At 45.7% G+C, this 288,358-nt stretch overlaps 1 protein-coding gene across 2 annotated transcripts; it reads right to left on the minus strand.

Annotated features, from left to right (window-relative positions):
• Positions 1 to 4,261: 4,261 nt before the first annotated feature.
• On the minus strand, positions 4,262 to 168,481 carry SIGLEC1 (sialic acid binding Ig like lectin 1). Of its 2 annotated transcripts, none has more exons than XM_077280359.1 (24): positions 168,352 to 168,462; positions 162,764 to 162,823; positions 101,604 to 101,746; positions 97,526 to 97,587; positions 96,674 to 97,030; positions 93,044 to 93,340; positions 87,907 to 88,170; positions 66,517 to 66,771; positions 66,101 to 66,400; positions 65,380 to 65,637; positions 62,598 to 62,894; positions 60,951 to 61,208; positions 59,131 to 59,430; positions 57,584 to 57,838; positions 57,108 to 57,407; positions 54,830 to 55,084; positions 41,441 to 41,740; positions 40,439 to 40,693; positions 27,718 to 28,014; positions 21,322 to 21,570; positions 20,725 to 21,027; positions 16,214 to 16,310; positions 14,576 to 14,645; positions 4,262 to 5,895 (listed from the first exon to the last, which is right to left on the minus strand). In XM_077280359.1, the coding sequence occupies exons 4-24, from the start codon at positions 97,569 to 97,571 to the stop codon at positions 5,887 to 5,889; spliced, it is 5,022 nt and encodes a 1,673-aa protein (XP_077136474.1). In that variant the 5' UTR covers positions 97,572 to 97,587; positions 101,604 to 101,746; positions 162,764 to 162,823; positions 168,352 to 168,462; the 3' UTR covers positions 4,262 to 5,886. The 2 variants fall into 2 exon arrangements, with proteins under 2 accessions (XP_077136474.1, XP_077136475.1); XM_077280360.1 differs by lacking the exon at positions 4,262 to 5,895 and adding an exon at positions 8,615 to 9,208 and having other exon boundaries at positions 162,798 to 162,823; positions 168,352 to 168,481.
• Between the last annotated feature and the right edge of the window lie 119,877 nt (positions 168,482 to 288,358).

Genomic DNA, 288,358 nt, shown 5'->3' on the forward strand with positions numbered 1-288,358 from the left:
TTCTGGGAGTACTCCTTAGTTTCCGCAAAGACGCAGTAGCATTTATGGCCGACATACAACAGATGTTTCACTGCTTCCTTGTTAAAGAAGAACACAGAAACTACTTGAGGTTCTTTTGGTACCGCAATAATGACCCCTACAAGGACATCGTGGAATATCGTATGAAGGTTCACATCTTCGGGAACAGCCCTTCCCCTGCTGTCGCTATCTATGGCCTTAGACATTCAGCCAGAGAAGGTGAAGCGAAGTATGGATCGGATGTAAGATCTTTTGTGGAAAAGGATTTCTACGTAGATGACTGCCTGAAATCCACACCCACAGAGGAGTCGGCAGTCAGTCTCCTGAAAAGGGCACAAGAAATGCTCGCTACATCCAATTTGAGGTTGCACAAAATTGCTTCCAACAGCCAGAAACTAATGGCAGCCTTTCCCTCTCAAGATTACTCAACCGATTTAAAAGACTTGGATTTAAGCACGGACTCCCTTCCCATGCAACGGAGCCTGGGTCTACTCTGGGATTTGAAAAAGGATACATTCACCTTCCAGATCAGCGAAGAAGAGAAACCCTTCACGCGTAGAGGCGTCCTGTCCGTTGTGAACAGCTTGTACGATCCTCTGGGATTTGTAACCCCTGTAACTATCCAAGGTAAAATGATGTTGAGAGACTTCACCCAAGAGACATCCGATTGGGATGATCCGCTTCCCAGCGATAAAAGAGAATTGTGGGAAAGATGGAAAAATTCTTTAGAAGCCCTGTCGAGTCTCTACGTGGCACGACCATATGCTTCTGTGCCTTCATCAGAAATCAAGGTGCAAAGGCTTTGTATCTTCTGCGATGCTTCAACCAAGGCAATTGCAGCAGTGGCGTATATGAAAACAACTGACATCAATGAACAATGCCACGTAAGGCTTGTTATGAGCCGGACAAAATTGGCCCCACTCCGTGAACACACAGTACCCAGACTGGAACTCTGTGCAGCTGTACTGGCAGTAGAGTTAGCTGAGCTTATCTCGACAGAAATGGACCTGGAAATCAAAGAAGTCGAGTTCTACACTGACAGCAAGGTAGTGCTGGGGTACATTTGCAATGAAACTCGTCGCTTCTATGTCTATGTCAGCAATCGGGTGCTAAGGATCAGGAGATCCACCGAACCTAAACAGTGGCACTATGTGTCCACGCACCACAATCCGGCGGACCACGCAACCAGATCCGTTGAAGCTAGACATCTTAAGGACACAACCTGGTTCACCGGCCCTACATTCTTATACCGTTCGACGCCATATGTGGACGAGTCAAACATCTTTGAATTGGTGGATCCAGAGGCAGATGAGGAAATCCGTCCTCAGGTATCCGTTCTACGTATGGTGACTAAAGACAATCACCTCAAATCCCACCGCTTCAACAGGTTCTCAACTTGGGACTCACTTGTTCGTGCCCTCGTTTGTTTAATTCATGTGGTTCGATCCTACAAGTCAACGTCACCCGCAATCCAGAAACCTTGCAAAGGTTGGCACCACTGCAAGCTTGCCTTTACCGTTCCAAGCATGGAAAATGCCAAGAACGTCATAATTCGTACCATACAACGTGAATGTTACGCCAAAGAAATAGATAACCTCAATAAAAGCCAACCCGTTTCCAGAGATAGTGTCTTGAAGAAGCTTGATCCAATCATTGACCAGGATGGGCTGTTAACAATTGGAGGTCGTCTTCAAGAAGCTGAAGTGGAATTTGGGGAGAAGCACCCTATAATAATTCCTGGACATCATCATGTCACGACCCTGCTTGTGCAACACCACCACGTCTTGGTGAAACATCAGGGACGACTGTTTACTGAAGGAAATCTACGAACTGCTGGACTATGGATAGTCGGAGCAAAGCGATGCGTGAGTAAACTCATTTACAATTGCGTGATTTGTTGCAAACTCCGTGGCGGGACTCAAAAGCCGAAGATGGCCAATCTCCCACCAGACAGACTTAGTACAGAACCTCCCTTTACCAACGTCGGACTGGACGTATTCGGGCCATGGTCTGTGGTTGCACGGAACACTAGAAGAGTCCAGGCCAATGCCAAACGCTGGGCTGTTATGTTCACCTGTATGTCCATTAGAGCAAACCACATTGAAGTAATTGAGTCCATGGACACTTCAGGGTTTATAAATGCACTCCGACGTTTCATCGCCATCAGAGGTCCCGTGAAGCACATACGCTCCGATAGAGGTACCAACTTTGTAGGAGCAGTGAAAGAACTTCAAATTCCTTCCAACCTAGACACCACCGGTGTGGAAAGATACCTGAGTGAGCAGGGATGTACCTGGACTTTCAATCTACCACACTCTTCTCACATGGGAGGCGCTTGGGAGAGGATGATAGGAAAAGCACGCAGAATCCTTGACTCCATTTTCTTGCAAGCAGGTAGTGCAAGACTCACACATGAAAGTTTGACCACATTCCTAGCAGAAGTTTCGGCCATCATTAATGCCAGACCATTGACTTCACTTTCTAGTGACTCTGAGGATCCGACCATTCTCACTCCTGCCATGTTACTTACTCAGAAAGCCAGCGTTCTCAACGCTCCACCTGGAGAATTTAGCAACAAGGACCTCTACAGACGACAGTGGAGACAAGTCCAAAGTCTCTCCAATACCTTCTGGGACAGATGGAGGAAGCAGTACCTCTCCACCTTACAACCAAGGAAGAAGTGGCAGACCGACAAACCAAACATCAAAACCGGTGATGTCGTTCTCATGAAAGACAGCCAGTCACACCGTAACGAGTGGCCACTAGGCCTCATCACTAAAGTATTCCCAAGCAAAGATGGGAAGATCCGTAAGGTTGAGGTCAAAGTAGGCAAGTCCAGGGAAAGCAAACTATTCCTCAGACCAGTGGCAGAACTTGTCTTACTGTTTTCGCCAAAATAACCTGTAGGTGGCATCGGTTGATGCCAAGCGGGGAGTGTTCTGTCCTTCTAACAGGACAGGGGTTCGTTCAATGCATTAAAGGTTAATTACTATTAGTGTTTGATTTTTGCTGTGTTATAGCACCACCCAGTGGTGGATAAATTTATAACCTGTGTTTTCCATGTAATAATAGAGTGTTGCATTATGGGATTGCACCAAAGCATCATGGGACAGGGAAATCCCCCATTTTCTCTCTGTGCATCTCCCTGGACACACGTGTTATCTGCTGTTGGAACTACCTCACTTCTCATCCTTGTTAAGTTTATCCGGTAAGATCATTATCCCTGTTCCTACAATGTAGTGTTGTACAGAGTGTGATTAACTGTATAGCAGCCAGTACACAGGAAATGTGGTTACCAGGAACCTGCTGTATGTAGTTATGTAGAAGTTGCACCATACTGTATGTTTCCCTGTTAGTTGCAGTTGTGTTATTGTTTAGCCCAATACTTATACATATCATTTGTATTCTTCTAGTTTTACCGCGCTCATGTTTACCAATAAACAAGTTAGACTACAGAGAACAGTCTGCTTATTTGGGAGACAGAAGTGGTTTATGCCGTATGTCGGATCACACACCGTATCAACGTGTATGAAGACAGAACACCGTCCCTGTATGCATGCCTCCCCATTCCATACCTGTATGCATGCCTCCCTGTTCCCTCCCTGTATGCATGCCTCCCCGTTCCATCCCTGTATGCATGCCTCCCCCTTCCCTGTCCTGGTATGAATGCCTCCCCCGTTTTGTCCCTGTATGCATGCCTCTCCGTCCCGTCCCTGTATGCATGCCTCACTGTTCTGTCCCTGTATGAATGCCTCCCTGTTCCGTACCTGTATGCATGCCTCCCTGTTCTGTCCCTGTATGCATGCCTCCCCCTTCCCTGTCCTGGTAAGAATGCCGTTCCCGTTTCGTCCCTTTATGCATGCCTCTCCGTCCCGTCCCTGTATGCATGCCTCCTTATCCCCTATCCCTGTGTGCATGTTTCCTATTGAAGAAAAACAAAAACATCCTACTCACCTACCTGCATGCCCTCGGTGCTGGCACTGCATCTCGTTCCGGCGCCTGCCTGCAGCTCTTCCTGCCGAGTGATCACGTGGTACCGCTCATTAAGGTAATGAATATGTGCTCCACCCCTATGGTAGTGGAGACGCGTCCATATTCATCACCTTAATGAGCGGTACCACGTGATTGCTCGGAAGTTTAGAGCAAGTGCTGCAGGCAGGCACCGGTGGCTGGATCAAGATGCAGTGCCAGCAACGAGGGCACGCAGGTAGGTGAGTATGATGTGTGCTGTAAGCCGCCAGCCCCTGTCACCTGCTGCTCCGCCATCCCCCTCCCCAGCCGGCTCTCTGGACCGTGACTTGTGTATAAGCCGAGGGGGGCATTTTCAGCATAAAAAAATGTGCTGAAAAACTCGGCTTATACACGAGTATATATGGTATATTCTGCTATTCAGCATTGTATCCAGGAGTTGGATCCTTTCGAAGAATCTCATATGTAGTAATGTCACACAAGATATCATAACATATATTCAAATATTTCTCCTTATCCATGACAACTACATCCCCTCCTTATCTGATGGTGTAATAACAATAGACTGGTTCTTATTAATATCCTCAAGTGCTCTCTTTTCCATATAGGACAAATTTTGTTTAGTAGATACAGGTTTAGGGTTAATCGCTTACATTTTTTCTGTAACTTTTTTTTTTTAATAAATATCAATACTATCCATATCACTTGGAGGGGGAACTCTTGTACTTTTTGATTTTAAATCAGAGAAAGGTCACACCTCATGTTCCCTCTCTCATTTCCCAGATAGTTCGGTCAAAAGCATGACATCGGGAAGATCATCGAGTGATGTGCCTAGGTGCCGGCATTTGGCCTTGTTGGTATTAGCAATAAATTTCCTCCACTTGAGTTTACTCAAGAAGAGGTTAATATCTGTAACTCATGTGAAAGGATCAAACCTCATCGCAGTAACAAAGGATAGACCAGCACCCAACAGTGACAGCTCCATCTCCGATCACGTTTGATAAGATAATAACTTGATTCTCATCATGTGCTATCCTACCCAAGGCATTCACCACGATTACCTGGGTAGATTGCTGCTTAGTCATGTGTAGTCCTGAAGTTGATAATGTATTGAATCGAGGAGGGAGATGCTTGAGTATTTTGGTGGTATCTTTGTCCTGATCGGTCCACACTCTCCTGCCATCTTCTCCATCCTTCAATCTTGCCCCTAGATTTAAAGTTGTCCCTAGATTGTGTGTTCTCAGATTTGAACTCGTTATTATAGGACTCAAGTTCAGATGGTGACATGTCTGTTGTTGGGACTTAAGTTTTGAGTAGAGATGGAAACGCTCATCCCTCCTAGAAGTCGGCCAGATCATTGACAAAGCTTTTATGCATTCCTATACTTCAGGTTCAACAGCAGCTTTTAAGATAGATTCCCTAATATCAAAATCAGGGTGTGCTTTGAATTTCTGTGCACCCTCTTTTGAGTTCATGGAGCCTTTTCAAAGTCTTTTCTAAGGTGAATTTTTCTTTAACAAAATTAGCATCAATCGGGTAGAGGATACAATTGATTCCTTCTCCCATGTGGACTAAACAGATGAAGACCTCCATCTAGGGGCAGGAATAATGGAAATTATTAGTCCCTTAGGGGCTATACTTTGCCTAATGTAATTATCCAATGATTGCACCTCCCGCCACGATTTGATGTTGTCCTTATATTCCTCTATAGATTTAAGTGTAGGTTTATTAGGGAGAGCAGTTCCTGATTTTGCCTTATAGAAGAATTCTCTTGCGTTATCAAGCCACTTACTGGGGTTTACTGGTCCTGATAGAAAACCAGTGATAACAAAGAGACAATGACCGAATATGTAAATAAGCAGCTGTAACCTGTACTATGGTCCAGGATGGGTGATGAGGTTAGGAGGCCTGCGGAAGGTAAGAACAGGCTCATAAGTGGAGAAAGAAGCAGATTTCTGATGAAATTTATTACAAAGCTTCTTATATTTCCTCAAATTATAGATTTATGCAAAGTTTATTAAAAATAGTAATTATGATGGGCGTGACATATGGAGAGGATTTATTTCAACATGTAATATAATAAAAGTTGTAGAATAATGAGAGAGTCCAAGGCGTTGTCATGTGCGGTAAATGTACAGCAAAGCTTTGCAAGATATCCGGACAAATACATTTTCCTCCTTGGTTTGCACATGATGGAACCTATGTCATTAGGGAGAAAATTGTGAAATGTTTCCCCTAATGGGCTGAGTTTGGCACAACTGCAATATACAGATGAATACCACCGGGTGTAGGGCATAGAGCGTGGCATACAGGTGAAAAACCATCGGGTGTAGGGCGTAGAGCGTGGTATATAAACAGGTGAAAACCACCGGGTGTAGGGCGCAGAGCGGGGTATATATACAGATGAAAACCACCGGGTGTAGGGCGTAGAGCGTGGCATACAGGTGAAAAACCACCGGGTGTAGGGCGTAGAGCGTGGTATATAAACAGGTGAAAACCACCGGGTGTAGGGCGCAGAGCGGGGTATATATACAGATGAAAACCACCGGGTGTAGGGCGTAGAGCATGGCATACAGGTGAAAAACCACCGGGTGTAGGGCGTAGAGCGTGGTATATAAACAGGTGAAAACCACCGGGTGTAGGGCGCAGAGCGGGGTATATATACAGATGAAAACCACCGGGTGTAGGGCGTAGAGCGTGGCATACAGGTGAAAAACCACCGGGTGTAGGGCGTAGAGCGTGGCATACAGGTGAAAAACCACCGGGTGTAGGGCGTAGAGCGTGGTATATAAACAGGTGAAAACCACCGGGTGTAGGGCATAGAGCGGGGTATATATACAGATGAAAACCACCGGGTGTAGGGCGTAGAGCGTGGCATACAGGTGAAAAACCACCGGGTGTAGGGCGTAGAGCGTGGCATACAGGTGAAAAACCACCGGGTGTAGGGCGTAGAGCGTGGCATATATACAGGTGAAAACCACCGGGTGTAGGGCGTAGAGCATGGCATACAGGTGAAAAACCACCGGGTGTAGGACACAGAGCGTGGTTTATATACAGGTGAAAACCACCGGGTGTAGGGCGTAGAGCATGGCATACAGGTGAAAAACCACCGGGTGTAGGGCGTAGAGCGTGGCATACAGGTGAAAAACCACCGGGTGTAGGGTGTAGAGCGTGGTATATATAGGTGAAAACCACCGGGTGTAGGGCGTAGAGCGTGGCATACAGGTGAAAAACCACCGGGTGTAGGGCGTAGAGCGTGGCATACAGGTGAAAAACCACCGGGTGTAGGGCGTAGAGCGTGGCATACAGGTGAAAAACCACCGGGTGTAGGGTGTAGAGCGTGGTATATATAGGTGAAAACCACCGGGTGTAGGGCGTAGAGCGTGGCATACAGGTGAAAAACCACCGGGTGTAGGGCGTAGAGCGTGGCATACAGGTGAAAAACCACCGGGTGTAGGGTGTAGAGCGTGGTATATATAGGTGAAAACCACCGGGTGTAGGGCGTAGAGGGTGGCATATATACAGGTGAAAACCACCGGGTGTAGGGCGTAGAGCGTGGTATATATACAGGTGAAAACCACCGGGTGTAGGGCATAGAGCATGGCATACAGGTGAAAAACCACTGGGTGTAGGGCGCAGAGCGTGGTATATATAGGTGAAAAACACTGGGTGTAGGGCGTAGAGCATGGCATACAGGTGAAAAACCACCGGGTGTAGGGCGTAGAGCGTGGTATATATACAGGTGAAAACCACCGGGTGTAGGGCATAGAGCATGGCATACAGGTGAAAAACCACCGGGTGTAGGGCGCAGAGCGTGGTATATATACAGGTGAAAACCACCGGGTGTAGGGCATAGAGCATGGCATACAGGTGAAAAACCACCGGGTGTAGGGCGCAGAGCGTGGTATATATAGGTGAAAACCACTGGGTGTAGGGCATAGAGCATGGCATACAGGTGAAAAACCACCGGGTGTAGGGCATAGAGCATGGCATACAGGTGAAAAACCACCGGGTGTAGGGCGCAGAGCGTGGTATATATAGGTGAAAACCACTGGGTGTAGGGAGTAGAGCATGGCATACAGGTGTAAAACCACCGGGTGTAGGGCGTAGAGCGTGGCATACAGGTGAAAAACCACCGGGTGTAGGGTGTAGAGCGTGGTATATATACAGGTGTAAAACCACCGGGTGTAGGGCGCAGAGCATGGTATATATACAGGTGTAAAACCACCGGGTGTAGGGCGTAGAGCGTGGTATATATACAGGTGAAAAACCACCGGGTGTAGGGCCCAGAGCGTGGTATATATACAGGTGTAAAACCACCGGGTGTAGGGCGCAGAGCGTGGTGTATATACAGGTGAAAAACCACCGGGTGTAGGGCGCAGAGCGTGGTATATATAGGTGAAAACCACTGGGTGTAGGGCGTAGAGCGTGGTATATATACAAGTGTAAAACCACCGGGTGTAGGGCGTAGAGCGTGGTATATATACAGGTGTAAAACCACCGGGTGTAGGGCGCAGAGCATGGTATATATACAGGTGTAAAACCACCGGGTGTAGGGCGTAGAGCGTGGTATATATACAGGTGAAAAACCACCGGGTGTAGGGCCCAGAGCGTGGTATATATACAGGTGTAAAACCACCGGGTGTAGGGCGTAGAGCGTGGTATATATACAGGTGTAAAACCACCGGGTGTAGGGCGCAGAGCATGGTATATATACAGGTGAAAACCACTGGGTGTAGGGCGCAGAGCGTGGTGTATATACAGGTGAAAAACCACCGGGTGTAGGGCGCAGAGCGTGGTATATATAGGTGAAAACCACTGGGTGTAGGGCGTAGAGCGTGGTATATATACAAGTGTAAAACCACCGGGTGTAGGGCGTAGAGCGTGGTATATATACAGGTGTAAAACCACCGGGTGTAGGGCGTAGAGCATGGTATATATACAGGTGAAAACCACCGGGTGTAGGGCGTAGAGCGTGGTATACCGGGCAGCAGCACACCGAAATGGTGAATGTTTGTATGGTACCAAACATTGGTGTCAGATGAGACCTAATCCCCTGAAATAAAATCTGTCTGGTGGTATATAATCAGCAGCAGAATATGGCGGGTCTAATATGGAGTCAGGGCTGAAGCTTCCAGACCTTCTTATCAATTAATTGGTGGATCATGCTCACCACATCTCGAGTCAGCACCGAGGACACAGAGGAGTCAATGTATTAACTCTAGAAATAGAAAAATAATCAAATTATATGAAATTAGAGGCGACTCGAGAGAAATGAATCACACACAGACTAACAGAACTTTTTGGACTTCCTGCAACTGCCACTAGAGGGACCTGAAGAGGTCATTGCAGACTATGTAGACTCAATAATAACTCATGCTGTTCTCTCCTGGCTCCCTCTAGTGGTGACTCTGGGAAGGCAGAATTTTATAAGGAGACATGCACAAGGTTTATGCTCAAAATTTGGGGCTTTGGAAAAAAAATAATAATTTCAGGACTTAAAGGGCCACTGTCACCCCCTCCAACCGTTATAAACTAAAAGAGCCACCTTGTGCAGCAGTAATGCTGCATTCTAACAAGGTGACTCTTTTAGTTTTTGTTGCTGATATTCCCGCAATAAAGGTATTTATAATTTTGCTCAAATACCTGTCTTTGTACCTGGAGGCGGGTCTGAAGCCTCCTCTTTGAAGCGCCCAACTGCCGTCAGTCATCTCTTGTGTTGATTTTTGCCGCCCTCTCAGCGCTGTTTTCGTCCGAAATCCGGCGCCTGCGCTCTGCTCTTCTGCCTGGAGCAGGCGCATAGAGCATTGGCCGTCCTAGCTCTGATGTCGGGTTCCGTTCTGCACCTGTGCGGGCAGTGCGGCCACCCTGTTACTGAATCCCCGCCCCGCACTGTGTTATGCATTATGCACAGTGCGGGGCTGGGATTCCTGGGCATGCGCACTGCGCTTGTCAGACGCTCCCCCGGTCCCCCGCCTTCCAGCGTTGTTCTGTGCAGCTGTTCCAAACGCCGGCAAGGATACCTGTATATTCCAGCAATGCTGAAAGGCGGGGGACCTGGGGAGCGTCTGACAAGTGCAGTGCGCATGCCCAGGAATCCCAGCCCCGCACTGTGCATAATGCATAACACAGTGCGGGGCGGGGATTCAGTAACAGGGTGGCCGCACTGCCCGCACAGGCGCAGAACGGAACCCGGCATCAGAGCTAGGACGGCCAATGCTCTATGCGCCTGCTCCAGGCAGAAGAGCAGAGCGCAGGCGCCGGATTTCGGACGAACACAGCGCTGAGGGGGCGGCGACAATCGCCCCAGAAGAGATGACTGACGGCAGTTGGGCGCTTCAAAGAGGAGGCTTCAGACCTGCCTCCAGGTACAAAGATAGGTATTTTGGGAAAATTATAAATACCTTTATTGCGGGAATATCAGCAACAAAAACTAAAAGAGTCACCTTGTTAGAATGCAGCATTACTGCTGCACAAGGTGGCTCTTTTAGTTTATAACGGTTGGAGGGGGTGACAGTGGCCCTTTAAGAATGATAAGGAGTAGACTTGGGCCTAAACGACAATCTGCGCTCTTACTGTGCAGGCGTAATATGGGATATTAGTGTGGGACTCTTATCTTGGCTTGTAGTGGCTGGTGGGCTCATGATGTTATGCATCATAACTGAATATCCAGAACTTTCTAGCCAGATGCTATAGGTGCCATTATAACAGCAGAAGTGATAGAGTCATATTTATGGAGGCACTGACACTTTTATGAAGGCGGCACAGTTGTCATTAATTATGAAGAAACAGGAAGTGTCTCTAATTGGAAGGCACTGTTACTGCAACTGTTTGATGAGTGCACTGTCACTAACACAACAGGGCATTAATACACGAGGACACTGCTGTAGGTACAAAGTTGTAACTGGTATTAGGATTATGTTATGGGCAGAGTGACTGACACTGTTATGTGGGCGCAGTCATAGGGGCGGTGTAGGTGTATCTGTTATGGGGGCACGGTGACTGACACTGTTATGTAGGTGCAGTCATAGGGGCGGTGTAGGTGTATCTGTTATGGGGGCACGGTGACTGACACTGTTATGTAGGTGCAGTCATAGGGGCGGTGTAGGTGTATCTGTTATGGGGACACGGTGACTGATACTGTTATGAGGGCACAGTCATAGGGGTGGTGTAGGTGTATCTGTTATGGGGGCACGGTGACTGACACTGTTATGTGGGCACAGTCATAGGGGTGGTGTAGGTGTATCTGTTATGGGGGCACGGTGACTGACACTGTTATGTGGGCGCAGTCATAGGGGTGGTGTAGGTGTATCTGTTATGGGGGCACGGTGACTGACACTGTTATGTAGGCGCAGTCATAGGGGCGGTGTAGGTGTATCTGTTATGGGGGCATGGTGACTGACACTGTTATGTGGGCACAGTCATAGGGGCGGTGTAGGTGTATCTGTTATGGGGGCATGGTGACTGACACTGTTATGTGGGCACAGTCATAGGGGCGGTGTAGGTGTATCTGTTATGGGGGCACGGTGACTGACACTGTTATGTGGGCACAGTCATAGGGGCGGTGTAGGTGTATCTGTTATGGGGGCACGGTGACTGACACTGTTATGTAGGCGCAGTCATAGGGGCGGTGTAGGTGTATCTGTTATGGGGGCATGGTGACTGACACTGTTATGTGGGCACAGTCATAGGGGCGGTGTACGTGTATCTATTATGGGGGCACGGTGACTGATACTGTTATGAGGGCACAGTCATAGGGGCGGTGTACGTGTATCTATTATGGGGAAACGGTGACTGATACTGTTATGAGGGCACAGTCATAGGGGCGGTGTACGTGTATCTATTATGGGGGCACGGTGACTGATACTGTTATGAGGGCACAGTCATAGGGGCGGTGTAGGTGTATCTGTTATGGGGGCACGGTGACTGATACTGTTATGAGGGCACAGTCATAGGGGCGGTGTAGGTGTATCTGTTATGGGGGCACGGTGACTGATACTGTTATGTAGGCGCAGTCATAGGGGCAGTGTACGTGTATCTGTTATGGGGGCACGGTGACTGACACTGTTATGTAGGCGCAGTCATAGGGGCGGTGTAGGTGTATCTGTTATGGGGGCACGGTGACTGACACTGTTATGTAGGCGCAGTCATAGGGGCGGTGTAGGTGTATCTGTTATGGGGGCATGGTGACTGACACTGTTATGTGGGCACAGTCATAGGGGCGGTGTACGTGTATCTATTATGGGGGCACGGTGACTGATACTGTTATGAGGGCACAGTCATAGGGGCGGTGTACGTGTATCTATTATGGGGGCACGGTGACTGATACTGTTATGAGGGCACAGTCATAGGGGCGGTGTACGTGTATCTATTATGGGGGCACGGTGACTGATACTGTTATGAGGGCACAGTCATAGGGGCGGTGTACGTGTATCTATTATGGGGGCACGGTGACTGACACTGTTATGTAGGCGCAGTCATAGGGGCGGTGTACGTGTATCTATTATGGGGGCACGGTGACTGATACTGTTATGAGGGCACAGTCATAGGGGCGGTGTACGTGTATCTATTATGGGGGCACGGTGACTGATACTGTTATGAGGGCACAGTCATAGGGGCGGTGTAGGTGTATCTGTTATGGGGGCACGGTGACTGATACTGTTATGAGGGCACAGTCATAGGGGCGGTGTAGGTGTATCTGTTATGGGGGCACGGTGACTGATACTGTTATGTGGGCGCAGTCATAGGGGCGGTGTACGTGTATCTATTATGGGGGCACGGTGACTGACACTGTTATGTAGGCGCAGTCATAGGGGCGGTGTAGGTGTATCTGTTATGGGGGCATGGTGACTGACACTGTTATGTAGGCACAGTCATAGGGGCGGTGTAGGTGTATCTGTTATGGGGGCACGGTGACTGACACTGTTATGTGGGCACAGTCATAGGGGCGGTGTAGGTGTATCTGTTATGGGGGCACGGTGACTGACACTGTTATGTGGGCGCAGTCATAGGGGCGGTGTACATGTATCTGTTATGGGGGCACGGTGACTGACACTGTTATGAGGGCACAGTCATAGGGGCAGTGTACGTGTATCTATTATGGGGGCACGGTGACTGATACTGTTATGAGGGCACAGTCATAGGGGCGGTGTAGGTGTATCTGTTATGGGGGCACGGTGACTGACACTGTTATGTGGGCACAGTCATAGGGGCGGTGTAGGTGTATCTGTTATGGGGGCACGGTGACTGACACTGTTATGTGGGCACAGTCATAGGGGCAGTGTAGGTGTATCTGTTATGGGGGCACGGTGACTGACACTGTTATGTGGGCACAGTCATAGGGGCAGTGTACGTGTATCTGTTATGGGGGCACGGTGACTGATACTGTTATGAGGGCACAGTCATAGGGGCGGTGTAGGTGTATCTGTTATGGGGGCACGGTGACTGACACTGTTATGTGGGCACAGTCATAGGGGCGGTGTAGGTGTATCTGTTATGGGGGCACGGTGACTGACACTGTTATGTGGGCACAGTCATAGGGGCGGTGTAGGTGTATCTGTTATGGGGGCATGGTGACTGACACTGTTATGTGGGCACAGTCATAGGGGCGGTGTACGTGTATCTGTTATGGGGACACAGTGACTGACACTGTTATGTGGGCACAGTCATAGGGGTGGTGTAGGTGTATCTGTTATGGGGGCACGGTGACTGACACTGTTATGTGGGCACAGTCATAGGGGTGGTGTAGGTGTATCTGTTATGGGGACACAGTGACTGACACTGTTATGTGGGCACAGTCATAGGGGTGGTGTAGGTGTATCTGTTATGGGGACACAGTGACTGACACTGTTATGTGGGCACAGTCATAGGGGTGGTGTAGGTGTATCTGTTATGGGGACACAGTGACTGACACTGTTATGTGGGCACAGTCATAGGGGCGGTGTAGGTGTATCTGTTATGGGGGCACGGTGACTGACACTGTTATGTGGGCACAGTCATAGGGGCGGTGTAGGTGTATCTGTTATGGGGGCACGGTGACTGACACTGTTATGTGGATACTGTTAGAAGTGTAATATGATATGATATGGGGGCACTGTGACTGATGCTGTTATATAGACACTGTTATAGGGACAGTGTAGATACCACTTTTATAGGGACCGTGCTATGGGGGCAAGGTTACTGACACTATTATAGGGGCAGCCTAAATGTGGCAGTTATGGTGACCATGTTATGGTGTGACTGATGCTGTTATGAGGGCATTATTGTAAGTGCAGTGTATTTGTCACTATTATGGGGAGCATGTTATGGGGCAGAGTGACTGACACTGTTATGGGGGCACTGCTATAGGGGCAGTGTAGATGTTCCTGTTATTGGGACCATGTTATGGTGTTACTGGCGCTGCTATGAGCACATTGTGATGGGGACAGTGTAGTTGTCAGCATGATAAGGGACCTGTGGATGCTCTTGTCATGGGGGCGCTGTGGTTATGTCTGCTGTAGGCAGTTTTTGGCTCCAGTTCTTATGTATAAGCCGCCTCCATGTTGAGCATAGTGCTCACCTCCTCATACAGTGTGAGACGTCTCCTGACCTGTGTCGGGTCCTTCTTTTCCATCTCTATCGGCTCTTGGTCGGGAGTCCGCATACACTTCTCTTTAATCCTGCAGAATATAAAGCCCAGAATATAAAAACTTCTGAAGTCAGACATCAGGCGGACTAACTGAGGAGATGAAGGACATGTCAGGCACAGTAATGTGACAGCGAGTGATGAGTTATCCAACATCCGTGTATCCGACATATCTGCTCTAGTCCTTAGTATCTTCCCAACGTTTGGGCACTGCAGCATTGTCTCTGTGGCATCGATATTAGGTCATGCGGAGTCTTTTTTTTTGCCATTTTGTAGTTATCTTGGTCACCTACACACACATGACAGAAGCTCAGTGACAACCTCTAATGGCCGCTAGAGATGAACGAGAGTTTGACAATCGTGAATCAGACATTTCTGTTGGATGGGCGAGCAGAGCAATCGAGTACTAAGAACAGGAGGAGATCTGAGTCCAGGACCATCACAGCCCTGAGTTTCCGCAATGGCCACTTGAGCTGGGGAACATGAGAAACGCATTGCCCTCCAAACTTTCCTAGGTCTGATTTTCACCCCTGTCAGTGCCACTAGTCTGGTCACTGCTTCCATTCAGTTGTTGGCTTCTCTGGTGAACACATCTGGAGGTTTCTGAGACTATCGGCAAGTTGCTGCTGCTCACTCGACCAAACGTGACAGTTTGCAGAACATAACAATTTGTGCTTGTTCTCTACAGTCCCATCGTTTCTGTCTCCCTTAATGTGCACCAACATGGATACCTTACACAAAACAATGGACAGGTCTCATAGGCCGAATAGTCGGCTGGGTAAAGGTAAAAGATGAGGGCACCTCAAGGTCAGAGCTTAGGAAACTCCAGTGCAGTAGTGGGGGGAAAGGCAGATGCTGTCTCATCACTCCAGATGGTTCTGTGCCAGTAACATGAGGGGGAACCGCACTGTAATCTATTCAATCTTCTTCATGATTTAATTTTTCCTTTAACTTCAACACAAGTGTCTCCTTGTTCGAGCGAAATTGCGGTTTGACATCTCTTTCTGGGTGACCAGTCCTTCTCACAGGTTTTTCAATTGTCATTTTGCTAAACTCTACAAGCTCAATATGGATAAAAAAATAAAAAAATAAAAATAAAGACAACAAATTTGCTACAAACACACAACACAAAGACAAACATTCTTCCGTCACGTCTAACACATGACCTAAGGGCGTCTTGCTTTCTTTTCCTACTAATATAATCTATAACCTTGGATAGAATGCAATATGGAGTTGATATGGGGGGTGGGAGGTGTTTGGATCTCTAACTCATGACCTAAGTGTAGTGTGGTTGCTAGAAGCGTGTCCTTTCCAGAGGACCTGTCCAGTCCTGCATCACACAAGCAACACATCGATTTAGATTTCCCCTGTGTAATACTTAATTTTCCCTGCGGGAGTGCTGTAGGGAAACAGCATTTCCTGCTATATTTACACAAAGGACATGTAAGAGCTTTTGAAGAGACACTTTGTGACCTGCCTGAAGTCAAGTGATCCTTCTAAAAAGTGTCAATTTCATAAAGATTCCCTTTAAAGAGCTTTCATAATGCAACGTTCCGATAAAGTGACAAATGTAAACTTAACAAATGATATATGGTCACCTACCTCTTCCTAAAGTGAAGAGCGATCATACCGAAGACCAGGAAGAGAATACAGAGGAAAGCCAGCCAGAAAACGACCTTATAGGTAGGAGACTCTCTGTCTGCGGGAAGAGAAGTGGAGCGCAGCATTAGCGTGAGGCTGTGATAGCTGGGAGGTCTGTGAAGGAGGAGGGCTAAAGCTGTGTGTACCACCAGCCGATAACGAACAAGATTCTGGCAGTCACGACCCACCGCTCACGATAGTTGTGTAATTAGAGTGGGTTGAGCGACTGAAAGATGGGTCCGAAATCTCTTGTTCATCGCACATTTAATCCTTTAGGAGAGTGAAAAAATGTTTGCTCAAAATTTGAAAATTGTGTAACCGGAAAGGAGATTGTTCATTTGTTCAACAATTAGACCAGCAAAAAGGAGGAGGAGAAATTCAAGTCCTAAATAGGGTGGATCGTGTTCTAAGGCAATCAGTAAATCAGCATTGGAGTGAGTATAGAGTCGTTATTGTTGAGAAAATATTTTGATTCGCTACTTCAACTTTCTTTGTACCGAATCAACAATATTGTTTGTACACCACTTTACAAATTCATGTATTCAAATCAATTAGTATCACTCATGGGATTTGAACATCAAAGTTATCTACACTTCAGACTGTCTGTGTGAACACGGTGCTCGATGCTCCACCGTACGATGTAATTATCGCTATCCAACAGTTTCATTCACACTTCTCGTCCTGTGTAAATTATTACCTGCTTGTGTAAACTAACTTCTAAGCTTACATGAAATAAAACAGACACCCCATGTCATTTTTTTAATCTCTTAACCTACTGGAAAATGTTAATATTTGATTTTCAAGCAAACTGTTTATAAAGATAAAACGTTATGGACCCGAACAATAAAGTGAACAAAAAAAAAAAATCTCTGGTGCCAGGGGCAAGTCCAGTATTCCATAACCACTGGATTAGAGGATTACACACCGCCTCCTACCTGCACCCATGGCTGCTTTTTTAATCAGCCAGCCTGATACAATGTCATTGTGATGTGTCGCACTCACAACGTTACTTATGTCACTGTCCTTCAGAGTCTCCAGGACTAGGGCTGTGTAGTGGGACCCAAAAGTGGCTGTAGGCGCAGATCCCTGGGCACTGTGCTTAAGGCGTTACCTCCCTCCTTTCTAAAAGGACCGCTTGTGCCATCTTAATGGGTCCCTAGCTAATGGCAGGGAGACACTTATTATTTAAGGCACCTCCAACTGAATGGAGGTGCCAAAGCAACATGGCTAGTTAGTTCCCATCACGCTTTCTAGTTTTCAGGTCCTCAGTTTACTAGTACCTGTCAGTACCCGCTAGTTCCACTAGTGTTTGCTCAAATCTGCCCGTACCTGCTTGCTCTTGCCTCTATCCAATTTTCCTATGCTTATTCCTTCCAGCGTACCTGCCAGTTCCTATCTGAATACCAGCCATACCAGCCTGCAACTGCTAGTGTCTATCTGTATACCAGCCTTCACCTGCCAGTGCCTAACTGTATACTAGCCAGCACCTGCCAGTGTCTATCTGTATACCAGCCTGCACCTACCGGTACCTATCTGTATACCAGCCATACCAGCCTTCACCTGCCGGTGCCTAGCTGTAAACCAGCTGTACCTGCCAGCATCTGTGGTTCCTGTGTTCCTGTTGTACCAGCTATATTCTCCTACCGGGCCATTCCAGTTATATGTCTCTTGGGGTCAGCCGCCATGCATCTGAGGTGATGTAGAAATACTTGGCACTCATTTACAGTGCAGACCAAAAGTTTGGACACACCGTCTCATTTAAAGATTTTTCTGTATTTTCATGACTATGAAAATTGTAAATTCACACCGAAGGCATCATAATTCCACAATTTAGACATGTGGAATTATATACTTAACAAAAAAGTGTGAAACAGCTGAAATTATGTCTTATATTCTAAGTTCTTCAAAGTAGCCACCTTTTGCTTTGATGACTACTTTGCACACTCTTGGCATTCTCTTGATGAGCTTCAAGAGGTTGTCACCGGGAATGGTCTTCCAACAATCTTGAAGCAGTTCCCAGAGATGCTTATCACTTGTTGGCCCTTTTGCCTTCACTCTGCGGTCCAGCTCACCCCAAACCATCTCGATTCAGGTCTGGTGACTGTGGAGGCCAGGTCATCTGGCGTAGCACCCCATCACTCTCCTCCTTGGTGAAATAGCCCTTACACAGCCTGGAGGTGTGTTTGGGGTCATTGTCCTGTTGAAAAATAAATGATGGTCTAACTAAACGCAAACCGGATGGAATAGCATGCCGCTGCAAGATGCTGTGGAAGCCATGCTGGTTCAGGATGTCTTCAATTTTGAATAAATCCCCAACAGTGTCACCAGCAAAGCACCCCCACACCATCACTTCCTCCTCCATGCTTCACGGTGGGAACCAGGCATGTAGAGTCCATCCGTTCATCTTTTCTGCGTCGCACAAAGACACGGTGTTTGGAACCAAAGATCTCAAATTTGGACTCATCAGACCAAAGCACAGATTTCCACTAGTCTATTGTCCATTCCTTGTGTTATTTAGCCCAAACAAGTCTCTTCTGCTTGTTGCCTGTCCTTAGCACTGGTTTCCTAGCAGCTGTTTTACCATGAAGGCCTGCTGCACAAAGTCTCCTCTTAACAGTTGTTGTAGAGATGTGTCTGCTGCTAGAACTCTGTTTGGCATTGACCTGGTCTCTAATCTGAGCTGCTGTTAACCTGCGATTTCTGAGTCTGGTGACTCAGATAAGCTTATCCTCAGAAGCAGAGGTGACTCTTGGTCTTCCTTTCCTGGGGCGGTCCTCATGTGAGCCAGTTTCTTTGTACCGCTTGATGGTTTTTGCCACTGCACTTGGGGACACTTTCAAGGTTTGCCCAATTCTTCGGGCTGACTGACCTTAATCTCTTAAAGCAATGATGGCCACTCGTTTTTCTTTACTTAGCTGATTTTTCTTGCCATAATACAAATTCTAACAGTCTATTCAGAAGGATTATCTGCTGTGTATCCCCCAGACTTCTGCACAACACAACTGATGGTCCCAACCACATTTATAAGGCAAGAAATCCCACTTATTAAACCTGACATGGCACAGCTGTGAAGTGAAAACCATTCCCGGTGACTATCTCTTGAAGCTCATCAAGAGAATGCCAAGAGTGTGCAAAGCAGTCATCAAAGCAAAAGGTGGCTACTTTGAAGAACCTAGAATATAAGACAGAATTTCAGTTGTTTCACACGTTTTTGTTAAGTATATAATTCCACATGTGTTAATTCATAGTTTTGATGCCTTCAGTGTGAATGTTCAATTTTCATAGTCATGAAAATACAGAAAAATCTTTAAATGAGAAGGTGTGTCCAAACTTTTGGTCTTGAGTATTCAAGAACTCACTGTGTGAGGGTCTGCAGTGTCCACTGTTAAGTCAGGGAGCGCTTACTGTCTTAGCAGTGAACACTGCAGACCCTCTCACAGCGTGTTTCCACATAGATCTCCTCTATCCAGATGACTGATGAAGGTCAGGTATTGACCGAAACGTTGAATTTTTTCTGGAATTTCTTCACTCAATATATAAGTTCTTGAATACACCAATATGGGTGGCAAGTATTTCTACATCGCAGCTGACGGATTTGGTTGTGTTACTTGTGCACCACCAGAATTCCAGAAGTGCCGTGTTTTCCTAATTATTGCTATGCGTCTGAGGTCTGTCCTAGTGTATCACCTGGTGTTCATCGGGAGCCAAGCCTAATCCCACCACTAGGGCCTCCAGTGAAGAGTCAGGTGCTCACCTAGTCACGCCCCTCCGGGCTCTCCTCGGACCATGGCACAGTGGTTCCACCACTCACATTACAGAGTAGAAGTGGAAAATATGCAATTACTGGTCACAAGAATAGAAGACAAGTTTGCCGAAAATTAAAAAATCAGCAACCTGATACCAATTCTAAACTGTGGAAGTGGAAAATTCCTGGTCTGCAGCAACTTTTCATGTTCATGGTGGGTAGTATCTTCTGGAGGCCTTTTTTGAAAAAGGGCAATATCACTAAAGGCAAGATATGGCTTATGTAAGATTTTTATTTTTTAAGATTTAGACCCCAAGTAATCTGATGACCTATCTTAAAAAACAAATGGAGGGGTCATTCTCAAAATTATAAATTACAAAATATCCAGAGGGTGGGCAATTTCTTCATGATAAGTCATGGTCTGACTGCTGGGATCCTAAGAACGGGTCTTTGAAATGCGATGCTAGAATGGCGTGGTGGATGGATGGACAAGTACTGAGCGTGACTTTTTCCAGCAGTCACATTGACAGTGGAGCGTTTCAATGTCCCATTCTCAGAATCGGTGAGGGTCACATTTCTCAGACCTCCATCAAACACAAAGTAATTAACTTTCCTGTGTATAGGTGATGACTTTTAATGTTGGGTATAACCCTTTAAAAGAAAAATCCTGGAAATATTTTTAGAAAAAAGTTAACATGATCTAAAAAACTAAAGTAAAACAACCGACCTGTATTATCGATGTCTATGGATGAACTTGTTGTTCCCAATATATTGTTGGCTGTGCAGATATAAGTCCCGTAATCCTCTGCTGTAACGTCTCGTATCTCCAGCCGCAGATAATTATACAATGTAGAAGTCCAGTACTTCTGGCCTCGGTCAGCCTGTTTTAATGCAGAACTTCCCAGGAGTAGATGGTTCTTGTACACCTCAATGGTGGACGGCGGGTGGCTGTCGACACGGCACAATATGATCATTCGACTTCTTTCATGTATTTCTAAGAAGGACGAGGTCACGAGATTCTTGGGGCCATCTGAAAGTAATAAAATATGTAACATGTGTCTAGTAGAAATTGCCAAACCCGGAATGATGCAATACCGAAAATAGAAGTTGAGATAATTGACTGGTGAAATCTACACCACAACCTCAATGACTAGACAATGCTGGTTGGTCAATTTTGGAATTTGACTCTTTCCTTGGACAATTCTTTGATTCTTTTTTGACTCTTATGAAATTTAGTAGGGAATCTAATTGAATTCTGGGCTGTTGGCTACCCATGGTGTCTACGGTACGTTCTGATATGAAAAAATAAATAGTTAAGTCTTACATAGTACACTTATCCCAACAAATGGAGAGACCCTGTTTCCCATCCAGTGATTCGCTAGGCAATGGTAGGAACCTGTTTCTGAGCTGGACACATTGACCAGTATATAAGTCTTGTCTGGACCTTCATGAAACCACTTATTGTTCTTGTACCAGGTAAAGGTTATGTTCTTCATCCAGGGAACCTCACATGTAAGAGTCACAGAGTGGCCTTCATATATCTCCTCAGATGGCACCACCAGCAGACGCGCACCTATACAGACAGAAATAATCCATACAGCATAAAACCAGAAAACCTATAAGCAAGTCACAGAAATTAACAAAGGTAAAACATAAATTCCTTACTAATTCCATTTAGAAATACAAATGTTCTTGTCCGTAGCATGAAGTACACAAGATGCAGTATTATAATAGTTATATTATTCTACATAGGGGCAGTATTATAGTAGATATATTATTGTACATAGGAGCAATATTATAGTAATTATATTCTTGTACATAGGAGCAGTATTATAGTAGTTATATTCGTGTACATAGGGGCAGTATTATAGTAGTTATATTCATGTACATGGGGGCAGTATTATAGTAGTTATATTCTTGTACATAGGAGCAGTATTATAGTAGTTATATTCTTGTACATAGGAGCAGTATTATAGTAGTTATATTCTTGTACATAGGGGCAGTATTATAGTAGTTATATTCTTGTACATAGAGGGCAGTATTATAGTAGTTATATTCTTGTACATAGGGGGCAGTATTATAGTAGTTATATTATTTTACATAGGGGCAGTATTATAGTAGTTATATTCTTGTACATAGGAGCAGTATTATAGTAGTTATAGTCTTGTACATAGGAGCAGTATTATAGTAGTTATAGTCTTGTACATAGGAGCAGTATTATAGTAGTTATATTCTTGTACATAGGGGCAGTATTATAGTAGTTATATTCTTGTACATAGGGGCAGTATTATAGTAGTTATATTATTTTACATAGGGGCAGTATTATAGTAGTTATATTATTGTACATAGAGGCAGCATTATAGTAGTTATATTCATGTACATGGGGGCAGTATTATAGTAGGTATATTCTTGTACATAGAGGCAGCATTATAGTAGTTATATTCATGTACATGGGGGCAGTATTATAGTAGGTATATTCTTGTACATAGGGGCAGTATTATAGTAGTTATATTATTGTACATAGAGGCAGCATTATAGTAGTTATGTTCATGTACATAGGAGCAGTATTATAGTAGTTATATTCTTGTACATAGGGGCAGTATTATAGTAGTTATATTCTTGTACATGGGGGCAGTATTATAGTAGTTATATTCTTGTACATAGGGGCAGTATTATAGTAGTTATATTCTTGTACATACGAGCAGTATTATAGTAGTTATATTCCTGTACATAGGAGCAGTATTATAGTAGTTATATTCTTGTACATAGGGGCAGTATCATAGTAGTTATATTCTTGTACATAGGGGCAGTATTATAGTAGTTATATTCTTGTACATAGGGGCAGTATTATAGTAGTTATATTCTTGTACATAGGGTCAGTATTATAGTAGTTATATTCTTGTACATAGGGGCAGTATTTTTGTAGTTATATTCTTGTACATAGGAAGCAGTATTACAGTAGTTATATTCTTGCACATAGAGGCAATATTATAGTAGTTATATTCTTGTACATAGGAGCAGTATTATAGTAGTTATATTCTTGTACATAGGGGCAGTATTATAGAAGTTCTATTCTTGTACATAGGAGCATTATTATATTAGTTATATTCTTGTACATAGGAGCAGTGTTATCGTAGTAATATTCTTGTACATAGGGGCAGTATTATAGTAGTTATATTCTTGTACATAGGGGCAGTATTATAGTAGTTATATCTTTGTACATAGTGTGATGCAGTGGTAGCACCGTACGCAGTGAAACGGCAGTGACTGAAGCAAGCTCAAACAAAACGTTCCTTTAATATGTTTCTTCACACATTCCATTAGAAATACACAATACACGGCTTTAGTTTGCAGTCCCTAAACAGGCCAGACTTCCCTTTGTCCAGTTTCCCTGGGCGACCGCACACCGGTACCTAGTCTCTTTACTTCTGCCGTGCACCGCACACTATCCACCGGATTGCAGCCTGGTAAACATAAGACAGCCGAGACGCAGGGTATTAGTCTCTTTGGTTTCTCTTGCCCCTGTGTTGCTTCACACAGGAAGTGCTCTGCAGACAACTGCTCTGTCTGCTTCCAAGAACAACACTGACACACCTCCCCCTCCACTACAGGGCTTTTAATCAGTCACTGCTTCACCATTCTAATTACAGCTACACCTGTGTCTGCAGTACGCCCTCATGGCCTCACTACACCTCAGTGCACATTCTGGAGAGCACAAACAGCGCCCCCTAGCTGTAATAGGGGTCACTGCCTCACATATCATCCCCCCTGTTCATACCTGTGGGGTTGAATATTTGTTACCCCTTATGTGTGCGAGACAGGGCATTGGTATGCCCCTGTGACATCCCCGCTCAACACTACATTAAGAAACCAAAGTAGAGACCGGAACCATCGATCGGCGCATGCATCCCTCCCCTTTGCGTTTCTCCTCCATATTTCATTACGGGACCACCCACCCCATTCTCCATTTCAGAAGCAAAGCCCCCTTTTCTGATTAACTGTAGATTTGGGCTAGTTTTGGGTGGTCTCGACCTTGTTTATTTTGGGTTCACCAACCCCGCGGGTCATCCTGTCACCCAAGTATCTGCTTTTGGGCCCCTGGTATAGTTTCCTCTGTACCCGTACCCGTGCCTCAGTGACTATATCACACTGAAACGCCATGGACCACGCCGGCAACTCTGAGCATATGTCTGTATTACGTCGCACCCGAACCTAAGCCTCCTGACACTGCTGTCTAGCGAGTGCTCTATCTAATTTACCCTGACACCCGGCCCCATCCTTGATCGGTGCCAGAGGGTTCCTCGTGCGCATGTCCCCAGCCGCCTCCACGACCATACACTCCCGGCTCTTCTTATACCTGCGTTTTTTATACCTGCGTCTACGTGTGGGACCGTGGATCTGAGCTGTCCCGACCTTAGCAGGGAACACCTCCAGCTCAGAGTTCAATGGAGTCCCCACGACCTCTACTGCCACAACCTCAAGAGGAAGCCTATCGGGGTTACACTCTAACCCTAAATTGGCGACCCCTGTGGCAGACCTCTTAGGATCTAAGGGTTCTACGCCCGAAACAACATCTTCAATTTCTCCTGCCATTACCTCTAGTGGGAGCCTATCGGGATTACACTCTGTCCCTAGGTTGGCAACCCCTATGGCAGGTATCTCAATATCTTTGGGTTCTGCACCCAATACAACATTTTCCGTGAGAGGGTTGACCCTGGTCTCCCACAGGGACCAAAACAGGGGCAAATCTCTCCCCAACACAGCCCCATATGGAAGGGTCTTTGCCACTCCCACCTCATGCTTAATGTCCCCACATAGTGTAGAAAAAGTAACCTCCGCGGTCGGGTACTCCCGGATTTCCCTGTGGATACCAATCACCACCACTTTTGGTCCTTTGGGGGTTGTCCCCGGCAACAAGGGACAGATGGACCAGAGTCAATTTACTACCCGTGTCCAGGAGGGCCTCTGTTCGGCACCCATTCACAAGTACCTGGAACAATTCTGGCTCGCTACCGGCTGTGCCCATAGTGGTGATACAGACTGGCTGGGCACACATAGACTCCTGACCAGTGTTCCTGCAGTCCATGGGCTTAGATGTCACCGAACAGTTACTAGTCCCATACCCAGGCTCTGGTGCAACATCCTTAGTGGGTTTATACTGCTCAATCAATTCTATCAGCAGTTCCAGGGTGCCTAGGTCTCTCAGCCTGACCCAACGCTGTATGGCGGCCGGCAGAGCTCTCACCGTCCGGTCAGCCACAGTTCTCTCCATCATCTCATAAGGGGAACAGAACTCAGGCTGGAGCCACTCCTCCACCAATTGCAATAAGTCATTTGCTTGAGACCTGGCAGGCCGAGTCTCTACTTAGGACTACTGGTACACCCAATGATCGCCCCTTACCTTTGGGGTCTCTTCAGGACTCTGCTGTTCGCCCCTCACTTTACGGGTATCCTTTTTTAAATGCTGAAGGTACTGCTAGCTGCCACTGTAGTGCCTTTTGCTGCTGCTGCCACTGCAGCTCCTGCTGCTGCAGAACCTCTTGCTGCAACTGCTGAAACTGCAGTGTCTCTTGCTGAAGCCTTTGCTAGTTGAGCAGAACCTGCTTCAAAAGCTCCTCCATTTCTCCAGCAGACTTGCACACGATCTGCAGCACTCTCTGGGGCATGCCTTAGTTCACATGCCCGCATTCTCCACCATATGTGATGGAGCGGTAGCATCGTATGCAGTGAAACGGCAGTGCCCAAAGCAAGTATAAACAAAATGTTCCTTTAATGTGTTACTTCACACAGTTCATTAGAAATTCACAATACACAGCTTCTTCACCCAGACCATTGTAAATACACAGTACACGGCTTCTTCACACAGTCCATTAGAAATACACAATACACGGCTTTAGTTTGCAGTCCCTAAACAGGCCAGACTTCCCTTTGTCCAGTTTTCCTTGGCGACCACATACAGGTGCCTAGTCTCTTTACTCATGCCGTGCACCGCACGCTATCGTCCGGATTGCAGCCTGGTAAACATAAGACAGCCTGAGATGCAGGGTGTCAGTCTCTTTGGTTCCTCTTGCCCCTGTGTTGCTTCACACAGTGAGTGCTCTGCAGACAAATGCTCTGTCTGCTTCCAAGAACAACTCTGACACCCCCTCCCCCTCTCCTACAGGGCTTTTAATCAGTCACTGCTTCACCATTCTAATTACAGCTACACCTGTGTCTGCAGTACGCCCTCATGGCCTCACTACGCCTCTGTGCGCATTCTGGAGAGCACAAACAGTGGTCCCTAGCTGTAACAGGGGTCACTGCCTCACAATAAGAGCAGTATTATAGTAGTTATATTCTTGCACATAGGGGCAGTATTATAGTAGTTATATTTTTGTACATAGGAGCTTTATTATAGTAGTTATATTCCTGTAGATAGGGCCCAGTATTATATTAGTTATATTCTTGCACATAGGAGCAGTATTATAGTAGTTATATTGTTGTACGTAAGGGCAGTATTATAGTAGATATATTCTTGTACATAGGAGCAGTATTATAGTAGTTATATTCTTGTACATAGGAGAAGTATTATAGTAGTTATATTGTTGTACGTAAGGGCAGTATTATAGTAGTTATATTCTTGTACATAGGGGGCAGTATTATAGTAGTTATATTCTTGTACATAGGAGCAGTATTATAGTAGTTATATTCTTGTACATAGGAGCAGTATTATAGTAGTTATATTCTTGTGCATAGGAGCAGTATTATAGTAGTTATATTCTTGTACATATGGACAGTATTATAGTAGTTATATTCTTGTACATAGGGACAGTACTATAGTAGTTATATTCTTGTACATAGGGAGCAGTATTATAGTAGTTATATTCTTGTACATAGGGGCAGTATTATAGTAGTTATATTCTTGTACATAGGAGCAGTATTATAGTAGTTATATTCTTGTACATAGGAGCAGTATTATAGTAGTTATATTCTTGTACATAGGGGCAGTATTATAGTAGTTATATTCTTCTACATAGGGGCAGTATTATAGTAGTTATATTCTTGTACGTAGGGAGCAGTATTATAGTAGTTATATTCTTGTACATAGGAGCAGTATTATAGTAGTTATATTCTTGTATATAGGAGGCAGTATTATAGTAGTTATATTCTTGTACATAGGGACAGTATTATAGTAGTTATATTCTTGTACATAGGAGCAGTATTATAGTAGTTATCTTCTTGTACATAGTGGCAGTATTATAGTAGTTATATTCTTGTACATAGGGGCAGTATTATAGTAGTTATATTCTTGTACATAGGGGCAGTATTATAGTAGTTATATTCTTGTACATAGGGGCAGTATTATAGTAGTTATATTCTTGTACATAGGAGCAGTATTATAGTAGTTATACTCTTGAACATAGGGGTCTGTATTACAGTACTTACATTTCTTACATAGAGGGCACTATATTTGTTTTGCTGTTTTATATCAGGAATAGTATGATGATAATTACAATATATTCTCGATCAGCGAGGGCAGTTAATATTATTATCATTATACATATGTGGCTGTGTAATAAACTGTATATTCTTGTACACATAGTGCTGCACTATATTAGTTATTTTGCTCTCCACAAATGAGAACAAAATTATAGAAATGTATTGAAGGATGCACAGAAAAGTTTTTATGTAATGCCCATTTCATTAATAGAGATAGAGAACATTATCGATCTTTACTCACTTTCTGCTGTGAATTGAATAGTTTTTTCCAAATTTCCTAAATAATTTTGAGCTTGACACGTGTATTGTCCTTGGTCTTCAGCTGTGATGTCCTCTATTTCTAGCCTCAATGTGTTATGAGTTGAGGACAGTTTCATGCGTCGGTTAATGTCCTGTAGACTGGAGGAGTTCAATGGTTTCATTCCTTTGAGCAGATGCATTTGTGATGAAGGGTTGCTGTCCACAGTGCACAGAATTACTCCTTGTTGTCTGCCCTGAAGTTCCAAATATGAAGTCAGGGATAAGTTCCTTGGGGGATCTATTGAAAGAAAGAAAATTGAAAGAAAATTTTTAAACAGACTATTTCGATGTGATAGACATCTCTGGGCAGAAGGATCTACAATAGTTTGTGACTTCTGGTCCTGGTATTGTTGCTCCTCTATTGACTTTTTGGAAAGTAAGGCTAAACGTACACTTTCAGTTTGACCAAGCTCATTATTTTTTTATGTTTTCCATGTTAGAGTGGTAAGAAAAATGTCACAAAGTTGTTGCAATTTGGTGCCAATGTGGAGAAACTCCCAATCATTGAAGTCTTTGAATACACACGTGGTCAAAATTGTTGGTCCCCCTCGTTTAATGACAGAAAAACCCACAATGGTCACAGAAATAACTGGAATCTGACAAAAGTAATAATAAATCAAAGTTCTATGAAAATGAACAAATTAAATTCAGACATTGCTTTTCAACCATGCTTCCACAGAATTTTATAAGAAATAAAACTCATGAAATCGGCCTGGACAGAAATGATGGTTCCTTAACTTAATATTTTGTTGCACAACCTTTTGAGGCAATCACTGCAATCAAACGATTCCTCTAACTGTCAATGAGACTTCTGCTCCTCTCCACAGGTATTTTGGCCGCTCCTCAAGAGCAAACTGCTCCAGTTGTCTCGTGTGTGAAGGTTGCCTCTTCCAGACGACATGTTTCAGCTCTTTCCAAAGATGCTCAATAGGATTTAGGTCAGGGCTCATAGAAGGCCACTTCACAATAGTCCAATGTTTTCTTTTTACCATTTTTGGGTGCTTTTAGCTGTGTGTTTTGGGTCATTATCCTGTTGCAAGACCCATGACCTGTGACTGAGACCAAGCTTTCTGACACTGGGCAGCACATTTCTCTCTAATATCCCATGATAGTCTTGAGATTTCATTGCACCCTGCACAGATTCTAGCAAAGCTGCCCCAGAACATAAAGCCTCCTCCATGTTTCACAGTAGGGACAGTGTTGTTTTCTTGATATGTTTCATTTTTCTGTCTGTGAAAATAGAGCTGATGTGCCTTGCCAAAAAGTTCCATTTTTGTCTCATCTGTCCATAGGACATTCTCCCAGAAGCTTTGTGGTTTGTCAACATGTAGTTTGGCACATTCCAGTCTTGCTTTTTTTACAATTTTTTCATAAATGTTGTCATCCTTGGTCGTCTCCCATGAAGTCCACTTTGGCTCATACAACGACAGATGGTGCAATCTGATACTGATGTTCCTGGAGCTTGAAGTTCACCTTTCATCTGTTTAGAAGTTTTTCTGGTCTCTTTTGTTACCATTCGTATTATCCGTCTCTTTGATTTGTCACCAATGTTCCTCCTGCGGCCACGTCCAGGGAGGTCGGCTTCAGTCCATGGATCTTACATCTCTGAATAATATGTGCAAGTGTAGTCACAGGAACATCAAGCTGCTTGGAGATGGACTTATAACCTTTACCTGTAACATGCTTGTCTATAATTTTCTTTCTAATCTCCTGAGACAACTCTTTCCTTCGCTTCCTCTGGTCCATGCTGAGTGTGATACCCACCATGTAACCACACAGCACAGTGATATCTGTAGCCCTATATACCGGCCACTCACTGACTCCAGGACTGTAGACACCTGTGATGCTCGTTAGTGGACACACCGTGATTTAACAGGTCCCTTTTGTCACATTATTTTCAGGGGTCCCATCATGTCTGTCCAGGCCGATTTCATGAGTTTTATTTATTTTTTTTTTAATTCTGTGGAAGCATGGTGGAAAAGCAATGTCCGACTTTCATTTGTTCATTTTCATAGATCTTTTATTTATTACTAGCTGTACTACCCGGCTTCGCCCGGGTTAATGACTGCTGTTAGCAAAATAGAATGTGTTAACAAAAATTTATTCTGCACACAAAAACCACAAAACAAATAGATAGAAATGTAATTATTAAAAGGCAAAAACTAAGCAAATAGAAGCATTTCACAACATATATTAGCTTTGTTATACTGAGAATGTCTTTGTTGCCTATATTAACCAATCAGAGCTCAGGTTAATTAACTGTAGCAAAATAGAAGCTGAGCTGTGATTGGTTGCTATTGGCAGCCTGATAAATCCCCAGCCAACAGGAAGCCCTCCCCCCTGGCAGTATATATTAGCTCACACATACACATAATAGACAGGTCATGTGACTGACAGCTGCCGTATTTCCTATATGGTACATTTGTTGCTCTTGTAGTTTGCTTATTAATCAGATTTTTATTTTTGAAGGACAATACCAGACTTGTGTGTGTTTTAGGGCGAGTTTTATGTGTCAAGTTGTGTGTGTTGAGTTGCGTGTGGCGACATGCATGTAGCGACTTTTGTGAGATGAGTTTTGTGTGGCGACATGCGTGTAGCAACATTTTGTGTGTTGAGTTGCATGTGACAGGTTAGTGTAGCAAGTTGTGTGCAGCAAGATTTGTGCATGGCGAGTTTTGCGCGTGGCGAGTTTTATGTGTGGTGCATTTTGAGTATGTGCAAGTTTTGTGTGAGGCAACTTTTGCATGTGGTGCAACTTTTGTACATGTGGCAATTTTTCTGTGTGTGCAAGTTTTGCATGAGGTGAGTTTTCCATGAGGTGAGTTTTGCACGTGTGGCGAGTTTTGCGTGAGCCTAGTTTTGCATATGGCGAGTTTTGCATGTAGCGAGTTTTGAGTGGTGACTTTTGTGTTTCGACTTTTATGTGGCGAGGTTGGTGTGTGTGTGTGGTGAAATGTGTGCTGAGGGTGGTATATGTGTTCAAGCACGTGGTAGTGTGTGGCGCATTTTGTGTTTGTGTTCATATCCCCGTGTGTGGTGAGTATCCCATGTCGGGGCCCCACCTTAGCAACTGTACGGTATATACTCTTTGTCGCCATCGCTCTCATTCTTTAAGTCCTCATTGTTCACATCTGGCAGCTGTCAATTTTCCTCCAACACTTTTCCCTTCACTTTTTCCCCATTATGTAGATAGGAGCAAAATTGTTTGGTGAATTGGAACACGCGGGGTTAAAATTTCACCTCACAACATAGCCTATGACGCTCTCGGGGTCCAGACGTGTGACTGTGCAAAATTTTGTGGCTGTAGCTGCGACGGTACAGATGCCAATCCCGGACATACACACATACATACATACACACATTCAGCTTTATATATTAGATATACCTGTATGTAATCTCCTGTATATAGTATATACCTGTGTGTCATCTCACCTATATATAGTATATATCTGTGTGTCATCTCCTGTATATAGTATATACCTGTATGTCATCTCCTCCTATACATAGCATATACCTGTGTCATCTCCTCCTGTATATACTATATACCTGTAGGTAATCTGCTCCTGTATATAGTATATACCTGTGTGTCATCTCCTCCTGTATATAGTATATACCTGTATGTCATCTCCTCCTGTATGTAGTATGTACCTGTATGTCATCTCCTCCTCTATATAGTATATACCTGTGTGTCATCTCTCCTGTATATAGTATATATCTGTGTGTCATCTCCTCCTGTATATAGTATATACCTGTGTGTCATCTCCCCTGTAAATAGTATATACCTGTGTGTCATCTCCTGTATATAGTATATAGCTGTATGCCATCTCCTCCTGTATTAGCCCTCGTTCACACGTTATTTGGTCAGTATTTTTACCTCAGTATTTGTAAGCTAAAATGGCAGCCTGATAAATCCCCAGCCAACAGTAAGCCCACCCCCTGGCAGTATATATTAGCTCACACATACACATAATAGACTGGTCATGTGACTGACAGCTGCCGGATTCCTATATGGTACATTTGTTGCTCTTGTAGTTTGTCTGCTTATTAATCAGATTTTTATTTTTGAAGGATACCAGACTTGTGTGTGTTTTAGGGCGAGTTTCGTGTGTCAAGTTGTGTGTGTTGAGTTGCGTGTGGCGACATGCATGTAGGGACTTTTGTGAGATGAGTTTTGTGTGGCGACATGCGTGTAGCAACTTTTTGTGTGTCGAGTTGCATGTGACAGGTTAGTGTAGCAAGTTGTGTGCAGCAAGTTTTGCGCATGGCGAGTTTTGCGCGTGGCGAGTTTTATGTGTGGTGCCTTTTGAGTATGTGCAAGTTTTGTGTGAGGCAACTTTTGCATGTGTTGCAACTTTTGTGCATGTGGCAATTTTTCTGCGTGTGGCAATTTTTCTGCGTGTGCAAGTTTTGCGTGTGGCGAGTTTTGCACGTGTGGCGAGTTTTGCATGTGGAGAGTTTTGCGCGTGGCGAGTTTTGAGCGGCGACTTTTGTGTTTCTACTTTTATGTGGCGAGGTTGGTGTATGTGTGGTGAAATGTGCACTGAGGGTGGTATATGTGTTCGAGCACGTGGTAGTGTGTGGCGCATTTTGTGTGTGTGTTCATATCCCCGTGGTGGTGTGATTATCCCATGTTGGGGCCCCACCTTAGCAACTGTACAGTATATACTCTTTGGTGCCATCGCTGTCATTCTTTAAGTCCCCCTTGTTCACATCTGGCAGCTGTTAATTTGCCTCCAACACTTTTCCTTTCATTTTTTCCCCATTATGTAGATAGGGGCAAAATTGTTTGGTGACTTGGAAAGCGCGGGGTTAAAATTTCACCTCACAATATAGCTTTGACGCTCTCAGGGTCCAGACGTGTGACTGTGCAAAATTTTGTGCCTGTAGCTGCGACGCCTCCAACACTTTTCCTTTCACTTTTTCCCCATTATGTAGATAGGGGCAAAATTGTTTGGTGAATTGGAAAGCGCGGGGTTAAAATTTCACCTCACAACATAGCCTATGACGCTCTCGGGGTCCAGACGTGTGACTGTGCAAAATTTTGTGGCTGTAGCTGCTACAGTTCAGATGCCAATCCCGGACATACATACATACATACATACATACACACACACACACATTCAGCTTTATATATTAGATTACTTTTGTCAGATTCAAGTTATTTCTGTGACCATTGTGGGTTTTTCTGTCATTAAATGAGGGAGACCAACAATTTTGACCACGTGTGTATATGTCTCCTATGTGCTGTTTTGGAGAGAACTGTGTGGATGGACGCCCATCTCTATGATTTGTGGTGGCAATGGGTGGTATATGTGATCCAAATCATTTTTTTTTGTATTTGTGGTCTGGTATATTAAGTGGAACCATCTGTTATTTTTTTGCTATTTATTTAGTTATATGGATCACCATTTTTATGTTACTATGTTCTATACTTTAGACTATGGCAGCGCTTTGATTTTTGCCTATGACCAGAATTGTCATAATACTTCAGTGTTTTTTTTATGGAGGGAAAATTCTTGGATGCCTGACTGTTGTGAATTTGCTTTTTGCTCCCTCTAGTGGTTACTAGTTTTTTGACTCTGGTTTTTCTGTCATTCCTTTTATCCGCACCTGGGTCGTTAGTTAGGGGTGTTGCTATATAAGCTCCCTGGACCTTCAGTTCTATGCCTGGCAACGTAGTTATCAGAGCTAGTCTGCTGTGCTCTTGTCTACTGATCCTGGTTCCAGTTATATCAGCTAAGTCTGCCTTTTGCTTTTTGCTATTTGTTTTGGTTTTGTATTTTTGTCCAGCTTGTTCCAAATCTTATCCTGACCTTTGCTGGAAGCTCTAGGGGGCTGGTGTTCTCCCCCCGGACCGTTAGACGGTTCGGGGGTTCTTGAATTTCCAGTGTGGATTTTGATAGGGTTTTTGTTGACCATATAAGTTACCTTTCTTAATTCTGCTATCAGTAAGCGGGCCTCTCTGTGCTAAACCTGATTCATTTCTGTGTTTGTCATTTCCTCTTACCTCACCGTCATTATTTGTGGGGGGCTTCTATCCTGCTTTGGGGTCCCCTTCTCTGGAGGCAAGAAAGGTCTTTGTTTTCCTCTACTAGGGGTAGCTAGATTCTCCGGCTGGCGCGTGTCATCTAGAATCAACGTAGGAATGATCCCCGGCTACTTCTAGTGTTGGCGTTAGGAGTAGATATACGGTCAACCCAGTTACCACTGCCCTATGAGCTGGATTTTTGTATTCTGCAGACTTCCACGTTCCTCTGAGACCCTCGCCATTGGGGTCATAACAGTTTGCCAGGCCAGTATTAAATGTTTAATGCATTGCAGAAGAGGGATTATAAGAAAGAAGATTCTGAGTTTTTTTTTTTTTCTTCTTCCCCTTTACCTCAGAGTGGCTATGCTTGCTGCAGACATGAATGTCCAGACCTTGATTACAAGTGTGGACCAGCTGGCTACTCGTGTGCAGGGCATACAAGACTATGTTATCAGAAATCCTAAGTCAGAACCTAAAATACCGATTCCTGAACTGTTTTCCGGAGACAGGTTTAAGTTTAGGAATTTCGTGAATAATTGTAAATTGTTTTTGTCCCTGAGACCCTGTTCATCTGGAGATTCTGCTCAGCAAGTAAAAATTGTTATTTCGTTCTTACGGGGCGACCCTCAGGATTGGGCTTTTTCGCTGGCGCCAGGAGATCCGGCATTGGCTGATCTTGATGCGTTTTTTCTGGCGCTCGGTTTACTTTATGAGGAACCCAATCTTGAGATTCAGGCAGAAAAGGCCTTGCTGGCTATGTCTCAGGGGCAGGACGAGGCTGAAGTGTATTGCCAAAAATTTCGGAAATGGTCCGTGCTGACACATTGGAACGAGTGTGCACTGGCCGCTAATTTTAGAAATGGCCTTTCTGAAGCCATTAAGAATGTTATGGTGGGTTTTCCCATTCCCACAGGTCTGAATGATACTATGGCACTGGCTATTCAAATTGACCGGCGGTTGCGGGAGCGCAAAACCGCAAATTCCCTCATGGTGTTGTCTGAACAGACACCTGATTTAATGCAATGTGATAGAATCCTGACTAGAAATGAGCGGAAAATTCATAGACGCCGGAATGGCTTGTGCTACTACTGTGGTGATTCTACACATGTTATCTCAGCATGCTCTAAACGTATAGCTAAGGTTGTTAGTCCTGTCACCGTTGGTAATTTGCAACCTAAATTTATTCTGTCTGTAACTTTGATTTGCTCACTGTCATCTTATCCTGTCATGGCGTTTGTAGATTCAGGTGCTGCCCTGAGTCTCATGGATCTGTCATTTGCTAAGCACTGTGGTTTTACTCTTGAACCATTAGAAAATCCTATTCCTCTTAGGGGTATTGATGCTACACCATTGGCAGCAAATAAACCGCAGTATTGGACACAGGTTACCATGTGCATGACTCCTGAACACCGCGAGGTGATACGTTTCCTGGTTTTACATAAGATGCATGATTTGGTTGTTTTAGGGCTGCCATGGTTACAGACCCATAATCCAGTCCTGGACTGGAAGGCTATGTCAGTCTCAAGTTGGGGCTGTCGTGGTATTCATGAGGATTCCCTGCCTGTGTCTATTGCTTCTTCTACGCCTTCGGAAGTTCCGGAGTATTTGTCTGATTATCAGGATGTCTTCAGTGAGTCTGAGTCCAGTGCACTGCCTCCTCATAGGGAATGTGACTGTGCAATAGATTTGATTCCAGGCAGTAAATTTCCTAAGGGAAGACTGTTTAATCTGTCGGTACCTGAACATACCGCTATGCGTTCATATATCAAGGAGTCTCTGGAGAAAGGACATATTCGTCCGTCTTCTTCCCCTCTTGGTGCGGGATTCTTTTTTGTGGCAAAAAAGGACGGATCTTTGAGACCTTGTATTGATTATCGGCTTTTAAATAAGATCACTGTCAAATTTCAGTATCCTTTACCGCTGTTGTCTGACTTGTTTGCCCGGATTAAGGGTGCCAAGTGGTTCACCAAGATAGACCTTCGTGGTGCGTACAACCTTGTGCGCATTAAGCAAGGTGATGAATGGAAAACCGCATTCAATACGCCCGAAGGTCATTTTGAGTACTTGGTGATGCCTTTTGGGCTCTCCAATGCGCCTTCAGTTTTTCAGTCCTTTATGCATGACATTTTCCGGAAGTATCTGGATAAATTTTTGATTGTTTATCTGGATGATATTTTGGTTTTTTCTGATAATTGGGATTCGCATGTGGAGCAGGTCAGGTTGGTCTTTAAAATTTTGCGTGAAAATTCTTTGTTTGTCAAGGGCTCAAAGTGTCTCTTTGGTGTACAGAAGGTTCCCTTTTTGGGGTTCATTTTTTCCCCTTCTGCTGTGGAGATGGACCCAGTCAAGGTCCGAGCTATTCTTGATTGGACTCAGCCCTCGTCAGTTAAGAGTCTTCAGAAGTTCTTGGGCTTCGCTAACTTCTACCGTCGTTTTATTGCTAATTTTTCTAGCATTGTGAAACCTTTGACGGATATGACCAAGAAGGGCTCCGATGTAGCTAACTGGGCTCCTGCTGCCGTGGAGGCTTTCCAGGAGTTGAAACGCCGGTTTACTTCGGCGCCTGTTTTGTGCCAGCCTGACGTCTCACTTCCCTTTCAGGTTGAGGTGGATGCTTCGGAGATTGGGGCAGGGGCCGTTTTGTCGCAGAGAGGCCCTGGTTGCTATGCTATGAAACCTTGTGCCTTTTTCTCTAGGAAGTTTTCGCCTGCCGAGCGAAATTATGATGTGGGCAATCGGGAGTTGTTGGCCATGAAATGGGCATTTGAGGAGTGGCGTCATTGGCTCGAGGGTGCTAAGCATCGTGTGGTGGTCTTGACTGATCACAAAAATCTGATGTATCTCGAGTCTGCTAAACGCCTTAATCCGAGACAGGCCCGCTGGTCATTGTTTTTCTCCCGCTTTGATTTTGTTGTCTCGTATTTACCAGGTTCAAAGAATGTGAAGGCCGATGCTCTTTCTAGGAGCTTTGTGCCTGATGCTCCTGGAGTCGCTGATCCTGTTGGTATTCTTAAAGATGGAGTTATCTTGTCAGCTATTTCTCCGGATCTGCGACGTGTGTTGCAGAGATTTCAGGCTGATAGGCCTGAGTCTTGTCCACCTGACAGACTGTTTGTCCCGGATAAGTGGACCAGCAGAGTCATTTCCGAGGTTCATTCCTCGGTGTTGGCAGGTCACCCGGGAATTTTTGGCACCAGAGATCTGGTGGCCAGGTCCTTTTGGTGGCCTTCCTTGTCAAGGGATGTGCGGTCATTTGTGCAGTCCTGTGGGACTTGTGCTCGAGCTAAGCCTTGCTGTTCTCGTGCCAGCGGTTTGCTCTTGCCCTTGCCTGTCCCGAAGAGACCTTGGACACATATCTCCATGGATTTCATTTCTGATCTTCCGCTATCTCAGGGCATGTCCGTTATCTGGGTGATATGTGATCGCTTCTCCAAGATGGTCCATTTGGTTCCTTTGCCTAAGCTGCCTTCCTCTTCCGATCTGGTTCCTGTGTTTTTCCAGAACGTGGTTCGTTTGCACGGCATCCCTGAGAATATTGTGTCAGACAGAGGATCCCAGTTCGTTTCCAGGTTCTGGCGATCCTTTTGTAGTAGGATGGGCATTGATTTGTTGTTTTCGTCTGCTTTCCATCCTCAGACCAATGGACAGACGGAGCGAACCAATCAGACTTTGGAGGCTTATTTGAGGTGTTTTGTCTCTGCTGATCAGGACGATTGGGTGACATTCTTGCCGTTGGCTGAGTTTGCCCTTAATAATCGGGCTAGTTCCGCCACCTTGGTTTCGCCTTTTTTCTGCAACTCTGGTTTCCATCCTCGCTTTTCTTCGGGTCATGTGGAGCCTTCTGACTGTCCTGGGGTGGATTCTGTGGTGGATAGGTTGCAGCAGATCTGGAATCATGTGGTGGACAACTTGAAGTTGTCACAGGAGAAGGCTCAGCGCTTTGCCAACCGCCGCCGCGGTGTGGGTCCCCGACTACGCGTTGGGGATTTGGTATGGCTTTCTTCCCGCTTTGTTCCTATGAAGGTCTCCTCTCCCAAATTTAAACCTCGTTTTATTGGGCCTTACAAGATATTGGAAATCCTTAATCCTGTATCTTTTCGTCTGGATCTTCCTGTGTCGTTTGCTATTCACAATGTATTTCATAGGTCCTTGTTGCGGCGGTACATTGTGCCTGTAGTTCCTTCTGCTGAGCCTCCTGCTCCGGTGTTGGTTGAGGGCGAGTTGGAGTACGTGGTGGAGAAGATCTTGGATTCTCGCCTCTCCAGGCGGAGGCTTCAGTACCTGGTCAAGTGGAAGGGCTATGGTCAGGAGGATAATTCCTGGGTGGTCGCCTCTGATGTTCATGCGGCCGATTTAGTTCGTGCCTTTCATGCCGCTCATCCTGATCGCCCTGGTGGTCGTGGTGAGGGTTCGGTGACCCCTCACTAAGGGGGGGGTACTGTTGTGAATTTGCTTTTTGCTCCCTCTAGTGGTTACTAGTTTTTTGACTCTGGTTTTTCTGTCATTCCTTTTATCCGCACCTGGGTCGTTAGTTAGGGGTGTTGCTATATAAGCTCCCTGGACCTTCAGTTCTATGCCTGGCAACGTAGTTATCAGAGCTAGTCTGCTGTGCTCTTGTCTACTGATCCTGGTTCCAGTTATATCAGCTAAGTCTGCCTTTTGCTTTTTGCTATTTGTTTTGGTTTTGTATTTTTGTCCAGCTTGTTCCAAATCTTATCCTGACCTTTGCTGGAAGCTCTAGGGGGCTGGTGTTCTCCCCCCGGACCGTTAGACGGTTCAGGGGTTCTTGAATTTCCAGTGTGGATTTTGATAGGGTTTTTGTTGACCATATAAGTTACCTTTCTTAATTCTGCTATCAGTAAGCGGGCCTCTCTGTGCTAAACCTGATTCATTTCTGTGTTTGTCATTTCCTCTTACCTCACCGTCATTATTTGTGGGGGGCTTCTATCCAGCTTTGGGGTCCCCTTCTCTGGAGGCAAGAAAGGTCTTTGTTTTCCTCTACTAGGGGTAGCTAGATTCTCCGGCTGGCGCGTGTCATCTAGAATCAACGTAGGAATGATCCCCGGCTACTTCTAGTGTTGGCGTTAGGAGTAGATATATGGTCAACCCAGTTACCACTGCCCTATGAGCTGGATTTTTGTATTCTGCAGACTTCCACGTTCCTCTGAGACCCTCGCCATTGGGGTCATAACACCTGACGATACAAAAATCCATGCAGTTTCTTACCCTGTAGGGAAAAGTTGAGATGTTGCCATGTTGTCCAGAATTAAAAAGAACAAAGAGTTCTCAGTGGTTGGTAGCTTTTAAAGGGCAACTGAGAAGATGATAACACATAGCAGCATTCCAGACCCCTCCAGTCTGTTCATCAGGCAAAGTATAACACAAAATCTGAAGAGTCCCATATTTATACACAACGGGACATAGAAAAGTGCAGTAATGAGACAAGCTATATGAATCAGAAAGACCAATATGAGAAGGGGAAAACCAGCTGTGACAGTATATCTTGGAGCATTTCATCTATAAAGAGTGTGGAAATGTTATTGTCCCCTGATCGAGGTCTAGTCCAGGGTTGTAATACGCACATGAAAGGGCTGGCTGACAAACGTTAACCTGCAGGGCAATCACAAAGCACTGGCCCACACGATTCTGCTTCATATCTTTACCATGTTTATGTCTGACCTCTTCATTAAAGCAGCAGAGGTAACAAGCTGTAAAATTAATGCTGGCTGGTGCATAAACAAAGGAACAGAGCAGAGATTAGTACATAGATATGGGAAGAGAACTGAGTTTGTTACATAGATTCAGGAACAGAAACAAGCTTAGTACAGAAATATTGGAACAGAACCGAGTTCCTACATAATATGCGGACAGCAATAAGCCTACTACATAGATACAGGAACAGAGCAGAGCTTAGTACATAGATATGGGAAGAGAACTGAGTTTGCTACATAGATCCAGGAACAGAAACAAGCTTAGTACATAAATACTGGAACAGAACCGAGTTACTACATAATATGGGACAGCAAGAAGCCTACTACATAGATACAGGAACAGAGCAGAGCTTAGTACATAGATATGGGAAGAGAACTGAGTTTGCTACATAGATCCAGGAACAGAAACAAGCTTAGTACATAAATACTGGAACAGAACCGAGTTACTACATAATATGGGACAGCAAGAAGCCTACTACATAGATACAGAAACAGAACTGGAGGACTGGATGGAGGGATGCAGTGGAAGCAAGGATTACTAAGAGAGCAATCACTGGAGAATGACATTATGGTCGAAAGACCCAATGTCTGGATACTATAAAGATAACTGCGGGGAAGACCATGGTGGACTTCTTTAGGCATGTACAAGATCGATCTTCCTAGATAGCATTCATCCATCAAGTTGCCATGGTTTGAGATTGAGCCAAAGGCCGTTAATAAAAATATACTTCCCACTTCTTATCTATGAACTGCAACAATTATTGTGAAAAACGAAAACAAAATGAAGCTTATTCCGCCTACTATATCGTCCCATCTTTACAATTGTCCATTAAAATTAATCAACCACCGAGAACTCTCAGTTTTGACTATTTGACAATAAACGGAAATTTCAAAAAACATAGAGTAAAATCACAGCTACTCACATAGGACGGATAAGGAGACTGGCGGAGAGGTCTTGGAGCCTTTTGATGTCTGGGCTGCACAAGAGTAGGATCCAGCATCATAACTACTCACTTTTCCAAGCCCAAATGAACTGACTCTGACATCTTGAAGCCACTTACTGTTTTTGTACCAGATGTAACTGATTATTTCTTGAGACTCATCTAGAACTTCGCAAGTTAATGTGGCTATGTGCCCTTCTCTCAGTTCTCTGGATGGACTGACAAGAACATGTACATCTGCCAAAAAGTGCAAAAGTATATCATTCATGGACAAAATACCATATGATTAAAAAGCTAGAAGAACTAGAGTTGAGCATTAAAATTTGTAGGACACATCGGTAGTCCTTGGCTGCCGGACCAGAGTCAAGAGAACCTCCTGGTAATGGCGCCTCTTCTGATTAGTAGGCTGAATGCATGATGTTAGGCCAGGTCTACTAATCAGAAGAGGTGCTGGAGATACCAGTGGGTAGCAGGAGGTTCCTTGGATCTGGTCCAGCACCATGGTCTACTTGCATGGCCATTGAACCAAGGTCCTGAAAATCGTTTTCTTCTAATAAGAAGCATTAACAATCTGATGTAATAGCTTAGTAACCTGGAAGGCAATGTTAGGATAATATGGATATCATTAAAGAGGCTATCCCATCACAGTGTAAGTGATAATTTGCTGTTTGCTGGGATCACCACCAATGAGACCCCCACCAATCCTGAGCCAGGGTGCCTTGTTTGAATAGATCAATGGCCTCTGCTCCGTCGCTCTACGATACTTTCTCCAGGGAGGTAGAAAGAAGGAGCTGCCTATTTCATTGCCCGACACAGCAATGTTCACAAAGTTTCTGAAAACAGCTCTAAAACAAGAACCCATGGGATTTTGGAGCCAAATGCAACTACCAGTCAAAATATATTGTGTATATGGGTATTACAGGGAGAGGAAACATTTTTGTGCTTGCTTCCCCTCCAATTATTTTCACCTTGGTTGCAGCTTACCTTCCACATTAAAGCTAACGTTGGCTTGGCTCCTTCCCAGGAGGTTTTTAGCAACCAGAACATAGTTCCCCTGATCAGAGGCCTGAATGTTTGTGATTTCCAGTCTCAACCTGTCTGGTGAAAAGTAAGCCTGCGTCCTCTCGTTGGACCTTTCACTGTCACCAGAAGAAGCGATCAGTTGTCCATCTTTATATAAAAACAGATCTGATGGTGGGTTACTGTCGACGATGCCCAAAATTATGGCCGCTCTGCTGTGCTTTGTATCCAAAAATGATTTAATGTGCACATTTTTTGGAGGATCTGTACAGAAAAAGTAAAAAACCATCATGGGACAATATATGAGCTTTGATTTCATACTGTTCTTATACCTTATACATGGAACCTTAATGATAGGAAAGAGGGAAGCAGTTTCTTAAAAAATAATTAAAATGGTGTCCAAGATTTAAGAGAACAAGAAACAAAGGTCATTGAGCATGGAATGTGGATAAAGACAAAATAAGGTTCCCAACTGGTAAGTCCCCTTCTACTTCCACGCCACCACTGCGGTGGTCCATCCTATCTGTTGTTCGTCCTGTGGAGATGAGGTGCCAATTGGGCAGCGGCCAATCATCAGCCTTAGTGGTGATGGGCGAACAGCCGGCATCACAGTGGCGACATTTTGGTTTCTGATCGTCCCTTTTTGCCAACTTTATAAAGAATTCCTAAACTCCGATGATGACTTTGGTGACTTTGTAGCTTTGATAAACTTCACGTTATTTCACATTGGAACATTGTGCCGTCTATTTGTTTCTTCTTCTTCAAAATCGATTGTTACGTTGACCTGCAACTATGGGAACGACAAGGATCAGCACTCGCCTACCTCCTACTCTCGAGCAGTCAGTGCGCTGTTCTCTTGAATAGAAACATAGAAAAAAGAAATATGTAACGGAACGGGATATCCAGTGAAAAACATATATAAATCCCCTTAAAAATTTAATTTTATTAATTAGATATTTTAAAAATACCACTACCTAGTGAAAACAGACAAAATATATAAATATATATAGGAAATTGCAATATAGGTGCACCTGCCTAGATGGATAGCCCTACAATGACCTACTGCCCCTGCCTGACAGTGGAGGTTGGCACCCTGATAGTAATTTTGGCGCCCCCACTCCGCGACGGCTATCCCCTGCTGGCCCTAATAATGCCCTGCCAACTCAAAGGGGAGAAAACAATGAGCAATAAAAAGAAATGAAAGAAGGACAAGTAGGCAGGCACTCAGGTGCACACTATATAACGTTAACCAACTCCCTATTTCATAGTCCCAATGGGGACAATGTACCAAAAAGGAAAGTTACAGAGTAACTCATAGATTTCTTCAGTATAATTGTCCTAATGCATCCTTACAGCATAGATTCTATTATAAATCAATAATGGGACCTCAATAGGGAGGTAGAAAAAGATATAAATGACCTAATTCAGTCCGGATATAAAACTTAACATATCAACACTGTCTGGCAAGAAAATATTATAATTGACCACCACTATATATAGAATAGACTAAAGTGCATATGGTGGACAAATGGTATGCAGTTGATGTTTTTAGAGGCTAACAGTGTAATGACACCTCCATATATAAAAACACATGCAGGTGCTAATCATAGTCAGTAGTCAATAGTCAGTGTTGGTACAAATGCATCGTGTGCTAGACCAAAGAAAAATCATTAAAGTACTAGCACAGACAGCCAGTGAAGACAATATTCTCCACAAGGGAGACACTTAGCTGTCAGTATAACGCCCCGACGCGTTTCCCCGTCATACGGTTCCTCAGGGAGCAGAAAAAGATGTGCTGGACCGATAGTCAATGATGCAGGTGCCCTAATAGCGGAGCAGACCTGTTTAGAACCCCGGAGGGCGAGCTTATATGGTGAGGTGCAAATCCTGTTGACTAATCAGCAGGGCACCCAAGGCCCCTCCTCTCCACAGATTTCCGAAATAACTGGGTCTGGTACCACCCACAAAAACAAAGCAGGAATGGACAATCTCGATGTCTATACCAGCCAAGGGCTCCCACCCCTTAGCATAAATAGACAGATAATATAACTAAAAATAAGTTGACATACCACACCAGATACTAAGGCACCAGGAGATGTAGGCCACATGGTACAGCGTGGGCGCCGCCATGATAGATACACAGCCGCCGAACAGGGCCGCCCATAGTGCCAGTAACTAAGGGGCGGCATCAGAGCACTCCATAGCTATGGAGCTATACACAAGAGGACAACTCACGCTCGGTGGCCGCCATCTTTGGTGTGTTAGGCTGGACCACGCATGTGTCTGGTCTAAGCTAGATGGTCAGAGCGGCAGCGGCGTAATGGATACATGTAGCGCTATAAAATCGGCGTAAGCGCAGCATTCGCAGCTGGAAGGAGTAACCTACACTGCTGAGATGAAAAAAAGGGGGGACCCCACCAAACCCCTAATGCTACGTATGTGGCTAAAGTCGGTGACCTTCATATCTGGGCAATATAGACGATAAGGAGAAAATAAATAGACACAAATGTCGGTCACAGTCGACCACTACATACAATCTGTAGAAACATGGTATGGTAGTTAAAGAAATCAGGTACCCAACTGTTCAATGTAAAGTGCAAAAGAGGCAATGTGGATATTTAAATAAATCATAGATAATTAAATGTGTTATTACAGAAAACACGTATAGTTAAGGGATTCATTCAACCCTCCCGGTGCCATGGATTGCATACGGAAAATCCACTCTGTCTCTCGTTTGAGGAGGGCTTGATCAAAATCCCCTCCTCGTGTCTTAGGTCTCAACAGGTCAATCATACAGAAAGTGATCCCCTCCAAGGCACCCCCATGTACCCTATTCATATGTCGGGCAAGTGGGGTATCCCTCTTATGCCGGATATCTCCGAGATGCTCCCCAAATCTCGTTCTTAACTCCCTTTTGGTCTTGCCAATGTAATCAAGAGGGCAGGGGCAAGTGATCTTATATATTACCCCTGTAGATTTACAATTACCAAAATCTCTAATATCAAAACATCTACCATTGGCCGCACTCGTAAATTGTTTGGTCTGTCTAACATACTGGCATTTAGAACAACTCCCGCATCTGAAAAAGCCCAATGGTTTCCTCTCAAGCCACGTGCCTGCTACCTGTGGTTTTTGATACAAACTGTGTACCAGGCGGTCCCCAATTGTTCTCCCCCTTCTATATGTTATATTCGGCATCGAAGAGATAAATTCCTTGAGGTTCGGATCAGCTTGGAGCACAACCCAATGTCTCCTAATGATTTGGTATATTTTATCAGACTGATTGTCATAAGTCCCTATCAATCTGACCAGATCAGGAGTATCTCTCGGTCTCTCCCGAGTTCGTAGTAAAAGTGACCTATCGCTCTCCAAGGCTTCCCTGTATGATTTAGTGAGTACTTCCGAGGGATACCCTCTCTCTCTAAATCTTCGATGTAACTCCACAGCTTGATGTTTAAACGTGTCTACCTCAGAGCAGTTCCTACGGATACGCAGAAACTGCCCCTTCGGTATGCCGCGCTTAAGGGGGGTGGGGTGGTGGCTGTGCCATTGCAACAGACTATTAGTAGCAGTCGGTTTACGATAGGTGTTGGTACTTAAACCCCCATCACTATTCTTTGAGATCGTGAGGTCCAGGAAGGCGATAGTATGCTCATGGGATTCAGACGTGAACCTCATTCCGATCTTGTTAACATTGATCTCTCTCACAAACCTCTCAAAGTCAGCCCCTGGGCCAGACCACAGCACGAAAATATCGTCGATGTATCTGGCCCAGAGGCTGATGTGGGGCTGCCACCACCTATCCTCCTCCGGAAAGATAATGGTTTCCTCCCACCAGCCCAGGAACAGGTTAGCGTATGTGGGGGCACAAGGGCTCCCCATCGCTGTGCCCCTGAGCTGGTGGAAGTACTTACCGTTAAATAAAAAGAAATTCCGGGTAAGAGTGAAGAAGAGCAGTTGTTTGACAAAGTTATTGTGTTCAGCGCATTCAATGGCTCGCGTTCTCAAAAAGTGGTCAACTGCCCTCATATAAGTATCGTGGGGGATGCTACTGTACAATGCCTCCACATCAATGGAGGCTAGTATCGTGTACGGTTCCACAACAACATCCTCCAACATACCCAAGAGGTGCAACGTATCCCTCACATAAGAGGGAAGTGATAGTACAAAGGGCCTCAGGATCTGGTCTATATAGATGCCTATATTCTGAGATATTGAGTCGATCCCTGCCACAATTGGGCGACCTTTCAGTGGGTCAAGGCCCTTATGCACCTTCGGGAGGGCATAGAAAGTTGGTACAGTTGGCGAAGTGGGAGCAAGAAAGGAAAATTCATTTTTGGATATCAGCCTATTATCCAAGGCCTTGTCTAATAAAGCCATCAATTCCTTAGAATAGTCTTTTGTGGGATCCCCTAATAGAGTTTCGTAGGTATGATGGTCATTGAGGAACAAGCCACACATCTGGAGGTATTTTGGATGGTCAAGAATAACAAGATTCCCACCTTTATCTGATGATTTGAAAATCAGATTAGTATTCTTTTCAAGCCTCTGTAGAGCTGTAGACTCATTTATTGACAGGTTGTGGTTCCCATATAGATGACTATTAGAGATCCTACACAGATCTGCCTCAACCAGTTTGACAAAAATGTCAACACTGGTGACATCATTGATGGGTGGCAGTTTCTTGCTCCTCCTCCTTAGGGAGGTAAAAGGTCCTTCACCTCTCCCTCTTTCATTCTCATGTAGGAGACCCACCAAGGCATTATAGCCTTCAAGATCCTCCTCGCTGAGACCCAATTCTCTGCATTTTTCCCAATCGTTTTTCTTAAAGAACAGTTTCCACTTGAGATTTCGGCCAAAGAGATTAATATCCTTAACCCAATTAAAGCAATTGTACATATTCGTTGGGACAAAATTCAAACCCCTCTGGAGGACCGCATATTCCTCCTTGGAGAAAACAAACGAGGATAAGTTAATGATCTGGCCCTGTGTTATTGGGGCCGCCTCCTCAGATCGTATTTTACTGACTGTCGGTTGTCTAAAAAAGACGATGTTCCATAGGATGAGGAGGAGGATGCCTGGGATACAGGGCCCAAGCCACCTACAGGTCCCCTTGTGCCCCTTCCTCCTCTCCCCCTTCCTCTCTGTCTGTATTGGTTCCTGGTCGGGCGCCATTGCTGAAATGAAGCCGCCCCCTTCTCTGACCGCTCTGTGTCTGATGTATCTATATCAGAGGAGGAAATATCCCCCGTACTCTGGGGCTGATAATCGTAGGCCTTGTTGTCCCTGAATTCATTCAGGTCCCTAGTGAACTGTGAGTGTTTTCTATCTTTTAGCCTATTTTGAAATTTCTCTATCGACGTCTGTAAAAAATTCTCCCTCCTTGTATACTCAGGGTCAGTTTTTTGTTTTTGAGCCTGTTCAATCAGTAAATTCAGTTTAGTGGTTGATTCTTCAAGCAGTCTCTTTTCCTCTACAAGCAATATTTGCATGAAACGGATAGAAGAGTCGATCGACTCTTTTAGCCAGGCTGCCAATACAGTAGGATTTGCGGTCCGAGGGGAGGGTCTAATCGGGATACGCAGTCCCTTGGGCACGATCTTATTTTTGATATAATTTTCTAGGCCCTTAATTTCCCACCACGATTTAATATTGTCCTTGTAGCACAAGTAAATGTCTTTAAATAGATTTTGAAGGGAAGGATTATCTGTATTCTGAGGGGGAGTATCACTGATGGAAAAAACTATATTTGCATCCTGTGCCCATACATTAGTATCAATGGGACCTGAAAGAAAGCTCGCCATACCATCAAAAATTAGGTAGAAACATAGAAAAAAGAAATATGTAACGAAACGGGATATCCAGTGAAAAACATATATAAATCCCCTTAAAAATTTAATTTTATTAATTAGATATTTTAAAAATACCACTACCCAGTGAAAAGAGACAAAATATATAAATATATATAGGAAATTGCAATATAGGTGCACCTGCCTAGATGGATAGCCCTACAATGACCTACTGCCCCTGCCTGACAGTGGAGGTTGGCACCCTGATAGTAATTTTGGCGCCCCCACTCCGCGACGGCTATCCCCTGCTGGCCCTAATAATGCCCTGCCAACTCAAAGGGGAGAAAACAATGAGCAATAAAAAGAAATGAAAGAAGGACAAGTAGGCAGGCACTCAGGTGCACACTATATAACGTTAACCAACTCCCTATTTCATAGTCCCAATGGGGACAATGTACCAAAAAGGAAAGTTACAGAGTAACTCATAGATTTCTTCAGTATAATTGTCCTAATGCATCCTTACAGCATAGATTCTATTATAAATCAATAATGGGACCTCAATAGGGAGGTAGAAAAAGATATAAATGACCTAATTCAGTCCGGATATAAAACTTAACATATCAACACTGTCTGGCAAGAAAATATTATAATTGACCACCACTATATATAGAATAGACTAAAGTGCATATGGTGGACAAATGGTATGCAGTTGATGTTTTTAGAGGCTAACAGTGTAATGACACCTCCATATATAAAAACACATGCAGGTGCTAATCATAGTCAGTAGTCAATAGTCAGTGTTGGTACAAATGCATCGTGTGCTAGACCAAAGAAAAATCATTAAAGTACTAGCACAGACAGCCAGTGAAGACAATATTCTCCACAAGGGAGACACTTAGCTGTCAGTATAACGCCCCGACGCGTTTCCCCGTCATACGGTTCCTCAGGGAGCAGAAAAAGATGTGCTGGACCGATAGTCAATGATGCAGGTGCCCTAATAGCGGAGCAGACCTGTTTAGAACCCCGGAGGGCGAGCTTATATGGTGAGGTGCAAATCCTGTTGACTAATCAGCAGGGCACCCAAGGCCCCTCCTCTCCACAGATTTCCGAAATAACTGGGTCTGGTACCACCCACAAAAACAAAGCAGGAATGGACAATCTCGATGTCTATACCAGCCAAGGGCTCCCACCCCTTAGCATAAATAGACAGATAATATAACTAAAAATAAGTTGACATACCACACCAGATACTAAGGCACCAGGAGATGTAGGCCACATGGTACAGCGTGGGCGCCGCCATGATAGATACACAGCCGCCGAACAGGGCCGCCCATAGTGCCAGTAACTAAGGGGCGGCATCAGAGCACTCCATAGCTATGGAGCTATACACAAGAGGACAACTCACGCTCGGTGGCCGCCATCTTTGGTGTGTTAGGCTGGACCACGCATGTGTCTGGTCTAAGCTAGATGGTCAGAGCGGCAGCGGCGTAATGGATACATGTAGCGCTATAAAATCGACGTAAGCGCGGCATTCGCAGCTGGAAGGAGTAACCTACACTGCTGAGATGAAAAAAGGGGGGACCCCACCAAACCCCTAATGCTACGTATGTGGCTAAAGCCGGTGACCTTCATATCTGGGCAATATAGACGATAAGGAGAAAATAAATAGACACAAATGTCGGTCACAGTCGACCACTACATACAATCTGTAGAAACATGGTATGGTAGTTAAAGAAATCAGGTACCCAACTGTTCAATGTAAAGTGCAAAAGAGGCAATGTGGATATTTAAATAAATCATAGATAATTAAATGTGTTATTACAGAAAACACGTATAGTTAAGGGATTCATTCAACCCTCCCGGTGCCATGGATTGCATACGGAAAATCCACTCTGTCTCTCGTTTGAGGAGGGCTTGATCAAAATCCCCTCCTCGTGTCTTAGGTCTCAACAGGTCAATCATACAGAAAGTGATCCCCTCCAAGGCACCCCCATGTACCCTATTCATATGTCGGGCAAGTGGGGTATCCCTCTTATGCCGGATATCTCCGAGATGCTCCCCAAATCTCGTTCTTAACTCCCTTTTGGTCTTGCCAATGTAATCAAGAGGGCAGGGGCAAGTGATCTTATATATTACCCCTGTAGATTTACAATTACCAAAATCTCTAATATCAAAACATCTACCATTGGCCGCACTCGTAAATTGTTTGGTCTGTCTAACATACTGGCATTTAGAACAACTCCCGCATCTGAAAAAGCCCAATGGTTTCCTCTCAAGCCACGTGCCTGCTACCTGTGGTTTTTGATACAAACTGTGTACCAGGCGGTCCCCAATTGTTCTCCCCCTTCTATATGTTATATTCGGCATCGAAGAGATAAATTCCTTGAGGTTCGGATCAGCTTGGAGCACAACCCAATGTCTCCTAATGATTTGGTATATTTTATCAGACTGATTGTCATAAGTCCCTATCAATCTGACCAGATCAGGAGTATCTCTCGGTCTCTCCCGAGTTCGTAGTAAAAGTGACCTATCGCTCTCCAAGGCTTCCCTGTATGATTTAGTGAGTACTTCCGAGGGATACCCTCTCTCTCTAAATCTTCGATGTAACTCCACAGCTTGATGTTTAAACGTGTCTACCTCAGAGCAGTTCCTACGGATACGCAGAAACTGCCCCTTCGGTATGCCGCGCTTAAGGGGGGTGGGGTGGTGGCTGTGCCATTGCAACAGACTATTAGTAGCAGTCGGTTTACGATAGGTGTTGGTACTTAAACCCCCATCACTATTCTTTGAGATCGTGAGGTCCAGGAAGGCGATAGTATGCTCATGGGATTCAGACGTGAACCTCATTCCGATCTTGTTAACATTGATCTCTCTCACAAACCTCTCAAAGTCAGCCCCTGGGCCAGACCACAGCACGAAAATATCGTCGATGTATCTGGCCCAGAGGCTGATGTGGGGCTGCCACCACCTATCCTCCTCCGGAAAGATAATGGTTTCCTCCCACCAGCCCAGGAACAGGTTAGCGTATGTGGGGGCACAAGGGCTCCCCATCGCTGTGCCCTGAGCTGGTGGAAGTACTTACCGTTAAATAAAAAGAAATTCCGGGTAAGAGTGAAGAAGAGCAGTTGTTTGACAAAGTTATTGTGTTCAGCGCATTCAATGGCTCGCGTTCTCAAAAAGTGGTCAACTGCCCTCATATAAGTATCGTGGGGGATGCTACTGTACAATGCCTCCACATCAATGGAGGCTAGTATCGTGTACGGTTCCACAACAACATCCTCCAACATACCCAAGAGGTGCAACGTATCCCTCACATAAGAGGGAAGTGATAGTACAAAGGGCCTCAGGATCTGGTCTATATAGATGCCTATATTCTGAGATATTGAGTCGATCCCTGCCACAATTGGGCGACCTTTCAGTGGGTCAAGGCCCTTATGCACCTTCGGGAGGGCATAGAAAGTTGGTACAGTTGGCGAAGTGGGAGCAAGAAAGGAAAATTCATTTTTGGATATCAGCCTATTATCCAAGGCCTTGTCTAATAAAGCCATCAATTCCTTAGAATAGTCTTTTGTGGGATCCCCTAATAGAGTTTCGTAGGTATGATGGTCATTGAGGAGCAGGCCACACATCTGGAGGTATTTTGGATGGTCAAGAATAACAAGATTCCCACCTTTATCTGATGATTTGAAAATCAGATTAGTATTCTTTTCAAGCCTCTGTAGAGCTGTAGACTCATTTATTGACAGGTTGTGGTTCCCATATAGATGACTATTAGAGATCCTACACAGATCTGCCTCAACCAGTTTGACAAAAATGTCAACACTGGTGACATCATTGATGGGTGGCAGTTTCTTGCTCCTCCTCCTTAGGGAGGTAAAAGGTCCTTCACCTCTCCCTCTTTCATTCTCATGTAGGAGACCCACCAAGGCATTATAGCCTTCAAGATCCTCCTCGCTGAGACCCAATTCTCTGCATTTTTCCCAATCGTTTTTCTTAAAGAACAGTTTCCACTTGAGATTTCGGCCAAAGAGATTAATATCCTTAACCCAATTAAAGCAATTGTACATATTCGTTGGGACAAAATTCAAACCCCTCTGGAGGACCGCATATTCCTCCTTGGAGAAAACAAACGAGGATAAGTTAATGATCTGGCCCTGTGTTATTGGGGCCGCCTCCTCAGATGGTATTTTACTGACTGTCGGTTGTCTAAAAAAGACGATGTTCCATAGGATGAGGAGGAGGATGCCTGGGATACAGGGCCCAAGCCACCTACAGGTCCCCTTGTGCCCCTTCCTCCTCTCCCCCTTCCTCTCTGTCTGTATTGGTTCCTGGTCGGGCGCCATTGCTGAAATGAAGCCGCCCCCTTCTCTGACCGCTCTGTGTCTGATGTATCTATATCAGAGGAGGAAATATCCCCCGTACTCTGGGGCTGATAATCGTAGGCCTTGTTGTCCCTGAATTCATTCAGGTCCCTAGTGAACTGTGAGTGTTTTCTATCTTTTAGCCTATTTTGAAATTTCTCTATCGACGTCTGTAAAAAATTCTCCCTCCTTGTATACTCAGGGTCAGTTTTTTGTTTTTGAGCCTGTTCAATCAGTAAATTCAGTTTAGTGGTTGATTCTTCAAGCAGTCTCTTTTCCTCTACAAGCAATATTTGCATGAAACGGATAGAAGAGTCGATCGACTCTTTTAGCCAGGCTGCCAATACAGTAGGATTTGCGGTCCGAGGGGAGGGTCTAATCGGGATACGCAGTCCCTTGGGCACGATCTTATTTTTGATATAATTTTCTAGGCCCTTAATTTCCCACCACGATTTAATATTGTCCTTGTAGCACAAGTAAATGTCTTTAAATAGATTTTGAAGGGAAGGATTATCTGTATTCTGAGGGGGAGTATCACTGATGGAAAAAACTATATTTGCATCCTGTGCCCATACATTAGTATCAATGGGACCTGAAAGAAAGCTCGCCATACCATCAAAAATTAGGTAGAAACATAGAAAAAAGAAATATGTAACGAAACGGGATATCCAGTGAAAAACATATATAAATCCCTTTAAAAATTTAATTTTATTAATTAGATATTTTAAAAATACCACTACCCAGTGAAAAGAGACAAAATATATAAATATATATAGGAAATTGCAATATAGGTGCACCTGCCTAGATGGATAGCCCTACAATGACCTACTGCCCCTGCCTGACAGTGGAGGTTGGCACCCTGATAGTAATTTTGGCGCCCCCACTCCGCGACGGCTATCCCCTGCTGGCCCTAATAATGCCCTGCCAACTCAAAGGGGAGAAAACAATGAGCAATAAAAAGAAATGAAAGAAGGACAAGTAGGCAGGCACTCAGGTGCACACTATATAACGTTAACCAACTCCCTATTTCATAGTCCCAATGGGGACAATGTACCAAAAAGGAAAGTTACAGAGTAACTCATAGATTTCTTCAGTATAATTGTCCTAATGCATCCTTACAGCATAGATTCTATTATAAATCAATAATGGGACCTCAATAGGGAGGTAGAAAAAGATATAAATGACCTAATTCAGTCCGGATATAAAACTTAACATATCAACACTGTCTGGCAAGAAAATATTATAATTGACCACCACTATATATAGAATAGACTAAAGTGCATATGGTGGACAAATGGTATGCAGTTGATGTTTTTAGAGGCTAACAGTGTAATGACACCTCCATATATAAAAACACATGCAGGTGCTAATCATAGTCAGTAGTCAATAGTCAGTGTTGGTACAAATGCATCGTGTGCTAGACCAAAGAAAAATCATTAAAGTACTAGCACAGACAGCCAGTGAAGACAATATTCTCCACAAGGGAGACACTTAGCTGTCAGTATAACGCCCCGACGCGTTTCCCCGTCATACGGTTCCTCAGGAACTAAGTGTCTCCCTTGTGGAGAATATTGTCTTCACTGGCTGTCTGTGCTAGTACTTTAATGATTTTTCTTTGGTCTAGCACACGATGCATTTGTACCAACACTGACTAATGACTACTGACTATGATTAGCACCTGCATGTGTTTTTATATATGGAGGTGTCATTACACTGTTAGCCTCTAAAAACATCAACTGCATACCATTTGTCCACCATATGCACTTTAGTCTATTCTATATATAGTGGTGGTCAATTATAATATTTTCTTGCCAGACAGTGTTGATATGTTAAGTTTTATATCCGGACTGAATTAGGTCATTTATATCTTTTTCTACCTCCCTATTGAGGTCCCATTATTGATTTATAATAGAATCTATGCTGTAAGGATGCATTAGGACAATTATACTGAAGAAATCTATGAGTTACTCTGTAACTTTCCTTTTTGGTACATTGTCCCCATTGGGACTATGAAATAGGGAGTTGGTTAACGTTATATAGTGTGCACCTGAGTGCCTGCCTACTTGTCCTTCTTTCATTTCTTTTTATTGCTCATTGTTTTCTCCCCTTTGAGTTGGCAGGGCATTATTAGGGCCAGCAGGGGATAGCCGTCGCGGAGTGGGGGCGCCAAAATTACTATCAGGGTGCCAACCTCCACTGTCAGGCAGGGGCAGTAGGTCATTGTAGGGCTATCCATCTAGGCAGGTGCACCTATATTGCAATTTCCTATATATATTTATATATTTTGTCTCTTTTCACTGGGTAGTGGTATTTTTAAAATATCTAATTAATAAAATTAAATTTTTAAGGCGCTGTTCTCTTGAACCCTGGTCAGCACTTGATCACTGAGGCTGGTGAAGGAAGGCTAGATGTGCAGCATCACTGTAGGACACCTAGGGCACACCTAGGATTTTGGTAGAACAGCGCTGCATGAAGTGCTATTGTTTCCATGATGTAAAGACAGAGTTCCTGATTCCAACAATGTGTCACTTACTGGGCTGCTTGCTGTCATTCTGATAAAATCCCTGCTTTCTCTTGCTCAGCTCTACCAATTCTCTGATTTCTGGGCTCTGTATAACCCCGCCCACAGCACTGATTGGCAGCTTTGTGTATCCACAGTGCATAGGCAGAAAACTGCCAATCAGTGGTGGGGGCGGAGTTACACAGAGCAGGAGGACCATATGGCACGAGACAATTCGTCCTCTAGTGATAACCTACTGTTGATAAAACACTGATTTTTTTAAGCAGCCCAGTAACTAACACATCGCTGGAATCAGGCTCTCAACCCCAACATCATGCTGCTGACAGATTAAATAAGAAAACCCGGTAACTGATTCCCTTTAAGTCGACATATGCGGAATGTGGACTGTTCATTTGGTGGCACACGTCTGTATGCCGTAGGCTAACCAAGGAGAACACGTTGCCAAGTGAGTCAACGCATGTTTCCTTCATCTTTGCCTTTTGGTGGTATGAATCTGTGTTATATTTCTAATTTCCAGAAGAAATTATGTTAGAAAACAAAGTGGATGACAAATTGACTCAAAGTTCACGGAAAGGGTGTAGACGGAAAAGCAAGTAGCAGATCCTTCTGTCCTCGGCACCATTACTGGGGGCATTATTGATGTTTGTACATCGCTCCTGATGTTTTCCATTGTAATACTTACACATGACGTTCAGGATAACCGCCTGGGAAATCTTGGTTCCATGTTGGCTCTGAACGCAGCAGTGAAATGCTCCACCTTCTCCACCGGCCACATTAGCAAACCTCAGTGTGTTTCTGGAACTCTCCGAATACTTGACTCCATTTTTATACCAAGTGTACGTTGCGTCACTTTCAACATCAGTGGCGACTACACAGGTGACGTTCACAGCTCGTCCTTCTTCTACCACCGATGATGGACTGATCACAACTCTGGTGGCTGTAAGACAACAGGACAAGCTGAATAGGTAAGAAATGTCGACTTTGCCTATGAAGTTGCATCATTTCAGCTACAGACTGTGCGTTAGTCACATACCTGATGACACTTTGTACCAATAATAAAGAGTAGAAGACCCCTGTGGTGAGAACATAAGGAAACGGAATATTTATCCTTGTTTGGTGCTAGAATATTCTTCACAGTCAATTGTTGGATGTTCTTTGGGCAGGTGGTGGGTCTGATGGGCCGTTGGCCTGAGAAATGCTCAGCGGAGTGACGACAGGGAATAACGTCTAACGCAACAATCACTGCCATTGTGGGAGGTAATCCAGGTCATGGGTGTCACCTTGAGATGATGTTCGGGAACAAGGATGTTGCACTGTGCCATTCTTTGAGTATGAAAATTAGGACCCAAATATGGGGTGATTGTATTATCCCCTTTGAAGTGGTCAGATCCTCTGCTGTGACACAATAGATATAATATTGAAAAAAAAGCCAAAGACTAATGATCGGGAGGAGACATGTCTAGATATGGTCCTCTAAGACTGGACAGAGACCAGGGAAATTAAGAGGGCAGTGTTAATCCATTTACGAAGAATTGAGCCCAACATTATGTGCGACATTGAAATGCTTTCACCTTGAAAGCCTCACCAACTAGAAGTAGACGATCCCCGCCCGTGTGTCCGTAGGTTAGAGGGATAGGCATTACTGACTTCGCAAGCCAATTACCAGGGTGTGTGGTACCAGTTCCCCAACTAAAGACTGGGACCTTACTTTTTTAAAAACATCACAGAAAAAGACACAACATCTTGCCAACATCAGGTCAGATTACCAATGCACTAGTAGGATGCAGTAGGCCCCCATGATAAATGCGGGGGCAGCACAGGTGCAAAATACTAATGGGGCAACCACTCGCAAACCTACGAATTCATGGATGAGGCGGCTGCCTAATACTAAAAATGCACACAGATGAGGCTTGTATAGGACGCCAGTCACACAGGGACGTGTGATACACAGTGTGTGGCTTACAGTCTACTGATGATGCCCACTGTATTAGATCAGGTGGGCTGACCAGAACTATATTAGTGCAACCCACAAGGGCAAACAACCCAATTCACCCATCCTCGTAAGGCTGTTCTTTTTTTTTTTGCTGTTTTTTGAGTTTCTTTCCTACTGTTGTTGCCAGAATCGACTAACGAACCATGTTATATTACCTGGTGTAGTCAAATTTCAGACATTAAAAGTACGTGGAACTGGACAGCGAAATCTTTCTCTTGAGTTTGACTCCCTGCACACAACATTGGATGTTTGATGAGAAGTGTGAATGAGGGTGAAACCACCAAGATGTGACAAAATAAACTATTGGTACAACTCTGTCTCTGCTCCATCACAACCCAATATTGTAAGAGCTCATTGGCATGGCTTACATAGGTATTCCCATCTCGCAGATTTATGGCATATCCACAAATGTATAGCGGATGCAAATCCCACCAGTGAGACCTGTGAATGGCCCGGGAATGGCGCATCTGTCAGTGGAGAAGTGGTCAATGTCCCCATTTATTTGTGCAGGAATTCTGACCCCTTCTCTGCCGAAAGCTGCACATAATGTGGCATCTTTCCTGAGTTACATTCACCTCCCATTGGTGGGACCCTGATATATCACCCCGTGCATACAACATAAATGTTCTCAATGGGAATGCCCCTTTAATAACACCAATTTCTTACTGCAGATGTGGATCACATAGTTCCTACATTTCTATACTATGGAGTCGTTGACCGTTTTGCCTCCTTGCTCTGCTCTCTTCAGTCAGAAGCATACACAGGCACGTTATGGGCTCTTATAGCAATGGGAGGCTTCACCTGAATTTCGCCATTGTTCCTGAGACCTTCTGTAAGGTGGTGTCTCCATTGGTGAAATTTTTGTAATGGCACGTTTCCGAAATTATTGCATTGTAAGACACCTTCAAGGGGTTCTACATTAGAAGCAAAAGCAGAAAGAAATAGAAAACTTGGTGGATTGTCATACTTTGTGCTGTGAAGTTGATCGTTGCTCTCGACTCTCCGATAGAATTGTTTGCTGCACAAAGATACATTCCTTCATCTTCCAGCAGTACGTCACTGATCTCCATCTTTATCATGTTCGGTGATGAGGATACTCTTATCCTGCCACTCAGGAATTCCTTGGAGTCAGAGGACCATAACATCAGGTCTCTAAAGTACAAAGCCAAGATGGAAGGTGGGTCACTGTCTACGGAGCACTGAATTATGCCAATCTGCCCGCTCTGTGCTTCCCAAAAAGATGACATTACTGGTACTCGGGGGGCATCTGAAAAACAATGGAGGAGTGATTTTCTTGAGAGCTAGAACCCAGGTACATAAATAAGACACTCATTAATTATTTTATGAATTTCTTCCATTTTAGTCTATGAGATATCGGATTTGATTATGTCAAACATTTGGATCACAAAAAATGTAAGCGGTTTAAGCACAACCCTTACTTACAAGACACGTGGAGGAAGACTGATGGAGAAACTCTGCTGTCCTCGGCTCCCTGTATTACACAGTGATAATATCCAGCGTCTTTGTCCTTTACATTGTCAAACACCAGGGAGTTGTCTGTGGTCTTTGTAAGCCATCTGCTGTTCTTGTACCAGATGTTTTCTGTCTCTCCCAACTGGGACTTCATGAAGTCACATGTCATGGTCACCTGGGAACCTTCCAGAACATCTGGAGATGGAGACACCAGGACTCTGGCAACTAAAACAGAAATAATAAGTGGGTCTTAAAATATTAATTTAAGGTCTACTACTTTTCTTGTAATATTCTATTCAACTATTCTAACTTATCTTCATCTTTTACAGACCCATAATAACATATAATAGTCAATGTTGGGTTACAATTTCAGGCTATAAATTGACTTAAAAGATGACCGTCAGCACAAAATAACTGTTCATGCGCAACGTCTTGTAAGGGACATAGTCCTGGTAAAAATCGGACCTGTAGTGTTCAAATCTATTGCTAAGTTTTCAAGAAATCCTTCTATAATATATGTTATGTAGGTGTTCAGTGGCCGAGCAGCTCAATGCACCTTCATACCTTCTTGTTATCCATCTATCTCTGTCCTTGCCCAAATAGTCAGAGCTGTCAATCAAGCTCTGTCAATCAAGGGAGAGTATGGGGCGAAATGGGTAGATCTTGGAGAAAATGTTGTGAAAAACAACAAAAGTCACAACAATTTTCTTTTCAAATTTTTCCTTTCAAAGCTATTTACTGCAGAATTATCTCGAAATTGCTTTGATGATTCGGGGCCTAGGGTACAATTTTAATAGCTATATTCCCTACTAGGCGCTCTGTTTGAACAGTCATATTCATCTGATAGACTGCCATTGTACCATAAAACTCTAATGACTAGTGGCCAAATGCTCACTGAGCCGAGAGCATTGCCCCGGGCTCCCCGATACACATGCATTATTTTATCAGCCAAGGTTAAAAGTGTTCTGAATTGGTGCCACTAGACATCTCTGGTGGTGGCTGATCTCCTGTGAGAATAAAGGATCGGATATGGTGAAATTCAACATTACTGATCGGTCTTTACTCTGACATCTGCCATTGAGTGAGAGCACATAAAGATGTTTGGACGATGACTTGTTTGGATGACCTTACTATCATGTGCACAATATGGACACCTTTATTGCCGAAATGGCTGCAGAATTGTTCATAGACAACAAGGTTTCAGTAATTTTTTTCAAAATGGACCCCTGCTAACGTTGGGTCACACTACTCTATCTTGTTATTCTGGGACACTAATGGGTTACCCACCTTCCTCCACACTCCTTCTAGAAAAAAACTAGTTTCCCTTCTATCTTTTCTAACTTTTCAATGAAGACTAGGAGCCATGAGAGATGTGGACGGCGCCAACGTGAACCCTCCGAGTTGGTGCTATCTAGTCTGGAAGGAAGCATTTTACTGAATGAATGACAATTATATGAAATGTGCATCGTTGTACTTATTAGAGGATGAGGAACTTTACTACAGAGTGAAGAACTTACTCTGCACATGGAAATACATTGATTGAGTGGTGGATCCGATGCTGTTTCTGGCCATACAGTTGTACTTTCCTTCATCTTCCAGCTTTAGATTCTTAATATTCACCGTCAACTCATTATGTGACAATGTAACCCGGTATCGTGAATTCATGGAGACTGTGGATTTGCTGGAAGCCACCACTTGGTCTCCTCTATAAAGAGACATCTCAGCTGATGGGAAACTGTCTACGGCACAGCGAATGAAGGCGGATTTACCTTCTGCTGTGTCCTGGAAGGACAACACCTGGAGATGCCTTGGTGCATCTGTGCAATGTGAGAGAAGATGCAAGACAACTTCATGTTATTTCGTAATATTCAATAATTATTTCTTGCATTGTCATTACTACTGAACTACATGATTAATAATAAAGATTCGTTCTCCAAGGTGCCAAGATGGAAAGACATAACTATAGGATTTGTCTGGTGTATTCGGTTTAGGCAACAAGGCTACTTGGCTGTGACCCACCTGGCATGGCAGAAGAGTGCTATGTCCTACTGCTACATCACAGTAGGTGAATGGGGCTGCATTATGACCCACAAAGGGCACACAAGTCACAAAAAGTCAGAACCAGTTGAATTTATTGTTACTTGTTCACCTTGGTTACAATACCTTGGCAATGCGATGCCATTCACACGCATTATACAGCCATCCTTGGCCATGCAATCTGTGCTCAGGTTAAAGGTACCTTCACACTAAGCGACTTTGCAGCGAGAATGACGACGATCCGTGACGTTGCAGCGTCCTGGATAGCGATCTCGTTGTGTTTGACACGCAGCAGCGATCTGGATCCCGCTGTGATATCGCTGGTCGGAGCTAGAAGTCCAGAACTTTATTTCGTCGCTTGATCACCCGCTGTCATCGCTGTATCGGTGTGTGTGACGCCGATCCAGCGATGTGTTCACTTGTAACCAGGGAAAACATCGAGTTACTAAGTGCAGGGCCGCGCTTAGTAACCCGATATTTACCCTGGTTACCATTGTAAAAGTAAAAAAACAAACAAACAGTACATACTCACCTTCTGATGTCTGTCATGTCCCCTGGCGTCCAGAGGGTTACGCGCTGCAGCCGAGAACTTCCTGCACTGAATGTGTCAGCGCCGGCAGTAAAGCAGAGCACAGCGGTGACGTCACCACTGTGCTCTGCTTTACTGCCGGCGCTGACACATTCAGTGCAGGAAGCTCTGAGCAGCAGTGGGTAACCCTGTGGACGCCGGCGGGGGACGTGACAGACATCAGAAGGTGAGTATGTACTGTTTTTTTTTTTACTTTTACAATGGTAACCACGGTAAATATCGGGTTACTAAGCGCGGCCCTGCGCTTAGTAACCCGATGTTTACCCTGGTTACCCGGGTGCTGCAGGGGGACTTCGGCATCGTTGAAGACAGTTTCAACGATGCCGAAGTCATTCCCCTGATCGTTGGTCGCTGGAGAGAGCTGTCTGTGTGACCGCTCCCCAGCGACCTAAACAGCGACGCTGCAGCGATCGGCTCATTGTCTATATCGCTGCAGCGTCGCTGAGTGTGACAGTACCTTAAAGTCACCATGTTGCCTCAGTCAAGAACAGCATTGGTTTTGGTTGTGTAACACATGCAGTAAATCCTTCTCAATGTATTTGTTATCTTGGGTGGTGGTTTCCATTGGCGCAATGCAAACTCCACCATGTTTTGCACTAGTTGATGTTTGCACTGTATTTTGATTTCCACCATCTGATCTGATACATGGAAATTCCAGGACTGACATTGCTAGACAGGATCACACAAATCAAAGAGCTACCTAGTACTCACACGCCACGTTCAGGCTGACCACCGCTGAGCTCTTGCTGTTCTCGTTGTTCCAAGCTTTGCAATAATAAAACCCAGAATCTAAACTGTAGACTTGTGGAAATTCCAAGTATCTGCTCGATTCTTCCATGAGCGGGACATTGTTCTTATACCAGCTGTAGGAGTAGTTTCCGGTCTCCATCGTAGTCTTGAGAACACAGGTTAGATTCACTCCGTTTCCTTCTTGGATGTCACCAGATGGAGACACAATTAGTTTTGCCGCTATATTTTGAAAAATAATTTTGCGGGAAAAAAAAGGAGACGAGTATTTTGTTACTGTACGACCAAACCATATAAAATTAAATGGAAGATCACAACCAGGAGGACATAACTACTAATGATGTTAGGTCAGGGCTGTGAAGTACTACAACCCTAATCAGGCAAATGGGCTGCTAAAAAAGTCTAATATCTCTAGGAGACTTTTTTTTCTAATCTCATAAAATGCCTTGAAATGGAATCGGCCAGGAATTTCATGAAATATAGGAAGTCTAAAATCCGGATGTATTTTAGAGACAAAAATTGAGCCGAGCCCACTAAGAAGAGTCCAGGAATGGGGAGAAGAGTCTGATGGGTGGCCCTTTTGGTTTGTCCCCACCTATCTCAACACATTGGACAAAACTTTCTCTATTTTGCAAATGGAGAGAGATCTGTTAAAGGAGCAGAGTCCAGTGGGGAGAAGCCATCCTGAAGACTTTTCTCTTTCAGAGTTTTAGAATAAAACATGGCTGTTTGTCACAAAGGAGCTTGTCTGCATATTACCGTATGTGGTTTAGACAGCATGAATCTTTTGACAGGTCCCCTTCTATGATGTCTTATCCCGATAACCACTTTATGATGGAGGGATGATTGTTGCAGGTGTGGCTTTTAAGGCTCACATCGTGTTTTACCCTCACATCAGTGTCTCCATCAAGGCTTATGTCTGAAGCCCTGGAAAACAGGATTTGGATGCAGGCGTTGAATGTAACGATATAAACTGAGCCACAGTGTGCTCTATCGGACATTATTTTCATCTGTATCTATTTGAGATGGACACCAAAACGACTTCTTGGAGTTCACCACAACAGAGCTACAGTATATGGCCAAAAATGATGCCCGATAGAGCACATTGTGAATCCGTCTACATTATTACAGTCAATGGCCTCGTCAGTGCATTTGTCCAAATTCTGTTTTCCAGGGCTTCAGATGTAAACTCTGATGGATCCAATGACGACAGGGTAAGATGTGAGCCCGGCCTTAGAAGCCAGACTTGTGACTACTGACCATGGGCTAAAATGCAATGTGAACTTAGTCTTAGACTTTCTCCAAACAGCTGATTTAGCCATGAAAACGTCAGCTATATAACTTCCCTGCTTAGACTCTCACGTACAAGCACGGGTCTATTCTGTGATCTCCTGCCCAACCAGTGGCTTGGAATAGCTATGGAGGAGAAACAACACTAATTACCACACCCAAAGTAGAGCGAGCTTTTAAACTGTCCAGCATACACGACAATTTGTAGGTTCATATTTCTCCTGAGCTGTAATTGCTAAGTAGATTACTCATATCTACGACCAAATACGCGACTTGTCCAAATGAACAAAGAAAACAGTGAAGTGCCGCATCCATACTCACTCTCAGCAGTAAATTCTAGTGCACCCGTCATCTGTCCAAATGAGGTGTTCGCTACACAGACATATTCCCCTTCATCCTCTAACACAACATTCTGGATTTCTAGCTGTAAAGAATTTGTTGAAAGAGAAACTTCATATCTCTTGTTGGAAAGAATTTTTGTGCTTGAAGCCACCAAGGTCTCTACGTGATAGAGGAACATCTGTGATGGAGGATCGCTATCCACGGTGCACTGGATGATCGCTTGTAAAATACCCTGACCTGATATGAGTGAATTCATTGAGAGGTCCCTGGGTGGAACTGAAACAAAATATTAGATTCAAGTACTGTTCATTATAAGTACAAGTTATGTTACATCGACGACATTCACAATGTCTTCTGTCTTCGATTATAAGACCGCTTTTGTTCACTTTTTTTTTTAACAATCTCACGTTGCATAAAGCTTCAATTCAAGATTAAGGATTTTTATTCAGTTACTGCCTAATGTTTTTTGCCCCGTGGAAGATCGTAATTTGTTAGAAAAGTTCTGTGATGAAACCGTGAACTCCAATCCTGCATCCACAGTCAGACTTTCACTGGCCACTCTGTTCAGCAGAGGCTACAAGTTACTCTGATGAACAGGAAGTATCGGCACATCCTATGTCTGGTGCTGGTGTAAGGATCGGCCCCTGAAACTGAGTCTAGTACAAATATGGCAGATGGATCGGCCCCAGGAGCTGAGTCTACTACACATACAGCAGATGGATCAGCCCCTGAAGCTGAGTCTACTACAGATACGGCAGATGGATTGGCCCCAGGAGCTGAGTCTACTACACCTAAAGGAGATGGATTGGCCCCAGGAGCTGAGTCTACCACACACACGGCAGATGGATCGGCCCCAGGAGCTGAGTCTACTACACATATGGCAGATGGATTGGCCCCAGGAGCTGAGTCTACTACACATATGGCAGATGGATTGGCCCCAGGAGCTGAGTCTACTACACCTAAAGGAGATGGATCGGCCCCAGGAGCTGAGTCTACTACACATACGGCAGATGGATCGGCCCCAGGAGCTGAGTCTACCACACATACGGCAGATGGATCGGCCCCAGGAGCTGAGTCTACTACACATACGGCAGATGGATTGGCCCCAGGAGCTGAGTCTACCACACACACGGCAGATGGATCGGCCCCAGGAGCTGAGTCTACTACACCTAAAGGAGATGGATTGGCCCCAGGAGCTGAGTCTACTACACATATGGCAGATGGATTGGCCCCAGGAGCTTAGTCTACTACACCTAAAGGAGATGGATTGGCTCCAGGAGCTGAGTCTACTACACCTAAAGGAGATGGATTGACTCCAGGTGCTGAGTCTACTACACATATGACAGATGGATTGGCTCCAGGAGCTGAGTCTACCACACACACGGCAGATGGATCGGCCCCAGGAGCTGAGTCTACTACACCTAAAGAGATGGATTGGCCCCAGGAGCTGAGTCTACTACACATACGGCAGATGGATTGGCCCCAGGAGCTGAGTCTACCACACACACGGCAGATGGATCGGCCCCAGGAGCTGAGTCTACTACACCTAAAGAGATGGATTGGCCCCAGGAGCTGAGTCTACTACACATATGACAGATGGATCGGCCCCAGGAGCTGAGCCTACCACACATACGGCAGATGGATCGGCCCCAGGAGCTGAGTCTACTACACCTAAAGGAGATGGATTGGCCCCAGGAGCTGAGTCTACTACATATATGACAGATGGATCGGCCCCAGGAGCTGAGTCTACTACACATACGGCAGATGGATTGGCCCCAGGAGCTGAGTCTACCACACACACGGCAGATGGATCGGCCCCAGGAGCTGAGTCTACTACACCTAAAGGAGATGGATTGGCCCCAGGAGCTGAGTCTACTACACATACGGCAGATGGATGAGCCCCAGAAGCCGTCAGGGTTCTCTCATATCAGCAGTTTGCATACACGCGGTCACATGCTGACTAGACATGCGTGGCCTCACTCAATGAAAATGAATTGAGTGAGGCCAGACAAGTCTAGTCAGAATGTGTCCAGAAGTATACAAATCATATACTTGTGCAAAGGAGATTCCTAAAAGTGAGCAGTGCATGCACTGTGAGAATTCAGAAGCTGCAGCCACCTATAGTTTGTGTGTAATATCCTCACTGTCAGGATTCGGGTATGCAACTTCCAGCAGTCATCACATGGCCGTTTCACTCATATGCGATTTTCATACTCACGGTCACGTGACAACGAGCTTCTCCTCCTCCTTCTCTCAATTTTTCACTGATCATTAAGATTGAGAGAATTAGGGAGAGCAGCTCATCGGCATGTGACTGTGTAAATCACATATGTGCTTGGGGGGGGGGGGCAATTGAAGTCTTGCCTCAGGTGCCAGAAAACCTATATACACCTCTGCCCTTTACGATGAGCGGATCTGAAAACATCCCCCCAATGGACCCCAGAAATCAGTTGTTATCCATGGGTAAACCTGACCTTAAGTGTTCAGTTTCCCAGCAGCGCCTCCACAGGGGAAGTGAGGTATTGCACAGTGTCCATTCTGATCAGTGGATTTATGTGTCATGTAGGACAGGATGGGACAACAGAACACAATTCACCATTTCTAACCATTCTCTCGTCCGGTCAAGAAAAGAGGATCCAAACAGAACAACCCCACCCCCTTAATAACTTCCTAATAAAATATTACAGGGGATTTCTATACTCAGGATGTTAATAATGTGAATTCTCCAGTTCTGTCTCCGTGTAAGAGAAATGAAACTTACAGAGAACGCGCAGAGTCACCGGGGGGGAGGTGCTGCTTCCTTGGCTGTTTTGAGCTTTGCAGAAATAGGAACCTGAGTCGGTTTTGGACAATCTGTAGAAGACAAGTTCTTTCTCTCTCATGTCTTCTTTTAGCCTTTTGCCGTCCTTATACCAGGAATATGTGGTTCCTTTCTCCGAGCCCCGGGTTGCTTTACATGCCATGGTGACCTCTTTGCCTTCTTCTGTCTCAGGTGATGGTGTGATCACCACCCTAGCAGCTGTAAAAAAGAAATGAAATCTGTAAATCTGTGCTGTCAGTCAATGGGAATTCAACCTTTATGAGAAATAACATTCCAAAGATTGAAAAAGGCAACGCTAGAATTAAGTTAGGGGATCGAACCCAATGTTCTCATGTTCTTTCTAAGTTTCTACATCTGTTTCCTCCCAGATTCCAAAAAAAACGTTTTATTGGTCAGTTGGCCAAAATATGTTGAGATCTGGACCATCAGTCAGTGAGATGGTAATGGATGTGTAAGAATATTCACATTTACGAAATACCATGGCCAAATTACCACATGTTGGGAAAGACTGAACAAACCACTTTCCCCAATACAACTGATGGGATTCCCGAATGTAACCCAATAGGACCCTAGATCACATGCACTGAGAACTCTTGACAGTAGCCCCCGATGCCCGGTTTGGAGCCCATCTGAGCATATTTTTACAATTTTATCTACTAACTTTCCACAGAGAACTGAAGGCTTGTCGATGAGTTTCCTAACGGATTCTTGGCGATACAGCTGTACAAGCCTTCATCGGCTAACGTCACGTCCTGGATCTTCAGGCTTAGAGAATTCACAGTTGGTACCACCTGCACTCTCTCGCTGGGAGCACCGTGAGAACTGGTGTTTCCTATTAGATTCCCATCCTTGTAGATCGCTAGCTCAGAGGATGGATTGCTGTCCACGGTGCAGTGAATTATCGCCAAGGTGCCATGTTGAGTCTCTAGGAATGAGGAGAGTGATGGGATTCTTGGAGGATCTGCGGTAACAATAAAGGCTTGCATTACGTATAACTAGTCATCACTTGTCATTTCCTTTTCTTATTGTGCTTTTCGATTACATTTTGCTATTTTTTATAAGATAGGAGTAACTCACACTTGACATTTATTATGACAGTCGGGGAGGAATCGCTCCCTTTCTCGTTTTCCACCTTGCAGTAGTAATAACCGGCAACATTGGTGGATACCGCTGGGAAGTTGAGAGATTTCACAGAACTGTCTTTGATCAGGATATTATTCTTAAACCAGCTGTAGTGAACGTCTTCAGGTCTGGCTCCAGGAACCTCACATGTCAGGGTCACAGCCTCTCCTTCCTTGATGTCTTGAGAAGGAGATACAATGATCCTAGCAGCTGTGAACATGAAACAACAGGAATTAACTAATTAGATTATTGGGGTACAGTAGTATGCTACAGTAAAACATCGTTCATCATCCTTATCCAAGATGGCGTGTGATCACTGCCTCCATGTAAGTCAAGTTATGGGAGGCCATAGATTGTAGCTCACAAGTCATCCACTATCCATAGGATAGGAGTTAACGTACTGATCTCTGGGTGTCCAACCGCTGCATTCCAGGACACCCCAAGACTGTAGCTCAGGAACACAGAGAACGAAGCTCTTCTGAGCCCCAAGTGGAAGTGGACTTGCCTGAGAAAACCAGGTGCAACGCTTGCCTATTTCCTGCCCTCCCAATTAACAATGACGGGAACAAAGACTGAAAATGTTCACCTCCACTCCCAGGGTTCCAGAACCCCATACTTTGTAATAAGCAGGTCTTCTCATATTCAAATACCAAGTGATCAGTTAGTCATTGCAAAAATTAGCAATTTTGGGAAAAACCCCTTTAATACATAACGATTAAGTACATGGCCATACCAAATATACTAGAGGTCTTCCAAGTCTATACATGGTCATCACGGTCATCAGAGATCACGGAAGAAGCAGAAAAGATTGATATACGTTGTAGAGTTGCAGGAAAAGTTTCATTTGAGTTCAATGGGTCATTTTCGTAGTGGTCTGTCAATCAATGAATAAGACGGCACACTGGACTCCTAAGTATAGAAATGGCAAGGCTCTCAGTGCATGATGCACTAATAATACAGCCGCTACGAGGGTGGAGGTCCTCTCAGCTCCCTCTCCATTATGTGGCCCTGGTTGGCCCCTCGTTCCTCTATCAGCTACTTTCAGTTACAGAATTTTTATTATCTCGTGATACTTTTGTGAGACAAATATTGTCAAGTTTACTTGAAGTTGGATTTTTTTTAAATTTGGATTTATAACTTCTGCAAATAGAATAAATGCATAAAGTCAGCACATACAGAACTTTAAAAATATGGGTTTCATTTCTCAAAATTTGCCTATCATTAGTATATGTTTTCTTCTTGCTGTTTAATATTTTGACCCTGGAGTTATGTCTTATATTCCACAAAAATGAAACTTTCACTTGTTGTGCAAGATGCGATGTGTAATCAGTCACTGGGCGCTACATGAAGGCACTCGGAGAAAAGAAGATTCGCAACAGGAAGGGAAAACCTGAAAATTATTTTACTAATGAATTCTGTGTAATGAGTTTAATTACATTTTTTTTTTGTTTATTAGCTTCCAAAATGCAAAGTTCAGAAACTTTATAATTACCCCAGCTCAGTTCTGACTTCCCTAGTCTCCCACCAGGGCTGGGAACCATCAAGAGATTCCTGGACAGTCTGGAAGATTGGAAACTCGTACCCTCCCCCCAATTGTCCAAAAAGAAAGTGATGTGTCAGTGAGTTTTTTGAACCTGGAAAAGAAGGGCTGGATTTTGTACACACATCTGCACAATGTGGAAAGGGGGCAAAGTATATACAGTCTTAGGACGGGTAGATGCAACAGACTGTAGGTAAGGAGGAAAGCACATAAACAGGACATAAGAGCAGTAGTGTCACGCTGTGTCTAAAGTAAGGGAGAGGGGCCTCAAACTGTCCCTGGAAATGTAAGGTCAAACCAAACAAAGACAAAACAGGGATAACCTCTATTATGCAAAAGCACTAGCCAACATTAGGAAGGAGGATAGGGACAGGGAGGAATAAACTAAATGGGAACAGGGACCAGGATATAAACACACACATACTACAGCAAATCACAGAACACTACAACTACTCAGCTTAGTACTTAGCACAGGAAGAAGAATTTTTCACCAGCAAAGAAAGAAATGCTCAGAGCTAGTACATGTAGGGAGTAGAGGTGATTAGCAGCAGTAACACCTGTGTGCACAAAAGCTGAATGATCCCAGCCAACATGGAAAGAGTCCTTAACCCCTTCAGCACTGAAGGAAAGGAACTCTATTTAAAAAAGGGCACAAATCACGCCGTCTCTAAAGAGGACCTGCGATTCATTACCTGTTGTGACCTTCTAACTTCAGGTCTTCCAGGGGGACGTGACACCCTTGTGACAAGTAGAGAGGCTGTGATGGTATGTAAGTTAATAATAAATAATAATAATTTTATTTATATAGTGCCAACATATTCCACAGCACTTTTTATTTAAGAGGAGACATATATAAAATAAATTCAATACAAGGAAGGACAATTTAAACAGTTACATTAGCAGTGAGGGCCCGGCTGCTCACAAGCTTGTTTAAGTGGATTTATCAGGTTCAGTTATCATGTGCATGGAGGGTGTGGAGACAGATGCATAGGAGGGAGCAGATTATGAATAATGCTTAGAAGGAGGGAAGAGGGAAGAGTTCATTAGTGAGTTAAGGTGATAGGTTTGTTTAAAGAGCTGTGTTTTTGAAGCACACTTAAAAAGATGGGGTCTAGGCATCAGTCAAATTGTCTGGGGTAGTGCATTCCAGAGAACTGGCACAGCATGAGAGAAGTCTTGGAGATGGAGGTGAGAGGATGTTAGTCTTAGGTCAGTTTCAGAACGGAGGGCATGTGTGGGGTGATAGAGATAAGGGAGAAGATATAGGGTGGTGCAGAATTGTGGAGGGCTTTGCGGGTGAGAGAGATGAGTTTATATTGTATTCTGTAGCAAATGGGTAACCAGGGGTGAAGCAGCTGGACAGAAATACAACCCTGGCTGCCGCATTCGGGAAGGTTTGAAGAGGAGAAAGTTTGGTAAGAGGGAGACCAATGAGAAGAGAGTTGCAGTAGTCCATACGAGAGTGAATAAGAGCGACAGCAAGAGATTTAGCAGTTCCAAAGGTGAAAAAATGTCAGATTCTGGAGATGTTTTTAAGATGCAGGTGACATGAGCGAGTGATCGGATACAGGGAATAAAGGTAAGAGGAGTGTCAAATATAACCCCAAGGCAGCGGGCATGCTGCTGGGGAGTTATGGTTGAACCCTCCAAGGTAATTTCAATGTTAAGAAAAGTTCGGTTAGTAGAGAGAGGAAACACAAGAAGTTCAGTTTTGCAGATTCAATTTCAGAGATGACATGATGTTAGAGACAGAGGACAGACAACCCCTGGTACTTTGTATTAGGGTAGGGGTGATGTCAGGGGAAGAGGTGTATAATTGGTGTCATCGGCATAGAGATGATACTGGAACCCAAATCTACTGATTGTTTGACCAATAGGGGCCGTGTATAGAGAGAAGTGGAGGGGGCCTATGACTGAGCCCTGATGAATCCCGATAGTAAAGGGACGAGGAGAAGAAGAGGGATCTGGCAAAAGATACAGTGAAGAAGAGGTCAGAGAGGTAGGAGGAGAATATAGGCCGATGGAGCGGAGCATAGTGAGGAGGAGCTGGTGATCCACAGTGTTGAATGCTGCAGACAGATCCAGGAGATCAGCATGGAGTAGTGACCATTAGATTTAGCTGTTAGAAGAGCATTAGAGACTTTAGTGAGGGCAGTTTCAGTAGAGTGTAAAGAGCATAAACCGGATTGAAGAGGGTCGAGAAGAGAGTTATCTGAGAGATAGCGGGTAAGACGGGAGTGGACCAGGCGTTCCAGGAGTTTAGAGATGAAGGGAAGATAAGGCTACGTTCACATTAGCGTTAAGCTAATGTGCGTCGGGTTTGCGTCGGCGACGCAGCGGCGACGCATGCGTCATGCGCCCCTATACTTAACATGGGGGACGCATGCGTTTTTTTTGTTGCGTTGTGCGACACATGCGTCTTTTTTGCCGCAAGCGTCGGACCAAGAAAACGCAACAAGTTGCATTTTTCTTGCGTCCGATTTTCGGCAAAAACCGACGCATGCGTCGCAAAACGCAGCGTTTTTGCGTGCGTTTTGACGCGTTTTTGCATGCGTTGTGCGTTGCGTCGCCGACGCAACGGCGCACAACGCTAGTGTGAACGTAGCCTAAGAGACAGGTCTATAGTGTCGCGACTCCCGGGAATTACTGCTGCGGGGAGAGTTGCACACAGAAGCAAGGGAGCTGAGCAAAGTGCCTGGTTACTAACCAGGTAACAAACAGGATCTGAACCATGTGACAGAGTGGGAGGTGGTCGAGGGTGGAGTCAGATGCCGGGGTGCAGAGGAGACGATACACACAGTAGAGTAGTCAAACAAGCTAAGATCAGAACCAGGGGATCAGGAGGTACCAAAGGGGAGAGACGGGATAAAAGAAGCCAGAGGTCAGAAATCCAAAAGAACAAATGAGCAGAGTAAAGCATGAACAGCAAGGAACACAATTGCAAACTGAGCACATACTCCAAAGTTCAGGCCAGGGCCAGACTGGCCATCGGGCAGTTCTGGCAAATGCCAGAAGGGCCGGTGCCAGTAGTGGACCGCTGTGTGCCGGCCCCCCAGCACTGTCACTGCTGCATTCAACTATAGACGCCGGTACAGTTGAATGCAATGATGGAGGAGAGAGCGTCACCTGACGCTCCCTCTCCCATAATTTCCTGCTCTGCCTCTGACACTGCGGGTGCACGCACACTCATTGTGCCCCAGGCAGAGCAGCGGCAGCCGCCGAGACAGGAGCAAGGAGCACCGCAGGCACGACTGTTATGATCCTTAGTGGCTGAGGATCACCAATAGACCAGCAAGTGAATAAACTTAGGACAAGCTCTAGGGAGATGGTAACTGGACTGATCGCAAATCTGAACCTATCCAACACAACTAGAGGTAGCCTGTGAACGTGCCTAAAAAATTCCTAGACGTCTCGAGCCAGCCTGAGGAACTAGCTACCCCTAAAGAGAAAGAAAGACCTCGCTTGCCTCCAGAGAAATAATCCCCAAAGATATAGAAGCCCCCAACAAATATTAACGGTGAAGTAAGAAGAAGGCACATACATAGGGATGAAATCAGATTCAGCAAAAGAGGCCCACTAGTACTAGAAAGCAGAAAATAGAGCAGGGGTCTATGCGATCAATAAAAAACCCTTACAAAATATCCATCCTGAGATTTCAAGAACCCACGCACCAACTAACGGTGTGTGGGGAGAAACTCAGTCCACTAGAGCAACCAGCAAGCGAGGGAATCACATTTTAGCAAGCTGGACAAGAAAACATGATAAACACTGCTGATCAAAAAATGAGCAAACAAAACTTAGCTTGTCCTGGATGGACTGGGAGCAAGGTAGTCAGAAGGAATCTGAGTAGCTCTGATTACATCGACAGCCGGCAATAAGTGAAAGAGAAACAGAGCTATATAGGAACCTCCCAAAGGATAACAAACCAGCTGATAGCCAGAGACCAGCAGGATAACAAACAAAGCCACCAGGGGGAGCCCAAAGCAAAAGTCACACCATACCACCAGTGACCACAAGAGGGAGCCTGAAAACAGAGTTCACAACACACGACATACTACTATGTGGGCTATGCTATATACTACTATGTGGGCTGTGCTGTATACTACTATGTGGGCTGTGCTGTATACTACTATGTGGGCTGTGCTGTATACTACTATGTGGGCTGTGCTGTATACTACTATGTGGGCTGTGCTATACGCTACTATGTGGGCTCTGCTGTATACTACTATGTGGGCTCTGCTGTATACTACTATGTGGGCTGTGCTATACACTACTATGTGGGCTCTGCTGTATAATACTGTGTGGGCTGTGCTATACATTACTATGTGGGCTCTGCTGTATACTACTATGTTGGTTGTGCTATACGCTACTATGTGGGCTCTGCTGTATACTACTATGTGGGTTGTGTTATACACTAAAATGTGGGCTGTGCTGTATACTACTGTGTGGGCTCTGCTATATACTACTATGCGGGCTCTGCTGTATACTACTATGTGGGCTGTGCTATACATTACTATGTGGGCTCTTCTGTATACTACTATGTGGGCTGTGCTGTATACTACTATGTGGGCTGTGCTATACACTACTATTTGGGCTGTGCTATACACTACTATGTGGGCTCTGCTGTATACTACTATGTGGGAAGTGCTGTATACTACTATGTGGGCTGTGCTGTATACCACTATGTCATCAGTGCTGTATACTACTATGTTGGCTGTGCTGTATACTATGTGGGCTCTGCTATATACTACTGTGTGGACAGTGCTGTATACTACTATGTGGGCTCTGCTGTATACTACTATGTGGGCTGTGCTGTATACTACTATGTGGGCTCTGCTGTATACTACTATGTGGGCTGTGCTGTATACTGCTATGTGGGCTCTGCTGTATACTGCTATGTGGGCAGTGCTGCATACTACTATGTGGGCTGTGCTGTATACTGCTACATGGGCTGTGCTGCATACTGCTATGTGGGCTGTGTTATCTGCTATGCGGGTTGTGCTATATACTATGGGTGGTATATTATATTCTATGGGGGAGGTCTGTTATGATCCGGTGACCTTGGAGCCGCATGAAACTTTCTCTGGAGTCGGTGGAACCTATACTGACCGCAAATCCTGAACTAACACCGCAACTAGAAGTAGCCGTGGGGTGTGCCTAACAAGCCCTAGACACCTCAGACCCTCAAAGGATAGGCAGCCCCCCACGAATAATGACTGTGAGAAGGAGAACATTAGACACACGCAGGTAGAAAACAGGATTTAGCAAAAGAGGCCACTCTAGCTAAATAGGAAAGGATAGGACAGATTACTAGGTGGTCAGTATTAAAACCCTTCCAAAAATATCCACAGCAGATAATACAAAAAGTTCCACAATCTAACTAAAGACACGGAATGTATATCTGCCACTCCAGAGAATCCAGCAAGACTGCGAAAATACTGACACAATCTAAGCTGGACAAGAAAACACAAGGAATAGCACTGAATTGTGAAACACACAGCATGTGTGTCACAGGGAAAAAAAACAGACACTTATCTTTGCTGATTTGGCAGAAAGGCAGGAGGAACCAGGCAGAGATCAAACACCTCCCAACAACAATTGAAAACTGGCAAGGACTAATGAATTCTACACACCTAAATACCCCAGTCAGAACTGCAATCAGCAGATACACCTGACCAGGACTGCAACTCAGGAGCAACTGCATTACCACCTACAACCACCGGAGGGAGCCCAAAAGCAGAATTCACAACAGTACCCCCCCATTGAGGAGGGGTCACCGAACCCTCACCAGCGCCCCCAGGCAGATCAGGACGAGCCAGATGAAAGGCATGGACCAAATCAGCAGCATGGACATCAGAAGCAAAAACCCAAGAATTATCCTCCTGGCCATAACCCTTCCATTTGACAAGGTACTGAAGCCTCCGCCTCGAAAAACGAGAATCCAAAATCTTCTCAACCACATACTCCAAATCCCCATCAACCAAAACAGGGGCCGGAGGATCAACAGAGGGAACAATGGGCACCACATATTTCCGCAATAAAGATCTATGGAAGACATTATGGATAGAAAAAGAGCCCGGAAGCGCCAATCAAAAAGACACCGGATTAATAATCTCAGAAATCCTATAAGGACCAATAAACCGAGGCTTAAACTTAGGGGAAGAGACCTTCATAGGAACATGACGGGAAGACAACCAAACCAAATCCCCAACCTGAAGCCGGGAACCAACACACCGACGACGGTTAGCAAAACGTTGAGCTTCCTCCTGAGACAACACCAAATTGTCCACCACATGAGCCCAAATCTGCTGCAACCTGTCAACCACAGAATCCACACCAGGACAGTCAGAAGGCTCAACCTGCCCAGAAGAAAAACGAGGATGAAAACCAAAATTGCAAAAAAAAGGCGAAACCAAAGTAGCCGAACTAGCCCGATTATTAAAGGGCCACTGTCACCCCCCTCCAGCCGTTATAAACTAAAAGAGCCACCTTGTGCAGCAGTAATGCTGCATTCTAACAAGGTGGCTCTTTTAGTTTTAGGTTCAAGTATACCCCCAAAAAAGCGATTTGATACTTAGCCATAATTGGTGTCTCTAGCCACGTAGGCTGGTCCTCCCTCCCCAGCTCGAAACGCTCCTCTGCCGTCACTCACATCTTCTTGGTCTTTCTGCGCCGCCCCCTCAGCGCTGTTTACGTTTTCAAACCGGCGCCTGCGCTGTGTAGTACTGTTCTGTGCAGGCGCAGTAAGCTCTGGCCGTCTGCCGTCCAAGCCAGGCTTTCACACTGCGCCTGGGTGGGCAGTGCGGCCCCCACCTTTGGAATCCCAGCCCCGCACTGTGTTATGCATTATGCACAGTGCGGGGCTGGGACGGCAGACGGCCAGAGCTTACTGCGCCTGCGCAGAACAGTACTACACAGCGCAGGCGCCGGTTTGAAAGCGTAAACAGCGCTGAGGGGGCGGCGCAGAAAGACCAAGAAGATGTGAGTGACGGCAGAGGATCTGGCCAAGCTGGGGAGGGAGGACCAGCCTACGTGGCTAGAGACACCAATTATGGCTAAGAATCAAATCGCGGTTTTTTTGGGTATACTTGAACCTAAAACTAAAAGAGCCACCTTGTTAGAATGCAGCATTACTGCTGCACAAGGTGGCTCTTTTAGTTTATAACGGCTGGAGGGGGGTGACAGTGGCCCTTTAAGGGCAAACTCGGCCAATGGCAAAAAGGCCACCCAATCATCCTGATCGGCAGACACAAAGCATCTCAAATAAGTCTCCAAAGTCTGATTAGTTCACTCGGTCTGGCCATTTGTCTGAGGATGAAATGCAGAAGAAAAAGACAAATCAATGCTCAGCCTAGCACAAAAGGCCCGCCAAAACCTAGAAACAAACTGGGAACCTCTGTCGGACACAATATTCTCCGGAATACCATGCAAACGAACCACATGCTGAAAAAACAACGGAACCAACTCTGAAGAGGAAGGCAATTTAGGCAAAGGCACCAAATGAACCATCTTAGAAAACCGGTCACGAAGAACCCAGATAAACGACATCCTCTGGGAAACCGGAAGATCAGAAATAAAATCCATAGAAATATGCGTCCAGGGCCTCTCAGGGACCGGCAATGGCAAAAGTAACCCACTAGCACGGGAACAACAAGGCTTGGCCCGCGCACAAGTCCCACAGGACTGCACAAAAGAACGCACATCACGTGACAACGAAGGCCACCAAAAGGACCTACCAACCAAATCTCTGGTACCAAAAATACCAGGATGACCAGCCAACACAGAACAGTGAACCTCAGAAATCACTCTACTAGTCCATCTGTCAGGAACAAACAATTTCCCCACAGGACAGTGGTCAGGTCTATCAGCCTGAAATTCCTGAAGAACCCGCCGTAAATCAGGGGAAATGGCAGAAAGGACCACCCCTTCTTTCAGAATGCCGACCGGTTCAAGGACCTCAAGAGAATCAGGCAAAAAACCCGGAAGATATGAAACCACAAAATCAAAACGGGAAAAAAACAAGGACCATCGAGCCTGTCTAGGACTCAGCCGTTTGGCAGACTCGAGGTAAATCAAATTCTTATGATCGGTCAGGACCCCAATACGATGCTTAGCTCCCTCAAGCCAATGTCGCCACTCCTCAAATGCCCACTTCATAGCCAACAACTCACGATTGCCGACATCATAATTGCGTTCAGCAGGCGAAAACTTGCGGGAGAAGAAGGCACACGGTTTCATCAAAGAACCAACAGAATCCCTCTGAGACAAAACGGCCCCTGCCCCAAACTCAGAAGCATCAACCTCAACCTGAAACGGAAGAGAAACATCTGGTTGGCGCAACACCGGGGCAGAAGTAAATCGGCGTTTAAGCTCCTGAAAGGCAGAGACAGCTGCAGAGGACCAATTCGCCACGTCAGCGCCTTTTTTCGTCAAATCAGTCAAGGGTTTAACCACGCTGGAGAAGTTAGCAATGAAACGGCAATAAAAATTTGCAAAACCCAAAAATTTCTGAAGGCTCTTCACGGATGTAGGTTGAATCCAATCATAAATGGCCTGAACCTTAACCGGATCCATCTTCATAGATGAGAGAGAAAAAATAAAGCCAAAAAAGAAACCTTCTGCACCCCAAAGAGACACTTAGACCCCTTCACAAACAAAGCATTGTCACGAAGGATCTGAAATACCATACTGAACTGTTCCACATGAGACTCCCAATCATCGGAAAAAATCAAAATATCGTCCAAATATACAATCAAGAATTTATCAATATAAGTCCGGAAGATATCATGCATGAAGGATTGAAAAACAGATGGAGCGTTAGTGAGCCCGAATGGCATCACAAGGTATTCAAAATGGCCTTCGGGCGTATTAAATGCAGTTTTCCATTCATCACCCTGCTTAATACAAACAAGATTATATGCCCCCCGAAGGTCAATCTTCGTAAACCAACTAGCCCCCTTAATCCTAGCAAACAAATCAGAAAGCAAAGGTAAAGGGTATTGAAACTTGACCGTGATCTTATTCAAGAGGCGATAATCAATACAAGGTCTCAAGGAACCATCCTTCTTAGCAACAAAAAAAAACCTGCTCCCAACGGTGAAGAAGATGGCCGAATATGCCCTTTCTCCAAAGACTCCTTAACATAACTCCGCATGGCGGTATGTTCAGGCACAGACAGGTTGAAAAGTCGGCCCTTAGGAAACTTACTGCCTGGAATCAAGTCAATCGCACAATCACAGTCCCTGTGCGGTGGAAGGGAACTGGACTTGGGCTCATCGAATACATCCTGAAAATCAGACAAAAACTCTGGAATTTCAGAAGAAGAAGAGGAGATTGACATCAAAGGAACATCATTATTAACCCCCTGACAACCCCAACTAGTCACAGACATAGATTTCCAATCCAACACAGGATTATGTACCTGCAACCACGGGAAACCCAGCACGATAACATCTGACCTCTGAATCCTTGTCGTTCCATTCTAGACAAAATCCTATCACACTGCATTGGCTCAGGACTTTGCTCTAAGGACAACGCCACAGCGCGCACAGTTTGACGCTCCCGCAAGCGCCGATCAATCTGAATGGCCAGAGACATAGAATCACTCAGACCGGAAGGCGTGGGAAACCCCACCATAACATCTTTAACGGATTCAGAAAGACCCTTTCTGAAAATTGCCGCCAAAGCATCATCATTCCATTTAGTCAACACAGACCATTTTCTAAATTTCTGACAATACAATTCTGCCGCCTCTTGACCCTGAGACAGGGCCAACAAGGTTTTCTCCCCTTGATCCACAGAATTCGGTTCATCATATAATAATCCTAAAGCCTGAAAAAAGGAATCTACATTAAGCAAGGCCGGATTCCCAGATTCCAGGGAAAATGCCCAATCCTGAGGATCGCCACGCAGCAGGGAGATGACAATTTTAACCTGCTGAATGGAATCACCGGAGGATCGCGGTCTCAGAGCAAAAAACAGTTTACAATTGTTTTTAAAACCCCCAAATTTGGACCTGTCACCAAAAAACAAATCAGGAGTAGGAATCTTCGGCTCTAAAGCAGGAGTCTGAACAATATAATCAGAAATACCCTGTACCCTAGCAGCAAGCTGGTCTACACGAGAAGCTAATTCCTGAACATCCATGCTGGCACAAGACTCCTCAGCCACCCATAGATAAAGAGGGAAGAAAAGACAAAACAGGCTGCAGAAAAAAAAATGGCTCAACACCTTTCTTTCCTTCTTCTGAGATGCATTTAACTCATTATTGGCCAGTTGTACTGTTATGATCCGGTGACCTTGGAGCCCCATGAAACTTTCTCTGGAGTCGGTGGAACCTATACTGACTGCAAATCCTGAACTAACACCGCAACTAGAAGTAGCCGTGGGGTGTGCCTAACAAGCCCTAGACACCTCGACACAGCCGGAGGACTAAATACCCCTATAGAAGGAAGTAGGAATGCTATCTTGCCTCAGAGCAGACCCTCAAAGGATAGGCAGCCCCCCACGAATAATGACTGTGAGAAGGAGAACATTAGACACACGCAGGTAGAACACAGGATTTAGCAAAAGAGGCCACTCTAGCTAAATAGGAAAGGATAGGACAGATTACTAGGTGGTCAGTATTAAAACCCTTCCAAAAATATCCACAGCAGATAATACAAAAAGTTCCACAATCTAACTAAAGACACGGAATGTATATCTGCAACTCCAGAGAATCCAGCAAGACTGAGAAAATACTGACACAATCTAAGCTGGACAAGAAAACACAAGGAATAGCACTGAATTGTGAAACACACAGCATGTGTGTCACAGGAAAAAAAACCCAGACACTTATCTTTGCTGATTTGGCAGAAAGGCAGGAGGAACCAGGCAGAGATCAAACAACTCCCAACAACAATTGAAAACTGGCAAGGACTAATGAATTCTGCACACCTACATACCCCAGTCAGAACTGCAATCAGCAGATACACCTGACCAGGAATGCAACTCAGGAGCAACTGCATTACCACCTACAACCACCGGAGGGAGCCCAAAAGCAGAATTCACAACAGAGGTCATGTTATATACTATGTGGCTCTTATATACTATTGTGGGGGTATGTTATATGCTATGGGGGAGGCTGTGTTATACTATGGGGGGCTGTATAATATTCTATGGGGGCTACATTATATATTATGGGGTGGCTGCATTATACTCTGGGGTGGCTGCATTATACTCTGGGGTGGCGGCTGCATTTTACTATATGTTGGCTGCATTATACTGTATCGAGGATTATGGGGAATATGTTATGCTATATGAAGAACTATGGGGTGCATTATACTATGGGAAGTGAATTGTACTACATGGATGACTATGGCAGTGCATTATACTATATGGAGCATTATGAATAGTGTATTATGCTATATGGAGGACTATGAGGAGTGTATTATGCTATATGGAGGACTGAGCGGTGTATTTTAATATATGGAGAACTATAGGGAGTGTATTATACTATATGGAGGACTGAGGAGTGTATTATACTATATGGAGGACTGTGGAGCACATTATAATATATGGAGGACTATGGGGTGTATTTTACTAAACAAGTAAAATGCTGCATATTCAGATTGTTTTTGCCGGAACAAAAATCATTGTTCTCAGCAGCACATCGCCGGTGTAAACTGTAGATGTGCTGCTGATAACATGATACTGTATGGTGATCTGTTAGTGATCTATTAGTGAAAGTTCTGTCCCATGATTATTCCTCAGCTTGTGGAAAGAGGCCGGGAAACAAGCGTTGAACAACTTCAGTATCAGTATTGTTGATCAAACTCATTTAGCGGCCTGAACTCAGCGCTTGTAAATACAACCAAAATGTTTTTGTGTGATATGCAATATATCAGCATTTGGGGCCCCATTTTAAACTTTGCCTAGGCGTAGGGCCCCACTTTGCCTAAAACCGTCCCTGCCTACAAGTGTACAAAGATATTATACAGTCACCATGTGACAGTGGGCCTGTGTAACGTCAAATGCCAGGGCTGAATTTTAGTCCCAGTCTGGCCCTGGTTCAGGCACACAGACTAGACGAAAGTATAGCTGACAGGGAATCCTAGTCAGGAGTGAGTATAAATACCCCTCCCAGAACGAAAAGGGGGCCAGCAAAATTAACCCTGAGAGAACAGGACGTTAACCATGTCCTAACCATGCCATATAAGACAGTTCTGGTCAAGGGATTTTTTTAAGTAATGGGGTTATGATGGCATGCTTAAATGAGGAGAGAAATATACCAGAAGAGAGAGAAAGGTTAAATATTTTATTTTAGTTAAGCGAGTGGTGACAACCGGTAAGAGAGACTGCAGGAGATGTGAGGGAATAGGGTCACTGTTGCTGGGTGAAAAGAAACGAGGAACCAGGTAACTTCTTCTTCTGTAACAGGCTCAAAGATGCAAATGAGGGTGACGTGAGGCAGGGTAGAGGCAGGGTAGAGAAGCCAGGCTCTGAGTACATTGTTCAGAAATGTCCTGATGGATGTGGTTGATTTTTTCTAGGAGATGAGTGGCCAGATCCTCACCACTGAGGTTGGTGGTGGGGTCCTGTGCTTTAGGGCTCAGGAGGTAATGTAAGGTTTCAAAAAGTCATTTTAGATTGTTATCTAGGGAAAAGATGATGGTGGTGAAGTAGGATTTAAAGAGGATCTTTCTCTAAATTTTACATGTTGAACCGCACACATTATGTAATAGCGGCTGTAAAGCAGAATTACCGTAATTTTTTTTCTTTATTTTGCCTCTCCATTGTGGAAATATTAGTAATAAAAGTATTTGTCACATAATGCGATGTGAATACTTTTCTGCCCAATGATGACAAAAGTATTCTGGGAGTGATACCTTTATTGGCTAACCAGAAAATAATATGTTTGCAGCTTTCAGAGCACAGTGGCTCCTTCTTCAGGCAGGATTGCAAGATTACAAATGAACAAGGAGCCACTGTGCTCTGAAAGCTGCAAACATATTATTTTCTGGTTAGCCAATAACGGTATCACTCCCAGAATACTTTTGTCATCATTGGGCAGAAAAGTATTCACATCGATTTTTCTGGCTAACACGGTACCACAATACTATTTGTTATTGTACATCACTTAATGCATTAACTTTAGCTACCTCTAAGGCTGCCATCTCACTATCAGTATTTGGTCAGTATTTTACATCAGTATTTGTAAGCCAAAACCAGGAGTGGAACAATTAGAGGAAAAGTATAATAGAAACATCTGCACCACTTCTGTATTTATCACCCACTCCTGGTTTTGGCTTACAAATACTGATGTAAAATACTGACCAAATACTGCTAGTGTGACGGCAGCCTAAGTGTACTTTCACACTGGCGTTTTTTGTCCTCCGTCGGTTTTGGTCAAAAAACGCATCCTGCAAAAGTGCTTGCAGGATGCGTTTTTTTCTCCATAGACTAACATTAGCGACGCATTGCGACGCATTGACACACGTCGCAACCGTCGTGTCGTGTTGTGGCGGACCGTCGGCAGCAAAAAACGTTGCTTGCAACGTTTTTTGCTACGTCGAGAACGTCTTTTCCGACCGCGCATGCGCGGCCGGAACTCCGCCCCCCTCCTCCCCGCACCTCACAATCGGGCAGCGGATGCGTGGAAAAACAGCATCCGCTGCACCCGTTGTGCGGCGCAAACAACGCTAGCATCGGTACGTCGGCCCGGACGCTAGTGTGAATGTAGCCTAAGTGGGTGCTTTCACTGGGGTGTGGATAACAAAGGTTAATTAAGTAGGTGCCAAATACTTTGATTGCTAATATAAAGGCATATATAGAGGCAAAATAAAAAAGGAAAACATTTGATTCCACTGTTTAGTCACTATTACATTCTGTGTCCCGCTCAGCATAAAAAATTTGGTGAAAGGTCCACTTTAATAAAGACAGCAGCATCTTGAATATAAAAAGAGCTCAGAAGCACCTTGTGTAACTGGAAGAGACACACAGAGCTCACATCCAGCCTATATTACTGGAAAGGACACCCGGACCTCACATCCAGCCTATATTACTATGAGAGACACCCAGACCTCACATCCAGCCTATATTACTGGAAAGGACACCCGGACCTCACATCCAGCCTATATCACTATGAGAGACACCCAGACCTCACATCCAGCCTATATTATTGGGAGAGACACAGACCTCACATCCAGCCTACATTACTGGAAAGGACACCCAGACCTCACATCCAGCCTATATTACTGGGAGAGACACACAGACCTCACATCCAGCCTATATTACTATGAGAGACACCCAGACCTCACATCCAGCCTATATTACTATGAGAGACACCCAGACCTCACATCCAGCCTATATTACTGGGAGAGACACCCAGACCTCACATCCAGCCTATATTATTGGGAGAGACACAGACCTCACATCCAGCCTACATTACTGGAAAGGACACCCAGACCTCACATCCAGCCTATATTACTATGAGAGACACCCAGACCTCACATCCAGCCTATATTACTGGGAGAGACACCCAGACCTCACATCCAGCCTATATTATTGGGAGAGACACAGACCTCACATCCAGCCTACATTACTGGAAAGGACACCCAGACCTCACATCCAGCCTATATTACTATGAGAGACACCCAGACCTCACATCCAGCCTATATTACTGGGAGAGACACCCAGACCTCACATCCAGCCTATATTATTGGGAGAGACACAGACCTCACATCCAGCCTACATTACTGGAAAGGACACCCAGACCTCACATCCAGCCTATATTACTATGAGAGACACCCAGACCTCACATCCAGCCTATATTACTGGGAGAGACACCCAGACCTCACATCCAGCCTATATTATTGGGAAAGACACAGACCTCACATCCAGCCTACATTACTGGAAAGGACACCCAGACCTCACATCCAGCCTATATTACTATGAGAGACACCCAGACCTCACATCCAGCCTATATTACTGGGAGAGACACCCAGACCTCACATCCAGCCTATATTATTGGGAGAGACACAGACCTCACATCCAGCCTACATTACTGGAAAGGACACCCAGACCTCACATCCAGCCTATATTACTATGAGAGACACCCAGACCTCACATCCAGCCTATATTACTGGGAGAGACACCCAGACCTCACATCCAGCCTATATTACTGGGAGAGACACCCAGACCTCACATCCAGCCTATATTACTGGGAGAGACACACATACCTCACATCCATCCTATATTACTGGGAGAGACACCCAGACCTCACATCCAGCCTATATTACTGGAAAGGACACACATACCTCACATCCAGCCTATATTACTGGGAGAGACACCCAGACCTCACATCCAGACTATATTACTGGGAGAGACACACAGACCTCACATCCAGCCTATATTACTGGGAGAGACACCCAGACCTCACATCCAGCCTATATTACTGGGAGAGACACACAGACCTCACATCCAGCCTATATTACTGGGAGAGACACACAGACCTCACAACCAGCCTACATTACTGGAAAGGACACCCAGACCTCACATCCAGCCTGTATTACTGGAAAGGACACCCAGACCTCACATCCAGCCTATATTACAGAGAGAGACACCCAGACCTCACATCCAGCCTACATTACTGGAAAAGACACCCAGACCTCACATCCAGCCTATATTACTGGGAGAGATAGAGACCTCACATCCAGCCTATATTACTGAGAGAGACACACAGACCTCACATCCAGCCTATATTACTGAGAGACACTCAGACCTCACATCCAGCCTATATTACTGGGGGAGAAACACAGAGCTCACAGCCATCCCATATTACTGGGAGAAACACACAGACCTCACATCCAGCCTATATTACTGAGAGAGATACAAGTAGCTCACATCCAGCCTATATTACTGGGAGAAACACACATACCTCACATCCAGCCTATATTACTGGGAGAGACACACAGATCTCACATCCTGCTTATATTACTGGGATAGACACACAGACCTCACATCCAGCCTATATTACTGGGAGAGACACACAGACCTCACATCCAGCCTATATTACTGGGAGACACACAGACCTCACTTCCAGCCTATAATACTGGTGGAATGACACATACCTCACATCCAGCCTATATTACTGGGGGAGAAACACAGACCTCACATCCAGCCTATATTACTGGGAGAGACACACAGACCTCACATCCAGCCTATATTACTGGGAGAGACACCCAGACCTCACATCCAGCCTATATTACTGGGAGAGACACACAGACCTCACAACCAGCCTACATTACTGGAAAGGACACCCAGACCTCACATCCAGCCTGTATTACTGGAAAGGACACCCAGACCTCACATCCAGCCTATATTACTGAGAGAGACACCCAGACCTCACATCCAGCCTACATTACTGGAAAAGACACCCAGACCTCACATCCAGCCTATATTACTGGGAGAGATACAGAGACCTCATATCAAGCCTATATTACTGAGAGAGACACACAGCTCACATCCAGCCTACATTACTGGAAAAGATACCCAGACCTCACATCCAGCCTATATTACTGGGACAGACACACAGACCTCACATCCAACCTACATTACTGGAAAAGACACCCAGACCTCACATCCAGCCTATATTACTGGGAGAGATACAGAGACCTCATATCAAGCCTATATTACTGAGAGAGACACACAGCTCACATCCAGCCTACATTACTGGAAAAGACACCCAGACCTCACATCCAGCCTATATTACTGGGAGAGACACCCAGACCTCACATCCAGCCTACATTACTGGAAAAGACACCCAGACCTCACATCCAGCCTATATTACTGGGAGAGATACAGAGACCTCATATCAAGCCTATATTACTGAGAGAGACACACAGCTCACATCCAGCCTACATTACTGGAAAAGATACCCAGACCTCACATCCAGCCTATATTACTGGGACAGACACACAGACCTCACATCCAACCTACATTACTGGAAAAGACACCCAGACCTCACATCCAGCCTATATTACTGGGAGAGATACAGAGACCTCATATCAAGCCTATATTACTGAGAGAGACACACAGCTCACATCCAGCCTACATTACTGGAAAAGACACCCAGACCTCACATCCAGCCTATATTACTGGGAGAGACACCCAGACCTCACATCCAGCCTACATTACTGGAAAAGACACCCAGACCTCACATCCAGCCTATATTACTGGGAGAGATACAGAGACCTCATATCAAGCCTATATTACTGAGAGAGACACACAGCTCACATCCAGCCTACATTACTGGAAAAGATACCCAGACCTCACATCCAGCCTATATTACTGGGACAGACACACAGACCTCACATCCAACCTACATTACTGGAAAAGACACCCAGACCTCACATCCAGCCTATATTACTGGGAGAGATACAGAGACCTCATATCAAGCCTATATTACTGACAGAGACACACAGCTCACATCCAGCCTACATTACTGGAAAAGACACCCAGACCTCACATCCAGCCTATATTACTGGGAGAGACACCCAGACCTCACATCCAGCCTATATTACTGAGAGACACACAGACCTCACATCCAGCCTATATTACTGGGGGAGAAACACAGAGCTCAGATCCATCGTATATTACTGGGAGAAACACACAGACCTCACATCCAGCCTATATTACTGGGAGACACACAGACCTCACATCCAGCCTATATTACTGGGGGAGAAACACAGAGCTCACAGCCATCCTATATTACTGGGAGAAACACACAGACCTCACATCCAGCCTATATTACTAGGAGAGACACGCAGACCTCACATCCAGCCTATATTACTGGGAGAGACACACATACCTCACATCCAGCCTATATTACTGGGAGAGACACACAGATCTCACATCCTGCTTATATTACTGGGATAGACACACAGACCTCACATCCAGCCTATATTACTGGGAGAGACACACAGACCTCACATCCAGCCTATATTACTGGGAGACACACAGACCTCACTTCCAGCCTATATTACTGGTAGAACGACACAGACCTCACATCCAGCCTATATTACTGGGGGAGATACACAGACCTCACATCCAGCCTATATTACTGGGGGAGACACACAGAGCTCACATCCAGTTGGCATTAGTGGAGTACTGCACAGACATAACATCCAGTTCATATACCCTGAAAGACACATAAAATTCACATCCAACCTATGTATCTGGAAAAGACACACAAAGACACAGTTATCAGATCCAGCCTATGTTCCTGTAAGAGACACTGAGCTCATCCAACCCATATTTCTGGGGATCTTAAATTCAGCCTATATTACTGAGAGAACAACACAGAACTTATAGCCAAACAATATTACTTAGAAGGGCAATGCAAGCTCACATCCAGCCTGTATTACTGGAATTGACACTCATATGGAAAACCACATCTGAACCTTTGATCTGACTACAACTTGAACTTCAGGGGTAAATAAATGAACTAATGAAGATTGTGGACTGAGACAGTGCATTTTTATAACCTAAACGAATCCTAATGTTTATTATGTAAAAAGGTATCCACAAATATATGCAAAAAAATGATTACTTTCTTGTTAAAGCTTCCCTTCTCTTAATTTTTCCTCTTTAGTAGTGCAGATCATAGATTGTTACGAATCCTTTTATTCAACCTACATCATACTCAGAGGTTTTCCCATCTCACAAAATGGTGTGGTACCTCTAGTGTATGGTGACAGATTATGCTGGGTTGGACTCTGACCTCAGGCATACCCGCAGATCCAAAAAATGGAGATGTTGCATTGCTTTTTAACTTTTCCCTGTGCAGCGGCGGCACTCCTGAGCACCCGGCTGTGCGTGGAATAGCAGCTGCTCTGATACACCAGCACTGAATCACCTTCATTTTCAAGATCTGAGGATCCTAGCAAAACTCCGTCACTTACTAATATGCTAAATCCCCTAAAATAGCTCTGTTGATTGTGTGATATCGGATGAAGACCCCGTGACACAAGTGAATAGAAGAAACTTTGCAATATATCTTATCAGAGAAATCTTCTTTCCTTCACATTTATGAGCCACTTCCCCCTGACCTGGTCTCCTGAATATATCCTGCACTCTGAAAAAACAGCTCAGCTCTGTCCTGCTCAACACAAGATGGCAAAATGGTGTGTCAGGGATGGGAGGAGTGAGGAGCAGAGTGAGAAAACAGGCAGAGGGAGACACAGGAAGAAGATGCTGAGCTTTTTACTAAGTCTTTACCAAACCCAGGAGCTGTATTCACATCTACACCGCTCAGTACAGCTGTGTAATTTCCTCCAACCTCTGCTTGTTGTGTGACAAAAAAGGCATTATAAGCAGGAATCCATTCTTGAGTGTTGTGCTGTGCATGGGAGACATCATAGCAGCCAGTCTCTTCTCATTAGCTCAGAGACAATTGCGAATTATGAGGCTGCACAGGAGAAAACTTCTCAAAATTCAGGATGCAATCACCATTGGTTCGGCTTATAATAATCCCACCAACCCAGAGAATAAAAGGGTGAATGCAACCTGTGTGAAAAGAGCAGTTGCCGCAATGAAAACTTAATCTCCGAACACTAACAAATACTCGGAGGTCACCCGAGCAACGAGTACACTCGCTCATCACTAGTGACCACCACTCCTACAGACCAGAAGTGGTCACACATGCTCAGTACTGGGACTTTGGGGCCCTTAGACCTATAGTGATCAATTCATCACCCATCCTGGTGAGAATTGGTGATATGTTGCTTATAGGACGATCACGTTGGTATTGGGGGGACAATACTCACAGAACACAGCTAGTTGACCTGCATTTGATGACGCACGGCCCATAGAATTCTGCACTTCACATCGATATTCCCCGTGGTCACTCCTGGCTAGGCTGTGGAATGTAATCATCCTGTCTTCGGAAACTCGTTGTCCGTCCTTGTACCAGGTGTAAGTGGCAATTGCGGGGTTGCTGCTATTAACCTGACAAGACAGGGTCACAGAATCCCCCTGTTTGAGATTTCGGTCTGAAGGTTGTAAGATCATTTTCACTCCTTTGGGGGAATCTGTAGGCGAATTAATAACAAAAAAAACATGAGTGCAGAAAACGGTCATTACATTTATATATCGAGTACAATTAACCCCTTCCTGGTTTTCTATTTTTGCACTTTAGCTTTTTCCTCCCTGTCTTCCAAGAGCCATCATGTGATGTACTGGAAAGTGGGAAAACATTTTTTTTTCCATTGTTTTTGCAGCGTTCAATATATGATGAAAATCTCTTGGCAATGTGATTCTCTGGGTGATTATGATTATGGTGATACCACACATGCTTGGTTTTTGTTTTATTTAAGTGGTGAAAAAAAAAATCACAAATTTGTAAAAAAAAAACCAAACATTTTGTTTGTGTCTATTTTTCGAGACCCATAAAATTTTGAATTTTTAGAGTTTTTTTTTGCAGCGCCGTGGTGACCGAAAAAATGCAATCCTGGCATTTTGGAATACACAGTAAGGCCAGTTTCACACGTCAGTGCCTCCGGTACATGTAGTGACAGTTTTCTCACGTACCGGAGACACTGACACAAGTATGCACATTCAAATAAATGGGTCTATGCAGATGTCAGCATGTTTTCACGGACCGTGTGTCCTTGTGCAAAGCACGCAGACATGTCCGTTTTTATCTGGACCCACGGCCCATCAAACGGCCCGCACACATGCACACAGAGGACAGTATACACTGTCCTCTGTGTACATGGACTGCCGCTAGGAAGCAGCGCTACTGTAAGCTGCTGTTCCCCTGCGTGTGGTGCTGAACGCGGCTGTTATCCCTTCTCCCCTGCTCAGTCAGCGATCAGGGGAGAATGAATGAAAGAAAACAAAACAAACATGTGGGGTCCCCCCTATATTTTAAAACCAACACAGCAAAACTCTCAGGTGCGGGCTGCTGTTCTCAGGCTGGTAAGGGGCTATGGATATGGCCCCCCCAGCCTAATAACAGCAGCTCGCATCTGCCCAGAAAAGGCGCATCTATTAGACGCTCCAATTCTGGAGCTTTGCCCAGTTCTTCCCACTTGCCCTGAAGCGGTGGCAAGTGGGGTAATGAGGGGTTAATGTCATCTTCCTATTGTAAGGTGACATTAATAAGACACCTATCCATTACTAATCATATAGTAGTTAAAGGGTTAATCAAACACAGCACACAGTAAGAAAAAGTCTTTTAATTCAATAAAACAATATACACAGTTTATCCATCTTTATTAGTCTGCCATTTCAAGTGAAGCCCTCGATCTCCTGGAAAAAAATTCAAAATAACAAACCAAAAATATACCATACCTGTCCGGCGTACAGTCAGTCCCACGCAGTAATCCATATCTGGGGGCATTTACAGTTTACAACCGGGAGCGATGCTAATGCGGCCGCTCCTGGCTGTAAACTACTGGGGAATGAATGAAATGCAGGGAGCGGAGCTTCGGTGACTAGCGGTGACGTCACTGAAGCTGCGCTCCCTGCCGGCATGAACTCAAATGAACTCTTCAGCGTGGGAAAATAAGCTGGCATTTTCCAACGCTGAAGAGTTCATCTTAATTCATGCTGTGAGGGAGCGCAGACTCAGTGACGTCACCGCTAGTCACTGAAGCTCTGCTCCCTGCATTTCATTCATTCCCCAGTAGTTTACAGCAAGGCCCCCTTATAGAGTATACAGCAGCCCCCCTCAGAGTATACTGAAGCCCCCTCATAAAGTATAATGTAGGCCCCTCATAGAGTATAATAAAACCCTCCTTGGAATATAATGCAGCCCCTCTCAGAGTATAATGCTGTCCCCCTCAAAGTAAAATGCAGCCCATCTCAGAGTATAATGCAGTCCCCCTCAAAGTATAATGCAGCCCATCTCAGAGTATAATGCAGTCCCCCTGAGTATAATGCAGCCCCTTCAGATTATAATGCAGCCCCCTCAGAGTATAATGTAGACCCACACACACTGCATAATGCAGCTCCCCAGAGTATAATGCAGCTCACCCAGAGTATAATGAAGCCCCCTCAGAGTATAATGCACCACACCCACAGTGTAATTCAGCCCTCCCCCACACAGAATAGTTCAGCCCCCTACAAGCACACAGACAGTATAGTGCAGCTCCCCCACACACATAGTATAATTCAGCCCCACCATTCACAGTATAGTGCAGCCCCCACACACAGCATTTTGCAGCCCACCCACATACACAGTATAGTGCAGTCCCTCACACACAGTATAATGTAGCCTCCCCACATACACAGTATAGTGCATTCCCCCACACAGTATAATGAAGCCCCCCACACAAACAGTATAGTGCAGTCCCCCCACACACAGTATATTGCAGCCCCCCACATACACAGTAGGGTGCAATCCCCACATACACAGTATAATTCAGCCCCCTCCCACACAGTATAAAGCAGCCCCCCGCACAGTATACTGCACTTACCCACACAGTATAGTACACTTTCCACACACACAGTATAGTGCAGTTCCCCCCACACACAGTAAAGTGCAGCAGCCACACACACACACTATGATGCCGATAAGTTGAAGGTGGGGGGTGGCGCCGGGCCCCTCTTACTGACGGGCTCCATAGCGGTCGCTAGGGGCCCTTGGAGGAGCGGGGGCCCTAGGCAGCTGCCTGGTCTGCCTGCCTCTAACACTGGCCCTGTCGATACTGCATGATACCAGCTACTGAACTGAGACTGAGGTAAGTAAAGTTGGACTGGTGAAGGAGTACCGAGTGTCGTTTGGTTTATGTGTGGCTGTTCCTGGATCTGAAAGCAAGGAGAAAGCGGAGTCCTGCAGCTGAACAGTGAGTATACTACAGCCCATACAAAGCACATGGGAATCAGGACACAGTTTATTTGTAGGGTGCCAGGGATTGGGAACATAACAGCCCCTCGCCCATGACTACCACCTTACATACTTTACACCGGCAGCATCTGCTACCTTACAGCCACTTTGACCCCAATAATAACTGATTGGCAGGGAGCCAGGTGTCACACCCAGGGTTGGACTGGCCCACAGGAGAGCAGGAGAATTCTCTGGTGGGCCACCATTCTCGTTTATGAGCTGTAGTTGGCACTATATAGCTGGATCACTATGTACAGACAGAGGCGGCATCTTTTCATCTAACAATCTGCCCAGATCATTGTTATATAAATGTAATGATTGAGAATATTGTCACATTTGCATGTAGCCGAAATGTGGGGCCCTGGAGTTGGTTACTGGTGGGCCCTTGGCATCGCAGTCCAACCCCTTTCAGTTTAGCATCTTAGCATTTTTCACATTTTCAGGGTCCCATTCACATTCTGTGCTGACACAGACTAATAATTTAAGTATAAAATTCCGCACTCAACTTTAATTTTCTGGAGAAGAAGCTTCATCGGGTCTTCCCATAGAATATGAAGGCCAATATTATTCCAGAAGACATAATAAATAAGACATGACACAGTATATACTGCAAAGGGAGGATCCAATTTTAAAAATACTGTTAGAAACAGCTGCAAATGTTGTAAAGTAAATGAAAAGTGTATCATTGGCTTCTCTGACCCAGGAGATCCAGCGCTGATGCTCCGGTGGTCCCTCTAGTCCTGGTTACAGAGTTGCATATATCAAAAGTTTATTTGACTTGAGTCAGTGGACAAATGCTTGGCGAATTTAATGCTTGGCGAATTTAACGTTTCGGCCAGCCCGTGGCCTTGCTCACAAAATCGCTAAATGGAAATCTGTTGTTTAAAGTAAGGATACCGTATGGCTGATGAGTCAGATAGGAGGACCCAAATGTGTAACCAAACTGATATGGTATAAACGCTTGCCCGTGCACTGCAGTTGTAATTCCAGCCGGAGGGTAAACAATTGCTGTCGTATATATACACTCAGGAGTACAGATCAGGCTGTATAGATCATGTGCCTTCTGGACTATCCCAGGAAAAGCCGGGGAAGATAGTGCTGTCTCACATACGGAATCAGGGGCACAGGTTAGGTGGTGTAATCCCTGTATGGTTTGGTATGTCCCAGATGAAGTCAAGGGTAATGTCAATCTGTTCTCCTTGTTCCTGTATGCAGAGCAAGCATTGGGTAGGCCTTGACACAGGTCTGTGTCGGCACCCTCCACTTGGCCACCAAGATAGTCCAGAAGGCACATGATCTATACAGCCTGATCTGTACTCCTGAGTGTATATATACGACAGCAATTGTTTACCCTCCGGCTGGAATTACAACTGTAGTGCACGGGCAAGCGTTTATACCATATCAGTTTGGTTACACATTTGGGTCCTCCTATCTGACTCATCAGCCATACGGTATCCTTACTTTAAACAACAGATTTCCATTGGGCGATTTTGTGAGCAAGGCCACGGGCTGGCCAAAACGTTAAATTCGCCAAGCATTAAATTCGCCAAGCATTTGTCTACTGACTCAAGTCAAATAAACTTTTGATATATGCAACTTGAAATTATACGAGTGCAGTGATTACTTTGACTCCATGACTTGTGGGATTTAGTGTCCCGTTCACTGGCACCGTGAACTATATTGATTGAGTGCTAGCTTTCCAGATTCTCTACTAGTCCTGGTTACAAGCGTCCGTAAGTGCAATCAGTGGCCTCAGCGATCATGTGCTGTAACGGCAATATGGCGGCTTTCATAACTTGGTGGTGGTGCCAGGAGCCCGATATATGACTGCTGGAGCCACTGCTCACGTGATGGCAGCTTGTAAGCAAAAACTGGGAAGACGCCAGATGGTCAGCTCTGGATAACTAAAGGAAAAATAAAAAATGTGAACTTGGATAACAAATTCTTCTAATTAATGGACTTCACAAACAGTAAGGTAATTTAATCCTAAAAATAATCCTGAATGTGTCTAGAAACCCTCGGTTCATATTTCGAAGTCCTCCGGGACGGACAGAACTCGACGTTCCACTTACGTGCCACATTGAGAATAATTTCTTTGCTTCTTTTTTTCTGTCCAAAAGAAACCTCACAGCTAATTTTTTTCTGGTTGTCCATCCAGGAGAAGCTTGTCGTCAGGTTCTTGGTATAAAGAACAGTTTTTGTGTCCATTTGTACTAAGTAGGAAATGTACGATCTCTCTGAAGAGTGGCCCTTCCATTCTAATGACACTGAACCATCTGGACAGAAGTATGGTGTGGAGCACTGAAATGTTACCGAAGAGCCTTCACTGATGTTTGCTGGAACCACAACCTCAGGAGCAAGCAGATCATCTGTGGAAAGATCACACATCATGGACAGTAGGTTAAAATGAAGGCGACGTATTCAAGGACTCAGTGTGATAAGATTCTCAGACTGGGAGTCCATCATAGACCTTCTCATCAGGAAAGGTCTGACTCATCCATTAACTTAAAGGAGTTGTATAGTGAAAATAAGTTATCTGCAGGGTAGGTGACAACTTACTGTATAGATTGGTGAGGGTCCAACCACTGGGACCTGCAGCGATCAACAGAACAGAATTTTTATTCTCCAATAAAATAGATTGACAGTGCGTATTATACCCGTCCACTGCTCCATTCATTATTTCCAGCAGGCCCATAAAGAATGAATGTAGTGGTGGTCTCGTCGAGCATATGCCCTCCCACTCCAATCTAAATAGGGATAATGGCAATAGAAGTTCCCTGTTCTACGGATCGGTGACGGTCCCCAACTAATCTTTATTTCACTTATACTCTGGACAGATGATAACTTTCCCCATTCAACATCCCTTTAAGAAAAACTGCAATGCAAGTTGTCAAAAGCATAACATAAAGAAGCATTCCTCCTCCTCCTTCTTCTTCTCCTCCTCCTCCTTCTCCTCTTCCTCCTCCTTATCTTCCTTCCCCTCCTCCTCCTTCTCTTTCTCTTCCTCCACCTTCTCCTTTTGCTCCTCCTAGTCCTCCTCCTTCTTCTCATCCTCTTTCTCCTCTTCCTCCTCCTTCTCCTTCCCCTCCTCCCCCTCCTTCTTCTCTTGCTCCTCCTAGTATTCCTTCTCCTCCTCCGCCTCCTGCTCCTTCTACTCCTCTTCTTCTTTTTCCTCCTCCTCTTCATCCTCCTCCTCCCATCAAAATTTGTATTGTCTATTGCCCTCTTCACATTCTACAGGACTGTGTCCTTACAATTGCTCATATTGCTGTCTACCCTGATAATTCTTCTGTTAGGAAGCCATTTGGCGAAATGCGTGTAAGAGGGAATCGTGGAAACTATCTGTTTCCACTCTACATGCATCTGACATGATTGTGTTAGTATTATACTTAGTCTTTAGCCTAATTGAAGTATTTTCTCTTTATTGCACCTCCAGCTGCACGGTATTCATTGAACACTCCATTCAGCATTGTTTGCACTTTATAGCCTTCATTAACCATTACTCTACTCTACTCTTCCATGTATACGATGTACTGGTTGTCTTGTGTGAAGCGCCCCCAGACGCAGGGCTGCGGGGTACTCGGTACCGGGCCTCTCTGTCTCGGTCCTGGGGTTGTCACGGTGGCCTGACCCGGTCCGTGACCCTGCTAAGGGGCGTCCAATTAAAGGTGGTGGTGCGTGGTGCGACGAAATAACGAGGACACAGGGTTGCAGTCTCTTTACCTCTTTACTGAAGGCTTCAGGATCCTCAATCCAGAGCACTGCTAACAGGGCTGGCTGAGACCGGCCGGACCGAAGGCACATCCAGAGTTCCCTTTGCAGGTGGAAATCTGTGCCTACCTTCTAGCGCCTGTGTGATGTAGTACCTCCCTGCTGAGCACCCCGGGATAGTCCTCACAACTGTTGTGTCTGTTCTGATGTTCTTTCTCACAACTTATATCTGTTCTGATGTTCTTCTCCGTCCCCCAGATGATATGGCTAGGACGCACCCGTATGACGGGTAGGCCTGGAGTTCTTCCGGGACCCTAGTGACACCCCTCTCCCACAGTTGCCCCCTATGTCTGCTTAGGTGATTAAGGTGAGGCAGCCAACCTATAATTAACTGTCCTGCCGTTGGTTTGAAGTAATGCTTGGAGCCCAGTACTTCCTCGGCGTTCCGGCCACCGGCTACGCGCCTCAGTAGGATGTTGCCGATCTCGGGGCACGACTCCTACTGGTGTTATCTCCTTTTTGCTGTGATCTCGTTTCTCACTTCTCCACAATAAACCTCGGTTCTTATCCTTTCTTAAGACACCGCCGCAATGTAGTGCAGGCGCGGTTCCGTAACGATCTCTTCTGTTTGCTAGGCCACTGTCAGGATCCCACCCCTGACAGGGACCCCCCTGAATCTTCCCAAGCAACCTCTTCTCTCACTAGGTGTTGCCTGGGCAAAACCCAGTCAGCTTCTCTCTTAACTTCCTATCCAGCCCCCAGTTTTACCCAAGTGTGAGGAGTGGCCTAATACATAGAACCCTTTGCTCCCCCTGGTGGCCAGACTATAAGTGTATTGGTGTCTGTGATACCTGGTCTGGTGAACTCCTTTAGTGCAATCAGATGTACCAATACCCCCCTTAGTGGCAGAGCGACGTTACTGCAAAGACCAGGTCTCTGGGGCGCTGCATGTGTATATATATTTAGATGCTATTGAAACTCTAGAGCTTATTTGGGGATATCCCCTTTATTAGCATGCTATTTCTCCCACAACCACCAGGTGGAGCCCTAGCATCTGGGGTATGTGCCTTTCTAGTAACCCTGGTACTTAGCCATTATTTTGAATAGGAATTTATAGCTACTTTTTTCTGCTCTGTGTCTTTTCCTTGAATACAGAACACATTAATATGATCCATCAGTTGCACAGCATTCATTGAACCCTCCATTTAGTGCTAATTAGCACTTTACACCCTTCATTATTTTACTGACCTTGTCTTCCATGAATACAGTGCGCTGGTTGTTGTGCATATATCTATAGGTTATATTGATCCACTAGGGCTCATTTTAATAGCATGCTTATACAGGTGCTTGGTTATTTAACCTCTATGAATCCATTCTTTTGTATTTTCTATTTTTTGCCCTGTGTCTCATCATGGAATACTAAACACATTGATATTAATTCTTGTGACGTATTGTATCTATTGAAATATATTTGATTGATTACCACTTCTGTCTCTGTAAAATATCCCCCTCTAGTTTTTATCTGTATGTTTTATCCTGTGACACTTAATAAAGATATCTTTTTTAATTGATTATTTGGGTGGGTTATTTGCTGTTGGTATTTGGTCTATCCCACATAGTGGTATTGCCGCACATTTTCCTGTACTATCCGTGAAGCTTGTGTCTGCAGGTGTCCTATGAGGCTTTCGGGCTTAGGTCAGGAGACCTGCGGGCCATCTGTGCTTTGTGGTCTGTGCTTGGACCAAGCTTCACGGACGTCTTCTTCAGAAGCCCTGGAGTAATTCCACATGAAAATATTTGGGTATAGTCACTCCAATTTTTCTTTCCATAGACTTTGAAATGGAACCGCCATAAAATCTAAGCCCAACAAGTCTCCGTTAAAGTTACCTCATGGAGTTTTCGAGATTATGTACTGTATTATAATGTATTTTTGCACTGTGTTCACTCCAAGGTCTCTCGAGATCAGTCACGATTGCATTCTGGAGACTCACCTGTAACTTCCAGATCGACGCCAATCTTGTCCATCCATTTATTGCCATTAATAACCTCAAATCGGAAAATATATTTCCCGGAGTCCGATGTCTGAAGGTTTTTGATTAGGGTGGTACAGTTTTTTGGCACCGGCTCGCCCAAAAATTCTAATCGGTTGCGAAAGGCCTCATCTGCTTGGTCGGTGGAATGGTACACTAGCTTTCGGGCACCGTCATAGTCTTTGTACCAGATTTTGACAATGCCATCCACGGCCTGAAGATCACTGGGGTAGTCATACGAACACGGCATTACGGCACAGGATCCGGCAACGCTCTTCACCGTATTGGGGTAAAATACGTTCCAGTCGCAGTCGACGCCTAGAAAGATAAATATTAATTTATGTCAGTTAGCTTGTGTAGGTTTAATCTAAATTAAAAAAAAACTAAAAAAGGAAAAAAAATAACAATAAATCACTAGTGTGCAGTGACTGCGGAGCAGCTGCAGGGTCCATTGGACCGGTCGCATCACTGTGGTTGTATTGTTTAATCCTCATCCTGAGGGAACTGAGAGATCATCACTATACACGGCGGGCCATTTATATGGATGCAACTAAATATAATGGGAATGGTAGGTGATATCAACTTCCTGTTTGTGGCACATTAGTATATGGGAGGGGGAAAACTTTACAAGATGGCTGGTTACTGTGGCGGCCATTTTGAAGTCAGCCATTTTGGATCCAACTTTATTTTTTTCAATGGGAAGAGGGTCATGTGACACATCTAACTTATTGAGAATTTCACAAGAAAAACAATGGTGTGCTTCGTTTCTGAGTGCTGAGTTGTCAGAAAACTTTCACTTTATTAATGATATACCTTTCGCACTTAAAAAGATCAGAAAATACAACTTCAGCGGCAACATTTTCCCGCTTTAGAGCCTGTAACAAAAAAGACATAAAAATGAATAAACTACGTTTTTGAATATAATATTTCCTTAACTTTTGATAAAACACAATTAACAGCATCATTAAATGGGTTCCTTTTACTGTTGTGTCAATAAACTCTCCTCTAGATTGCAGAAAGCGTTTTGCTTAGTACCGCCCCTGAGGTACCTTAAGAGTCGATGTCCAACCCTTACAGAGCAGTCACACATCTGTGTGTTCAGGTCTAAGTACTACGGCATGGACTTGGCAGCCTCACATATTCTTAGGAGGCTGTTGACTTCAGGTAGGTAGACCAGTGGCCGGTCCGTGAATCGCAGACCGTGACGCACAGTTGTGTGAATGTAGGCTTACACAAATCTTGCAACATGACTAAGGCTACAAGCTATATTGAAGTCTCCAACAAAATGAAGAAACACTAATCAGCTAATTAGCTAATAACTGTAGTCATGTTGTAAGAGTTGGTGAAGAGCAGGGTCGCCTTCACTAGAGAGATACCGCCCATGAGGATCAGACCTCAACAGAACGTACACAAGATTTCTGAAAGGCTTGGGATGATGTAAACTTATTTTGGGAATGTGAATCGGTGGGATTATGGTGCCACAAACCTGTCTTTGGAATGGCAATTTGCATATGGTTTGACATCGTAACATTTTCTTTAAAAAATTGTTCACTGCTTAAGCTGATAATGCTATGGAAAGTGCTGGAGCAGAAGAGAATGGTAGTGGTGGTGTTTTTTTCTGAGAGGTTAAATATGCCAATATCCTCTGCAGAGAGGAAAAGAACGTGATCTCTTGTGCCATCTATTGGATTTAGCAATCCTAAAACTCAATATCAACCCTTTAATGAGCTTTGCCACATGACTTAGGTCAAGAAGCCAAACCACACACTGCATTTGCAGACACACATTTTGGGGTGCTTGCCCCTCAGCAGTGCAAAGCAGCAGGTCTGACTGGGCTACAATAGACTTTGACTGTGGGTTTAAAAGGGAATGTTTCTCCTTGTGAAGCATACTAAGCCAGTGAAAGGAGACTCATAGGCCATGCAATGCTCTTCCGTTAATTTAAATATGCAAAGCTAATGCTCATTGAAGGGTCGATATTAACATTTAGGATTTTAGAGTTCGAGTTCTTCCTCTCTTAAGAAATTATTTACATATTTTAATTCCCAAAGGAGCATTGTATGGCCTATAAGTCTCCTTACGCTGGCTTGGCACTATCCACAAAAAGAAACGTTGCCATTCAGAAGATGTAAAAAAAAAAACACTGACAGGTTTCCTTTAAGATTGTTTTTGTTTAGTGAAAAAAACTATATAAGAAATGTGGAAAAAGTTCCTTAATTGCTATTAAATCGTAGAGATAATTTATATCTTGCTTACTTCTTTGCCGAGTTATTATCTCTTGAATTTTAGACCAATTTTAAGGCTGAATCAATATTCCCAACTGTAAATCCTGCTGAAATGTTTCTACATCTAAGGCCGGGGTCACACTAGACCGTAATACGGACGAGTGCTATGCGATAAAAAATCGCATAGCACTCGGCCCAATGTTAATCTATGGTGCAGCTCCCATCATCCGATATTTTCTCCACCGTATTTCGGATCCGAGGGAACTCGCAGCAGGCTGCGATTGTCAGCGTATCTCGGCCGAGACTCGCCAATGCAAGTCTATGGGTGCGAGAAAAAATCGGATTACACACGGACCATGCGTGTGCATTGCGAGAAATACGCAGCGGTGTTCTATAGAAAAGCCGGTAATTCAATTGCCGGCTTTGCATTTCTCCTTCACAAACCCAACAGGATATGAGACATGGTTTACATACAGTAAACCATCTCATATCCCCATTTTTTTTGCATATTCCACACTACTAATGTTAGTAGTGTGTATGTGCAAAATTTCAGCGCTGTAGCTGCTGAAATAAAGGGTTAAATGGCGGAAAAAATTGGCGTGGGCTCCCGCGCAATTTTCTCCGCCAGAATGGTAAAGCCAGTGACTGAGGACAGATATTAATAGCCAGGAGAGGGTCCATGGTTATTGGCCCCCCCGTGGCTAAAAACATCTGCCCCCAGCCACCCCAGAAAAGGCACATCTGGAAGATGCGCCTATTCTGGCACTTGGCCACTCTCTTCCCACTCCCTGTAGCGGTGGGATATGGGGTAATGAAGGGTTAATGCCACCTTGCTATTGTAAGGTGACATTAAGCCAGATTAATAATGGAGAGGCGTCAATTATGACACCTATCCATTATTAATCCAATTGTTTGAAAGGGTTAAAAAAACACACACACATGATTAAAAAGTATTTTAATGAAATAAACACAGCGGTTGTTTTAATATTTTATTGCTCTCTCATTCCATTTTCAGACCCTCGCTTGGCAAAACAATAAACACACAAGATACATACCTTCTGATGTCAGATCAGGTCCCACGAAGTAATCCATCTGAAGGGGTTAACTAATATTACAGGCAGAGCTGCGATAAACCACTCGCTCGTGCCTGTAATCCCCGGGTGCTGAAAGGAAAGCTGGATCTGTACTTACATTGAGTCGCGGTGATGCGCCCTCTGGTGGATGTTCTCATGAACTGCAGCCTGGGAACTTTTTCCCACGCTCCAGGTCATATGAGGACATCCACCAGGGGGCGCATCACCGCGACTGAAGGTAACTATAGGTCATTGACCTACATTTCCTTCAGTCGCGGTGATGCGCCCCCTGGTGGATGTCCTCATATGACCTGGAGCGTGGGAAAAAGTTCCCAGGCTGCAGTTCATGAGAACATCCAGCAGAGGGCGCATCACCGCGACTGAATGTAAGTACAGATCCAGCTTTCCTTTCAGCACCCGGGGGATTACAGGCACGAGCGAGTGGTTTTTCGCAGCTCTGCCTGTAATATCAGTTAACCCCTTCAGATGGATTACTTCGTGGGACGTGACAGTTCATCAGAGAGGGTATGTATCTTGTGTGTTTATTGTTTTGCCAAGCGAGGGCCTGAAAATGGAATGAGAGAGCAATAAAATATTAAAACAACCGCTGTGTTTATTTCATTAAAATACTTTTTAATCATGTGTGTGTGTGTTTTTTAACCCTTTCAAACAATTGGATTAATAATGGATAGGTGTCATAATTGACGCCTCTCCATTATTAATCTGGCTTAATGTCACCTTACAATAGCAAGGTGGCATTAACCCTTCATTACCCCATAGCCCACCGCTACAGGGAGTGGGAAGAGAGTGGCCAAGTGCCAGAATAGGCGCATCTTCCAGATGTGCCTTTTCTGGGGTGGCTGGGGGCAGATGTTTTTAGCCACGGGGGGGCCAATAACCATGGACCCTCTCCTGGCTATTAATATCTGTCCTCAGTCACTGGCTTTACCACTCTGGCGGAGAAAATTGCGCGGGAGCCCACGCCAATTTTTTCCGCCATTTAACCCTTTATTTTAGCAGCTACAGCGGCCAAATTTTGCACATACACACTACTAACATTAGTAGTGTGGAATATGCAAAAAAAAGGGGGATATGAGATGGTTTACTGTATGTAAACCATGTCTCATATCATGTCGGGTTTGTGAAGGAGAAATGCAAAGCCGGCAATTGAATTACCGGCTTTTCACAGATATCGCGCTGAATGAAATATAAATACAGAATATATATATGTGTGTCTCAATGACATATATATATATATATATATATATATATATATATATATATATATATATATATATATACACTGTATATATGTTTTCCCGAACATTTGAGCACATAAATCCATTAGATGTCGGTTTTTCAAGCTTGCGAGAAAATCTCGGCATACGGATGCCATACGGATGTCACACGGATCACTGTTTTTGAAACATTTGGGCGATTCTCAGCCGTGAATAACGGACCGTTTTTTTATACGTTAAGTGTGTCCCCGGCCTAAAGGTGATTCTGTCTTTTTTTTTTCATCTGAATTTGTTTATATTTTATCATCCAGTCTAAAAAGCAAAAAAAATATTAGAGAGTAAATATCTGCATTACCTTTAGGTATAGCCAAGTTTCTCTCATCCGGCCCGATATCTTGTGATGGATATTCGAGGCTTTTATATATTCTCTCATTTTATATGTTCCTCTTTTTGAAGTTCTTGTCAGCAATTTTATTTTAGATTTTTTTTCTCTTGCTCCTAAATGAGGAAGAAAGTGATCTCGTTGAAAGAGGCCAAAAAAAAGTCCTCATCGTTTTACTGATTATTTTATTCCACAGCCAGTTGACATTTTATTTAATTGCTTAAATAAAAACAATATAGTGATTATCTGCCATCAGACCAGCCAGACTTCACCAGCTGGAAGAGTTGACAATAAAGGTCTAGGTTTGGTCTCTGGAGAAGCTTTGAAGAGTTCTCAAAGGCTCAAAGAGGAGTTTACGGTAGCTAGTAATAACAGGTTTTAGCACTTTCTTCAACTTCAGTGCTGCTAAGACTCAAATTACAGCAATTTTAGATACAGGAGCCTCGGTTTTTAAGGCTGAAAGTAGACATACAGTGGGAAAAATAAGTATTTGATACTATGCCGATTTTGAAAGTTTTCCCACCTACCAAGAATAGTAGGGTCAGTAATTTTTATCGTAAGTACCCTTCACCTGTGAAGGACAGAATCTATAAATACAATCCAGAAAATCACATTATGTGATTTTTACATAATTAATGTGCATTTTATTGCATGAAATAAGTATTTGATCACCAACCAGCAAGAATTCTGGCTCTCACAGACCGGTAAGTGTTTCTTTAAGACTCCCTCCTATTCTGCTCTCATTACTTGTATTAATAGTGCCTGTTTGAACTCCTTACCTGTATAAAAGAAACAATGACACTTCATCCTCTCCACCATGGCCAAGACCAAACAGCTGTCAAAGGACACTAGGGACAAAATTGTAGATCTGCACAAGGCTGGGATGGGCTACAGGACAATAGGCAAGAACCTTTGCAAGAAGGCATCAACTGTTGGCCCAATTATTACAAAATGGAAGAAACACAAGATGACTGTCTTTCTTTCTCGGTCTGGTGCAAGATTTTGCCTCGTGGGGTAAGGATGCTTCTGAGAAACGTCAGGAAACAGCCCAAAACTACACAGGAGGACCTGTTCACTGACCTACAGAGCACTGGGACCACAGTCTCAGCATTATCATTAGTAAAACACTACAACGTCATGGATTAAATTCCTGCATGGCACACAAGGCCCACCTGCTCACACCAGCACATGTCAAGGCCCATTTGAAGTTCACCTATGACCATTTGGATGATCCAAGGAGGCATGGGAGAAGTAGAAGGAGAACTTTTTAATATGAACTTCACTCGCCGTGTTTGGAGGAAGAAGAAGGATGAGTACAACCCCAAGAACACCGTCCCATCATGAAGCATGGTGGAGGAAACATGATACTTTTGGGATGCTTTTCTGCAATGGGAACAGGAGGGAGGATGGATGGGGTCAGAATCATGAGATTTTAACAACAACTTCCTTCCCTCAGTAACAGCGTAGAAGATGGGTCGTGGCTCGGTCTTCCAGCATCAGAATGACGAGAAACACACTGCCAGGACAACTAAGGAGTGGCTCCTTAAGAAGCATTTAATGGTCCTGGAGTGGCCCAGCCAGTCTCCAGATCTGAATCCAATAGAAAGTCTTTGGAAGAGAGCAGAAAATTAATGCTGTCCAGTGACAGCCCCAAAATCTGAAAGATCTGGAGAAGATCTGTATGGAGGAGGGGGCCAAAATCCCTGCTGCAGGGTGTGCAAACTTGGTCGAAAACTACAGGAAAATTCTGACCTCTGTAACTACAAACAAAGGTTTCTGAACCAAATATTAAGTTCTGTTTTTCTATTGTATCAAATATTTATTAATGCAATAAAATGCTAATTAATTATCTAAAAATTCTACAATGTGATTTTTCTGGATTCTATTTTTAGATTCTGTCTCTCAAAGTTGAAGTGTACCTGCGATAAAAATTACAGACCTCCCCATTCTTTGTAGGTGGGAATACTTGCAAAATTGGCAGTGAATCAGATACTTATTTTTCCAACTGTAAGTCTATCGATTTCGACATGCAAATGGGAAAATATCAATAACATATTGTCCAAAGGAGTCGATTGAAGAGAAATGGGAAGTGAATGTAGAAGGAATAGATAGGGAAGCCTGAGAAGAATCAACTAATTCTCCATGTGTTTTACCCTGAATGCACAAAGAAGATCTCAGTGAGGTTGTTGGGACATGTCGGAGAGTTGACAAGTTACAGCTGCAAAACAACTAACTATAGCTAAAATACTTGATCATATTGGGGAAATTTTTACCGGAGGAGCCATCTATATTAGTGGAAATAATAAATGTGTATATGAAGAGGAAAGCCCTTAGTAAGTTTGAAAAACAAGGTGAAAAAGAGCTACAGTGGGAAAAAAAAAAGAATTTAGTCAGCGACCAATTGTGCAAATTCTTCCACTTAAAAAGATGAGAGAGGCCTGTAATTGACATCATAGGCAGATCACAACTATGAGAGTCACAATGAGAAATCAAGTCCAGAAAATCACCTTGTCTGATTTGGCAAGATTTATTTTGCAATGGTGGAAAATAAGTATTTGGTCTCTTACAAACATGCAAGATTTCTGGCTCTCCCAGACCTGTAACTTCTTTTTTGAGAGGCTCCTCTGTCCTCCACTCATTACCTGTAGTAATGGTACCAGTTTGACTTTGTTATCAGTATAAAAGACACCTGTCCATAACCTCAAACAGTCACACTCCAAACTCCACTATGGTGAAGACCAAAGAGCTGTCGAAGGACACCAGAAACAAAATTGTAGCCCTGCACCAGGCTGGGAAGACTGAATCTGCAATAGGCAAGCAGCTTGGTGTGATGAAATCAACTGTGGGAGCAAAAACAAGAAAATAGAAGACATACAAGACCACATTTAATCTCCCTCAATCTGGGGCTCCACGCAAGATCTCATCCCATGGGGTCAAAATGATCACAAGAACGGAGAGCAAAAATCCTAGAACCACATGGGGAGACCTAGTGAATGACCTGCAGAGAGCTGGGACCAATGTAACAAGGCCTACCATAAGTAACACACTACGCCGCCAGGTGTTATGATCCCAATGGCAGAGGATCTCTGATATTCCGGCAAGATAGCAAAAATATAAATACTGCTCTAGGGAGGTGGAAACTGGGCTAACCGCATACCTGATCCTAACACAAACAACTAAAAGTAGCCGGTGAACGTGCCTACGTTGGTTCTAGACGTCTCGAGCCAGCCGGAGAACTGACTACTAGGGTTGAGCGACTTTCATTTTTTTAAGATCGAGTAGGGTTTTGGGAAACCCGATTTTGTCCAGAGTCGAGTCGAGTGCAGTCGGCCGATTATCGCTAAAAGTCGGGGATCGACCGAAACACGAAACCCAATGCAAGTCAATGGGGAAGCATAGTCGGCAGTGAGTGGAGGCCAGGAAAACACCTACAGTGCCCATTTTAATGCCAAAAACATCCATTCTTGTTTCTGAAGCTTGCCAATCTTAATTAACTGTATAATAATAGTTGGGCATAGGGAATTGGGGGAAAGTTGTGGGGGGAGTAGGGCTGGCTCAAGTTTTTCGTGGGCCCAGGAAATGCGGACTACGTCACGGCGGTGTTGCAGGGAAAGGTAAGTATTTAAAAGTTGCAAGTGCTGTGATCCTGAGCAAGCAGGGGGGGCCCACTCGTTCGCATTGCCACTGGCACAGGGCCCCTCAAAGTACGGCGGTGTGTTTGCATGGCGGGGGCGCCTCCCACCAGCAGCGACACTTTTGCGTACTCTGAGGGGCCCTGTGCCAGTGACGTCGCCAACGAGTATGCCCCCCCACCTGATGAAGGAACCTGCACTTTCATCTGCACCTTCCTCTTTGTCCCTGTGTAAGGTGGTATAACATGCGGGAAGGGGAACCTTACTTTCAGCAGGGACAGATTCTGGCTGTGTAGAGTACAAGGGGAATGTAGTGGTCTAGGTCAATGTACCAGCAGACTCATTTAGCAGTGGCTGGGCAATGGGCAGGATGAGGAGGAAACAGATATAGGGCCAAAGAATAAAGTAGGCTACATGCAGTTCAAAATTGGTAACAGGACTAAACAGGCGGCATTGCTTTGTTCAGTGGAGTAGCAAACCCAAGAGCAGCAGACACTGTTTCAAGGGCCTAACCACACTAGTAGGCCAAATGCAGTTTAATATCTGATAGTATAGGGCGAAAGCCAGAATGTGGAAGCTCAGCTTTGTTCAGTTGAGGACAACACCAGGGAGGGGCAGACACCTTTAGTAGGCCGGAAAAGCCTATTGCATTTTTTAAAATGGTAATTTGGAGCAGAAGGTTGAAGCTCAGCTTTATTTAGTTGAGGGCAACACCAGGGAGGGGCAGAAGCCGTTAGTAGGCCCTAACCACCATTTTTTTTTTTTTTAAAACCACTTAATGAGAGCCGGAAGGTTGAAGCTCAGCTTTATTTAGTTGAGGACAACACCAGGGAGGGGCAGAAGCCGTTAGTAGGCCCTAACCACCATTTTTTTTTTAAAACCACTTAATGAGAGCCGGAAGGTTGAAGCTCAGCTTTATTTAGTTGAGGACAACACCAGGGAGGGGCAGAAGCCGTTAGTAGGCCCTAACCACCATTTTTTTTTTAAAACCACTTAATGAGAGCCGGAAGGTTGAAGCTCAGCTTTATTTAGTTGAGGACAACACCAGGGAGGGGCAGAAGCCGTTAGTAGGCCCTAACCACCATTTTTTTTTTTTTTAAAACCACATAATGAGAGCCGGAAGGTTGAAGCTCAGCTTTATTTAGTTGAGGACAACACCAGGGAGGGGCAGAAGCCGTTAGTAGGCCCTAACCACCATTTTTTTTTTTAAAACCACATAATGAGAGCCGGAAGGTTGAAGCTCAGCTTTATTTAGTTGAGGGCAACACCAGGGAGGGGCAGAAGCCGTTAGTAGGCCCTAACCACCATTTTTTTTTTTAAAACCACATAATGAGAGCCGGAAGGTTGAAGCTCAGCTTTATTTAGTTGAGGACAACACCAGGGAGGGGCAGAAGCCGTTAGTAGGCCCTAACCACCATTTTTTTTTTTAAAACCACATAATGAGAGCCGGAAGGTTGAAGCTCAGCTTTATTTAGTTGAGGGCAACACCAGGGAGGGGCAGAAGCCGTTAGTAGGCCCTAACCACCATTTTTTTTTTTAAAACCACATAATGAGAGCCGGAAGGTTGAAGCTCAGCTTTATTTAGTTGAGGGCAACACCAGGGAGGGGCAGAAGCCGTTAGTAGGCCCTAACCACCATTTTTTTTTTTAAAACCACATAATGAGAGCCGGAAGGTTGAAGCTCAGCTTTATTTAGTTGAGGACAACACCAGGGAGGGGCAGAAGCCGTTAGTAGGCCCTAACCACCATTTTTTTTTTTAAAACCACATAATGAGAGCCGGAAGGTTGAAGCTCAGCTTTATTTAGTTGAGGGCAACACCAGGGAGGGGCAGAAGCCGTTAGTAGGCCCTAACCACCATTTTTTTTTTTAAAACCACATAATGAGAGCCGGAAGGTTGAAGCTCAGCTTTATTTAGTTGAGGGCAACACCAGGGAGGGGCAGAAGCCGTTAGTAGGCCCTAACCACCATTTTTTTTTTTAAAACCACATAATGAGAGCCGGAAGGTTGAAGCTCAGCTTTATTTAGTTGAGGACAACACCAGGGAGGGGCAGAAGCCGTTAGTAGGCCCTAACCACCATTTTTTTTTTTAAAACCACATAATGAGAGCCGGAAGGTTGAAGCTCAGCTTTATTTAGTTGAGGGCAACACCAGGGAGGGGCAGAAGCCGTTAGTAGGCCCTAACCAAAGTTGAAGGCCAAATGCAGTTTAATTTCTGATACTATAGGCCGAAAGCCAGAAGGTGGAAGTTCCGATTTAGACAGTGGAGGACAATTTGAATTAGGGACTGCAGACAGACTTAGTAGGCTGTCCCCTGTGGACCATGCATCCACCACATTAACCCATTGCGCCGTAATGGACACGTAATCTTCCGTGGCCATGCCTACAGGTCCATGCGTCTGTTGTCAGGTGCACCTTTGTACTCACAGATTGCCAGAGTGCATGGACAATGCGGTCTTCTACATGCTGGTGGAGGGTTGGGATGGCTTTTCTCGCAAAAGAAGTGTCGACTGGTTAGCTTGTAGCGTGGTACAGCGTAGTCCATCATGGCCTTATTAATAGTAAATAAAATATATAACTAGGCTCTATGAACTTTTAAATAGGTTCCAGGGGTACACGGGCAGCATTGGTGTGGTCAGTGGAGGAGTATTGCAAGTAGGGGCTGCAGACAGGCTATCAAAGGCCTAAAATAACAAACAGTAGGCAGTCATGGCAGTTTTACATCGGTTACATGGATACACAGGCAGGCACTCCAGGCAGCATTGTGCTCAGTGGAGGAGTATTGCAAGTAGGGGCCGCAGACAGGCTATCAAAGGCCTAAAATAACAAACAGTAGGCAGTCATGGCAGTTTTACATCGGTTACATGGATACACAGGCAGGCACTCCAGGCAGCATTGTGGTCAGTGGAGGAGTATTGCAAGTAGGGGCCGCAGACAGGCTATCAAAGGCCTAAAATAACAAACAGTAGGCAGTCATGGCAGTTTTACATCGGTTACATGGATACACAGGCAGCTAGGTGGTGAGTGGAGGAGTATTTAAAGTAAGGACCGCAGACAGGCTATCAAAGGCCTAACATAACAAACAATAGGCTCATGGCAGTTTTACAGCGGTTACATGGATACACGGGCAGGCAGCTTGGTGGTGAGTGGAGGAGTATTTAAAGTATGGACCGCAGACAGGCTTCGAAGGCCTAACACAATAAAATGGGCTGGCTGTAGGCACTTTAAAATTGGTTCCAGGGGTACACGGGCAGCAGTGGTCTGGTCAGTGGAGGCCTAGTGGAAGGAGGGACCGCAGACAGGCTTCGAAGGCCTAACACAATAAAATGGGCTGGCTGTAGGCACTTTAAAATTGGTTCCAGGGGTACACGGGCAGCAGTGGTCTGGTCAGTGGAGGCCTAGTGGAAGTATGGACCGCAGACAGGCTTCGAAGGCCTAACACAATAAAATGGGCTGGCTGTAGGCACTTTAAAATTGGTTCCAGGGGTACACGGGCAGCAGTGGTCTGGTCAGTGGAGGACTAGTGGAAGTATGGACCGCAGACAGGCTTCGAAGGCCTAACACAATAAAATGGGCTGGCTGTAGGCACTTTAAAATTGGTTCCAGGGGTACACGGGCAGCAGTGGTCTGGTCAGTGGAGGCCTAGTGGAAGGAGGGACCGCAGACAGGCTTCGAAGGCCTAACACAATAAAATGGGCTGGCTGTAGGCACTTTAAAATTGGTTCCAGGGGTACACGGGCAGCAGTGGTCTGGTCAGTGGAGGACTAGTGGAAGGAGGGAGCGCAGAAAGGCTTCAAAGGCCTAAAATAACAAACAATAGGCTCATGGCAGTTTTACAGCGGTTACATGGATACACGGGCAGGCAGCTTGGTGGTCAGTGGAGGAGTAGGGACCGCAGACAGGCTATCAAAGGCCTAAAATAACAAACAATAGGCTCATGGCAGTTTTACAGCGGTTACATGGATACACGGGCAGGCAGCTTGGTGGTGGTGAGTGGAGGAGTATTTAAAGTAGGGACCGCAGACAGGCTATCAAAGGCCTAACATAAAAAAACAATAGGCTCATGGCAGTTTCACAGCGGTTACATGGATACACGGGCAGGCAGCTTGGTGGTGGTGAGTGGAGGAGTATTTAAAGTAGGGACCGCAGACAGGCTATCAAAGGCCTAACATAACAAACAATAGGCTCATGGCAGTTTTACAGCGGTTACATGGATACACGGGCAGGCAGCTTGGTGCTGAGTGGAGGAGTATTTAAAGTATGGACCGCAGACAGGCTTCGAAGGCCTAACACAATAAAATGGGCTGGCTGTAGGCACTTTAAAATTGGTTCCAGGGGTACACGGGCAGCAGTGGTCTGGTCAGTGGAGGCCTAGTGGAAGGAGGGACCGCAGACAGGCTTCGAAGGCCTAACACAATAAAATGGGCTGGCTGTAGGCACTTTAAAATTGGTTCCAGGGGTACACGGGCAGCAGTGGTCTGGTCAGTGGAGGCCTAGTGGAAGGAGGGACCGCAGACAGGCTTCGAAGGCCTAACACAATAAAATGGGCTGGCTGTAGGCACTTTAAAATTGGTTCCAGGGGTACACGGGCAGCAGTGGTCTGGTCAGTGGAGGACTAGTGGAAGTATGGACCGCAGACAGGCTTCGAAGGCCTAACACAATAAAATGGGCTGGCTGTAGGCACTTTAAAATTGGTTCCAGGGGTACACGGGCAGCAGTGGTCTGGTCAGTGGAGGCCTAGTGGAAGGAGGGACCGCAGACAGGCTTCGAAGGCCTAACACAATAAAATGGGCTGGCTGTAGGCACTTTAAAATTGGTTCCAGGGGTACACGGGCAGCAGTGGTCTGGTCAGTGGAGGACTAGTGGAAGGAGGGAGCGCAGAAAGGCTTCAAAGGCCTAAAATAACAAACAATAGGCTCATGGCAGTTTTACAGCGGTTACATGGATACACGGGCAGGCAGCTTGGTGGTCAGTGGAGGAGTAGGGACCGCAGACAGGCTATCAAAGGCCTAAAATAACAAACAATAGGCTCATGGCAGTTTTACAGCGGTTACATGGATACACGGGCAGGCAGCTTGGTGCTGAGTGGAGGAGTAGTGCAAGGAGTGTCTGTCCCAGTACTCCCAAAATATAAATAGATGTTAATGTCTCGCAAAACAACCAAAACAAAAAAAAAGATGGCATACTTAGGTACAGGGGTGGGCTCATCTGCTGTGTTTCTGACATAGTAATTTGGCAGTAACTATTTAATGGTGCCAATATAGGACACAGACACAGACTACTTTAAGTTGCATCATAGATGTCTACAAATTTGTATTGTCAGTGCCAGACATTGAATGATGTCAGCGAATAGACTAAAGATTGGTGGAGCTGTGCGACATAATTTTGCACGTAGTAGAGCCCAGTTTGAGCTGGGGTAGGGGGGAACTCTCTTGAGGCCGGCGGGACCGCCCCAGGGCCACTCATGTTACAACGGTGTGTCTGACGTTGGGTGCGCACCACCACCGCCAGAGACACTACATTGTACTATGAGGGACCCAGTAGCAATGCCGTCAACCAAAAGCGAGCACACCCACCTCTTCAGACAAACAGCAGTCTCACGGGTGCTTGCGCCAAGTCGCGATACCACGGCCCCGTGTGGGGAGTTTGGCCATTTAGGGAGGTGTAAACATGTCGTATGCTGTACAATCTGCAGCAGCAAATTAGACATTAGAAAAGTAATTCACAGGCAAGAGCTTTTCATAGGAAAGCTAGGTGTCGGCCGGGCAAGGTGGGGCAAAAGATTTTGAAATCCAGTTGTGGTTCATTTTAATGAATGTTAGATCGTCAACATTTTGGGTAGCCAGACGAGTCCTTTTTTCGGTTAATATTGACCCTGCAGCACTGAATACTCTTTCTGATAGGACACTTGCTGCCGGGCAAGCAAGCTCCTGCAATGCATATTCTGCCAATTCTGGCCAGGTGTCTAATTTGGAGGCCCAGTAATCAAATGGGAATGACGGTTGAGGGAGAACATCGATAAGGGATGAAAAATAGTTAGTAACCATACTGGACAAATGTTGTCTCCTGTCACTTTCAATTGATGCAGCAGTACCTGTCCTGTCTGCGGTCATAGCAAAATCACTCCACAACCTGGTCAGAAAACCCCTCTGTCCAACGCCACTTCTGATGTGTGCACCCCTAACACTCCTAGTCTGCTGCCCCCTGGAGCTCGTGTGAGAACGATCACGTGCGCTGTGTGCTGGGAATGCCTGAAGCAAACGGTCAACAAGAGTTGATTGTTTGGTTGCTAATATTAGTTCCAAGTTCTCATGTGGCATAATATTTTGCAATTTGCCTTTATAGCGTGGATCAAGGAGGCAGGCCAACCAGTAATCGTCATCGTTCATCATTTTCGTAATGCGTGTGTCCCTTTGTAGGATACGTAAGGCATAATCCGCCATGTGGGCCAAAGTTCCACTTGTCAAATCTCCGGTTGTGATTGGTTGAGGGGCAGTTGCAGGCAAATCTACGTCACTTGTGTCCCTCAAAAAACCAGAACCCGGCCGTGACACGCAACCAATTTCCTGTGCCCCCGTGAAAGTTTCCGCATTAAAAATATACTCATCCCCATCATCCTCCTCGTCCTCCACCTCCTCTTCGCCCGCTACCTCGTCCTGTACACTGCCCTGACCAGACAATGGCTGACTGTCATCAAGGCTTCCCTCTTCCTCTGGTGCAGACGCCTGCTCCTTTATGTGCGTCAAACTTTGCATCAGCAGACGCATTAGGGGGATGCTCATGCTTATTACGGCGTTGTCTGCACTAACCAGCCGTGTGCATTCCTCAAAACACTGAAGGACTTGACACATGTCTTGTATCTTCGACCACTGCACACCTGACAACTCCATGTCTGCCATCCTACTGCCTGCCCGTGTATCCTCCCACAAATAAATAACAGCACGCCTCTGTTCGCACAGTCTCTGAAGCATGTGCAGTGTTGAGTTCCACCTTGTTGCAACGTCTATGATTAGGCGATGCTGGGGAAGGTTCAAAGACCGCTGATAGGTCTGCATACGGCTGGCGTGTACAGGCGAACGTCGGATATGTGAGCAAAGTGCACGCACTTTGAGGAGCAGGTCGGAGAACCCAGGATAAGTTTTCAATAAGCACTGCACCACCAGGTTTAAGGTGTGAGCCAGGCAAGGAATGTGTTTCAGTTGGGAAAGGGAGATGGCAGCCATGAAATTCCTTCCGTTATCACTCACTACCTTGCCTGCCTCAAGATCTACTGTGCCCAGCCACGACTGCGTTTCTTGTTGCAAGAACTCGGACAGAACTTCCGCGGTGTGTCTGTTGTCGCCCAAACACTTCATAGCCAATACAGCCTGCTGACGCTTGGCAGTAGCTGGCCCATAATGGGACAACTGGTGTGCAACAGTGTCATCTGCCGATGGAGTGGTTGGCCGACTGCGTTCTGTGGAAGAGCTGTAGCTTCTGCAGGAGGACGAGGAGGAGGAGGAGGGGGTGCGAACGCCTACAGCCAACTGTTTCCTAGACCGTGGGCTAGGCACAACTGTCCCTAAATTGATGTCGCCTGTGGACCCTGCATCCACCACATTCACCCAGTGTGCCGTGATGGACACATAACGTCCCTGGCCATGCCTACTGGTCCATGCATCTGTAGTCAGGTGCACCTTTGTACTCACAGATTGCCTGAGTGCATGGACGATGCGCTGTTTAACATGCTGGTGCAGGGCTGGGATGGCTTTTCTGGAAAAAAAGTGTCGACTGGGTAGCTCGTATCGTGGTTCAGCGTACTCCATCAGGGCTTTGAAAGCTTCGCTTTCAACTAACCGGTAGGGCATCATCTCTAACGAGATTAGTCTAGCTATGTGGGCGTTAAAACCCTGTGTACGCGGATGCGAGGATAAGTACTTCCTTTTTCTAACCAGAGTCTCATGTAGGGTGAGCTGGACTGGAGAGCTGTAGATCGTGGAACTTTCGGGTGTGCCGGTGGACATGGCAGACTGAGAGACGGTTGGAGACGGTATTGTTTCCGCCGGTGCCCTACATGCAATATTTCCTCCTACAAAACTGGTGATTCCCTGACCCTGACTGCTTTTGGCTGGCAAAGAAACCTGCACAGATACTGCCGGTGGTGCGGAAAATGGTGGCCTTACAGTGACGGAAGGGATGTTGCGTTGCTGACTAGCTTCATTGGCCGAGGGTGCTACAACCTTGAGGGACGTTTGGTAGTTAGTCCAGGCTTGAGAATGCATGGTGGTTAAGTGTCTATGCATGCAACTAGTATTTAGACTTTTCAGATTCTGACCTCTGCTTAAGCTAGTTGAACATTTTTGACAGATGACTTTGCGCTGATCAGTTGGATGTTGTTTAAAAAAATGCCAGACTGCACTCTTCCTAGACTCTGATCCCTTTTCAGGGATTGCAGACTGAGCTTTAACCGGATGGCAACGCTGTGCTCCAACAGGTTTTGGCTTTGACACGCGTTTTGGTCCAGATACGGGCCCGGCAGATGGAACCTGTTGCGATGTTGATGCCTGCTGCGGCCCCTCCTCCACCTCCGCTTCTGAACTACTGCCGCCTGCACCCTGTTCCCCCAATGGCTGCCAATCGGGGTCAATAACTGGGTCATCTATTACCTCCTCTTCGAGCTCGTGTGCAACTTCGTCTGTGTCACTGTGTCGGTCGGTGGTATAGCGTTCGTGGCGGGGCAACATAGTCTCATCAGGGTCTGATTGTGGATCTGTACCCTGAGAGGGCAATGTGGTGGTCTGAGTCAAAGGAGCAGCATAGTACTCTGGCTGTGGCTGTGCATCAGTGCACTCCATGTCAGAATATACTTGTAATGGGCATGGCCTGTTAAATGTTTCACTTTCTAAGCCAGGGACGGTATGTGTAAAGAGCTCCATGGAGTGACCCGTTGTGTCGCCTGCTGCATCCTTCTCTCTTGTTGTAGTTTTTGCTGAGGAGGACAAGGAAGCGACTTGTCCCTGACCGTGAACATCCACAAGCGACGCGCTGCTTTTACATTTACCAGTTTCGGAAGAGGAGGCAAAAGAGCTAGAGGCTGAGTCTGCAATGTAAGCCAAAACTTGCTGTTGCTGCTCCGCCTTTAAAAGCGGTTTTCCTACTCCCAGAAAAGAGAGCGTTCGAGGCCTTGTGTAGCCTGACGACGAAACTGGCTCCACAGCTCCAGACTTAGGTGGAATATTTTTATCCCCACGACCACCTGATGCTCCACTACCACTACCATCATTACCAGCTGACAATGAACGCCCACGACGACCTCTTGCACCAGACTTCCTCATTGTTTTAAAATCTTAACCAAAGTAACTTTATTTGTTGCTATCAAACAACTTACACGGTGAGCTATAACTTCAGTATGATTTCAATATCCCTTAACAGGTTGGTGAGACCACAAGGAAAATCAGGCACAATGTTACACACTCTGTTTTCTGTGGCACAAAATCACAGAGATGACACACACGCAGGACTGTCACTCAAGCACTAATGTCAATATTAATCTCCCACCTAATTTATTTATTTTTTTTTCTCAGGGAGACTTTAGAAACCAAATAATATTAAAAAAAAAAAAAAAAAAGGCTTTCTATGGCCCACAATTAGAGAGAGAGAGGTGGCACAACCAGGAGTCAAGACTGGCGCACAAGCTGAAAGGGCAATATTACTCTCCCACTGTTTTTTATGTTTTTTTTGTTTTTTTCAGGGAGACTTTAGAAACCAAATAATATTAAAAAAACCAAAAAAAAAAAAGGCTTTCTATGGCCCACTGAATGAGAGGGAGAGAGGTGGCACACCCAGGAGTCAAGACTGGCACACAAGCTGAAAGGGCAATATTACTCTCCCACTGTTTTTTTAGGTTTTTTTTGTTTTTTCAGGGAGACTTTAGAAACCCAATAATATTTAAAAAAAAAAATAAATAGGCTTTCTATGGCCCACTGAATGAGAGGGAGAGAGGTGACACACCCAGGAGTCAAGACTGGCACACAAGCTGAAAGGGCAATATTACTCTCCCACTGTTTTTTTAGGTTTTTTTTTTTTTTTCAGGGAGAATTAGAAACCAAATAATATTAAAAAAAAAAAAAAAATAGGCTTTCTATGGCCCACTGAATGAAAGGGAGAGAGGTGGCACACCCAGGAGTCAAGACTGGCACACAAGCTGAAAGGGCAATATTACTCTCCCACTGTTTTTTTATGTATTTTTTGTTTTTTCAGGGAGACTTTAGAAACCCAATAATATTTAAAAAAAAAAATAAATAGGCTTTCTATGGCCCACTGAATGAGAGGGAGAGAGGTGGCACACCCAGGAGTCAAGACTGGCACACAAGCTGAAAGGGCAATATTACTCTCCCACTGTTTTTTTAGGTTTTTTTTTTTTTTTCAGGGAGAATTAGAAACCAAATAATATTAAAAAAAAAAAAATAGGCTTTCTATGGCCCACTGAATGAAAGGGAGAGAGGTGGCACACCCAGGAGTCAAGACTGGCACACAAGCTGAAAGGGCAATATTACTCTCCCACTGTTTTTTTATGTATTTTTTGTTTTTTCAGGGAGACTTTAGAAACCCAATAATATTTAAAAAAAAAAATAAATAGGCTTTCTATGGCCCACTGAATGAGAGGGAGAGAGGTGGCACACCCAGGAGTCAAGACTGGCACACAAGCTGAAAGGGCAATATTACTCTCCCACTGTTTTTTTAGGTTTTTTTTTTTTTTTCAGGGAGAATTAGAAACCAAATAATATTAAAAAAAAAAAAAATAGGCTTTCTATGGCCCACTGAATGAAAGGGAGAGAGGTGGCACACCCAGGAGTCAAGACTGGCACACAAGCTGAAAGGGCAATATTACTCTCCCACTGTTTTTTTATGTATTTTTTGTTTTTTCAGGGAGACTTTAGAAACCCAATAATATTTAAAAAAAAAAATAAATAGGCTTTCTATGGCCCACTGAATGAGAGGGAGAGAGGTGGCACACCCAGGAGTCAAGACTGGCACACAAGCTGAAAGGGCAATATTACTCTCCCACTGTTTTTTTAGGTTTTTTTTTTTTTTTCAGGGAGAATTAGAAACCAAATAATATTAAAAAAAAAAAAAATAGGCTTTCTATGGCCCACTGAATGAAAGGGAGAGAGGTGGCACACCCAGGAGTCAAGACTGGCACACAAGCTGAAAGGGCAATATTACTCTCCCACTGTTTTTTTATGTATTTTTTGTTTTTTCAGGGAGACTTTAGAAACCCAATAATATTTAAAAAAAAAAATAAATAGGCTTTCTATGGCCCACTGAATGAGAGGGAGAGAGGTGGCACACCCAGGAGTCAAGACTGGCACACAAGCTGAAAGGGCAATATTACTCTCCCACTGTTTTTTTAGGTTTTTTTTTTTTTTCAGGGAGACTTTAGAAACCAAATAATATTAAAAAAAAAAAAAAAAAAAAAAAAATAGGCTTGCTATAGCCCACTGAATGAGAGATAGCACACACAGCAGTGGCACACAAGCCCTGACTGAGGCCAATATTTTTCTCCCACTGATTGATGTAGTGTTTTTGTGTTGAGGTAGAATTTAGAACACAAATCACGGAAAAAATAAATAGGCTTTCTATGGCCCACTGAATGAAAGGGAGAGAGGTGGCACACCCAGGAGTCAAGACTGGCACACAAGCTGAAAGGGCAATATTACTCTCCCACTGTTTTTTTATGTATTTTTTGTTTTTTCAGGGAGACTTTAGAAACCCAATAATATTTAAAAAAAAAAAAAAGGCTTTCTATGGCCCACAATTAGAGAGAGAGAGGTGGCACAACCAGGAGTCAAGACTGGCGCACAAGCTGAAAGGGCAATATTACTCTCCCACTGTTTTTTATGTTTTTTTTGTTTTTTTCAGGGAGACTTTAGAAACCAAATAATATTAAAAAAACCAAAAAAAAAAAAGGCTTTCTATGGCCCACTGAATGAGAGGGAGAGAGGTGGCACACCCAGGAGTCAAGACTGGCACACAAGCTGAAAGGGCAATATTACTCTCCCACTGTTTTTTTATGTATTTTTTGTTTTTTTCAGGGAGACTTTAGAAACCCAATAATATTTAAAAAAAAAAATAAATAGGCTTTCTATGGCCCACTGAATGAGAGGGAGAGAGGTGGCACACCCAGGAGTCAAGACTGGCACACAAGCTGAAAGGGCAATATTACTCTCCCACTGTTTTTTTAGGTTTTTTTTGTTTTTTCAGGGAGACTTTAGAAACCCAATAATATTTTTAAAAAAAAAAAAGGCTTTCTATGGCCCACAATTAGAGAGAGAGAGGTGGCACAACCAGGAGTCAAGACTGGCGCACAAGCTGAAAGGGCAATATTACTCTCCCACTGTTTTTTATGTTTTTTTTGTTTTTTTCAGGGAGACTTTAGAAACCAAATAATATTAAAAAAACCAAAAAAAAAAAAGGCTTTCTATGGCCCACTGAATGAGAGGGAGAGAGGTGGCACACCCAGGAGTCAAGACTGGCACACAAGCTGAAAGGGCAATATTACTCTCCCACTGTTTTTTTATGTATTTTTTGTTTTTTTCAGGGAGACTTTAGAAACCCAATAATATTTAAAAAAAAAAATAAATAGGCTTTCTATGGCCCACTGAATGAGAGGGAGAGAGGTGGCACACCCAGGAGTCAAGACTGGCACACAAGCTGAAAGGGCAATATTACTCTCCCACTGTTTTTTTAGGTTTTTTTTGTTTTTTCAGGGAGACTTTAGAAACCCAATAATATTTTAAAAAAAAAAAAAGGCTTTCTATGGCCCACAATTAGAGAGAGAGAGGTGGCACAACCAGGAGTCAAGACTGGCGCACAAGCTGAAAGGGCAATATTACTCTCCCACTGTTTTTTATGTTTTTTTTGTTTTTTTCAGGGAGACTTTAGAAACCAAATAATATTAAAAAAACCAAAAAAAAAAAAGGCTTTCTATGGCCCACTGAATGAGAGGGAGAGAGGTGGCACACCCAGGAGTCAAGACTGGCACACAAGCTGAAAGGGCAATATTACTCTCCCACTGTTTTTTTATGTATTTTTTGTTTTTTTCAGGGAGACTTTAGAAACCCAATAATATTTAAAAAAAAAAATAAATAGGCTTTCTATGGCCCACTGAATGAGAGGGAGAGAGGTGGCACACCCAGGAGTCAAGACTGGCACACAAGCTGAAAGGGCAATATTACTCTCCCACTGTTTTTTTAGGTTTTTTTTGTTTTTTCAGGGAGACTTTAGAAACCCAATAATATTTAAAAAAAAAAAAAAGGCTTTCTATGGCCCACAATTAGAGAGAGAGAGGTGGCACAACCAGGAGTCAAGACTGGCGCACAAGCTGAAAGGGCAATATTACTCTCCCACTGTTTTTTATGTTTTTTTTGTTTTTTTCAGGGAGACTTTAGAAACCAAATAATATTAAAAAAACCAAAAAAAAAAAAGGCTTTCTATGGCCCACTGAATGAGAGGGAGAGAGGTGGCACACCCAGGAGTCAAGACTGGCACACAAGCTGAAAGGGCAATATTACTCTCCCACTGTTTTTTTATGTATTTTTTGTTTTTTTCAGGGAGACTTTAGAAACCCAATAATATTTAAAAAAAAAAATAAATAGGCTTTCTATGGCCCACTGAATGAGAGGGAGAGAGGTGGCACACCCAGGAGTCAAGACTGGCACACAAGCTGAAAGGGCAATATTACTCTCCCACTGTTTTTTTAGGTTTTTTTTGTTTTTTCAGGGAGACTTTAGAAACCCAATAATATTTAAAAAAAAAAATAAATAGGCTTTCTATGGCCCACTGAATGAAAGGGAGAGAGGTGGCACACCCAGGAGTCAAGACTGGCACACAAGCTGAAAGGGCAATATTACTCTCCCACTGTTTTTTTATGTATTTTTTGTTTTTTTCAGGGAGACTTTAGAAACCCAATAATATTTAAAAAAAAAAATAAATAGGCTTTCTATGGCCCACTGAATGAGAGGGAGAGAGGTGGCACACCCAGGAGTCAAGACTGGCACACAAGCTGAAAGGGCAATATTACTCTCCCACTGTTTTTTTAGGTTTTTTTTTTTTTTCAGGGAGACTTTTGAAACCAAATAATATTAAAAAAAAAAAAAAAAAAAAAAAATAGGCTTGCTATAGCCCACTGAATGAGAGATAGCACACACAGCAGTGGCACACAAGCCCTGACTGAGGCCAATATTTTTCTCCCACTGATTGATGTAGTGTTTCTGTGTTGAGGTAGATTTTAGAACACAAATCACGGAAAAAATAAATAGGCTTTCTATGGCCCACTCAGTGAGAGATGGCACACACAGGGATGGCACTGTAGCAGAAATGCCAATCTTAATCTCCCACAAAAAAAAAACAAAAAAAAAAAAAAAACTGTCCTACAATTACTATCTCCCTGCAGTAATGTAAGCCAGGTATGGCAGGCAGCAATAGGAGTGGACTGATGCACAAATTAAATAAAAAGTGTGGACAAACAAAAAAGATAGCTGTGCAGAAAGGAAGGAACAAGAGGATATGTGCTTTGAAAAAAGCAGTTGGTTTCCACAGTGGCGTACACACAGCAATACAGCTATCACGGAGCCTTCTAGGGCAGCCCAATGAGCTACAGCGCTGAGGGGAAAAAAAAAAAAAAATAGCTTCCACTGTTCCTGCACACCGAAGGTGGTGTTGGACAGTGGAAATCGCTGCAGCACAAGCGGTTTGGTGGTTAGTGGACCCTGCCTAACGCTCTCCCTGCTTCTGATGAAGCGGCAGCAACCTGTCCCTAAGCTCAGATCAGCAGCAGTAAGATGGCGGTCGGCGGGAACGCCCCTTTATAGCCCCTGTGACGCCGCAGACAGCAAGCCAATCACTGCAATGCCCTTCTCTAAGATGGTGGGGACCAGGATCTATGTCATCACGCTGCCCACACTCTGCGTTCACCTTCATTGGCTGAGAAATGGCGCTTTTCGCGTCATTGAAACGCGACTTTGGCGCGAAAGTCGCGTACCGCATGGCCGACAAGCACAGGGGTCGGATCGGGTTTCATGAGACGCCGACTTAGCCAAAAGTCGGCGACTTTTGAAAATGATCGACCCGTTTCGCTCAACCCTACTGACTACCCCTAGAGAGAAAAAATAAGACCTCACTTGCCTCTAGAGAAATTGAACCCCAAAGATATAGAAAGCCCCCAACAAATAATAACGGTGAGGCAAGAGGAAAGCACAAACGTAGAGATGAACTAGATTCAGCAAAATGAGGCCCAATAGTCTAAATAGCAGAAAATAGATAGTGGACTATGCGGTTAGCAGAAAACCCTACAAAAACATCCACGCTGAACATTCAAGAACCCCCACACCGAATGACGGTGTGGAGGGAGAATATCAGCCCCCTAGAGCTTCCAGCGAGTCAGAAAATCAAATGTAAAGCAAGCTGGACAAAAACACTGAATAATGCAAACGATCCAAATTGTACAAAACAGACTTAGCTTTTCTTGCATGAGGCTGACTGAAAGGAATCCGGAGGAGACCATATAGGTCTGGATACAACGATGCCAGGCAAGAGACTGAGTCCAGAGGAGACTTAAATAGGGAACACCCGCTGCTTAACGACACAGCTGTAGCTCAGGCCTGCAACAAGACATGCCTAACACAATACCGTTATTGACCACCAGAGGGAGCCCAGAAACACAGTTCACAACAGTACCCCCCCCTGAGGAGGGGTCACCGAACCCTCACCAAGACCCCCAGGGCGATCAGGATGAGCAGCATGAAAGGCATGAACCAAATCAGCCGCATGAACATCAGAGGCGACAACCCAGGAATTATCCTCCTGACCATAGCCTTTCCATTTAACTAAATACTGGAGTTTCCGTCTAGAGATACGAGAATCCAGAATCTTCTCCACCACGTACTCCAACTCGCCCTCAACCAAAACCGGGGCAGGAGGCTCAACAGCAGGAACCATAGGCACCACGTACCGCCGCAACAAGGACCTATGGAACACATTATGAATAGCAAATGACGCTGGAAGGTCCAAGCGAAAAGAAACCGGGTTGTTGTGAATTTGGTTTTGGGCTCCCCCGGTGGTCACTGGTGGTACTGGACTTGTCTTCTCTTCTCTGTTCACCTGTTTCCTCCAGGATATGGGAGTTTCCTATTTAACCTTGCTACTCAGTCATTGCCTTGCCGGTCATCAATGTAACCAGAGCTTTCTGTTGCATGTTCCTGCTCCTAGTCTTCTGATCAGCTAAGTTGGACTTTTGTCCTGAGTATTATTTTGCATTTTTGTTCCAGTTCACAGTTATTGTATTTTGCTGTAGCTGGAAGCTCTTGTGAGCTGAAATTACCACTCCAGTCTCATGAGTTGAGACTTGAGTTTAAAGTAATTTCAGGATGGTTTTGTAAATAGGGTTTTCAGCTGACCGTGAAGTTCCCTTTCTTATTTTCCTACTATCTAGTAAGTGGACCTCGCTTTGCTGAACCTGCCTTCATACTACGTATGTCTTTTCCCTCTGATCTCACCGTCAATACATGTGGGGGGCTTCTGTCACCTTTTTGGGAAATTTCTACTTGAGGTAAGCCAGGCCTGTTTTTCCTCTGCCAGGGTTAGTTAGTCCTCCGGCTGGCGCTGGGCGTCTAGGGACTACGTAGGCACGCTACCCGGCCACTGTTAGTTGTGCGGTAGGTTTAGCTCACGGTCAGCTCTAGCTTCCATCATCCAAGAGCTAGTCCTGATTTATGCGTTTCTGTAGTTCTCTTGTCATTGAGAACCATGACAGTATGACCGGCCATGTGTTAAAACTATTGGCAGAAGAAAGGAGTGAAAAGAATTCTGCAAATTGTTTTTTTTTTTTTTTTGAGCTTGCTCAATAGTTGGCTCTTTAGCATTTCTGCTTCAATTGCAGTTTTTTTTCTCTCTCCTTCTAATCCTTGAATGACTCTGATCTCACCTGGTTAAAATGGATCCTCAGAGTTTAGCTACAGGTTTGAATAATCTTACTATGAAGGTTCAAAATTTACAGGATTTTGTTATTCATGCTCCTGTATCTGAACCTAGAATTCCTTTACCAGAATTTTTCTCCGGGGATAGATCTCGTTTTCAGAATTTCAAAAATAATTGTAAGTTGTTTCTGTCTTTGAGATCTCGCTCCGCTGGAGACCCCACACAGCAGGTCAGGATTGTAATTTCCTTACTCCGGGATGACCCTCAGGATTGGGCATTTGCATTGGCACCAGGGGATCCTGCGTTGCTCAATGTGGATGCGTTTTTTCTGGCTTTGGGGTTGCTTTATGAGGAACCTAATTCAGAGATTCAGGCTGAAAAAGCCTTGATGGCCCTGTCTCAAGGGCAAGAGGAAGCTGAAATATACTGCCAAAAATTTCGCAAATGGTCTGTGCTTACTCAGTGGAATGAGTGTGCCTTGGCGGCGAATTTCAGAGAGGGTCTCTCTGATGCCATTAAAGATGTTATGGTGGGGTTCCCTGTGCCTACAGGTCTGAATGAGTCCATGACAATGGCTATTCAGATTGATCGGCGTTTGCGGGAGCGCAAACCTGTGCACCATTTGGCGGTGTCTCCTGAGAAGGCGCCAGAGAATATGCAATGTGATAGAATTCTGTCCAGAAGCGAACGGCAGAATTTTAGGCGAAAAAATGGGTTGTGCTTCTATTGTGGTGATTCAACTCATGTTATATCAGCATGCTCTAAACGTACAAGAAAAGTTGATAAGTCTATTTCAATTGGCACTTTGCAGTCTAAGTTTATTTTATCTGTGACCTTGATTTTTTCTTTGTCGTCAATTACCGCAGACGCCTATGTCGACTCTGGCGCCGCTTTGAGTCTTATGGATTGGTCCTTTGCCAGGCGCTGTGGGTTTAATTTAGAGCCTCTGGAAGTTCCTATACCTCTGAAGGGTATTGACTCTACGCCATTGGCTAGTAATAAACCACAATACTGGACACAAGTGACTATGCGTATGAATCCAGACCATCAGGAGACGATTCGCTTCCTTGTGTTGTACAATCTACATGATGTTCTGGTACTTGGATTGCCATGGCTACAAGCCCATAATCCAGTCCTTGACTGGAAAGCAATGTCTGTGTTAAGCTGGGGATGTCAGGGGGCTCATGGGGACGTACCTTTGGTTTCCATTTCGTCATCTATTCCCTCTGAGATTCCGGAATTTTTATCTGATTATCGTGATGTTTTTGAGGAGCCTAGGCTTGGTTCACTACCTCCTCACAGAGATTGCGATTGTACCATAGATCTGATCCCGGGCAGTAAATTTCCAAAGGGTCGTTTATTTAATCTATCTGTGCCTGAACATGCTGCTATGCGAGAATATATTAAGGAGTCCCTGGAAAAGGGACATATTCGTCCATCTTCCTCTCCCTTAGGAGCCGGTTTTTTCTTTGTATCTAAGAAAGATGGCTCTTTGAGGCCGTGTATTGATTATCGACTCTTGAATAAAATCACAGTCAAATATCAGTATCCTCTGCCACTGCTGACTGATCTGTTTGCTCGAATAAAGGGGGCTAAGTGGTTCTCTAAGATTGATCTCCGTGGGGCGTATAATTTGGTGCGAATTAAGCAGGGGGATGAGTGGAAAACCGCATTTAATACGCCCGAGGGCCACTTTGAGTATCTAGTAATGCCTTTTGGTCTTTCAAATGCCCCTTCAGTTTTTCAGTCCTTTATGCATGACATTTTCCGTGAATACCTGGATAAATTTATGATGGTGTATCTTGATGATATTTTGATTTTTTCGGATGACTGGGACTCCCGTGTTTCCAGACGGAAACTTCAGTATTTGGTCAAGTGGAAGGGTTACGGTCAGGAGGATAATTCTTGGGTGACAGCCTCTGATGTTCATGCCTCTGATTTGGTCCGTGCCTTTCATAGGGCTCATCCTGATCGCCCTCGGGGTTCTTGTGAGGGTTCGGTGCCCCCTCCTTAAGGGGGGGGTACTGTTGTGAATTTGGTTTTGGGCTCCCCCGGTGGTCACTGGTGGTACTGGACTTGTCTTCTCTTCTCTGTTCACCTGTTTCCTCCAGGATATGGGAGTTTCCTATTTAACCTTGCTGCTCAGTCATTGCCTTGCCGGTCATCAATGTAACCAGAGCTTTCTGTTGCATGTTCCTGCTCCTAGTCTTCTGATCAGCTAAGTTGGACTTTTGTCCTGAGTATTATTTTGCATTTTTGTTCCAGTTCACAGTTATTGTATTTTGCTGTAGCTGGAAGCTCTTGTGAGCTGAAATTACCACTCCAGTCTCATGAGTTGAGACTTGAGTTTAAAGTAATTTCAGGATGGTTTTGTAAATAGGGTTTTCAGCTGACCGTGAAGTTCCCTTTCTTATTTTCCTACTATCTAGTAAGTGGACCTCGCTTTGCTGAACCTGCCTTCATACTACGTATGTCTTTTCCCTCTGAACTCACCGTCAATACATGTGGGGGGCTTCTGTCACCTTTTTGGGAAATTTCTACTTGAGGTAAGCCAGGCCTGTTTTTCCTCTGCCAGGGTTAGTTAGTCCTCCGGCTGGCGCTGGGCGTCTAGGGACTACGTAGGCACGCTACCCGGCCACTGTTAGTTGTGCGGTAGGTTTAGCTCACGGTCAGCTCTAGCTTCCATCATCCAAGAGCTAGTCCTGATTTATGCGTTTCTGTAGTTCTCTTGTCATTGAGAACCATGACAGTGGGTTAAGGATTTCCAAAATCTTATAAGGACCGATAAAGCGAGGCTTGAACTTAGGAGAGGAGACTTTCAAAGGAACATGCCGAGAAGACAACCAAACCAAATCCCCAACAAGAAGTCGGGGACCCACACCACGGTGGCGGTTGGCAAAATGCTGGGCCTTGTCTTGTGACAATTTCAAATTGTCCACCACATGGTTCCAAATCCGCTGCAACCTATCCACCACAGAATCAACCCCAGGACAGTCAGAAGGTTCAACCTGGCCCGAGGAGAAACGAGGATGAAAACCAGAGTTGCAGAAAAAGGATGAAACCAAGGTGGCAGAACTAGCCCGATTATTAAGGGCAAACTCGGCCAGTGGCAAAAAGGTAACCCAGTCGTCCTGATCAGCAGAAACAAAACATCTCAAATAAGTCTCCAACGTCTGATTAGTTCGCTCGGTCTGGCCATTAGTCTGAGGATGAAAAGCCGACGAAAAAGACAAATCAATACCCATCTTAGCACAAAAGGATCGCCAGAATCTGGACACAAACTGGGATCCTCTGTCAGATACAATATTCTCAGGGATGCCATGCAAACGAACCACATTCTGAAAGAACAAAGGGACCAAATCAGAGGAGGAAGGCAACTTAGGCAAGGGCACCAAATGGACCATTTTAGAAAAACAATCGCACACCACCCAGATGACAGACATCTTCCGAGATACCGGAAGATCCGAAATGAAATCCATGGAAATGTGCGTCCAAGGCCTCTTTGGGATAGGCAAGGGTAAAAGCAACCCGCTGGCACGAGAACAGCAAGGCTTAGCCCGAGCACAAATCCCACAGGACTGCACAAAAGAACGCACATCCCGCGACAAGGAAGGCCACCAAAAGGACCTAGCCACCAAATCTCTGGTACCGAAAATCCCAGGATGTCCCGCCAACACCGAAGAATGAACCTCAGAAATAACTCTGCTGGTCCATCCATCAGGGACAAACAATCTCTCCGGTGGACAACGATCAGGCCTATCAGCCTGAAATTTTTGCAGCCCTCGTCACAAATCTGGGGAAATGGCAGACAAAATCACTCCCTCTCTGAGAATACCAGCCGGCTCAGAGACTCCCGGAGAGTCAGGCACAAAACTCCTAGAAAGTGCATCAGCCTTCACGTTCTTCGAACCAGGCAGGTACGAGACCACAAAGTCAAAACGGGAGAAAAACAACGACCAACGAGCCTGTCTAGGATTCAGGCGCTTGGCAGACTCGAGGTAAATCAGATTTTTATGATCAGTCAAGACCACCACACGATGTCTAGCTCCCTCGAGCCAATGTCGCCACTCCTCAAATGCCCACTTCATAGCCAACAACTCCCGATTACCAACATCGTAGTTCCGCTCAGCAGGCGAAAATTTCCTTGAAAAGAAGGCGCATGGCTTCATCACGGAGCCATCAGAACTTTTTTGCGACAAAACAGCCCCTGCACCAATCTCACAAGCATCAACTTCAACCTGGAAGGGAAGAGAGACATCCGGCTGGCACAAGACTGGCGCTGAAGTAAACCGACGCTTCAGCTTCCGAAAGGCCTCCACGGCCTCAGGAGACCAGTTCGCAACATCAGAACCCTTCTTAGTCATATCCGTCAAAGGTTTAACCACGCTGGAGAAATTAGCGATAAAACGACGGTAAAAATTAGCAAAGCCCAAGAACTTCTGCAGGCTCTTAACAGACGTGGGCTGAGTCCAGTCATGAATGGCACGGACCTTGACTGGGTCCATCTCCTGTTGTGAATTCGCTTTTTGCTCCCTCTAGTGGTTACTAGTTTTTTTGACTCTGGTTTTTCTGTCATTCCTTTTATCCGCACCTGGGTCGTTAGTTAAGGGTGTTGCTATTTAAGCTCCCTGGACCTTCAGTTCAATGCCTGGCAACGTAGTTATCAGAGCTAGTCTGCTGTGCTCTTGTCTACTGATCCTGGTTCCAGTAATTTCAGCTAAGTCTGCTTTTTGCTTTTTGCTATTTGTTTTGGTTTTGTATTTTTGTCCAGCTTGTTCCAAATCTATATCCTGACCTTTGCTGGAAGCTCTAGGGGGCTGGTGTTCTCCCCCCGGACCGTTAGACGGTTCGGGGGTTCTTGAATTTCCAGTGTGGATTTTGATAGGGTTTTTGTTGACCATATAAGTTACCTTTCTTTATTCTGCTATCAGTAAGCGGGCCTCTCTGTGCTAAACCTGGTTCATTTCTGTGTTTGTCATTTCCTCTTACCTCACCGTTATTATTTGTGGGGGGCTTCTATCCAGCTTTGGGGTCCCCTTCTCTGGAGGCAAGAAAGGTCTTTTGTTTTCCTCTACTAGGGGTAGCTAGATTCTCCGGCTGGAGCGTGTCATCTAGAATCAACGTAGGAATGATCCCCGGCTACTTCTAGTGTTGGCGTTAGGAGTAGATATATGGTCAACCCAGTTACCACTGCCCTATGAGCTGGATTTTTGTATTCTGCAGACTTCCACGTTCCTCTGAGACCCTCGCCATTGGGGTCATAACAGTTTGCCAGGCCAGTATTAAATGTTTAATGCATTGCAGAAGAGGGATTATAAGAAAGAAGATTCTGAGTTTTTTTTTTTTGTTTGTTTTTTTTTCTTCTTCCCCTTTACCTCAGAGTGGCTATGCTTGCTGCAGACATGAATGTCCAGACCTTGATTACAAGTGTGGACCAGCTGGCTACTCGTGTGCAGGGCATACAAGACTATGTTATCAGAAATCCTAGGTCAGAACCTAAAATACCGATTCCTGAACTGTTTTCCGGAGACAGGTTTAAGTTTAGGAATTTCGTGAGTAATTGTAAATTGTTTTTGTCCCTGAGACCCTGTTCATCTGGAGACTCTGCTCAGCAAGTAAAAATTGTTATTTCGTTCTTACGGGGCGACCCTCAGGATTGGGCTTTTTCGCTGGCGCCAGGAGATCCGGCATTGGCTGATATTGATGCGTTTTTTCTGGCGCTCGGTTTACTTTATGAGGAACCCAATCTTGAGATTCAGGCAGAAAAGGCCTTGCTGGCTATGTCTCAGGGGCAGGACGAGGCTGAAGTGTATTGCCAAAAATTTCGGAAATGGTCCGTGCTGACACATTGGAACGAGTGTGCACTGGCCGCTAATTTTAGAAATGGCCTTTCTGAAGCCATTAAAAATGTTATGGTGGGTTTTCCCATTCCCACAGGTCTGAATGATACTATGGCACTGGCTATTCAAATTGACCGGCGGTTGCGGGAGCGCAAAACCGCAAATTCCCTCATGGTGTTGTCTGAACAGACACCTGATTTAATGCAATGTGATAGAATCCTGACTAGAAATGAGCGGAAAATTCATAGACGCCGGAATGGCTTGTGCTACTACTGTGGTGATTCTACACATGTTATCTCAGCATGCTCTAAACGTATAGCTAAGGTTGTTAGTCCTGTCACCGTTGGTAATTTGCAACCTAAATTTATTCTGTCTGTAACTTTGATTTGCTCACTGTCATCTTATCCTGTCATGGCGTTTGTAGATTCAGGTGCTGCCCTGAGTCTTATGGATCTCTCATTTGCTAAGCGCTGTGGTTTTACTCTTGAACCATTAGAAAATCCTATTCCTCTTAGAGGTAGTGATGCTACGCCATTGGCAGCAAATAAACCGCAGTATTGGACACAGGTTACCATGTGCATGACTCCTGAACACCACGAGGTGATACGTTTCCTGGTTTTACATAAAATGCATGATTTGGTTGTTTTAGGGCTGCCATGGTTACAGACCCATAATCCAGTCCTGGACTGGAAGGCTATGTCAGTCTCAAGTTGGGGCTGTCGTGGTATTCATGGGGATTCCCTGCCTGTGTCTATTGCTTCTTCTACGCCTTCGGAAGTTCCGGAGTATTTGTCTGATTATCAGGATGTCTTCAGTGAGTCTGAGTCCAGTGCACTGCCTCCTCATAGGGACTGTGACTGTGCTATAGATTTGATCCCAGGCAGTAAATTTCCAAAGGGAAGACTGTTTAATCTGTCGGTACCTGAGCATACCGCTATGCGTTCATATATCAAGGAGTCTCTGGAGAAAGGACATATTCGTCCGTCTTCTTCCCCTCTTGGTGCGGGATTCTTTTTTGTGGCAAAAAAGGACGGATCTTTGAGACCTTGTATTGATTATCGGCTTTTAAATAAGATCACTGTCAAATTTCAGTATCCTTTACCGCTGTTGTCTGACTTGTTTGCCCGGATTAAAGGTGCCAAGTGGTTCACCAAGATAGACCTTCGTGGTGCGTACAACCTTGTGCGCATTAAACAAGGTGATGAATGGAAAACCGCATTCAATACGCCCGAAGGTCATTTTGAGTACTTGGTGATGCCTTTTGGGCTCTCCAATGCGCCTTCAGTTTTTCAGTCCTTTATGCATGACATTTTCCGGAAGTATCTGGATAAATTTTTGATTGTTTATCTGGATGATATTTTGGTTTTTTCTGATAATTGGGATTCGCATGTGGAGCAGGTCAGGTTGGTCTTTAAAATTTTGCGTGAAAATTCTTTGTTTGTCAAGGGCTCAAAGTGTCTCTTTGGTGTACAGAAGGTTCCCTTTTTGGGGTTCATTTTTTCCCCTTCTGCTGTGGAGATGGACCCAGTCAAGGTCCGAGCTATTCTTGATTGGACTCAGCCCTCGTCAGTTAAGAGTCTTCAGAAGTTCTTGGGCTTCGCTAACTTCTACCGTCGTTTTATCGCTAATTTTTCTAGCATTGTGAAACCTTTGACGGATATGACCAAGAAGGGCTCCGATGTAGCTAACTGGGCTCCTGCTGCCGTGGAGGCTTTCCAGGAGTTGAAACGCCGGTTTACTTCGGCGCCTGTTTTGTGCCAGCCCGATGTCTCACTTCCCTTTCAGGTTGAGGTGGATGCTTCAGAGATTGGAGCAGGGGCCGTTTTGTCGCAGAGAGGCCCTGGTTGCTCTGTTATGAAACCTTGTGCCTTTTTCTCTAGGAAGTTTTCGCCTGCCGAGCGAAATTATGATGTGGGCAATCGGGAGTTGTTGGCCATGAAATGGGCATTTGAGGAGTGGCGTCATTGGCTCGAGGGTGCTAAGCATCGTGTGGTGGTCCTGACTGATCACAAAAATCTGATGTATCTCGAGTCTGCTAAACGCCTTAATCCGAGACAGGCCCGCTGGTCATTGTTTTTCTCCCGCTTTGATTTTGTTGTCTCGTATTTACCAGGTTCAAAGAATGTGAAGGCCGATGCTCTTTCTAGGAGCTTTGTGCCTGATGCTCCTGGAGTCGCTGATCCTGTTGGTATTCTTAAAGATGGAGTTATCTTGTCAGCTATTTCTCCGGATCTGCGACGTGTGTTGCAGAGATTTCAGGCTGATAGGCCTGAGTCTTGTCCACCTGACAGACTGTTTGTCCCGGATAAGTGGACCAGCAGAGTCATTTCCGAGGTTCATTCCTCGGTGTTGGCAGGTCACCCGGGAATTTTTGGCACCAGAGATCTGGTGGCCAGGTCCTTTTGGTGGCCTTCCTTGTCAAGGGATGTGCGGTCATTTGTGCAGTCCTGTGGGACTTGTGCTCGAGCTAAGCCTTGCTGTTCTCGTGCCAGCGGTTTGCTCTTGCCCTTGCCTGTCCCGAAGAGACCTTGGACACATATCTCCATGGATTTCATTTCTGATCTTCCGCTATCTCAGGGCATGTCCGTTATCTGGGTGATATGTGATCGCTTCTCCAAGATGGTCCATTTGGTTCCTTTGCCTAAGCTGCCTTCCTCTTCCGATCTGGTTCCTGTGTTTTTCCAGAACGTGGTTCGTTTGCACGGCATCCCTGAGAATATTGTGTCAGACAGAGGATCCCAGTTCGTTTCCAGGTTCTGGCGATCCTTTTGTAGTAGGATGGGCATTGATTTGTCGTTTTCGTCTGCTTTCCATCCTCAGACTAATGGACAGACGGAGCGAACCAATCAGACTTTGGAGGCTTATTTGAGGTGTTTTGTCTCTGCTGATCAGGACGATTGGGTGACATTTTTGCCGTTGGCTGAGTTTGCCCTTAATAATCGGGCTAGTTCCGCCACCTTGGTTTCGCCTTTCTTCTGCAACTCTGGTTTCCATCCTCGCTTTTCTTCGGGTCATGTGGAGCCTTCTGACTGTCCTGGGGTGGATTCTGTGGTGGATAGGTTGCAGCGGATCTGGAATCATGTGGGGGACAACTTGAAGTTGTCACAGGAGAAGGCTCAGCGCTTTGCCAACCGCCGCCGCGGTGTGGGTCCCCGACTACGCGTTGGGGATTTGGTATGGCTTTCTTCCCGCTTTGTTCCTATGAAGGTCTCCTCTCCCAAATTTAAACCTCGTTTTATTGGGCCTTACAAGATATTGGAAATCCTTAATCCTGTATCTTTTCGTCTGGATCTTCCTGTGTCGTTTGCTACTCACAATGTATTTCATAGGTCCTTGTTGCGGCGGTACATTGTGCCTGTAGTTCCTTCTGCTGAGCCTCCTGCTCCGGTGTTGGTTGAGGGCGAGTTGGAGTACGTGGTGGAGAAGATCTTGGATTCTCGCCTCTCCAGGCGGAGGCTTCAGTACCTGGTCAAGTGGAAGGGCTATGGTCAGGAGGATAATTCCTGGGTGGTCGCCTCTGATGTTCATGCGGCCGATTTAGTTCGTGCCTTTCATGCCGCTCATCCTGATCGCCCTGGTGGTCGTGGTGAGGGTTCGGTGACCCCTCACTAAGGGGGGGGTACTGTTGTGAATTCGCTTTTTGCTCCCTCTAGTGGTTACTAGTTTTTTTGACTCTGGTTTTTCTGTCATTCCTTTTATCCGCACCTGGGTCGTTAGTTAAGGGTGTTGCTATTTAAGCTCCCTGGACCTTCAGTTCAATGCCTGGCAACGTAGTTATCAGAGCTAGTCTGCTGTGCTCTTGTCTACTGATCCTGGTTCCAGTAATTTCAGCTAAGTCTGCTTTTTGCTTTTTGCTATTTGTTTTGGTTTTGTATTTTTGTCCAGCTTGTTCCAAATCTATATCCTGACCTTTGCTGGAAGCTCTAGGGGGCTGGTGTTCTCCCCCCGGACCGTTAGACGGTTCGGGGGTTCTTGAATTTCCAGTGTGGATTTTGATAGGGTTTTTGTTGACCATATAAGTTACCTTTCTTTATTCTGCTATCAGTAAGCGGGCCTCTCTGTGCTAAACCTGGTTCATTTCTGTGTTTGTCATTTCCTCTTACCTCACCGTTATTATTTGTGGGGGGCTTCTATCCAGCTTTGGGGTCCCCTTCTCTGGAGGCAAGAAAGGTCTTTTGTTTTCCTCTACTAGGGGTAGCTAGATTCTCCGGCTGGAGCGTGTCATCTAGAATCAACGTAGGAATGATCCCCGGCTACTTCTAGTGTTGGCGTTAGGAGTAGATATATGGTCAACCCAGTTACCACTGCCCTATGAGCTGGATTTTTGTATTCTGCAGACTTCCACGTTCCTCTGAGACCCTCGCCATTGGGGTCATAACAATCTCCACAGTAGAAGGGGAAAAAATAAAACCCAAAAAAGAAACCATCTGTACCCCAAAGATACATTTTGAGCCCTTCACAAATAGAGCATTCTCCCGCAGAACCTGAAACACCATCCTGACCTGGTTCACATGGGACTCCCAATCATCAGAAAAAACCAAAATATCATCCAGATAAATAATCATAAATTTATCCAGATATTTCCGGAAGATGTCATGCATGAAGGACTGAAACACAGAAGGAGCATTAGATAATCCGAAAGGCATCACCAGGTACTCAAAATGACCCTCGGGCGTATTAAATGCCGTTTTCCATTCATCTCCCTGCTTTATGCGCACAAGGTTATACGCACCACGAAGATCTATCTTGGTGAACCAACTGGATCCCTTAATCCGAGCAAACAAATCAGACAACAATGGCAAAGGATACTGAAATTTAACCGTGATCTTATTCAGAAGACGATAATCAATACAAGGTCTCAGAGACCCGTCTTTCTTGCCCACAAAAAAGAATCCTGCACCAAGAGGGGACGAGGATGGGCGAATATGTCCCTTCTCCAAAGACTCCTTTATATAACTCCGCATGGCGGCATGCTCTAGCACAGATAAATTAAAGAGTCGTCCCTTAGGAAACTTACTACCAGGAATCAAATCTATAGCACAATCACAGTCCCTATGAGGAGGAAGGGCACTGGACCTGGGTTCATCAAATACATCCTGATAGTCTGACAAAAACTCAGGGATCTCAGAAGGAGTAGAAGAAGCAATAGACACCAATGGAGGATCGCCATGAATCCCCTGACAACCCCAACTTGACACAGTCATAGCTTTCCAATCTAAAACTGGATTATGGGCCTGTAACCATGGCAGACCCAAAACAACAACATCATGCATTTTATGCAGTACCAGAAAACGAATCACCTCCTGATGTACAGGAGTCATGCACATGGTAACTTGCGTCCAATACTGAGGTTTATTCTCTGCCAATGGCGTAGAATCAATTCCTCTAAGAGGAATAGGATTTTCCAAAGGCTCCAGGACAAAACCGCAGCGCTTGGCAAACGACAAATCCATCAGACTTAAAGCAGCCCCAGAATCCACAAAAGCCATAACTGAGTAAGAAGATAATGAACAAATTAAAGTCACCGACAAAATAAACTTAGGCTGAAAAGTACCAATGGCGACAGGATTAACTTCTTTTTTTAAACGTTTAGAGCATGCTGAGATAACATGTGTTGAATCACCACAGTAGAAACACAACCCATTTTGACGTCTATGATTTTGTTGCTCGGCTCTGGTCAAAGTTCTGTCACATTGCATAGAATCAGGTGACCGTTCAGACAGCACCGCCAAAGGATTATCAGATTTGCGCTCCCGCAAACGTCGATCAATTTGAATGGCCAGAGCCATTGAATCATTCAGACCTGTAGGGATAGGAAACCCCACCATCACATCTTTAATGGCTTCAGAAAGACCATTTCTAAAATTTGCGGCCAGTGCACACTCATTCCATTGAGTAAGCACGGACCATTTCCGAAATTTTTGGCAATATACCTCAGCTTCGTCCTGACCCTGAGAGATAGCCAGCAACATTTTTTCAGCCTGATTTTCAAGATTAGGCTCCTCATAAAGCAAACCAAGCGCCAGGAAAAACGCATCAACATTCACCAATGCAGGATCTCCTGGCGCCAGAGAGAAGGCCCAATCCTGAGGGTCGCCGGGCAAGAAGGAAATAACAATCTTAACTTGCTGAGCGGAATCACCAGAGGAACGAGGTTTCAGAGACAGAAACAATTTACAATTATTCCTAAAATTCAGGAATTTAGATCTATCTCCAAAAAACGGCTCAGGAATAGGTATTTTTGGTTCAGACATAGGGCTATGGATAACAAAATCCTGAATGCTTTGCACCCTAGCAGCAAGCTGATCCACACTAGAAGTCAGAGTCTGGACATTCATATCTGCAGCAGAGTTTCAGCCACTCAGAGAAAAAGGGGATGGAAGAAGCTAGGCAAACTGCAGCAAAAAACCCCAAAAAACTCAGAACTTCTTTTTAATCCCGCTTCTGCGATGCATTAAACATTTTCTTTTGGCCTGGCATTCTGTTATGATCCCAATGGCAGAGGATCTCTGATATTCCGGCAAGATAGCAAAAATATAAATACTGCTCTAGGGAGGTGGAAACTGGGCTAACCGCATACCTGATCCTAACACAAACAACTAAAAGTAGCCGGTGAACGTGCCTACGTTGGTTCTAGACGTCTCGAGCCAGCCGGAGAACTGACTACCCCTAGAGAGAAAAAATAAGACCTCACTTGCCTCTAGAGAAATTGAACCCCAAAGATATAGAAAGCCCCCAACAAATAATAACGGTGAGGCAAGAGGAAAGCACAAACGTAGAGATGAACTAGATTCAGCAAAGTGAGGCCCAATAGTCTAAATAGCAGAAAATAGATAGTGGACTATGCGGTTAGCAGAAAACCCTACAAAAACATCCACGCTGAACATTCAAGAACCCCCACACCGACTGACGGTGTGGAGGGAGAATATCAGCCCCCTAGAGCTTCCAGCGAGTCAGAAAATCAAATGTAAAGCAAGCTGGACAAAAACACTGAATAATGCAAACGATCCAAATTGTACAAAACAGACTTAGCTTTTCTTGCATGAGGCTGACTGAAAGGAATCCGGAGGAGGCCATATAGGTCTGGATACAACAATGCCAGGCAAGAGACTGAGTCCAGAGGAGACTTAAATAGGGAACACCCACTGCTTAACGACACAGCTGGAGCTCAGGCCTGCAACAAGACATGCCTAACACAATACCGTTAGTGACCACCAGAGGGAGCCCAGAAACACAGTTCACAACAGCCAGGGACTCAGATCCTGCAGTGCAAGACATGTCCTCCTGCTTAAGCCAGTACATGTCCGGGCCCGTCTGAAGTTTGCTAGAAAGCATTTGGATTATCCAGAAGCGTATTGTCATAGGATCCAATGAAACCAAAGTAGAAATGTTTTGTAGAAACAAAACTCGTCATGTTTGGAGGAGACAGCATGCTGAGGTGAATCCAAAGAACACCGTACCTACTGTGAAGCATGGGGGAGGCAATATCATGCTTTGGGGCTGTTTCTCTGCAAATTAATGGGGCCATGTTTCGTGAGAATCTGAGTGCAAGCCTCCTTCCATGAACAAGGGCATTGAAGATGAAACGTGGATGGGTCTTTCAGCATGATAATGATCCCAAGTACTCTGCCAGGGCAATGAAGGAGTGGCTTCGTAAGAAGCATATGAAGGTCCTGGAGTGGCCTAGACAGTCTCCAGATCTCAACCCTATAGAAAACCTTTGAAGGGAGTTGAAAGTCTGAGTTGCCCAGCGACAGGCCCAAAACATCACTGCTCTAGAGGAGATCTGCATGAAGGAATGGGCCAACATACCACCAACAGTGTGTGCCAACCTTGTGAAGACTTACAGAAAAGGTTTGACCTCTGTCATTGCCAACAAAGGATATAGAACAAAATATTGAGATGAACTTTTGTTAATGACCAAATACTTATTTTCCACCATAATTTGCAAAATAAATCTTCCAAATCAGACTAGGTGAATTTCTGGATTTGTTTTCTCATTGTGACTCTCGTAGTTGTGGTCTATCTAAGATGTCAATTACAGGCCGCTCTCATCTTTCTAAGTGGGAGAACTTGCACAATTGATCGCTGACTAAATACTTTTTTTCCCCACTGTATATAATTGTAGATATGATTATTAGGGATGAGCGAGCATGCTCGTTAATACTCGGATATCAGTATCTGGATGCTTAGATATACTCGTTACTCAGGGAGTATTGGGCGGTGCTTTATGTAATAATAATAATCTTTATTTATATAGCACCAACATATTCCTCAGCACTTGACAAATCAACAGTGTAGAGACACAGGGTCAGTGTGTGCTCTCTTCTGCTGGCCCTTCTGTCTTTAAAAAGACTGCATGGACAAGAGGTCATCCCACTGAACGCATGCTCCCTCTCCCCATGGGCAGAACACTACTCAGACAACACAGGGTGGGGATAAACAGTGTGGCAATGATTTATTGAACCACCAACACACAATAGCATAAAGAACGGTCCAAGCAAATACCCAAGATGGTGCATATTACGGTGCCTCACCCTTCCACTGATTCGTAGGGATTAGAGCTGTTTCCAATGCGGAATACCCCCACCAGTGGCTCCCCACTTTTGGCAAGGAGATAACAACAAGCTTAGAAAGATGAGTCCATTGATGTACAAGGCCAGGTGACTTGCTTGTCCCAACCTGGATTCTCTAAACGTCTTTGAGTGTTCACTGTTGCTCAATGAATCAGCTCTATATTTCTTTAGTTGGAGTGATGATGCCATGACTTCTGCATTGTAGAGTCTCTCTGAACACGGGCAGAACCTCCTCTTTAGATCACAACTTATCATTCAGTCATTTCACCACAGGCTTGGGGAAAGGTGGTAGGAGGCCATCCCTCACTGCTGGAGTGTTCCAACAACATGCATAGATTATCCTTCATATTGCAAAGCACCAATGGGTCATCAACATATTAACAAACATTCAAACAAAGTGCCTTTGTTTCCCAAGGATAATAGAGCAATACTAGGACAGATACAATAACTAATCAACAGCCATTCGACAAATGCAGCCAGTGAACATCAATTTAGTGACAATAAGGGCCAACAGTCATACTGACATGAACTCTAGCTTATGTCCCTGGGCCTACTGAAATAATATATCTGGATAATTCAGATTAAATGTGATATCGCCACAAACGGTTCATACATAAGTCATAAGAAACAACTTAAAGATAATACAAGTAAAGCAAAATAAGACGACCCTGCTCTTCATAGCTTACAATCTACAATGAGGTGGGGGGTGACACAAAGTACAGGGGCTTATTTACTGTGACAGTCCAGCCATCTTGAGGGAATGGGGGAAGATAAAGGCTGCATGATTTAGTTATCAGCCATTATTTGTAGTGCTTTTGGGATCAATGGAGTTTGGTGGAGGATTAGGATCAGAGAAATAGAGCATAGGCTAATACACACGTGGTCAAAACTGTTGGTCCCCCTCGTTTAATGATAGAAAACCCACAATGGTCACAGAAATAACTTGAATCTGACAAAAGTAATAATAAATAAAAGATGTATGTGTTAGGTGTAAAGTTCCCACCCCTGCACAGGGGGAACCTCGAGCCATGTCCTCTGCGGTCTCGCATTCTTCCTCAGCCGCAGAGGATCCTGCTCTGCAGAGATGTCAGTCCCAGCATCTTGCTCAGGCTAATGCTGTGCGTCTGGTTACTGCTGCCTCCCCAGGTTCAGCTATAGCAACCAGCATTAGTCAGCGGCGAGCAGACACTCCTGGGACTTAGTCCTGCTTTTGGCCTCCTGAGCATGCCCGTGAGACGACCACTCATTGGTGGTCAGAGGCCACATGCCCAGGTCCTCAAGCAGCTCGGATTTGTCCTTTGGCAAGGTCCCAGGAGACAGCAGCTATAAAAGGATCGCACGGCTGCAAGGATCCCATCACCAGTGTGCCGCAGTGCGCTCAGTCTGCTCAGTACATGATAGATAGCATCAGCTAGTGGCGTTTGCCAGTGCGAAGCCTCGTGTACTCTGTGCGCTAAATTCGCTAGGTAGGGGTGGTTAGCAGCATTCGCCAGTGCGACGCCACATGCACTCTGTGCACTAAATATATTCTGCTGTGCCCTGTGACAGCTAACAGGGTATGGTGTCCGTTTACTATGGAACAACAGTTCTGTGAATTAACAGAGCTTGCCGCAGTATACACTGGGTGACGCTTTAACCATCGTGTGTTCGGCGCGATACCGCCATTTAGTGTCCGCCATTGCTGAGCAGCAGTTACCATCTCTGCACGGTGGACCCCGGGTTGTGAACGCACCTTATTGTTATTATTATATTTATTTGGTACGTTCCGCCAACCCTAACTGTTATGATCCCAGTGGTAGAGGATCTCTGGTATTCCGGCAAGGTCAACAAAAAAAATAGGAACATGTCATGATCTCTGCAGGCAGAGATCATAGCAAGCCTATAGAGGGACAAGCTCTCGGAAGATGGAACTATACTGACCATGAACTAAGCCTGCCGCGCAACTAGAAATAGCCAGGTAGCATTTCCTATTTATCGCTAGATGCCCAGCTCTGGCCTAAGACCTAAATAGCTAGCAGAGGGAAATATAAGACCTGGCTCACCTCTAGAGAAATATTCCAAAGAAGACAGTAGCCCCCCACATATAATGACGGTGAGTTCAGATGAAACTACAAACGCAGCAGGAAAATAGTCTTAGCAAATTTGAGGTCCGCTTACTAGATAGCAGAAGACAGATAGTATACTTTCATGGTCAGCAGAAAAACACTAACAAAACACCATCCAGAGATTACCTTAAACTCTGGCATTAACTCATAACGCCAGAGTAGCAATCCCTGATCAACGAGAGCTTTCCAGACACAGTAACAAAACTTCAGCTGTGAACTGGAACAAATAGGCAAAACAAAACATGGACAAAAGTCCAACTTATCTAGTAGTTGTCTAGAAGCAGGAACAAGCACTGAGAGGCATCAGATAACATTGTTGACCGGCAAGAAACCACCAGAGAAATGAGCTTAAATAGCGACACCCACTACTGATGGAACCAGGTGAAACAGGAAAGAGGATGACAAGTCCAATTCCACAAGCGGCCACCGGGGGAGCCCAGAATCCAAATTCACAACAGTACCCCCCCCTCAAGGAGGGGGCACCGAACCCTCACCAGATCCACCAGGGCGACCAGGATGAGCCCTATGGAAGGCACGAACAAGATCAGAAGCATGAACATCAGATGCATTGACCCAAGAATTATCCTCCTGGCCGTAACCCTTCCAGTTGACCAGATACTGGAGTTTCCGTCTGGAAACACGAGAGTCCAAAATTTTCTCCACAACGTACTCCAACTCACCCTCAACCAACACCGGAGCAGGAGGCTCAACTGAAGGTACAACAGGTACCTCATACCTGCGCAATAACGACCGATGAAAAACGTTATGAATGGAAAAGGACGCAGGGAGGTCCAAACGGAAAGAAACAGGATTAAGAATCTCCAATATTCTATAAGGGCCGATGAACCGAGGTTTAAACTTAGGAGAAGAGACCCTCATAGGGACAAAACGAGAAGACAACCACACTAAATCTCCAACACAAAGCCGAGAACCAACACGACGATGACGGTTGGCAAAACGCTGAGTCTTCTCCTGGGACAACTTCAAATTGTCCATAACCTGCCCCCAGATGTGATGCAATCTCTCCACCACCGCATCCACTCCAGGACAATCCGAGGATTCCACCTGACCGGAGGAAAATCGAGGGTGAAACCCCGAATTACAGAAAAACGGGGACACCAAGGTGGAAGAACTGGCCCGATTATTGAGGGCGAACTCTGCCAATGGCAAAAAAGCAACCCAATCATCCTGGTCAGCAGAGACAAAACACCTCAGATATGTCTCAAGAGTCTGATTAGTCCGCTCGGTCTGGCCATTAGTCTGAGGGTGAAAAGCAGATGAAAAAGACAAATCTATGCCCATCCTAGCACAGAATGCCCGCCAAAATCTAGACACAAATTGGGTACCTCTGTCAGAAACAATATTCTCAGGAATACCGTGCAATCGGACAACATTCTGAAAAAACAGAGGAACCAACTCAGAAGAAGAAGGCAACTTGGGCAGAGGAACCAAATGGACCATTTTAGAGAAACGGTCACAGACCACCCAGATGACAGACATCTTCTGGGAAACAGGCAGATCTGAAATAAAATCCATCGAGATGTGTGTCCAAGGCCTCTTAGGAATAGGCAAGGGCAACAGCAGTCCGCTAGCCCGAGAACTACAAGACTTGGCCCGAGCACAAACGTCACATGACTGCACAAAGACTCGCACATCTCGTGACAGGGAAGGCCACCAGAAGGATCTTGCCACCAAATCCCTGGTACCAAAAATTCCGGGATGACCTGCCAATGCAGAAGAATGTACCTCAGAGATGACTCTGCTGGTCCAATCATCCGGAACAAACAGTCTATCAGGCGGACAACGATCCGGTCTATCCGCCTGAAACTCTTGCAAGGACCGCCGCAGATCAGGAGAAACGGCCGACAAAATTACTCCCTCCCTAAGGATACCTGTGGGTTCAGAATTACCAGGAGAGTCCGGGTCAAAACTCCTAGAAAGGGCATCTGCCTTAACATTCTTAGAACCCGGTAGGTATGACACCACAAAATTAAAGCGAGAAAAAAATAAAGACCAGCGCGCCTGTCTAGGATTCAGGCGTCTGGCAGTCTCAAGATAAATCAAATTTTTGTGGTCAGTCAATACCACCACCTGATGCCTAGCCCCCTCGAGCCAATGGCGCCACTCCTCAAACGCCCACTTCATGGCCAAAAGCTCCCGATTCCCAACATCATAATTCCGCTCTGCGGGCGAAAATTTGCGAGAAAAGAAGGCACAAGGCCTAATGACGGAGCAGTCGGAACCTTTCTGCGACAACACTGCCCCAGCTCCGATCTCCGAAGCGTCAACCTCAACCTGAAAAGGCAGATTCACATCAGGCTGACGCAACACAGGGGCAGAGGCAAAACGGCGCTTAAGCTCCTGAAAGGCCTCTACAGCATGAGGGGACCAATTAGCAACATCAGCGCCTTGTCTGGTCAAATCATTCTTCCGTCTAAAATTCTGTCGCTCGCTCCTGGACAGAATTCTATCACACTGCATACTTTCTGGCGTCTTTTCCATAGACACCGCCAGATGGTGCACCGGTTTGCGCTCCCGCAGACGCCTATCAATCTGAATAGCCATTGTCATGGACTCATTCAGACCTGCAGGCAAAGGGAACCCCACCATAACATCCTTAACGGCATCAGAGAGACCTTCTCTGAAAGTTGCCGCCAAGGCGCACTCATTCCACTGAGTAAGCACAGACCATTTACGGAATTTTTGGCAGAAAACTTCAGCTTCGTCTTGCCCCTGAGATAGTGCCATCAAAGTTTTTTCTGCCTGAAGTTCCAAATGAGGTTCCTCATAAAGCAAGCCCAAGGCCAGAAAAAACGCATCCACATCGCGTAACGCAGGATCCCCTGCTGGCAATGAGAAGGCCCAATCTTGAGGGTCACCCCTGAGCAAGGAAATCACAATCCTAACCTGCTGAGCAGGGTCTCCAGCTGAACGAGACTTCAGGGACAAATAAAGCTTACAATTATTTCGGAAATTCTGGAAGCTAGCTCTATTCCCTGTGAAGAACTCCGGCAAAGGAATTCTCGGCTCAGATACCGGAGCATGTACCACAAAATCTTGTAAATTTTGTACTTTCGTGATGAGATTATTCAAACCCGCAGTTACACTCTGGAGATCCATTATTGTCAGGTGCACACAGAGCATACAGAGATTAGGAGGAGAGCGAGAAAAAAGACTGCAGCAAGGCAGACTGGAGGAAAAAAAAAAATTCCAGCAGACTTCTTATAACTCTCCTTTCTCAACCTGGGTCTTTAACACTTTATGGGCCGGTCAAACTGTCATGATCTCTGCAGGCAGAGATCATAGCAAGCCTATAGAGGGACAAGCTCTCGGAAGATGGAACTATACTGACCATGAACTAAGCCTGCCGCGCAACTAGAAATAGCCAGGTAGCATTTCCTATTTATCGCTAGATGCCCAGCTCTGGCCTAAGACCTAAATAGCTAGCAGAGGGAAATATAAGACCTGGCTCACCTCTAGAGAAATATTCCAAAGAAGACAGTAGCCCCCCACATATAATGACGGTGAGTTCAGATGAAACTACAAACGCAGCAGGAAAATAGTCTTAGCAAATTTGAGGTCCGCTTACTAGATAGCAGAAGACAGATAGTATACTTTCATGGTCAGCAGAAAAACACTAACAAAACACCATCCAGAGATTACCTTAAACTCTGGCATTAACTCATAACGCCAGAGTAGCAATCCCTGATCAACGAGAGCTTTCCAGACACAGTAACAAAACTTCAGCTGTGAACTGGAACAAATAGGCAAAACAAAACATGGACAAAAGTCCAACTTATCTAGTAGTTGTCTAGAAGCAGGAACAAGCACTGAGAGGCATCAGATAACATTGTTGACCGGCAAGAAACCACCAGAGAAATGAGCTTAAATAGCGACACCCACTACTGATGGAACCAGGTGAAACAGGAAAGAGGATGACAAGTCCAATTCCACAAGCGGCCACCGGGGGAGCCCAGAATCCAAATTCACAACAGGAACAGCTCTAGGGAGGTGGAAACTGAGCTAACCGCATATCTGATCCTAACAACAACAACTAGAAGTAGCCGGTGAACGTGCCTACGTTGATTCTAGATGTCTCGAGCCAGCCGGAGAACTGACTACCCCTAGAGGGAAAATAAGACCTCACTTGCCTCCAGAGAAATTGAACCCCAAAGATATAGGAAGCCCCCAACAAATAATAACAGTGAGGCAAGAGGAAAACACAAACGTAGTGATGAACTAGATTCAGCAAAGTGAGGCCCACTAGTCTAGATAGGCAGAAAATAGAAAGTGGACTATGCGGTCAGCAGAAAACCCTGCAAAAACATCCACGCTGAATATTACCAGAACCCCCACACCGACTGACGGTGCGGAGGGGGAATATCAGCACCCTAGAGCTTCCAGCGAGCCAGAAAATCACATATCAAGCAAGCTGGACAAAAACACTGAAAAATACAAATGATTAAAGTACTCAAAACGGACTTAGCTTTTCTTGCATGAGACAGATGGAAAGGAATCAGGAGGAAACCTTATAGGACTGGATACAACAATGCCAGGCCAGAGACTGAGTCCAGAGGAGACCTAAATAGGGAACACCCGCTGCTTAATGACCCAGCTGGAGCCCAGGCCTGCAACAAGACATGCCAAACACAGTACCGTTAGTGACCACCAGAGGGAGCCCAGAAACACAGTTCACAACACCTAACATTATGAAAATGAACAAATGAAAGTCAGACATTGCTTTTCAACCATGCTTCCACAGAATTAAAAAAAAAATCAAACTCATGAAATTGGCCTGGACAGAAATTATGGGACCCTTAAAGGGAATCTGTCACCCCCAAAATCATGGGTGAGGTAAGCCCACTGGCATCAGGGGCTTATCTACAGCATTCTGTAATGCTGTAGATAAGCCCCCGATGTATCCTAAAAGATGAGAAAAAGACGTTAGATTATACTCACTCAGGGGCGGTCCCGCTGCTGGTCCGGGTCCGGCACCTCCCATCTTCATCAGATGACGCCCTCTCCTGGTCTTCACGCTGCAGCAGGACGTACTTTGTCTGCCCTGTTGAGGGCAGAGCAAAGTACTGCAGTGCGCAGGCGTGGGCCTCTCTGACTATTCCCGGCGCCTGCGCACTGCAGTACTTTGCTCTGCCCTCAACAGGACAAAGTACGCCTGTGCAGGAGCCGCAGCGTGAAAACCAGAAGAGGACTTCATCTGATGAAGATGGGAGGCACCGGACCTGGACCAGCAGCGGGAACGCCCATGGGTGAGTATAATCTAATGTCTTTTTCTCATCTTTTAGGATACATTGGGGGCTTATCTACAGCATTACAGAATGCTGTTGATAAGCCACTGATGCCAGTGGGCTTACCTCACCCACGATTTTGGGGGTGACAGATTCCCTTTACCTTAATATTTTGTTGCACAACATTTTGAGGCAATCACTGCGATAAAACGATTACTGTAACTGTCAGTGAGACTTCTGCACCTCTCAACAGGTATTTTGGCACTCCTCAATAGCAAACTGCTCCAGATGAATGGGAGCGCTATAATATATCAGGGCACTATGCTGTATGGGACACCAAGTATGGGGCGCTACTATATACTGTATGGAGGCTTTTCACTTTATGGGTTCACAATGTATGGGCACTAAACTGGCTGATTTGCAAATATCCAGAAAAAATTGGATGTTACAAATTAGACCTGGATGGTCACATCTTGGCACCATCCAGGTTGAAAACTATTTATTCTAAAGACATGGATGACGTCATGGGACAGAAAAACGGACAGGTGAGGGATACTTTTTGTGAGGAAAATGTATAATATAAGTTTTAGTTTCTCTTGCCAGCACATATAGGGTGGGCGTTGACCCCCCTTCTCTCTGTGTTTTGCTGAGGGTTTATTGCTTCTAGCTGCAGCTGCAAATTTCAGATTCGGAGCGACTTACTCCTCTGCTCCCACCCCAAGGAATTTTTACGACTAGGCTCAAATCTCCCTCCAGCTAGAACCGGTATAGAATGTCTCTAAAGGCATGAAGTCCTTTGTTCCAATATTGTAAAATATTGGGGGAAACAATTTAGGCTAGGGAAATAATAAGTCCATGTTGCAAATCTCCATCGGCAGATCTATCAGCCACTGTAAGCACGAGCCTCTACTTTCAACAGGTAAAAAGTACAGATTTCTCCGGAACTGTGTGTCCCAACTAGCCCAAATTTGGTACCAATAGGAAGCCAATGGTAAAAGAATATGAATGAGGGGAGTGCTGTGATTCTGACATGTTCTGGACCGAAAATACACGAATTATAAGAACTGTTGGAGAAAACTGTACAGCTGAGGAGAGGGGAGGGCGATGTTAACTCAACCCCTTTAGTGATGTCACCAGTGATTGTCTCATTGTAACATCTTTATATACCTTTTTTTTATAAACGCAGCCTTAATCTTTTACGGAGTAAAATATCTAAATACTAGTTTCGTTCTCCTGCTCTAAAACGTACCCTAAGTCTTCAGGAGGGAATTACGCTACTGTTTTGGGTTAGCTTCGGACCCGTTTAATCGAAGCTGGTGGCAGCATATCTTGCTTTGTGCCTTTAGGAGACGTTGTAGCGACGGCGGCATTCTTAATTATTGTTCCTGCTTGAGTGGGAGTAGTTATATCTAGGGTTGAGCGACTTTTACTTTTTCAGGATCGAGTCAGGTTTTGCGATACCCGACTCTGTCAAAAGTCGGGTCGGGTGAAATCGGCCGATCATTGCGAAAAGTCGGGGGCCGACTGAAACACAAAACCCAATGCAAGTCAATGGGGAATAAAAGTCGGCAGTGAGTGGAGGACAGGAAAACACCTACCGAGCCCATTTTAATGTCAAAAACATCAATTATTGTTACTTAAGCTTGTCAATCTTAATTTTACTTATAATAATAGTTAGCCATTGAAAATTTGGGGGTAATTTGGCAACAGTTGTGGGGGGAGTAGGGCTGGCTCAAGTTTTTTGTGGGCCCAGGAAACGCAGACTACGTCACGGCGGTGGAGCAGGGAGAGATAAGTATTTCAACTTTGCAAGTGCTGTGATCATGAGCAAGCAGGGGGGGGCACACTCGTTCGCATTGCCACTGGCACAGGGCCCCTCAAAGTACGGCGTTGTGTTTGATGGCGGGGGCGCCTCCCACCGGCAGTGACACTTTTGCGTACTATGACGGGCCCTGTGACAGTGACGTCGCCAACGAGTATGCCCCCCCACCTGATGAAGGAACCTGCACTTTCATATGCACCTTCCTCTTTCTCCCCGTGTAAGGTGGTATAGTATGCGGGAAGGGGAACCTGACTTTCAGCAGGGTCAGATTCTGGCTGTGTAGAGTGCAAGGGGAATGTAGTCGTTTGGGTCAATGTACGAGCAGACCCATCAAGCAGTGGCTGGGTAATAGGCAGGATGAGGAGGAAACACAGATATAGGCCCAAAATAAAAAAGGAGGCTAAAAGCAGGAAAAAATTGGTTACAGGAGTAAACAGGCAGCATTGCTTTGTTCAGTGGAGGACAACAACAAGAAGCAGCAGACACCGTTAGTAGGGCCCAACCAAACTAGTAGGCCAAAAATACAGTTTCAAATTCTAAATATAGGCCGAAAGCCTGTAGATGGAAACTCAGCTTTGTTTCTTTGAGGAAACCAAGAGGCAGCAGCAGACATAACTAGACCCAAACCAAGAACCAGGGCAAATGCAGTTTCATATTGTTGATAGAGGCTGAAAGCCTGTAGATTCAAACTCAGCTTTGTTTCTTTGAGGAAAGCAAGAGGCAGCAGCAGATGTAACTAGGCCCAAACCAAGAACCAGGCCAAATGCAGTTTCATATTGTTGATAGAGGCTGAAAGCCTGTAGATTCAAACGCAGCTTTGTTTCTTTGAGGAAAGCAAGAGGCAGCAGCAGATGTAACTAGGCCCAAACCAAGAACCAGGCCAATTGCAGTTTCATATTGTTGATAGAGGCCGAAAGCCTGTAGATTCAAACGCTTTGTTTAGTAAAGGTAGAGTGGGCGAACCCACCTGTCCAGGCAAACGGCACTTGCACGGGTACTTGCGCCAAGTGGTGACCACGGTCCTGTGGGGGGAGTCAGCCCATTTTGGGAGGTATAAAAATGGCCTATGGTGGACATTCAGCAGCTGCAAATGGAGGAATTGGCAAAGTCAGTAAGAGGTGGGCAAAAGCGAGTCATTTATCACCCAAGCTAGGTGTCAGCAGGGGAAGGTGGGGCAAAAGAATTGGCAATCCATGATTGGTTCATTTTAATGAAGGTTAGATCATCTACATTTTGGGTAGCCCGACGTGTCCTTTTTTCGGTCAGTATTGAACCAGCAGCACTGAAGACTCTTTCTGAAAGCACACTGGCAGCAGGGCAAGCGAGCTCCTGTAATGCATATTCTGCCAATTCGGCCAGGTGTCTAGTTTAGATGCCCAGTAATCAAAGGGGAATGACCTGTGAGGGAGAACATCGATAAGGGATAAAAAATAGTTTGTAACCATACTGGACAAATGCTGTCTCCTGTCACTTTGAATAGATGCAGTAGTCCCTGTTGTGTCAGCGGTCATTGCGAAATCACTTCACAACCTGGTCATAAAACCCCTCTGTCCAACGCCACTTCGGATTTTGGCACCTCTAGCACCTCTGTCATGTTGCCCCCTACGGCAAGTGTGAGGACCATCACCGCCTCTGTGTGCTGGGAATGCCTGAACCAAACGGTCTACAAGAGTGGCTTGTTTGGTAGCCAATATTTGCTCAAGGTTCTCATGTGGCATGATGTTTTGCATTTTCCCTTTATAGCGTGGATCCAGGAGGCAGGCCAACCAGTAATCGTCATCGGTCATCATTTTGACAATGCGGGGGTCACTTTTTAGAATACGCAAGGCATACTCAGTCATGTGGGCCAATGTTCCTGGTGTCAATTCACTGGTCCTGCTGGGTTGAGGAGCACTTTCTTGGAAATCCACATCACAAGTGTCCCGCAAGAAACCTGTACCAGACCTTGCAACGCCACCAGTTTCAAGTGGCCCCTGAGAAGCATCCTCCTCCCATACATAGTCATCCCCATCATCCTCCTCCTCATCCTCTTCGACCGCCACCTCGTCCTGGACAGTTCCCTGACCAGACAATGGCTGACTGTCATCAAGGATTCCCTCCTCCTCGTTTGCAGACGCCAGCTCCTTGATGTGCGTCAAACTTTGCATCAGCGGATGCATAAGTGGGATGCTCATGCTTATGATGGCGTCGTCTGCACTTGCCAGCCATGTGCATTCCTCAAAACACTGAAGGACTTGACAGAGGTCTTGTAGCTTGGACCACTGCACATCAGACAACTCCATGTCAGCCATCCAACTGCCTGCCCGTGTATGCGTATCCTCCCACAAATACATGACAGCAGGCCTCTGTTCACACAGCCTCTGAACCATGTGCAGTGTGGAGTTCCACCTTGTTGCAACGTCGATAATTAGTCGGTGCTGTGGAAGATTGAGCGATCACTGATGGTTCAGCATACGGCTGGCGTGTACGGGCGACCGGCGGATGTGCGAGCAAAGTCTTCGCACCTTCAAAAGCAGGGCTGGTAACTCCGGATAATTTTTAAGAAAGCAGTGCACCACCAGGTTCAAAGTGTGAGCCAGGCAAGGTATGTGTTTGAGTTGTGAAAGGGCTATGGCAGCCATAAAATTCCTTCCATTATCATTGACTACCTTGCCTGCCTCAAGATGTACACTGCCCAGCCATGACTGAGTTTCTTGCTGCAAGAACTCGGCCAGAACTTCCGTGGTGTGTCTGTTGTCGCCCAAGCACTTCATTTCAAACACAGCCTGCTGACGCTTCCCACTAGCTGTTCCGTAATGGGACACCTCGTGTGCAACACTGGCAGCTGCGGATGGAGTGGTCATGCGACAGCGCTCTGTTGACGAGCTTTCGCTTCTGGAGGAGGAGGAGGAGGAGGTGGGGTGGCGAACGTCTACAGCCAACTGTTTCCTAGATCATGGGCTAGGCAGAACTGTCCCACTATTGCTGTCCCCTGTGGACCCTGCATCCACGACATTAACCCAGTGCGCCGTGATGGACACGTAACGTCCCTGGCCATGCCTACTGGTCCATGCATCTGTTGTGAGGTGCACTTTCCCACTGACAGACTGCCTCAGTGCATGAACAATGCGGTCTTTGACATGCTGGTGGAGGGCTGGGATGGCTTTTCTCGCAAAGAAGTGGTGACTGGATAGGTCATAGCGTGGTACTGCGTAGTCCATCAGGGCTTTGAAAGCTTTGCTTTGAACCAACCGGTAGGGCATCATCTCTAACGAGATAAGTCTGGCAATGTGGGCGTTCAAACCCTGTGTACGCGGATGACAGGATGAGTACTTTCGTTTCCTATCAAGAGTGTCTTCTAGGGTGAGCTGGACTGGAGAGCTGCCTATGGTGGAACTAGCGGTGGTGGTGGTTGTGGACATGGCAGATTGAGAGTGAGTTGGTGATGTTGGCCTACATACGGTGCTTCCTACCAATAACCTTCTGACTCCCTGACTGCTTTGGACTTGCGACGATCCCTCCACATTTGCTGCTGCTGGTGTCCTAATCGGTGGGCTTACAGTGAGGGAAGCAATGTTGCGGTGCTGACTACCTTCATTCAGACCTGGTGCACCAACGGTACGGGACGTTAGGTAGTTAGTCCAGGCTTGCAAGTGCATGCTGTTTAAATGTCTACGCATGCACGTTGTATTTAAATTGTTAAGAATCTTCCCTCTGCTAAAGGTCTTTGAGCATTTTTTACAGATCACTTTTGACTGATCATTGGGATCTTGGTCAAAAAAATGCCACACTGCACTCTTCCTACTATGGAATTCCTTTTCAGGCATTGCACGCTGTGCAACTTTCACAGGATGGCCACGCTGTCCTAAAACTGGTTTTGTCAAACGTTTTTTGCCTGATACGGGCCTGCCAGATGACAGCTGTTGCGATGTAGATTGGTGCTGCTGCGGATAACCCTCCTCCGCTTCTGAGCTACTGCCAGCGCCACCCTCAGCGTCGGACTGGAGTACCTTGGGTCCACCAGAGAAAAATCATTCTTGGGGCCCACCTTGCAGTTATATAGAAATAATACCAATTATGTTGCAAAATGATGTAATATCAAACGTAGTGTTTATTAACTTCTATACACTACACCACATGGGACACATCCTCTATATACTACACCACACAGGAGACTTTCTCTATATACTGCACCACACGGGACACATCCTCTATATACTGCACCACACGGGACACGTCCTCTATGTACTAAACCACACGGGACACAACCTCTATATACTACACCACACGGGACACATCCTCTATATACTACACCACACAGGACACATCCTCTATATACTACACCACACGGGACACACCCTCTATATACTACACCACAAGGGACACATCCTCTATATACTGCACCACACGGGACACGTCCTCTATGTACTAAACCACACGGGACACATCCTCTATATACTACACCACACGGGACACATCCTCTATATACTACACCACACGGGACACATCCTCTATATACTGCACCACACGGGACACATCCTCTATATACTGCACCACACGGGACACATCCTCTATATACTACACCACACGGGACACATCCTCTATATACTACACCACACAGGACATATCCTCTATATACTACACCACACAGGACACATCCTCTATACTACACCACACGGGACACATCCTCTATATACTACACAACACAGGACACATCCTCTATATACTACACCACACGGGTCACATCCTCTATATACTGCACCACACGGGACACATCCTCTATATACTACACCACACGGGACACATCCTCTATATACTGCACCACACGGGACACATCCTCTATATACTGCACCACACGGGACACATCCTCTATATACTACACCACACAGGAGACTTCCTCTATATACTACACCACACGGGACACATCCTCTATATACTACACCACACAGGACACATCCTCTATATACTGCACAGCACAGGACACATCCTCTATATACTGCACCACACGGGACACATCCTCTATATACTACACCACACGGGACACATCCTCTATATACTACACCACACGGAACACATCCTCTATATACTACACCACACGGGACACATCCTCTATATACTACACCACACGGGACACATCCTCTATATACTACACCACACAGGAGACTTCCTCTATATACTACATCACACGGGACACATCCTCTATATACTAAACCACACAGGACACATCCTCTATATACTGCACAGCACAGGACACATCCTCTATATACTGCACCACACGGGACACATCCTCTATATACTACACCACACGGGACACATCCTCTATATACTACACCACACGGGACACATCCTCTATATACTACACCACACGGGACACTGTTATGATCCTGGTGGTTAGGATCACAAAACTGACCTGATAAATAAACCAGATTTTAAGGACAAGCTCTGGGGATGTGGGAACTTTACTGACCGCAACCCTGATCCTATCGACACACACTATAGGCAGCCGTGGAGCGTTCCTAAAAACCTAGACGCCTCTTCACAGCCTGAGAAACTAGCTACCCCTAGAGAGAAACAAAGCCTCACTTGCCTCAGAGAAATTACCCCAAAGTTTAGACAGCCCCCCACAAATAATAACGGTGAGTTAAGGGGAAAACACAAACGTAGAAATGAAAACAGGTTTTAGCAAATGAGGCCCGCTAACACTATATAGTCAGAAGATAGCAAGGAATCTGTGCGGTCAGTATAAAATACTATCAAAATTATCCACGCAGAGAATACAAAAAAACCCCACACAGACTCACGATGTGAGGGGCGCAACTCTGCGCCCCAGAGCTTCCAGCAAGCGAGAAAATCACATACAAGCAAGCTGGACTGAACTCATCATATACTGAGAAACATTTTCAAGAGAACAATGAGCAAACATGAACTAGCAAGACTTAGCTTCTCCAGAAGGAGACAGGTCACAAGGGAAATCCCAGAGAGATCAGAACCAGTACTGAATACAACGACAGCAGGCAACAAGTAAAGGTCCAGGTGGAGTTAAATAGGCAGCCAGACTAGCAGAAAAGGAGGCAGCTGGATTCCAGCTACAGACCAGCCGTATCGCTAAAGGCCACCAGAGGGAGCCCAAGAACAGAACTCACACAGTACCACTCATGACAACAGGAGGGAGCCCGAGAACGGAATTCACAACAGTACCCCCCCCTTGAGGAGGGGTCACCGAACCCTCACCAGAGCCCCCAGGCCGATCAGGACGAGCCAAATGAAAGGCACGAACCAAATCGGCCGCATGGACATCAGAGTCGACAACCCAGGAATTATCCTCCTGACCATAGCCCTTCCATTTAACTAAGTACTGAAGCTTCCGTCTCGAAATACGAGAATCCAAGATCTTCTCCACCACATACTCCAATTCTCCCTTGACCAACACCGGAGCAGGAGGATCAACAGAAGGAACCACAGGCACCACATACCTCCGCAACAATGACCTATGGAACACATTATGAATGGCAAACGATGCTGGGAGGTCCAAACGAAATGACACAGGGTTGAGGATTTCTAAAATCTTATAAGGACCGATTTAAACGAGGCTTGAAATAAGGAGAGGAAACCTTCATAGGAACATAACGAGAAGACAACCACACCAAATCCCCCACACGAAGTTGGGGACCCACACAGCGACGGCGGTTAGCAAAGCGCTGAGCCTTCTCTTGTGACAACGTCAAATTGTCCACTACGTGGTTCCAAATCTGCTGCAACCTATCCACCACAGAATCCACCCCAGGACAGTCCGAAGACTCAACCTGACCTGAGGAAAAACGAGGATGAAAACCAGAATTACAAAAAAAAAGCGAAACCAAAGTAGCAGAACTAGCCCGATTATTGAGGGCGAACTCAGTCAATGGCAAAAAAGTCACCCAATCATCCTGATCAGCAGAAACAAAACATCTCAGATAAGTTTCCAAGGTCTGATTAGTTCGTTCGGTTTGGCCATTCGTCTGAGGATGGAAGGCCGACGAAAAAGACAAATCATTGCCCATCTTAGCACAAAAGGACCGCCAAAATCTGGACACAAACTGGGATCCTCTGTCAGACACAATGTTCTCCGGAATACCATGCAAACGAACCACATTCTGAAAAAACAGCGGAACCAAATCGGAGGAGGAAGGCAGCTTAGGCAAGGGCACCAAATGGACCATTTTAGAAAAACGATCACAAACCACCCAGATGACAGACATCCTCTGAGAGACTGGAAGATCCGAAATAAAATCCATGGAAATATGCGTCCAGGGCCTCTTCGGGACAGGCAAGGGCAAAAGCAATCCACTGGCATGAGAACAGCAAGGCTTGGCCCGAGCACAAATCCCACAGGACTGCACAAAGGAACGCACATCCTGTGACAAGGAAGGCCACCAAAAGGACCTAGCCACCAAATCCCTGGTACCAAAAATCCCAGGATGACCCGCCAACACCGAAGAATGAACCTCGGAAATAACTCTACTGGTCCATCTATCTGGGACAAACAGTCTCTCCGGTGGACAACGGTCAGGTCTATTGGCCTGAAATTCCTGCAGCACCCATCGCAAATCAGGGGAGATGGCAGACAAAATCACCCCCTCTCTGAGGATACCAGCCGGTTCAGAAACTCCCGGAGAGTCAGGCACAAAACTCCTAGAAAGGGCATCAGTCTTCACGTTCTTCGAACCTGGAAGGTATGAAACCACGAAATCGAAACGGGAGAAAAACAGCGACCATCGAGCCTGTCTAGGATTTAACCATTTGGCAGACTCGAGATAAGTCAAATTCTTGTGATCCGTCAAGACCACCACACGATGTTTGGCTCCCTCAAGCCAATGTCGCCACTCCTCAAATGCCCACTTCATTGCCAACAACTCCTGATTACCAACATCATAATTCCGCTCGGCAGGCGAAAACTTTCTTGAAAAGAAAGCACATGGCCTCATCATAGAGCCATCAGAGCTTCTCTGCGACAAGACAGCCCCTGCTCCAAACTCAGAAGCATCAACCTCGACCTGGAAAGGAAGAGAGACATCTGGCTGACGCAAGACAGGAGCCGAAGAAAACCGACGTTTCAGCTCCTGAAAGGCCTCCACGGCCGCAGGAGACCAATTCGTCACATCAGAACCCTTCTTGGTCAAATCCGTCAAAGGCTTAACCACACTAGAAAAATTAGTGATGAAGCGACGGTAAAAATTAGCAAAGCCCAAGAACTTCTGAAGACTCTTCACCGATGTAGGTTGAGTCCAGTCATAAATAGCCTGGACCTTGACTGGATCCATCTCAATAGTAGAAGGAGAAAAAATGAAGCCCAAAAAGGAAACCTTCTGGACTCCGAAGAGACATTTAGAGCCCTTCACAAACAAGGAATTGGCACGCAGGACCTGAAATACCATCCTGACCTGCTTCACATGAGATTCCCAATCATCAGAAAAGACCAAAATATCATCCAGGTACACAATCATAAATCTATCCAGATACTCTCAGAAGATGTCGTGCATGAAAGACTGAAACATGGAAGGAGCATTAGAAAGCCCAAAAGGCATCACCAAGTACTCAAAATGGCCTTCGGGCGTATTAAATGCTGTTTTCCATTCATCGCCCTGCTTTATACGCACAAGATTATAAGCTCCTCGAAGATCTATCTTGGTGAACCAACTAGCCCCCCTAATCCGAGCAAACAGATCGGACAGCAATGGCAAAGGATACTGAAATTTGACCGTGATTTTATTTAGAAGGCGATAATCTATACAGGGTCTCAGAGAACCATCCTTCTTGGCCACAAAAAAGAACCCCACCCCCAAAGGGGACGAGGACGGGAATTGAATATGCCCTTTCTCCAAAGACTCCTTTATATAACTCCGCATAGCGGCATGTTCTGGTACAGATAAATTAAAAAGTTGTCCCTTAGGGAACTTACTACCAGGAATCAAATTTATAGCACAATCACAATCCCTATGAGGAGGTAGGGCACTGGATTTGGGCTCATCAAATACATCCTGGTAGTCCGACAAAAATTCAGGGACTTCAGAAGGAGTAGAAGAAGCAATTGACACCAAAGGAGCATCGCCATGAATCCCCTGGCAACCCCAACTTGACACAGACATTGCTTTCCAATCCAGGACTGGATTATGAACCTGCAGCCATGGCAGACCCAACACGACAACGTCATGCAAATTATGTAACACAAGAGAACGAATCACCTCCTGATGTGCAGGAGTCATGCACATGGTCACTTGAGTCCAGTACAATAGGAAATTGCAAAGGCTCCAAGATAAAACCACAGCGCCTGGCAAATGACAAATCCATCAAATTCAGGGCAGCACCTGAATCCACAAAAGCCATAACTGAGTAGGATGACAGGGAGCAAATCAAAGTAACAGACAAAATGAATTTAGGCTGTACAGTACCAATGGTGACAGACTTAGCGAACCTATTTGTGCGCTTAGAACAATCTGAGATAACATGAGCAGAATCACCACAGTAAAAGCACAACCCATTCTGACGTCTATGATTTTGCCGTTCAATTCTGGTCAGAATCCTGTCACATTGCATAGACTCAGGCTTCTGCTCAGAAAATACCGCCAGATGGTGCACAGGTTTGCGCTCCCGCAAACGCCGATCAATCTGAATGGCCAAAGACATTGACTCATTCAGACCCGCAGGCGTGGGGAACCCCACCATAACATCCTTAATGGCTTCAGAAAGACCCTTTCTGAAAATCGATGCCAGGGCACACTCATTCCATTGAGTGAGCACAGACCATTTCCTAAACTTCTGACAGTAAACCTCTGCTTCATCCTGACCCTGAGAGAGAGCCAGCAAAACCTTTTCTGCCTGGTCTACTAGATTAGGTTCCTCATAAAGCAATCCAAGCGCCAGAAAAAACGCATCCACATTTAGCAATGCAGGATCTCCTGGCGTCAGGGAGAATACCCAATCTTGAGGGTCACCACGTAACAAAGAAATAATAATTTTAACTTGCTGAACAGAGTCACCAGAGGAACGAGGTCTCAGAGAAAGGAATAATTTGCAATTATTTTTGAAGTTCAAAAACCTAGATCTATCTCCAGAGAACAACTCAGGAATTGGTATTTTAGGCTCTGACATAGGACTGTGAACTACATAATCCTGAATGCTTTGTACCCTTGCAGTGAGATGATCCACACTAGAGGACAGACTCTGAATGTCCATATCTGCAGCTGAATTCTGAACCACCCAGAGATTAAGGGGAGGAGAGAGGCTAGACACACTGCAGAGGAAAAAAAAAAAAAATGAACTCAGGACCTCTCTTATCCCTCTTTTGCGATGCATTAACACTTACCCGGCCTGCTGTACTGTTATGATCCTGGTGGTTAGGATCACAAAACTGACCTGATAAATAAACCAGATTTTAAGGACAAGCTCTGGGGATGTGGGAACTTTACTGACTGCAACCCTGATCCTATCGACACACACTATAGGCAGCCGTGGAGCGTTCCTAAAAACCTAGACGCCTCTTCACAGCCTGAGAAACTAGCTACCCCTAGAGAGAAACAAAGCCTCACTTGCCTCAGAGAAATTACCCCAAAGTTTAGACAGCCCCCCACAAATAATAACGGTGAGTTAAGGGGAAAACACAAACGTAGAAATGAAAACAGGTTTTAGCAAATGAGGCCCGCTAACACTATATAGTCAGAAGATAGCAAGGAATCTGTGCGGTCAGTATAAAATACTATCAAAATTATCCACGCAGAGAATACAAAAAACCCCCACACCGACTCACGATGTGAGGGGCGCAACTCTGCGCCCCAGAGCTTCCAGCAAGCGAGAAAATCACATATAAGCAAGCTGGACTGAACTCATCATATACTGAGAAACATTTTCAAGAGAACAATGAGCAAACATGAACTAGCAAGACTTAGCTTCTCCAGAAGGAGACAGGTCACAAGGGAAATCCCAGAGAGATCAGAACCAGTACTGAATACAATGACAGCAGGCAACAAGTAGAGGTCCAGGTGGAGTTAAATAGGCAGCCAGACTAGCAGAAAAGGAGGCAGCTGGATTCCAGCTACAGACCAGCCGTATCGCTAAAGGCCACCAGAGGGAGCCCAAGAACAGAACTCACACAGTACCACTCATGACCACAGGAGGGAGCCCGAGAACGGAATTCACAACAGGACACATCCTCTATATACTGCACCACACGGGACACATCCTCTATATACTGCACCACACGGGACACATCCTCTATATACTACACCACACGGGACACATCCTCTATATACTACACAACACAGGACACATCCTCTATATACTACACCACACGGGACACATCCTCTATATACTAAACCACATGGGACACATCCTCTATATACTACACCACACGGGACACATCCTCTATATACTACACCACATGGGACACATCCTCTATATACTACACAACACAGGACACATCCTCTATATACTACACCACACGGGACACATCCTCCATATACTACACCACACGGGACACATCCTCTATATACTACACCACACAGGACACATCCTCTATATACTGCACAGCACAGGACACATCCTCTATATACTGCACAGCACAGGACACATCCTCTATATACTACACCACACGGGACACATCCTCTATATACTACACAACACAGGACACATCCTCTATATACTATGCCACACGGGACACATCCTCTATATACTACACAACACAGGACACATCCTCTATATACTACACCACACGGGACACATCCTCTATATACTACATCACACAGGACACATCCTCTATATACTACACCACACGGGACACATCCTCTATATACTACACAACACAGGACACATCCTCTATATACTACACCACACGGGACACATCCTCTATATACTAAACCACATGGGACACATCCTCTATATACTACACCACACGGGACACATCCTCTATATACTACACCACATGGGACACATCCTCTATATACTACACAACACAGGACACATCCTCTATATACTACACCACACGGGACACATCCTCCATATACTACACCACACGGGACACATCCTCTATATACTACACCACACAGGACACATCCTCTATATACTGCACAGCACAGGACACATCCTCTATATACTGCACAGCACAGGACACATCCTCTATATACTACACCACACGGGACACATCCTCTATATACTACACAACACAGGACACATCCTCTATATACTACGCCACACGGGACACATCCTCTATATACTACACAACACAGGACACATCCTCTATATACTACACCACACGGGACACATCCTCTATATACTACATCACACAGGACACATCCTCTATATACTACACCACACGGGACACATCCTCTATATACTGCACAGCACAGGACACATCCTCTATATACTGCACAGCACAGGACACATCCTCTATATACTACACCACACGGGACACATCCTCTATATACTACACCACACGGGACACATCCTCTATATACTACACCACACGGGACACATCCTCTATATACTACACCACACAGGACACATCCTCTATATACTACACCACACAGGACACATCCTCTATATACTGCACAGCACGGGACACATCCTCTATATACTGCACAGCACAGGACACATCCTCTATATACTGCACAGCACAGGACACATCCTCTATATACTGCACAGCACAGGACACATCCTCTATATACTGCACAGCACAGGACACATCCTCTATATACTGCACAGCACAGGAGGACCTCTATATCCCACTGGCCATATTCCACTGCGTATTCCGTCTGTGTGTGTGTATACAGTATATATATACACACAGCCCTCCAGACTCAGGCTTATAACTCTCCTTGATTCCAATTACCAGTATAGAACCCAACACTGTGGAATGGAATGTCATTTTACAGCACTGGCTCCAGTACGGATATGGAAATAAAGAAGACAGAGCAGGACACAAGACTAATGCAGAGTTAGGCCTCATTCACACTTTCTTATTTTGGTCACCATTCAGCACTGGGATTTGTAAGACAAAACTCAGAGCTTAACCCACACAGAATATAATAGAAAGATTCACATTTATTCTTCAAATTACTGACGAAAATATGTCAGTGCAGATGAGGCCTAATAAGCAGCTCACCGCACAGACCAGGAACCATACCTCCCAACTTTTGAAGATGGGAAAGAGGGACAAATTTTAGGCCACGCCTCTGACCACACCCATTCATAATTAGTCACACCCATATCCACGTCCCAACCACACCCATTTAGCACTGCCGGTCACACTGTTTCATATACAATAGTTATAAACAAAAAAATATGGCCACACAGTGCTCCATACTGTATAATGACCACACATGATGCCCCATACTGTATAATGGCCACACATGACACTCCATACTGTATAATGAACACACATGACGCTCCATACTGTATAATGACCGCATGCATACTGTATAATGGCCGCACATGATGCTCCATACTGTATAATGACCGCACATGATGCTCCATACTGTATAATGACCGCACATGACGCTCCATACTGTATAATGAACACACATGACGCTCCATACTGTATAATGACCGCATTCATACTGTATAATGGCCGCACATGATGCTCCATACTGTATAATGAACGCACATGATGCTCCATACTGTATAATGACCGCACATGATGCTCCATATTGTATAATGACCGCACATGATGCTCCATACTGTATACTGGCTGCACATGATGCTCCATACTGTATAATGACCGCACATGATGCTCCATACTGTATACTGGCTGCACATGATGCTCCATATTGTATAATGACCGCACATGATGCTCCATACTGTATAATGACCGCACATGATGCTCCATACTGTATACTGGCCGCACATGATGCTCCATACTGTATAATGACCGCACATGATGCTCCATACTGTATAATGACTGCACATGATGCTCCATACTGTATAATGGCCGCACATGATGCTCCATACTGTATAATGACCGCACATGATGCTCCATACTGTATAATGGCCGCACATGATGCTCCATACTGTATAATGACCGCACATGATGCTCCATACTGTATAATGACCGCACATGATGCTCCATACTGTATAATGACTGCACATGATGCTCCATACTGTATAATGGCCGCACATGATGCTCCATACTGTATAATGACCGCACATGATGCTCCATACTGTATAATGACCCCACATGATGCCCCATACTGTATAATCACCGCACATGATGCTCCATACTGTATAATGAACACACATGACGCTCCATACTGTATAATGACCGCATGCATACTGTATAATGGCCGCACATGATGCTCCATACTGTATAATGACCGCACATAATGCTCCATACTGTATGCTGGCTGCACATGATGCTCCATACTGTATAATGACCGCACATGATGCTCCATACTGTATAATGACCGCACATGATGCTCCATACTGTATAATGACCGCATGCATACTGTATAATGGCCGCACATGATGCTCCATACTGTATAATGAACGCATATGATGCTCCATACTGTATAATGGCCGCACATGATGCTCCATACTGTATAATGACCGCACATGATGCTCCATACTGTATAATGACTGCACATGATGCTCCATACTGTATAATGACCGCACATGATGCTCCATACTGTACAATGACCGCACATAATGCTCCATACTGTATGCTGGCTGCACATGATGCTTCATACTGTATAATGACCGCACATGATGCTGCATACTGTATAATGACTGCATATGATGCCCCATACTGTATAATGACTGCACATGATGCTCCATACTGTATAATGACTGCACATGATGCTCCATACTGTATAATGACCGCACATGATGCGCTATACTGTATAATGACCGCACATAATGCTCCATACTGTATGCTGGCTGCACATGATGCTGCATACTGTATAATGACCGCACATGATGCTCCATACTGTATAATGGCCACAGTTCTCCATACTGTATAATGACATACAGGCACGCAGCTCACACACACGCTCACACACACAGCTCACACACGCACGCAGCTCACACACATGCAGCATCACACACACAGTATCACACATACACACGCAGCATCACAAACGCAGCTCACAAACACATGCAGCTTTGACACAAATGCATCACACACGCAGCCATCACACACACACACACACACACACACAGCCATCACACACACACGCAGCCATCACACACACGCGCAGCCATCACACACACGCGCAGCCATCACACACACGCGCAGCCATCACACACATGCAGCCATCACACACACACACACGCAGCCATCACACACACACGCAGCCATCACACACACCCAGCCATCACACACACACACCCAGCCATCACACACACACACCCAGCCATCACACATACACACACACCCAGCCATCACACACACACACACCCAGCCATCACACACACACCCAGCCATCACACACACACACCCTGCCATCACACACACACCCAGCCATCACACACACACACCCTGCCATCACACACACCCAGCTATCACACACTCAGCCATCACACACACACCCAGCCATCACACACACACCCAGCCATCACACACACACACCCTGCCATCACACACACCCAGCTATCACACACTCAGCCATCACACACACACCCAGCCATGACACACACACACCCTGCCATCACACACACCCAGCCATCACACACACACCCAGCCATCACACACACACACACACCCTGCCATCACACACACACCCAGCCATCACACACACACCCTGCCATCACACACACCCAGCTATCACACACTCAGCCATCACACACACACCCAGCCATCACACACACACACCCTGCCATCACACACACCCAGCTATCACACACCCAGCCATCACACACACCAGATACCTCATACACACATGACACACACACAAATGCAGCATCACACACACACAATGACACACACATCACACACACATCACACACACACCACACACACACACAATCTCCTCTGTGGTGCAGGGGTGGCTGATCTGTCCATGTGCAGCTCTTCAGTTTCTCCGGCTGCTCACAGCTCTGCACTGTCCCGGCACCTCCCCGTCTCTCCTTCTCTGCCGGGATAGCAGCTAAGAGCAGGAGACGCCGGAGCTCCGTGCACACACAGGAGGGAGGTGAGTCGCTGACCTCTCATCTTGATCGCTGCTCAGCTGCTGGCTCAGCTGCTGGCTCTCTGCCTCAGCGTGGCAGCGCCGCACACACAGGGGGCGGGGGCGGGGGGGGGGGGGGGCGGGATCGGTCGGGAGGAGACCCAGCATGTATAAGAAAAAAAAAACAGCCACAAACCTAAGCTACTCAGGTGCCGCCCCCTGCATTGTCCGCCCCAGGCACGTAGTGCGGGACATTAGTGTCCCGCCCGGGATCCCGGGGCTGGCTGTCAAAATCAGGACAGTCCCGCGGGATCCGGGACGGTTGGGAGGTATGCAGGAACTATATTTTATGAGTTCGCTCACACGAGCATATGACATGGCCGAGAGCTATGTGATGTTGTATCGGATAGCACTAGGCCCAGTGTTCTACTATGGGATAGTGCAGATGTGCAATTATGGCAGCAAGGTGCAAGTGTATCTGATATTCGGATGACACGTACCCATACAAGTCTATAGGTGCGTGCAGTAGTGTAACTAAGGATAGGGGGCAGAGGGTGCTGTTGGCCTGGGCCCCACGCTCTGAGGAGCCCACCTGGAGCTACACTACATTTAACTATCGGTGTGCACAGCGCCATTACAGTTAAACTCTGAGACAGAGCGGGGAGAGTTTGAGTCGGACCAATTCTTTTGCATGAGAGAATTGATGGCCGTGTGAATGAACCCTAAACCTCACATGATTGAAGATGTAGAGAACCCTGTTCCTAAATGTGAACATCAAGAAAACAATGACATCCCATCTATAAAAACATGAATGATCATTATTAATAATGGAAACAGGGGCACTACTCACAATTCCGAGGCTGAGATCTCAAAATTGAACTCACCCGTTAGATTTTCTGGTGTCGGCTCACTATGGCAAGAAAAAGATAGAAGTGAGCAGAAAACAAAATGACATTAAGCTTCCTATACCGGGCGGGCCATTTATATGGATACACCTAAATAAAATGGGAATGGTTGGTGATATCAACTTCCTGTTCGTGGCACATTAGTATATGGGAGGGGGAGAACTTTTCTCCCACTCTTGACACACTGGTAGCAGCACCGCAGAGGAAATGCTAGCACAGGCTTCCAGTATCCGTCAGATGCTGCCCATCTCGTATCTTCACAGCATATACAATTGCCTTCAGATGACCCCAAAGATAAAAGTCTAAGGGGATCAGCCAGGTCTGGAGTCCTTGGTGGCAATTCAACTGGCCCATGACAACCAATCCACTTTCCAGGACACTTTTCATGTAGGAATGCTCGGACCTGACACCCATAATGGGGTGGTGCAACATCTTGCTGGAAAAACTCAGGCAACGTGCCATCTTCAGTGCATAATGAGGGCAACATTACATATCATCATGTAGCAATTTCAGATATCCAGTGGCATTTAGGTTTCCATTGATGAAGAATGGCCCCACTATCTTTGTACCATCTCATATACCACCCCATACAAAGATAGTGGGGCCATTCTTCATCCTCTTCTATGTTGGTGGAAAAACCTTCTCTCCTCCAGACGCAGAGAATGCCCCCTTGTGCCCGTCACCTTCCTTGGTATAAACAGATCCTCAGCGAGATATTTGTATTGTCCCCTTATATACTTATACATGGTTATGAGATCGCCCCTCAGTCGTCTTTTTTCTAGACTAAATAATCTAGACTAAATAATCCTAATTTTGCTAATCTCTCTGGGTATTGTAGTTCCCCCATCCCCTTTATTAATTTTGTTATCCCTTTCAAGATGGGGAAATTTTCCAGCTTTGAGCTCGAGTTTTGTGCTTCCTTTTTCTTTCCAAGAGCCATCATTTTTATGTCCATATAGACCAGGGGTGGGCAATTAATCTCAAGGGGCCACATGAGACCATGGCTGCTGCGGAGGGCCAAACCAATAGGCCAAAATTAATTCTGCTCAATTGTAATATCAATATATTATAATTATTATACTATTGATTATTTTATTAATATTAGTTGTATCACCTAATAGTGAGCAGAATTAAGTATGTTGACATCCCCCTATATATCATTTGAACCTGAGCGCAGCCCCTTCTGTATATCGTATGAGCCTCCCATAGCCTCCCCATATACACTGAATGTCGCCCCCATATCCTCCCCATGTGCAGCATGTCGCCCCCATAACCTCCCCATGTGCAGCATGTCACCCCCTTATGCAGCACCATGTCACACCCCCATAGCCTCCCCATGCCCACCCAAATAGCCCATACACATGAGAAAAAAAAATGAACACAACATACTCACTTCGGTCCTGTTCCCTGGCGCTCTGCTTCTCTCCCTGCCTCCAGTGCGCTGACTCTTCGGGGTACACAGCTGACGCAATGAAGTGACGTCATCGCATCAGCTGTTTCACACGCTGATTGTTGGAGGAATTGGCAGGAGGCTCCTCATCCACCAAAGGAGTCAGCGGCGCAGCGCAGAGCCACAGATGGAGAGACAGCGAGCGGGCGGGCACTGTGTGGCCCATGGACCTCTGATTTCCAGCCCCACGGCTGTCTTGGTCCATGGAACGAACTGAGACAGCCAGAGGACCAGATGTGGCCCACGGGCCGCACTTTGCCCAGGTCTGATATTAGACATATCAAAGCTTGTTTTTGGCAGGGCGAGTTGGACTTTTGAATGACACCAATGATTTTTACACATAGTGTACTTGAAAAAGGGAAACATGTTCCAAGTTCAGTGAAATTGTGAAGGAAAAAAAAAGAAAAATCAGATTTTTGTTTTTAATTGAGCATTTTGTGATAAAAATCACCTTGCAATATCATTCGGCTCATCAGTATGATGACGGCAATACCAAACGTCCTTTTTTTATTTTTTGAGTAGTGAAAAAAAAACATAGAACATTGAGAAAAAAAAGATTTTGTGTCACCTTATGAGACCAGTTACGTTTTTATTTTTCGGATGATGGAGCTGTGTGATAGCTTAATTTTTGCAGGGCTAGATAACGTTTTTATTAGTACTACTAGATGGTGGCCCAATTCTAACGCATCGGGTATTCTAGAATATGCATGTCCACATAGTATATTGCCCAGCCACGTAGTATATTGCCCAGCCACGTAGTATATTGCCCAGCCACGTAGTATATTGCCCAGTGACGTAGTATATTGCCCAGCCACGTAGTATATAGCCCAGCCACGTAGTATATTGCCCAGCCACGTAGTATATTACCCAGCCACGTAGTATATTGCGCAGCCACGTAGTATATTGCCCAGCGACGTAGTATATTGCCCAGCCACGTAGTATATAGCCCAGCCACGTAGTATATTGCCCAGCCACGTAGTATATTGACCAGCCACGTAGTATATTGCCCAGCCAAGTAGTATATTGTCCAGCCACGTAGTATATAGCCCAGCCACGTAGTATATAGCCCAGCCACGTAGTATATTGACCAGTCACGTAGTATATTGCCCAGCCACGTAGTATATTGCCCAGCCACGTAGTATATTGCCCAGCTACGTAGTATATTGCGCAGCCACGTAGTATATTGCCCAGTGACGTAGTATATTGCCCAGCCATGTAGTATATTACCCAGTGACGTAGTATATTGCCCAGCTACGTAGTATACAGCACAGAGCCATGTAGTACATTGCCCAGTTACGTAGTATATTGCACAGCCACGTAGTATATTGCCCAGTGACGTAGTATATTGCCCAGCCATGTAGTATATTGCCCAGCCACGTAGTATATTGCACAGCCACGTAGTATATTGCCCAGCTTCGTAGTATATTGCCGTGACGTAGTATATTGCACAGCCACGTAGTATATTGCCCAGCCACGTAGTATATTGCCCAGTGACGTAGTATATTGCCCAGTAACGTAGTATATTGCCCAGCCACGCAGTATATTGCCCAGCCACGTAGTATATTGCCCAGCTACATAGTATATTGCCCAGTGACGTAGTATATTGCCTAGTCACGTAGTATATTGCCCAGCCACGTAGTATATTGCACAGCCACGTAGTATATTACCCAGCTACGTAGTATATTGCCCAGTGACATAGTATATTGCCTAGTCACGTAGTATATTGCCCAGCCACGTAGTATATTGCACAGCCACATAGTATATTGCCCAGCTACGTAGTATATTGCTCAGTGACGTAGTATATTGCCCAGCCACGTAGTATATTGCCCAGTAACGTAGTATATTGCACAGTGACGTAGTATATACAGCAGAGCCATGTAGTATATTGCACAGCAACGTAGTATATTGCCCAGTCATGTAGTATATTGCCCAGTGACGTAGTATATTGCCCAGTGACGTAGTATATTGCCCAGCCACGTAGTATATTGCCCAGTAACATAGTATATTGCACAGTGACGTAGTATATAGAGCAGAGCCATGTAGTATATTGCACAGCAACGTAGTATATTGCCCAGTCACGTAGTATATTGCCCAGTGACGTAGTATATTGCCCAGTGACGTAGTATATTGCCCTGCCACGTAGTATATTGCCCAGTAACGTAGTATATTGCACAGTGACGTAGTATATACAGCAGAGCCATGTAGTATATTGCACAGCAACGTAGTATATTGCCCAGCCACGTAGTATATTGCCCAGCCACATAGTATATTGCCCAGTGACGTAGTATATTGCCCAGTGACGTAGTATATTGCACAGCAACGTAGTATATTGCCCAGCCACGTAGTATATTGCCCAGTCACGTAGTATATTGCCCAGTGACGTAGTATATTGCCCAGTGACGTAGTATATTGCCCAGCCACGTAGTATATAGCCCAGCCACGTAGTATATTGCCCAGTGACGTAGTATATTGCCCAGTGACGTAGTATATTGCCCAGCCACTTAGTATATTGCCCAGCTACGTAGTATATTGCCCAGTGACGTAGTATATTGCCCAGCTACGTAGTATACAGCACAGAGCCATGTAGCATATTGCCCAGTTACGTAGTATATTGCACAGCCACGTACTATATTGCCCAGCTACGTAGTATATTGCCCAGCCATGTAGTATATTGCCCAGCCACGTAGTATATTGCACAGCCACGTAGTATATTGCCCAGCTACGTAGTATATTGCCCAGTGACGTAGTATATTGCCCAGCCACGTAGTATATTGCCCAGCCACGTAGTATATTGCCCAGCGACGTAGTGTATTGCCCAGTAACGTAGTATATTGCCCAGCCACGTAGTATATTGCCCAGCCACGTAGTATATTGCCCAGCCACGTAGTATATTGCCCAGCCACATAGTATATTGCCCAGCCACATAGTATATTGCCCAGTGACGTAGTATATTGCCCAGTAACGTAGTATATTGCCCAGCCACGTAGTATATTGCCCAGCCACGTAGTATATTGCCCAGCTACGTAGTATATTGCCTAGTCATGTAGTATATTGCCCAGCTACGTAGTATACAGCACAGAGCCATGTAGTATATTGCCCAGTTACGTAGTATATTGCACAGCCATGTAGTATATTGCCCAGTGACGTAGTATATTGCCCAGTCACGTAGTATATTGCCCAGCTACGTAGTATACAGCACAGAGCCATGTAGTATATTGCCCAGTTACGTAGTATATTGCACAGTCACGTAGTATATTGCACAGCCACGTAGTATATTGCCCAGTGACGTAGTATATTGCCCAGCCACGTAGTATATTGCCCAGCCACGTAGTATATTGCACAGCCACGTAGTATATTGCCCAGCCACGTAGTATATTGCCCAGCCACGTAGTATATTGCACAGTGACGTAGTATATACAGCAGAGCCATGTAGTATATTGCACAGCAACGTAGTATATTGCCCAGCTACGTAGTATATTGCAGTGACGTAGTATATACAGCAGAGCCATGTAGTATATTGCACAGTGACGTAGTATATTGCCCAGTGACGTAGTATATTGCCCAGTGACGTAGTATATTGCCAAGTGACGTAGTATATTGCCCAGCCACGTAGTATATTGCCCAGTGACGTAGTATATTGCCCAGTGACGTAGTATATTGCCCAGTGACGTAGTATATTGCCCAGTGACGTAGTATATTGCCCAGTGACGTAGTATATTGCCCAGTGACGTAGTATATTGCCCAGTGACGTAGTATATTGCCCAGTGACATAGTATATTGCCTTACTCACTGTGTCACATCACCTGATTTCCTGAGGATCCCTTCCCCACTGTGTCACCTAATTTCTTGAGGGCCCCCTGTGTGCCCCTTTGGGGCCCTTCCCCAGAGGTGAAATGGTGGGAGAGGTGACCCCACAGTAAATTAGGAGACAGTGGGGAAGGGGGACCACAGTAAATTAGAAATTTTCTATGGGGGCTCGGACCCCCACCTTGTGTAACCTTTAGATTGCAGGGGGGCCTCCCATAACTGTCTCAGTGGCTGTAGAACTATGCTGCAGGCTGCCTGCAGGCATATTTTACTTACACTAATACATTACATTACTGACTCAGTAATCATCAAATCTCCGGACCCTCAGCTCCAGCCTCTCCGACTCCGACTATATGATATATCATATTGCAGTGCGCCTGTGCTGCTTGGGCAGGGCAGCTGACCAATCACAGCACAGCTCATTGTGAGGTGTGCTGTGAGGTCCCACAAAGAAAAGTAATGCTGATTGGCTGCATGTCAGCCAATCAGCATTAGAAAACCGTAGTTCACAGTTTGGATGATGAAGAGGAGGCGGAGTCTCATGCTATGGGTATGTGAATGCAACAAGGAACAGGTGACTGACTGGTGGTGGTGGGTCTGCTGAGCGGCGAGCCTGAGGAGCCTGTTGTGTGCAGTCAGTGCGTGCGTCCGTGTGTGACACTCTGTCTCCTCTCTCAGCTCAGCCTCACACAGTCAGTCAGCTGTTCCTCTGTTCTGACTGTGCTGGCTGGCTGAAAGGTCGGCATGCACACACCCGCACACTGCGCACGGGCCGCTCTTATCAATAGCGTAGCACTGTCGGCGTCGGCAGCAGACAGTAGCCAGCACTGCAGGCACTGAGGTGATGAATCATGTGATGTCATGTGATGTGAAGAAGGAGCTGCCGCGCGGCTGCACTTCTTCACATGATCACATCATTTCTTCCTTATAGCCCCGGCTATTCAATAAAGTGTGCACCGCTTGGTGCACAGTCAGCACACTATGCATGCAGCCTGGACAGGGACAAATAAAGGAGACACGCAGGCAGGCGGGGCCCACCGGAGGATTTTCCGGTGTCCCGGTGCCCCAGTCTGACACTGGTCTCATATATATCAGGCAGCCACTTTCTGCCACGTTCATAGTTTACTGTTATACCACTGGGCCAGAGTTGTGGTTCTGTGTCTCCCCCCCAAAAATGAGGAAGTCTGGTGGAAGAGTCCGTGGGCAGGGGTTGTCAGCTTGTACTGATGGTGGTGCTGCATCTGGTGGTAGTGGGAAAAGCACAGTAGCACCTAAGGCTGGAGGTGTTGAGCCAGCGTCATCATCTGGCTACACAAGGCCTCGAAGGCTCGCTTACCTGGGAGTAGGAAAATAGCTCTTAAAGCTGGAGCAGCAGGAAAAAGTTTTGTCTTTCCTTGCTGACTCAGCCTCTAGCTCTTTGGCCTCCTCTTCCCAAAGTTCAAAATGTCACAGCAGCCAGTCATCAGTGGATGCTCCCGGTCAGGAACAAGATGTTTCCTTGTGTCCTTCTCCCAAACCAAAAGTGAAGGATGCGTCAGGCGACACAACAGGTTACTCCATGGAGCTCTTTACCCATACCGTGCCAGGGTTAGAAAGGGAAATTGTACCCTGCCCATTACAAGATGAATCGGACATGGAGTGCACAGATGCACAGCCACAGCTAGATTATTATGCTGTTCCATTGAGTCAGATCACTACATTGCCCTTGCAGTTTGCTGAGCCAGAATCTGACCCTGATGAGACTATGGTGCCCTGTCCCGGATGCTATAGCACCTTACACGGTGACACTGAGGAAGCTGCACAGGACATTGAGGAGGAGGAGGTGATAGATGACCCAGTTGTTGACCCAGATTGGCAGCCATTGGGGGAAGAGGGTGGGCCTCAGGACAAGTATGGCAGCAATAAAAAGGACTGCTGAACACAAAAATGTGGACAAATAAACAAGATAGGTAACTGTGCAGAAAGGAGCAACAGGAATTTTGCTTTTAAAAAAGCAGTTGGTTTGCACAGCACCGTGCACACAGCTATGCAGCTGATGCACTGAAATACGACCTCCACTGTCCCTGCACAAAAAGATGGTGTGGGACAGTGAAAATCGCTCCAGCACAAGCGGTTTGGGGGTTTATATTTCCTCTCTAACTCTGTCCCTGCTTCTGACTAACTGCAGCAACACCTCCCCCTATTCTCAGATCGGCAGAAGTAAGATGGTGGTCGGCGGGAACGCCCCTTTATAGCCCCTGTGACGCCGCAGACAGCAAGCCAATCACTGCCATGCCCTTCTCTAAGATGGTGGGGACCGAGACCTATGTCATCACGCTGCCCACACTCTGCGTCCTCCTTCATTGGATGAAAAACGGCGGTGACAGCGTCATATGAAACGCGACTTTGGCGCTCTGATCGAGTACCGCATGGCTGATCCCACACTAGGATCGGTTCAGGTTTCATGAAACCCGACTCTGCCTAAAAGTCGCCGATTTATGAAAATGACCGATCCGTTTTGCTCAACCCTAGTTATATCGCCTCGCTGCAGCGTGCCCAATAGCCAATACATAGCAGGCAGCCTGGATGAAAGATGCAAGAGTCTGTCTGGATCCCAGAAACTCACTCAGCTTTTATGCACACACTGATTACAAGCACACAGGTCACAGGTGAGGATGTTACCTTTAGTAGCCATTCAAACTCATTTCTGTAATCTTCTGTGCATGTTATCAGGCCACAATCACCAGGGTGTGTGAACTTGTGATCAGGGTCATTTGGATGTTTTGGGTTGTCCTTATGATTTAAAAAGCGAAAACACAGTAGTGTGACACTAAATGGCTTCACCCAACCAGTAACCATGAGCAGAGGAAAGGTTTTGGTGTTATCATTCAGAGCGACGTTGGAAGAAAACAAATTCTCAAAATGATTTCAATACACTCAAACAAGCCACACTCTGCCCTCACCTCAGCTAAACAGGCCTACAGAGCCACAATCCTCGTATCTTCCCTATCCTACCATCCCAAACAGTTATTCAAAACTTTTAACTCCTTCCTCCGCCCACCATTGCCCCCTCCAACCTCCCTCATCTCTGCTGAGGACTTTGCCACACACTTCAAAAATAAGATTGACCAAACAAGGCAAATCTTTACTGTTCAACCACCACAACCCCTTTGTATACCAGACCAATGCCCAAACCCCATAACCTCCCTCTCCAACATCACTGAAGGGGAGCTTAATCGTCTCCTCTCCAAATCACATCTCACTATTTGTACACTTGACCCCATCCCATCCCACCTCCTCCCCAACCTCACCACCACTCTTATCCCATCCCTAACCCATCTCTTCAACCTATCACTAACTTCTGGTACCTTCCCTTCTGCTTTCAAACATGCCACAATCACACCTATCCTTAGAAAGCCAACCCTCGATCCAACCGCTGTGTCCTGAAATATCGCTGCTCCCATTCACTTCCAAACTCCTGGAGCAAACACCTGCTTCAACCACCCAACTTACTGTCTCTTTCCCCACCATCCTGTAGAATGTAAGCCCGCAAGGGCAGGGTCCTCGCCCCTCTGTATCAGTCTGTCATTGTTAGTTTGTTTACTGTAAGTGATATCTGTAATTTGTATGTAACCCCTTCTCATGTACAGCACCATGGAAACAATGGTGCTCTATAGATAAATAATAATAATAATATTCTCTGAAAAAAGGCCAAGAAAGAAAAAATTCTGACGGGGAATGTAAACTTTTGAGCACGACTGAAACTATAGGATTAGTAATGGATAGGTGTCTTAACAAAGCTTGGTAGGCCACAGATTAGGTCCCTCGGAGGGTTTGACTCTTTCAATCACAATGATTTCGGCTCTGTTAGGCCAACTATTGGATCAAACATTCTTTGATGACTTTCGCCACAGTTTCTTGTGCAAAGGATTCTGGGACATCTTTAATTCTCTGTTTTTTGTGCATGATTCTGTTTTCCTGGTATTCCAAACTGAGGATAACAGAGTTGGGCTGCTGTTGATGGTTGTTCCTTTAGGGAAACTGACAATTCCAGGAGATCCGTTTGTGTAGATTCCAGGAAGTCCAACCTCTGTCCTATTTTACTCAGGTCGGACCTAAGCCCGGACCTAAGCCCTGACAATTCTCGCCACAAGGGTTTCATCGCTTGTGCCAGGATCTCTTTAAGGAATGATTTGGATGTGGATGTCGAGTCAGCAGATTGCGATTTGCTCCCTGCATCATCATTGCTATATACTGAGTCCTCCATTGAGGCCAAAGAACGGGAAGCTGATTTTTTGAATGTTGCTTGAAGATTATTTAGATTTTTCTTCAATAATTAGTCTAATTTGTCTTTTTGTAAGATGTTGTCCGCAGTTTCTTTTGTGCGCTCTTTGCTTGATTAAACAATGGTGGGATGTGAGGACACAGGTAGTTGAATCATCACCTGACCATATGTAGGTCTTTATGCATCATATTAAAGAAGCACTCCTCCTACTTCTCCTCTTCCTTCTACTTTTCCTCTTCCTCCTCCCATCAAAGTTTTATCCACTTACTATATTGCAGTTATCCATTATATAGCACTGTGCACTTATGATTGCTAACTTTACCTTTCTACCCAGTTCATTCTTCTGTTATCCATTCAGTCCATCGTGGTTTCCCGGTACCCGTCTACTGTTGCTGACTGATGCAGCCGTGGATTTGTTCCAGTGTGCCTCTGTGAGTTAGGAGATGTAATACATTGCTCGTGAGTACATGGAGGATTCATAAATGTGCATTATAAATTGTACTTTGCTGCCATCTACCGGTCACTGCATGTGTATGCAAGTTAGGCGATTAATTTCCTCACAATAAGCTGCCGTAGAAACGGCTGGGAGGAACCTTCCTGTTCGGTGCACACACTTCCTGTGAGCTGGTACAATCCAGTTTAGTCCGATTCTGTCTAGTCAAGGCAGAGGAAGGAAACACCACTGCTCCCTGAATCCATTCCAGTCCACGCTGAGGAGACATCATCTATCTATATAATCTTCCAAGGGGTACTTCCATCTGTTTGTTTGTCGCGGAAATCCCGCATCGCTGATTGGTCCGGCTGCGAATTGGCCCCTCCCTACACTCCTCAAGTCAGTGCCCCCTCCATACTCCCCCCTCAGTCAGTGCCAGTGTGTCGCCCCATCCCGGACCAACTTTTTACTATTGATGCTGCCTATGCAGCATCAATAGTAAAAAGATATAATGTTAAAAATAATTAAAAAAAAAAAAATTGTGCTATTCTCACCTTCCGCCGTCCACCGATCCATGTGATGCTGCCGCCAGCTTCCGTTCCCAGTGATGCATTGCGAAATTACCCAGATGACTTAGCGATCTCGCAAGACCGCTAACTCATCTGGGTAATTTTGCAATGCATCACTGGGAACGGAAGCTGGCAGCAGTATCGCGCACATCGGGACAGCTTTGGTGGATGGCGGAGGGTGAGTATATAACTATTTTTTATTTTAATTTTTTTTTAACAGGGATATGGTGCCCACACTGCTATTTACTACGTGGACTGTGTTATATACTGCGTGGGCTGTGTTATTTACTACGTGGGCTGTGCTATATATTACGTCGGCTGTGTTATATAATGCCTGGCTGCTATATACTACGTGGGCTGTGTTAGATACTAGGGGCCTGTGTTATATACTGCGTGGGCTGTGTTATATATTACGTGGGCTGTGTTATATATTACGTGGCTGCTTTATACTACGTGGCTGTGCTATATACTATGTGGCTGTCTGTGTTACGTGGGCTGTGCTATATACTATGTGGCTGCTATATACTACGTGGCTGTGTTATATACTAGGTGGCTGTGTTATATACTACGTGGCTGTGCTATATACTACGTGGCTGTGCTAAGCGCGACGTACATACATACATACATATTCTAGAATACCATCTAGTTCTCTATATATTCGCCTCCAGAAAGGAGTAGAGCCTCATACAGTCGGGAGAGATAAGGCTGAGCAACTGCTCTTCTGCCTACTGGTTTTCCAGCCAGAAACTAGATCCATGGATCTGCCACATCACAAATGTTTTCCAACATACTCCCTGCAATAGAGAATGATAGGGTCTAAACCGTGAGTACTTACACACTACTTCACCATAGGAAGCCGACCAGTGAAAGTTCCACCATTAGTGGACTGTGTATAGTATTTAATCCAATAGCAAGTAAAAAAGACTATGCTCCCATCACCCCAAGAGATGTAACATTGATTATTTCATAAGCGCTGAGGAATATGTTGGCGCTATATAAATAAAAATTATTATAAATAAATTATTATTATAAGGAGAAGACGCCTTCTGTCATACACACAGTATGTAGGGTAACCTATTCTGTCAAATTTCGCCATTTTGCCTTTTAGTGAAAGACTGTGTAACGGGGACCAGGGAGGGAGTCGTGGCTGAGGGTGGCAGTATTAGCACACCCTGGCCCTCTATCACAAACACATAGTCCCTTCTATTGTGTACTTGGTGATTCACTTACTTGCACATCAAGAAACTCTGTGTTCTGCTGGGGCTTCTTCCACTCCAATAGCACACAATGACAGCCAGAATCCAGATCCATTTTTAACTCAACAACTTTAGTCAGCTCCTTACACAGCTTGTCCAGATTAGTCACAGGTACAGCACAAGATTCTTCACAATGTACAGTCTTTCCTTTCCCTGTGCTGTCCCTCACTCCTCCAGGAATATCGCAGGGTCGTACCATCGCCTTCAGTGCCACAGTGCCCTGTTTAAGCAGTCTAACTCGCTTCAGGAGTCCCCAGTCCGTTTCGCACTGGACATTTGGAGTTAATCCCACGTAATTAGCTGCCACCATTTTGAGGCTGCCCTGTATTCCTTCACCTCCCAGGTGACTGTTGCTTGTAGGCCCTGGACAAGCTGGGCTCTTTTACTTCAACATTGCGGATCACAACTGCCCTGTCCGGGTTCCCAGGCCCTACTGACTGAATTCTGTAAGCTCTCTCTAACTTACACCTAGTTGGCCCCTCCTAACTAACTAAATCCTATCTTATCCTCTTGTGCTTGTGGACTAATCTAATTCCTACACTTTCCCTACACATTGACACAAGAAATATATGGACTCTACATTATACATTAGAGCAGCATTAAAGAACATTTGGAATAATATAGATACACAATATGACAATATTATAAGAAATACAAAATATTACCAGCTTCTCGGGAACGCACGCAGGGAGTGTGGGGCGTAAACCAGTCTCTGTATCCCCCTTACAACTGTACCATTTTCTATGTCAGATACAGTTGAATCACCGAGGAACAATATTAAACTATAAAAGATTTTTTTATAAAACAATAAAATTAATATATTTTAATAGTAGTGATTGCCCTAGGTGTTAAAACAAGAAAGAAAAGTGGAAACCACTCATGACCAGAAACAAACCCAAACAAACCCATCAGTATTATGGATGCATTGTTATAGCCGTATGTAATTCCTGACACATCTGTAATCTCTATAACTATTGTTATATTATACTGAGCAGCAGTCATATTTGTTCAGTGCATTGAGGTTATAAATTTTTTGTGCATTGCATATATGCCCCCTCCCCCCTCTTTTTTCTATTAGTCAATAGCGCCCACACACTTTTTTGCTGCCCATGATGTATTGCCTGACTAGTGCGCATGCGGGGCTTGCGCTCAGGACGCTCTTGCTTCTTGCATTGCGGGTACCTTGGAAACGCCAGGTAACTCATTCCTGCGCCCGGTCACGCGATGTGTGGGTGGGAGTTCCTGGGTCCTCCTGGCTGCACATGCGCCGCAGATGTCCTGGCTCTCATCATTAGCGACGGACACTATATAAACACGGTAAGCCTGCCTGAACGCCACCCCACTTCAGCAACCTGGAATACCTGGTGTCCCGCATGGCTCACCACAGTATGACATCACGTGATTAAAAACTGATGAGCTGAATCCTTCTAAACGCTATGAAGAGACAGGAAATCTCTTTGCTCTGCATGAGTCATGGGTCACTGCTAAAGGCACTAACAGGGGAAGATGGCAGCAGCTCAGCCAGGAGGAGAAAAGGGGGATAATAAATACAGGGACAAGAGACTTCCTGCTGCTACATGGAGCAGAGAAAAGAGAAAAAATAACTGGATAGAAAGGTAAAATGAGCAATTGTAAGTACACCGGGCAGAATAATATGATGACTGCAATATATTAAGATGATAAAAACTTTGATGGGAGGAGTAGGAGTGCTTCTTTAACCCCTTCACATCCTTTGATGTCAATATTCGTCATAGGTCATGTCCCTGCATTCTATGCAGGCTCTGGCGATGAGCCCGCATGTTTTTCCGGTACACGACAGCTGATTTCGTCAGCTGACTTGCAATCCACCCGCAGCAATTAACATATTAAATGCAACTATCAATCTCCGGCAGCGGCATTTAACATGGCCGTGCCGGAAGCGTGTCACTTATCCCGCTCATTGGCACACCTGTCACATCATCGCGGGGTGCCAATGTGTTTGCACGACAACTTGGGGTCTGCAGGAGACCCCTGTGGTTGTCATTGCTGATTTGCTATGAGCGCCGCCTCGTGATTGGCTCTCATAGCAGATGATCAATTCTGCTACCCATAGCGCTATGTGTAGCTTAGGCGAGTACAGAGTAGAAAACAAATGTTTTTTTAAATATTTAAAAATAAAAAAATGAAAGTTTAAATCCCCCCTTCTACCTCATTGAAAACAAAGCAATAAAAAATATAAAAAATACACATATTTGGTACTGCTGCGTTCAGAAACCCCCGATCTATCCAAATATAATAATATTTTCAATCAGTGAACGACGTAATGAGAAAAAATCAAAACGCCAGAATTTAATTTTTTTGGACACCACAACATTGCAATAAAATGCAATAACAGGCGATCAAAACATCGTATCTACCCCAAAATGGTATCAATAAAAATGTCAGCTCAGCCCACAAAAAATACCGTATTTTCCGGCGTATAAGACGATTTTTTAACCCTTGAAAATGTTCACAAAAGTCGGGGGTCGTCTTATACGCCGGGTACGGCGTGTGCAGGGAGCGGTCCCGGATGGTTCCCAGGATCTGGAGGAGAGGAGACTCTCCTTCAGGTCCTGGGATCCATATTCGTGTAAAAAAAAGAATAAAAATAAAAAATATGGATATACATACCCCGGCTCTCAGAGGTGCACGGAGCGGCTTCCGCTCCCAAGGATGCATTGCGCAAAGGACCGGAGATGACGTCGCGGTCATGTGACCGTGATGTCATCTCCGGTCCTTTGTGCAATGCATCCTTGGAACGGAAGCCGCCGCATGCACCGCTGAGAGCTTGGAGAACTCTGGGGGCCGTCAGAAGGTAAGTATATCCCTATTTTTTATTTTTATTCTTTTTTTAACATGAATATGGATCCCAGGGCCTGAAGGAGAGTCTCCTCTCCTCCAGACCCTGGGAACCATCCGGACCTCACACGCCGTATAAGATGACACCCGGCGTATAAGATGACCCCCGTCTTATAGGGCGAGTGTGAAGAAACCAAATTGTATCTTAATTTCCCAGACAACCATGTTTTTGCAAACCAAAAGAACTGGCTTTTTATCTGTATATTGGCTTGTGAATTTAAGTGTTTACGTCTGGTGGGTCAAGAAGACAGACTTGCCAACTGAAATACTATCTAACATACTGTGTAAGTCTGTAATAGTGACTGTACATAGGGTGTGTTAATCTTTGTTTATTGATGTGTGCTTATATGCTAATAGTGATACTTGATCCCATCACCATTGTTTACCTTATCTTGATGTTGGACTGGAGGACCCTGAGTAATTCTAAAAATAGCTTACATGCCTTGGGTATAAAAAGACTCAGAGATCACATCATGGGAGACTGAAGTAACACAGAGCTACCAGCTGGACATTCTGTAAACCACCCACCAGACAAGAGAAAGGACTGGAGCCAATTCATCATGGCACCATCACGAGGGACACTGATCTATGATTCTATAGGAAACAACCTACAGGTTTCAGCTCCGGTTGGAAGGACACAGATATGATCCAGTGACCATCTCTGAACCATGGATATGTTTGGAGAAAGCCAAGTTTGGGATCCGATGGTCACCTGGTTCCATAGAGATGGTCAGAAAAGCCAGGTGATGACTCTCGTGTCATCTGGCTTTGGACCTTGTATGGACTCTACGGACAGTTCTTGGTCATCTCCCTATGCTTGTCGTTACCTCTTCTCTGTGCGTGTATCACAGGTGGAATAGCGACCCTGGGAGCTCTGATATAACATCTACCATTATCTTGGCGAGACAACGGAAGAGTAAGACCCTGTCATGAGCACTATGTTGGGGTAATTGCTGGGACTGTTCTGTTTGCTATTGTGTGTTGTGGTTCAATAAAGTATTGCTGCGTTGTTTTACCGTAACCCTGTGTTGTCTGCTTTCATGGGTATGAGCCCTGGTCCATGCAGTCTTGCTAAAGACAGCCGAGCACCCACTGACCCCGTTTCTTCACAGCGAGAATATCCCAAACTCTATAATTTATATGGAAAAGTTGGGGGTCGTCTTATACGCCGGAAAATACGGTAAGGCCCAGATCCAAAAAAATGGACATGCTAAGGGTCTCAGAAAATGGCACCACCATTTAAATTTTTTGAAAATGTTGGATTTTTTTTTCACCATCTAAATAAAAAAGAACCTAGACATATTTTGTATCTGCAAACTCATAATGACCTGAAGAATCATAATGGCAGGTCAGTTTTAGCATTTAGTAAAAAACAAATAAATATGGAATTGCACCTTTTTCACAATTTCACGGCACTTTGAATTTTTTCCCCGTTTTCCAGTACACTACATGTTAAACCCAATGGTGTCATTCAAAAATACAACTCATCCTGTAAAAAAACAAGCCCCCACACAACTCATCCTGTAAGAAGCAAGCCCTTAGACGGCCATATTGACAGAAAAAATAAAAGGTACGGCTCTGGGAAGAAGGGGAGAGAAAGACTGAAACACAATAATGGAAAACCCTAAGGCTGCGTGTCCACGTTCAGGATGGCCGGCGGTATCGCCGGAGCGGCGAAGCCGCTCGGCGCTAAGCCCCGCCCCCTTCTGGGACGCGATGATGCCGGATGTGTTAACTGTACACATCCGGGATCATCGCCCCCCTCCCATAGCGCCCTGTGTTATGCCTTGCGGGGACGCTGCGTCCCCACAAGGTGTACGGACATGCTGCGATCTGAAAAGACGTGCAGCATGTCCGGAGTCGCAGGGCCGCCGCGTGCGGGTTTCCACGCATAGTGGACACAGGATTTCAAAAAATCCCCTCCACTATGCTGGAACAGCGTTTACTGACCGTGGACACACGGCCTTAGGGTATGTGTCCACGTTCAGGAAACGCTGCGTTTTTGACACTGCGTTGAGCAGCATGCATAAAAAACGCAGCGTCCAGATGTTACAGCATAGTGGAGGGGATTTCATGAAATCCTGTCTCCACTATGCAGTAAAAGACGCACGCGGCACACCCGAGAAAACTCACATGCGGCGCGTCTTTTAAGAACGCAGCATGTCCTTACATTGCAGAAAAAACTCAAGGACAATGCAGGTGACCTGCCAGTGAACTCGGGTGCAGATTTGGTCAGGATTTTACCTGCATAAAATCCTGACCAAATCCTGAAGCAATCCTGAACGTGGATACATACCCTAAGGTTGTGAAGGGGTTAGGTAAGATGGAGATCATGTAACTGTTGTAAGTCATAATGTCCAGTAGATGGTAGCAAGAGTATTGAGACCTCATATTATGTGCTCTACTACTGAGTATGGAGGTCTGGGGGCTGATGTGATTTGGAATGAAGATGGCAGTATAGTACTGGTGTAATATCCTTCATTCTTTCGCAGGAAAAACAATGACCCTGGATTTTTTTTATATAAATCTTTATTTTAGGTAATGATTAGTGATGAGTGAATGTGCTTGCCACTACTCGCCCGAGTATCAGTGTACTCGGGGTACTCGGCGAGCAGCGAGCATTTCCGGGATTATTCGGCGGTAACTGGTGTCTCCACCCAGCGTTTTTGGGGAACTTTAGAGACCCAATCACGGTGCAGGGATTGTCTGCCAGGCCATGAAACGCCGCAGCCATCTATGTTGTGGTCGTGCAGTATTGGCTGGCCGCACAGCATCATCCCGAGTATAAGAGACCTGGCGCCGCCCTGCTCACCGCATTCTGCTCCTGTTTCAGCGAGAGTAGGGAGAGCTGCTGCTGAGATAGGGTCAGAATCGTGGTTTAAGCTATGTGCACACCTTCAGGATTTCTTGCAGAAATTTCCTGAGCAAAACCGGACATTTTGTACAAGAAATCCGAATGCGTTTTTCTTACGGTTTTGTCCGCGTTTTGACGCGTTTTTTGTGCTTTTTTTCGTGTTTTTTTCCCGAGCTTCCCAATGCATTAAATAGAGGGAAAAATGCAAAAAATTAAGGAACATGATGCGTCTTTTACCGCAATGTGTTTTTTTTTCAGAAAAAAACGCATCATGTGCACAAAAATTGCGGAATGCATTCTAAATGATGGGATGCATAATGTATGCATTTTTTATGTGTTTTTATAGCATTATTAGAGCGAAAAAACGCAAAAAAATGTGAAAAATCCGCAAAGTGTGCACACAGCCTTAGAGTTAGTGTATGTCTGCAACTCTTACATCCACAACTCCTGAGAAACTAAGGGTAGGTGTCCACGATCAGGATGGCAGGCGGTATCGTCGGAGCGGCAAACCCGCTCGGCGCTAAGCCCCACCCCCTTCTGGGACGCGATGATGCCGGATGTGTTCATTGTACACATCCGGGTCATCGCACCCCTCGCATAGGGCCCTGTGTTATTCCTTGCAGCGGCGCAGCATGTCCGGAGTCGCAGGGCCGACGAATGCGTGTTTCCACGCATAGTGGACACGAGATTTCATAAAATCCCCTCCACTATCAAACACGCAGTGTTTCCTGAACGTGGACACATATCCCAACAGTCCTTTTTAGGGCTAATTCGTGGGTCCCGATATTGCAGCGCTAGGCAGGCAGGGCACAGCATATCCACATCAGTGCAAGGCCTGCAGGCACTGTATGTGCGTCCATTGCTCCCACTGCATCCTTCCCAAAGCTCCATAAGGGTATGACTCCACGGTCAGGATGGCCGGCGGTATCGCCGCAGCAGCGAAGCCGCTCGGCGCTAAGCCCCGCCCCCTTAATGGGACGCGATCATGCCGGATGTGTTAACTCTTCACATCCGGGATGATCGCTCTGTCCCATAGGGCCCTGTGTTATGCCTTGCGGGGACGCTGCGTCCCCGCAAGGTGTACGGGCATGCTGCGATCTGAAAAGACGCGCAGCATGTCCGTAGTCGCAGGGCCGCCGCGTGCGGGTTTCCACGCATAGTGGAGACGGGATTTCATAAAATCCCCTCCACTATGCTGGAACATCTGGACGCTGCTTGTTTGACGCTGCAGCGCTGCGCAGCGTCAAACAAGCAGCGTTTCCTGAACGTGGAAACATACCCTTAGGGTATGTTTCCACGTTCAGGAAACGCTGCGTTTTTGACGCTGCGCTTTTCCGCAGCGTCAAAAACGCAGCGTCCAGATGTTACAGCATAGTGGATGGGATTTCATGAAATCCAGACTCCACTATGCGTTAAAAAACGCATGCGTTTTTGCCGCGAAAACGCATGCGTGGTGCGTTTTTTCGAAACGCAGCATGTTGCTACTATGAGCAAAACATGCAGGCACACCGCAGGTGACCTGCCAGTGACCTCAGGTGCAGTTTTGGTCAGGATTTTACCTGCATAAAATCCTGACCAAAGCCTGAAGCAAAACTGAACGTGGAAACATACCCTCAGGGTATGTGTCCACGTTCAGGTTTGCTTCAGGATTTGGTCAGGATTTTATGCAGGTAAAATCCTGACCAAAACTGCACCTGAGGTCACTGGCAGGTCACCTGCGTTGTCCTTGAGTTTTTTCTGCAATGTAAGGACATGCTGCGTTCTCAAAAGACGCGCCGCATGTGAGTTTTCTCGGGTCTGCCGCATGCGTCTTTTACTGCATAGTGGAGACAGGTTTTCATGAAATCCCCTCCACTATGCTGTAACATCTGGACGCTGCGTTTTTTATGCATGCTGCTCAACGCTGCATCAAAAACGCAGCATTTCCTGAACGTGGACACATACCCTAACTGTCTGCTGATGCTGCAGCTTATTTACTATATACCAATTTTTTTTTTTTTTTAATTCAACCCCCCCCCCCAAAAAAAAAATAAAATATACAGTCAGGCATACGTAGCATAGTTGTGTGTGCTAGCCTTGTGCCACTTTTTTTTGGTGTTTTAAATTAATCAAAAAAGGCCTCATATATCTGCGTGCTCCAAGTTTGGTCATTGTAGGCCAGTGGACCCCTGTTTTGGCTGTGTGAGACTCTAATTCTATACAGCACTATTTAGCTTCCAAAATATAAAAAGGCCACATATTTAGCAGTGTGTTATCGCTGTCAGACGTCAGATTTATTTGTGGCCTACAAAATGTGGAAATTCAGGCCTACATTCAGCTTTATTTGCTGTCTGTTACCCTAGTTCGGTACACTATTTTAGTTTAAAAAATTAACAAATACAGGCCACATATCGAACAGTGTGGTATCTGGTTAAAAATACTTCTCTTTCAAGTTGTTATCGCTGCTTCATGACTGTGTTAAATGCTCCAACTCCAACTACCACCATCATCATCTTCTACCTCTAACTGCACACATAGAAAGTCTGAGGAGCAGGGTGTGAACGCTTTTGCGGTGTTGTACTCTGTCTCTGTATTACAAAGGCATGTGCTCCCTCTAATAAAAGCGTTACTGCCAGAAAGCGAGGAGCCATGTTCACAGTGACCGCCAGAAAGCGAGGCACCATGTGCTCCATGAACGTGAGTACAGAGCACGTTCGCAGTAGAGAGACAGTTCATGTTCTGTGTTCAGCTTTGCAAAACAATAGAGGAATGACAGAGGACATTGGTACGGTCAGCAAGGTACTCCCTCAGCATTTTCCAAAACAAAGCACTCCTTGTGAGAGTCCTCCACGCCTCAGGGCCAGGGCGATATGAGGGTCTGATAAAACTGTCCCCGAACATTGTCAGTGTTCCACTGTCTCTGCTGGATTGGAGTTGTGTCTCTCTCACCTGTATCACTTGCTTGGCCAACGAACTGTGACCTCTTCTGCCAGCATTTTCAGATGGCAATTGTTTTAATAATTCAGCAAGAAGGGCCCTATGGTCCTCCAACATTGTACTACACCTGTCTGCCTCTGGAATAAGAGAAATAAAGTTCTCCTTGTAGCGTGGGTCTGGAAGTGTCACCAATCAGTATTCCTTGTCACCCAAATTTGTGAGAATGTGATGGTGACGGGAAAGGCAGCAGAACATAAACTCAGGCATGCGTGCAAGACTGCTAACAGTCGATACTTCCGTGTCATCACCAATAGGACAACTGACCATGCTCTCCTCCTCCTCCTTGTCCTCAGTCCTCCAAAACTTTTGACAAAACACAGTAATTTCACTGTAAATACAACCTTGTAAATACATTCCCCTGTAGTTTTTCTGTCCCCCACCTCATTGTAGATAGTAAGTTGTCACGAGCACGAAGGTTTTTTTGGGGGGTTTAATTATTGTTCTCGTTGTTACTTACTGTCACGAGCAGGGTTGTTTTATTTCTGTTTAATTTAATTATTATTATTATTGGCCCCCTTAAAAATAGTCTGGGTGAAATGGTGGATGAGGATGAGGAAAAAGCCAATATGCTAAATGACTTTTTTTTATCAGTATTTACAAAAGAAATTCCCATGGCAGACAATATGACTAGTGATAAAAATTCCCCATTAAATGTTACCTGCTTAACCCAGCAGGAAGTACAGCGGCGGCTAAAAATAACTAAAATTGACAAATTTCCGGGCCCGGATGGGATACACCCCCGAGCACTGCAGGAATTAAGTACAGTCATTGATAGACCATTATTTGTATTCTTTAAAGAGTCCATAATAACAGGGTCTGTACCACAGGACTGGCGTATAGCAAATGTGGTGCCAATATTCAAAAAGGGGACAAAAACTGAACTCGGAAATTATAGGCCAGTAAGCTTCACCTCTACTGTGGGTAAAATCCTGGAGGGCATTCTAAGGGATGCTATACTGGAGTATCTGAAGAGGAATAACCTCATGACCCAGTATCAGCACGGGTTTACTAGGGTCCGTTCATGTCAGACTAATTTGATCAGCTTCTATGAAGAGGTAAGTTCCGGACTGGACCAAGGGAGCCCAGTAGATGTAGTGTATATGGACTTTTCAAAAGCTTTTGATACGGTGCCACACAAAAGGTTGATACATAAAATGAGAATAATGGGGATAGGGGAAAATATGTGCAAGTGGGTTGAGAGCTGGCTCAGGGATAGGAAACAAAGGGTGGTTATTAATGGAGCACACTCGGACTGGGTCGCGGTTAGCAGTGGGGTACCACAGGGGTCAGTATTGGGCCCTCTTCTTTTTAACATATTTATTAATGACCTTGTAGGGGCATTCAGAGTAGAATTTCAATATTTGCAGATGACACTAAACTATGCAGGGTAATCAATACAGGGGAGGACAATTTTATATTACAGGATGATTTATGTAAACTAGAAGCTTGGGCTGATAAATGGCAAATGAGCTTTAATGGGGATAAATGTAAGGTCATGCACTTGGGTAGAAGTAATAAGATGTATAACTATGTGCTTAATTCTAAAACTCTGGGCAAAACCGTCAATGAAAAAGACCTGGGTGTATGGGTGGATGACAAAGTCATATTCAGTGGCCAGTGTCAGGCAGCTGCTACAAAGGCAAATAAAATAATGGGATGTATTAAAAGAGGCATAGATGCTCATGAGGAGAACATAATTTTACCTCTATACAAGTCACTAGTTCGACCACACTTAGAATACTGTGCACAGTTCTGGTCTCCGGTGTATAAGAAAGACATAGCTGAACTGGAGCGGGTGCAGAGAAGAGTGACCAAGGTTATTAGAGGACTGGGGGGTCTGCAATACCAAGATAGGTTATTACACTTGGGGCTGTTTAGTTTGGAAAAACGAAGGCTAAGGGGTGATCTTATGTTAATGTATAAATATGAGGGGACAGTACAAAGACCTTTCTGATGATCTTTTTAATCATAGACCTGAGACAGGGACAAGGGGGCATCCTCTACGTCTGGAGGAAAGAAGGTTTAAGCATAATAACAGACGCGGATTCTTTACTGTAAGAGCAGTGAGACTATGGAACTCTCTGCCGTATGATGTTGTAATGAGTGATTCATTACTTACATTTAAGAGGGGACTGGATACCTTTCTGGAAAAGAATAATGTTACAGGGTATATATATTAGATTCCTTGATAAGGCGTTGATCCAGGGAACTAGTCTGATTGCCGTATGTGGGGTCGGGAAGGAATTTTTTTCCCCATGGTGGAGCTTACTCTTACCACATGGGTTTTTTTTGCCTTCCCCTGGATTAACATGTTAGGGCATGTTAGGTTAGGCTATGGGTTGAACTAGATGGACTTAAAGTCTTCCTTCAACCTTAATAACTATATCACTATATCATTGTATTATTGTTATCGTCGTTACTTAGGACTGTTGTGTTTCAAACTGTAAATATGTTGATGCTATATAAATAACTATAAATATTAATATTAGAACACAGAGAAGCAGGATGGAGATGTTAAATATGGCATCATTGCCGCTCACCATCTTTGTGAATTCCTCAAAGTTTTGGAGGATGGTACATATGTCTCACATCCATGTCCACTTCCGAGATCTTATGTGTAAAGTCAGAACTGAATACCAATGGCCTTGTTGATGCTGGTGGAGCGCCCCCAGACACAGGGCCGCGGGGTACTCGGTACCGGGCCTCTCAGTCTCAGTTCTGGGGTTGTCACGGTGGCTAGACCCGGTCCGTGACCCTGCTAAGGGGCGTCCAATGAAAGATGTGATGGTGGTGCGTGGTGCAAGTCGCGATGAATAACGAGGACACAGGGTTGCAGTCGCTTTACCTCTTTACTGAAGGCTTCGAGATCTGCAATCCAGAGCACTGCTAACAGGGCTGGCTGAGACCGGCCGGTCCGAAGGCACATCCAGAGTTTCCTTTGCAGGTGGAAATCAGTGCCTACCTTATAGCGCCTGTGTGTTGTAGTACCTCTCTGCTGAGCACCACGGGATAGTCCTCACAACTGTTGTGTCTGTTTCTGATGTTCTTTCCCACAACTTATGTCTGTTCTGATGTTCTTCTCCATCCCCCAGATGATATGGCTAGGACGCACCCGTATAACGGGTAGGCCTGGAGTTATTCTGGGACCCTAGAGACGCCCCTCTCCCACAATTGCCTCCTATGTCTTCTTAGGTGAATTAGGTGAGACAGCCAACCTATAATTAACTGTCCTGCCGCTGTTTGAAGTAATGCTTGGAGCCCAATATTTCCTTGGCGTTCCGGCCACCGGCTACGCGCCTCAGTAGGATGTTGCCACGATCTTAAGGCACGACTCCTACTGGTTCTATTCTCCTTTGTGCTGCGATCTCGTTTCTCACTTCTCCACAATAAACCTCGCTTCGTGTCCTTTCTTAGGATGCCACCGCAACGGGTGCAGGCGCGGCTCCGTAACGTTCTGTCCTTTTCGCTAGGGCACTGTCAGGATCCCACCCCTGACAGGGACCCCCCTGAATCTTCCCCCGCAACACCCTCTGCCACAGGATGTTGCCTGGATCAAACCCAGTCAGCTTCTGTCTAACTTCCTATCCAACCCCCAGTTTTACCAGATTGTGAGGAGTGGCCTAATACATAGAACCCTTTGCTCCCCCTGGTGGCCAGAGTGTGAAGTGTTATGTGTGACTGTGATACCTGGTCAGGTGAACTCCTTTAGTGCCATCAGACGTACCATCACTCCCCTTAGTGGTGGAGCGTCAGTACTGCAATGACCAGGACTCCGGGGCGCTGCACTGGTAGTCAACATCTGCCCTCTTCTGCTCAGAAATCCTTTCCAAAATATGCAGTGTAGAGTTCCAATGCATGGGGAGGACATCACACACCAGTTGGTGAGCCAAAAGCTGCAAGCGCTGCAGAATCACGACAAGGGCGGATGAAGCTGTAGCTCACTTTCTAAAATGGGTACGCAGAGCCTCATACTTTTCCTAGCAGATCTGGCACCTCCGTGTCGCTTTTCAGGAAAAGTTAAACAATGAGGTTAAGCACATGGGCCAGGCATGGCACGTGTGTGAGCTTGCCTCGACACAGAGCAGCCACCAGGTTCCAGCCATTGTCACACACGACCATGCTTGCTGTAGGTTCAGTGGTGTCAGCCACAGATCTGCCTGCTCTTTCAGAGATGTCCACAACTCTTCATCATTGTGCGGTTTGTTACCTAATCATATTAGCTTCAGCACAGCCTGTTGCCGATTGCCTGAGGCAGTGCTGCAGTGCTTCCAGCTTGTGACTGATGTGTTACTTTCCGAGATGGAGGCCAAAGAGGATGCAAAGGAGGAGGAAGAGCAGGAGCTGTTGACTGTGGTGGCAACCCAGATTGACGTAGGGCCAGCAATACTCGGGGTTTGGAGGATGTGCACCATCCCAAGGTCAGACTGTGTCATGGCTTCCACTATGTAACCCAATGTGCCGTTAGTGAGATGTACCGTGCCTGACCACAAGCACTTGTCCACGTGTCTGTGGTTAGGTGGACTTTCCCAATAACAGCATTGTGGAGGGCACGGATAATGTTGTGGGACACGTGCCTGTGTAATGCCGGAACACCACACCGATACTGTGAGGAAACAAAGGTAGAATGAGTGGACCCACTAGACCGTGACAACGATCCCCCTACGGGCGAGCTGGCCAGATTGACCTCCCCCTATACAGGGAGAGTTAGGGGCAGGACCGTGAGGGACTATCGCCACGGAAGCCGGAGGGACCGGAGGGAGAAAAGAACGGTGCGTCAGGACCGAGTGGAGTAAAGAGAAACAGAAACTTGGCTGGAACAGAAGGGACAAAGAACAGATGGAATACACAGGGACTCAGGACTGTAGAGAAACAGAGACCGCTGGGAGATGGGGACTACTGGAGCACAGGAGAGACACAGGGAATGCAGGAGGGTTGAAACTGCCAAAGCACAGGGACAGTAGAAACACGAAGGCTGCGGGTGCAAAGACACGGAGGGGCGACGAGGTAAGCAGGGACTCAGGAACTGCCAGGACAAACAAGAACAGAGCGGCGCTGCGAAGAGAAAGCAGAGTACAAAATCAGCACGGAGCATAAGTGCGGCCTGGAGCACACGGAAGATACAAGTGATCATCAGGCACAGGGGTGAGATGCAGAGAGGAAGAAATAGGAACGCTGCGCCTTACTTCCGGGTGAAGAGAGTCCTCCAGAACCATAGAGAGGACCTGACGGAAGGAGCCAAAAGGGATCAGAGGTGCGCACGCACAGAAGAAAACTTGATGTACCCGCGCACCCGACGTCCAGCAGGGGGCAGGAGCGAGCGCTGGAGGGAGGACGCTGCAGAATAGCCGTGCCGGGACAGGTAAGTATAAGCCGGTGCAAGGGGCGGCAGAGAAGACGGCGCGACCGACGGCAGAGGAGGCGGCGTGACAGTACCCCCGTCTTTACCTCCCCCCTTTCTAAGGCTAGAGAAAAACCTGGACAAAATTCGAGGAGCCCGAATATTCTCCCGGGGCTCCCAGGACCTCTCCTCAGGACCAAAACCCTTCCAATCAACCAAAAACAACGTTTTTCCCCTGTGTTTTTTCATAGCAAGAATGTCCCTAACCTCAAAGATATCATCCGCAGAAACAGGCGAAGGAAAACAAAGAGGAGAAGCATGAAACTGATTAAACACTGCTGGTTTGAGGAGAGACACATGAAAAGAATTGGAAATACGAAGGGAGGCAGGTAATTTGAGTTTATAGGAAACATCATTAATGCGAGACAAAACCTCGAAAGGACCGATGTAACGAGGACGCAGTTTATGTGAAGGGATTTTAAGGCAAATAAACTTAGAAGAGACCCAGACCTTATCCCCAGGATGAAATATGGGAGGGTCTAACCACCTTTTATCGGCATGTCTCTTCATCCTAGATTGAGCTAACACAAGAGCGGACTTAGTCTCCTGCCAGACCCTGGAGAACTCTCTAGACAGAAGATCAGCCGCTGGTACAGCAGAGACAGGAGGAACCGGTAGAGGAAGACCAGGATGTTGACCGAAGACGATAAAAAATGGAGACTTGCTAGAAGATTCGTTGGGATGGTTATTGTAGGAGAATTCGGCCCATGGGAGTAAATCCTTCCAGTCATTCTGATGGACATTAGTGAAATGACGGAGATAGGTCACTAACGTCTGATTAGTACGTTCCACCTGGCCGCTGGTTTGTGGATGGTAGGCCGAGGAGAAGTCAAGCGAAATGTTCATAGACTCACAGAGAGATCTCCAGAATCGGGCGATGAACTGAGCTCCACGATCAGAGACAATATGTTGAGGAAGTCCATGAAGACGAAAAACATGAAGAACAAAAATCTTTGCCAATTCAGGAGCAGAAGGTAAACCAGAGAGAGCGATGAAATGAGCCATTTTAGAAAAGCGATCCATGACCACAAAGATAACGGAGCAAACAGAGGAACGAGGCAAGTCTGTAATGAAATCCATAGATAGGTGTTGCCATGGAGAAGAAGGTACCGGCAGAGGGTGTAAAAGTCCGGAAGGCAATTGTCTGGGAATCTTATTCCTGGCACAGGAAGAACAAGAGGCGAGGAAACTCCTGACGTCATTAGACAGGTTAGGCCACCAGTAGTAGCGAGAAATTAAACGTAAGGTTTTCTTAAAACCAACATGTCCAGCTAGTTTGGAAGCATGACCCCAAAGTAAGACGCGTCTCCTGTTCCTCTCAGCGACGAAGGTTTTACCTGGAGGCAAAGATGAGAAAGAGACTGGAGCAACTGAAATGATTCTGGCAGGATCGATGACGTGCGCAGGCCTCTCCTCAATATCCTCTGAAAGAAATGACCTGGACAGAGCATCAGCTTTGCAGTTCTTTTTTCCAGGCAGAAAACGAAGTTCAAAATCGAACCTGAGGAAGAACAAGGCCCACCTGGCCTGTCGTGGATTCAGTCTTTGCGCTGAATGAATGTAAGCCAGATTCTTGTGATCAGTGTAGATCACAAAACGATGTAAGGCTCCCTCTAAGATATACCGCCACTCCTCCAGTGCCATTTTAATGGCCAATAGCTCCTTATCTCCGATGGAATAATTCTTTTCAGAAGGAGAAAAAATTTTGGAGAAAAAACCACAAGGCACAAGGTGACTAGAGGAAGATTTTTGAGAGAGCACAGCTCCAGCTCCGACGGCAGAAGCATCAACTTCGAGGACGAAGAGTTTGCTGGCAACTAGACGTTGAAGAATTGGCGCGGTGGCAAAGGCTTGCTTGAGAGATTGGAAAGCCTCTTCAGCTTCAGGGGACCAAAGGTGAGGGTTGGCACCCTTACGAATCATGGAGGAGATGGGAGCCGATAAGGAGGAGAAATGAGGGATAAACTGCCGATAGTAGTTGGCAAATCCGAGAAACCGCTGAATTGCTTTAACACCATGAGGACATGACCAGTTTAGCACAGCGGAGACTTTTTCCGGATCCATACGCAGGCCGGCATCGGAAATTATGAAACCCAGGAAAGGTAAAGATGGTTGTTCGAAGACGCACTTCTCAAGTTTTGCGTAAAGCCGATTCTGTCTCAAACGCAGAAGCACTTGCTGAACATCCCTTCTGTGGGCAGACAGATCTGGTGAAAACACGAGAATATCGTCCAGGTACACCACTACACAAGTGTAAAGAAGATCCCAGAAAACGTCATTCACCAACTCCTGGAAGACTGCGGGGGCGTTGCATAAGCCGAAGGGCATAACTAAATATTCGTAATAACCATCCCTGGTGTTGAACGCAGTCTTCCACTCATCTCCCGAGCGAATACGGACCAAATTATAGGCCCCTCGAAGATCTAATTTGGCGAAAATTCGTGCCCCACGCAAAGGATCAAAAAGTTCGGGAATAAGAGGAAGTGGGTACTAGAGTTGAGCGACTTTCATTTTTTTAAGATCGAGTCGGGTTTTGTGAAACCCGATTTTGTCCAGAGTCGAGTCGAGTGCAGTCGGCCGATTATCGCTAAAAGTCGGGGATCGACCGAAACACGAAACCCAATGCAAGTCAATGGGGAAGCATAGTCGGCAGTGAGTGGAGGCCAGGAAAACACCTACAGTGCCCATTTTAATGCCAAAAACATCCATTCTTGTTTCTGAAGCTTGTCAATCTTAATTAACTTTATAATAATAGTTGGGCATAGGGAATTGGGGGTCATTTGGCAAAAGTTGTGGGGGGAGTAGGGCTGGCTCAAGTTTTTCGTGGGCCCAGGAAATGCGGACTACGTCACGGCGGTGTTGCAGAGAAAGGTAAGTATTTCAACGTTGCAAGTGCTGTGATCCTGAGCAAGCAGGGGGGGCCCACTCGTTCGCATTGGCACTGGCACAGGGCCCCTCAAAGTACAGCGGTGTGTTTGCATGGCGGGGGCGCCTCCCACCAGCAGCGACACTTTTGCGTACTCTGAGGGGCCCTGTGCCAGTGACGTCGCCAACGAGTATGCCCCCCCACCTGATGAAGGAACCTGCACTTTCATCTGCACCTTCCTCTCTGTCCCTGTGTAAGGTGGTATAACATGCGGGAAGGGGTACCTTACTTTCAGCAGGGTCAGATTCTGGCTGTGTAGAGTATAAGGGGAATGTAGTGGTCTAGGTCAATGTACCAGCAGACTCATCTAGCAGTGGCTGGGCAATGGGCAGGATGAGGAGGAAACAGATATAGGGCCAAAGAATAAAGTAGGCTAAATGCAGTTCAAAATTGGTAACAGGACTAAACAGGCGGCATTGCTTTGTTCAGTGGAGTAGCAAACCCAAGAGCAGCAGACACTGTTTCAAGGGCCTAACCACACTAGTAGGCCAAATGCAGTTTAATATCTGATAGTATAGGGCGAAAGCCAGAATGTGGAAGCTCAGCTTTGTTCAGTTGAGGACAACACCAAGCAGGGGCAGACAGACACCTTTAGTAGGCCGGAACAGCCAATTTTTTTAAAAAACAGCAGTTAGTAAGAGGCAGAAGGTAGAAGCTCAGCTTTATTCAGTTGAGGACAACACCAGGCAGGGGCAGACCCCTTTAGTAGGCCGGAACAGCCAATTGCATTTTTAAAAATGGTAATTTGGAACTGAAGGTTGAAGCTCAGCTTTATTCAGTTGAGGACAACACAAGGCAGGGGCAGACAGACACCTTTAGTAGGCCGGAACAGCCAATTTTTTTTTAAAAAACAGCAGTTAGTAAGAGGCAGAAGGTAGAAGCTCAGCTTTATTCAGTAGAGGACAACACCAGGCAGGGGCAGACAGACACCTTTAGTAGGCCGGAACAGCCAATTGCATTTTTAAAAATGGTAATTTGGAACAGAAGGTTGAAGCACAGCTTTGTTCAGTTGAGGACAACACCAGGCAGGGGCAGACAGACACCTTTAGTAGGCCGGAACCGCCAATTTTTTTTTAAAAAACAGCAGTTAGTAAGAGGCAGAAGGTAGAAGCTCAGCTTTATTCAGTTGAGGACAACACCAGGCAGGGGCAGACCCCTTTAGTAGGCCGGAACAGCCAATTGCATTTTTAAAAATGGTAATTTGGAACAGAAGGTAGAAGCTCAGCTTTATTCAGTTGAGGACAACACCAGGCAGGGGCAGACATTCACCTTTAGTAGGCCGGAACAGCCAATTGCATTTTTAAAAATGGTAATTTGGAACTGAAGGTTGAAGCACAGCTTTGTTCAGTTGAGGACAACACCAGGCAGGGGCAGACAGACACCTTTAGTAGGCCGGAACAGCCAATGGCATTTTTAAAAATGGTAATTTGGAACAGAAGGTAGAAGCTCAGCTTTATTCAGTTGAGGACAACACCAGGCAGGGGCAGACAGACACCTTTAGTAGGCAAGAACAGCCAATGGCATTTTTAAAAATGGTAATTTGGAACAGAAGGTAGAAGCTCAGCTTTATTCAGTTGAGGACAACACCAGGCAGGGGCAGACAGACACCTTTAGTAGGCCGGAACAGCCAATTTTTTTTTAAAAAAGCAGTTAATAAGAGGCAGAAGGTAGAAGCTCAGCTTTATTCAGTTGCAGCTTCTTGGCAATAATATAAAGAAGACGCGACAGGACAACACTCGGTGGATGCCATATCTGTGTTTTCAATGGAAAAAAACCTTTCAGTTAACTACTTGCAGGAGAAAGTTTTTGTAGCTGGTGGCCAATTTTTGTACTGTACCAGTTTTTTGTTGTATGTGTTTTTGTTTTTAATGTTAAAATGTCTGCATTTGATATCTCTCCAGTATTTTCTTTTTTATAAGCAAAATACTGCAGTTTTACATCGGTTACATGGATACACGGGCAGGCAGCTTGGTGGTCAGTGGAGGAGTATTTAAAGTAGGGACCGCAGACAGGCTATCAAAGGCCTAAAATAACAAACAATAGGCTCATGGCAGCTTTACATCGGTTACATGGATACACAGGCAGCTTGGTGGTCAGTGGAGGAGTATTTAAAGTAGGGACCGCAGACAGGCTATCAAAGGCCTAAAATAACAAACAATAGGCTCATGGCAGTTTTACAGCGGTTACATGGATACACGGGCAGGCAGCTTGGTGGTCAGTGGAGGAGTATTTAAAGTAGGGACCGCAGACAGGCTATCAAAGGCCTAAAATAACAAACAATAGGCTCATGGCTGTTTTACATCGGTTACATGAATACACAGGCAGCTTGGTGGTCAGTGGAGGAGTATTTAAAGTAGGGACCGCAGACAGGCTATCAAAGGCCTAAAATAACAAACAATAGGCTCATGGCTGTTTTACATCGGTTACATGGATACACAGGCAGCTTGGTGGTCAGTGGAGGAGTATTTAAAGTAGGGACCGCAGACAGGCTATCAAAGGCCTAAAATAACAAACAATAGGCTCATGGCAGCTTTACATCGGTTACATGGATACACGGGCAGGCAGCTTGGTGGTCAGTGGAGGAGTATTTAAAGTAGGGACCGCAGACAGGCTATCAAAGGCCTAAAATAACAAACAATAGGCTCATGGCAGTTTTACATCGGTTACATGGATACACGGGCAGGCAGCTTGGTGGTCAGTGGAGGAGTATTTAAAGTAGGGACCGCAGACAGGCTATCAAAGGCCTAAAATAACAAACAATAGGCTCATGGCTGTTTTACATCGGTTACATGGATACACGGGCAGGCAGCTTGGTGGTCAGTGGAGGAGTATTTAAAGTAGGGACCGCAGACAGGCTATCAAAGGCCTAAAATAACAAACAATAGGCTCATGGCAGTTTTACATCGGTTACATGGATACACAGGCAGCTTGGTGGTCAGTGGAGGAGTATTTAAAGTAGGGACCGCAGACAGGCTATCAAAGGCCTAAAATAACAAACAATAGGCTCATGGCAGCATTACATCGGTTACATGGATACACGGGCAGCCAGCTTGGTGGTCAGTGGAGGAGTATTTAAAGTAGGGACCGCAGACAGGCTATCAAAGGCCTAAAATAACAAACAATAGGCTCATGGCTGTTTTACATCGGTTACATGGATACACGGGCAGGCAGTTTGGTGGTCAGTGGAGGAGTATTTAAAGTAGGGACCGCAGACAGGCTATCAAAGGCCTAAAATAACAAACAATAGGCTCATGGCTGTTTTACATCGGTTACATGGATACACGGGCAGGCAGCTTGGTGGTCAGTGGAGGAGTATTTAAAGTAGGGACCGCAGACAGGCTATCAAAGGCCTAAAATAACAAACAATAGGCTTATGGCAGTTTTACATCGGTTACATGGATACACGGGCAGGCAGCTTGGTGGTCAGTGGAGGAGTATTTAAAGTAGGGACCGCAGACAGGCTATCAAAGGCCTAAAATAACAAACAATAGGCTCATGGCAGTTTTACATCGGTTACATGGATACACGGGCAGGCAGCTTGGTGGTCAGTGGAGGAGTATTTAAAGTAGGGACCGCAGACAGGCTATCAAAGGCCTAAAATAACAAACAATCGGCTTATGGCAGTTTTACATCGGTTACATGGATACACAGGCAGCTTGGTGGTCAGTGGAGGAGTATTTAAAGTAGGGACCGCAGACAGGCTATCAAAGGCCTAAAATAACAAACAATAGGCTCATGGCTGTTTTACATCGGTTACATGGATACACAGGCAGCTTGGTGGTCAGTGGAGGAGTATTTAAAGTAGGGACCGCAGACAGGCTATCAAAGGCCTAAAATAACAAACAATAGGCTCATGGCAGCTTTACATCGGTTACATGGATACACGGGCAGGCAGCTTGGTGGTCAGTGGAGGAGTATTTAAAGTAGGGACCGCAGACAGGCTATCAAAGGCCTAAAATAACAAACAATAGGCTCATGGCAGTTTTACATCGGTTACATGGATACACAGGCAGCTTGGTGGTCAGTGGAGGAGTATTTAAAGTAGGGACCGCAGACAGGCTATCAAAGGCCTAAAATAACAAACAATAGGCTCATGGCTGTTTTACATCGGTTACATGGATACACGGGCAGGCCGCTTGGTGGTCAGTGGAGGAGTATTTAAAGTAGGGACCGCAGACAGGCTATCAAAGGCCTAAAATAACAAACAATAGGCTCATGGCAGCTTTACATCGGTTACATGGATACACGGGCAGGCAGCTTGGTGGTCAGTGGAGGAGTATTTAAAGTAGGGACCGCAGACAGGCTATCAAAGGCCTAAAATAACAAACAATAGGCTCATGGCTGTTTTACATCGGTTACATGGATACACGGGCAGGCAGCTTGGTGGTCAGTGGAGGAGTATTTAAAGTAGGGACCGCAGACAGGCTATCAAAGGCCTAAAATAACAAACAATAGGCTCATGGCTGTTTTACATCGGTTACATGGATACACGGGCAGGCAGCTTGGTGGTCAGTGGAGGAGTATTTAAAGTAGGGACCGCAGACAGGCTATCAAAGGCCTAAAATACCAAACAATAGGCTCATGGCAGCTTTACATCGGTTACATGGATACACAGGCAGCTTGGTGGTCAGTGGAGGAGTATTTAAAGTAGGGACAGCAGACAGGCTATCAAAGGCCTAAAATAACAAACAATAGGCTCATGGTAGCTTTACATCGGTTACATGGATACACGGGCAGGCAGCTTGGTGGTCAGTGGAGGAGTATTTAAAGTAGGGACCGCAGACAGGCTATCAAAGGCCTAAAATAACAAACAATAGGCTCATGGCTGTTTTACATCGGTTACATGGATACACGGGCAGGCAGCTTGGTGGTCAGTGGAGGAGTATTTAAAGTAGGGACCGCAGACAGGCTATCAAAGGCCTAAAATAACAAACAATAGGCTCATGGCAGTTTTACATCGGTTACATGGATACACAGGCAGGCAGCTTGGTGGTCAGTGGAGGAGTATTTAAAGTAGGGACCGCAGACAGGCTATCAAAGGCCTAAAATAACAAACAATAGGCTCATGGCAGCTTTACAGCGGTTACATGGATACACAGGCAGCTTGGTGGTGAGTGGAGGAGTATTTAAAGTAGGGACCGCAGACAGGCTATCAAAGGCCTAAAATAACAAACAATAGGCTCATGGCTGTTTTACATCGGTTACATGGATACACGGGCAGGCAGCTTGGTGGTCAGTGGAGGAGTATTTAAAGTAGGGACCGCAGACAGGCTATCAAAGACCTAAAATAACAAACAATAGGCTCATGGCAGCTTTACATCGGTTACATGGATACACGGGCAGGCCGCTTGGTGGTCAGTGGAGGAGTATTTAAAGTAGGGACCGCAGACAGGCTATCAAAGGCCTAAAATAACAAACAATAGGCTCATGGCAGCTTTACATCGGTTACATGGATACACGGGCAGGCAGCTTGGTGGTCAGTGGAGGAGTATTTAAAGTAGGGACCGCAGACAGGCTATCAAAGGCCTAAAATAACAAACAATAGGCTCATGGCAGCTTTACATCGGTTACATGGATACACAGGCAGCTTGGTGGTCAGTGGAGGAGTATTTAATAGGGACCGCAGACAGGCTATCAAAGGCCTAAAATAACAAACAATAGGCTCATGGCTGTTTTACATCGGTTACATGGATACACGGGCAGGCAGCTTGGTGGTCAGTGGAGGAGTATTTAAAGTAGGGACCGCAGACAGGCTATCAAAGGCCTAAAATAACAAACAATAGGCTCATGGCTGTTTTACATCGGTTACATGGATACACGGGCAGGCAGCTTGGTGGTGAGTGGAGGAGTATTGCAAGGAGTGTCTGTCCCAGTACTCCCAAAATATAAATAGATGTTAATGTCTCGCAAAACAACCAAAAAAAAAAAAAGGTGGCATACTTAGGTACAGGGGTGGGCTCATCTGCTGAGTTTCTGACATAGTAATTTGGCAGTAACTATTTAATGGTGCCAATATAGGACACAGACACAGACTACTTTAAGTTGCATCATAGATGTCTACAAATTTGTATTGTCAGTGCCAGACATTGAATGATGTCAGCGAATAGACTAAAGATTGGTGGAGCTGTGCAACATAATTTTGCACGTGGTATAGCACAGTTTGAGCTGGGGGAGGGGGGAACTCTCTTGAGGCCGGCGGGACCGCCCCAGGGCCCCTCATGTTACAACGGTGTGTCTGACGTTGGGTGCGCACCACCACCGCCAGAGACACTACATTGTACTATGAGGGACCCAGTAGCAATGCCGTCAACCAAAAGCGAGCACACCCACCTCTTCAGACAAACAGCAGTCTCACGGGTGCTTGCGCCAAGTCGCGATACCACGGCCCCGTGTGGGGAGTTTGGCCATTTAGGGAGGTGTAAACATGTCGTATGCTGTACAATCAGCTGCAGCAAATTAGACATTAGAAAAGTAATTCACAGGCAAGAGCTTTTCATAGGAAAGCTAGGTGTCGGCCGGGCAAGGTGGGGCAAAAGATTTTGAAATCCAGTTGTGGTTCATTTTAATGAATGTTAGATCGTCAACATTTTGGGTAGCCAGACGAGTCCTTTTTTCGGTTAATATTGAACCTGCAGCACTGAATACTCTTTCTGATAGGACACTTGCTGCCGGGCAAGCAAGCTCCTGCAATGCATATTCTGCCAATTCTGGCCAGGTGTCTAATTTTGATGCCCAGTAATCAAATGGGAATGACGGTTGAGGGAGAACATCGATAAGGGATGAAAAATAGTTAGTAACCATACTGGACAAATGTTGTCTCCTGTCACTTTCAATTGATGCAGCAGTACCTGTCCTGTCTGCGGTCATAGCAAAATCACTCCACAACCTGGTCAGAAAACCCCTCTGTCCAACGCCACTTCTGATGTGTGCACCCCTAACACTCCTAGTCTGTTGCCCCCTTGAGCTCGTGTGAGAACGATCACGTGCGCTGTGTGCTGGGAATGCCTGAAGCAAACGGTCAACAAGAGTTGATTGTTTGGTTGCTAATATTAGTTCCAAGTTCTCATGTGGCATAATATTTTGCAATTTGCCTTTATAGCGTGGATCAAGGAGGCAGGCCAACCAGTAATCGTCATCGTTCATCATTTTCGTTATGCGTGTGTCCCTTTTTAGGATACGTAAGGCATAATCCGCCATGTGGGCCAAAGTTCCAGTTGTCAAATCTCCGGTTGTGATTGGGTGAGGGGCAGTTGCAGGCAAATCTACGTCACTTGTGTCCCTCAAAAAACCAGAACCCGGCCTTGACACGCAACCAATTTCCAGTGCCCCCGGGAAAGGTTCCGCATTAAAAATATACTCATCCCCATCATCCTCCTCGTCCTCCACCTCCTCTTTGCCCGCTACCTCGTCCTGTACACTGCCCTGACCAGACAATGGCTGACTGTCATCAAGGCTTTCCTCTTCCTCTGGTGCAGACGCCTGCTCCTTTATGTGCGTCAAACTTTGCATCAGCAGACGCATTAGGGGGATGCTCATGCTTATTACGGCGTTGTCTGCACTAACCAGCCGTGTGCATTCCTCAAAACACTGAAGGACTTGACACATGTCTTGTATCTTCGACCACTGCACACCTGACAACTCCATGTCTGCCATCCTACTGCCTGCCCGTGTATGTGTATCCTCCCACAAAAACATAACAGCCCGCCTCTGTTGGCACAGTCTCTGAAGCATGTGCAGTGTTGAGTTCCACCTTGTTGCAACGTCTATGATTAGGCGATGCTGGGGAAGGTTCAAAGACCGCTGATAGGTCTGCATACGGCTGGCGTGTACAGGCGAACGTCGGATATGTGAGCAAAGTCCACGCACTTTGAGGAGCAGGTCGGAGAACCCAGGATAAGTTTTCAATAAGCACTGCACCACCAGGTTTAAGGTGTGAGCCAGGCAAGGAATGTGTTTCAGTTGGGAAAGGGAGATGGCAGCCATGAAATTCCTTCCGTTATCACTAACTACCTTGCCTGCCTCAAGATCTACTGTGCCCAGCCACGACTGCGTTTCTTGTTGCAAGAACTCGGACAGAACTTCCGCGGTGTGTCTGTTGTCGCCCAAACACTTCATAGCCAATACAGCCTGCTGACGCTTGCCAGTAGCTGGCCCATAATGGGACAACTGGTGTGCAACAGTGTCATCTGCCGATGGAGTGGTTGGCCGACTGCGGTCTGTGGAAGAGCTGTAGCTTCTGCAGGAGGACGAGGAGGAGGAGGGGGTGCGAACGCCTACAGCCAACTGTTTCCTACACCGTGGGCTAGGCACAACTGTCCTGAAATTGATGTCCCCTGTGGACCCTGCATCCACCACATTCACCCAGTGTGCCGTGATGGACACATAACGTCCCTGGCCATGCCTACTGGTCCATGCATCTGTAGTCAGGTGCACCTTTGTACTCACAGATTGCCTGAGTGCATGGACGATGCGCTGTTTAACATGCTGGTGCAGGGCTGGGATGGCTTTTCTGGAAAAAAAGTGTCGACTGGGTAGCTTGTATCGTGGTTCAGCGTACTCCATCAGGGCTTTGAAAGCTTCGCTTTCAACTAACCGGTAGGGCATCATCTCTAACGAGATTAGTCTAGCTATGTGGGCGTTAAAACCCTGTGTACGCGGATGCGAGGATAAGTACTTCCTTTTTCTAACCAGAGTCTCATGTAGTGTGAGCTGAACTGGAGAGATGGAGATCGTGGAACTTGCGGGTGTGCCGGTGGACATGGCAGACTGAGAGACGGTTGGAGACGGTATTGTTTCCGCCGGTGCCCTAGATGCAATATTTCCGCCTACAAAACTGGTGATTCCCTGACCCTGACTGCTTTTGGCTGGCAAAGAAACCTGCACAGATACTGCCGGTGGTGCGGAAAATGGTGGCCTTACAGTGACGGAAGGGATGTTGCGTTGATGACTAGCTTCATTGGCCGAGGGTGCTACAACCTTAAGGGACGTTTGGTAGTTAGTCCAGGCTTGAAAATGCATGGTGGTTAAGTGTCTATGCATGCAACTAGTATTGAGACTTTTCAGATTCTGACCTCTGCTTAAGCTAGTAGAACATTTTTGACAGATGACTTTGCGCTGATCAATTGGATGTTGTTTAAAAAAATGCCAGACTGCACTCTTCCTAGCATCGGATCCCTTTTCAGGGATTGCAGACTGAGCTTTAACCGGATGGCAACGCTGTGCTCCAACAGGTTTTGGCTTTGACACGCGTTTTGGGCCAGATACGGGCCCGGCAGATGGAACCTGTTGCGATGTTGATGCCTGCTGCGGCCCCTCCTCCACCTCCGCTTCTGAACTACTGCTGCCTGCACCCTGTTCCCCCAATGGCTGCCAATCGGGGTCAACAACCGGGTCATCTATTACCTCCTCTTCGAGCTCGTGTGCAACTTCGTCTGTGTCACTGTGTCGGTCTGTGGTATAGCGTTCGTGGCGGGGCAACATAGTCTCATCAGGGTCTGATTGTGGATCTGTACCCTGAGAGGGCAATGTGGTGGTCTGAGTCAAAGGAGCAGCATAGTACTCTGGCTGTGGCTGTGCATCAGTGCACTCCATGTCAGAATCTACTTGTAATGGGCATGGCCTGTTAAGTGTTTCACTTTCTAAGCCAGGGACGGTATGTGTAAAGAGCTCCATGGAGTGACCCGTTGTGTCGCCTGCTGCATCCTTCTCTCTTGTTGTAGTTTTTGCTGAGGAGGACAAGGAAGCGACTTGTCCCTGACCGTGAACATCCACAAGCGACTTTTACATTTACCAGTTTCAGAAGAGGAGGCAAAAGAGCTAGAGGCTGTCTGCAATGTAAGCCGAAACTTGCTGTTGCTGCTCCGGCTTTAAAAGCGTTTTTCCTACTCCCAGAAAAGAGAGCGTTCGAGGCCTTGTGTAGCCAGACGACGAAACTGGCTCCACAGCTCCAGACTTAGGTGGAATATTTTTATCCCCACGACCACCTGATGCTCCACTACCACTACCATCATTACCAGCTGACAATGAACGCCCACGGCCACGACCTCTTGCACCAGACTTCCTCATTGTTTTAAAAAATTAACCAAAGTAACTTTATTTGTTGCTGTCAAACAACTTACACGGTGAGCTATAACTTCAGTATGATTTCTATATCCCTTAACAGGTTGGTGAGACCACAAGGAAAATCAGGCACAATGTTACACACTCTGTTTTCTGTGACACAAAATCACAGAGATGACACACACGCAGGACTGTCACTCAAGCACTAATGTCAATATTATTCTCCCACCTAATTTATTTATTTATTTTTTTTTCTCAGGGAGACTTTAGAAACCAAATAAGATAAAATGTTTTTTTCAGGGACAATTTAGAAACCAAATACTAATAAAAAAAATAAAATAATAAAATAGCCTTTCTATGGCCCACAATTAGAGAGAGAGAGGTGGCACACCCAGGAGTCAAGACTGGCACACAAGCTGAAAGGGCAATATTACTCTCCCACTGTTTTTTTATGTATTTTTTTTTTTTCAGGGAGACTTTAGAAACCAAATAATATTAAAAAAAGCAAAAAAATAAATAGGCTTTCTATGGCCCACAATTAGAGAGAGAGAGGTGGCACACCCAGGAGTCAAGACTGGCACACAAGCTGAAAGGGCAATATTACTCTCCCACTGTTTTTTTATGTATTTTTTTTTTTCAGGGAGACTTTAGAAACCAAATAATATTAAACAAAGCAAAAAAATAAATAGGCTTTCTATGGCCCACAATTAGAGAGAGAGAGGTGGCACACCCAGGAGTCAAGACTGGCACACAAGCTGAAAGGGCAATATTACTCTCCCACTGTTTTTTTATGTATTTTTTTTTTCTCAGGGAGACTTTAGAAACCAAATAATATTAAACAAAGCAAAAAAATAAATAGGCTTTCTATGGCCCACAATTAGAGAGAGAGAGGTGGCACACCCAGGAGTCAAGACTGGCACACAAGCTGAAAGGGCAATATTACTCTCCCACTGTTTTTTTATGTATTTTTTTTTTTTCAGGGAGACTTTAGAAACCAAATAATATTAAAAAAAGCAAAAAAATAAATAGGCTTTCTATGGCCCACAATTAGAGAGAGAGAGGTGGCACACCCAGGAGTCAAGACTGGCACACAAGCTGAAAGGGCAATATTACTCTCCCACTGTTTTTTTATGTTTTTTTTTTTTCAGGGAGACTTTAGAAACCAAATAATATTAAAAAAAGCAAAAAAATAAATAGGCTTTCTATGGCCCACAATTAGAGAGAGAGAGGTGGCACACCCAGGAGTCAAGACTGGCACACAAGCTGAAAGGGCAATATTACTCTCCCACTGTTTTTTTATGTATTTTTTTTTTTTCAGGGAGACTTTAGAAACCAAATAATATTAAACAAAGCAAAAAAATAAATAGGCTTTCTATGGCCCACAATTAGAGAGAGAGAGGTGGCACACCCAGGAGTCAAGACTGGCACACAAGCTGAAAGGGCAATATTACTCTCCCACTGTTTTTTTATGTATTTTTTTTTTTCAGGGAGACTTTAGAAACCAAATAATATTAAACAAAGCAAAAAAATAAATAGGCTTTCTATGGCCCACAATTAGAGAGAGAGAGGTGGCACACCCAGGAGTCAAGACTGGCACACAAGCTGAAAGGGCAATATTACTCTCCCACTGTTTTTTTATGTTTTGTTTTTTTTTCAGGGAGACTTTAGAAACCAAATAATATTAAAAAAAGCAAAAAAATAAATAGGCTTTCTATGGCCCACAATTAGAGAGAGAGAGGTGGCACACCCAGGAGTCAAGACTGGCACACAAGCTGAAAGGGCAATATTACTCTCCCACTGTTTTTTTATGTATTTTTTTTTTTCAGGGAGACTTTAGAAACCAAATAATATTAAACAAAGCAAAAAAATAAATAGGCTTTCTATGGCCCACAATTAGAGAGAGAGAGGTGGCACACCCAGGAGTCAAGACTGGCACACAAGCTGAAAGGGCAATATTACTCTCCCACTGTTTTTTTATGTATTTTTTTTTTTCAGGGAGACTTTAGAAACCAAATAATATTAAAAAAAGCAAAAAAATAAATAGGCTTTCTATGGCCCACAATTAGAGAGAGAGAGGTGGCACACCCAGGAGTCAAGACTGGCACACAAGCTGAAAGGGCAATATTACTCTCCCACTGTTTTTTTATGTATTTTTTTTTTTTCAGGGAGACTTTAGAAACCAAATAATATTAAACAAAGCAAAAAAATAAATAGGCTTTCTATGGCCCACAATTAGAGAGAGAGAGGTGGCACACCCAGGAGTCAAGACTGGCACACAAGCTGAAAGGGCAATATTACTCTCCCACTGTTTTTTTATGTATTTTTTTTTTTCAGGGAGACTTTAGAAACCAAATAATATTAAAAAAAGCAAAAAAATAAATAGGCTTTCTATGGCCCACAATTAGAGAGAGAGAGGTGGCACACCCAGGAGTCAAGACTGGCACACAAGCTGAAAGGGCAATATTACTCTCCCACTGTTTTTTTATGTATTTTTTTTTTTCACGGAGACTTTAGAAACCCAATAATATTAAAAAAAACAAAAAAATAAATAGGCTTTGTATGGCCCACTGAATGAGAGATGGCACACACAGGAGTGGCACACAAGCCCTGACTGAGGCCAATATTTTTCTCCCACTGATTGATGTAGTGTTTTTGTGTTGAGGTAGATTTTAGAACACAAATCAAGGAAAAAAATGAATAGGCTTTCTATGGCCCACTCAGTGAGAGATGGCACACACAGGGATGGCACTGTAGCAGAAATGCCAATCTTAATCTCCCACAAAAAAAACAAAAAAAAAACAGGGACTGTCCTACAATTACTATCTCCCTGCAGTAATGTAAGCCAGGTATGGCAGGCAGCAATAGGAGTGGACTGATGCACAAATTAAATAAAAAGTGTGGACAAACAAAAAAGATAGCTGTGCAGAAAGGAAGGAACAAGAGGATATGTGCTTTGAAAAAAGCAGTTGGTTTCCACAGTGGCGTACACACAGCAATACAGCTATCACGGAGCCTTCTAGGGCAGCCCAATGAGCTACAGCGCTGAGGGAAAAAAAAAATGTAGCTTCCAGTGTCCCTGCACACCGAAGGTGGTGTTGGACAGTGGAAATCGCTACAGCACAAGCGGTTTGGTGGTTAGTGGACCCTGCCTAACGCTATCCCTGCTTCTGACGAAGCGGCAGCAACCTCTCCCTAAGCTCAGATCAGCAGCAGTAAGATGGCGGTCGGCGGGAACGCCCCTTTATAGCCCCTGTGACGCCGCAGACAGCAAGCCAATCACTGCAATGCCCTTCTCTAAGATGGTGGGGACCAGGACCTATGTCATCACGCTGCCCACACTCTGCGTTCACCTTCATTGGCTGAGAAATGGCGCTTTTCGCGTCATTGAAACGCGACTTTGGCGCGAAAGTCGCGTACCGCATGGCCGACAAGCACAGGGGTCGGATCGGGTTTCATGAGACGCCGACTTAGCCAAAAGTCGGCGACTTTTGAAAATGAACGACCCGTTTCGCTCAACCCTAGTGGGTACTTGTTTTTGATCGTGATGGAATTGAGGCCCCGATAGTCAATGCATGGACGAAGGGAACCATCCTTTTTCTTAACAAAAAAAAACTCAGCTCCAGCTGGTGAAGAAGACTTCCGAATAAAGCCTCTGGCCAGATTCTCCTGGATATACGCGGTCATGGCTTGAGTCTCAGTAGGCGACAGAGGATAAATACGACCTCTAGGGGGAGTAGAACCAGGAACCAAATCAATCGGACAGTCATAAGGGCGATGTGGTGGTAGGATCTCTGCCTCCTTCTTATTAAACACATCCAAAAAAGAGCGATAAGCCGATGGAAGATCCACAGATTCCGGAGCAGATCGAGAGTCACTAGTAGGCTTGACGGAGAGAAGGCACCTATTCTGACAAGACTGTCCCCAACGTAAAATGTCGCCCGTACGCCAGTCCAGGGTGGGCTCATGATTCCTTAGCCAAGATAGACCCAAAAGAAAAGAATGAGACAAAGAGGGCAAGACAAAAAAAAACAACTTCTCACGGTGTAGGGCTCCAATCTGAAGTTCAACCTCCTCCGTAACCAAGTGAATGGTGTCCCGCAGAAGCTGACCATCGACCGAAGCTATATGTCTAGGAGTTTCCAAGGGTCTAACAGGTATCCCAAGTCTGTTTACTACCTCAAGTTGAACAAAATTTCCAGCAGCACCAGAATCAATATAAGCGTCAAGAGAAAAATGACGGGAACCCAAATGTAAAATAACGGACAGGATCAGGGGAGGAGAGGAATCATCGTTACCTAGGAAGACCTCTCTTACCTGTCCTAGGTGGAGGCGTTTCCTAGCTTCAGAGGACAGGATCGTAGAAGATGAGAAGCACTGCCGCAATAAAAACAAAGACCCTGTGCGAGTCTCTCCTTGCGGCATTGTTCGGCAGACTTGAGGCTATCAACCTGCATGGGTTCAGGCGAAGGTGTAGAAGCAGCCGGAGTGGTGGAGGGAAAAGAAAATCCTCGAGTAGGAGTAGGCGGACAAAGGAGTCTCCTCTCTCTGACGACCTCGGGAGAGCGCTCTTGAAAACGCAAGTCTATGCGTATAGCCAGAGAGATTAGATCATCCAGGGAGGTGGGAGTATCTTGACCCGCCAGCTCATCCTTTATCCGAGAGGACAACCCATGCCAGAGCGCACCTACCAACGCCTCGTTGTTCCAGCCTAAATCTGAGGACAGTGTCCGAAAACGGATGGCGTATTGGGCTACGGAAAGAGTACCCTGGTGAAGGTTGAATAGGGACTCTGTGGTTGAGACCAGACGACCAGGTTCATCAAATACCTTGCGAAAGGTATCTAAAAAAGGGGTGAGTTGAGTAACTAGCAGATCATCTCATTCCCAGAGGGGATTAACGCACGCCAGAGCCTCACCCTCCAAATGGGAAACAATAAAAGCCACCTTAGCTCTATCGGTGGGATAGAGAAGCGGAGATAATTCAAAATGCAATTGGCATTGGTTAAGAAATCCGCAGCATGATTTTGGATCCCCTCCATTGCGAGGTGGCCTAGCCAAATGGGGCGAAGGTTGGGGAGCGGGGGCCTGAACTGGAGCGGAGGCAACATTCTGGAGAGTAAGAAGCCGAGCATCTACTGAGGCCATAAAATTCAAAATATGAGACTGAGTGTCTCTTTGCTGAGCAAGCTCCTGCTGAAGAGCTGCCAGCTGAGAAGCGTTACCTGGATCAGAGGTTTGTAAAGCCGCAAGACGGGATTCCATGTTTTTTAGGAACGACATGATCCTGGTCTGGTTTTCATGTAAGAAGTGTAACTCTTTCTGGGTAGCGGCGACACCGGCGGGGTCCATGGCCTGATGATTCTGTGAGGAAACAAAGGTAAAATGAGTGGACCCACTAGACCGTGACGACGATCCCCCTACGGGCGAGCTGGCCAGATGGCCCTCCCCCTGTACAGGGAGAGTTAGGGGCAGGACCGTGAGGAACTATCGCCACGGAAGCCGGAGGGACCGGAGGGAGAAAAGAACGGTGCGTCAGGACCGAGTGGAGTAAAGAGAAACAGAAACTTGGCTGGAACAGAAGGGACAAAGAACAGACGGAATACACAGGGACTCAGGACTGTAGAGAAACAGAGACCGCTGGGACACGGGGACTACTGGAGCACAGGAGAGACACAGGGAACACAGGAGGGTTGAAACTGCCGAAGCACAGGGACAGTAGAAACACGAAGGCTGCGGGTGCAAAGACACGGAGGGGCGATGAGGTAAGCAGGGACTCAGGAACTGCCAGGACAAATGAGAACAGAGCGGCGCTACGAAGAGAAAGCAGAGTACAAAATCAGCACAGAGCACAAGTGCGGCCTGGAGCACACGGAAGATACAAGTGATCATCAGGCACAGGGGTGAGATGCAGAGAGGAAGAAATAGGAACGCTGTGCCTTACTTCCAGGTGAAGAGAGTCCTCCAGAACCATAGAGAGGACCGGACGGAAAGAGCCAGAAGGGATCAGAGGTGTGCGCGCACAGAAGAGAACTTGACGTGCCCGCGCGCCAGACGTCCAGCAGAGGGCAGGAGTGAGCGCTGGAGGGAGGACGCTGCAGAAAAGCCGCGCCGGGACAGGTAAGTATAAGCGGGTGCAGGGGGCGGCAGAGAAGACGGCGCGACCGACGGCAGAGGAGGTGGCGTGACAGATACAAATAGTCGCACATGTTCGGGGCCTCGGGGTGATCCTCGACTCTGCCCTCTCTTTCAAGATACATATCCAAGCCCTTGGCCACTACAACTCAAAAAATTTTCCAGGATTCTTACATTCCAAGAAACTGCAAAAATGTTTGCGCATGCTCTCATGATCTCCCACCTACACTATTGCAACCTTCTACTCTCTGGCCTCCCCTTTAGCACTCTTGTACCACTCCAATCTATCCTAAAGTCTGATGGCCGAGTAAACCAACTGTCCCTCTGTTATTCCCCAGCCTCTCCTCTCTGCCTGGCCCTTCACTGCCTTCCAATTGCCCAGAGGTACAGATCAAAACCCTAGCTATGACAGACAAAACCTTCCACAACCTGTATCCATACATCTGCAACATGGTCTCTCAATGTCCGACTGGTTCATGGCTTCCTTTACGCTAACCCAGTGTGCCGTCAGTGAGATGTACCATCCCTGCCCACATGCACTTGTCCAAGTGTCCGTGTTTAGGTACACTTACCCTGCAACAGCATTGTAGAGTGCCTGGGTAATATTGTGGAATATGGGCTTCCTTGTCTAATGTCATGACAGCAGACAGGGACAAATTGTGGCTGCTGGGTAACGAGTACCTTGTGATGGTAACCGCCATCAGGTTGCAGAAAGCTTAGGTCTCACACGGGTCTAAAATGCAACATTTCGAGCGCAAGCAGAGGAGAAATGTGTGAATTTAGTACTTTGGCATTGGCTGCTTATTTCCGCTTACGTTCCAAAGACTGGGGTATGGACAACTGAACGCTGCGCTGGGACAAGGACGTGGACGTGCTTGTTGATGGTGCTAGTTGAGTTTGTGTGCAACTGCAGATGCAGGGCATGAGGCATCTTTGCATGCACCATGGACAGGGGATTTGCTTGCACGCACAACATTGTAAGAAGCAGTGGCATCAACCGCAGACATTGTTCACGGAGCCTTGTGTTTAACCAACAAAGTCGGGTGCTTTGCTGCCATGTGCCTGATCATGCTTGTTGGGGTTAGGATGGAAGTTTTGCTACCCAAGCTGATGGTGCAAATGGCCTTCTGGGGGTTATCGGCAGAGTCTTTAAAAAACAACCAGGGTGTTACGGGGACATTCAGTGTCTCCCTCTCCCACACCACCTCCTCACCTGGACCACGGTCTTTCGGTGTTCCCCAAGGCTCAGTTCTAGGACCCTATTTTTCTCCATCTACACCTTTGGCCTGGGACAGCTGATGTAATGGCACAGTTTGCAATATCATCAGTACGCCGATGACACGCAGATCTACCTATCTGTACCTGACATCACCTCATTACTGACCAAAATCACACGTTTTGCTGCTATTTTATCCTTCTTTTATGCTTGCTTTCAATAAGTGGACATGGACAAATCAGAATACATCATCTTTCAACCATCTTACACTAAATAGACAAGAGAGCTGTGCATCATTCGGTACCACTTCAGTAAGAGGGAAAGTTTGCCCAAGAGAAAATGATTTTCCAGACATTCACGGCCTTTTTTGCACATTTTTTGCAGCTGTGATCTTCATCTTCTTGGTGTGTATGTGGTAAATTAATTTCTAAGTAGTCATCAATACCATCATCGTCCATATCTTGTAAAGAGGAAATCTGGTGTTTCCCAGGGTCGTAGTTATCTACACTTAGTGCCATTCCTTTAACAGTGTTCATTACACTTGAACAAATAATTTTCGACTGTGACATTGGGATATAATTGGTAATATGCATGGGTGAAGAAGAAGAAGAAGCTTGTGCCACGCGTGTGTTTATAGGTACTGACGGTGCACTCCTCTTTTTTTTAAATCAAATAATTTTGTATTAAAGCATATGACACGCAGTAACACAGTCTGACACATTTTCCAGACAGGTACCACTAATACAAAACTGATTATTACATTTTAGTTTTACGAAAACAGGACCCTTACCCCATAACCAACCCTCCCTCACCCCAGTCCCTTACCCATTATCCAATACAACCAACTGACGACATCACCTCTTGAAAATTGTCCAACAGTACATGTAAAAGTCCCTCCAGAAGCAACTAAACGACCCCCATTCTACTCTGCAATAACTCAGCAGACTCCATGCCTGGGTAATCCATCCATCCGCCACACACATTTTCAAATTTTGTATTCTGACCTCTCTTGATGTAGATATTCCTTTCCATAAGGAAAAGAAAATAAATTTTATTAATAAAATCCTTTTTCCCTGGCGGTTTTTCATCCAACCAGTAAATCGCAATAAGCTTTCTCACAGCATACAAGAATCTCACAATAATCAACCTTACACATTCATCCGTAGCAATATCATCCATACAACCCAGAAGGCTAATCAGCGGGTTACGCACCACATTTACCCCTGTCACCTCTTGAATCAAGATAAGCACCTTCACTCAAAAGGGTTGGAGGCAAGTGCATGACCACATCATATGTATCAAATCTGCATTATCCTCACCGCACCTTGGGCATTTTGAGTCACCTCTCAGTCCTGCCTTCTTCATCCATGCTGTGGTCATGTACACCATATACACCAGGTATAAGTCTGACATCCTCTTAGCCTCACTCAAGGACGCCATGGGGATGTATTGAAGTATAGACTCTCACTGGGACTCAGACAAAGGACCCACATCCGCCACCGATTTTTCCTTTAGCCTTAACGGATGTTTCAATAAAAAGGTATCCATCAGACCCCTGTACATCAAGGTAATGAACCCCCTCGTACACCTCTGAGGCCCGATAAGATTCAACAAGGTATCGGACTGCAGAATCACGCGCGATCCCTCCTTTTGACAATTTAGGGCATGTCCCAACTGCAAATCTTGAAAGAACATCTTCTGGGACAAAGGAAACTCAGTCATAAGTGTCTCGAATGTTTTAATAACATCCCCATCAAGCAACTGAGACACGAACCAAATGCCAATGCGCCTCCACTGACCGAATCACCCCAATTTCATGAGCTCTGCCAACCTAGGATCAAACCAAATCAGCTTATATCTCGTAAATTCCGTTACTCCCCTCCAAACCTTAATTTTCTGACAGACTTTCCCCATCATAGCTATTGTTGGGAATTGTTTGGGGTTAATTCTGAATCTACCTGCTTCCAGACTGGCTAACAATGGGCCTTTCCCCACCGCGTGTTCAATCATTATCCCCGCTTAAGCACTCTGTTCCGGTTCTCCCCAACCTACCATATGCTGGCATTGAGATGCTATGTAGTAAATCCATGGATTGGGGACCGCTAGACCACCCTCATCCTTTGCCCTTAGCAGATGTTCCAATTTGATGCGCGCCAGGCCACCCTTCCAAATTAAGCCCCTAAATAGAGTATTGATCCTATAAAATTTAATCTGAGGCAGCCACACTGGAGCATTATGCAATATGTAGTGGAGCTGAGGCATAAGTATCATTTTGATCAAATTTACTCTTCCTGCAACCGACAGAAATAGCTTCTTCCAGGCCCCAATCTTCTGCTGGAACTTCCCAAGCATAGGAGTCAGGCTGAGCCGCACATAGTCCTCTATTTTGCCTGAAACCATGATGCCCAGATATTTAAACTCATGTAACACCCTTAAGGGAGCCCCAGGGTCTAGTGTCAGAGAAGCCGCCGCGTCCATGGGCAACACCACAGACTTATACCAATTAATAGATAATCCGGAAAGAACCCCCAATTTTTTAATGCTGTTCATAACAGCCCCCAAAGACTCCTGCGCATCTTCCAAGAACAGTAACATGTCGTCTGCGTACAGGGAAATCTTTTCTTCATATTTTTGGAACTAAATCCCTTTATGTCTGTATCCCTCCATATCGCCGCCGCCAAGGGCTCAACAGCAATTGCAAGCAAGATAGGAGACAAGGGGCACCCCTGCTGCGTTACCCTATATAAAGGGAAATCCCCGGACAAGAGCCCATTTACCCGTATCCTGGCTCTTGGAGAGGCATATAACAATTGCACCCAAATTATAAATCTCTCGCCAAAACCCATAGCCTTCATAACCGACCACAAATAACGGCATTCCACACTATCAAAAGCCTTAACTGCGTCTAAAGACACCACAACCCTCTGACCCATATTGTCTGACTTTACCTGCATATTGAGAAACAATCGTCTAAGATTACATGCTGTAGAAATATTGGGCATAAAACCGGACTGTTCCCGGTTTATTAGTGTTGCTATCACCTTGTTAAGACGATTAGCCAACATTTTGGCCAATATTTTGATATCTATGGTTAATAATGAGATTGGGCAATAAGAAGCCAGATCCGTTGGATCCTTACCCTGTTTTGTCAACACTACTATTATTGCATCAGGCATGGACCGCGACAACTCTCCCTCCATCAGACCAGCAGCATACACCTCCAACAAAGCGGAATGCAATACCTAGTCTTACATTTTATTTACACCTCCCCTGGGATACCATCCACCCCTGGGGTTTTATCATTAGGCATAGAGGCCGGTGCGGCGTCAAGCTCCTCCAAATTAAACAGCTCTTGAAGAAGTCCCAGATCAACTGTAGAAAGTCTAGGAAGGTGAACCCCTGCCAGAAAACCATCTACCTCCTCCATCGTTGGTTGTACCCACGATTTATAAAGATCCGACTAATACTCCGTCATCACCTCCAAAATTGCCCCGCAACCAGTATGCTCCGACCCATCCTTTCCCTTCAAAGCAACTATATGTGTGCAGTCTCTCTGTGCCACCAGTATTCTAGAAAGGAGATGACCCGCCTTGTCCCCCTCCTCATGCACTCCTCTTTAAACTTAGTTTTTCACAAGCATCCATCAGTTTGTTTGGTTTTCCTCCTACACTGATCTGCTTTCTATAATTCAGCATCTCACGAACATGTTGCACTTTGCCCTTTAGACAGACACATGCGTCTTTGGTTTGCCAACATATTTTTGACAGGCATTTTTTAGGCTGAGTCAAACACGCGCATCGGTTACACCGATCTTCAGACGGGCATGAAACACATTCTGGTAATTGGTGGTGGCTAAACGACTAATCATTCTAGGCTGTATCCTGGATCTCATACCTCCCATAGCCACCGCTGTTATTAATCATGTACATTCCCATTCCTGTCATCACCATGCCCCTTTTCCTGATCACTTCATCCAATGATTCATCCTCCATATTTTTACTACAAACCTGCACCTTTCAAGCAGCAACTGTGTAGGAAACCACTTTACAGTTTTGCAAGGTGTTTATGATGCCCATAAACATTTTTTTTTTAGAAAAATTGAAATGTTTGTCAGCCCAGGCACTTAGTGAATGGGCATTACAAGTGTAGGAGATACAATCCTTTACATTGGGCTTAGGTTTTAATGAAGCCTTCAGCAATGTCTCCTCATATTCCACCACTGGAACACCAGGGTTCATGTGTTCCCTGCTGCTACAGAAAGTAAATTTTTGTGAAAGGGGGTCTAGGATCCACATGAAAATTAAAAAAAAAATTAACCACCTATGAGCAAATGCTTGTCAGGCTAGGCACTCCATTACAAGTCTAAGAGACCTATACCCCAACATTGGGCCTACTTCTTAACTCTGTCCCTTCAATGTGTCCTTTAACTGACACTCGATGACCAGGGTGAACGTTCTCTGTATGGTGAATTTTGGGCATGGGGGCTGTGATGGCACTATTTTTTTTAATTAAAAAAAAGGACCCCACTTTGGGGAATTGGGCATGACATTACATTGGGCCTACTTCTTAACTCTGTCTCCTGCAATGTCTCTTCTTTAACTGCCACTAGTTCACCAGGGTGATCGTGCTTTGTACTATTATAGGCCAGTGAAGTTTGGGCAAGGGGGGCTGTGATGGCAATAGTATATTTTTAAAAAAGGTACCCCACATTGGTGAAACCACATCCTTGTTGGCAAAGAATTCATAACATTTGTGTACCTTAAAGAGCACATTAAAAAGCTCCTTTTTGTGTTGCCTGGTTTCTCACATTGGACACAATACACTTCATATAAATTTGATGAAGCAATGCTGTTAGTTTGGCTCAGTAGTTTATTAAAAATATTTTTTTGTCCACTATATTACTTTCTCTCCTTGAGAGCCATAACTTTGGCTGCTCCAAATGTACAAATGGCGAATATACCAATGGCGATTTTGAATCCAGATTAAAATACTGTATACCGAATGCATTCTGACAATCACATAGCTGCATTTTTTGTAAAGCATTTACAGATGTGACAGACAATGCTCATAGTGACACAATCTTGAGAAATTATTGTTTATTCACTTCAAAAGCAGTTCTAAGTCTCTTTGTGTTTGCTGTTTATCAATGTAAAACATGAAAGTCTACTGAAACTATGCCTGTGGTGGTTTGATCTTAATCCTTGTGGCTTTTACTTTCTAAGCGTTTATGGCCCCTTGTCTGAAGACTTCATGATATCTCAGTTTCATCCAATGTTGAAAAGTGGCCACTTGGAGGTCTGTGTCAAACTAGAGTTAAAACATAGTGTAAATCACTATATAAAACCAGAGAAACATAACTAAGCAGATGCCAAAACTGGGGTACCTTTACTTGTACAGTGTGCTGATACCTGCATAATTTGGGATGCCCCTGCAGTGCAGGTAATCTCCCAGGGGTTCTCTGTCTTGGTGTTGCTTCTCTGATATGCCAGACAGATGATGTTTAAAAGCCTCTTGGTGATGATCTCACTATACTGTATGTAATATGTAATTAATCTTCATATATATGTAATCACTATATGTATTTAATCCTTATATGTACTTATGAACCTTTTGTACCCATCATACCATTGAAAAATACGAGTGGATTTTTATGGACTCATCAAAAATGTGGGTTCCAAGGCGTAATGGGGTGCATATGACTTTGCAGTAGGGCTGGCCTTGCTGCCAATGTGAACAACAAAGGAGTACGGGAGTACAAAGTTAATTATGTAAAGTGTATTTTCCTGTGGCCATCCAGTACCTGAGTTCAAAGGCCTATTGGGGTGCATATGACTTGGTAGCAGGGCAGGCCTTGCTGTTAATACATGAGAAAATAGTATGGTAGGACCAACTGAATAATGTGAAGTGGATTTTCCTGTGGCCATCCAGTATGTTGTTTCAAAGGCTTATTGGGGTGCATATGACTTGATAGCAGGGCAGGCCTTGCATTCAATGCAACATTTTTTCAGGAAGCCTTCCTGTACCTCTCGTGAAAGGGGTATTGGGATGCGTTGTAATTCTTGGCAGCCCAGCAACTTACTGCATAGGCAATAACAGCATAGGAGACTCACTGTTTAATAATGGCCCATTAAGAATATTAATGCTGCCTGATGCCCCTCTAAAAATAGGCCCTGTGACTTTAAGAGTCCCTCCTTCATACATGAAACAAGATGGGTCTGCTTATGTGTCACACACCACATGGCCAGCTAGGGTTGTTAAATGTTACAATGACATTTTCCAGTGAATGTATTTGTAGTGGTTGAAAGCAATGTTAAAGTTGAAAGACGCTTCAAAAACGCTGCGTCTGAACTAAGCCTAAGTGGGGGAGGACATTTTCGGTCTGGGGTTAAATATTTGGCCTTACAGGAAAGACATTAACCTGCAAAGGATGTACCTTGACATATTTCCAAGCAAAACCCGTTTTGGTTTCGTTTTAATGTGTTTTTTGTGGCACCGGGAAAAATGGCATGAATCTCGGAAAAAATTGATTAAAGCTGTGAACTAGGAGTCAGGAATGCTTCCAGGGGCGATCCCCATGATGTCCCTGTGTCATTTGAGCAGTGTTTTCATCATTTTCAGACATTTTTAGACCTTAAAAGGACTCCGGGGGGGTAAAAATACTCGGGTCTCCCATAGACTTACATTGGGCTCGTTGTTCTGGCCGAGTACCCGAATATTCCAATCTGCTTGACCCGAGCAACGAGCACCCGAGCATTTTAGTGCTCGCTCATCACTATTCTCCACTTCTCAAGTTTGGTAGCTCCCTTGGTTGCCCTCACCAGGAAGGGAGTTAATCCCAAATTGTGATCGGAGGAGGTCTCCAAGGCTTTCCTCTCTATCAAGTCACACTTCGCTAGCGCTCCCATTTTATATGGCCCGATGTTGATAAACCATTAATTATGGAGGTGGATGCTTCTTCTGTCAGAGCTGGAGCAGTCCTCTTCCAAAAGGATGCTCAAGGTCGGAAGCATCTTTGCTTCTTCTTCTCTAAGACCTTCTCACCGGTGGAGAGGAACTATTCCATCGGGGACAAGGAGTTGCTAGCCATGAAGTTGGCCTATTTGAAGTGGAGACACCTCCTGGAGAGGGCTCATTTTCCCTTTCAAATTTACACCGACCACAAGAATTTGGTTTATTTACAAACTGCCCAGCGGCTAAATTCTCACCAGGCTAGATGGTCCTTGTTATTCTCCCAGTTCCACTTCGCCTTCAATTTTCTCTCCTGGGAGAAGAACATTCATGCCGACAGTGTCTCCCTCTCCGTTGTGTCATCAGAGGAGGAAGAGTTGGATACCTTGGCTAATTACCCCTTCAGAAAGCCTGAGAACTGTGGCTCCGGTTTTGCTAGAGTCTGTCCCTCCAGGCAAGACTTTTGTGCCACCTAATTTGGGACCAGAGGTTCTCTATTGGGCTCATTTGTCCAGGGTGGGTGGACATTTTGGGACCAAGAGGACATCTGAGCTCCTGGCGAGGGCATACTGGTGGCCGCATATGGCCCGTGACATCAGAGACTATATTCGGGCATGTGTCTCCTGCGCCAAGAATCGGTTTCCTCAGCAATGGCCTGCTGGGCTACTTTACCCCCTGCCAGTGGCCGACAGGTCCTGGGAAATGGTCAGGATGGACTTTGTGGTGTGCTTACCCAAGACTCGTAGCTGCACCGTTATCTGGGTAGTCACCGACCATTTTTCAAAAATGGTGCACTTGGTGACTCTTCCACGGGTAACTTCTGCACGGGCCTTGGCGGCATTGTTCAATAAGCACGTTTTTTGCTTACATGGTATGCCTGACAAAATTGTCAGTGACCGGGGTCTCCAGTTCACATCTCAGTTCTGCAGAGAGCTTTGTCTCCTACTCAGCATTGAGCTGAAACTCTCTTTAGCTTACCATCCCGAGGTGAACGGGTTGGTAGAGAGGGCCAACAAGACCCTGGTTACATGCCTGCAACATTTTGTTTCGGCCAGGCAGGATAACTGGGCATCCGTGCTACTGTGGGCAGAGTTTGCGCTTAACAATGCCATAGCTGACTCCACTGGGCAGACCCCATTCTTCCTTAATTACAGCCAGCATCCGCGTGTCCCTGTGCCCATGCCCAGGACGTGCACCGACTCTAGGGTGGCAGACTGGGTGGTGGAGGCACGTGACATTTGGGACCGCACACAGGATGCCATTCGGGCCTCCAAGGAGAGGTTGAGGGCCTCCGCTGATGCACACCTTTGCTCCTGGTGACTTGGTGTGGCTCTCCGCCCGAAACATCAGGCTGCAAGTTGAGTCCACTTAGTCTGCGCTTTGCTACATAGGTCCCTTCAAGGTCCTGGAACAGCTCAACCCTGTGGTCTATCATCTGGCCCTTCCTCCACGCCTTGGTATCACCGATACCTTTCATGTGTCCCTCTTGAATCCCGTTCACATGTCCCGGTTTTCTGAGTCATCTGCCAGGAAATCAGGCTCATCAATGGATAATTATGAGGTGAATGCTATTGTTGGGTGCAAGGTAGTACTGTACATGGCAAAAAGTACTATCTGGTGGACTAGAAGGGTCATGGCCCAGAGAACAGGACCTGGGAACCCATTGAGCACATTCGGGCTCCTCAGCTCATTGCAGCTTTTGAGCGTAGCGAGGGGCCCTAGGAGGGGGGTAATGTTAGGTGTCAAGTTCCCACTACTGCACAGGGGGAATCTCAAGCCATGTCCTCTGCGGTCTCCCATTTTTCTCCAGCTACAGAGGAGCCTTCTCAGCAGAGATGTCAGTCCCTGCGTCTTGCTCAAGCTGATGCTGTGTGCCTGGATACTGCTGCTGTCCCAGGTCCAGCTATTGTACCCAGAATTAATCAGTGGTGAGCAGATGCTCCAGGTACTAAGTCCTGCTTTTTGCCTACTGAGCATGCCCGTGGGATGACCTCTCATTGGAGGTCAGAGATCTCATGCTCAGGTCCTCAGCGGCTCTGATTGGACCACTGGTAAGGTCCCAGAAGGCTGCAACTATAAAAAGTTCACATGCGCTAGTATGAAACTGAAATCATGTGTGTGGATGTGTGTAAGTCATCTGGTGAAAGCTCCTAATCATTCCCCTCCCTAGCGCTGTTGTATGTGGTTGGGTGTTTGGAGCTGACTAGCGCCAGTTAGAGCCATCCAGCACAAGGCACAATCATGCTGTGTCAATTCAGCAGGGCCCGCCAGTGCGGCGCCGTGCACAGCTAGTCCGCTTTCCAGTCTTTAGTTAGGGCGGCGCCGAGCGCTAGTGGGTCTAGGGGATTTTAACGCCGTGTCCATGGGGCAGAGTCCTCTGACCAAACACTAGAGTTCATACAGCGGTATTGTAGCTCTGTGATGCAACAAGGTCCGTCTCTATGCATACCGGGTGACGTTAACCCATGTTTTCTCATTATACCGCCATATAGTCTGCCATTACTGAGCAGCAGGTAATACCGCTGCACGGTGGACCCCGGGCTGTGAACACACCTTATATTTTCCTTTATATTATTTGGTGCGTTCCACCAGCCCTAACATCTGGCACCGGTGTAACATCTTATGCTGGTATAGTGACCAACCCTGTCCTGGTGACCAAAGAGCCCCTTTTAGGTCCACTGCCATCCCCACTTGGCCTCAGCCCCGGCCATACCAGCGATCGCCTAGTCTGGGACCGGACATCAGACCTTGGAGACCAATTAGCTGTACTGCTGCACCCCGATCGTTCATCTTGGGAGTTGCGCAGAGAATGGGTGACATTCCGCTGGGAGCGCTCAGGGGCCAATTTAATGGGGTTCCCTGGGGAAAGCCAAATGGAAGGAGATCGGGTGGAAGTTCTCAGCTGGGAAGAGTATAACCAACAGCTAGCACGCAAGTAGGAGGAGGGAAAACGTGCAGCTCAACAGAAGGCCCGAGAGGAGCAGAATAAGCACGCCAAGGCCCAGGCTCACAAGGCCAGGTACACAGACTGGGGTCTGCTGAGGCAGGGCACCGTGGTTGCTTTCAGGCTAAAGGAAGGCTGGGGGTTTATCAAGGAGCCCGGGATGCTAGTAGAGGTATTTGTCACCCGGCGGGATGAGGAGTCGCACCTCCTGGAAGGGCACCCAGATCGTGACCTCTATCCGGAAGACCATGTGACTTAGACTCGGCATTGGAGTGAAAAGGGTTGGTACCCCCTTAACATCTGTAAGTGCCTTTTAAAGCAAATGGCACCCAGGTCATTGGCAGTCAGTACAGAACACCAGCCAGAGGCTTCTTCCCTAGCTGCTGCACTGATCCCCGCAGCTAAAGAAAAACTTCAAAGGTTTTGTTAAAGGACAATGTGTTAAATCTTGTTAAGGATAAACAGTTAATTCATGTTGATTTAAAGAGACAGTGTGGTCATGGACAGTGTGTGGCCAGAACTTTATTGTATATAGTTAGCACATCTTAATGTGCTCCATATTGGTTTTACAGCAAACCTTTAGGCTAAGTGCACACGTCGTAGAATTGCCGCGGAAATTTACGCAGCAATTCTGCAACTCCTGCCGCGGGTATATCGCATGCAGAATTGGCATGCATGTGCAGCGCCCCCACTGCCGCAGGGCCGAGGGCACCCGATACCGGGCCTCTGAGTCTCTGTTCTGGGGTTGTCACGGTGGCTAGACCCGGTCCGTGACCCTTCTGTGGGGCGCCCAATGAAAGGTGGGGATGGTGATGATGTTATGGTGTGGTGCGGGTCGCAGTCAATAACGAGGACACCAGGTTGCAGTCTCTTTACCTCTTTACTGAAGATCTCTGGGTCCTCAGTCCGGAATACGGTTAACCGGGCTGCGCAAGTCCGGCCGGTCCGATGGCACCTCCAGAGTTCCCTTTGCAGGTGGAAATCTGTGCCTACCTTCTAGCGCTTGTGTGTTGTGGTCCTCCCCTGCTGTGCTTACGGGATAGTCCCCACAACTGTTGTGTCTGTTTCTGAAGTTCCCTCACAACTCGATTTTGATGTTCTTCTTCGTCCCCCCAGATGATATGGCTAGGACGCACCCGTGTGACGGGTAGACTCGGAGGTCTTCCGGGACCCTAGTGTCGCCCCTCTCCAACTGTTGCCCCCTATGTCTTCTTAGGTGATTTGAGTGAGACAGCCCGCCTATAACTGACTGTCCTGCTGTAGGTTTGAAGTAAGGCCTGGAGCTCAATACTTCCTCGGCGTTCCGGCCACCGGCTACGCGCCTCAGTAGGATGTTGCCTCGTCTTACAGCACGACTCCTACTGGTGTTTCGCCTTGTTGCGTTGATCTCGTTTCTCACTCAGCACAATAAACCTCACTTCTTGTCCTTTCTTGGGGTACCGCCGCAATGAAGTGCAGGCGCGGTCCCGTAACGTTCTTTCTGTTCGCTAGGCCTCTGTCAGGATCCCACCCCTGACAGGGACCCCCCTGAATCTTCCCCTGCAACACCCTCTGCCACAGGATGTTGCCCTGCTCCAACCCAGTCAGCTTCTCCCTAACTTCCTCTCTAACCCCTAGTTTTAGCAGATGTGAGGAGTGGCCTAATACATAGCACCCTTAGCTCCCCCTGGAGGCCAGACTGGGAAGTGCATTGGTGTCTGTGATACCTGGTCAGGTGAACTCCTTCAGTGCCATCAGACGTACCATAGCCCCCCTTAGCGGCGGAGCATCAGTACTGCAACGACCAGGACTCTGGGGCGCTGCACATATTCCTGCTAAACACTAGCCTATGCAGCATCAATAGTAAAAGATATAATGTTAAAAATAATAAAAAAATAAAAAAATGGTTATTCTCACCTCCCGCCTCTCAGCGGTGCACGCGGCGGCTTCCGTTCCTATAGATGCTTTGTGTGCAGGACCTGCGATGACGTCACGGTCACGTGACCGCTACATCATCGAAGGTCCTTCACACAAAGCATCCATGGGAACGGAAGTGGCCGCGTGCACCGCTGAGAGGCGGGAGGACTCCGGGGGCCATCAGAAGGTGAGTATATCACTATTTTTTATTTTAATTCTTTTTTTTTAACAATTATATGGTGCCTAGTCCGTGGAGGAGAGTCTCCTCTCCTCCACCCTGGGTACCAACCGCACATGATCTGCTTAATTTCCGCATGGTGGGCATAGCCACATGCGGAAAGTAATCGGATCAATGCATTCCTATGTGTGCGGAATCCCCGCGATTCTGCAAATTAATGAACATGCTGCCTTTTTTTCTGGAATGCGTTTCCGCTCAGGAAAACAACTCAGCATGTGCACAAAAAATGCGGATTGCATTCTATTAAATAGGATGCTTAATGTGAGCGTTTTTTTCACGGTTTTATAGTGAAAAACTGCAAAAAAATGAGAACAAAACGCGACATGTGCACACAGCCTTAGAGTGTGAGTGTAAAACTCTATCTTTGCACTAGACCACAGAACAAAAACCATCTGGCGTGGCCAAAAATTGTCCAACAAGTTAGCTAGTTATGCCCTGTAGCCACGCCCTGGACCTACGTTGGGAGTTTGAGATGGGTCCCTATATTGCACCTAGGAAAAGAAGAAGAATACCTTGGTTCAGGATTTTACTGAACCCTGTTCTACTCGATAGGAAAGTTTTATTTATAGTGAAGTGATATTGCATTTTTGAGATGGTTTTCTATTTATAGTAAAGATATTTTCGTAGTTTCAGATAGTTAATAACTTTAGTAAAGCTATATTTATAATAGTTATATGCAATGTTCAAGTGACGGTGCCTCCCATAAAGGGAAGAAGAGTTCCTGTCTAACTGTTACCCTGTTGTAATGCATTACAAAATTTTTTTTGCATGTTTTAACGTTTTATTTTGCTTTTTTGTTTCAGCCCGAGGATGTGCTGTGTTTAACTGGGGGGAATGTGGCGCCCCTGATGGTCTATTCCCCACAGAGGTACTGCACCTCAGCCAGATGTGTGGTACTCCACTCTCCAGTAAGGAGGGTGCACTATCCAGAACCCAGACACTTGCATCCAACACCACGCCTCTCAGGCGTACGGAGGGATTAGGTAGAGGGTGTGGGTGGAGATAGTAGAGTTGTCATGGAAACAGTAGGAGGAGTCAGGAATGGTCTAGAAAGTTAGTCAGTGAGTGGGGAGGAGTGTAGCAGAGCAGACATGGAGACAGAAGCTCCTGACTGAAAGAAGGGGTCCTAGGGGCACGGGAAGTGAAGAGTCCACCCGTGGTGCCCAAATCCACTCTGACTGTAGTCAGGTAGAGGGACCAGGTCGCAGTGGGGAACCGGCCCCCAGACTAGCGGAGAACTACAAGGCTCAGCTAGCAAGCCAGAGACTGTTGTATCTGTACATGACACAGCCACAATCACACACACCCGCTGAAAAGGCAGCCACATAGGATCAAGGGGACCAGGAGGACGTCACCCAACAAGATCCAAGGCTGCTGGCTTTTGACACTGTGTGTGAAGTGCAGGGCAGGAGAGGCGGAAGTCAGCGAAGTGAGACAGCCAGGAAAGGATCATAAGAAGGGGGTTCTGGCAAGGTGTACCCCAAATTACCTGATAGCTGGCAGGACCACAGAACCTGAGGACACAGCACCCGGCTGGGACTGCATTTAAGAACTGCTAGTAAAAGTGTGGAAACTGCACCCTGCTGTGTCCTCAGAATTATTTACTGCGTCACCTGCCCTGCACTACAACCATTACCATCATCTTTAACTCTATAATTGCCCTGGGGCTCAGCTCTACCCATGGACAGCTGTACCAACTATGCTGTGTCACCAACTGCCCCAGTGGAACTGAACTGCAGCGTCGGCCATTTTTCCTTATTGCCGAATACCATGGATGGCGTCACAAACAAATCTCCTATAAACTTTACTTCCCCTTTACTTGAATTTTATTGGATAACCATGGCCAGGGACCGGGTCACTGCTGCCGTGACAACCCTCTTAAGAACCAACGGTCCTGGTCCGAGTACCCCAAGGTCCTAGCGGGCCCTCCAGGAACTGTCGGGACTGTCACCATTGTCGCCGGGGGAAGCACTTTCTGACTGGAAGAGACCTTTGCACATGACTGTAGGTGCGGGTCTGAGATAAAAGGGATGGGGCGTGCGGGAATGAGGTCTTTGGCGGGAAGACAGCGTGTGTTACAGGAAAAGGTTGACTCCCTCTCCACAGACCGATGCCAATGAGCAGGCCTGCGTTTCACCCTCTCATCACCCGTGCAGATAGACTGTGTAACTCCAGAGACCACTGCTCCTACTGTCTCCGATGTTACTAGTACAAGCCGGTCTGTACCGCTGACTGTTGCCGGCTCTTGACATAGTACCTTACAGGCGGTGCATGCTGAAGTAACTAGCCATCGCTGTGCCAGAGACTACTACTCGAGCAGTTCCTTGTTCCAGGGCTACAAGACTTTCGCATGGAAAGGTAATTCTATGCACCCAGAAGTATAAATAATCGTTAGACACTTCAATTAAATGTCAACAAAAGAAGTCTGTTGTGGTACAATTGCCACCAGACCAGAAGTGATTCCAACAAACAATATTACCTTGTTAAAAAGTCCAATGTTTATTAATACTTAATTAAAATCAATAGCACATTTAAAAATAGACAGGGCTGAATACCTCAATGATGAGGGGGAGCTACAGTTCGACATTATAATTGCAACAATATAAGGTATTTAGTACTATTGTTGATAGTAAAACCAACTGACAAAAAGGATTGTTACACCATCAGCTGTTATGAGAACTAATAATAATATATAATATATGAAATATATCCACAATTATCAATATAATGGTATAATACACAATAGTGAGGATATAATTAATATTATGTTCTACAATAATGGAAATATTACTGATAAAGACAGTCCAGCTAGTATGGCAACAATATTATACCTATATGTTGCTACATGAACGTTAACAGTCCAGGGTGTAATACTAGTTGTAACCAATGAGTATAACATCTATCAGCCTGATGTTAGTCACAAATATCGCTAATATTTTGTCTCCAGAAAGCCATTCATTACCTTATTAATGCAAGTGGGGCGATAGTGCGTCAGATAGTGCTGGTCACGGACTTGTGTCACGGAGCTGAGCTCTCCCTCCCGTCTGACGTGCGCCGTTTCTCTGCTCGCTTCTTCCAGGGGCATGTGGAAAGGCCAGGATATGTCACTACTGTAAAGAGACAGTGCTTCTCCAGGATCAGTTCAGAGATCTCTCGCGTCACCTACGACGCCATTGTGGGATTTTCCAGCCTCCTCTGTCCAGGACCCACTGACTGATAAGTTAACCCATTATTTGAATCTATATTATTGCTCTATAATTGTTAACCCTTTGTACACCTATATCCTCTCACTATCTCTCTCCTTGCGTGGAGCATTTACTGTTATAATTACTCTTTAGAAAAAATCTGTTAACTCTTGTTCTGTCTCCTGCTAGTCACTGCATCCCACGTTCTGCTAGTACTTTACAACTGTATAAAATTTTTTTTATGGACATCATAAACACCCTTTAAAAAATTATGTGGGTGTTGCATCATGGACCATAGTCACTCTGGAGATATGGTGGTGGAGGATGAGGAGAAGGAGGAGGACTACAGCAAATTGCCAAAATCAGGAAGCGTATACCCATGTGTGGATGTGAAGAGGTGCATGGAAATAGACCTCCCAAAAAAAGACACGGGATTTGAGTTTATGCTACGCTGCTATCATTCAGTGGTGTTGAGAAGTCTGGCCCAATCCAGCTCTTGTTCATTTTTAAGAGTCAGCTTGTCAACTTTTTCAGTTGACAGGCAGATACGCTTCTCAGTTATAGTTCCACCAGCTCTGACAAAATGCTAGTGGCATGGCAGGCTAGGATCTCCAAGGCGTAGAGAGCTAGTTCATGCCACGTGTCCAGCTTGGATACCAAATAATTATAAGGTACAGAGTAAGTTGGTATGGTCAGCCACGTACACTCTCAGCATCTTCCAAAACTTTGCACTCCTTGTGAGAGTACCCCGCGCCTCAGGACCTGTGCGATGGGAGGCTCAGAGAAAACTCTCACAGAACTTTGACAGTGTTCCCCTGCCTCTGCTGTATTGGAGTTGTGTCCCTCTCTTCTGTACTCCTTGATTGTCCACTGAACTGTGACCTCTGCAGCCAGCATTTTCAGATGGGAATTGTTTTAACAATTCTGCAACAATGGCCTTCTGGTTCTACCCCATTTTAGTAGACCTGTCCGCCTCGGGAATAAGAGACAGAAAGTACTCCTTGTAGCGTGGGTCTAGAAGTGTCACCAACCAGTAATAACTGTCACCCAAAATTTTGAGAACGTGAGGGTCACAGGAAAGGCAGTGTAACATAAACTCAGCCATGTGTGCCAGACTGCTAACAGGCAAGACTTCCGTGTCCTCACTAAGAGGATGACTGACCATGCTCTCCTCCTCCCTGTCCTCAGGCCATCCCCACTGAAAAGATGGTACGATAGTTGTGGAGGTAGTACCATTTATAGCGCATGAAACTAGCTCCTGTTCTTCCACCTCCTCCTACTCATCTTCCTCATTGTCATCCAATACACATTGGGATGAGATGAGGCTGGGCTGTGTGGAATCACCCTGTATGGTTCCTTGCTCCATCTCTAACGTGCTCTGCCTGCAATGCAATGCCTCTGATTGTGAGCAGAAATTGTTTCAGAGCACAGAGAAATGGGATGGTGACGATAATTAGGGCGTTATCGCCGCTAACCATCCTGGTGGAGTCCTCAAAGTTTTGGAGGATGGAACATATGTTTGACATCCATGTCCACTCCTGCTTTATGAGTGGAGTCTGAACTGAATACCGACGGCCTTGTTGATGCTTGTAGTCAACATCTGCCCTCTTCTGCTCACAAATCCTTTCCAACATATGCAGTGTAGAGTTCCAACGAGTGGGGACATCACACAACAGTCGGTGAGCCGGAAGATGCAAATACTACTGAAGCATGTCAAGGGCTGCAGAAGCTGTAGCTGATATTCTAAAATGAGCACACAGGCGGCGTACATTGACAAGCAGGTCCGGCAGCTCCAGGTAGGTTTTGAGAAACTGTTGAACCATGAGTTAAGCACATGGGCCAGGCATGGTATGTGTCTGAGCTCGCCCCAACTCAGAGCTTCCACCAGGCTCCTGTCATTGTCACACACGACCATGCCTGGCTGTAGGTTCAGAGGTGTCAGTGTTGTGAATTCCGTTCTTGGACTCCCTCCTGTGGTCATGAATGGTACTTCAGTGAGTTCTGTCCTTGGACTCCCTCTGGTGGCTTTGAGTGGTACTGCTGATCCTTGAGGTTGCTTTCCCAGCTGCCCTCGTTTATCTCTAGGCTGGCTTCTCTATTTAACTCCACTCAGATCGTTACCTCATGCCTGCTGTCAATGTTTCAGTACTGGTTCAGATCTCTCTTGGATTTCTCTGATGACCTGACTGTTTCAACAGAAGCTAAGTCCCTGCTAGCTTATTTATTGTTTATTGCGCTCTGAATATATTTCTTAGTACATGCTAAGTTCTGTCCAGCTTGCTATCATGATATCTCCTTGCTAGCTGGAAGCTCTGGGGGCGCAGGGTTGCACCTCCACACCGTGAGTCGGTGTGGAGGGCTTTTTGCACACTCTGCGTGGTTTTTGTAGTTTTTTTGTGCTGACCGCATAGATCCCTTTACTATCCTCCGTCTATTTAGTGAAGACTGGCCTCCTTTGCTAATACCTGTTTCATTCCTGTGTTTGTGACTTTCCTCTTAACTCATCGTCAATATTTGTGGGGGCTGCCTTTTCCTTTGGGGAATTTCTCTGAGGCAAGGTAAGGCTTTATTTCCTATCTTTAGGGGTAGTTAGCTCTTAGGCTGTGAAGAGGCGTCTAGGGAGAGTTAAGGTACCGTCACACTAAACTATATCGCTAGCGATCCGTGACGTTGCAGCGTCCTGGCTAGTGATATCGTTGAGTGTGACAGGCAGCAGCGATCAGGATCCTGCTGTGATGTCGCTGGTCGTTGAAGAAAGTTCAGAACTTTATTTGGTCGTCAGACCGGCGTGTATCGTCGTGTTTGACACCAAAAGCAACGATGCCAGCGATGTTTTACACTGGTAACCAGGGTAAACATCGGGTTGCTAAGCGCAGGGCCGCGCTTAGTAACCCGATGTTCACCCTGGTTACCAGTGTAAAATGTAAAAAAACAAACAGTACATACTCACCTTCGCATCCCCCGGCGTCCGCTTCCCACACTGACTGAGCGCCGGCCGCAAAGTGAAAGCACAGCACAGCGGTGACGTCACCGCTCTGCTGTTAGGGCCGGGCTCAGTCAGTGCAGGGAAGCAGACGCCGGGGGACGCGAATGTAAGTATGTAGTGTTTGTTTTTTTTACATTTTACGCTGGTAACCAGGGTAAACATCGGGTTACTAAGCGCGGCCCTGCGCTTAGCAACCCGATGTTTACCCTGGTTACCCGGGGACCTCGGCATCGTTGTTCGCTGGAGAGCGGTCTGTGTGACGCTGCAGCGATTGGCATCGTTGTCTGTATCGCTGCAGCGTCGCTAAGTGTGACGGTACCTTTAGGTACGCTCCACGGCTATTTTTAGTGATTGTGTGATAGGATTAGTGTTGCGGTCAGCAGAGCTCCCACTCCCCAGAGCTTGTCCCGATTTCCAGTTTAACCATCTGGTCATTCTGGGTGCACCTAACCACCAGGCCTATAACATGTCAGACACAGATCTGCATGCTCTTTCAGAGCTGTCCACAACTGTCACCTAAGCATATTAGCTTCAGCACAGCTTGCTGCCGCTGTGAGGGAGAAAATGGCTAATGAAATCATTTATTAAACCTTATATAAGTCAGTTCAGATATGGTGTAGCAAGATGGCGATTGTGTCTTTGAAGCTGTCTTGGAAATCCTTGAAACTGTCCTGGAAGGAATCTTTGGAATGCAGGAGTGAAGGCACTGGAATACACCATATGGAAATGTAGCTTGGACTGGACCAATTACAAAGTGACTAGTTGTTCAAAAGTTGTGCAACCCCCCTATTTCCTGATCTTAGTATATTCTTTTGTTTTGAGAATAAAGTTCAGATGGGCAACAACTTTCGCTGAGAGAGGCAGTGTGTATCGTCTCTGTGTATCTGATACATTCTTTGCCTCTAAGCTAGCACTCAGCTTATATTTGGTCAGGTACAAGCAATCATATAGATCTCACTTTAAGAGATCACCCTCACACCGCTTGGCTAAGGCAGTGCTGTAGTGTTTCCAGCTTCTGACTGATGTGGTAATTTCAGAGATGGAGTCTGAAGAGTAGGAGGTGGGGGAGGAGGATGAGGTGCAGGAGGTGTAGACTGTGGGGGCAACCCTGATTGACCTAGGGCCCACAATCCTGGGCATCAGGAGGACATGTTCCATTCCAAGGTCCGACTGGGTCCTGACTTCCACTATGTTAACCCAGCGTGCCATCAGATGTACCATCCCTGCCCACAAGCACTTGTCCACTTATCCATGGTTAGGTGGACTTTCCCAGTAACTCCATTGTTGAGAGCACGACTAATGTTGTGGGACACGTGCTTGTGTAATTCGGGGACGACACACCAGGAGAAATAATGGCGGCGGGGACCGAATACCGAGGGATGGCTGCCGCCATCAGGTTTTGGAAAGCTTCTGTCTCCATGAATCTGAAAGGCAACATTTCAAGTGCAAGCAGTTGAGAAATGTGTGAACTTAGTAGTGTAGCCTGTGGGGCGTTGGCTGCGCATTTGAGCTTGCATTCCAAGGACTGGAGTATGGACAACTGAATGCTGCGCTGGGGCAAGGACGTGGACATGCTTGCTGATGGTGCTAGTTGAGTATGTGCAATGACAGGTGCAGGGCAGGAGGCATCTTCGCATGCACCATGGACGGAGGATTTGCTTGCTCACACAACAGCAGAAGAAGCAGTGGTATCACTTGCAGACACTGTTCCTGGCTCTGGGTTTTGGTCCACAAAGTTGGGTGCTTTGCTGCCATGTACCTGATCATGCTGGTGGTGGTTAGGCTGGTATTTTGCTACCCCTGCTGATACTGGCCTGGCATGTGGTGCAAATGGCCTTTTTGGTGTTACCAGCAGAGCCTTTAAAAAACAACAAGACTTGGGAAGATCTTACAGTTGTACTGGAACTTCCATTGTGTTGGTGATACAGGAACGGTTGCCCGCCTTCTATCTGCAGCCACCACACTGCTTCTTCCTGCCTGTTGGGATGCTATGCCTCCCTCCCCTGTGTGCTGCTCTCCTCACTCTGCATGTCCTCCTGCGACGTTGGGTCAGTTCCTATATCATCCATCACTTTGTCTTCTACTTCTGCACCCTGGTCCTCCTCCTTACTTTCTGGCAATTGTGTCTCATCATCGTCCACCTCTTGTGACCCTTTCCCACTGTTGCCTTCATGTGACCGTGGCTGATCAAATATTTGTGCATCACTACACGCTATCTCCTCTTGCCCCACTTCTAGTGGACCAGGCAAGAGGCCCAAATCTGTAAATGGAAAAGTGAACAGCTCTTCGGTGTTTTCAAGTGTGGGATCAGTTGCTTACGGGCTCTTGGCATGGTGGGAGGAAGGAGGATCAGGGTAAGGAATATGTGGTCCAGACTTACGGCTACTAAGACTTGAATCTGTGGAAGACGGGGTGGTGGTGGCACAGTGACAGGAAGCCTTACCTGCTATCCAACCAACATCCTTTTGACACTGCTCTGGGTTCAATAGTGGTTTGCTGCAGTCCCCCTAGTAATTGGAAAGCACAAAAGAATGCCCCACAATATGAACACGGAGGACCGTGAAGATCAGAAAAACCAATACAGAAAATGTCCTCCATGAAGATCATATAAAAGTATAATTTTATTTAACCATGTTTAAAACATAATTAAAAATTATGTTTTAAATATGGTTTAATAAAATTATATTTGTATATGATCCCCTAGTAATTGGGACAGGAAGGATGAGCGAGAAGATGTGTGAGTTTGTTGTGCCACAATTTGAACTTGCACACGGCCTCACCCTCTACCTCGGCCTCTGCATGCACTATCACCATCACATCCAGTTCCCCATCCCTTGCCATGTGCCTTGAACATTTTAAATGGAGGACAATATTTTCCACATTCACTACAAATGGCTGAATTTGGAGCGAACTTATATGTGATCTGTGTGACGGACAAACCCCATTTAAAATATCTGGCCTGTAGGAATTTTTTTTTTCAACAAACTGGTGTCAATGACTTGGCTATAACACTGCATAAATCTTTAAATGGAGGCCTGAAATGGCACAACTTTGAGTGAATTTACATGTGATCCTTGTGACGGACAAACCCCAGTTTAAAATATTTAGCCTGGAGTATTTTTTTTCAGCAAACTGGTATAAATAACTTGGCTAAGACACTGCAACAAAATTTAAAGGGAGGCATGAAATGGAACAATTTTGAGTGCACTGATATGGGATCCGTGTGATGGACAAACCTGTTTAAAATATCTGGCCTGTAGATAACTATTTCTTTTTCCGCAAACTGGTGTCACTAACATGGCTAAGAAATGACAACAAAATTGAAATGGAGGTCTGAAATGGTACAATTTTGAGCGCACTGATATGTGATCCGTGTGATGAACAAACCCCGGTTTAAAATATTTGGCCTGTAGGAAATTTTTTTTCCAGCAAACTGGTGCCAAAAACTTGGCTAAGACACAGTAAAAAATTTAAATGGAGGTCTGAAATGGTACAATTATGAGCGCACTGATATGTGATCCGTGTGATGGACAAACCCCAGTTTAAAATATTTTGCCTGTAGGAATTTTTTTTTTTTAGCAAACTGGTGCCAATAACTTGGCTAAGACACGGTAAAAAATTTAAATGGAGGCCTGAAATGGCACAATTTTGAGCACACTGATATGTGATTCCTGTGACGGACAAACTCCAGTTTAAAATAGCTTGATTTTTAGCGTTGTAATATGGAAAGGATCTGGTTGCATTCTGCGGTGCCAACAAGCAAATGGAGCAGAAAAACGGTGTTTTCTGCAATGTTTTTAAAGCAAATAATCAGGATTAAGATCCTCCCAAAAATATTTCTAGCTCCGGATACCTGGGGCTATGAAATAGAAATATCTATAATAGGCAGCACCAGCAGCAGACAATACTGGCATGGACCCTATTGCTATATGCACTGATATCTATGCAGCTTTATTAGTCCTCAGAAGGACTGTTAGTTGAGATGGATATGTTCATCATATCTGGTATACCCACACTAAGTGCTAAGTACTAAGCAGCAACTCTCCCTACACTGCCTGATTCCGGAACTGTCTGTGACAAGTATAGCAGCGCAAGGTCTGATATAGACCTGATGATGTTGTGCGGCCAGCCAATCACAGTAATGCCACAGCCAACATGGCTGCAGCATTACAGTGTGTGGCAGACTATCCTTGCATGTTTATTGGCTCTCTAAAGAGCACCAAACATGCAGAGAGGAGATCCGGGCTCCCACCAAGCAACCCCAGAAATACTTGGTGAGCTCTGAGTATCTCGAGCAGTGAGATGCTCGGGCGAGTACCGAGTAGTGGCGACTAAACTCCAATTTCTCGGTCATTTTGGATGTTTTATTGACAGCTCTTAACCCCTTAGTGACAGAGCCAATTTTGTACTTAATGATCAAGCCAATTTTTACAACTCTGACCACTGTCACTTTATTGAAATTATAGATCTGGAACGCTTCAATGTATCCCACTGATTCTGAGACTGTTTTTTTGTGACATATTGTGGTTAGTTAGTGATAACATTTTTTTGATAAAACTTATGAAAAAAAGGGAATTAGGCACAAAGGTTGAAAATGTTGCAATTTTCAACCTTTCTGTTGTTGTACCCTTAAATCAGGGAGTGGTGTCACACAAAATAGCTGATAAATAACATTTCCCACTTGTCAACTTTACATCAGCACAATTTTGTAAACATAATTTTTTTGTTAAGATGTTATAACTTATAAGGGTTAAAAGTTGACCAGCGATTTCTCAATTTTCAACAAAAATTTACAAAACCATTTTTTTAAGGGACCACCTCACATTTCAAGTGAGTTTGTGGGGTCAATATAACAGAAAATACCCAAAAGTTACACCATTCTAAAAACTGCACCCCTCTTTTTTTTCTCTAACACAGTCTTATCTTCCTGGTGCATCAGGATTATTATTTTTGGTTCAGTTGTCTCTTTACCCGTATTTTTCAGCCCTGTTAAAAAGCGGAGCTGAGGAATAAGTACTCTTAACTGCCGCCATTAAAAGGCGTATCGGCAGTCGTTATGGGGTTAAAGTGGAGCAAAAGTGTGACCCCATTGTCTTCAGCATAGTCAGAGAGTCAGAGATGCTTCCAGGGATCTTTCCCGTGCTGTTTTCCTTCCATTCAGCTCCCAATAACTCTTTATAGGATCTGCCACAAAACTGCTCAGGGTTTCCATTGACTCACATTGTGCTTGTTACTTGAAATGAGTACCCGAGCATTAGGAATCGCTCAGCTTGAGTTATGAGCATTTGAGCATTTTAGTGCTTGCTCATCAGTATATCATATACATTGTATTATAATCTATGGAGTCCACATCTATCGGTTTATTGCATTATACATTGTATTTCACATTACATTGAATCCCCCTGTATGACCAGATGACAGAGCGGAGCTGCAGTCACAGCTGTCACTCTCCGCTCCCCTCCCGCACTCCTCATTACATGGATAAATCTGTAACTCATCCAGGAGTCGGTCACCTGGACACATAATTACACAGGATGGATGAGAATCAATGAAAGGTAATAAGAATGACTCATAAAACAGGATCGGCCTCCGCCTCACATCTCACAATGCCGACCAGTGTAGAATTCCCCTGCCATATGCTGTTTATTCACTATCATAATTACAGGGGAGGAACCGTACTGTCGCTGTGACTCCAGAGAACAATGACATACTTCTAGCTATTTACAACTGAGAACTTTCTGCGCTTTCTTGTGGGAATTAGATGCTGAATTTCTTTTAACACATTTTTTATATGAAAGAATTAAGCAGAATGAAGCAACCACAGCAAAAAGCAATGTAATGAATGGATTTAATAGTTACACTTTCACTGGTTCCTTGTCATATAGACATATTATACAATTACTAATGGTGTTTTATAGTATTAAAATGGTAAAAATTAAACACCTGTGTATTGTTAGTTGTTGTATACATTGTATTGTAAGTTTTAGAACTTTCCAGTAAACTTTGGGGAAAAATAATAACATTGATACTGGTCTAATATTTATTCTGCCATATTTCTATTGCTAGTGTCCCGGAAAAAAATTAAGATATAGTACATAAAAAATTTTCAGCATAGATAATTTGGACATGGCAGGCACAGCTCCTCTAACAATCTCCTTGGTACAAAGTAAAAAAACAGAAAACTTGTGAAACATCTTGAAAAATCTGACCCTAATGGTCATGTGTCCCTTCGACATTATGGACAATGTGTAATATAAAGGGTGTGTTGCTGTGCACTCATCAATGTACTGTGACCTGGGCAGCAGTTAGGCTATGTGCACATGTAGTTGAAACCTCTGCGGATTTTTCAGCACCTGTTTTGAGAAATCCGCAGGTAAAAAGCACTGTGTTTTACCTGCGGATTTACTGCAGATTTACTGCTGATTTTGTGAGGTTTTACACCTGCGGATTCCTATTGTGGAGCAGGTGTAAACCGCTGAGGAATCCGCACAAAGAATTGACATGCTGCGGAATAAACAACGCTACTTTTCCGCGCTGTATTTTCCGCAGCATGTGCACTGCAGATTTTGTTTTCCAAACAAACTGTAAACGCATGGAAAACTGCTGTGAATCTGCAGCGGCCAATCCGCTGCAGATCCGCAGCAAAATCCTCAGCGTGTGCACATAGCCTTAACCTCCGATTCATGAAGAATCATCCTACAGCACTCAGTTAGAGATGAGCAAATTGTTTGGAAAACATTCGCCAATCTGAAATTCGACACAAATGTAGCTCATTTGGATTTGTTTTGGGATTCCTGAGCATTTTCCCTCAAAGTCAGCAAAATTTGGGCACAGTTTGGTAAATGATCGCATTTCCGCTAATGCTTTTGTTAGGACTTTGGCTAGGATAGTGGTGCTGTATGAAGAGCGGGGGGTCAAGTTTTATGAGGGGTGGTAGAAGTCGGAAGAACGTCGGAGTGTAATTTTTTTTTACACTGTGTTCCAAATTATTATGCGAATTGGATTTAAGTGTCATAAAGATTTAATTGTTTTGTTTTTCAAATAAACTCGTGGATGGTATTGTGTCTCAGGGCTCAATGGATCACGGAAATCAATCTTAAACACATGTGATAATTGCTTTTCCAGGTGATTCTAATTAAAGGAAAACTACTTAAAAATAATGTTCCACATTATTAACCCCTTAAGCCCCGAGGGTGGTTTGCACGTTAATGACCGGGCCAATTTTTACAATTCTGACCACTGTCCCTTTATGAGGTTATAACTCTGGAACGCTTCAACGGATCTTGGCGATTCTGACATTGTTTTCTCGTGACATATTGTACTTCATGTTAGTGGTAAAATTTATTCGATATAACTTGCGTTTATTTGTGAAAAAAACGAATATTTGGCGAAAATTTTGAAAATTTCGCAATTTTCCAACTTTGAATTATTATGCCCTTAAATCACAGACATATGTCATGCAAAATACTTAATAAGTAACATTTCCCACATGTCTACTTTACATCAGCACAATTTTGGAACCAAAATTTTTTTTTGTGACGGAGTTATAAGGGTTAAAAGTTGACCAGCAATTTCTCATTTTTACAACACCATTTTTTTTTAGGGACCACATCTCATTTGAAGTCACTTTGAGGGGTCTATATGATAGAAAATACCCAAGTGTGACACCATTCTAAAAACTGCACCCCTCAAGGTACTCAAAACCACTCTGAAGAAGTTTATTAACCCTTCAGGTGTTTCACAGGAATTTTTGGAATGTTTAAATAAAAATGAACATTTAACTTTTTTTCACACAAAATTTATTTCAGATCCAATTTGTTTTATTTTACCAAGGGTAACAGGAGAAAATAGACCCCAAAAGTTGTTGTACAATTTGTCCTGAGTACGCTGATACCCCATATGTGGGGGTAACCCACTGTTTGGGCACATGGCAGAGCTCGGAAGGAAAGGAGCGCCATTTGACTTTTCAATGCAAAATTGACTGGAATTGAGATGGGACGCATGTTGCATTTGGAGAGCCCCTAATGTGCCTAAACATTGAAACCCCCCACAAGTGACACCATTTTGGAAAGTAGACCCCCTAAGGAACTTATCTAGATGTGTGGTGAGCACTTTGACCCAACAAGTGCTTCACAGAAGTTTATAATGCGGAGCCGTAAAAATAAAAAATCATATTTTTTCACAAAAATGATCTTTTCGCCCCCAATTTTTTATTTTCCCAAGGGTAGGAGAAGAAATTGGACCCCAAAAATTGTTGTGCAATTTGTCCTGAGTACGCTGATACCCCATATGTGGGTGTAAACCATTGTTTGGGCGCAGGGCAGAGCTCGGAAGGGAAGGAGCGCCATTTGACTTTTCAATGCAAAATTGACTGGAATTGAGATGGGACGCCATGTTGCGTTTGGAGAGCCCCTGATGTGCCTAAACATTGAAACCCCCCACAAGTGACACCATTTTGGAAAGTAGACCCCCTAAGGAACTTATCTAGATGTGTGTTGAGCACTTTGACCCAACAAGGGCTTCACAGAAGTTTATAATGCAGAGCCGTAAAAATAAAAAAATCATATTTTTTCACAAAAATGATCTTTTCGCCCCCATTTTTTTATTTCCCCAAGGGTAAGATTAGAAATTAGACCACAAAAGTTGTTGTGCAATTTGTCCTGAGTACGACGATGCCCCATATGTGGGGGTAAACCACTGTGTGGGCGCATAGCAGAGCTCGGAAGGGAAGGAGCGCTATTTTACTTTTCAATGCAAAATTGACTGGAATTAAGATGGGATGCCATGTTGCGTTTGGAGAGCCCCTGATGTGCCTAAACATTAAAAACCCCCACAAGTGACACCATTTTGGAAAGTAGACGCCATAAGGAACTTATCTAGATGTGTTTTTAGAGCTTTGAACCCCCAAGTGTTTCACTACAGTTTATAATGCAGAGCCGTGAAAATAAAAATTCTTTTTTTTTTCACAAAAATGATTTTTTAGCCCCCAGTTTTGTATTTTCACAAGGGTATCAGGATAAATTGGACCCCAAAAGTTGTTGTCCAATTTATCCTGAGTACGCTGATACCCAATATGTGGGGGGGAACCACTGTTTGGGCGCATGACAGAGCTCGGAAGGGAAGGAGCGCCATTTGGAATGCAGACTTAAATGGATTGGTCTGCAGGCGTCACGTTGCATTTGCAGAGCCCCTGATGTACCCAAACAGTACAAACCCCCCACAAGTGACCCCATATTGGAAACTAGACCCCCCAAGGAACTTATCTAGATGTGTTGTGAGAACTTTGAACCCCCAAGTGTTTCACTACAGTTTATAACGCAGAGCCGTGAAAATAAAAATTCTTTTTTTTTTCACAAAAATGATTTTTTAGCCCCCAGTTTTGTATTTTCACAAGGGTAGCAGGAGAAATTGGACCCCAAAAGTTGTTGTCCAGTTTGTCCTGAGTACGCCGATACCCCATATGTTGGGGTAAACCCCTGTTTGGGCACACGGGAGAGCTCTGAAGGGAAGGAGCACTGTTTTCCTTTTTCAACGCAGAATTGGCTGGAATTGAGATCGGATGCCATGTCCCGTTTGTAGAGCCCCTGATGTGCCTAAACAGTGGAAACCCCCCAATTATAACTGATACCCTAATCCAAACACACCCCTTACTCTAATCCCAACAGTAACCCTAACCACACCCCTAACCCAGACACACCCAACCCTATTCCCAACCGTAAATGTAATCCAAACCCTAACCCTATCTTTAGCCCCAACCCTAACCCTAGCCCCAACCCTAACTGTAGCCCCAACCCTAGCCCCAACCCTAACCCTAATGGGAAAATGGAAATAAATACATTTTTTTTAATTTTTTTATTTTTCCCTAACTAAGGGGGTGATAAAGGGGGGTTTGATTTACTTTTATAGAGGGTTTTTTAGCGGATTTTTATGATTGGCAGCCGTCACACACTGAAAGACGCTTTTTATTGCAAAAAATATTTTTTGCGTTACCACATTTTGAGAGCTATAATTTTTCCATATTTAAGTACACAGAGTCACATGTGTACTATCTTGTTTTTTGCGGGACGAGTTGACGTTTTTGTTGGTAACATTTTCAGACACGTGACATTTTTTGATCGCTTTTTATTCCGATTTTTGTGAGGCAGAGTGATCAAAAACCAGCTATTCATGAATTTCTTTTGGGGGAGGCGTTTATACCGTTCCACGTTTGGTAAAATTGATAAAGCAGTTTTATTCTTCGGGTCAGTACGATTACAGTGATACCTCATTTATATCATTTTTTTATGTTTTGGCGCTTTTATACGATAAAAACTATTTTATAGAAAAAATTATTATTTTGGTATCGCTTTATTCTCAGGACTATAACTTTTTTATTTTTTTGCTGATGATGCTGTATGGTGGCTTGTTTTTTGCGGGACAAGATGACGTTTGCAGCGGTACCATGGTTATTTATATCTGTCTTTTTGATCGCGTGTTGTTCCACTTTTTTGTTCGGCGGTATGGTAATAAAGCGTTGTTTTTTGCCTCGTTTTTTTTTTTTTTTTCTTACGGTGTTTACTGAAGGGCTTAACTAGTGGGCCAGTTTTATAGGTCGGGTCGTTACGGACGCGGCAATACTAAATATGTGTACTTTTATTGTTTTTTTTATTTTATTTAGATAAAGAAATGTATTTATGGGAATAATATATATATTTTTTTTTCATTATTTTGGAATATTTTTTTTTTATTTTTTTTTACACATTTGGAATTTTTTTTTTTACTTTTTTACTTTGCCCCAGGGGGGGACAATACAGATCGGTGATCTGTCAGTTTGCATAGCACTCTGACAGATCACCGATCTGCGAGAAGTGCAGGCTGCTTCACAGTGCCTGCTCTGAGCAGGCTTCTGTGAAGCCACCTCCCTCCCTGCAGGACCCGGATCCGCGGCCATCTTGGATCCGGGTCTGGAGCAGGCAGGGAGGGAGGTAAGACCCTCGCAGCAACGCGATCACATCGCGTTGCTGCGGGGGGCTCAGGGAAGCCCGCAGGGAGCCCCCTCCCTGCGCGATGCTTCCCTGCACCGCCGGCACATCGCGATCATGTTTGATCGCGGTGTGCCGGGGGTTAATGTGCCGGGGGCGGTCCGTGACCGCTCCTGGCACATAGTGCCGGATGTCAGCTGCGATAGGCAGCTGACACCCGGCCGCGATCGGCCGCGCTCCCCCCGTGAGTGCGGCCGATCGCGTATGACGTACTATCCCGTCACCAGGAATTAAGTCCCAGGTCACCTTGACGGGATAGTACGTCAAACGGGATTAAGGGGTTAAGCAGGTCACAGTTTTCAAGTAACATGGGAAAGAAAAAGGATCTGTCTGCTGCTGAAAAGCATCAAATAGTGCAATGCCTTGCTGAAGGGATGAAAACATTAGAAATTTTCCAAAAACATAAGCGTGATCATCGTACGGTTAAGAGATTTGTGGCTGTATCTGAGCACAAATGTGTTTGTGCTGATAAAGGCATAATGAGGAAGATTTCTGCCAGGCAAGTTCATCGGATTAAGAGAGCAGCTGCTAAAAAGCCATTACAAAGCAGCAAACAGATATTTGAAGCTGCTGGTGCCTCTGGAGTCCCTCGAACCTCAAGGTGTAGGCTCCTTCAAAGGCTTGCTGTGGTGCATAAACCTACTATTCGGCCACCCTTAAACAGTGTTCACAAGCAGAAATGGTTGTATTGGGCCCACACATATATGAAGACTACTTTCCAAACAGTCTTGTTTACTGATAAGTGTTGAGCAACCCTGGATGGTCCAGATGGATGGAGTAGTGGATGGTTGGTGGATGGCCACCATGTCCCAACAAGGCTGCAACGTCAGCGAGGAGGTGCAGGAGTCATGTTTTGGGCCGGAATCATGGGAAACAGCTGGTAGGGCCCTTTAAGGTTCCTGAAGGTGTGAAAATGACCTCTGCAAAGTATATAGAGTTTCTGACTGACAACTTTCTTCTATGGTCTAAAAAGCAGAAACGCCTTCAGGAGCAAAATCATCTTCATGCTGACAATGCCCCATCTCATGCTGCAAAGAATACCTCTGAGTCATTGGATGCTATGGGCATAAAAGGAGATAAACTCATGTTGTGTCCACCATCTTCCCCTGACCTCAACCCTATAGAGAACCTTTAGAGGATCATCAAGCAAAAGATCTATGAGGGTGGGAGGCCGTTCACATCCAAACAGCAGCTCTGGGAGGCTATTCTGACTTCATGCAAAGAAATACAAGCAGAAACTCTCCAAAAACTCACAAGTTCAATGGATGCAAGAATTGTGAAGGTGACATCAAAGAAGGGTCCTATGGTAACATGTCACTTGGCCTGTTATCAAATGTTTAGAAATTCTACTGTGCATAATAATTTGGAACAGTGCATTTTGAGTTTTTATTCATTTTGGAGATTATACTGTTATCATTGGGAGGTTTCTTCAATAAAATTCGATGTATAATCTAACGGGTGATGCAGGGCCGTATTTAGAGCTTCTGCTGCCCTAGGCACTTTTAGCGCTGCCTCCCCCTTTGGTGAGTATGACACTATCGGCAGTGACTTTAGCAAGAATCGCTGATGTGAAAGTTGCCTTTTGCAGCAGATGGGGCAGTTTTTCTGCATCTGCCACGTAACGGATCACTTACGGCAACACTGCGGTCGGCCTCATTCATTCCCTATGGTATTTGCGGCACTTGCCATGATCTGGCAAATGTGGTACCATACCTCCCAACTTTTGAAGAAGGGAAGGAGGTACGAAGTGTGCGGCGCGCGTAGCGCGCCGCGGCAAATTTTAGGCCACGCCTCTGACCACACCCATTTCACAACTAGTCACACCCATATCCACGTCCCAACCACAGCCAATTAGCACTGCTGATCACACTGTTTTATATACAATAATTATAAACGAAAAAATATGGCCACAGTGCTCCATACTGTATAATGGCCACACATGATGCTCCATACTGTATAATGGCCACACACAGTTCTCCATACTGTATAACGGCCACACATGATGCTCCATATTGTATAATGGCCATGGGCCACACATGATGCTCCATACTGTATAACGGCCACACATGATGCTCCATATTGTATAATGGCCATGGGCCACACATGATGCTCCATACTGTATAATGGCCACACACAGTTCTCCATACTGTATAACGGCCACACATGATGCTCCATATTGTATAATGGCCATGGGCCACACATGATGCTCCATACTGTATAACGGCCACACATGATGCTCAATACTGTACAACGGCCACACATGATGCTCAATACTGTATAATGGCCACACACAGTTCTCCATGATACTGTATAATGACCCCCCCTCCTGTATGCATGGCTCATATTCCCCCCTGTATGCATGGCTCACACTCCCCCCCCCCCCCTGTATGCATGGCTCACACTCCCCCTGCATGCATGGCTCATATTCACCTCCCCCCTGTATGCATGGCTCATATTCACCCCCCCCTGCATGCATGGCTCATATACACCCCCGCTGCATGCATGGCTCATATTCACCTCCCCCCTGTATGCATGGCTCATATTCACCCCCCCCTGCATGCATGGCTCATATACACCCCCGCTGCATGCATGGCTCATATTCACCTCCCCCCTGTATGCATGGCTCATATTCACCTCCCCCCCCTGTATGCATGGCTCATATTCACCTCCCCCCCCTGTATGCATGGCTCATATTCACCCTCCCCCCCTGTATGCATGGCTCATATTCACCCTCCCCCCCTGTATGCATGGCTCATATTCACCCTCCCCCCCCTGTATGCATGGCTCATATTCACCCTCCCCCCCTGTATGCATGGCTCATATTCACCCTCCCCCCCTGTATGCATGGCTGATGGGCCATCAGCCATGCGTACGGGGAGGTGGAATATATATATTCCCCCGTAGGACCAGGTATATACCGTGCCTGCAGCCCTGGCATACACAGGGGTGGCAGTGCAGGACTTGGATGGCGTGCCGGGAGTTTGCCAGTCAGCCAGACCGGGACCGCTCGGCTCTGCTACATCTGCGCAGCACTCACCTTCAGGTGCCCGTTCAGGTCCCGGTCCGGCTGACTGTCATACGATTTCTCCGGCGTCAGCATCTGGGCAGAGGAGCGGCTGAACTCCTCCATGAAAATGCGAGCGTCGGCTAACTCCAGCCCCATGCCTCCTCCGAGCTGCAGCGCGGAGAAGACACTTCCTGGATGGTGCAGCTGCTCTCCACGCCCCCCGCCCGGTGTGAGTTGTGAGTATTGTCTTCAAGGAGGGCGGGTCGGACTTGGAGGAGGGGGCGGGAGGCGGGGGGGGGGGAGGGGCGGTCGGTCGCTTGTGACCTGGGACTTTAAAAAAAAAAACAAAAAAAAACAAACCTTGCTCAGGTGCCGCCCCCCCGCAATGTCGCCGCCCCAGGCACGTGCCCTCGAGTGCCTAGTGGGAAATACGGCCCTGGGGTGATGACTTTTATTAGACTGACTGTCATTTGCACCGACCATTTAGGAAAATCTGATAAAAATGTAATTTGCATAATAATTTGGAACATAGTGTAATTAACCTAATGTGTGTACATTCCGTCATCCAATCCTCGCACAGAAACCATCCACATCATCTGTCCAGACACAAGGGCTTCTGTCATTTTCTGCCAAAGTCACATATTCCTCTCCATATAAAAAGCGGACATTATTTCAGTGTTACAATGCAGAGATGATGCTCCTGATGCATATGCATATGTTGTCATATAGTTAAATCACATCCTATGTGAAATCGACCTTCCAGCATCTAACTAGTTTGTGCTAATAGTGTTATGCAGACAGGAGTTCACATTTCCTAATCCAAATAGTTTGCGCTAACACTGTGTTGGAGTCAGGACTCAAGAGGTCACATTTACTAATCAAAATAGTTTGGACTAATATTGGGATGCAGGCACCAGGCCCCATTTCCTTATTCAGATCATTTAGGCTAAAAATGTATTGCAGTCAGGATTTATGAGGTCACATATCAAAATTGTTTTGGCTAATATTAAGGTGCAGGCACCAGGCCTCATTAACTAATCAAAATCATTTGGGCCAAAACTGTGTTGCATTGAGGACTCAGGAGGTCACATTTGCTAATCAAAATAGTTTGGGAAATATTGGTGTGCAGTCACCAGGTCACATTTCATAATCAAAATTGTATGTGATAATACTCTGGTGCAGGCCCCTGTTAGGTGCCAGGATTCTCCCACTGCACGGGGTAGATCCCAAGCCTTGTCTGCCTCTGTGGTCTCCCATTCTGCTATGGCCACAGTGGGAGCTGCTCAGCAAAGATGTTGGTCTCGGTGTTTTGCCCAGACTCATGCTGTTCGCTTGGTTACTGCTGGCTCTTCAGCGAAAGCTATAGTAGCTAGCAGTAGGCAGCGTCGGACAGGCGTTCCAGAGGCTAAGTCCAGAAATCATCCTACTGAGCATGCTTCTGAGGTGGCGACCTCTCATTGGTGGTTGGTCATCAGTTGCTCGTGTGATGCGGCAGTTCTGGATGGGTCCATGAGCAAGGTTCTGTCTGACTGGACTTGAACAGTAATATATAAAAGGTTTCCTGGAGCATGCGCCTGTGCGCTAAGATCATGTTTGTCATATGTATGTGTGGAACATACTGTAACAGTAGTGTGGACTTGTCTGCGTGTGCTCAGGGCAGGCGTATAGCCTTTAGAATTCTGGCACCTCCAGAGAGGAGTTTGGGTGAATTCAGGGCAGACGTAAAGCCTTTAGAATTCTTGCACCTCTAGAGAGGAGTTTGGGTGAATTCAGGGCAGGTGTATAGCCTTTAGAATTCCAGTACCTCTGGAGAGGAGTTCGTGTGTGTGCACATGCTGTGTTTGTGTCCACTACCTGTTCCTTGCCCCGAAGAGGGTTGCGTTCTCCTGTGAGGTTAACAGGGTTCGTATTTAGTGCCATACCTGCTCTGTTACTGTGTGCGAATAACACAGCTCTACTGTAGAGCACCTTTTCTATTGCTGTCTGTGAATGACATAGCTCTACTGCAGAGCACTTTTTCTGTTACTGCGTGCGAGTGACACAGTCTTGTGTTCTGTATACTGAGTGACGGTAAACTCAGTGAGAGCCAGCTATTGCTCACTGTGTGCTCCTCCAGTGTTCATATTAGCTGAAATTTTCTGTCTCTGCACAGTGGACCCTGGGTTGCGATCACACTTCATTATATGGGATCCACCAACCCTAACCCACCAGACCTCATTTCATAATCCAAATAGTTTGGGATAATACTCTTGTACAGGCACCAGTCCACATTTCATAATATAAATTGTTTGTGCTAATAATGTGTTGCAGGTACCAGACCTCATTCCATAATCCAAATTGTTTGTGCTAACAGTCTGGTGCTGATGTGGCACCCCTGTGGTCCAGTCGCCACATAAATGCTTCACCTCATGCAGAGGTGTGGGATTCTGCTCTCAGGTAAGGAGGGGGCATGGCACAGAACCCTAACACCAGCATTCAACACTGGACACTTCAGTCAGGGCATCTGGGTGTACCCTTGGGGAGGATGGCCTCATCCCAGGCTGGAGAGGATTAATAGGTAGAGGGTATGGGTGGAGAAAACAGAGATGTCATGGAAACAGTAGGGGTAGTCAAGAAAGATCTAGAAAGGTAGTCAGTAAGTGAGAGGAAGTGAAAAGAAGCAGATGTGCTGAGAAGGATCTCCCTGTAAGAGGGAGCTAGAGAGAAATAGCTGAAGGAAAGTGAAATGACAGAAGGTAGAGAAGGAAGGGGTCCTAGAGGCACGGGTAGTGAGAAGTCCACCCATGGGGCTCATACTCACGCTGACCAGAGTCAGGTGGAGGGTGGCCACATTCGCTGCAAAGGCAGTCATATAGTATCCAGGGCGACTCAGAGCTCACCGCCCGACAAGATCCGAGGCTGCTGGCTTGGGACACTGTGTGTCAGGCGCAGGGCAGGAGAGGCAAAGCCAGCACAGATAGACGGCAAGGAAAGGACATAAGAAAGAGGATGCTGGAAAGTGCACCCAAATTGCTTGAGAGCTGGCTGGACCACCTACTCAGAGGACACAGCACCCCGGCTGGTGCAACTAAGAACTGTGAGTAAAGCATTGGAGACTGCACACTGCTGTGTCCTCACACTTATTTACTGTGCCATCCACCATCTTTTTCAACCTAAGTGCCCTGGAACTAAAGCTCTACCTGTGGAGAGCTGTACCAACTCTGCTGCATCACCATCAGCCCCAGTGGTCTCTTTAAGCAGCGTCGGCTAACATCTCCTATTTGCCGAATACCACAGGTGGTGTCACAAACTATTTCCCTATAAACTTTATTTCCCCTTTATTTCACATTTACTTGGACGCTCAGGGCCATGGACCGAGTCACTGCTGCCGTGACCACATCCCCTTTAAGAAACGGCCCAGTACCCAGTATCCCACTGCAGTTGGGGGCTCTCCACAGGCACAAGACTTTGTTTCATAATCCAAATAATTTGGTATAATAATCTGGTTCAGGCACCAAGCCACATTTCATAATCAAAATCTTTTGTGCTAATTCTGTGGTCCCACCAGCAGTCCAACTTTCAGCATCTAAATTGTTTGTGCTAATTGTGTGGTCCAACCACCAGTCCACATTTCAACATAAAAATACTTTTGTGCTAATTCTGTTGTCTACTATATCAGCCAATTAATACTGATTATTAATTTAGTGTCAGGTTACTGAGAGGTCTGGGCATAGGGTTGTCAAACAGCTGGTTAATAAAGGGGGAGAGTACATCCAACATGAATGGGAAAAAGCAAGGTCATGGTTGAAGGGGGAATGGCTTGGTGTTCGAGTTGTACGTGGGTTGATGGTAATTCTACTGAAGGCTCTACTGAACAAACACCGGCTTGTCCTATCTAAAGACAAATGACAACTTGTGTTACTGGATGGGCTGCTCGACTCCCTTTCTTTGGCAGCCACACAGTAGTAAGCCTTCTAGATGAGGACCAGAAAGAGGATGTGCTCCAGTGGACAGTAGATGCTGCATCAAGTGGCCTCTTCTAGTCTTCCTCCACCTTAACATCACACACAGAACAGTCCTCATATGGGGCACCACAATTACCCTTGATTTTCCCTGTGTGACAACTCTCCAACCGCCCAACTGACACAGAGTACAAATTGCATAATTGTGCAGCATGGATGCAGGGCCGGCTCCGGGTTTTCATGGGCCCTGGGCGAAAGAGTCCTGGTGGGCCCCTTTAACACATACCACAATTCATAATGCACCGATACGGCAGAGAAATATAGGTATAGTACAATGCCAAAGATTTCACTTACTTCTTACATTACATGAGTAATATCTATTGTACATTCTACATTAGCTCAGAAACCAGACAGCATAGTCCTCTATATAGAATAATGAGCCCCATATATTGCTCCAAACAGAATAATGAGCCCAATATTATGCTCCATACAGAATAATGGGCACCACAGAGTGCTCCATACAGAATGAGCCGCATATATTGCTCAATACGGAATTGACCGCATATAATGCTCTATACAGTATAGTGAGCCACATATAATTCTCCATACAGTATATGATGGGCCCCATCTATTGCTCCATATATAATGGGCCTCATATAATGCTCCATACAGTATATGATCGGCCCCATACAGTACACTGAGTCCCATATATTGCTCCATACAGAATGGGCCCCATATAATGCTCCAAAAATAATTGGCCCCATAGGATGCTCCATGTATAATAGGCCCCATATAATGCTCCATATACAGTATTTCCATATAAAATGCTCCATGTATAATTAGTCCCATATGATGCTCCATATATTATTGGCCCCATAAGATGCTCCATATAGAATTAGCCCCATATAATGCTCCAAATATTTTTTAAAAAATGAAATACTCACCTCTCGTTGCTTGTCGCTGCTCTGCTCTGGACTCCTCAGCATCTTCCTGCTCTGTGCTGCGACTGCTCAGGCAGAGGGCGCGCACTGGTGACGTCATCGCGCCCTCTGACCTGAACGTCACAGTCAGAAGATGGAAGACGCTACAGTGCTGGAACTGGGAGAGGTAAGTATTGCAAGTGCCAGAGCCCGGAGCAGGCGGGGGGTCCACTCACGGGGGTCAGCACTAGCACGCCAGTGTCCCTGAGGGCGAGTGGGCCCCCTGCCTGTTCAGGGCCCCGGCACTTGCCCGGGTGCTGACGCCAGCCCTGCATGGATGTGTAGGGCAGAGCCTGGAACAGGACTTGGACCAGCATTTATAGCTAAACATTGATCAGTAACAGGTGGATGAATGACAGGTGTTGGCCTGGTGCTCTGGGAGTCCTGCCAAATTCTGGCAACAAGCATGAAGGAGACCCATCCTGGAGTCCAAACATTTCCAAAAATTGGTGGCAGTCACCACTAAAGTGTCATCAATTTCCACAGGGTAGAAATAGGGGCTCTGACACTCCTTCCACTACAAGCAAGCCATCAGATGGAGACACAATTTGGAGTCTCCACATTTCAAAAAAGAGTAACATCAGCAGCAGTAGCAACAGCAGGTAGAGAAGCCATGGTAAAGGTGTTACAGACTGCAATAAAGCAAGTTCAATGCAGCACACTAAAAACTACAACATTGCCTAGTCTGCCAAGTCTGCAAGTGGGATGCAAAAGTCATTGACGATCCATGAGTTGTTCATCTGTATGAAAGTTAGGCTGTCTACACTTTCAGGGGGCAGCCGGATGAGCTTATCCATCAGAACACCACCAGCGGCGCTTACGACACGTTCTGAGAGGATGCTGGCTGACGGGCATGACTAAACTTCCAATGCATGACAGGTGAGTAGTGATGAGCGAGCATGCTTGCCACTACTCTTTACTCGCCCGAGCATCTCACTGCTCCAGATGCTAGAAGCTCACCCAGTATTTCCGGGGTTACGCGGCGAGAGCTTAGGTCCCGTCCTGCATGCTTGGTGCTCTTTATAGAGCCAATTAACATGCAGGGATTGTCTGCCACACACTGTAATGCCACGGCCATGTTGGTTGTGGCATTACTGTGATTGGCTGGTGTACAGCGTCATCAGATCTATGTCAGACACGGTGTCGCCATGCTCGTCACAGTCTACTACGGAATCAGGCAGATTAGGAAGAGTTGCTGCTGCGCTAGGGAGAGATTTGCTTGGTTCATACTTAGTGTGGGTATACCATATATTATACACTATCTCTATCTATCTGAGGACTAATAAAGCTGCATAGATATCAGTGCTAGGCAGGTAGGCAATGTATGTGGCAGACTGCAGTGCATATAGCAAGAGGGTCCATTCCAGTTCTGCCTGCTGCTGCTGCTATTACAGATATTTCTTGACATAGCCCCATGTATCAGGAGCCAGAAATAATTTTTTGCCGGCCAGTTATTTAAAACTGTGGTTTGTCCGTCACATGGATCAGAGATAAAAAGTGCCCTCCAAATTCTGCCATTTCAGGCCTCCCTTTAAATTTTGTTACAGTGTGTTGGCGAAGTTATTGAAACAGATTGCTGGTAAAAATAGTTACCTACAGGCCAGCAGTAATGCAGCTGCTAGGCAGTTGCAGGCAACCTCCACCAGGGGGCGCAGGTGAGGGGAAAAAGGCAGCACTCACTGTATTGAACCACAGTGCAAAGCGAGGAGCGCCATCAGGAGGCGGAAAAGTAGTCAGACAGGCCAGTCAGCAACAAACAGGAAGAGGAAGTGCCAGAGGTCACAGCAATGCACGAGGTCAGAGACAAGCCAGAATTCGGAACCAGATGGGAGAGCGGGATCCAAAACGTGAGACAAATGACGTAGTCGGGGTACAAGACAGAGAGTCAAAGCCAGACGGGAAATGTAGTAACAGAGACGGAAAGCAGGAGGCAGAGTTCAAAATACAAGCCGAGTCTTAACCCCTTTCTGACCTCGGATGGGATAGTACGTCCGAGGTCAGATCCCCTGCTTTAATGCAGGCTCCGGCGGTGAGCCCACATCAAAGCTGCGACATGTCAGATGTTTTGAACAGCTGACATGTGCCCGCAATAGCCGCGAGTGGAATCACGATCCACTTGCCGCTATTAACTAGTTAAATGCCGCTGTCAAACGCTGACAGCGGCATTTAACTACCGCGCAGCCGGAAATGCGCTTATCGGTGACCCCGTCACATGATCGGGCATCAGCAATGCGTCGGCATAGTAACCAGAGGTCTCCTTGAGACCTCTATGGTTGCTGATGCCGGCTTGCTGTGAGCGCCACCCTGTGGTCGGCGCTCATAGCAAGCCTGTAATTAAGCTACATAGGAGCGATCTGATGATCGCTGCTATGTAGCAGAGCCGATTAGGCTATGCCAGCTTCTAGCCTCCCAAAGAGGCTATTGAACAATGGCAAAAGTTAAAAAAATTAAAAAAAATCTGAAATAAATAAAAAAAATATAAAAGTTTAAATCACCCTTTCACCCCATTCAAAATAAAACAATTAAAATAAAATCAAACCTACACATATTTGGTATTGCCGCGTTCAGAATTGCCCGATCTATCAATAAAAAAGGATTAACCTGATCGCTAAATGGCGTAGCGAGAGAAAATTTAAAAACGCCAAAATTAAGTTTTTTGGTCGCCGTGACATTGCATTAAAATGTAACAACGGGCGATCAAAAGAACGTATCTGCACCAAAATGGTATCATTAAAAATGCCAGCTCAGCACACAAAAAATAAGCCCTCACCCGACACCAGATCACGAAAAATGGAGACGCTACAGGTATCGCAAATGGCGCAATTTTTTTTTTTAGCAAAGTTTGGAATTTTTTTTCACCACTTAGGTAAAAAATAACCTAGACATGTTTGGTGTCTATGAACTCGTACTGACCTGGAGAATCATAATGGCAGGTCAGTTTTAGCATTTAGTGAACCTAGCAAAAAAGCCAAACAAAAAACACGCATGGGATTGCACTTTTTTTGCAATTTCACCGTGAAGCGATGGCCCGGGGACCACCACGGTGCAGGAAGACTACTGTACACAAGACGAGGTGCAAACAACAAAGGATAGGTTTATTGGGAGACAGGGAATGGAAGGGACAAGGAAGGTGCAAACAGGGGTTTACAATAGCAAAAGATAATGCACATGAGTCAACTTGTCTATAAAATAGCCCAATACTTAAGCAATTGCAAACTCAGAATGTATCCAATAATCAACTTTACACAATAAAACATATATATATCGATGCTACTCTGCATATAATCTCCCTGGCCTTTACTACACAGGCCACACGGCTACCGTGCTCTAACTGATGAAGCCTGCACTAGGCCCTAACTGGTGCACCCGACAGGAACAGACTCATGGTGACGTTGGGGACACAGGTCCAGTCCCAGGGGGCCCCCGAAGTCCAAAACGGTGGTGCGCACGGATCCCTGTCGGCTCTGTAAAGTGTGGTCTTGTCGTTGCTGCTGGAAACCGTAAGTCTCCTTCTCACTATCTTCGTGGCTTCACAAACCAGTGCAGAACAGCCACCCTTCGCTGTAACCGGGAACGTCTCTTTAGCAAACGCAGTTCGTCTCAAGCTGTGTAATCTTTGCTGCAGCCCAGGACTCTTCCTTGCAGACCGAACAGCACACAAAGTTCTCTCTCTCTTCTTTCTAGTAGCTTCCTCTCCTCACGCTGCTTCAGCTCCACCCCTTCCACAGCCCCGACCAGTTCATAGCAAACACAAGAGCAGGGGAGAACAGCAGAACATACCATCACATCAGACAAGGGGATGCAGCCTCTTAAAGTGACAACGTGTTTCTTATTATCCATAACAGCACCACCCTCTTACAACCGCACTTAGAATTTTTTTCCCATTTTCTAGTACACGACATGGTAAAACCAATGATGTCGTTCAAAAGTACAACTCGTCCTGCAAAAAATAAGCCCCCACATGGCCATATTGACGGAAAAAAAAGTTATGGCTCTGGGAAGGAGGGGAGCGAAAAACGAACATGGAAAAACGGAAAATCCCAAGGTCATGAAGAGCTTAAAGTGTAGGAAACCACCAAACACACACTAAGGGTATGTGCACACGCTGCGGATTTTGCTGCGAAACCGCAGCGTTTCCGCAGCTGCGGATCCGCAGCGGTTTTCCATGAGTTTACAGTACAATGTAAACCTATGGGAAACGAAATCCGCAGTGCACATGCTGCGAAGAAAAACGCGCGGAAACGCAGCGTTTTATATTCCGCAGTATGTCAATTCTTTGTGCGGATTCTGCTGCAGGTTTACACCTGCTCCAATAGAAATCTGCAGGTGAAAACGCGCAGAGGAAACCGCAATAGAAACCGCTATAAATCCGCAGTAAAAACCGCAGCGGTTTTGCACTGAGGATTTATCAAATCCGCTGCAAAAGATTCTGCAATGGAATCCGCAGCGTGTGCACAAGCCCTAAGTCAGGGACCGGTAATGGGTCAGGCATAAATATTGGTAATCAGAGGCAGAAGGATCACTAGGGTATACGGGTCAGCTGCCAGGGACTGGAACTATCACTGACACATGCTACCAGGAGAGGCACCAATAAATAGCCACCCACAAACCAAAGAGAGGCAGGAAAGGTTAACCCCACCATATCCAGGCCGGGGAAAGAAAAGCAAGAAGCAAACCTCAACCTGGATCATGACAGTACCCTCCTCTCAAGGGGGGGCCACTGGACCCCCAGGTTTCCCAGGATACCAAGCATGAAACGCCCAAACTAACCGATCCGTATGGACCGATCGTGGCAGAACACAGGACCAATCCTCAGGACCGTAACCTTTCCAGTGGATCAGATATTGGAGTGAGGGACAGACCTTGCGAGAGTCCACAGTCTGCTCTACCTCATACTCACTCTGACCATCCACTGAATTAAAAGGACCCCCCGGGGAGATCACGGCAAAAATACTCGGGTCTCCCATAGACTTACATTGGGCTCCTTGTTCTGGCCGAGTACCCGAGTATACCAATCTGCTCGACCCGAGCATTTTTGTGCTCACTCATCACTAATGCCTACCCTTGGAAGCTGTATGAAATTAATTTGAGGTAGCTGAAGCAGGTACAATTATTTATAGCCCTGTCTCTGAGCTGTTGCTAGGGACAAACATATCTCGTTGGACACATTCTGGGTTCAAATCTATGAACCTGTGTTCGCCCCTCCATTTTGTTATTTACTTTCATCGGTGGATTCACATTTTTTATTTATTGGTTTGATTTCATTATGATTTATCTTTATTTATCTTTATGTCTCCTCATTCTCCACCACTAGATCACCATGCTTAACGTCTTCTGTGCCGCTACAGGCAGTCCATTTGTGGGCAAGGGTGTCTATGATGCCAATAGTATGTTTTTAACAAATGTATCCCCCTTGTGGAAATGTTTGTCAGCCCATGCACTGCGTGTAATAGCTTTATAAGTCTAGGAGACACACTGCTTTACATTGGGCCTAGTTTTTAATGAGAAAGATGAGAGAAAGCTAGACCACTATATGAAGTGCACAGAAGACGTTAAACCTGGTGATCTAGTGGTGGAGAATGAGGAGATATTGCTGAAAGCCTCATTAAACACTAAAGAATAATGAGTTTTTGGTGCAGAGCTAATGACTCAATAAGCTAATGCCGGGGTGCAGATCAGTGGTCATAAATAGTAATGAAAAAGAAGAGAGGAAGCAAGACCACTATATCAGGTGCACACCACCAATACATTATAAAAAGGAAAAAGCTTTATTGACAACATGAATAAAAACATTTAAAAAACAATCAAACAACCCGCATGAACCCTGCTTACTGTTTTTGAATCCTACGGCGTAGTTCTTGTGAGGTCTGGCCCACATAAATCTGTGGACATTGGCAAACATTCCGTGTGGGATGCATGAATGGACAGATGTTGCAATCCCCACAGGGAAAAGAACCCTTCAAACTGATGCCCTGATTTAATTTATAAGTGGGTCTGGTATAGTGACTCCTCGTAAGGATGTCTCTCAGGTTAGGTGATAACGGTCATAAGCGGTTGTTTGCCCACCACCCGAGCCGTCTGTAAGTCCGTACTCAGAATCATCCAGTGTTTTTGTAAAATATGTCTTACCTGTGACCAGTGCGTGTCATAACTTGTGATGAATCAAGTCTGGTTGTCCATAGGTTTCTTGGTAGAGATAAGTAAAGATGATTGTGCCTGCAGATTCGCCCTCTGGTAGCCCCGAGATCTACATTTATTGGGGTAGCTCCTCTTTTTAAATCTCTCAGTGGGCTCATGTGCCTCTCTACAAAAATCCTGGTCATCAGTACAATACTTCCTGACTCTTAGAAATTGCCCGACAGGGACGCCCTTCTTGATATGTAATGGGTGGAAGCTACGGTATTTCAGCAAGCTATTGGTAGCGATTAGCTTGCGATATAAAAAGGTGGCACATGATCTTGAGATCCAGGAAACTGGCTGAACAAGATGAGAAGGTGTGAGTAAGAAAGATATTGAGACAGTTGTCATTTACAAAGCCTAGAAAGGACAAGCATTCTTCTGGGGAGCCAGACCAGATGAAAAAGATGCCATCTATAAATCTTGACCAATGTCATACCTTGTCCTGGAACCATTTGGAAGTATAGAACAACTGTGGCCTCCCACCAACCCCAAAAAAGACTAGCAAAAGCCGGGGCACACCGCGCCTCCATTGCCATGCCAGAAACTTGGAGGAAGAACGTCCTGTCAAATAAAAAGAAATTATGCTTAAGGGCAAAATCAAGCAGATCACAGAGAAAAGAGTCATGCATTCTATCGGAATCATATTGTTGGTCCAGAAAGAAAAGCACTGCCTGCATGCCATCGTCATGATTGATGTGTGAGTGCAATGATTTTTTTCCCCCCAGTGAATATATCCTGTGGATTCCACACTCTATACAATTATTTGGGGATTCTTCTGTGACAGAGTGTGCCTGTTTTGTAGTCGTCCACTTTGAGTACTATTTCAGGATTAATCGAGGCTAGATATAATGGTTTACATGTGTCCATATTATATATTGATCTATTTATTAATACATGGTTTCTATCTATATATTTTTATATATATGATTTCCTGCACAAGGTGTGGAAGCAGGGTTCATGCGGGTTGTTTGATTGTTTTTTAAATGTTTTTATTCATGTCAGTAAAGCTTTTTCCTTTTTATAATGTATTGGTGGTGTGCACCTCATATAGTGGTCTTGCTTCCTCTCTTCTTTTTCATTACTATTTATGACCACTGATCTGCACCCCCTGCATTAGCTTATTGAGTCATTAGCTCTGCACCAAAAACTCAATATTCTTTAGTGTTTAATGAGGCTTTCAGCAATATCTCCTCATTCTCCACCACTAGATCACCAGGTTTAACGTCTTCTGTGCTGCTACAGGCAGTCCATTTTTTTTGCAAGGATGTCTGTGATGCGCATAGTATGTTTTTAAAAAATGTACCCCCCTTGGGGAAATGTTTGTCAGCACATACACTTAGTGTATGGGCATTACAAGTCTAGGAGACACACTCCTTTAAATTGGGCCTAGTTTTTAATGAGGCCTTCCTCCACCTCTCATCATTTTTCACCACTAGATCACCAGGGTTCACATGTTCCGTGCTGCTACAAACAGTCATTTTTTTGTCAATGGTGTCTATGATGCTCATAGTATAGTTTTAAAACATTTAAACCCCGTGGGCTTTACAAATCAAGGAGACCCTCTCCTTTGCAATGGGACAGTTTTTTTATGAGGCCCTCCTCTATGTTTCTTCGAAGGGGGGATTGGGGTGCGTGCAAATTTGGGTCAAGGTGGCCCTTGCATTCAGTACATAAGGAAACAATATGGCAGGACCAACTAAAGAATGTGAAGAGGGTTTTCCTGTGGCCATCCAGTCCCTGGGTTCAAAGGCTTATTGGGGTGCATATGACTTGATAGCAGGCCAGGCCTTGCATTCAATGCAATTTTTTTCAGGAAGCCTTCCTGTACCTCTCGTGAAAGGGGTATTGGGTGCGTTATAATTCTTGGCAGCCCAGCCACTCACTGCATAGGCAATAACAGCAAAGGAGACCCACTGTTTAATAATGGCCCTTTAAGAAAGGTAATGCCGCCTGATGCCCCTCTAAAAATAGACTCTGTGAATTTAAGAGTCCCTCCTTCATAAATGAAACAAGATGGGTCTGCTTATGTGTCACACACCACATGGCCAGCTAGGGGTGTTACATGTTACAATGACATTTCCCAGTGAATGCATTTGTAGTGGTTGAAAGCAATGTTAAAGGTGAAAAACGCTGCGTGTGAACATAGCCCAAGTGGTGGTGGAATATTTTGGTCTGGGGTTAATTATTTTGCCTTATACCCAAGTCATTACCCTGGAAAGGATGTACCTTAACATATTTCCCAGCAAAATCCATTTTGGTTACGTTTTTGTATGTTTTTTGGTGCACCTGTAAAAATAGCATGAACCTCTGACAATATTGCTCAAAGCTGTGACCTAGGAGTCAGGAATGCTTCCAGGGACGATCCCCATGATGTTCCTGTGTCATTTGAGCAGTGTTTCCCTCATTTTCAGATATTTTTAGATGTTAAAAGGACCCCCGGGGGGATCACGGTAAAAATACTCGAGTCTCCAATAGACTTACATTGGGCTCGTTGTTCTGGTCGAGTACCCGAGTATTCCAATTTGATCGACCCGGGCAACGAGCACCCGAGCATTTTAGTGCTTGCTCATCACTAGTTCTGATCCATGCTGCAAGTTTCACCTCATAGTAATTTTTATCAATCAATGCAGCATGTGTGGCACCCCAGGAGTTCGGGTACCACAGTAGTGCTGTCTTCCTCACGGTGAGGATAGTGCTATGTCTGGAGACAAGTGAGATTTCCTTTGGTAGGTTTACACACACACAACACCTTCCACTTACAGGCCAGGAGGGGGAGCTCCAAGCCCTGTTTTTCGGCAGCTTCCCTCAATAAAAATCCTGTTTTGGAGGCGGAGAGAGCTCAGTTTGTAGCAGAAGTCTGTGTGCGAGGACAGACAGGAATGGAGCACAGAGGAGAGTGAAAGCTCCAAGAGGCCACAAGCAGGCCTCTGAAGAGTATCAGTGCAAGAATCCGGGTACTGGGTGCCCGAGGCTTTTGTGGATTATAAAGCACAGAATAGAACCAGAGGGTATTGTTCTACAAGGACTTTGCCCATAATTACCTGTGGCACAGCAGCACCTAGGAGCCTGGAGTCACCGAGAACAGACCAGTTCACACGGCCCGAGCTGCCTGCCATACAGGTACCTGTCCTAGGACAGCAGAACGATTATTGTTGAGACACTCAGTGGAAGCAGGGACTTAGAGACAGAAAGCCCAGAGTGGTAGGTTCCCACGTGACTTACCCAGGGGAACTTGCTTGTCTCTGGACTGCCCAGACTTCTCTGCCTGCCCTGTGATCTGGTGCTCTGGACTGTGGATGCTGAAGTCTTCAGTAAAGGTAAAGAGACTGCAACCTTGTATCCTCGTTCTTCTCTGCACCTCACACCATTCACTATCTACACACCGGGAGCCCTGGGGATATACTTCACCTGTGGGAAGATATACCATCTAGCTGCCATAACATCACCCCAGTGGACCCCCCTAAAGCAGCGTCGGTCACCCTGACCGAATACCACAGGTGGCGTCACGAACATAAACTTTATCTTTTAAAAGACCTTTCCCTTTTACATGGGCGCCCTGGACCACGGACCGGGTTGTAGCCACCGTGACATCCCCCTGTGAAGTACCGGACCCGGTACCGAGTAACCCCTGGCCCGTGGGGTGACTCATCGTGGTGTCACAAACAGGATCTACCGACCCTGAAAATTTCGTCATGTGCACCTAACGGACTGTGCCTAACTGTTTTGTGCCAGAGACTGTGTATTGTGAATTGCTGCCAAAATCCACCATTGCCGTGCCGCGTTGAGTGCGAGGAGGAGGAGACATACCTTCGTGGGAGAAGCCAGCCATAAAGAGCACAAAGCCGAAAAACAGGTGCCGTGCTGCAGCCTGGAGCACCAGAAGAGAAGCCATCGTACAGTGGAGCCGCAAGAAAAGACGCTGTAAAGTGCCAAACGGAGCACCGGATACACCACCGCAGATTCCAGAGAGGAGATGCCGGCTTCTACCAGGTCAGCAAGGGGAGGAGCCATGTCCAAGGGGAGTTGGTGGAGGTCTCAGCTCAACTCATAGCACCCCCAAGCCTAGCAGCGGACGAACCTGCAGGCCCAGTGATGCCCCCAGGCCCCGCGATAGACATAGCCGCTGGCCTTGTACCACCGCCAGGTCCCGCAGAGCCCGCAGCTCCGATCAGCCAGCCGGATGCTGCCACAGCTACAGCGGCCATCATGCCCCTCTCCATGCCGTACATACCTGGAGCTGCCTGGCTCCTGCAATATTCTGGAGAATCGCATACGTTAGCTGACTTTAAAGAAAGACTCTGTAGCCTGTTTGAAGTGTATCCCCTGACAGAGCATCAGAAGATTCATATTCTAACTGGCCAACTGTCTGGAGCAGCCCTGAGAGAGGTAAAATCCTGGCCGAATGTGGATAAAAGGACTGTGCAGCAGATCTTTGCTAAGCTCAAAGTTACTTTTGACACCTGCACCGCTGCAGAGATAAAAATGAAGTTCTTGGGGTGTAAACAAAAAGCCCAAGACAGCATATGGGACTATGCACTTAATTTGCAGGAGGCACTCCGGGCTGTTGAACAAGTAGATCCTAACAGCGTACAGGACGCCAATAAACTTTTGAAAGAGCAGTTCATTGAGGGGCTTCTATCTCATACCCACAAGGCTCAATTATGTATTCTGGCTTTACAAAACCCCAACCTAGACTTTGCGCAATTTAAGGACAACGCCATCCGGGTGTTGCACGAACTTCCACCCAGCCGTGCAGTACCTCCTAAGTGACCAGCCCTTACCTACCACCAGGAGGTGGCGCCATATCCTCAAGTCCCTGCTGAGGCTGATGCCCAGGTCCTCGATGAGGATTCTCCAGCAGGACTACGTCTCCAGATGCAGGAGCTTACCAACCACTTTGCTGCATTAGCTCGGACCGTGCAGTTCCTACTGGAGGCCCCCAAGGAGAAGATCAAGCTGGCTTCCAGACCGGAGGATATCCCTTGGCGATGACAGAAGAGGATCCCGCTGACCAGAGGGAGAGATGACGATCGCTATCATCAGGATGGACGACCCATCTGCCGCCGCTCCAACCAAGCAGGCCACATTGCAAGGTACTGTCATTTAAACGAGCAACCCCTGGGGCAGAGGGCCAATCCCCAGGAGTAGGACTACCAGGACCAAACAACTAGCAAGCCAAATACGTTGGAGGACGACCTGTTCTCCCCATTGTGATCAACGGTATCACCGTGAACGCTTTGTTGGACAGTGGTTCTCAGGTGACAACTAGGCCTTACATTCTATATAAATGTCATTGGGCTGACACAGACATTACCCGTGGCCCTGATGATGATTTCACTATAGTAACCAGTAATGGTCAGCCATTACCACAAGTGGGATACAAAGATGATCACCATTAAAGTGGGATGGGTAGAGTTGAAGTCCCAAGGGATTGTGATTGTTGATATTGATCGACGTGAATGTAATTCCATGATGACCATTGTCTTGTTACAGCAGGTGGCCGAAACAGCTGGTTCCAGTGAACAGAGAGTCCTACAGAAAGAAATCAGGGCTCTGGTACAAAGACAACAGGTAGGACTGTCTGGTGGAGAAATTGGCAGAGTCACAGTGAGTGATCCAATCCCCATTGCAATACCCCCCAGAAGTGAAATGTTGATATGGTGTCGGGCATCAATAGGTATCAGAGGTAAAGACTACCAGGCGCTAGTAGAGCCTGTGTATTCTGATAGTAGGTATATGATCCTGACAGCCAGAGGGGTGGTTGAAGTCCGCAAAGGGAGTGTACCAGTACGTGTTCTCAACTGTGGAGAGAAGAAAGTTCACTTATCCAGATATGCCACAATTGCCAAACTGTTTACTGTCAATAACAATGTAATATAGGCGGCAGAACCCTTGGTCCCATCAACCCAGGTGGAGGACAAGGGCTCTGCAGGTCAAATGGAAGATTGGTGTCAAAAATTACATGTGTATACTGATTCTACACCTTCATACCATAAACAAGGGGCTTACAGGGTGGTTCAAGAGTATGAACGAGTCTTCAGTAAACACTCCCTAGATTTTGGGCAGGTAAAAGGGGTACAACATCACATCCCCACGGGTAGTCATCCACCCATCAAGGAGAGGTAACGGCCTGTACCTCCAGCTCATTACAAGTGTGTCAAAAGTAGTGTTGAGCGATACCGTCCGATACTTGAAAGTATCGGTATCGGAAAGTATCGGCCGATACCGGCAAAGTATCGGATCCAATCCGATACCGATACCCGATACCAATACAAGTCAATGGGACTCAAGTATCGGACGGTATTCCTGATGGTTCCCAGGGTCTGAAGGAGAGGAAACTCTCCTTCAGGCCCTGGGAACCATATAAATGTGTAAAAGAAAGAATTAAAATAAAAAATATCGCTATACTCACCTGTCCGACGCAGCCGGGACTTCAGCGAGGGAACCGGCAGCGTTGTTTGTTTAAAATTCGCGCTATTACTTGGTTACGTGAATTCCCGGCTTGTGATTGGTCAGGTCGGCCATGTTGCCGGGACGCGGACCAATCACAGCAAGCCGTGACGAAATTACGTCACGGCTTGCTGTGATTGGTCCGCGTCCCGGCAATATGGCCGCCCTGACCAATCACAAGCCGTGACGTCACGGGAGGCTGGACACACGCTCATTTTAAAATGGGCGCGTGTCCAGCCTCCCGTGACGTCACGGCTTGTGATTGGTTGCGCCGCGGTCAACCAATCACAAGCCGGGAGGCTGGACGCGCTCATTTTAAAATGGGCGCGTGTCCAGCCTCCCGTGACGTCACGGCTTGTGATTGGTCAGGGCGGCCATATTGCCGGGACGCGGACCAATCACAGCAAGCCGTGACGTAATTTCGTCACGGCTTGCTGTGATTGGTCCGCGTCCCGGCAACATGGCCGACCTGACCAATCACAAGCCGGGAATTCACGTAACCAAGTAATAGCGCGAATTTTAAACAAACAACGCTGCCGGTTCCCTCGCTGAAGTCCCGGCTGCGTCGGACAGGTGAGTATAGCGATATTTTTTATTTTAATTCTCTCTTTTACACATTTTAACATTAATGTTGTTCCGATACCCGATACCCGATACCACAAGAGTATCGGAATCCCGGTATCGGAATTCCGATACAGCAAGTATCGGCCGATACCCGATACTTGCAGCATCGGAATGCTCAACACTAGTCAAAAGTATGTTGAGAGAGATGAAGGAGGCTGGGGTAATCAGAGATAATTGTTGGCTTGAAGTTGGCTCTCACGGGATGAGAAGTACTGGCCTACCCAGAATATGACCAACTGTTTGTGCTGTACACGGATGCCAGCAACGTGGGATTGGGAGCAGTACTGTCCCAACTACAAAAAGGCAAAAAGAGAGTAATCGCATATGCCAGCAGGAAGCTGCACCCCACGAAAGGAACCCCAAAAATTACAGCTCCTTTAAGCTGGAATTCCTCGCCATCATCTGGGCAGTGACAGAGCGGTTCAAGCATTACCTGGCTTCTGCAAGATTCACAGTATACATGGACAACAATCCGCTGACTCACTTAGAGACTGCAAAACTCAGTGCTTTGGAGTAGCGATGGATGGCTCGGTTGTCCAATTACCACTTCACCATCAAATACCGTGCAGGGCACAAGAATGCCAATGCAGATGCGTTGTCCAGAATGCCCAACCTACCAGACATAGGAGAGGATCCAGAAGAACTTGAAGAAGAGCTGCCAGCGTTCCATCGCCCAGGAGAGACTCAATACTCTCATTATGTGAGAAGCATACGAAAAACAAACGCGAAGCCATGCTGAATCCGTTGCCCCACCATGGATGGGCAGAAACGCAGGATAGTGACCCCGCAATCCATCTGGTAAAAGAACTGCTGGCACAGGCAGACTCGCACCCTGGTCCAGATGATCCACAAGAGACACAGTGACTCTGGAAGGAAAAAGGTAAACTATTCATCTACGATGTTCAGCTGCGCAGAAGAAACATTGATCCACGCACACATGAGCCAGTCTGGCAGATAGTGGTCCTAAGACGAGATGCACCCATGGTTCTAGAAGCGTGCCACGATGGAGCAGGACACTTTGGATGGAAGAAATTGGAGATCCTGTTACGTGGAAGATTCTACTGGCCTGGCATGAGGAAAACCATCGAAAAGTGGTGCCGTGAGTGTGGCCCATGTAGTCTGCGCAGAAAGGACCGTGACAGCCAAGGGGCTCCCCTACGGCCCATAGTCACCAAAAAGCCACTTGAATTGGTGGCCTTAGACCATGTGAAGCTAACCCCAAGCCGGTCAGGCTATGTCTACACTTTGACTATTGTGGATCACTACTCCAGATTCCTGGTGGTTGTACCTGTCAAGTATCAGACAGCCAAGGCAGCAGCCAAAGCCTTTCAACAGTACTTCTGTGGACCCCATGGATACCCTGAGAAGGTGCTCACTGACCAAGGTCCAGCCTTTGAAGCGGAGGTATTCTGGGAATTCTGCCACCTGTACGGATGTAAAAAGATCAGAACAACTCAGTACCACCCACAAACAAATGGAATGTGTGAGAAAATGAATCAGATAGTGATTGATCTCCTGAAGACATTGCCTTCACACGAAAGGAACTTATGGCCAGAAAAGTTACCAGATTTGATAGACTTATACAACTATGTCCCAGTAAATTCCACCAACTATATGCCAGCATACTTAATGAGGGAAGATCCAGTCAACTACCTGTTGATCTAGACATGGGAGTCTTAACCCCAGAAGATATCTCACCAGACACTGATTGGGAAACTGAGAGAAAAGAAAAGTATCGCCAAGTGCAAGAATCCGTAGAGAGAAGTTTAGCACAATTCAGACAAAAGCAAGAAAGAGACTTTAACCAACATGCTCCTGCAAGTCCCTTGTCACAATGTGAACAAGTGCTCAAGCGTAAAAGGAGATTACACAAACTTGATGACCAGTGGGAAGCAGAACCTTACACTATTCTACCTTCCAACTTTGACAACACGAAAGTCTGCCTTATCAGCAAAGATGAAGGAGAAACATCGATGGCAGTATCCAGAGACCATCTCAAAATATGCCCTGATAAATTGAGAAACAGAGAAACAGACCCAGGAACATCTCCACCCATGGAACCAGAGGAAAAGAAGATTAGCACTGTACTTGGAGATTTTCCCCAGTCTTGGACTCAAGTACATGAGGCCATCGTGATACCTGTCTTGACTTTTCCCCAGCTGGAAATACCAGAACAAAATGTGATTCCAGACCATCCTGAACCAGAAGAGACTCTGCACCAACAGGTTCAAGTAGCAAATGTCACCCCAGCAGTGGAACCATAAAATCCACCCTCTGCTATTGGTGAATCTGTTAGACCTATGGTGAATCTAAGAAGGCACAGACTCTTGCCCAACTTACCTACACAATGCAGGCCTACAGATAGTACACACACTAGTGGGTCCACTACAGTAACAGCAGACATGTTAGATCAGGAACTATGCAGGTCTACTCGTAGTACCTAAGGTCAAATACCAGCTCATTACAGGGACTAAAAATGTCAATAATTACTGTTCATGGTTTGAATTATTTGTTTTAATCTGTTACAGGTTTAAAATGGACATTGAGGTAATGGACAATGCTTACCCAAAAACTTTCATTGTAAATAGTTTGGCACCCTCATGGTGCACACTGGTTCTGCCCATTTGCGGTGTGGGTAGAGCCTACGTTTGTTTTATCGACCAAAGACAATACCAGATGTACTTTTAAAAAACTTTTGTTTTGCAATGTTCAAGTGTCCTCACCTCCCATAAAGGGAAGCCAAAGATTATTATTGGTCAAATGTTTATCAAATTGTTTGTATTATTTAACTTGTATTTTATACAAAAAAACCCTGTTTGGGAAAGAAGAACAGACAAATCGCGGCGTGTAAACACAATATTATAGTCTTTAAAGGGTGCACAATTTTATGCACTCACCTGATAAAAGACTTAAATGGCTTTAGATTATGTATCCTCAAAATTCCCTCTGAGATTCTTTTCAATATACAGGGCTTGCAGCTTGCCTCGGGTGGATCCAAGTGAAAGAGCCAGAGTAAGGCTCACACAGGATGAGTAATTCAATCCAGCCCATGAATGGCAGCGCTTCCCAGGACTCACATTCAAAGATGATATCTCATATTTTTTTATTTCATAACTTTTATCCCAGCCTCAGAAACTTGATTTGGGGTGTCTGAAAATCAAGTTTCTGAGGCTGGGATAAAAGTTATGAAATAAAAAAATATGAAATGTCATCTTTGAATGTGAGTCCTGGGAAGCGCTGCCATTCATGGGCTGGATGTGCTTTACTTGAATTAACTTGTATTTTGTTATTCTCTTTTCCCAGTCTAGGAGTACTGGATTTAATGGGGGGGGGAATGTGGCACCCCAGGAGATTGGGTACCACAGTAGTGCTGTCTTCCTCACGGGGAGGATAGTGCTATGTCTGGAGACAAGTGAGATTTTCTTTGGTAGGTTTACACACACACAACACCTTCCACTTCCAGGCCAGGAGGGGGAGCTCCAAGCCCTGTTGTAGGGCAGCTTTCCTCAATAAAGATCCTGGTTTGGAGGCGGAGAGAGCTCAGTTTGTAGCAAAAGTCTGTGTGCGAGGACAGACAAGAGTTTAGCACAGAGGAGAGTGAAAGCTCCTAGAGGCCACAAGCAGGCCTCTGAAGAGTAGCAGCGCAAGAACCCGGGCACCAGGAGCCCGAGGCTTTTGTGGATAATAAAACAGAGCAGAACCGGAGGGTATTGTTCTACAAGGACTTTGCCCATAATTACCTGTGTCACAGCAGCACCTAGGAGCCTGGAGTAACTGAGAACAGACCCCAGTTCACATGGCCCGAGCTGCCTGCCATACAGGTACCTGTCCTAGGACAGCAGAACGATTAAAGACCTTGTTGAGACACTCAGTGGCAGCAGGGACTTAGAGACAGAAAGCGCATAGTGGTAGGATCCCACCTGACGTACCCAGGGGAACTCGTATGTCTCTGGACTGCCCGGACTTCTCTGCCTGCCTTGTGATCTGGTGCACCTGGACTGTGGATGCTGAAGTCTTCAGTAAAGGTAAAGAGACTGCAATCTTGTGTCCTCGTTCTTCTCTGCACCTCTCACCATTCACTATCTACACACCTGGAGCCCTGGGGATATACTTCACCTGTGGGAAGATATACCATCTAGCTGCCAAAACATCACCCCAGTGGACCCCCCTAAAGCAGCGTCAGTCACCCTGACTGAATACCACAGGTCCTTTAAAAGACCTTTCCCTTTTCCATGGACGCCTGAGGCGGCGGACCGGATTGCAGCCACCGTAACATCCCCCTGTGAATTGCTGGACCCGGTACCGAGTAACCCCTGGCCCGTGGGGCGACTCACATGCTTCTTACTTAAATGCTTCCATCTCTCAGCATCCAAACATCCATTCCTTGGCATTCCTGTTTTTCAGCAGTATTCTTTTCTGCTTTATCTCTCTGCTCAAGACGCACCAGGTCCTTTATCTTATATCTGGGATCCGTAGTCTGTCCTGACCCATAACAGCTGTCAAAGGTAGCGACCCCTATCTTCAGTCGTTATGTAGAAACTGTATCCCACTGGTCTACTATGATAGCCAGTAGTGATGAGTGAACGTGCTCACTACTACTTAGTACTTGCACAAGTACCACTATGCTCGTGTATTTGGCGAGCACAGAGAATATCCTGGATTATTCGGCGGGAGCTCAGGTCTCTGCCCTGCGTGACAGTGTAGGGATTGTCAGCCATGCACTGTAATGCCGCAGCCATCTTTGTTGTGGTATTACAGTGATTGGCTGGCCGCACAGTGTCATCAGGGCTATAAGAGACCTGGCGCCACCCCGCTCGCTGCATTCTGCTCCGGACTTAGCGAGTGTCTGCTGCTGAGATAGGGTCAGAATCGTGCTTTTAATAGTTAGTGTAGGCCTTCAACTGTTCAGTCCGCAACTCCTGAGAAACCACCAGTCCTTTTTAGGGCTAATTCGGGGGTCTCGAGATTTCAGTGCTAGGTAGGCAGGGGAGTCTATGTGCACATATCCATATCAGTGCAAGGCCTGCAGGCACTGTATGTGCTTACATAGCTGTCACTGCATACCTCCAAAAGCTCCATTGGGCTATGTACACACGTTGCGGATTCATGTGCGGATTTTTCCTCAATGTTTTTGCAAAATCCGCAGGTAAAAAGCACTGCGTTTTACCTGCGGACTTCCCGTAAAATTACCTCGGAATTACAGTGTTTTTTGTGCGGATTCCACCTCTGTGAAATCCGCACAAAGAATTGACATGCTGCGGAAAATACAACGCAGTGTTTCTGTGCTGTATTTTCTGCAGCATGGGCACAGTGGACTTGCTTTTCCATAGGTTTACATGGTACTGCACACTGCTTGGAAAACAGCTGCGAATCTGCAGGGGCCAATCTGCTGCGGATTGGCAGCAAAATCCGCAATGTGTGCACATAGCCTTGCTGTCTGCTACTGCTGCTGCTTATTTAATATATATCTAGCTGCAGTTTTCTGTGGCTTTTTTTTTCACCTGATACCTGCTCCTTTTATTCTAAAGCAATCCATAGCCCCCTTATTTTAATATTTTCTTGCTTGTTTACGCTGCTTACTACAGCCAGGTTATTGAAATCTAAGAACGTGCAAATCTACTGGAGTGCCCCCGAGGGCTAGTGGTACTCGGTACAGGGTCCTTCGGTTCTCAGGGGGATGTCATGGTGGCTGACCCGGTCCGTGGCCCTCGGGACGGCCAAGTTAAAGGGGAAAGGTCTTTAAAGGGATAATGTTTGAGATGCCACCTGTGGTATTCGGTCAGGGTGACCGACGCTGCTTTAAAGGGTCTGCTGGGGTGATGTTATGGCAGCTAGATGGTATATCTTCCCACGGGTGAAGTGTATCCCCAGGGCTTCCCAGAGTGTAGATGGTGGATGGTGAGAGGCGCAGTGAAGAACGAGGACACAAGGTTGCAGTCTCTTTACCTTTTACTGAAGGCTTCAGCATCCACAGTCCAGGGCACCAGACCACAGAGCAGGCAGAGACCGGCCGGTTTGGAGGCAAATCAAGAGTTCCCTTGTCCAGGTAGAAATCAGTAACCTTCCTCTAGCACCGTGGTGTTGTAGTACCTTACTGCTAAGCGTCTCATAAGGTCCTCACAGATGTTGTAGATGTTATGTCTCTCTCTCTGTCCCCCAGATGGATAGGACAAACCCGTATGACTGGTGGCTTGATGCGTTTTACAGGGACTGTTTCATGCCCCAGCCTCTAAGCAGTGCCACCTTGCCTCCTGGGTGTAGGGGCGGATCAGTAATGTGAAATTAGCTGTCCTGCCGGTCTCTGGAGCAAGGCATAAAGGACTGTTGCTCCCTCGGTGGTCCGGCTACCGGGATCCTGCGAAGGAGGAGGTAGTCTGTGTAGGGCAGAACTCCTCCTGGTATCCACTCCTTTGCTATGACTTCTTCACCCTCTCTATAATACAATTCTCTTTTAGTGTCTCTTTCTTAGAAACTGCCACACTTAGTGCGAAATGTGTTGCATGTTTGTGATGCCTGGATTCGGTTGTCCTTCTTTGCCTCCAAACGTAACATCACTCCCCCACTACTATTTGTTTTTTGTTTTGTTTTTTGTCCCAGACACCAGATGTGAGTGCGCCAAAAAATATAAATTTTTTTCTTTTGTGTCTTAGCCAACTTTTTGACACAATTTAGTTATGCCCCCAAAAATCAAGGCAATGATTCGATCAGTCTGTTATCTGAGGCTGACGGCTGGTGTATCGGTGGTGGAAAAATCGTAGTTTTGCAGGCATACGTATCATAGTTCTGTGTGCTAGCCTTGTTCTTCTTTTATTTTAGTTTTTTTCTAAAATTCACCCCTCCAAAAAATATTTTATACAGTCTGTTATGTCAGGCTGAGGCCTGGTGTATCTGTGTTTGAAAAATCCAGCTTTGCAGGCATAAGTTTCATAGTTCTGTCTGCTAGCCTTGTTCCACTCTTTTTGTTTCATTTTAAAAATTCTCCCAAACCCCCCCAAAAATTATACAGTCTGTTATGTCAGGCTGAGGCCTCGTGTATCTGTGGTGGAAAAATCGTAGCTTCGCTGGCATAAGTTTCATAATTCTGTCTGCTAGCCTTGTTCCACTCTTTTTTTCTTATTTTAAAAATTCTCCAACCCCCCCCCCAAAAAAAAAATAAAATTATAGTCTGTTATGTCAGGCTGAGGCCTGTTGTATCTGTGATGGAAAAATCATAGCTTTGCAGGTATAACTTTCATAGTTCTATCTGCTAGTGGATCGCCCCTATGGGGCCGAGGGATACTCGGTCCGCATGGTACAGTAGTACTTGGAGTGGGAGGCCATTACTTTCCGCTCTTCTCAGTTAGTTCCCGCCCATGATGGCACACCCTTCTTCTCCAGCGCTCCTCGTGGCACTGTAATGGCGGTGGTTTTGGCGGCAATTTTGGCAGTCTTTTGCGATACAAAATCTCTGAGCACAAAAATAGTTAGGCACAGTCTTTTAGGCGCACATGACCCGCTTTGCAGGCTTTAGTAGATCCTGTTCAAGACACCAAGTTGGATCGCCCCCATGGGGCCGTGGGGTACTCGGTACCAGGTCCTTTGGTTCACAGGGGTATGTCACGGTGGCTGACCCAGTCCGTGGCCCTGGGATGTCCGTGTAAAAGGGAAAGGTCTTTAAGGGGAATGTTTGTGACACCACCTGTGGTATTCAGTCAGGGTGACCAACGCTGCTTTAAGGGGTCCGCTAGGGTGATGTTCTGGCAACTAGATGGTATACCTTCCCACAGGTGAAGTATGTCCCCAGGGCTTCCCGGTGTGCAGACAGTGGATGGTGAGAGGCGCATAGAAGAATGAGGACACAAGGTTACAGTCTCTTTACCTTTACTGAAGACTTCAGCATCCACAGTCCAGGGCACCAGATCACAGGGCAGGTAGATTCCGGCCGGTTTGGAGGCAAATCCAGAGTCCCCGTTGTCCAGGTGAAAATCAGTAGCCTTCCTTTGCGCTGCAGTGTTGTAGTTCCTTACGACTAAGGCTTCACATAAGGTCCTCACAGATGTAATGTCTTTCTCTCTGTCCCCCATATAGGATAGGACAAACCTGTATGACTGGTGGCTTGAGGCTGTTTATAGGGACTCTAGCATGCCCCGACCTCCAAAGGTTGCCACCGTGCCTCCTGGGTGTAGGGTGGACAGGTTACTTGCAATTAGCTGTCCTGCCGGTCTCTGGAGCAAAGCATAAAGGTCCTTACTCCCTCGGTGTTCTGGCTACCGGGCTTCTGCGCCTCAGAAGGAGGCAGCCTGAGTAGGGCTGGTCCCCTTCTGGTATCCTCTCCTTTGCTACGACTTCCTTCACGCTCGCTGCAATACAGTTCTGCCTTCTGTATGTCTCTTTCTAGGAGCTGCAGCTCTGAGGGCATGCACAGCTCCGTGTCCTTTATCCTTCATTCACCGACAGGATCCCACCCCTGTCAGGGACCATCAAACTGAGCTGAGCTCAGCCAGCAACTGACTAACTTTCCCTACAGGCGACCAGTTTTACCTATGTGGGGAGTGACCTAATAAATAGGAGCAGAAGCTGCCCCTGGTGGCCTGGAGTGTGAAATGTGTTGCATGTTTGTGATATCTGGATGCAGTTATCCTTCTTTGCCTCCAAACGTAATATCACTCTCCCCGAGAGGAAAGCAACACCACTGCGATGACCAGGACCCTGGGGCGCCACACTAACCTTGTTGTACTCATTTTTAATTTTTTGCCAAATTTCACTTACAAGAGAAAAAAAAATTATACAGTCTGTTACCTGTGGCTGCGGGCTGGTGTATCCAAGGTGGAAAAATCTTAGTTTTGCAGGCATACGTATCATAGTTTTGTGTGGTAGCCTTGTTTTCTTTTTTTTTATTTATTCACCCCCCAAAAAAACATTTTTTTAAACAGTCTGTTTTGTCAGGCTGAGGCCTGGTGTATCTGTGTTTGAAAAATCGTAGCTTTGCAGGCATAAGTTTCATAGCCCTGTCTGCTAGCCTTGTTCTACTCTTTATTTATTTAAAAAATTCTCCAAAACCCCCCAAATGTTTTTTTTCTACTATGTCAGGCTGAGGCCTGCTGTATCTGTGGTGGAAGAATCGTAGCTTTGAAGGCATACTGATCAGATACAATTTTGCTCCAAATAAATACAATTGTGATGAGCTTTTGAAATAGTTCAGTAGTCCATTTAAAATGGGCAAGGGGCAAGGGATGGGGAAGAGGACGTGAAGCTGATGGTGCAGGCAGAGGATGAGGCCGTGGCCAAACTGAAAGTGGTCAACAGCAAAGACCAACATGTCCACGCTTGACCTTCCTGTCTCAGTTTCTAGGGGACCGCAGCACACCACTATTGAAGCCAGAGCAGTGTGAAACGGTTGTTGGTTGGAAAGCGGATAATGCTTGCAGTCAGTTAGCCACTACCACCACCACCATGTCTTTCACACGGTCAAGTCTGAGTAGCCGTGATTGTGGAGCAGATATTACTCACCCTGATACTCCTTCCTCCCACCATGCCGAGTGCCCTGAGACAACTGATTCCACACTTGGACACTCCAAAGAGCTGTTCAGTTTTCCCTTTAAAGATTCTGGACATGTAGCGATGCCCAAGCATTTGACCAGCCACGGTGACATGAATTCGATGGTGGGAAAGGGTCACAAGAGGTTGGAAGATGATAAGACACAATTGCCAGAAAGTCAGGAGGAGGAGCAGTGTGCGAATGTGGAAGACGAGGTGGTGGATGAAATAGTGGCTGACCCAACCTCTCAGGAGGACGTGCAGAGCGAGGAGAGCAGCACACATGGGGAAGGAGGCAAATCACCTCAACAGGCAAGAAGAAGCAGTGTGGTTATTCTACCTATATACAGCACTATTTTGCATTTAAAAAAATAAAAAATACAGGCCACATATTTGGCAGTGTGGTATTTCTGTGACAGGCCTCATACAGTTAGGTCCATATATATTTGGACAGAGACAACATTTTTATAATTTTGGTTATAGACTTTACCACAATGAATTTTGAACAAAACAATTCAGATGCAGTTGAAGTTCAGACTTTCAGCTTTCATTTGAGGGCATCCACATTAAAATTGGATGAAGGGTTTAGGAGTTTCAGCTCCTTATCATGTGCCACCCTGTTTTTAAAGGGACCAAAAGTGATTGGACAATTGACTCCAAGGCTATTTCATGGACAGGTGTGGGCAATCCCTTCATTATGCCATTCTCAATTAAGCAGATAAAAGGCCTGGAGTTGATTTGAGGTGTGGTACTTGCATTTGAAAGGTTTTGCTGTTAAGTAAACATGCGGTCAAAGGAGCTCTCCATGCAGGTGAAACAAGCCATCCTTAAGCTGCGAAAACAGAAAAAACCCATCCGAGAAATTGCTACATTATTAGGAGTGGCAAAATCTACAGTTTGGTACATCCTGAGAAAGAAAGAAAGCACTGGTGAACTCATCAATGCAAAAAGACCTGGGCGCCCACGGAAAACAACAGTGGTGGATGATCACAGAATAATCTCCATGGTGAAGAGAAACCCCTTCACAACAGCCGACCAAGTGACCAACACTCTCCAGGAGGTAGGTGTATCAATATCCAAATCTACCATAAAGAGAAGACTGCATGAAAGTAAATACAGAGGGTTCACTGCACGGTGCAAGCCACTCATAAGCATCAAGAAGAAAAAGACTAGACTGGACTTTGCTAAAAAACATCTAAAAAAGCCAGCACAGTTCTGGAAGAACATTCTTTGGACAGATGAAACCAAGATCAACCTCTACCAGAGTGAAGGAAAGAGAAAAGTATGGCGAAGGTGTGGTACAGCTCATGATCCAAAGCATACCACATCATCTGTAAAACACGGCGGAGGCAGTGTGATGGCTTGGGCATGCATGGCTGCCAGTGGCACTGGGTCACTAGTGTTTATTGATGATGTGACACAGGACAGAAGCAGCCGAATTAATTCTGAGGTCTTCAGAGCCATACTGTGTGCTCAGAGCCAGCCAAATGCAGCCAAATTGATTGGTCATCGTTTCATACTACAGATTGACAATTACCCAAAACATAAAGCCAAAGCAACACAGGAGTTTATTAAAGCAAAGAAGTGGAATATTCTTGAATGGCCAAGTCAGTCACTTGATCTCAACCCAATTGAGCATGCATTTCACTTGTTAAAGACTAAACTTCAGACAGAAAGGCCCACAAACAAACAGCAACTGAAAACCACCACAGTGAATGCCTTGCAGAGCATCAAAAAGGAGGAAACACAGAGTCTGGTGATGTCCATGAGTTCAAGACTTCAGGCAGTCATTGCCAACAAAGGGTTTTCAACCAAGTACTAAAAATGAACATTTCATTAAAAATTATTGAATCTGTCCAATTACTTTTGGTCCCTTTAAAAACAGGGTGGCACATGTTAAGGAGCTGAAACTCCTAAACCCTTCATTCAATTTTAATGTGGATACCCTCAAATGAAAGCTGAAAGTCTGAACTTCAACTGCATCTGAATTGTTTTGTTTAAAATTCATTGTCGTAATGTCTATAACCAAAATTAGAAAAATGTTGTCTCTGTCCAAATATATATGGACCTAACTGTATATCTACGTGCTCTAAGTTTGGGCATTTTAGGCCGGTTTTCCACTGTTTTTGCTGTCTGTTACTCTACTTATATACAGCACTATTTTGCATTGAAAAAAAAAATACAGGCCACATATTTGGCAGTTTTGTATCGCTGTCAGACATTTGATGTATTTGTGGCCTACAAATTGTGGAAATTCAGGCCTACATTCTGCTGTATTTGCTGTTACTGTAGTTCGGTACACGATTTTAGTTTAAAAAATAAAAAAATACAGGCCACATGTTGAACAGTGTGGTATCTCAGTAAAATACTTCTGTTTCAAGTTGTTATGGCTGCTTCATGACTGTCTTAAATGCTCCAACTTTTAACACCACTATCATCGTCTTCTGCCTAGAGGCAGTCACTGCACACATAGAATGTCTGAGGAGCAGAGTGTGAATGCTTGGGCAGTGTTGCACTCTGTCTCTGGATTGCAAAGGCAAAATCTTCTAGATTAAATCATTACTGGAAGAGCCAGAGCAAAAGCACGTGGAACAGCACGTGGGCAGGACTCGCAACTACTGAAGCCTGCTGTTCCTGGTCCGTATTCTGACAATCCAGCACCTACTAATACTTAACTGGCTGGATGAGAACGTCAAAAAGGAGCCCCTGCATTTTCAATAACAGAAGCTAGATATTTTTACATTTTGGCTGTATTACAAGAGCTGTCAATTGGTAGTCAGAGATGTGATGGTGCGATGGTGTAGACACCACCATCGGAGTTGCCGCCTCACCACCACCCGAGCTGCCGCAACTCCGACCTTCTGTCTCTTCCCCATTATCCTATAGAACGTAAGTCCACAAGGATAGGGTCCTCTCCCCTCTGCACCAATCTGTCATTGTAATTTTTTTTACTGTAAACGATATCTATTATTGTATTTAACCCCTTCTCATGTACATCACCATGGAATAAATGGCGCTATATAAATAAATCATAATAACAATAATACTATATGGGTGTTTCCACTAGACAATCCATTCAACATGTTGTTGAATCAAAATCTTGTTTTTCTGACAACTCTGTTCAACTGTGCACAAACTATGTCAAATTTATAGCTAGAACCCAGTGGGTCTTGTCACAGTATCTTGTTGACTACAGTCCACAGATATTATCTAGATCCCTAATCTCACCTCTACTTCACCAGCATGATGAATTAATAGTAAAAGCACGTGGAACTGATGGAGCTGTTGTTTTCTTGCCAAAAAACTCAATAAGATCAATGAGGTGTTTAGCCGCACACGGAATGGAGAAATAGTAAAGATGATAATTACTTTCACATTTGCGTTAACACATACTTCACCAACTTGTTTGCATTTTTACAACATTATATTCCGAAGCCTTGAAGAAAAAGATGAATATATTGTCAAGCAAATAGGTCTGAATTATTATCACCCAAATGATGTAACATAAGTCAGAACATACACAACCTACAGTATCTGTGGGGAAATGACTTACCTCCGAAATTTTGAAGTATGAGACTAGTATCATCTTATGGATTGATATGAGCCACAAAGTCCTTCAAAGTGAAACTGTTCTGGATGTAATGTACAATTTTATCTTGAAAATTAGAAGAACATGCCTTCTATGATGCTTGCATTAAAGAACTGATTGGTCAGGTATGTACAGACTCAGGATGACCGGGCTGCGGGCACCTGTGCTGTGCTGGGTCCGGAACTGTCAAGGCTGCATCCCCTGTTTCCCAGGGGAAGGAATAGGGGAACGGACAGGTCCCATTACACAGGAAGAGGGGGAGTGTTTAGACAGGGAACCTGGCCGTAAGCTGAGGGAAAAAAAATGCAAAGCAGGAGTGAGTCCCCAGCTGTCAGCATGTGAGCAGCAAGGGGTGCAGTACACTACGCACCTGAAGTGCCGGCGCTGCGACCAACTGCAACAGACAGACCGGGTGACCTAGAGGCAGGGGGGCCAGCTTAAGAGAAAGCGGGCATGACAGCAGAGATTTTTGGCGTGGACAAGCAGCGCATAGGAGGCTGAGCAGTGTGCTCCGTCCTTAGAGCACTGGTGCCAAAAGGACTGTTCCCGTTTGTTCCCACCAATAAAAACAGTACTGCAAGAAAGCAAGGAGCCATGTGCCCAGTGACGCCAGAGAGCGAGGCACCGTGCGCTCTATGACCATGAGTACAGCGCACGTGCGCACTAGAGAGAGGCAGTTCATGCTCTGTGTTCAGCTTTGCTAAATAATAATTAAAGGGCACAGAGGAATGACAGAGAACATTGGAACGGTCAGCAAGCTACTGCCTGAGCATTTTCCCAAACTTTGCATTCCTTGTGAGAGTCCCCCACCCCTCAGGGCCAAGGCGATGAGAGGGTTTGAGAATACTCTCCCCGAACTTTGCCAGCGTTCCACTGCCTCTGTTGGAATGGAGTTGTGTCTCTCTCACCTGTACTCCTTGCTTGGCTAATGAACTGTGACCACTGTGTCCTCAGGCCTCCACAACTTTCGACAAACCTCAGTAATATCATTGTAAATACGTCATTGTAAATACATTCCCCTGTAGTTTTTATCTCCCTCACCTCATTGTAGATTGTAAGTTGTCACGATCAGGATCATTTTTGGGGGTGTTTAATTGTTGGTATTGTTACTTAGTGTAGATTGTAAGCTGTCACAAGCAGGGTAGTTTTATTTCCTTTTAATTATTGTATTATTGTTATCGTTGTTACTTAGGACTGTTGTGTTTGTTTTAAACTGTAAATATGTTGACGCTATATAAATAGCTATAAATATTAATATTAGAACACAGAAGAGCAGGATGGAGATGTTAATTATGGCGTCATTGCTGCTCACCATCTTGGTGAATTCCTCAAAGTTTTGGAGGATGGTACATATGTCTGACATCCATGTCCACTGCTGAGATCTTATGTGTAAGGACAGAACTGAATACCGATGGCCTTGTTGATGCTGTTAGTCAACAACTTCCCTCTTATGCTCACAAATCCATTCCAAAATATGCAGTGTAGAGTTCTAATGCATGGGGAGGACATCACACACCAGTGGGTGAGCCAGAAGCTGCAAGTGCTGCAGAAGCATGGCAAGGGCGGATGAAGCTCTAGCTGACTTTATAAAATAGGTATGCAGAGCCTCATACTTTTCTTAGCAGACCTGGAACCTCCGTGTCAATTTTCATAAAACATTTAACAATGAAGTTAAGCATGTAGCGCCCCCACTGTAGCAGGGCCGAGGGGTACCCGGTACCGGGCCTCTGAGTCTCTGTCCTGGGGTTGTCACGGTGGCTAGACCCGGTCCGTGACCCTGCTGAGGGGCGCCCAATGATAGGTGTGGATGGTGGTGGTAGTGCGGTGAAGTGCCGGTCGCAGTAAATAACGAGGACACCAGGTTGCAGTCTCTTTACCTCTTTACTGTAGGTTTCCGGGTCCTCAGTCCGGACTACGGTTAACCAGGCTGCGCAAGTCCGGCCGGTCCGATGGCACCTTCAGAGTTCTCTTTGCAGGTGGAAATCTGTGCCTACCTGCTAGCGCTGGTGTGTTGTGGTCCTCCCCTGCTGGGCTTATGGGATAGTCCCCACAACTGTTGTGTCTGTTTCTCGTGTTCCCTCACAACTCGATTAGATGATGTTCTTCTCTCCGTCCCTCCCTGATGTTCTGGTTAGGACGCACCCGTATGACGGGTAGGCTCGGAGCTCTTCCGGGACCCTAGAGTCGCCCCTCTCCTAGTGTGCCCCCTATGTCTTCGTAGGTGATTTGGGTGAGACAGCCCGCCTGTAATTGACTGTCCTGCCATAGGTTTGAAGTATTGCCTGGAGCTCTATACTTCCTCGGCGTTCCGGCCACCGGCTGTTTGCGCCTCAGAAGGATGTTGCCTCGATCTTACAGCACGACTCCTTCTGGTGTTTCTCTTTGTTGCGTTGATCTCGTTTCTCACTCAGCACAATAAATCTCACTTCTAGTCCTTTCTTAGGGCACCGCGGCTATGCCGTGCAGGCGCGGTCCCGTAACGTTCTCTCTAGTTGCCAGGCCTCTGTCAGGATCCCACCTCTGACAGGGACCCTACTGAATCTTCCCCTACAACACCCTCTGCCACAAGGTGTTGCCTGGTTCCAACCCAGTCAGCTTTCTCCCTAACTTCCTGCCTAACCCCCAGTTTTACCAGACTGTGAGGAGTGGCCTAATGAATTGTACCCTTAGCTCCCCCTGGAGGCCAGACTGTGAAATGTATTGGTGTATGTGATACCTGGTCAGATGAACTCCTTCAGTGCCATCAGACGTACCATAGCCCCCCTTAGTGGCGGAGTAACAGTACTGCAACGACCAGGACTCTGGGGCGCTGCAAGCACATGGGCCAGGCATGGCACATGTGTGAGCTTGCCTCGACACAGAGCAGCCACCAGGTTCCAGCCATTGTCACACATGACCATGCCTGGCTGTAGGTTCAACGTTGTCAGCCACAGATCTGCCTGCTCCTTCAGAGCTGTCCACGACTCTTCATCATTGTGCGGTTTGTCACCTAAGCATATTAGCTTCAGCACAGCCTGTTGCCGCTTGGCTGAGGCAGTGCTGCAGTGCTTCCAGCTTGTGACTGATGTGTTACTTTCGGAGATGGAGGCTGAAGAGTGTTGTGAACTATACTTTTTGGCTCCCTCTTGTGGTCACTAGCGGTATGGCACTTGGACTTTCTTTCCCCAGGTTTATAGTCACCTGGTTCGTTATACCCTGGGTGTTCCTATTTAAACTTCCTGGATTCTTAGTCCATTGCCTGGCATCAATGTAATCAGTCCTTGTCTGGTTGCTCCTGTCTACTGGTCCTGATTTTTGCAAGATAAGCTAAGTCCTGCTTCCTTACTTTTGTTCATTTGTATTGTTCTGTTTTTTGTCCAGCTTGTTCATAATGTGATTCCTGATTTTGCTGGAAGCTCTAAGGGGGCTGATATTCTCCCCCCACACCGTTAGTCGGTGCGGGGGTTCTTGGATATTCAGCGTGGATATTTTTGTAGGGTTTTTCGCTGACCGCATAAGTCCGCTTTCTATATTTCTGCTATTATATAGTGGGCCTCTCTTTGCTGAATCTAGTTCATACTTACGTTTGTCCTTTCTTCTTACCTCACCGTTATTATTTGTTGGGGGCGTGTATTTACTTTGGGGTACCTTTCTCTTGAGGCAAATGAGGTCTGATTTTCTCTGAAAGGGTTAGTTAGTTCTCCGGCTGGCACGAGACGTCTAGAACCAACGTAGGTACGTTCCCCGGCTGCTATTAGTTGTGGGCTAGGATCAGGTATGCGGTCAGCTCAGTTACCACCTCCCTATGAGCTAGTTTTTTATGTTTGCAGACTTTGCTGAAAACCATGAGATCTGTCATGATTCCCAATGGCAGGGGAACAGGGAAAAAACAGATTAGCTCTAGGAAGATGGTATCTTTAGGTAACCGCGATACTAAACCTAACACGCAACTAATAGTAGCCAGGGGGTGTTCCTACGTTGTTCCTAGACACCTCGCGCCAGCCGGAGATCTAACTACCCCTAGCAGAGGAATACACAGACCTGGCTTGCCTCCAGGGAAACCCCAAAAGTCATAGTAGCCCCCCACATATAATAACGGTTAGGTAAGAGGAAAACACAAACGCAGTATGAATATAGATTCAGCAAAGAGAGGCCCTCTAACTAAATAGCGGAAAATACAAAAGAGGACTTCGCGGTTACCTCAAAAACCCTAAACAGCCATCCTGAAATTACCTTAGCTCCGTTATCAACTCATGACACCGGAGTGGCAATTTCAGATCACTAGAGCTTCCAGCAGCACAAGAAACATAAATGCATGCTGGACAAAAAACAAACGTTCAAATGCCAAAGATTCAACTTAGCTGAATTGCAGACTTGGAGCAGGTAGCAAGCATCAGGGGAGCTCTGGTAACATTGATTGCCGGCACTAGAATGACTGAGAAGCCAGCCTAAGTAGGAAACTCCCAATTGCCTGATGAAAACAGGTGCACTGGGAACCCAAGACACAAGTCAGCCAGTACCAGCAGTAGCCACCAGAGGGAGCCCAAAAACAGAATTCACAACAGTACCCCCCCCCATAAGGAGGGGGCACCGAACCCTCATGAGAACCACCAGGGCGATCTGGATGCGTCCTATGAAAGGCGCGAACCAACTCAGAGGCATGAACATCAGAGGCAGTCACCCAAGAATGATCCTCCTGACCGTATCCCTTCCATTTAACCAAATATTGCAGTCTCCGTCTGGAAATGCGAGAGTCCAAAATCTTCTCCACAACATACTCCAATTCACCCTCCACCAGCACAGGAGCAGGAGGCTCAACAGAAGGAACAACCGGCACCTCATACCTCCGCAACAACGACCGATGGAAGACATTATGAATGGTGAAAGATGCTGGTAGGTCCAAACGAAAAGATACAGGATTAAGAATCTCCAAAATCTTATAAGGACCTATAAACCGAGGTTTAAACTTAGGAGAAGAGACCTTCATAGGGACAAAACGAGAAGACAACCACACCAAGTCCCCAACACGGAGATGATGACCCTCACGACGATGACGATTAGCAAACTGCTGAGTCTTCTCCTGGGACAACTTCAAATTGTCCACCACATGACTCCAAATCTGGTGCAGTCTATCCACCACAGTGTCCACTCCAGGACAATCCGAAGATTCCACCTGGCCAGATGAAAAACGAGGGTGAAACCCAGAATTGCAAAAGAAAGGAGAAACCAGAGTAGCAGAACTGGCCCGATTATTGAGGGCAAACTCGGCCAACGGCAAAAAGGTGACCCAATCATCCTGATCAGCAGACACAAAACACCTCAAATAAGTCTCCAAGGTCTGATTAGTTCGCTCCGTCTGGCCATTAGTCTGAGGATGGAACGCAGACGAAAAAGACAAATCAATGCCCATCCTGGCACAGAACGCTCGCCAGAACCTAGACACAAATTGAGATCCCCTGTCAGAAACGATGTTTTCCGGGATACCATGTAAATGAACCACATTCTGAAAAAATAAAGGAACCAACTCCGATGAAGAAGGCAATTTGGGCAAGGGTACCAAATGAACCATCTTAGAAAAACGGTCACACACCACCCAAATAACGGACATCTTCTGAGAAACCGGGAGATCCGAGATAAAGTCCATAGAGATGTGCGTCCACGGCCTCTTTGGAATAGGCAAGGACAACAACAATCCACTAGCCCGAGAACAGCAAGGCTTGGCCCGAGCACAAACATCACAAGACTGTACGAAGGTACGCACATCTCGAGACAGGGAAGGCCACCAGAAGGACCTGGCCACCAAATCTCTGGTACCAAAAATTCCAGGGTGGCCTGCCAACACAGAAGAATGAACCTCTGAGATGACTCTACTGGTCCACTCATCTGGAACAAACAATCTCCCAGACGGACAACGATCAGGCCTATCAGTCTGAAACTCCTGCAACGCACGTCGCAAGTCTGGAGAGACAGCAGACAGAATCACTCCATCCTTAAGGATACCAGTAGGCTCAGAATCCCCAGAGGAGTCAGGCTCAAAACTCCTAGAAAGAGCATCTGCCTTCACATTTTTCGAGCCCGGCAAGTATGAAACCACAAAATTAAACCGGGAGAAAAACAATGACCAGCGCGCCTGTCTAGGATTCAGACGCCTGGCAGACTCAAGGTAAATCAGGTTCTTGTGATCAGTCAAGACCACCATCTGATGTCTAGCACCCTCAAGCCAATGACGCCACTCCTCAAATGCCCACTTCATAGCCAAGAGCTCCCGATTACCGACATCATAATTTCGCTCAGCGGGCGAAAACTTTCGAGAGAAAAATGCACATGGCCTCATCACTGAGCAATCGGGACTTTTCTGCGACAAAACCGCCCCTGCACCAATCTCGGAAGCATCTACCTCAACCTGAAAAGGGAGCGAAACATCAGGCTGGCGCAACACAGGGGCAGAAGCAAAGCGGCGCTTAAGCTCCTGAATGGCCTCCACAGCAGCAGAGGACCAATTGGCAACATCAGCACCCTTCTTAGTCAAATCAGTCAAAGGTTTAGCAATACTTGAAAACCCAGTTATAAATCGACGATAGAAATTAGCAAAGCCCAAGAACTTCTGAAGACTCTTCAGGGAAGTAGGCTGTGTCCAATCACAAATAGCCCGAACCTTGACAGGATCCATCTCAACAGAAGAAGGGGAAAAAATATACCCCAAAAAGGAGATCTTCTGAACCCCAAAGATACACTTTGAACCCTTTACAAACAAGGAATTGGACCTCAAAACCTGAAAAACCTTCCTAACCTGTTGAACATGCGACTCCCAGTCATCCGAAAAAATCAAAATATCATCCAGATACACAATCATAACTTTATCCAGGTATTTACGGAAAATATCGTGCATAAAGGACTGAAAGACTGAAGGAGCATTAGAAAGGCCAAAAGGCATTACCAAATACTCAAAATGGCCCTCGGGCATATTAAATGCAGTCTTCCACTCATCTCCCTGCTTAATCCGCACCAAATTATACGCACCCCGAAGATCAACCTTAGAGAACCACTTTGCCCCTTTAATACGAGCAAACAAATCAGTCAATAGTGGCAAAGGATACTGGTATTTGACTGTAATCTTATTCAACAGGCGGTAATCAATGCAGGGCCTCAGGGAGCCATCCTTTTTACCCACGAAAAAAAAAACCTCCTAAAGGGGATGAGGATGGACGGATATGTCCCTTCTCCAAGGACTCCTTAATATACTCTCGCATAGCAGCATGCTCAGGCACAGACAGATTGAACAAACGACCCTTGGGAAACTTGCTGCCAGGAATCAAGTCTATAGCACAATCACAATCCCTGTGGGGGGGAAGAGAACTAAACTTAAACTCTTCAAAAACATCAGAAAAATCAGACAAAAATGCTGGAATTTCAGAGGGAGTAGATGAAGCAATAGAAACCAAAGGTACTCCCCCATGAGCCCCCCGACATCCCCAGCTTAATACAGACATTGTTTTCCAGTCAAGGACTGGATTATGAGTTTGCAACCATGGCAATCCAAGCACTAAGACATCATGCAAGTTATGCAACACAAGGAAACGAATCACTTCCTGATGGTCAGAAGTCATACACATAGTCACTTGTGTCCAGAATTGTGGTTTATTCCTAGCCAAAGGTGTAGAATCGATACCCTTCAGAGGGATAGGAACCTCCAATGGCTCTAGGCTAAACCCACATTGTCTGGCAAAGGACCAGTCCATAAGACTCAAGGAAGCGCCAGAATCCACATAGGCATCCACAGTAATAGATGATAATGAACAAATCAGAGTTACAGACAAAATAAACTTAGACTGTAAGGTGCCAATTGTAAAAGACTTATCCGACTTTTTTGTGCGTTTAGAGCATGCTGATATAACATGAGCAGAATCACCGCAATAGAAGCACAACCCATTTTTACGCCTATAATTCTGCCGTTCACTTCTGGACAGAATTCTATCACATTGCATAATCTCCGGTGTCTGCTCAGAAGACACCGCCAAATGGTGCACCGGTCTGCGCTCCCGTAAACGCCGATCAATCTGAATAGCCATAATCATGGATTCATTCAGACCTGTGGGCGTAGGAAACCCCACCATGACATCTTTAACGGCGTCAGAGAGACCTTCTCTGAAATTCGCCGCCAGGGCGCACTCATTCCACTGAGTAAGCACTGACCACTTTCGAAATTTTTGACAATATATTTCAGCTTCATCATGCCCTTGAGAGAGGGCTATCAAGGCCTTTTCAGCCTGAATCTCCAAATTAGGTTCCTCATAGAGCAACCCCAGCGCCAGAAAAAACGCATCCACACTGAGCAACGCAGGATCCCCTGGTGCCAATGCAAATGTCCAATTCTGGGGGTCACCCCGCAACAAGGAAATAACAATTTTAACCTGCTGAACGGGGTCTCCAGCGGAGCGAGATCTCAGAGAAAGATACAATTTACAATTGTGCTTAAAATTCAAAAAACGAGATCTATCTCCAGAAAAGAACTCAGGTATAGGGATCTTGGGTTCAGACATAGGAGCATGTATAACATAGTCTTGGATATTTTGAACCCTAGAAGCCAGCGTATTCAGGTCCGAAGCCAAACTCTGGATATCCATTTCTCAGCAGCTGAGATCTGAGCCATTCAGGGGTTAAGAGGAGAGAAAAAAAAAATGCAATTATGGCTAAGCAGAGCCTCAGAGCAAAAAAAAAAAAAAGTGTCAGAAACTTCTCTTTTCTCTCTTTCTTCAGCCAATACTTTTAATACATTTGGGCCGGCAATACTGTCATGATTCCCAATGGCAGGGGAACAGGGAAAAAACGGACCAGCTCTAGGAAGATGGTATCTTTAGGTAACCGCGATACTAAACCTAACACGCAACTAATAGTAGCCAGGGGGTGTTCCTACGTTGTTCCTAGACACCTCGCGCCAGCCGGAGATCTAACTACCCCTAGCAGAGGAATACACAGACCTGGCTTGCCTCCAGGGAAACCCCAAAAGTCATAGTAGCCCCCCACATATAATAACGGTTAGGTAAGAGGAAAACACAAACGCAGTATGAATATAGATTCAGCAAAGAGAGGCCCTCTAACTAAATAGCGGAAAATACAAAAGAGGACTTCGCGGTTACCTCAAAAACCCTAAACAGCCATCCTGAAATTACCTTAGCTCCGTTATCAACTCATGACACCGGAGTGGCAATTTCAGATCACTAGAGCTTCCAGCAGCACAAGAAACATAAATGCATGCTGGACAAAAAACAAACGTTCAAATGCCAAAGATTCAACTTAGCTGAATTGCAGACTTGGAGCAGGTAGCAAGCATCAGTGGAGCTCTGGTAACATTGATTGCCGGCACTAGAATGACTGAGAAGCCAGCCTAAGTAGTTAACTCCCAATTGCCTGATGAAAACAGGTGCACTGGGAACCCAAGACACAAGTCAGCCAGTACCAGCAGTAGCCACCAGAGGGAGCCCAAAAACAGAATTCACAACAGAGATCCTCTACCATTGGGATCATAACAGAATGCCAGGCCGAGTGAATAGTTAATGCATTGCAGAAGTGGGATTAAAAGAAAAGAAGTTCTGAGTTTTTTTTTTTCTTCCTCCCCTTTATCTCTGAGTGGCTTGAAGCTCTGCTGCAGACATGAATGTTCAGACTCTGATTACTAGTGTGGATCAGCTGCTGCTAGTGTTGAGCGATACTGTCCGATACTTGAAAGTATCGGTATCGGAAAGTATCGGCCGATACCGGCAAAGTATCGGATCCAATCCGATACCGATACCCGATACCAATACAAGTCAATGGGACTCAAGTATCGGACGGTATTCCTGATGGTTCCCAGGGTCTGAAGGAGAGGAAACTCTCCTTCAGGCCCTGGGATCCATATTAATGTGTAAAATAAAGAATTAAAATAAAAAATATTGCTATACTCACCTCTCCGACGCAGCCTGAACCTCAGCGAGGGAACCGGCAGCGTTGTTTGCTTAAAATTCGCGCTTTTCTTTCCTTACGTGAAGTCCCGGCTTGTGATTGGTTGCGTGCCGCCCATGTGACCGCAACGCAACCAATCACAGCAAGCCGTGACGTAATTTCAGGTCATTCAGTATTTTAAAATTATGCTCCGGCTTTGTGATTGGTTGCGTCGCAGTCACATGGGCGACGCAACCAATCACAGCAAGCCGTGACGTAATTTCAGGTCCTTAAGGATTTTAAAATGCGCGCGAGTCCAGCCTCCCGTGACGTCCCGGCTTGTGATTGGTTGCGTCGCTGTCAACCAATCACAAGCCGGGAAGCCATTTTAAAATGCGCGCGTGTCCAGCCTCCCGGCTTGTGATTGGTTGACAGCGACGCAACCAATCACAAGCCGGGACGTCACGGGAGGCTGGACTCGCGCGCATTTTAAAATGCGCGCGTGTCCAGCCTCCCGTGACGTCACGGCTTGTGATTGGTTGCGTCGCCCATGTGACTGCGACGCAACCAATCACAAAGCCGGGACGTAATTTTAAAATCCTTAAGGACCTGAAATTACGTCACGGCTTGCTGTGATTGGTTGCGTCGCCCATGTGACTGCGACGCAACCAATCACAAAGCCGGGACGTAATTTTAAAATCCTTAAGGACCTGAAATTACGTCACGGCTTGCTGTGATTGGTTGCGTCGCCCATGTGACTGCGACGCAACCAATCACAAAGCCGGAGCGTAATTTTAAAATACTGAATGACCTGAAATTATGTCACGGCTTGCTGTGATTGGTTGCGTTGCGGTCACATGGGCGGCACGCGACCAATCACAAGCCGGGACTTCACGTAAGGAAAGAAAAGCGCGAATTTTAAACAAAGAACGCTGCCGCTTCCCTCGGTAAGGTGCAGGCTGCGTCGGAGAGGTGAGTATAGCAATATTTTTTATTTTAATTCTCTCTTTTACACATTTTTACATTAATGTTGTTTCGATACCGATACCCGATACCACAAAAGTATCGGATCTCGGTATCGGAATTCCGATACTGCAAATAACGGCCGATACCCGATACTTGCGGTATCGGAATGCTCAACACTACTTGCTGCACGTGTGCAGGGCATTCAGGATTTTGTTATTAGCAGTCCTGTGTCAGAGCCTAAGATACCTATTCCTGAGCTGTTCTCTGGAGATCGATTTTAAATTTAGGAATTTTAGGAATAATTGTAAATTGTTTCTATCTTTGAGACCTCGTTCGTCTGGAGATTCAGCTCAGCAAGTTAAAATTGTTATCTCCTTCTTGCGGGGCGACCCTCAGGATTGGGCTTTCTCATTGGCGCCAGGAGATCCGGCATTGGCAAATATTGATGCGTTTTTTCTGGCGCTCGGATTGCTTTATGAGGAGCCCAATCTTGAAATTCAGGCAGAGAAGGCTTTGCTGGCTATCTCTCAGGGCCAGGATGAAGCTGAAGTGTATTGCCAAAAATTTCGGAAATGGTCTGTGCTTACTCAGTGGAATGAGTGCGCTCTGGCCGCAAATTTCAGAAATGGCCTTTCTGAAACCATTAAGAATGTGATGGTGGGCTTCCCCATTCCTACAAGTCTGAATGATTCTATGACGGTGGCCATTCAGATTGATCGGCGTTTGCGGGAGCGCAAATCCGCTAATCCTCTGGCGGTGTTGTCTGAACAGACACCGGACTTAATGCAATGCGATAGAATTCAGACTAGAACTGAACGGCAAAATCATAGACGTCGGAATGGGTTGTGTTTTTACTGTGGTGATTCTACACATGTTATATCAGCATGCTCTAAACGCCTAACAAAGTTTGTTAGTCCTGTCACCATTGGTAACTTGCAGCCTAAATTTATTTTGTCTGTGACTTTAATTTGTTCATTGTTTTCCTACCCTGTTATGGCGTTTGTGGATTCAGGTGCTGCCCTGAGTCTTATGGACTTGTCATTTGCCAAGCGCTGTGGTTTTGTCCTGGAGCCTTTAGAAAATCCTATTCCTCTTAGAGGAATTGATGCTACGCCATTGGCGGAGAATAAACCGCAGTATTGGACACAAGTGACCATGTGCATGACTCCTGAACATCGGGAGGTGATTCATTTTCTTGTTCTGCATAAGATGCATGATTTGGTCGTTTTGGGTCTGCCATGGTTACAGGTCCATAATCCAGTTTTGGATTGGAGGGCTATGTCTGTGTCAAGTTGGCGTTGTCAGGGAATTCATTGCGATTCCCCGTCGGTGTCTATTGCTTCCTCCACTCCTTCAGAAGTTCCTGAGTATTTGGTTGACTATCAGGATGTATTCAGTGAGTCCAGGTCCAGTGCTCTTCCTCCTCATAGGGACTGTGACTGCGCTATAGATTTGATTCCTGGTAGTAAGTTTCCTAAGGGACGATTATTTAATCTGTCGGTACCTGAGCATGCCGTGATGCATTCTTATATAAAGGAGTCTTTGGAGAAAGGACATATTCGTCCATCCTCTTCCCCTCTTGGTGCGGGATTCTTTTTTGTGGCCAAGAAAGACGGGTCTTTGAGACCTTGTATAGACTATCGGCTTCTGAATAAAATCACTGTTAAATTTCAGTATCCTTTGCCACTATTGTCGGACTTGTTTGCTCGGATTAAGGGTGCCTGTTGGTTCACCAAGATAGATCTTCGTGGTGCGTACAACCTTGTGCGCATTAAGCAGGGAGATGAATGGAAAACTGCATTTAATACGCCCGAAGGTCATTTTGAGTACTTGGTGATGCCTTTTGGGCTCTCTAATGCCCCTTCAGTCTTTCAGTCCTTTATGCATGACATCTTCCGGAAGTATCTAGATAAATTTGTGATTGTTTATCTGGATGACATTTTAGTTTTTTCTGATGATTGGGATTCTCATGTGAAGCAGGTCAGGATGGTGTTTCAGGTTTTGCGCGATAATGCTTTGTTTGTGAAGGGCTCAAAGTGTCTCTTTGGAGTGCAGAAGGTTTCCTTTTTGGGTTTTATTTTTTCCCCTTCTGCTGTGGAGATGGACCCAGTCAAGGTCCGAGCTATTCATGATTGGACTCAACCCACGTCTGTTAAGAGTCTTCAGAAGTTTTGGGGTTTTGCTTAATTCTACCGTCGTTTTATTGCTAACTTTTCTAGCGTTGTTAAACCTCTGACGGATATGACCAAGAAAGGTTCTGATGTTGCTAATTGGGCTCCTGCAGCCGTGGAGGCCTTCCGGGAGCTGAAGTTCCGGTTTACTTCGGCGCCTGTTTTGTGCCAGCCTGATGTCTCACTTCCCTTTCAGGTTGAAGTAGACGCTTCCGAGATCGGTGCAGGGGCTGTTTTGTCGCAGAGAGGCTCTGGTTGCTCTGTGATGAGACCATGTGCTTTCTTTTCCAGGAAGTTTTCACCTGCTGAGCGGAACTATGATGTTGGTAATCGGGAGTTGTTGGCCATGAAGTGGGCATTTGAGGAGTGGCGTCATTGGCTCGAGGGAGCTAAGCATCGTGTGGTGGTCTTGACTGATCACAAAAATCTGATGTATCTCGAGTCTGCTAAACGCCTGAACCCTAGACAGGCTCGTTGGTCATTGTTTTTCTCCCGTTTTGACTTTGTGGTCTCATATCTGCCTGGTTCGAAAAATGTGAAGGCTGATGCTCTCTCTAGGAGCTTTGTGCCTGACTCTCCTGGAGTCTCAGAGCCGGCTGGTATTCTTAAAGAGGGAGTAATCTTGTCGGCCATTTCTCCTGATTTGCGACGTGTGTTTCAGAGATTTCAGGCTGGTAGACCTGACCCTTGTCCACCTGACAGACTGTTTGTTCCTGATAAATGGACCAGCAGAGTCATTTCCGAGGTTCATTCCTCGGTGTTGGCAGGGCATCCTGGGATTTTTGGTACCAGAGATTTGGTGGCTAGGTCCTTTTGGTGGCCTTCCTTGTCACGGGATGTGCGTTCTTTTGTGCAGTCCTGTGGGACTTGTGCTCGGGCTAAGCCTTGCTGTTCTCGTGCCAGCGGGTTGCTTTTGCCCTTGCCCGTCCCGAAGAGGCCTTGGACACACATTTCCATGGATTTCATTTCAGATCTTCCGGTGTCTCAGGGAATGTCTGTCATCTGGGTGGATTCCGTGGTTGATAGGTTGCAGCGGACTTGGAATCATGTGGTGGACAACTTGAGGTTGTCACAGGAGAAGGCTCAGTGTTTTGCCAACCGCCGCCGCGGTGTGGGTCCCCGACTTCGTGTTGGGGATTTGGTTTGGTTGTCTTCTCGGTATGTCCCTTTGAAGGTTTCCTCTCCTAAGTTTAAGCCTCGCTTTATTGGTCCTTATAGAATATTGGAGGTCCTTAATCCGGTGTCTTTTTGTTTCTATCTTTGAGACCTCATTCGTCTGGAGATTCAGCTCAGCAAGTTAAAATTGTTATCTCCTTCTTGCGGGGCGACCCTCAGGATTGGGCTTTCTCATTGGCGCCAGGAGATCCGGCATTGGCAAATATTGATGCGTTTTTTCTGGCGCTCGGATTGCTTTATGAGGAGCCCAATCTTGAAATTCAGGCAGAGAAGGCTTTGCTGGCTATCTCTCAGGGCCAGGATGAAGCTGAAGTGTATTGCCAAAAATTTCGGAAATGGTCTGTGCTTACTCAGTGGAATGAGTGCGCTCTGGCCGCAAATTTCAGAAATGGCCTTTCTGAAACCATTAAAAATGTGATGGTGGGCTTCCCCATTCCTACAAGTCTGAATGATTCTATGACGGTGGCCATTCAGATTGATCGGCGTTTGCGGGAGCGCAAATCCGCTAATCCTCTGGCGGTGTTGTCTGAACAGACACCGGACTTAATGCAATGCGATAGAATTCAGACTAGAACTGAACGGCAAAATCATAGACGTCGGAATGGGTTGTGTTTTTACTGTGGTGATTCTACACATGTTATATCAGCATGCTCTAAACGCCTAACAAAGTTTGTTAGTCCTGTCACCATTGGTAACTTGCAGCCTAAATTTATTTTGTCTGTGACTTTAATTTGTTCATTGTCTTCCTACCCTGTTATGGCGTTTGTGGATTCAGGTGCTGCCCTGAGTCTTATGGACTTGTCGTTTGCCAAGCGCTGTGGTTTTGTCCTGGAGCCTTTAGAAAATCCTATTCCTCTTAGAGGAATTGATGCTACGCCATTGGCGGAGAATAAACCGCAGTATTGGACACAAGTGACCATGTGCATGACTCCTGAACATCGGGAGGTGATTCATTTTCTTGTTCTGCATAAGATGCATGATTTGGTCGTTTTGGGTCTGCCATGGTTACAGGTCCATAATCCAGTTTTGGATTGGAGGGCTATGTCTGTGTCAAGTTGGCGTTGTCAGGGAATTCATTGCGATTCCCCGTCGGTGTCTATTGCTTCCTCCACTCCTTCAGAAGTTCCTGAGTATTTGGTTGACTATCAGGATGTATTCAGTGAGTCCAGGTCCAGTGCTCTTCCTCCTCATAGGGACTGTGACTGCGCTATAGATTTGATTCCTGGTAGTAAGTTTCCTAAGGGACGATTATTTAATCTGTCGGTACCTGAGCATGCCGTGATGCATTCTTATATAAAGGAGTCTTTGGAGAAAGGACATATTCGTCCATCCTCTTCCCCTCTTGGTGCGGGATTCTTTTTTGTGGCCAAGAAAGACGGGTCTTTGAGACCTTGTATAGACTATCGGCTTCTGAATAAAATCACTGTTAAATTTCAGTATCCTTTGCCACTATTGTCGGACTTGTTTGCTCGGATTAAGGGTGCCTGTTGGTTCACCAAGATAGATCTTCGTGGTGCGTACAACCTTGTGCGCATTAAGCAGGGAGATGAATGGAAAACTGCATTTAATACGCCCGAAGGTCATTTTGAGTACTTGGTGATGCCTTTTG

This window comes from Ranitomeya variabilis, chromosome 1 (genome assembly GCF_051348905.1).
Source record: "Ranitomeya variabilis isolate aRanVar5 chromosome 1, aRanVar5.hap1, whole genome shotgun sequence".
NCBI lineage: Eukaryota > Metazoa > Chordata > Amphibia > Anura > Dendrobatidae > Ranitomeya > Ranitomeya variabilis.

What these genes read in the sequence shown, in the direction of transcription:
- SIGLEC1 (XM_077280359.1), bottom strand. Translation starts at nt 97,571, where the DNA reads ATGTTGCCGCTGAAGTTGTATTTTCTGATCTTTTTAAGTGCGAAAG. An exon ending in AGGTCAACTAGCTGTGTTCT is followed by an intron (nt 66,772 to 87,906) that starts GTGAGTATTGTC and finishes TCATGTTCACAG; the next exon opens with CTGCTAGGATCATTGTATCT. An exon ending in TATTCAATTCACAGCAGAAA is followed by an intron (nt 21,571 to 27,717) that starts GTGAGTAAAGAT and finishes CTGTCTGTATAG; the next exon opens with GTGCGCGTCTGCTGGTGGTG.